Source organism: Nycticebus coucang, chromosome 19 (genome assembly GCF_027406575.1).
Source record: "Nycticebus coucang isolate mNycCou1 chromosome 19, mNycCou1.pri, whole genome shotgun sequence".
Taxonomy (NCBI): Eukaryota; Metazoa; Chordata; class Mammalia; order Primates; family Lorisidae; genus Nycticebus; species Nycticebus coucang.
In genome coordinates, this window is record NC_069798.1 from 512,162 (window position 1) to 798,142 (window position 285,981).

The following is a 285,981-nucleotide window of genomic DNA, read 5'->3' on the forward strand; positions in this document are numbered from 1 at the left end:
TAGGGGCTGACAGGACAGGGTGGCTGAGGGCTGTAGGGGCTGACAGGACAGTGGTGGCTGAGGGCTGTAGGGGCTGGCAGGACAGTGGTGGCTGAGGGCTGTAGGGGCTGACAGGACAGGGTGGCTGAGGGCTGTAGTGGCTGGCAGGACAGTGGTGGCTGAGGGCTGTAGGGGCTGACAGGACAGTGGTGGCTGAGGGCTGTAGGGGCTGGCAGGAAAGTGGTGGCTGAGGGCTGTAGGGGCTGACAGGACAGGGTGGCTGAGGGCTGGAGTGGCTGACAGGACAGGGTGGCTGAGGGCTGTAGGGGCTGACAGGACAGTGGTGGCTGAGGGCTGTAGGGGCTGACAGGACAGTGGTGGCTGAGGGCTGGAGTGGCTGACAGGACAGGGTGGCTGAGGGCTGTAGGGGCTGGCAGGACAGTGGTGGCTGAGGGCTGTAGGGTCTGGCAGGACAGTGGTGGCTGAGGGCTGTAGGGTCTGGCAGGACAGTGGTGGCTGAGGGCTGTAGGGGCTGACAGGACAGTGGTGGCTGAGGGCTGTAGGGGCTGACAGGACAGTGGTGGCTGAGGGCTGTAGGGGCTGGCAGGAAAGTGGTGGCTGAGGGCTGTAGGGGCTGACAGGACAGGGTGGCTGAGGGCTGGAGTGGCTGACAGGACAGGGTGGCTGAGGGCTGTAGGGGCTGACAGGACAGTGGTGGCTGAGGGCTGTAGGGGCTGACAGGACAGTGGTGGCTGAGGGCTGGAGTGGCTGACAGGACAGGGTGGCTGAGGGCTGTAGGGGCTGGCAGGACAGTGGTGGCTGAGGGCTGTAGGGTCTGGCAGGACAGTGGTGGCTGAGGGCTGTAGGGTCTGGCAGGACAGTGGTGGCTGAGGGCTGTAGGGTCTGGCAGGACAGTGGTGGCTGAGGGCTGGAGTGGCTGACAGGACAGTGGTGGCTGAGGGCTGGAGTGGCTGACAGGACAGTGGTGGCTGAGGGCTGTAGGGGCTGGCAGGACAGTGGTGGCTGAGGGCTGTAGGGGCTGACAGGACAGGGTGGCTGAGGGCTGTAGGGGCTGGCAGGACAGTGGTGGCTGAGGGCTGTAGGGGCTGGCAGGACAGTGGTGGCTGAGGGCTGTAGTGGCTGACAGGACAGTGGTGGCTGAGGGCTGTAGTGGCTGACAGGACAGTGGTGGCTGAGGGCTGTAGGGGCTGACAGGACAGTGGTGGCTGAGGGCTGTAGGGGCTGACAGGACAGTGGTGGCTGAGGGCTGGAGGGGCTGACAGGACAGTGGTGGCTGAGGGCTGGAGTGGCTGACAGGACAGTGGTGGCTGAGGGCTGTAGGGGCTGACAGGACAGTGGTGGCTGAGGGCTGTAGGGGCTGACAGGACAGTGGTGGCTGAGGGCTGTAGGGGCTGACAGGACAGTGGTGGCTGAGGGCTGGAGTGGCTGACAGGACAGTGGTGGCTGAGGGCTGGAGTGGCTGACAGGACAGTGGTGGCTGAGGGCTGTAGGGGCTGACAGGACAGTGGTGGCTGAGGGCTGTAGGGGCTGACAGGACAGTGGTGGCTGAGGGCTGTAGGGGCTGACAGGACAGTGGTGGCTGAGGGCTGGAGTGGCTGACAGGACAGTGGTGGCTGAGGGCTGGAGTGGCTGGCAGGACAGTGGTGGCTGAGGGCTGTAGGGGCTGACAGGACAGTGGTGGCTGAGGGCTGTAGGGGCTGACAGGACAGTGGTGGCTGAGGGCTGGAGTGGCTGACAGGACAGTGGTGGCTGAGGGCTGGAGTGGCTGACAGGACAGTGGTGGCTGAGGGCTGTAGTGGCTGACAGGACAGTGGTGGCTGAGGGCTGTAGTGGCTGACAGGACAGTGGTGGCTGAGGGCTGTAGGGGCTGACAGGACAGTGGTGGCTGAGGGCTGTAGGGGCTGACAGGACAGTGGTGGCTGAGGGCTGTAGGGGCTGACAGGACAGTGGTGGCTGAGGGCTGGAGTGGCTGACAGGACAGTGGTGGCTGAGGGCTGTAGGGGCTGACAGGACAGTGGTGGCTGAGGGCTGTAGGGGCTGACAGGACAGTGGTGGCTGAGGGCTGTAGGGGCTGACAGGACAGTGGTGGCTGAGGGCTGGAGTGGCTGACAGGACAGGGTGGCTGAGGGCTGGAGTGGCTGACAGGACAGTGGTGGCTGAGGGCTGTAGGGGCTGACAGGACAGGGTGGCTGAGGGCTGTAGTGGCTGACAGGACAGGGTGGCTGAGGGCTGTAGGGGCTGACAGGACAGTGGTGGCTGAGGGCTGTAGGGGCTGACAGGACAGTGGTGGCTGAGGGCTGGAGTGGCTGACAGGACAGGGTGGCTGAGGGCTGTAGGGGCTGACAGGACAGTGGTGGCTGAGGGCTGGAGTGGCTGACAGGACAGGGTGGCTGAGGGCTGTAGGGGCTGACAGGACAGTGGTGGCTGAGGGCTGGAGTGGCTGACAGGACAGGGTGGCTGAGGGCTGTAGGGGCTGGCAGGACAGTGGTGGCTGAGGGCTGGAGTGGCTGACAGGACAGTGGTGGCTGAGGGCTGGAGGGGCTGACAGGACAGTGGTGGCTGAGGGCTGCAGTGGCTGGCCCTCTTGGTGACAACAGTGAAGTCTGCTTCATGTTCTGACTCTTCCTTTCAGAGATATCTCTGTAGTGAGTCATTTCCAGGTTTTCAATGTAGTTTGCCCAGATACATAAGAGGAAATCACTGTGTATGGCAGCTATAGCCTTAGGAAATGTGTTCCTGAAATAAGCCTTGAAGTGAAAATGACTCCTTGATTCATGGTCTGAAGAATGGTGCTGAAAACAGCAGTGACTTCCCTCGGTGCTCTTGGATGACTAGGTACATCATCAATGAGCAGTAATACAGTAGAACCTCTAAGTTGATGACTCAGGACTGTAACAAATTGGTCAACATAGGTATTCAACATAAGGAACTAGGCCTCCCATACTCATACGAACATGTGGTGCATGTCTGGTCTATGAAAATTAACTTGAGGTGGTGTGGGGAGATGGTCAACGACGGAGGTTCTATATTTTGAAAGGAATCTTTTTTTCTGAGCAGTAGGTCGCAACACTGGGCTTAAGATATTCAGTGAACTATGCTGTAAACACGTGCACTGTCACTGAGGCTTTGTTGTCTTTGTTGTTCATAGAGGACAGGCAGAGTTGATTTAAGATTTTTCAGAATGGTCAGTGAGCACTGGCTTCAACTCAAGAGTCACCAGCTGCATTAGCCCCTAAGGGTCTCAGCCTGTCCTTTGAAACTTTGAAGCCAGGCATTAACGTCTCCTCTCTGGCTAGGAAACCCCTAGTTGGCCACTACTTCCAAGAGAAGGCTGTTGAGTCTACACTGAAAATCTGTTGTTTAGTGTAGGCACCTTCATCAGTGACCTTCGATCTTCTGGATAACCCACTGCAGCTCCCACAGCCACACTTGCTGCTTCACCTTGCTCTGTTACGGTGTAGAGGTGACTTTTTTCCTTGAACTTCAGGCACCAACCTCTGCTAGATCAGACTTCTCTTCTGCAGCTTCCTTACCTCTCTCAGCCTCATAAGACTTAAGAGAGTTAGGATCTTGCTCTGGATGAGGCTTTGATGTAAGGCAATGTTCTAGTCTCCGTATCAGCATAACGCTGTTTTGCTTCTTATCACTTGTGTGTTCACTGGAGCAGCATTTCTTTCAAGAACTGCTGTGTTCACAGCTTACTGACTGGCTCAAGAGACCTGGCTTTTGGCTTCTCTGTGGTTTTGATGTGCTTTCCTCACTAAGCTTAATCATTTCTAGCTTTTCATTTAAAGCAGCGGTTCTCAACCTGTGGGTCATGACCCCTTTGGGGGTCAAATGACCCTTTCACAGGGGTCGCCTAAGACCATCGGAAAAAATATATTTTTGAAAAACATTTTTGCCCACATGAAGTACCAATGAAAATAATTTTGTGGTTGGGGATCACCACAACACGAGGAACTGTATTAATGGGTTGTGGCATTAGGAAGGTTGAGAACTACTTATTTAGACTCTTCCTTTCACTTGAACACTTAGAGGCTTATTATTAATTGACCTAATTTCAATATTCGTGTGTTTCACGGAATGGGGAGGCCTGAAGGGCGGGACAGAGACGGGAATGGCTAGTCAGTTAAGCATTCAGAACATTTATGGATTCAGTTTTCTGTCTTACGTGAGCACAGTTCATGGTGCCCTAAAACAATTAAAACAGTAACATCAAAGATCACCATAAAAGATACAACAATAATGAAAAAATTTAGAATGTTGCAAGAATGTGACAGGGATGGGAAGTGAGCACATGCTGTTGGAAAAATGGCACCAAATGACTTGACTTAAGAGTTGCCTGTGGCTCAGTGAGTAGGGTGCCGGCCCCATATGCCGAGGGTGGTGGGTTCAAACCCAGCCCTGGCCAAACTGCAACAAAAAAAATAGCCGGGCGTTGTGGCGGGCGCCTGTAGTCCCAGCTACTCGGGAGGCTGAGGCAAGAGAATCATGTAAGCCCAAGAGTTAGAGGTTGCTGTGAGCCGTGTGACGCCACGGCACTCTACCCGAGGGCGGTACAGTGAGACTGTCTCTACAAAAAAAAAAAAATAAAAGTTGCCATAGACCCTTCAATTTGTAAAAAAAACACAGTATCCCTGTCACTCAGTAAAGCAACATGCAATAAAAAAAGGTATGCCTATCCATGAAAAATGTGCCGGTTTTCTTGGAACAAGAATTATATATACCTCAATAAAACTACTTTAAAAAACTTTATCCACCTCTACACAATGTCTTCCTACATGTGACTTACATATTAAAATGTTATTTACTCTTTAATAATTTTCATTTCCTACTTGACGCTGCTTGGTAGCAGAGTCACTAGTGGTGGCCCCATTTTGATTTTCCCAGCGTGGTTCTTATAGATTGTATGTCTCAAATGACTCCTAGCTGCTGCTGGTTAAAAATGCCTTGCCTTCCCAACCAGGTGGTCTGTGACAGCCACTTAACCAAAAGACATCATATTTTACGATATTAACTCAACATGGAAGATATGATGGAAAACCATTTTATTTATTCCTAGATAAATATTAAAAGATTTTAATGAAAATTTTAAAATAAAAGATTGTAATGGGAAACATTTAGTACTGTATATCCCCTGAAGGCCACCTGGGCCTCCACTTCTACACATACAGGAAGCTACTCAGAAGCCTAGTCAGTAGACACATTTCTTCATGGTCCTTTAACAGTTTCGCATGTACAAAATTTTCTGCTATTTTGCTTTAGCAAATAGCAACATAATTTAAAACTTTCATGTTTGTCATATAACACCTAAAATCCAGGCCTATATTTATCAATATAGTTAGAAAAATAAAAGTCCTAAAAATTTCATGGTATGAGTTCATGGTGCTAATCACATGAATTTTTTAAACATAAGATTATTTTTAAAACTCCTACATAATCACTCTGGTTCGATTTGAAAAGCTTAACACTTGGAATGTAGTAAGACTGTTAAGTTAGGGTACGTATCAATTAATTTGAGTTTTCTCTTGCCTTGAGAGAGTTAAGTCCACTGTCCACTGAAAGAATGCCTTTCAATTATTAATAAATAGCTACAGTATTTACAAGCATCCCTGTACACTCTGATATTGCCAGGAACTTAAGCTGTGGGGAGGAAGCACAGGTGTCCCAACAACGTGACTTCATGATGTGTGGGACAAAAGGAACTGGTGCCAGTCCTGGAGGAGCTGCGGTGTGAGCAGGACGCCCATTCAGACACACACACATGCTTGCAGACAGGGCAGACTCCAGCTGGGACCAGGCAGACCACAACATTTTTGTTGGGTTAGAAAGAAAAGCTGGACAGTAGGAAACCATGACAAAAAGAAACACTGCAAAGGTAGGTTGTTTTATAAGGAGGAAAAAGCAGTTGTGCCTAAAGTCAGACTATGCTAGATTTTTAAAAATCATACACTGCGAGCTTAGTGAATGACCCTATGGAAGTTATCTAACTTAGGTGAAGTGATGAAGGGGCATGTATGTATCAGATATGGGAGGGTTAAATGTAAGAGTGAGTTTTGGCAACCAAAAGCGATGCTAATTTGATTTTTACAGTTTTAAGTGTGCCATGTGCTCTTCTTACACTGCTTCATATGATGCTATCCACTTGACTTCAGTGCTGTTGAAGAATTTACATTCTAATGCTTTGGTAAGAGGGGATCATAATGCCCAAATCATCCGATATAGTCACACACACCCCAAAGAGGTGCAGTAAATAACTAAGTTACTAGACATTTGCTTTCTGAAATTCTTTTTTTTTTTTTTTTGGTTCTTGGCCGGGGCTGGGTTTGAACCCGCCACCTCTGGCATATGGGACCAGCGCCCTACTCCTTGAGCCACAGGCGCCGCCCTGCTTTCTGAAATCTTATTGGGGGAGTGTAGTTCCTTATATTTTAATAAGAACAGTAATTAGTCATTAGTTTAAAAAGCACATTCTCCTAGGTGCATGCTCATACACATACAGAATCCCACTCCCCCTCTGTGCACCCTTCCAGGTAGGGACTTGAGCAGCTAAAGCCTGGGGCCATTAAAGGGGGTGAACCCCACCTGGAGTCTCTCTGAAAATTTTATGAGAGTCACCCAATACAACTTTTAAAGCTCTTAAATAGGAGTCTTTAAAATAATTCAAACACATAAATAATGTTTCTCTGGTAGCCCACTTTTACATGCAAATTCAGACCAACTGTTAACATGCATTATTTTAGTCAATTGGTAAAGTTTATTTCATAAGTGTAAGTAATTTTAAGCCATTTTTAAATTGTAAATTTCAATCCATTAAAAACTACTACTGGAGAAGTCTTGAGGTATTACCGTTAAGTTAGTGTGGAAATGTTAGCTATTTAACTGTGGTGTGAGATGCAACTGCCTCTCACGTGCTGACTACAGACGTCCCTGAGGCTCTCAGGAATCACTGTGCATGCGCAGTAACTGATTTCGCAGATGGTAACAGAACTTGATTGGGTGGTCATCTGTAAGCACACCAAAATAATGAACTATAGCCCATGGTGGGGGCCATGTAAGCTGAGACATGAGGTACACACACACCCTCCAAAGCACCTTCATCAGAGACCCAACCTGCTCACTCACATCATTTACGAGGAAAACTAGTGCAAAAAGCATCTGAAAATTTTTCCTGTCAGCAGGTTGTCTTTTCATTTTAATAAAAGAGCTAGATATTTTTCTTTTAAAATTCATTATGAAAATACATCTCAGGTGGAGACCTTAGTTATCAAATTGTGGCTTAATTTAGTCATGATGGCTGCATTCTCCTCAAGACACAGGTGAACATATGAGCTCCTGCTGTCCTGCAGTGCGGCCTATGGCTGGTACCTGAGCTGCCAGGATCCTCTCACAGTTAACCTCTTCACAAGATTTTTAGCCTTCCTTTATTGAGACTCCCCAAAACTTTAATTTAGACCCGCATTATAAAACTATTAGCAACTATAATATATTCAAGATAGGGAAGGAAAACCCAGCCCTACTTGGGAGACTCTGATCCATGGCAGGAGGACACCCAGGGCAGCTCAGTGGAAACGGCCACCATGCAGTATGCAGCTCACTCAGATGCTTCGTGCTAGAATGCAGGCATAACATCTCTTGCAGGGCAATAATAATTTAAAAATCAATTGATAGTATCAGCAAATCCTTCTAGGTTTTGTGTTGTGAGATAATTAAACAGCTCAGCCCACCTCCAGGCACCTGGTACGTGGCAGGGCTCTGGGTCCTGGGTAGAAACACTGTTGTGTGGGAATGCCAATATGACTTACTGCTAAGACACCTCTGTGAGGCAGGTTTCTCAAGGAGAAGCTTTTTGCCTTAGTCAGGAAATTATTTGAGGACCAGTAAAAATCTGAACTAAGGAAAAAGTTTCTGACTTCCAAAGCCACACACATAAAAACAATGTTCCAACTACTGTCCTCTCTTGGTGCAAATAAGCAGCTGGCTGATCTGTCACATATCGTCAATCGATATCAACACAGTGTTCAGTCTGTGAGCGACGTGATGCAGCAAGGATCTGATTTAATGCAAATTCAGGCCTAAGAAATAAAACCAAGGGAGGGAGAGACAGTCCGGTTCAGTGTTCTCACACACTAATGCCGACTCCAGACACAAAAGCAGCCGAAAGGCACGGGGCTCAGATCTCACTGATCGTCCTCTCTGAAGGGCAGTACTCCGAGGGGCCTGGTGAGGACATATAGAAAGACTGTGTCTTCCTTTTTAACCGGGCTCTTTTGTTGGCCAACACCAGGCTGCGCCGGCTTGAACTGATGATTTCCGAAATGAACTTTTTGCAGTCCACACACACTTCCATGGTGCTCCAGTCCTCCATTAACTCTTTGGGAAATTGGAGTTCTTCATCGGACTTGTCCACAGACTTAGATTTTGAGGAGAACCTGGGTGAAAGAAACCCAAAATATGCCCAGCATTGTTACTTACAGGTCTACTATAATACTAAAAAACAGTAACTTTGTTAGGCTGGGTGCAGTGGCTCACACTGTAATCCTAGCACTCTGGGAGGTTGAGGTGGGTGTATCGCTTGAGCTCAGGGGTTTGAGACCAGCCTGAGCAGGAACAAGACCTATCTCTACTAAAATAGAAAAACTAGCCAAATGTCATGGTGAGCGCCTGTAGTCCCACCTACTTGGGAGGCTGAGGCAAGAGAATGACTTAAGCCCAAGAGTTTGAGGTTGCTGTGAGGTGTGATGACACTGTACTCTAACCAGGGCAATCGAGTGAGACTCTGTCTCAAAAAACAAAAACAGGAAAAAAAAAAGAAAAGAAAAAAAGTAAACTTGTTGCCCAAACATCATGGAATAAATGGGGAATTTGATCATGGTATGTTCTTTCAAAGAAGAATTTATTACCAGAAACAAGGCTTAATTTTTTTTTTTTTTTTTTAAAGAAAAGAAACCTGGAAATATGTTTTATTAAGAAATGGAACTAAAAACTCTTACCTATCATTCTAGAATTTCTGGAAATAGGCTATTCACCTGATTGCTATATATACATGGATGGTGAGTTACAGTAACGAAAAGTGAGACAAAGTATATGGTGCAAATGTCCTCTTGATAATTCAGACGGACTTAAAAGTTCTTTTTCCAGGGATGTGGTGACCCTCTGAACAGTGAACACTAGTTAACTGTAGCTGGTAGGTCAAACTTCAGGAAACTGAAGTAAATTCATCTTAATCCTATGATATATCCAGAAAAATTATCTTTTGATTAGTTTTCTGAAATGAACTTTTTGCAGTCCATGCACACCTCCATGGTGCTCCAGTCCTCCATTAGCTCTTTGGGAAAATGGAGTTCCAAGTCTGAGAAGCTAGATGAAAAAAATTTGTATATTTATCAAACATGGCTCACCCTATTCAACAATTCTCTTTATGTGGGTGATTGTTTATTTGGATTCCAAAAAGCTGGAGTTAACTAGACCAACAATAATAATAAAATAATTAATAATAATAATAAATATTTTCAGGAATGTTTGAGAAAACTTGGAACTACTTACTCATTTACCATTTATTTTAATTAAACCACACAGTGTGAAACCCTGAACACAGGGTGAGCTCTGAGTGCATGTAGGAGGAGCAGCCTGGAGACAGTCCTCACTCAGAGGATGGCGTCTCAGTGCAGACAGAGTCCAGCTGCAGGTGCAGGCAGTTCAGGCACAAGTTTCATGCGAGGCTCACAGCTTCCTCTGCTGACTGTCCAGAGCAGTGGTTCTCAACCTTCCTAATGCCACAACCCTTTAATACACCTCATGTTGTGGTGACCCCAACTATAAAATTATTTTCGTTGCTACTTCATGTGTGCAAAAATATGTGTTTTCAGATGGTCTTAGGCGACCCCTGTGAAAGGGTCGTTTGACCCCCGAAGTGGTCATGACCCCCAGGCTGAGAATCGCTGGTCTAGAGTATGATATGGTTGGTGTGCTAAACCCCAGCTGCTCCACCCCACCAGTGTGGAACTTGAGCTACCCTATCTCTTTCCATCTTTCTTAAGGACCAACACTAATCTCAGCCCATGTTAAATGCAAAGAGACTGAAAGGCAATTGTTTTTCTTTTAAATTGCCAGCTCCTGGCATATGGCTTTATTTCCATCTTTATAATAGTAAAGCAAGCCAAAGCTATTACAGACTCTGTAAACAAAGGATTAAACAGATTTTCTTTCAAAACTAGAGAAGGAAAGGATTTGGACAATCATGTGCAAGTTTTCAATCCACTGAAAACAAAGTAGTTATTTTGAAAGCAGAAAAACTATGTGATCAGAGCATCCTCCCAGTAGCCAGCTATTATCCCTTGAAAAGTCACCTCTGGGGGAGTTTTAGGGGTCTGTTTATGAATCTAAAACTACAGTAGAACCTTTGTAAGTTGACCATCCAGGGACCGTAACAGACTGGTCCACAGACGGAGGCTCTCAACATGAGGAACTAGGCCTGCTGTACTGATAATGTACATGTGGTACATATCCGGTCTATGAAAATCAGGTCAACTCAAGGAGGCAGTCAATGCAGGGAGGTGATCAGCTATGAGGGTCCTGGGTGTATATTAAAACCAGCCAGCCTGGGTGTGGTACCTCAGTTGAGCCTAGGACATGAAAACTAGCCTGAAAACATGGCAAGAACCTATATCTACAAAATAATTAAAAAATTAGCTGGGTGTGGTGGCATGTGCCTATAGTCCCAACTACTAGAGGCAGGAGGATGGCCTGAGCCCAGAAGTTCATGGCTGCAGTGAGCTATGATCCCGCTATTGCACTCCAGCCAGGGTGACAGGGTGAGACCTTGTCTCTAAAAAAAAACCAACAAAGCAAAACAAAACAAACTGACCAAACAAAACCCTTTGAGCCTAAACCCTGACACCTCACCATCCTTAAAAAGAAGAGTATTCTCCTTTGACTATTGTGTTTTGAAGACCCAGGCCCCGTGCTCACCTGGCAATGCTCCGAAGTGGCCGATGGTGGCCAGTGGAGGGTCTTTCTGGCCTCACACAACTTTCCCCTTTCTGCAAGGCAGCAGGTCCCAGTGAGAAGATGGGAAGGGTGGAGTATGGCTTGGAGGGCAGCCGCATCTGTCATCCCAAACAGAACTGACAGTGAGCAGCACCCGTTAATAGGGCAGAGGCATAGAACGAAAACACATGATAACTTAATCAGGCTCAGCTTACCTTTTTGCAACACTGTGAGCACACCGGCCTGCACACAAAATCAGAAGTGTTACTTGGCATGACATGATAAATGCAACGGGGGGCTTAGAGAAGCGGAAGGCTGCACAGTTGGGAGTTTCTAAAATCAACTGCAAAACCTCGCTGGTCTTTCTGTCAGAACCCAACAAACCAATACACTGAGAATGGCCTGAAAGACCATCTGTAAATCTCTTACATCATCTACTGTGAAAGGATCCATCTGTATCTGCTTGAAATTTTCTTACTTGTCTATGTAGGGATCATATAATAACCATACTATTTTTTTCTGTTCAAACATAACATATTATTAGAATTATCTTGGCTACATAAAAGAAAAAAACTTGCAGAGAAATATTTTCCAGTTCAACACCAAATAGGTGTTTGGCCTATCCTCTTTAAAAAATCCATTTTCCTAACAGTCAAGGGTGGCATGAGGAACTGTAACAGAATGGGCCATTTCTAATGTTACGCCTGTGTAGAGAACCGATGAGGCCAGGAAGGCAAGAGCCCCTCTCACACCTGCTGGATCTGCCTCCTCATAAGTTACAAGACACTTACCTCTTACAGAACTGACAGGTGTAGGACCAGGTGAAGAAGGAAAACCTCCTGGTTCGGCAACAAAAGCAGAGCTGAAAAATACAAATTTAAAAGGAGTAAAGCCCTGTGGCTAGCAGCTCCTTTCCTAATGTCCATGTTTGAACACACTTCACATTTACATACCGGGGAGTTAAGTGGACATAAGGAGAAAGAGAATTCAGAAATTCTGTTTATAATGGTTGGCTCTGTGATACTGATAATCTGGGTTTGTATTTAATTATAATTCTATTTTCAAAGGTAATAAAAGGCCACAGCTCTCAAGGGTCTCACCATCATGGAAGCAATCTGAAGAAGGTTCTGAAAAACCCTTCTGTTTCTCAGACATATTTTCTTACAGATCCTTGAAAAGTATACAGACTAAATGAAGAGTTGGTTTGCATACCATTATTTATTATGGTTGTTTTTAAAATTTTCCACAGATTTTGGTATCTAAGGGAGAAACAAAAATACTCCCTACTTGTGCGCTATGCAGAGCAGGGACTGTCCACTGGAGTGTGAACACCTCACCTTCTAAATCCCCTAAACTGTGCTGTGTCATCTGGCCAGCAGACCACTCTGCCAGGTGGCCATGTGTGGGACGGGCCTTCCTTCCACCCTTCTCATCATGTTGAATAGCACTACCTTTCCTTTTTTCAGGGCAGTGTAGACATCTTTATACTGTTGGTATTTTTCCAGCTCTGCCTTCACCAGGACCTGACGGATATGCATCACCTCCTCCACAGTGAGGGCGAGGCACTCCACTGGGTAGCAGAACTCCTCCTGAAATCCAAACGCCACAGGAATGAGAGGTGAAATGCCAAACTTCCCTTCAGATCAGACACCTGGTTAGTAGCTTCAGAGAAGAGGCGCCCCGGTGACCATGGGGACAGAGCTGGCTCCCTCTGGGGACCACACCATTTCTAACTACACAGAGACCACAGATGCAGAAAACATCTGGGGACCCTGTGAAACATGGTAGCCACCTATCTAAATTTCCAAAAAATGGAAGTTTCTCACATTTGCTCAGATATTTCAACACCAGTAACTCTGTTTCATTAGTAGAGCTATGTGTCTGGGCTTAAAACCTTCAAAAAATTTTGTTGTTCTAAACCAATTTTATGATAGTTTTCGTCTATGATTATGCAAAGACATTATTTAGTACTGCACTATACTCTACAATACTAACAGACAAGTAGCAAATCTATACCACTGGTCCTGGTTTTACTTAGACTTTTTTTTTTTTGGTAGAGACAGAGTCTCACTTTATTGCTCTTGGTAGAGTGCTGTGGCATCACACAGCTCACAGGAACCTCCAACTACTGGGCTTAGGTGATTCTTTTACCTCAGCCTCCCAAATAGCTGGGACTAGGCACCCACCACAACACCTGGCTATTTTTTTGTTGCAGTTTGGCCAGGACCGGGTTTGAACCCGCCACCCTCGGTATATGGGGCCGGTGCCCTGACCACTGAGCCACAGGCACCACCTTACTTAGACATTTTTAACTCTGTGCCCTGGGGAGAGCGCTGTAGCATCATCATAGCTCAGAGCAACTTCAAACTTTTGGGCTTCAGTGATCCTCTTGCCAGCCTCAGCTGGCACTGTGGGTGTGCACCATGCCTGGCTAAGTTTTTCTAATTTTGGTAGAGACAAGGTCTCACTCTTTCTCAGGCTGATTGATCCTGTTTTTTAAAACTGGTTTGTGGTACCCAGAATAGCCAAAAGAAGGTGGTTAGTAATTTATACTGACAAGCATTATTTAGTGATCAGTTACATCAGCACACTTAACAAAACCCCAATGTGTGAAGGGGACTGGAACACAATGCTAGCGGAGTGGTTTACTCAAAGGCACTCTCTCCAGGCTGCCCACAGTCTGCAGTTTGGGACTGCTTTCCAGCAGCTGCTGAATGAATAGTCAGTCCTGGAAGGCATGGAGAAACCCAGAAGAATGTCACAAGAAATATTTACATTGGCATCTCGTGTCCTGGTCTCCCTAAAAACAGCTGCTGAAGATGCTGATGTAACTGATCCCACTGAACAGGAGCCTCGGGCCTGTCCACTCCCCACCCTGCCGACCCTTGATTGGTGGATCTCAGAGAAAGACAGACAGTCTTGTGCAATTGGATCCTGCCAGGCTTCAAGGGGCCATTGTGGGGCAGTGACACTGAGATGAATGTTCTCACACAGACACATCACAGTTTACTGCCCCACACAGCTCACAGGCCCTCTGCAGCCCAGCAGGCTTGACAGAAAAGCACCTGACTGGAAATGCAGCCCGTTTGTAGAGTTTCGACACTCGGTTCTGTCTTTCAGTCAGAGAGAAACAAAAATAAATTTAAGTTGCAAACTTGACAAACATTAGCATTTACTAAAGAAAAAGGAGTAAGATGAACTACTGTTTCTTACTAAAAATCAGTACAAAATCATCTCTGTCAAACTATCTTAAGGAAGATTAAATTTGCTTAGTGTTTTAGGAAAAATCCTGAAATTGAATTTTTAAGATGGGTTTATTAGTATTTAGAAGTCAGGGGAATAACTTATTCAAAAAGATTATATCATTTGCTCTAAGACACCCAAAATTCTAAAAAATAATAAAAAAAAAATCACCCATCACACAATTTCCTCTTTGGATCACACTGGGATGCTTAGTATCTACTCTGATTTGCTCCACCAGGAGAACAGAAAGTCGTGTCAAGTGGGAACAGTGAAGGTTAGGTCTAAATAGGCAGTATCAGCTGAGTACATCTGGATGACTCCTTTTCTCATACTACACTTGATCTTAGCCAAAAGGCTGAGAAGTGATTTTTTAATGCGTTTTAGAAATTGTCCCACGATCACGTCTATTTTTCAGTAATGAGTATGACTGCGGTCTTTCTTCTGATGGCTAATTGTATGACAAAATCTCTAAGCTGTGACAAAATAATGTATGTACTTAAAAATAACCAGATTTGTTATAGTACATACCAGGAAAACAGCAAACAGTCCCAATTTAATTAACTTTACAATTAGAATACCTGAGTCAGTAAACATTCCAGGTAATCCCACCTCATTTGTGGGGATACCCACCATAAACCTGGCAGTCTGTACTGTTCTCTCTCCGGTCTGAAAGCACAGAAGGGCCTACTCAAACACACATTCCACTCACTGCCGTGAACCATGTGCAGATCCAGTATTTCATAGGATAAAATTAAAAATCATAGATTTTCTCTTGTTATTCTTAAAAATTTCAAACAGACTACTCTTCAGTAAAATAATTTCTATATGGTCAAATGCTAATGTTTTAATTCCGGAGCTTTCCCAAGGACAACAAAACTTTAATGCAACATGAAAGAAACTGATAATAGTTACTAGAATAGTTTTCATTATTTTTTTCAATTGACAAAAATATTAATTCAACATCCTTATTGAACTTTAACAGATACTGCTGAGCTACTAATGCCACAAAACTAAAGAGCACGCAGGCTCCCACCAGGAGGGAGCGCCCTGCCCATCAGGTGCCTGGAGATGGCCAGGGGTAGGCCACACGGGGGACAGGCCAGGGGAAGGCCACACCAGCATAGCTCCGGTGCCCTTACCTGTCCTTGTTTCCCTGTGACCCCCAAATTTAGGAAAGGGACGCTAAATCTAAAGGAGTTTTAATAAAGATTACGATATGCTATAGAAACACACATGCCTTTAAAGCTTGCTTTTATATCTCTCACTTAAATCGCTGCTGTTCAGAAAGGGTAGGAGTTAAGTAGCACAAAGGTCATAGAGATAATATGAAACTTTGGTTATTGAGCCACAGAGAGAAATGGATACTGTCATCTTTTATACAGTATTCTTTATTAGTGAAAACATATTATAAAGAATATCCAAAATAAACATTGATTTTTGAGTTTTTGCTTTTTTTTTGAGACAGTCTCATTTTGTCACCCTCAGTAGAGTGCCATAGCGTTACAGCTCACAACAACCTCTAGCTCTTGGGCTTATGTGATTCTCTTGCCTCAGCCTCCCGAGTAGCTGGGACTACAGGCTCCCGCCACAACACCTGGCTATTTTTTGTTGCAATTTGGCCGGGGAATATCCGAACCCACCACCCTTGGTATATGGGGCCAGCACCCTACCCACTGAACCACAGGCATCGGGTTTTTGAGTTTTTAATAACCCAAAAGAAGACAAATTTAAATAAAAGTAGCAACTATTAAGTTTAATTACTCTTGGGGGATAGGGAAGGTTTAAAATTCACTTCCTATCTCTGTTGGAAATAGCCTGTGGACTTGGTGTACAGGGACCTCTGTCTGTCTGGGAGATTGATAATAAAATGCCAATAGTTCTTCAGTGGTGGCAGCAGGAGTGATGAGAGTTAACAAGCCACCCAGGCCATGACAACATGCTGTTCCACAGGGCAGATCAAAAATACATGGGGATGGGAGGCTGAGGCAAGAGAATCGCTTGAGCCCAACAGTTTGAGGTTGCTGTGAGCTGTGATACCACAGTACTCTACCAAGGGCAACATGGTGAAACTGTCTCAAAATAAATAAACAAATAAATAAATAAGGAAAGGGGTAGAGACTTCCTCTGTACTTCACTGCAAAGAACAGAGAAAGGAACTGCTGTGTCTCATTCACATTCTGGGTTTCCTTTCTGTACTGAGATGGGTGAGAAAAAACAAAGAGACCAGCTTGGTGTGGGGAGGCGGTAATCTGTTAAGGACAAGTTTAGTAAATAAAGGGCCTGAATTCACAAAGGCTGTTCCATAGCACCTGCCACACTGGAGCAGAAGAGGCTTCCATGTGGTCCCAGGGCTTTTTATTAATACTTCACTCATAAATGGGAAGGTTCAAATAATAGTAAAAAATATATTTTTCTGTTCAAAAAACTCAAAAACACAGTAATAAAATGCAGGATTATTTAAAATATTTTAAATAGCCACATCAATAAAAAGGAAACTTGGAATTTCTCTCTTCAAAGATGTAATTCTGTGATCTTCACAACACAGCTTCTTGACAGGTGATGACACACAGGCTCCCGGAGGCCACGGAGGCCTGTCCACCGGGTTTGTGGCCCACTAAGCTCTTGGTGGGGTGTGCAGGAATCTGTGCAGGGTGGGGTAGGGGGGTCCCCTGTGGCTACTTGGCCAGGCAGGAGCCTGTTCTGCCCAAAGAACAAATGAGCAAATGCTCTTCTGATGGGGATGGAGGCCAAGAGGAAAGCACCCCATGGGCTCTGAGGGGGCTCCTGCACATAGAGAAAGGAGTTCCCTCCTGTGCAATCAGGTCAGTCTCTAACTAGGATGCTGCATTTTGAGTTTGTTGTCCTTTCAAAGTTACTTCCATCTCAACTGAGATCACAGTGTAATCTACACATCCTACATGTGATTGGCGTCAATGATCACAAGCAAATGCCCATCTAAGCTGTTAAATCTTGCAGAGTGCAGTAGTTGAAGTATCATTGTCAAAGAGACAGAGAGAATAAGGTGATTCCCAGAACCAGCAGAAAGAGGCCAACCTTTGAGGACTTCCACCTGCTGGCAAAAGCTCTCTCACATAGATAATACATAGCCCCTGCTACCCCAAACATGGCTGCTTCCAAAGGGTGAGAGCTGAGCAGAGAAGCTGTTTGTATGGTAGAAAAAAGTGGTCGGAAAGGCGTCCTTGGCCATACACTGGTTATCCTAGGCACCTGAACAATGGATAAGGGAAAAGAAAATGGCAAGGGGAAAAGAAAAGGAGAAAATAATACTGAACACAAGTGACTACAGATCGTGAAAGAAAAACAAAACAGTAAACATTGTGAAGAGGAGAACGATCCATGCCAACCTCTGCACCCAAACGTATCATCCGCAGTCAGACTGTGGAGTCACTCTGGAGTGCCTCAGAGTTCACAGGGCAAGGCCTCACGTTTAGTATTTTTCTAACTTGGTGGTCCAGGGAAAACTCTCGACCTCTTAAATGAGGCTTGCAGGGACACAGGACAGAGGTAACTGCTCCCTGTGGCTACAAAGCATGGGGACACACACCAGGCAGCTGCTTGCTCCTGCCCCGGGAAGGTATGAAGTCACCTTTCACCTCGATGGGCAATCACCCTCAGTTATTTGATCAAACGATGAAAAAAATTCATTTAAAGTATCCTAAGGAAAAGGAAGCTGACACAATAAAAAAATTATTGACAACAGAAACATCTGACATTTTCAGTTGAATTGTTATAAATGCAAAATGATTCCTTGCCTTATAAAATGCAGATACAATGTTAAATTAATTGCCATACTTTTAAAAACAATACTTACCAAACTGGAGGGGATTACTAATAACTGTGATTTTATAGATTTCCCAAGATAAAGTGTTAGCCAGAAAAGTCATTGCCTAGAACTGGGTATTCATTCTGCCTCAGCTTGTTCCTCTGCCTGCTGACAGGAACTCACTGCGTCCAGCCCTTCAACCTGAGCACCTCCAGAGTTGGCCAAGGTCTTTCTTGTGACACAAAATAGTTCATCCTGCCCTCTAGCCTCTCCACAAAGTTCAGAGCCTGATAACACTCAGTCTAAGAGTTAGTTCAGCTTCACCAGGAAAGACATGGTATGGGCTGAAGGTCTTGATATAACTTCCATTATTAGCTGTAACTATACTGTAGTTAATTTAATAGCTATTTTACATTGATAATTTTTTAATTTAAGTCTAACCTCAGTAATAATGATCACAAAGGCCAGGTGTGTAGCGAAGGATAGACTGGCCTTTAGGGAAAGCTAGATGAAGAAAAGAATATCTTAATTATATGACTCATGAAAAAAAATCACAAAGCTCCCTCTTATGTATTTTCAAATTGTGACAATAAACATACATTTAGGTAAAGTAACAACTTAATTCACATTAACAAAAATCTTTGGATTTTACAATTTGAGTCTGTCTTGGTCAGAGTTCTGCTTTCCTGTTGGTGAATCCCCGACAGACAATAGTGTGCTGGTGGTTATGTAGGAGCTAAGGAAAGGCCATAAAATTATTAGTTCCTAAGTTTGGAATAGGGGTGCGTGATCAAATGTCAACCCTCCATGCTTTGTTTAAATCCTCCCTCCCCGGGCGGCGCCTGTGGCTCAAGGAGTAGGGCGCCGGTCCCATATGCCGAAGGTGTCGGGTTCAAACCTAGCCCTGGCCAAAAAAATAAAAATAAAAAATAAATAAATCCTCCCTCCCCATTTACAGTAACCACACTATTCCCTCTACTTTGAGGGAGGGACATCTGTCATTGCTTCATTGAAACCCTGGTGAGTCATCATAGCCTAGAAAGAAATGGACTTAAGCATGTTCCAGTATTTTTTCTTCATAAATATTAAAAAAAACATTAGATATCCAATTGTGGAGGAATGTGTATATATATATACACACACACACAGTATACATATTTTGAGACAGAGTTTTGCTCTGTTGCCTAGGCTAGAGTGTCATGGCCTTATCCTATCTCACAGCAACCTCAAACTCCTAGGTTCAAGCTATCCTCTTGTCTTGGCCTTCTAAGGTGCTAGGATTATAGGCACGAGCCACCATGCCTGGCTGATTGTGGGGTAGAATATTGATTGAAGCCTTGCATCTTGCTACCAATATTTCTGAAGCCAAGTGGGACTACGTAAGCATCTCCGCAGACCTCCGTGGCTGGCAGATCTACCACTTCTTCCTGGAAAGGCCTGTGTGCTGAGCCACTGTCCTGAAAAAGTAAACCTGTTAACCAGTCTAACACCTGTTTAGGTCCCAATATTATAAGACATTACTGGAAAACAACACCCAATGGTCACTAGCAAATCAAAATTCCCCTCCTCCTTGTGCTTCTGCCTCAATAAACTGGTTAATATAGTAATATTTTGCTATAGTTTATTGTAAATTAGTTTAAAAATTTTTTTTCAATGGATTAATCACCTTTGAAAGAAGAAAGCATTTCTTTAATAATAATCCATAGTTTCAAGATTTTACATTGATAAATATTTTTAAAAAGTGCTCAAAATGGGCTCAGCACCTGTAGCTCAGGGAGTAGGGTGCAGGCCACATACATCCAAGCTGGTGGGTTGGAGCCTGGCGCAGGCCTTCTAAACAACAATGACAAGTGCAACCAAAAAATAGCTGGATGTTGTGGCAGCTACTCAGGAGGCTGAGGCAAGAGAATCGCTTAAGCCCAAGAGTTTGAAGTTGCTGTGAACTCTGACACCATGGCACTCTACTAAGGGCAACACAGTGAGGCTGTCTCAACAACAAAAAAAAGTGCTCAAAATGAACAAGACTGTTCAATTTTCATTTACATTATGGTTAGAGTTTGTTTTCTTTAGCTATTAAATAAGTTATCCAAACTTCATAAGTTTTTACCTCTTTATCATCTTGGTAAGAAAGCCAATGCTAGGCCTCCAATGACCCCCTGGGTCACCAGGCAGTCTCTCCAGTACTTACAAGGGAGCGAGAGCTCAGCCGAGATGGTGGCAGGAACTGCCTCACGTTAGTAGGTGTTTCCTTTTCGATGGAATGTCGTCTCTGGGATGGCTGCCTTCGCTCTGGCTGGGGTGTTGATGATATGGGTAAAAATTTCGGAGGCTCTAAAGATTTAACCAAACAAACTCTTTTACAAAATAAAAATCATACATTTGACTTTTTTTAAAGAGAAAACCCTTTGTCATTGGGACACACTGCTTTCGAAGAAGAAGAATGTAATTCCCTGGAGACACATTTTAAGATGGTAATCATTAGAAGTGTTTGAGAACTGTCCTAATAGAATCTCTGCAAAATAAACTTGCTACAGAAATAATAGATAAAAAGGAAAAAATGTTGTTTTTAATATTCAAATTCACACATAAAAACAGTGTAACTATAGCCTTACATCTGCACACACAAATGCCTTTATGTGTAAATGTTACTTCACACATAATTTTACAATTATAAAGTCTCAGGCATTATTTTGAAAACAAATAAAAATATGTATTCTGTGTGGCTAAAAAGTCATATCAAATCATACCAAAATTCTCAAGTGTATCTTCTTTTTATTTCTTCTTAAAGCTAAGATAGGGAAAACTCCCTTTTCTATATGTTTATCAAGATATTTTGTTCTTGGGTTTAAATTAAGCTGTATTTATTTATTTATTTATTATTATTATTATTTTTTTTTTTTTTTTTTTTTTTTTTGTAGAGACAGAGTCTCACTTTATGGCCCTCGGTAGAGTGCCGTGGCCTCACACAGCTCACAGCAACCTCCAACTCCTGGGCTTAAGCGATTCTCTTACCTCAGCCTCCCAAGTAGCTGGGACTACAGGCACCCGCCACAACGCCCGGCTATTTTTTGGTTGCAGTTTGGCTGGGGCTGGGTTTGAACCCGCCACCCTCAGTACATGGGGCCGGCACCTTACCGACTGAGCCACAGGAGCCGCCCTTTATTTTTTTATTGTTGGGATTCATTAAGGGTACAATAAGCCAGGTTACACTGATTGCAATTGTTAGGTAAAGTCCCTCTTGCAATCATGTCTTACCCCCATAAAGTGTGACACACACCAAGGCCCCATCCCCCTCCCTCCGTCTCTCTTTCTGCTTCCCCCCCCATAACCTTGTCATTAATTGTCCTCATATCAAAATTGAGTACATAGGATTCATGCTTCTCCATTCTTGTGATGCTTTACTAAGAATAATGTCTTCCACTTCCATCCAGGTTAATACGAAGGATGTAAAGTCTCCATTTTTTTTAATGGCTGAATAGTATTCCATGGTATACATATACCACAGCTTGTTAATCCATTCCTGGGTTGGTGGGCATTTAGGCTGTTTCCACATTTTGGCGATTGTAAATTGAGCTGCAATAAACAGTCTAGTACAAGTGTCCTTATGATAAAAGGATTTTTTTCCTTCTGGGTAGATGCCCAGTAATGGGATTGCAGGATCAAATGGGAGGTCTAGCTTGAGTGCTTTGAGGTTTCTCCATACTTCCTTCCAGAAAGGTTGTACTAGTTTGCAGTCCTACCAGCAGTGTAAAAGTGTTCCCTTCTCTCCACATCCACGCCAGCATCTGCAGTTTTGAGATTTTGTGATGTGGGCCATTCTCACTGGGGTTAGATGATATCTCAGGATTGTTTTGATTTGCATTTCTCTAATATATAGAGATGATGAACATTTTTTCATGTGTTTGTTAGCCATTCGTCTGTCGTCTTTAGAGAAAGTTCTATTCATGTCTCTTGCCCATTGATATATGGGATTGTTGGCTTTTTTCATGTGGATTAATTTGAGTTCTCTATAGATCCTAGTTATCAAGCTTTTGTCTGATTGAAAATATGCAAATATCCTTTCCCATTGTGTAGGTTGTCTCTTTGCTTTGGTTATTGTCTCCTTAGCTGTACAGAAGCCTTTCAGTTTAATGAAGTCCCATTTTGTTTATTTTTGTTGTTGTTGCAATTGCCATGGCAGTCTTCTTCATGAAGTCTTTCCCCAGGCCAATATCTTCCAGTGTTTTTCCTATGCTTTCTTGGAGGATTTTTATTGTTTCATGCCTTAAATTTAAGTCCTTTATCCATCTTGAATCAATTTTTGTGAGTGGGGAAAGGTGTGGGTCCAGTTTCAGTCTTTTACATGTAGACATCCAGTTCTCCCAACACCATTTATTGAATAGGGAGTCTTTCCCCCAAGGTATGTTCTTGTTTGGTTTATCAAAGATTAGGTGGTTGTAAGATGTTAGTTTCATTTCTTGGTTTTCAATTCAATTCCAAGTGTCTATGTCTCTGTTTTTGTGCCAGTACCATGCTGTCTTGAGCACTATGGCTTTGTAGTACAGACTAAAATCTGGTATGCTGATGCCCCCAGCTTTATTTTTGTTACTAAGAACTGCCTTAGCTATACGGGGTTTTTTCCGGTTCCATACAAAACGCAGAATCATTTTTTCCAAATCTTGAAAGTACGATGTTGGTATTTTGATAGGAATGGCATTGAATAGGTAGATTGCTTTGGGAAGTATAGACATTTTAACAATGTTGATTCTTCCTGTCCATGAGCATGGTATGTTCTTCCATTTGTTAATATCCTCTGCTATTTCCTTTCTGAGGATTTCATAGTTTTCTTTATAGAGGTCCTTCACCTCCTTCGTTAGGTATATTCCTAGGTATTTCATTTTCTTTGAAACTATGGTGAAGGGAGTTGTGTCCTTAATTAGCTTCTCATCTTGACTGTTATTGGTGTACACAAAGGCTACTGACTTGTGGACATTGATTTTATATCCTGAAACATTACTGTATTTTTTGATGACTTCTAGGAGTCTTGTGGTTGAGTCTTTGGGGTTCTCTAAGTATAAGATCATGTCATCAGCAAAGAGGGAGAGTTTGACCTCCTCTGCTCCCATTTGGATTCCCTTTATTTCCTTGTCTTGCCTAATTGTATTGGCTAGAACTTCCAGCACTATGTTGAATAGTAATGGTGACAGAGGACAACCTTGTCTGGTTCCAGTTCTAAGAGGAAAAGCTTTTTACTCCATTCAGTAAAATATTGCCTGTGGGTTTGTCATAGATAGCTTCAATCAGTTTTAGAAATGTGCCACCTATGCCTATACTCTTCAGTGTTCTAATTAGAAAAGGATGCTGGATTTTATCAAATGCTTTTTCTGCATCTATTGAGAGGATCATGTGATCTGTATTTTTGCCTCTGTTAATATGGTGGATAACGTTTATGGACTTGCGTATGTTAAACCAGCCTTGCATCCCTGGGATGAAGCCTACTTGATCATGATGAATGACTTTTTTGATGGTAAGCTGTAATCTACTGGCTAGGATTTTGTTGAGAATTTTTGCATCTATATTCATGAGTGAGATTGGTCTGAAGCTGTATTTATTTAAACTGCAAAAAGTAAATTTCAGCTCTGATGTTAGTACTGTACCACTTTTCTCTTCTGCCTAGTATTTTAGGACAGTGTTTAACAGAAGAATGTTTTAGCGGTTCTGGGTTCACATGTAGGGAACACAGGAGAACAGGAGGAGCGCCCTGCACTGCAGTATCCCCTCCTCCGTCTGTGCCAAAGGAGAGCAGGAGGAGCGCCCCGCACTGCCTGGGTTGTGCTCAGTATCCCCTCCTCCGTCTGAGCAGCAAAGCCACTGCGGGGCTGTGGGGAGGAGAATGAGAGCCAGCACATAGTTAAATATGACCCATCCATCTGGACTGTCCAACTGAGAGAAATCAACACAATTTCTACAGTCAAGAAAAGATACAGAAATACATTATGTGATTTAACTAGGTTCCTATATTTAATAGACCTTATCAAATGCCAATTACAGGTAAGAACCAAAGCCAGCTCCTATTGTTTAAATAATCAAAACACTATTGGGCGGCGCCTGTGGCTCAACGTGTAGGGCGCCGGTCCCATATGCCGGAGGTGGCGGGTTCAAGCCCAGCCCCGGCCAAAAAAAAAAAAAAAACAAAAAAAAAAAACACTATTTAAATCATTTAAACCACTAAAATCTCCATGTGTATGAGAAATCAAGCCAATATTCTAAGAATACCTTAATATTAAATCTATAATTGTTAATCCTTCCTAAAAATCATATCGATAAAAAAGATTACTAAAAACCTTTAGAAATCCCTTAACTTTAGATATCTATGTTTGCAATTCATTGGCTGAAGAACTGTAAAGGTATTTTCACTGTCTTTATGTGCCTGTGGATATGGGGGTTGTGTATGTGTGTGGCTATGGATGCCTCATGATACCCCTATCTTAGCTTTAAAAATAAAATGAAAACCTACCTTATGATGCCACCCTAGGGTGTGTGTGGCTATGGGTGTGTGTGTGTGTGTGGGGGGTGTATGTGTGGCTATGGGTGTGTGTGGGGGGTGTGTGGCTATGGGTGTGTGTGTGAGGCTATAAGGATGTGTGTGAATATGGGTGTGTGTGTGGCTATGGGAGTGTGTGTGTATATGGATATGGGTGTGTATGGGTATGTATGTGTGGCTTTGGGGTGTGTGTAGCTATGGGGTTGTATGTGGATATGGGGGTGCATGTGTGTGGCTATGGGGGTTGAGTGGCTATGGGTGTGTGTGGCACTATAGGGGTGTGTGTGGCTGTGTGGGTATGGGGGTGTGTGGCTGTGGGGATGTGTGGGGTGTGTGGACTTGGGGGTATGTGAGGAGAGGGCAAGGGAGGACAAATATAGCTGTGCATGGCTTCTGATTTAAATTTGGACAAGGAGGTAATAAATCTGCAAAATACACACACAGCTGATTTATTTCCTGTAACTATTAACTACAGACACAACATGCCCACCTTTCATCAGGTGAAGACCTGAGGCCTGGCTCTCGGTTGAACCTACCTGATGACGCCACCCTAGGAAAGTAAAGGAAGATTCCTGCTCCTGACCAGTGAAAAACCAGGTTTTTTCTGACCAGACTGACCCCAGGGCACGTGGGACCCCTGTTGTAGGCACTGTGTTTTGTGAGGCATCCGACTCTATTTCTCTAAGCACCAACACTCACGCTTCCTGGCGGATGCCGCCTCCAACGCTGTATCCTCGAGGAGGGAGGGGGACACGCTGCTGCTGCTGGACGACTTGTGCAGAGTCTCCTCCTGGGAAGCACAGGCAGAGGGACAGACATTGCTGAGGCCAGAGTGCTCTCGTACCACCTCATGACATTTTACTACTAAGCACTCCAGAATGGTGCACCAAATCACGGCAAAAGTTCACGGGAGGTAGAAGACAAACTAGAGGGTGTAGAATTAGACAGTGCTGCTCTGGGTCTTAGCAGAGAGAGACAATGAGCAAGTTTCTCATCTGTGAAATACAGTGTATAACACAGGGTTATAGGAAGGAGTAAATGAGATATTGCATGGGAAATGCTTAACGCATTAGCTGGTACATAATAATGGTGGTTAATGGTATTAGAGGACATTTAACACATTTATAAATGTGATAAGACTATGAGCCTCAAGGAGGCAGAGGCTGGGTCTACCACATCCCTCACTGTATACTCCAGACCAAGCCCAACACTTGGTAAGTAAGGAAGTAATGTGCCTTAGATGAATGTATGAAAATAAACATTTCATGAAATGTTACGTGAGTTTAGGTGTGAGAAAGCCTTTGTTTTAGACTAAATCAAAATGAAGTACATTATTTACTCATTAAATATCTACTAAATACTATGTGACAGGGATATACATTAACTAGAAAACAGCTTGTAATTTCTACTATAGTATCTATGGAATACTAACAAATATTTTTATATACAGAAGGAAGAAAATTAGAAAAACATATTCATACATGACTATGTGAGATAGGAAGAATTGTCTTAGACCTTCTTAGCTAAAGTGGCTTTAAGAATTAGCCATTCACTCAACACTGGCCTTACCTAAACCCCACTGCTGGATCTTTAGTTTCAAACAAGCTACAAAACAAAGCATCTAGTCAAAGAGTAAGAGGGGGAAAAAGGTATAAATCACACAGTTCAGACAAGAAAAGGTCTGAACTGTGACCTCCACACCCTTGGGACTTACTATGAAGAACAAACCAAGCAACGTAAGAAAAGCCTCTAGCTGCTGGATACAGTATAGGTTACATAAATTTCCGAAAAAGCTAGCAAGCAATTAGAACAATCTCCTTCTGTTTATGGACGGTCAAAAGGAAATAAAGGCCAAGAGTATTTCTTAGGAAAACTAACAAAGCAGTCATGTACAGTGCTTCCCAAATAATTAGCTGAGAAGGTGGGAGCTACCCTGATTAAAACAGCAGGGACCATTCAGCTACTTCACACTTATCAGCCACCTTCCCTAGAAACACTTTTTAGAAATTTTGTTCATATATTTATTTTTAGAGACAGTGTCACTCTGTCGCCCTAGCTAGAGTGCAATGTTGTCATTGTAGCTCACGGCAACCTCAAAATCTTGGGTTCCAGAGATCCTCTCACTTCAGCCTCCGGAGTAGCTGGGACTACAGGTGCCTGCCATGCCTGGTTAATTTTAACATTTTTTTTTTGTAGAGGTGGGGGTCTCCCTATGTTGCTCAGGTTGGTCTTGGCCTGAAGTGACCCTTCCACCTTGTCTTCCTTCCCTGAGTGCTGGACTTTCAGCAACCATGCTTGGCCTCTAGAAACACATTTTTTGGGGGGGGGGGGACAGAATCTCACTCTGTCACCCTGGGTAGAGTGCTATGGTGTCATAGCTCACAACAACCTCAAACTCATGGGCTCAAGTGATCCTCCTGCCTCAGCCTCCCAAATAGCTTGGACTATAGGCACCTGCCACAATGTCTGGCTAATTTTTTTCTATTTTTAGTAGAGACAGGGTCTTACTCTTGCTCAGGCTAGTTTCAAACTCCCGAACTCAAATAATCCACATGCCTCGGCTTACCAGAGTGCCAGGATTATAGGCATCAGCCACCATGCCCAGCAAAGCTAATACTTTATTTTCATTCTTATAGACAGAAATGAGGTAAAAGTAAGAAAGGGGCACATCCAGTTTTGGTACTTATATTCAAAAAACATATACTTAGCCTATAATTCTAGCACTCTGGGAGGCCAAGGCAGGTGGATCACCTGAGCTCGTGAGTTCAAGACCAGCCTGAGCCAGAGTGACACCCCGTCTCTAAAAATAGCCGGGCGTTGTTGGGGGGTGCCTGTAGTCTCAGCTACTCAGGAGGCTGAGGCAGAAGGATCACCTGAGCACATGAGTTTGAGGTTGCTGTGAGCTATGACAGCACAGCACTCTACCAAGGGCAACAAAGTCAGACTCTGTCTAAAAAAAAAAGCATACATTTAAGATTAAAAAACATAAACCCCAATTTAAGCATCATACAAGGTATCCATGTGATGAAAACATCTGTACCCTCTTAATATTTTGAAATAAAACCCTTAAGAAAACCATATCGTATATTCATTTATAAAAATGCTTTTACAGGCTGGATGTGGTAGCTGATGCCTATAATTCCTGCATTCTGGGAGGATCCCTTGAGCTCAGGAGTGTGAGACCAGCTTGAGCAGGAGTGGGACCCATCTCTACCAAAAATATAAAAATTAACCAGGCATCATGGTGCACATTTATAGTCCCAGCTCCTTGGGAGACTGAGGAAGGAAGATCTCTAGAACTTAGGAGTCTGAGGTTGCTGTGAGCTAGGCTGACACCACTGTACTCTCCCCTGAGGGACACGGGGAGATGCTGTCTTTAAAAAAGAAAAAAAAAGCTTTCACAAAAAGAAAATAATTCAGGTTTGGCATTAGAATCTGATGTATCTTTTTTAATTTTTGAGACAGAGTGTCACTTTGTTGCCCTGGGTAGAGGGCTGTACCGTCATAGCTCACAGCAACCTCAAACTCCTAGGCTCAAGTGATTCTCTGGCCTCAGCCTCCTGAGCAGCTGGGAGTACAGGCGCCTGATTTTTTTAGAGATGGGATCTCGGTCTTGCTCAGGCTAAACTCGGAACTCAGGAGCTCAAGCAATCCACCGCCTCAGCCTCCCAGAGTGCTGGAATTGCAGGCGTGAGCCACTGCACCTGGCAGAATCTAATATAACTTGACTTACACAATGCACATATAAGACACTGAAATGTTATAAAGAATTGTCTTAAATTTTAAATTGCTCCCATTAAGTTGTTGATGGTCCTCTGTTTCTGCCTGCCCAAGACAGACAGTTGCATGTAATATTTTGACTGCTTGAAACCTAATCTCAAGGATTGTCTTTGTCCCTGGGAAGGAGAAACAAGGAACATGAGGACATTTGCTGTGCCAGTGAAAGGCATGGGCACACGCGTGCAGACTCCTGCTGTCATGTCCATCCCTGCTTGCTGCTCACTCTTGCCTGTCTGGGGAATTCTGATGGGTCTCTGACATCCCTTCTGCTACCTGGCCTGTGTCTATGGTCTGGTCCCAGTGACTGGCTCTGCCCTCCCCTAGAAGGTCTTCTCTAGTGAGCCTGTGGCTGCAGGAAGGCCCCCTGCCTTGCTGGTTTCCAGGTGCTCTGTCATCTCAGAGGCCAGCCTGGGCACTAGACTTACTCGACAAGAATGGAAATCTTCCCTTTCCTGAAAAGAAGCTCCTTTGCTCAGCTTTCCTATCGGAAGCACTGATATGGCCACAATCCAGTTACCCAACAGAGGTTAGCTGAGATGAAGATGTGCCAGAAACACAGAAGCTAGATTTCCAGGAACTTAAATAAAGAGGAACAGAAAAATGCCCGGTGTGGAGGGTCTAATTTAATAGGGCTTCTGTGACTAACATGCCACATGGCTTAGTTTTAACTCGGTCTTTATCTCTATTAGGGGCTCAGTTTTCTCACTGAAAAGTAAGAATGCTGCGCAAAAATTTTAAGGTTCTTTCCAGTGGATAATTAGAAAGGAAAAAGCTTAGGCATTCTTAAGCACTGCTAGTGAGAATACTTAAGACTTTAGAGTCAGACAAGCTTGGTTTCAAATCTGACTTGTCACTTACTAACTCTTTGAACTTAAGACAACTGTTCTCTATATGTGTTTCCTTATCTTTTATGCAATGATCATCCAGGGTCTTTCCAAAGACAAATTAGTTAGCTCAATAAAAAGTAGCCATTATAGATTTCTTTAAGAAAGATGGGTTGGGTGCAGGGACTCATTCCTGTACTCCCAGCTCTTTGGGAAGCTAAGATAGGAGGATCACTTGAAGACAGGTGTTCAAGACCATCCTAGGCAACATAGCCAGACTCTGTTTCTACAAAAATGAAAGAAAAAAAAATAGCTGGTTGTGGTGGTATCTGTCTATAGTCCTAGCTATTAGGAAGGCTGAGGTGAGGCAGGTGGTACATGTGGCCCAGGAGTTGAGGTTGTAGTGAGCTACGGCCACACCACAATATTCTAGCCTGAGCAACAGAGTGAGATCCTGCCTCTGGGGATAAAAAAAAGAAAGAAGAGGCCAGGCACAGGGGCTCACCCTTGTAATCCTAGCACTCTGGAAGGCTGAGATGGGTGACTGCTTGAGCTCAGGAGTTCGACACCAGCCTGAGCAAGAGTGAGACTCTTTCTCTACTAAAAATAGAAAAATTAGCTGACTGTTGTGGTAGGCACCTGTAGTCCCAGTAACTTGGAAGGCTGAGGCAAGAGGATTACTTGAACTCAGGAGTTTGAGGTTGCTGTAAGCTATGATAACTCCATAGCACTCTATGCAAGGTAACAAAGTGAGACCCTGTCTCTAAGAGGAAAAAAAAAGTATGAAAGCTAAAAAAATATTAATTCTTTCATCTAGCAAATGCAGTTCTGGAAATATCCTAAGAAATAATTCAAAGCAAAAATGTAACATAAGGACATTCAAAATAGTATGGTTATTTATGATGGCGGTAAATTAGGAGCAACCTCACTGTTAAGAAACAGGGGGCTGGATAAACAAAATATAGTAAATTATTACTCTGGAATACCACACAGATATAAGGCATCATGTTGGAAAAGGACATTTAATGGGATGAGAAATGGTCATGATTTTTTTTAGGTAAAATCTTAATTCCAGTTCTGGCAAATGGCAGATTAGAGAAACTATTTCTATAGAGAGATGTAAGGTTTCTGGGTCACTAACAACAGACAAGTCTAACAGCCAGTATCGCCCAATGTTTCCACCAACAGGTCAGTATTACTGGCCAGTGCCAATGAGTCTGTACCAGGGATTTGGGTTTAACAACAGGTTTCCATTGCTCTCTGAGGTCAGTGAAAGAGGGGGTGGTGGCAGGTGGGCAGGCTCTAGTCCTGCCTTCGCTTCTCTTTGACTGACACTGACTGTCCTGTGTGCATGGTGTGAAGAAAAGTTTTGGTGCCTAAAAAAGTATTTGGAAGGTACCTGTTAAATAGGAGAGAAAAAAATGGAGAAACAGGTGGTAAAGTTGAGAGGGAAGAAGAAAAAGACTAAGGTCAGCTTTTCCTGAGACTTCCTTTTATTTGCTCTCTACTGCCTTCCATGGCTCTGAAGTGGGACTTGCTTTAGTAGGGGGAAAAATTACTATAAAATGTGAAGGAAGTCTGTGGGGTGTATCTAACAGTAACTGTATTTGTGGCCATTTATAAGAGAACAAACACAAGCTAAAGGAAACTATCTTGGTTCAGGAATTTTCTGACGTCAGGAATTAATAAAGGTGGGGGAAAGAATACCCATCCATTAATCAAGAAAAGGTAGAATTCCACAGTATCTTTTCCATTTTCATACTTCTGGGGTACAGCTGCCAAGTTTTAGACCTAGAGGAGACCTACAGGTGAGGGAGCCCAGACCTCTCACCCAGGTGGGGGACATGCTGAAAGCAACAAGGCGCAGCGCTCACTCAGAGCAGATACCAGGGTGGGTGCCGCGAGCAGAACCATCGTCACTCTGGGGCCCTGTGCACACACTCAGAGCGGGGACCAGGGTGGGTGCCGCGTGCAGAACTGTCGTCACTGATCACACTCTAAGGAAACCCAGTCCAGAGACTTTCCTCTGAGTTGGATTGAACCAGCTGATAATTTGACAGCAGCTAACTGAGGGGACTGTTGTCTGTACTGTCCCGTGTGGTCTCCCTTAGCACTGGGTATCTCCTGAGCACTTGAGCACTGTGACTAAGAAACCGAGTCTCTTCAATTATTTCATATAGTTTAAATAGCCATACACGGCTAGTAGAGCTCTATCCAGATGACCCTTGGGCTAGATGCTATTTAAATAGTTCTCGCAGCCAGGTGCAGTGGCTCACGGCTGTAATCCCAGCACTGTGGGAGGATGAGGAGGGAGGATTGCTTGAGCTCAGGAGTTCAAGACTTGCCTGAGAGAGATCCCAACTCCTAAAAAAATTAAAAACCCAGCCGGGTGCCGTGGTGAGCACCTGTAATTCCAGCGGCTTCCAGAGGCTGAGTCAGCAGGATGCCCACAGCCCAAGTCTGAAGTTGTAGAGAGCTATGATGCCACTACACTCTGCTCAGGGCATAGGGTAGGATTCTGTCTCAACAAAAACAACAACAAAAAAGCAAAGAAATAAAAATAAAAAACAAGCAAGGAAATAAATCATTCTCGCAGGTAAGTGTGAACTTACTTCAATGCCTGAATGTCCACTGGACATTGTTAGAGACCTGGGGATACAAGGTGAACTGAGCGCAGCTCCTCTGTTCAGGGGCTGGTGCTCTGGTAGGAGAGACAGAAGTGAAATGGGTAATTATACAACAAGGTGTTAAGCGTGCCAGTGTCACGGAGGAGGAGTGAGTGACTACAGAATCACAGAGAAGGGGTCCCCAGGGGCAGTGGCATTAGAGAAGACACCCAGAGAAAAGGCGACGCAGTCCTGACTCTACAGGGACATAGGGCCCTGCACACACGGCTGAGCATGTGCAGGACCAGGACTGCAACTAGACCAGGTTTCAGCAGGCACCTGACATGATCTGGGGACATGAGCTTTATCCTGTGATAGGGAGCCCCCCAAAGGTTTTAAGCAGGAGTGATAAGGACTCTGGTGGTATACACAAGATGGAATCTGGGAAGCCAAGAAAAAAATTCAGATAGACTGATGAGACAGGAAGAGAGCGAAAGCGAGACAGAGGATGTTTCTTTATCGTTCCTAAGGCTTGAAACACCTTTAGTAGCATAATCACTATCATTGGTATTGCTTGGATTGGGGGCGGAGACTGATTCTGCAGATTCTACTTAGGATGAGTATGGGGAGGATGGAGCCAGCAACTAAGACGGTGAGAAGATGAGAGGCAGCTGTGTGCACATGTGCTTCCAGAGTTGGTCTGGCAAGCAGATGAGGGAGAAGGGAAGGAAGAAGACAATTTCATTTTGCAGAAGTTGAGTTTGAAGGACAGGAAGTGGGTCCAGCAGGCAACCACACACATAGCCCTGACACCACGAACAGAGGCTTGAGAGAGAGGGAAGGAGGCACAGCACACAGGTGTGAACTTACTTCAATGCCTGAATGTCCACTGGACATTGTTAGAGACCTGGGGATACAAGGTTCACCTACAAGAACGATTTATTTCCTTGCTTGTTCATCCTTGTTGAAATCAGCAAGGATGCAAGATTTTTTTTCCCCAAAAAAGGCAGTAAGTAAAGGATGAAATCTGGGAACGTCAGCAGGGTTTTTTTTTCAGAAGTTTCTGTGTTAGATTACTGTTAGAGGAAACAATCCTAAGTGTGGGTGTGTATATATGTGTGCATGTTTTAGTGGGAGAACAGTCTGTGAAAATATGTTTTTCTGGACTTTATTTTTTTCATTCCCCAAACAAAAGGGAAGATATTAGGTAACATAAGCTTGAAAACTGCAGATTTATTTTAACTTTACCTATACTTTAAGAGTATACTGAAAGTCCAGTATCTATTCTTAAAACTACAGCATTGCATTGGTCTTTACTGATAACAGAAAGTAACCTACCATTTTATCTCCTGGTAATCAAATTAACGTTAATGCTAGCTTTATTGACTGAAATCATGGGAAGAAATTAAGCAACAATTGAAGCAACATAATTATTGTATTAGTGCATTAAGCACCCTGCACTTGAGAGTCAAGGTGTGTGGACAGGCCTCACCTCTGACTCTGAGCTGTCCAGCTCGGCCAACGTGGGGGCTTTCAGGAGCTTCTTCCTCTGCACCGGTGCCAGTTGTGCCGTATTTAACCCATTTTCTGCTGTTTGTGACGATAAATCTCCATTCAGCACAGATGATTCTACAACATTCTTTGGAGATTCAGGGGCAGGTACATCTGGGAAAGAAAAGCAAAAGCAGACCTTTTCTTGAGCCAACAAAGGTAACTGGTATTAGAAGCACATGTCAGGTGACAAGGCATTTTACAAACACAACACAAAGGCTTGATACAGGATGCCTTGCCTGTGTAGATGAAACATTGTTTTTTTTTGGTAGAGACAGAGTCTCACTTTATGGCCCTCGGTAGGTAGAGTGCCGTGGCCTCACACAGCTCACAGCAACCTCCAACTCCTGGGCTTAGGCGATTCTCCTGCCTCAGCCTCCTGAGTAGCTGGGACTACAGGCGCCCGCCACAACGCCCGGCTATTTTTTGGTTGCAGTTCGTCCGGGGCGGGGTTTGAACCCGCCACCCTCGGTACATGGGGCTGGCGCCTTACCGACTGAGCCACAGGCGCCACCCATGAAACACTGTTTTGCTAGATATTGTCAGATTTGATTAAAGGGAACTTTAAAACGAATAATTTATGTTCACATTTGTAGATTAAAATTCAGACTTAGAAGAAAGCCTACAGATAAGACTCAGACTTCTTTATTTTCTAGATGAAGAAACTGAGGTTCAGAGAAGCAAGTTTTGCTTTAGAACTTTCATGGATTTAAGTTTTACTAGGTATATAGTGTAAGATTTAAAAGTGTTTTGGTTTAAAAATCAAAACACCTAATAATCTATATTCATGTAAACATATTTAATGTAAACAGAAAGAATCTGGGATACATTTTTCCTCTGATAAATATGATTTATTAAGAGTTCAAATTTGGATAGGAAGGGAATAAAACAAATGATAGAAAATGAGGGAGGTGGAGCAAGATGGCGGCCGAGTAACAGCTTCCCTACAACTGGGCACGGCAAGTCTGGGGAGATAAGACCCCAGGCATCTCTGGCTGGTGGGATCCGCCTATAATCACCCCTTTGAGGATACAGGGATTCAGCAAGGGACTTCTGGACCCCAAGAGGAGGACAAAAACAGTAGAAAACTGGCAAGTGGTTGCATGTGTCCAATCAACCTAATCCCACCGGCAGCCGTAAGTACAAGCAGCAGTGAGACTGCAAACTGGAAAGGCCTTACCTGTGAACTATTTCGGTGTTTTTGGACTTGGCACTCAGTTGAACTGCCTTGGGGAGAGCTTGAGCAGGAGTGCAGAAAACTTTGGGCATTGTCTAGGGCCCCAGACTGAGCCGCTGAGCTGGAGAGAGCTAATAGTGTTCAGCTGTGGGCCGCAGGGAGCCATTGTGAGAGAACTGCCCCAGCAAGCTCCGCCCTCAGGTTAGCAGAGAAAGGATCCGGTGGGAGCTAGTAACCTAGTGACTGAGCAGCCTAAAGGCAGGGACTGAGCTGCCTTACATCCTTAACACTCACGGGCACAGTGAGACGGGTTTTGGCACACTGGAGCCTTGGGCTATTGCCTTGGGTGGAGTGCCGTGGCATCACAGCTCATAGCAACCTCAAACTCCTGGGCTTGGTGCTGCCTGGACCTCCATAACAGCTGTGCCATGACCTCCGACCTGTGACCCGCGCTCGCCAGTCCTCCGCATGCCCTCACCAGGAACTGCGGGAGCCGCACAACCCTGCGTCCTCCCTCCTGTACCCTCCCTGGCTCCATACCAGCCCGCTCATCTGCCCAGGGACTCTGGTAGCCGTGTGCCCTCCGGAGCCATTCCTGCCTCTGTGCAGAGCCCTTCTCCTGGTCAGGGACTGCTGGAGCCTTGGGCTCTCTGTGCCAAAGTCACTGGGCACCAGGCACTCCCAGAACTGTGCGCATCACCTCCCACCCTATTGCTGGATCCGGGTGTGTCACACTCCGGAGCTGCTTCCACAACCAGAACTCCCTGTCTGGGGCAGCCCCAGAGGAACTACACAGGGTCATTCCCTACAAAGATCCAGCAACAATAGAGTGATCCCGCTGGGGTCTAATCTTGGAAAGACAGCTCCCTAACTCTGAGGACCGCCAGAGGCAACGGTGAAAAACATTCATGAGGCGAAATCAACAGAAAAACTCTGGCAATATGAATAATCAGAGTAGATCAAATCCCCCAAGGATCAATGGGGCAGACACAGCACAAGATCCCATGCACCAAACAAATAGCTGAGATGTCAGAAATCAAATTCAGAATCTGGATAGCAAATAAGAACGAATTAGAATTCCAAGCAGTAACGCAAAAGATATCTCAAGAATTCAATGAATTTAAAGACTGAGACGGGTTTTGGCACACTGGAGCCTTGGGCTATTGCCTTGGGTGGAGTGCCATGGCATCACAGCTCATAGCAACCTCAAACTCCTGGGCTTGGTGCTGCCTGGACCTCCATAAGAGCTGTGCCATGACCTCCGACCCGTGACCCGCGCTCGCCAGTCCTCCGCATGCCCTGGACCAGGAACTGCGGGAGCCGCACAACCCTGCGTCCTCCCTCCTGTACCCTCCCTGGCTCCACACCAGCCCACTCAAAGATTTTGACACATTGAGACAAGAAGTTGCAGCCCTCAAAGATCTGAGAAACACAGTAGAATCCCTCAGTAACAGAATGGAGCAAGCAGAAGAAAGGATTTCTGACATTGAAGATAAACCTTTCGAATGCTCCCAAACTCTCAAAGAGGAAGAGAAATGGAGGGCAAAAACAGATCACTCTCTCAGAGAGCTCTGGGATAATTTGAAGAAAACCAACATTCGTCTTATAGGGATCCCTGAAAGCGATCAAGTGGCTTCACAAGGCACAGAGTCTTTTCTCCATGAGATTATGAAGGAGAACTTTCCAGACATGCAAAGAGATTCTGAAATTCAGATAGCAGACAGTTTCAGAACTCCAGCACGACTCAACCTAAATAAGACATCCCCCAGACACATCATAATTGATTTCACTAAAGTTAATATGAAGGAGAAAATTCTGAAAGCAGCCAGATGAAAGAAAACCATCACCTACAAGGGAAAGAATATTAGAATAACTGCAGATCTCTCTGCTGAAACCCTTCAAGCTAGAAGAGGATGTTCATCGACTTTTACTCTCCTAAAACAAAATACCTTTCAACCCAGGATCCTGTACCCAGCTAAACTGAGTTTCATTTATGACGGAGAAATTAAATACTTCAATGACATTCACGTGTTGAAGAAATTTGCCGTAACTAAACCAGCTCTCCAGGATATTCTCAGACCTATGCTCCATAAAGACCAGCGTAATCCTCCACCACAAAAATGAACCCACCCAGAAAATTTTGATCAAATTCCAACTTCCAAAGTCACAAAAGGATTAAAAATGTCCACCGGACTCTTGAAAGGCTTATCAATATTCTCAATTTATGTGAATGGTTTAAACTGTCCTCTAAAGAGGCACAGGTTGGCTGACTAGATACAAAAACTCAAGCCAGATATCTGCTGCATACAAGAATCACATGTTACATTCAAAGACAAATATAGACTCAAGGTGAAGGGATGGTCATCTATACTCCAGGCAAATGGAAAGCAGAAAAAAGCAGGCATTGCAATCCTATTCGAAGATACAATAGGCTTTAAACCAACCAAAATAAGGAAGGATAAGGATGGACACTTCATATTTGTTAAAGGTAATACTCAATATGATGAGATCTCAATTATTAATACTTATGCACTCAACCAGAACGCACCTCATTTTATAAGAGAAACTCTAACAGACATGAGCAACTTGATTTCCTCCAGTTCCATAGTAGTTGGAGATTTTAACACCCTCTAGCAGTGCTGGAAAGATCCTCCAAAAAGAAGCTAAGCAAAGAAATTTTAGATTTAAACTTAACCATTCAACATCTGGACTTAACAGATATCTACAGAACATTTCATCCCAACAAATCAATCTGAATACACATTCTTCTCATCAGCTCTTGAAACATACTCCAAAAATCGACCACATCCTAGGCCACAAATCTAACTTCAGCAAACTAAAAAAAAATACAAATTATTCCTTGCATCTTCTCAGACCATCATGGAATAAAAGTTGAACTCAGTAACAATAGGAACCTGCATACCCATACAAGAACATGGAAGCTAAGCAACCTTATGCTGAGGGATAGATGGGTTATAGACGAGATTAAGAAGGAAATCACCACATTTTTGGAACAAAACAACAATCAAGACACAAATTACCAGAACCTCTGGGATAGTGCAAAGGCAGTCCTAAGAGGGAAATTTATAGCACTGCAAGCCTTCCTCAAGAAAACGGAAAGAGAGGAAGTTAATAACTTAATGGGACATCTCAAGCAACTGGAGAAGGAAGAACACTCCAACCCCAAACACAGCAGAAGAAAAGAAATAACCAAAATCAGAGAAGAATTAAATGAAATTGAAAACAAAAGTATTGTACAACAGATCAATAAATCCAAAACTTGGTTTTTTGAAAAGATCAATAAAATAGATAAACCTTTGGGCAACCTAAACAGGAAAAAGAGAGTAAAATCTCTAATTTCATCAATCAGAAATGGTAATGATGAAATAACAACAGACCCCTCAGAAATTCAAAAAATCCGTAACCAATACTAAAAGAAACTCTACTCTCAGAAATATGAAAATCTGAAAGAAACTGACCAATACCTGGAAGTACACCACCTACCAAGACTTAGCCAGAACGAAGTGGAAATGTTGAACAGGCCTATATCAAGTTCTGAAATAGCATCAACTATACAAAATCTCCCTAAAAAGAAAATCCCAGGACCAGATAGCTTTACATCAGAATTCTACCAAACCTTTAAAGAGGAACTAGCACCTATATTACTAAACCTCTTCCAAAATATACAAAAAGAAGGAGTACTACCCAACACATTCTGCGAAGCAAACATCCCCTTGATCCCCAAACCAAGGAAAGACCCAACAAGAAAAGAAAATTATAGACCAATATCACTATAATGAATATTGATGCTAAAATACTCAATAAGACCCTAACAAACAGAATCCAAAAACACATCAAAAAAATTATACACCACAACCAAGTGGGATTTATCCCAGGGTCTCAAGGCTGGTTCAATACATGCAAATCTATAAATGTAATTCAGCACATAAACAAACTAAAAAATAAGGACCATATGATTCTTTCAATTGATGCAGAAAAAGCTTTTGATAATATCCAGTATCCCTTCATGATCAGAACACTTAAGAAAATTGGTATAGAAGGGACATTTCTTAAACTAATAGAGGCCATCTACGGCAAACCCACAGCCAATATCGTATTGAATGGAGTTAAATTGAAATCATTTCCACTTAGATCAGGAACCAGGCAAGGTTGCCCATTGTCTCCATTGCTTTTTAACATTGTAATGGAAGTTTTAGCCATTGCAATTAGGGAAGAAAAGGCAATCAAGGGTATCCACATAGGGTCAGAAGAGATCAAACTTTCATTCTTCGCAGATGATATGATCATATCTGGAAAACACTAGGGATTCTACTACAAAACTTTTAGAAGTGATCAAGGAATACAGCAATGTCTCAGGCTACAAAATCAACACCCATAAATCTGTAGCCTTTATATAGACCAACAATAACCAAGGCAAAAAAATAGTCAAGGACTCTATTCCTTTCACAGTAGTGCCAAAGAAGATGAAATATTTGGGAGTATACCTAACAAAGGACGTGAAAGATCTCTACAAAGAGAAGTATGAAACTTTAAGAAAAGAAATAGCTGAAGATGTTAACAAATGGAAAAACATACCATGCTCATGGCTGGGAAGAATCAACATTGTTAAAATGTCTATACTACCCAAAGCAATACATAATTTTAATGTAATTCCCATTAAAGTTCCATTGTCATATTTTAAAGATCTTGAAAAAAATAATACTTCGTTTTATACGGAACCAGAAAAAACCTCGAATAGCCAAAACATTACTCAGAAATAAAAACACAGCAGGAGGAATCACGCTACCAGACCTGAGACTGAACTATAAATCGATAGTGATCAAAACAGCATGGTACTGGCACAAAAACAAAGAAGTAGATGTCTGGAACAGAACAGAGAACCAAGAGATGAATCCAGCTACTTACCATTATTTGATCTTTGACAAGCCAATTAAAAACATTCAGTGCGGGGCAGCGCCTGTGGCTCAGTGAGTAGGGCGCCGGCCCCATATGCCGAGGGTGGCGGGTTCAAACCCAGCCCCGGCCAAACTGCAACCAAAAAATAGCCGGGCGTTATGGCGGGCGCCTGTAGTCCCAGCTGCTCGGGAGGCTGAGGCAAGAGAATCGCGTAAGCCCAAGAGTTAAGAGGTTGCTGTGAGCCGTGTGACGCCACAGCACTCTACCCGAGGGCAGTACAGTGAGACTCTGTCTCTACAAAAAAAAAAGAAAAAGAAAAAGCTCATTAAAATCCAATTAAAAAAAAAAAAACATTCAGTGCGGAAAAGATTCCCTATTTAACAAATGGTGCTGGGTGAACTGGCTGGCAACCTGTAGAAGATTGAAACTGGACCCACACCTTTCACCATTAACTAAGATAGACTCTTACTGGATAAAAGATTTAAACTTAAGATGTGAAACTATAAAAATACTTGAAGAAAGTGCAGGGAAAACTTTTGAAGGAATCAGCCTGGGTGAATATTTTATGAGGAGGACTTCCCAGGCAATTGAAGCAGTTATCAAAAATACACTACTGGGACCTGATCAAACTAAAAAGCTTCTGCACACCCAAGAACACAGTAAGTAAAGCAAGCAGACAGCAGCCCTCAGAATGGGAGAAAATATTTGCAGGTTATACCTCCGATAAAGGTCTAATAACCAGAATCCACAGAGAACTCAAACGTATTAGCAAGAAAAGAACACGTGATCCCATCTCAGGGTGGGCAAGGACTTGAAGAGAGACTTCTTTACAGAAGACCGACGGCAACATCTACAAACACATGAAAAAAGCTCATCATCCTTAATCATCAGAGAAATGCAAATCAAAACTACTTTGAGATATCACCTAACCCCAGTAAGAGTAGCCCACATAACAAAATCCCAAAACCAGAGATGTTGGCATGGGATGTGGAGAAAAGGGCACACTTCTACACTGCTGGTGGGAATGCACACTTATACGTTCCTTCTGGAAGGATGTTTGGAGAATACTTAGAGACCTAAAAATAGACCTGCCATTCGATCCTATAATTCCTTTACTAGGTTTATACCCAGAAGACCAAAAATCACAATATAACAAAGACATCTGTACCAGAATGTTTATTGCAGCCCAATTCATAATTGCTAAGTCATGTAAGAAGCCCAAGTGCCCATCGAACCACGAATGGACTAGCAAATTGTGGTACATGTATACTATGGAATATTATGCAGCCTTAAAGAAAGATGGAGACTTTACCTCTTTCATGTTTACATGGATGGAGCTGGAACATATTCTTCTTAGCAAAGTATTTCAGGAATGGAAGAAAAAGTATCCAATGTACTCAGCCCTACTATGAAGCTAAATTATAGCTTTCACATGAAGGCTATAACCCAACTATAGCATAAGATTGTGAGGAAAGGGCCAAGGAATGGGAAGGGAGGGGGGAGGTTTTGGTGGAGGGAGAATAATGGGTGGGGCCACACCCACGGTGCATCTTAGAATGGGTACAGGTGAAACTTACTAAAGACAGAATACAAATGTCTACATATAATAACTAAGAAAATGCCATGAAGGCTACGTTGAACAGTTTGATGAGAATATTTCAGATTGTATATAAAACCAGCAGATTGTACCCCTTGATTGCACTAATGTACACAGCAGTATAGTGTGACGTGGACTGGCGGGTCTCTGCTGCTGGGTGTTCCCCTCTGAGCAACCTGCCTGCTCTCTGTTTCTTCACTCGTAACAACAGATGCAGCATTGTTGTGAAGATTAAACGGGTAACAGCTGCAAGTGAAATACTGTACCCAGGAGTGGCAGTGTGCAATGAGTATTAGTAACTATCCACACTGCTCTGACTTCCCTTTTTGAGCACTACGGCTCTGACTGACTTGTCCAGAACTGCATGGTTGGTGTTGTGTCCGAGCTGACGTGGAGCGTTTGTTGAAACGGAAAGGAGACACATTTTCTTCAGTATTTCAGATGAAGAGTTAAACATGGACTAAACTTAATACACAAAAGTATTCAAAGTAAAAAAAAGCAGCCACTGTGCAAGATTCACAAACTTAGACAAGGAACAAGCTGCTTTTTGCACATGGATAGTCTGTCAAGCTACCATGGTTGGGGTCAAAGGACTCTAAATACTAAAGTGAATAAGACAGGATTAATGCTCCTTTAGGAAAGGGGGAGTATTGTATGGAAGTTATAGAATACAGGAACATTCTGTTTATAGTAGCCCCCACAATGCTATTTATATGCTTGAAGTCTGAGAGGTGGAATTCCAGGAAAACATTCAGTGTTCGTGCATCTAAGTGTGTACAGCTTTCTTTGACATTATTTAAAAAAAAAAAACATGCAAATTCTTTCTTTCTTTTTTTTTTTATTAAATCATAGCTGTGTACTTTAATGTGATCATGGGGCACCATACACTGGTTTTATAGACTGTTTGACACATTTTCATCACACTGGTTAACATAGCCTTCCTGGCATTGTCTTAGTTATTGTGTTAAGACATTTACTAAGTTTCACATATACCCTTGTAAGATGCACTGCAGGTGTAATCCCACCACAATCACTCTCCCTCTGCCCGCCTCCCCCCTCCCTCCCCTCCCTTTACCCCTTCCCCTTATTCTTGGGTTATAACTGGGTTATAGCTTTCATGTGAAAGCCATAAATTAGTTTCATAGTAGGGCTGAGTACATTGGATACTTTTTCTTCCATTGTTGAGATACTTTACTAAGAAGAATATGTTCCAGCTCCATCCAAATTATTTCTTATAATAAATGACATACATCTTATTTAATATTTATAATTTCTTTTCATTTTAAGACATTGAGAAAGCTCTGGCCACCTGTGAACTTGTACCCCTGTGCACTTGAAGAAAGGGGTTGGAAAAGACCAAAAGGAAAGAAAAGACAGGAGGAGGAAAGGAAAAAGGAAGGACGATGGCTATTAATCATATATCATTCAGGCAAATTTTTAATAGAGAACTTGACAACATGTATACACGCATTTGATTATTCTCTTCCTAGATATTAAGTAGCCAGAATAAATAAATAATTGGTGGTGGTGAGGACTGCTGAAAGGGACAAAAGGGGAAAAAGCAGCAAGGTTTTGTACAAATTATTAAGGTTAAAAATCTTTCATAAGTATCTTAAAATTTTTCTGGAAAATAAGAGGAAGTTACTGGGCTGATTAATTCCTGTTCAAGAAAAAGGGTAGTTAAGTGTGTAAATATAGTTTTAAAAAGAGAGCATATACGGGTGGTGCCTGTGGCTCAAGGAGTAGGGCGCTAGTCCCATATGCCGGAGGTGGTGGGTTCAAACCCAGCCCCGGCCAAAAACCACAAAAAAAAAAAAAAAAGAGAGAGCATATACTAAAAAATCTTATTCTATAGTGCACTTTAACTATATATAGGGTGACCATAAAGTTCATGTGCAACTATTTTAAATTACACACAAACTTTATGGTCATCCTATACATTTCCTATAGAACAGCGGTTCTCAACCTGTGGGTTGCGACCCACAGGAAGTGTATTAAAGGGCTGCAGCATTAAGAAGGTTGAGAACCACTGCTATAGAATTATTCCTATTGTTGTAGTTATCTTCCAAGAGAAAGCACCCACCACAACACCTGGCTAGCTTTTCCTATTTTAGGTAGAGACAATGTCTCACTCTTGCTCAGGCTGGTCCCCAAATCCTGAGCTAAAGCGAACCTCATGCCTGGACCTCCCAGAGTGCTAGGATTGTAGGTGTGAGTCACTGTGCTGGGCTCTAAGTTTATTTTTCAGACCAAAATTTTTACAAGGTCACTCTGCAAATGATTGATAAAATAAGAAATTGACAAATGGATAAAGAAAATAGAAAAAGCTCTTTAGTAATCAGTCAAAAATAAGTGAAGATTATAAAACAATAGAGTCATGCCTGAGCCTGCAAAAATAGAAAAAAAAATTTAAAAACAGTTGGTAACTAGTTTTGTAGTTGGAAGGTACTAAGTAATTATACACAACATGACATTAGAACCCTCTGGGTCTTTTAAACATGATTTCATATATAGCATATGCCAACAATTCTCTGTCTCTTAAGAGGTACCTTAAGAGACATGGCACTTAATACAAAGTTCTGGAAGAAAATATTACCAACATCTTATCTCATTTTATATTAAAAACATCAGCTTCTAAAATTAAAAATTATTATTTGTAAAATATTAGGATTAAATTGGTTTAGAAAATTCACACATATTTATTTAGATTTTTAATTTAAAAAGGGGCTGATTTTACAGATCAAATTTAGTCATTTCACTATTAATCTCTGTCTAACTACATGCCTGGGGGCACAGGACTATACTGCGCACCCCAGGCCGGTGCCGGGCTCGTGTGCTTTTATACTCTGAAGCAGCGTCCTGTCACCCTGACTTGGCTCTACCTACTGAACACAGTGACACAGAGGATGGCTCTTACCCATCAACTGAGGCGTTGCAGTCCTCTGAAATAGGTCATCGCTTTGAGGTTAGCTACTTAAGTAACTAAATGCTTTAGGAATTGGAAGTGGCAGTGCCAAAACTTTGTTTCTTGAAGTTTTTTTCCTATTTTCTTAAGGCAAGGGGCTATTTTAGACTTGAACGTCAGTGCTTTAGAAGAGTCCAGGAGTGCCGCTTCTACACAAATGGGCACCTGACTCCACAGCCAGCCATGAATTCTTCTACAATCCCTTGGGAGGCAACACGTTCATGGTGGTTTTATATATTTTAAATATATTTTCCAATAAACAGAATGTTTTATTTTACTGACCACAGCTTAGAAGCAGCCTTTCGATTTTCTTTTTGACATGTTTGAACAAACAAACAAATGAAATGTGTTTGACAGAAACCACAAAACCCATGTCATGTGAGAAAGTGCTTGTGTTTTTTTTTTACCTGACAAGTCACAACTGTAAGACATGCTAAGTGGCCGCATTGCTGAAAAAAAGAAAAATAAGAAAAAAAATAATTCAGCTGTTAGGAATATACAGAAAGGAGGGGAAAAGGTGATAGATTAAAGAAGACACTTAGGGCATCTGAGACTGTAAGGAAGAAGCTGGTAAATAAAAATCCAAAACACAATTTAAGAGTCTTAGGTTCAATTACGTCACTAAGACTTGACATGGAAGACCAGTAAAATAAAAAAATAACTTTTTAAAGAACAAGTTAAAAATGAAAGTATGGTAACAATACAAATATTTTAAAGAATCATATGACTTAAATATGAAATACAAGTAGATCAAAAGAAAAAAATAGCTATGTTTTAAAATAGGATTTTAGGGAATATACAAAATATTTACAATTTTAAGATAAATATGTCCTTCAATAATTTATGTCAGGATGAGAATTTGGATCTCTAAATAAAGGTGAAGCATTTTACTTAAAAAAATAATGAATTAGCAGCATCACAATATGCCCATAAACTATTGTAGGCAGTGTAACCTAGCAGTTCAAAGAGAGGCCAGACTGCCTGAGTTTGAATCTCAGCTCTGCCACTTACTAGCAGTATGATCTTGGGCAAGTTACTTAACCTGTCTGATTAAGTTACTTTATCTATAAAATGGGCATAATGATACTAACTCATGAGATTGTTGTAAAGAATAAATAATTTCATACAAAAAAGGTGCTTAGAACGCGAAAGGTGGCAGAAAGCGCAAGTTCAAATACAGTAATATCCCCTTATCCTCAGTTTTGCTTTCCACAATTTCAGTTACTGGAGGTCTAAAAATAATAAATGAAAAATTACAGGAATAATTCATAAGTATTAAATTGTGTGTCTTCTGAGTATTGTTATAATTTTTCTATTTATTATTATTTTTATTATTAAAGTCTCACTCTGTTGCCCTGGGTAGAGTACTCACAGTAACCTCGAACTCATGGGCTTGAGCAATCCTCTTGCCTCAGTCTCCCAAGAAGCTGACTACACACACAGGGTCTCGCTCTTGATCAGGCTGGTTTCAAACTCCTGAGCTCAAGTAATCCACCTACCTCAGCCTCCCAGAGTGCTGGGATTACAGGCGTTGAGCCACTGCGCGTGGCCTATTATTATTGTTAATCTCTTACTGTGCCTAATTTACAAATTAAACTTTATTGAATATATGTAGACGAAGAAACATAGACAGGGCTTCGTACTATGTGTGCTTTCAGACACTACTGGGGATCTCGAGATGTATTGCCCTTGGATAAGAGGGGACTACTGTAATTATCATTTCTTAAAAATAAAATTGTTAGGGTGGTGCCTGTGGCTCAAAGGAGTAGGGCACCAGCCCCATATGCTGGTGGTGGAGGGTTCAAATCCAGCCATGGCCAAAAACTGCAATAAATAAATAAATAAATACATAAAAAATAAAAAATTGCTTTTTCCTATTGAAAGATTTTCCTTCTCTATTTATTTTAAAAAATGTATTACAGGCCAGGTGCAGTGACTTACACCTGTACTCCTAACACTCTGGGAGGCCAAGGCAGGAGAATCACTTGGTCTCAAGTAGGATCTCAAGTGAGGATCAGGAGGTTGAGACCACCCTGAGCAAGCATGAGATCTCATCTCTACTAAAAATAGAAGAATTAGCCAGGCATGGTGACAGGCACCTGTAGTCCCAGCTACTTGGGAGGCTGAGGCAAGAGGACTGCTTGAACCCAGGAGTTTGCGGTTGCTGTGAGCTATGACCCCATGGCACTCTAGACTGGGGCAACAGAGTAGGACTCTGTCTTGTAAATAATTAAATAAATAAATACATAAATATTACATATAATAAAACCTACTAAATTATATACTTTAAATGAGTGGATTTTAGGGTATGTAAGTACCATAAGGTCAATAAAGTAGTTTAAAAAGGCTATTGCAAAGATTTGATGAGTTTGGGTTTTCATAACAGTGAGAATTCTCTCACAGCAGCCCCAAACTCTTATTGGCACCTGGGATAAAGATGCAACAAAGAGAAAACAAGTTTCCTCTGACCTAAGCTCAGCCTTCCTACTACTGTTTAGAAACTGCCATTTCAAACACTGAGGCATAGTACTTCAGAAACACAACTGGATATTCCTCCTTCCTTCCTCCATAAACTATACTACATTTCAAAAACTACATCCACCAGGATTCTCCAAAATTGCAGAAGTCAAAACAATCTCTCTCTGAATATCTTTTGTTACATTTCTTCTTCTTCTAAATTCTCATCATACAAACAAGGCGGGATAATTTGAGATATTAATTATTTCTCTTTGACATGTTTTTGTCACCCTATTTCATAGAGTTTGTCCCTTAGGTGAAACTCCATTGTCACCTTTTGGACCTTGGCTTTCTGGAGGCCTGAATCTTGGTGAGGACTGTGCCTAGTAGGGAGGACAGGCACCTCCAAGGACACAACTGCAGGTCAACAGTGGTTTTGCCAGTACAGGCTTATCAGAGAGAATGTCTCCCCAGGGGATGTTTTCTAGGCAGACAGTTCCTAGAGATCTTCAACCCCAATTTAATGAAATGTAATTATCTCTCAATATGTATTTTAGCAGATTTTTTTGGAGGAACAAGTTATATTTTGAACCCAAAAGTTGTATTTTTAAAAAATGATGTGATGGAAAAGCTTTAAATTACATCTCACACACCTTATCAAAATGTTAGAATCATATGCAGATATTTTTCCATTTCCTTTAGATTTTCATATTTCTGGGAATAGAGATTTTTGTGGTAATCAATGAGGATTTTTTAAATTTCTGAGGTGTCTATTGTTATTTCTCCTTTATCATTTCTGATAGACGATATTAGAGATTTTATTATTCTGTTTCTGGTTAGCTTAGCCAAAGGTTTATCAATTTTGTTAATCTTTTCAAAAAACCAACTTTTTGTTTCATTGATCTCAATGATTCTTTTGTTTTCAATTTCATTTAATTCTGCCCTAATTTTGGTTATTTCTTTTCTTCTGCTGGGTTTGAGGTTGGAATGTTCTTCCTTTTCCAGTTGCTTGAGATGATCCATTAAGTTGTTGGCTTCCTCTCTTTCTGTTTTCTTGATGAAGGCTTCCAATGCTATAAATTTCCCTCTTAGGACTGCCTTTGGAGTATCCCACAGGTTTTGATAATTTGTGTCTTTTTTTTTTTTTGGTAGAGACAGAGTCTCACTTTATTGCCCTTGGTAGAGTGCTGTGCCATCACAGCTCACAGCAACCTCCAGCTCCTGGGCTTAGGCGATTCTCTTGCCTCAGCCTCCCCAGTAGCTGGGACCAAAGGTGCCTGCCACAACGCCCAGCTATTTTTTGTTGCAGTTTGGCCGGGGCCGGGTTTGAGCCCACCACCCTCAGTATATGGGGTCGGTGCCCTACTCACTGAGTCACAGGTGCCACCCAATAATTTGTGTCTTTGTTATCATTTTGTTGCAAAAATTTGGTAATTTCCTTCTTAATCTCATCTTTGACCCAGCTATCATTCAGCCTCAGATTATTTAGTTTTCATGACTTTGTTTGAGTATGAAGATTCCTGTTGCTGTTGAGTTCAACTTTTATTCCATGGTGGTCGGAGAAGATACAAGGAATAATTTCTATTCTTTTAAATTTGTTGGGGTTAGGCTTGTATCCTAGGATATGATCTATTTTGGAGGATGACCCATGGGCTGATGAGAAGAATGTATATTCAGTTTTATTAGGGTGAAATGTTCTGTAGAGGTCTGCAAAGTCCATTTGTTCTAGGGTCAGGTTTAAGTCTAATATTTCTTTGTTTAGTTTCTTCTTTTCTACTTTAAATAATTAAAAACATTTTCCCCATTTCTGCAGTGGGCTTTAACATAATTATATGAAAGGGGAAGGTTATACAGTATTTAAAACTTTTCTTCAAACTAATTCTATCAACATTATTCTAAATAAACTCCACAAAGCAAAATTTTACAGTTAGAACCAATGTGGATATGCAGAAAAATGAGCCCCAATCCCATACTTTCCAAGTAAGATTTATTAGCAGTTTGTCCTCAGAATTTTAGAAGTAAGACTCTCATAGAACAATCACTTTCTGTGACAGCTGAAGTCTGGTTGTTGTGAAACATCAACTTCCGAAGTGAAAATAAAGTAAGACATACTCAACATTAAAATGATTATTTTAAAGTAGGGTTTCCATTAGTTAGGATCTAAATATAATTTTTTAAATGTGAAACTGAAGAATACGTGTACAACAAAGGCTTGCTGTAGAAGATGAGTCACTGATCAGAAAGCTCCCCACAGAGGTGCTCATGCCTGCCATCCCTGCACTCTGGGCAGCAGAGGTGAGAGGATTGCTTGAGCCCAGGAGTTTGAAGTTGCAAGGAGTTATAATGGTGCCATTGTACACTCTAGCCTGGGCAAGCCCATGTCTCAAAAAAAAAAAGAAAATCAATTAACGTGATATTTCATATTAACAGAATAAAGAATAAAAACACCTTTGACCATTTCAAAAGATACAGAAAAGTACAAAAAGTACAAAATTCAATACCCATCTGTAATAAAAACTCAAGCTAGGGATAAAAGGAAATTACCTCAACATAATAAATGCATATATGAAAAGCCCACAGCTAACATTATACTCAACAGAGAAAAACTGAAAGCTCTTCTTCTAAGATCAGGAACAAGGCAACACAGCACTGGGAGTTTTATGCAAAGCAGTTAGGCAAGAAAGAAAAAAAAAGACAAAAAGGCATCCAACTGGAAAGGAAGAAGTAAAATTGCCCCTGTTTGCTGACAACATGATCTCATGCATTGAAAATCGTAAAGACTCAATAGAAGAACTGTTAGAACTAATACATAAACTCAGTAAAGTTGCAAGATACAAAGCCAACCACAAGAATCTGCTGCATCCCGACACACTGACAACAAATCATCAGAGAACAAAACCAGCAGTCCTATTAATGACAGCACCAAAAACAAAATACCTAGGAATGAACTAAGGAAGTAAAAGATCTGTACACTGAAAACTACTAGACACAAGGGGTGCAGTGGCTCATGCCTATAATCCCAGCATACTGGGAGGCCAAAGGGGGTGGATCACTTGAGCTGAGGAGTTGGAAATCAGCCTGTGCAAGAGCAAGCCCCATTCCCTACTAAAAATAGAAAAACCAGCTCAATATCGTGGCTTATGCCTGTAGTCCCAGCTACTCAGGAGGTGGAAGCAAGAGGATTGCTTGAGCCCAGGAGTCTAAGGTTCCTGTGAGCTGTGACGCCCACAGCACTACCCAGGGATGTAGGGCAACAGAGTAAGACTCAAAATAAATAAATAATAAATATAACGTAAAGCTTCTGCTCAGCAAAGGAAATAATCAACAGAGCAAAAAAGTAACCCACATTACCCAGACAACATTTGCAAACCATATATCCAAAAGGGATTAATATCCAAAGTACATAATAAACTTCTACAACTCAATAGTAAAAAAAAACTAATAACCCCACAAAACTAATAACCTGTTTAAGAAATGGACAAAGGATCCAAACATACCTTTTCCCAAAGAAGACTTACCAATAGGTAATTAATCATCAGAGAAATTCAAGTCAAAACCACATCCTTACATCTGTCAGGACGGCTATTATCAAACCCTCCCCTCAATAACAAATTTTAGCAATGTAAAGGAACTGAACCCTGGTACACTGTAAGTGGGAACGCAAAGTGATGCAGCTTTGGAAAAGCATACAAAGGCCCCTCAAAAAATTAAAAAAATGGCCAGGTGCAGTAGTTCACATGGCTGAGGTGGGAGGATTGCTTGAGCTTAGGAGTTGAAGAGCAACCTGAGCAAGAGCTAGACTCTGTCTCTACTAAAAATAGAACAAACCAGCCAGGACTGTTGGTAGCTGCCTGTAGTTTCAGTTACTTGGGAGGCTGAGGCAAGAGGATTGCTTGAGCCCAGGATACTGAGGTTGCTGTGAGTTATGAGGATGCCATGGCACTCCATCCAGGGCAACAGAGTGAGACTGTGTCTCAAAAAAAAAAAAAAAAAAGTAAATGAAAAATTAAAAATACAACTACCATATGATCCAGCAATACCACTTTTGGGTGTATGTCCAAAAAATGAAAATCAGAATCTTAAAGAGACATAAACATGCCTATATTAAATGCAGCTCTGCTCACAATCGCCAAGATGTAAAAACAATCTTAATGCCATTGACAGATAAAGAAAAGGTGATATATTTACACAATGGAATATTCTTTAGTCTCGTAAAGGAAGGAAATTCTTCAATACACAACTACATGGATGAACCTCCAGGCCATTAAACTGAGTGAAGTAAGGCAGTCACAGAAACACAAATACTGCAGATCCCACTTACATGAGGTGTCTAATACAGTCAAATTCATAGAATTAAAGAGTGGAATGGTGGTTGCCAGGAACTGGATGGGGGAAGGAATGGGGAGTTACTAAAATAAAGGAACACACAAGCTCTAGAGTTCTGCTGTACAGTATGTCTTGTACACTTAACATTTGTTAACAGGGTAGATCTCATGTTAAGTGTTTTTACCACAATTTATAAAAAAAGGTTCACTATGACACTCAGGTGCAAGGGGGAGTGTCCCTTTGCTTGCTTAAAAGGGCTGCTAACTGTTCTCTTCACGTCTTTGAGTGGCCATGACTGAGTCGGTCTGCTTGGCCGCTATTAACATTCACCAACATCTGTACACAAAAATGCACGTGGGGCTTCCGAGTCCCTGTGGTGGAAGCATTTTCTGAGCAATAAGACGCCTTATTCATCTCTATATCCCCAGTCACCGACACAATGATTAACAGACAGCAATAAAAACCACTGGAAAAATTAAGAAACTAGATGTAAAATACCATTTCAAATCATATAGTCACATTATGCCTATTATTTCTTTCTACAGAATATTCTACTGGTACTTCAATTAAAGTTTACAATCTCTAAGCCTAATTTCTCTCTACTGATGTAAATCATAAAGCTTACTTTATTCACAGTAATGTATTTGTTTTACCTTTACAATTTTGTTAAAATCTTTTCTATTAATCCCATGACTTTGTAAAGGGTAGCAAATTTCAGAAATACATTCCTAAACTATCTTTCCACAGTACCCTTTACCTATTTTTCCATATTGTTTTTTACTCTTTTGAAGATACAGACCTTTTAGGAATCTGAGGAAAGCTATGAATTCCCTCTTCAGAAAAACACACATATGCACATTTTGTGAAATACGTAATTTTTTTTATATATTTCAGAAGATTTACAGACCCTCTCAGGCTTATTCAAGGACTCTCAGGAAAAGAACCCTTGGTTTGCAGGATTTGTGTGTAGGTTCATAATCATGTAAGTGCTCAAGTAGAGCATTAAACACCATGTTTAAAGGCTAAAACTTGGTGCCAAAAAAGTAGAGAGGAAGCAATTGATACAATTGTGTATACTCTGTGGCTTTGTAACCAGAGGGACATTTGATGATTTCAGCATGGATGGCAGTACTTTGCACAGCCCAGTCCTATACTGGGGATACAAGGACAGATAAGAAAGCCATGGGCCCACCAGTGCAGAGTTCACACTGCAGCAGGAGGGCTTGGCCAACAAGAGACCAGCATGAAGTGGCTGAAGTGAAGAGCTGAAGCAGGGAGGACAGACAGAAGCCGGACACCATGGACAGGAGCAGAAGACAGAGGACGGGTGACGGATAGTGGCTGTTGGGCTGAGAGAGTGGAAGACTAAAAACGATCCAGAGGAAGTAAAGTCAGCAGGGCTTGGCCACCTGCAGGAGTCAAAGATCATGCTGAGGTTTCTGGGGGAAAGGGACGTGAGTATTTAGGGTGAGAGAATATGAGCTCCTTTGCAGACATGCTGGGTTTGTCCTACTTGTAGGATATAAAGAAGTCCTCTCTAGCTGGATGTCCAGGTCTGAACTTTTAAAGGTGTGCGTCTTACATGGGGAGCCAGAAGGTAGCCAGAGACAACTAGCATGGAAAGGGCGTGGCTGCTCTGGGAAGAGAGGCCCAGGACAGACACTTTAAGGGCCATGATTTGGAGACAGCATGAATTAGCTCTGAGGAGAAAACTAGCAGAGTGTGGTGTCACAGAACAGGTTCTTTTTCTGTTCAGGTAACACTGTAATCTGTTTTCTGTAAGGAAATTTCTGTGAACTCTTTGTACATCTTCAATCGTACAAATTGGAGGAGAGACATATAAACAAAAATGTTTCCAAACATAACATGACCTTGCTATAAATCAATGTATGTTTATAGTACACAGTAAAAATTAAAAATAATAAATATAAAGAAAATTTAGGAATAAGTTACATATCAAATAATTGACATTTCATAACTTTAATCCCATAACTATGTGTATTTATATTTCTAAAATGCAAAACCTTATCTTTATATATGCATTATAATCTATAAAGTATTTTTACCACAATCCTATTTAATTCTTACACAAAAGCCATAATGAAGGTAAGAGGAAATTTTTTTTTTTTTTTTTTTGAGTCTTCTGTTGCCTGGGCTGCAGTACAGACGTGTCATCATACCTCACAGCAATGTCAAATTCCTGGGCTCAAGGATCCTCCCACCTTAGTCCAGAACAGCTGGGACTACAGGTGCACAACACCACACACAGCTAATTCTTCTATTTTTTTTTTGTTTGCTTGTTTTTGAGACAGAGTCTTACTATATCGCCCTCAGTAGAGTACTGTGGTGTCATAGCTCACAGCAACCTCAAACTCTTGGGCTTAAGCAATTCTCTTGCCTCAGCCTTCAAGTAGCTGGGACTATAGGTGCTAGCTATTTTTTTGTTGTAGCTATCATTGTTGTTTAGCAGGCCTGGGCCGGGTTCGAACCTGCCAGCCCCAGTATATGTGGCTGGTGCCCTAACCACTTAGCTACAGGTGCCAAGCCAATTTTTCTTTTCTTTTTTTTTTTTTTTGAGAGAGTCTCACTATGTAACCCTTAGTAGAGTGCCGTGGCATCACAGCACACAGCAACCTATAACTCCTGGGCTTAAGCAATTATCTTGCCTTAGCCTCCCAAGTAGCAATTTTTCTATTTTTTATAGAGATGAGATGTCATTCAGGCTGGTCTCAAACTCCTGGCCTCAAGCGATCTTTCCTTCTTGGTTTCCCAAAGTGCTGAGATTATAGGCAAGAGCCAGTGTGTCCAGCTGGCAATAAAAATTTTCATATCCTTTCTGCCAATGAAGAATATAATGCCCAGAGAGGTAAAAGACTCTCTCTCTAAAACCTCAGCCTAGAAACTGGCAGAATTCTTTCCATTATGTCATGATGCTCTCACACAGTTCGGTATCAGATAGGTAAAAGGATTTCCTAGCTTAGGAATTTCAAGTGTAAACTTCAAGTAACTGCAAGGGGGTGTGTGTGCTTATGAGAGAGAGAGAAAGAGAGACAGAGAAAAGGAATGAAAACTCATTGGATCACCTTTCCTTTGCACCACTATTTTCATGGGGCTGGTTGTCTAACTAAAGACACTTTCCCAGCAGATGACTCTGAGAGTGCAGAAAGCAGCAGACTCACGTAATTTGTTACGTCTAATCTCCTCTGGTGAGACAGGACGCAGTTTTCTTTCTGCTTTAATTTCTTCTAATATTCTTTCATGGAGGCTCCGTGGCCGTGGTGGGGTTGGTTTCAGTTTTCTGGCTGAGGCCTTGAAAAAAAAGCACAATGGCCAGAGACTTGAAGATCTGTCCTTTAAGTAATTTTTACTGAAGTCCATTCATATAGTATAGTATGTTATAACATTGCTTGATAAAAGACTATTTTCAGTTCATTAAATATCAAGATTCCTAAAGTGACAGGGAAACTATATTGGATCTCGCTGCGATTTAGTACCAGATGCTCAACTAATTTTATTTTTTCAGAGACAGGGTCTCATTATGTTGCCCAGGTTGGAGTATAGTGGCTATTTATTCACAGGTACAACCATAACTCACTGCAGTCTTGAACTTCCAGGGTCAAATGATCCTCCTGCCTCAGCCCCTCCCAAATAGCTGGGACTACAGGTGTGCACCACTGCACCAACTTTGTTCAACTAATTCTAACCAGTTTTACTAAAGTTATATTTCCTGTATGCTACCATGGTAAGGAATTAATTGCAATGTAAGATATGCCTTACCTACTACTATTACTGTTTTCTTAGGAATACCATTGTTTTATTGCATTGTAATAGTAAACAAGGTTGTGAAAAGTTTTTTATGCAATCACCTAATTTTTTTTTTTTTTTTTTTAAGACAGAATCTCACTCTGTTGCCCTGGGTAGAGTGCTGTGGAGTCATCACAGCTCACGGTAACCTCAAACTCCTGGGCTCAAGGATCTTCAAGTGATCCTCCTGCCTTAGCCTCTAGAGTAACTAGGGCTATACGGACCTGCCACAATGCTTGGCTTGTTTTCCTACCTTTTTTTGTTTTTTAAGTAGAGACAGGAACTCTTACTCAAGCAATTCACCCACTTTTACCTCCCAGAGTGCTAGGATTATAGCTGTGAGCCACCGCCTTCTTCTATCACTCCTGTCTAACAATCAATCCTCAAATAGAGACATCACCTTTGACCGATAATCATAACAACTGTCCTTTAAAATGTAATTATACCTGAATGAAAGTGAGATTGAGACCCTGTCTCTAAATAGTCCTACCTACTAGGCTTAGGCAGGAAGATCACTTGAGCCCAAGTGAGTTATGATATCACGGCACTCAACCGGGAGACTCTGTCTCAAAAAAAAAAAAAAAAAAAAAGTTAATTATTGGATCTCGTATAATGTCAGGAGCTAGCACAATCTAAATCGCATATCATGTGATAGACTGATACGGTATAATATTACTGTTTTTAAAACTAATGTTTTAGTATCTCACCATACCCTCCTTAGATCATTATCTTCATTCTATAGTTGAGGAAATCAAGACTGAGGGAGGCTGATTAACCCCTCAAAGACCTGGGCTGCTGAGCTGTGGGGTTGGTATGAGCCCAGGGTCATGTGACTCCATGCTCCTTTCTCATGACCACCTTTCCTAAAATCATTTCCTACGTGGCCTCTTTCCCTTATGTTTTCATTTATTTTTCCTTATTTCCTAGAATAAAAAGAAAGAATCTTTCCCTTCTTTTAAAAAGATGTATAAAAGGAGATGTTGTGATGTGGGCCATTCTCACTGGGGTTAGATGGTATCTCAGGGTGGTTTGGATTGCATTTCTCTAATATATAGGGATGATGAACATTTTTTCATATGTTTGTTAGCCATTCGTCTGTCTTCTTTAGAAAAGGTTCTATTCATGTCTCTTGGCCATGCTCGCGTGGATGTGGAGAGAAGGGAACACTTTTACACTGCTGGTGGGACTGTAAACTAGTACAACCTTTCTGGAAGGAAGTATGGAGAAACCTCAAAGCACTCAAGCTAGACCTCCCATTCGATCCTGCAATCCCATTACTGGGCATCTACCCAGAAGGAAAAAAATCCTTTTATCATAAGGACACTTGTATTAGATGTTTATTGCAGCTCGATTTACAATCGCCAAAATGTGGAAACAGCCTAAATGCCCACCAACCCAGGAATGGATTAACAAGCTGTGGTATATGTATACCATGGAATACTATTCAGCTATTAAAAAAATGGAGACTTTACATCCTTCGTATTAACCTGGATGGAAGTGGAAGACATTATTCTTAGTAAAGCATCACAAGAATAGAGAAGCATGAATCCTATGTACTCAATTTTGATATGAGGACAATTAATGACAGTTAAGGTCATGGGCGGGGGGGGGGGAGGAAAAGCAGAGAGAGGGAAGGAGGGAGAGGGGTGGGGCCTTGGTGTGTGCCACACCTTCTGGGAGCAAGACACGATTGCAAGAGGGATGTTACCTAACAAATGCAATCAGTGTAACCTGGCTTATTGTACCCTCAGTGAATCCCCAACAATAAAAAAAAGAGAAAAAAAAAAAGATTTATAAAAGGAATCACTAATTACACTTTAGCTGTACACAACTGAGAAATATCATTCCCTTTCTGGTCACTTTTTTGTACTAGGTCTGAGAGGCTTTGGTGAGCTATTGGGCTTGGGGGCCAGAAGTGAAGAACAGAGGAAACACGGTCGATATTCAGACACTTTAGAATATTCTGACTTATCGGCCACTAGAGAGAACCCTGTTAACAAAGGAAGACAATTCACATAAAAGGCATGTACAGCAATGCAGATTAATGATAAAATAGTGACAACAGGACAATTTAATTATGGAGGATGGTAGCACTAAAAGTAAACTGGAAGGGTGATTTGCATCAGGAGCTATCCAGTACTTATTTAGCTATTAACATAGGAAGGATACGGCCAGATTTTGCACCATGACCCAGGTTGTTTTGAGTATAAACATCCTAAGACAGCCTTGTATTGAATAGTTTTAAGTATCTTTCTGTGACTTAAGAATATAATTTACAGTTGGGATTCATCATTAGAATAAAGTCTCAGTGTAAAAACTTAAACACTTACAGAAACTGTGTTCTGAGATGACAACCCACAAGGGAATGATTCATGTTATGTCCCAGAATACGTCAGGCTACTTACTGGGTTTAAAGGGGGTCTTGATCTGATGAAGTCGAGGATGATTTCATGAGCACTTTTTTTTAACCGAGGGGGAATATCACCATTCACCTAAAAGGGGACAAAAAGTAGAAGATTGATGTGACTATAAGATTATTGTTCTGAGGTTTTCTAGGTACAGCGGCCACATGTCACAAAATTAGTGAAGTGTAATCTGACTGTACCCAAGGATGTATATCAAATAAAGGAAGTAGGAAGTAAATGGTTGTGTGATTCAGAGCAAAAGTAATTACATAATATTGAAGGAAATCCAAGTTTACTGGAGTTCTACCATTTTGGGAAATTGTGTGGAACACATTCCTTCCAACAAAGAGTTTCTAAAACTATGAGTGCAAATGGAATAATACTTGTGTTTATTAAGTTTATAATTTAAAAAGCCTTATACTTCTTATTTTCATTTTTGTAAAAAACCTAGGTAAAAGAAGGACTGGAGTAAGATTTATATTCTGTAAATAAAATGGAGTGCACAGGGGATGTTAAGTGCCTTCAGGTGTCACAGATGGAAAGAAAAGCTACCACAGCAGAGTCTTGGTCTATTTCTCACTTGTACTCTAACGTTCTCCCTTTATAAAGCAGTGTGTTAAAACAATTTTTTTTTAGGACTATTAACAAAAACTCCAGAGAACCACAAAAGATAACAACCTAAACTCACATTCTGACCACTCCGAAAGGCATGGTTGTGACCACGTTGTCTTATCTGTTTTCCAGTGTTATTTGAACAAAGTGGAACCTCATCTGCCACTCTTAGGCCCTGGGCCCTCCCCAGGTGTGACCCCTTTGAGTTCAGAGTGCACGGCAAACCTTCTGGGGCTCACCCAACACCCACACCCCTCTTCTTCCTAGTGCCTGCCCCCTGCACTCCCACCCCCCAGCTCTAAATGAGGGAGCTCTAGGAGCGATGGCTGCTGGAGGCAAGCCACGCAAGTGGTTGTTAGTACTTGGTGTGGGATGGCAGTTGACCTAGACCTGTAGGCACCACTCCCAACCTGTGGATTTCATGTTACATAACATCTTTTTTTGATACAGAGTTTCACTATGTCACCCTCTGTAGAGTGCTCACAGCAACCTCAAACTCTTGCCTCAGGCTCCCAAGTAGCTGGGACTACAGTCATCCATTACAACGGCTGTCTATTTTTGTTGCCGTTTAGCAGGCCTGGGCCAGGTTCGAACTCACTAGCCCTGCTGTATGTGGCCAGCACCCTAACCACTGAGCTACTGTAAAACAATTCAGACTTTTCTGTTACCTACTATTCCATTCCTGAATAGAATAATGTGTATCTTTCTAGATAATTTTCATATACTTTTTACTTTAATGTTCAATCAATAATATTAGGATTGAGAGAAATGGATTATATGAAGCCAAGATTATAAATTCCATTTGCAAAACAAGTACATTAACTTTAGCTTCCTCAGTAGTCAAAAGGCAAATTCTGGGTCTCCACGACAAACACAGGTCAGCACTCACGTGAGACGCAGCAGGCCAGGCTGCTGTCAGTCAGCACACGCAGACTGTCCCTCATCCGAGATGGTCAGGACCAGAAGAGTTTTGGATTTCAGACACTTTTGGAATTTAGAATATTTACATTATACTGATACAAAAACTTGAAATCTGAAATTTCAGCTCCAAAGAACATTTCCTTTAACAGTCAAGTTGGTGCTCAAAAACTTTTAGATTTTGGAGCATTTCTGATCTTCAGATTTGGAATACTCAACCTGTATAAGGAAATGTGAAAATCATTCCACTGCTGGATCAGTGAAATTATTTTCATATAAATACAGAATACTTCCTGAAACAAGCTCTCTGAAATGATTTGAGAAATGATTCTTGGGTGAACACAAATAGTAGGCCCATAAGTAAAAAGATCAGTTATAGAAACCGGATCTTATTTTTGAGCCACAATAAACCAAAATCTTCTAATATACAAAATGATCCCCTTTGAACATTTTATTTATTTTTTATTTTTTTATTTTTTTCCTTTTGAACATTTTAAAACAGCTATCTAAACTCAATCTTGTTTCTAAAGTAAACTTTTTTAGGCAGCTGAATTTGAAGTCTAACAGATAAAGGAAATCTTATTAAAATATCTGCAAATATATCAGGCTAAATGAGAACTTCTTCACATATTAAGATACATATTAAGTAATGTGTCATAGTGATAAGCAGATTGCATAATAAGATTTTTTTTCTATATGCTTTATCTGAATTTTAAAAATTTATGAATTATAATGAATTTAACAGTTTAGGCCAGGCATGGTGGCTCACGCCTATAATCCCAGCACTCTGGGGGGCCAAGGTGGGCAGACTGCTTGAGCTCAAGAGTGAGACCCTGTGTCTATCAAAAATAGAAAAACTGAGGCAAGAGGATCACTTGAGCCCAAGAGTTGGGGGTTGCTGAGCTGTGATGATGTTATGGCACTCTACCCAGGGTGACAGAGTGAGACTCTTGTCTCAAAAAATAAAAATAAATAAAAATAAAAACCTCACATGAATACATTTTTTGTGTTTAGTTTCTATTTTTCACCACTGTGTCTGTGAGACTGAATTACAGTTGCATGTATGAGTTAATTTCATGTTAATATTTCATTTATTTACTCATAATCTATTTACTTATTTAATTATTGATGGACAGTTGGCTTAGACCCACCTTATGGCTATTGTGAGTAATGCTAAGAGGTATATCCTTATAGATGGCTTTTGGTGCATGTAGGTATGCCTGTCCTATTTTAAAAAGTCCTTGCCTACCTCAATTTCATTACGACAGTCCACGTTACCTTTTAGAAACTCTATTGTTTTACATTCACATTTAGATTCAAACTCGCTAAGACTGACTTTGTTCTTATGTGTATGGTATGAGTCAGTATGAATTTTTCCCCATAAGGAAATACAGTAGAACCTCTGTAAGTTGACCACCCAAGTGACTCTAACATACTGGTCAACATTAGAAATATCCACTCAGCACATGTGGTACATGTCCAGTTTATGAAAATCAGGTTAACCTAAGGAGGTGGTCAATGTAGGGAGGTGGTCAACTAATGGAGGTTCTACCAAATAATAAACCATAAGCCATTTATTTAGAAGACCATCCTTTCTCCACTGCATTACAGTGTCACTTCTGCCACTACCCGAGTGAACGTGGAAGTGGGGTCTGCTTCTGAATCTTTCATGCAGTCCTGTTGTCTATTTGACAGTCCTTGGACCAATATTTCATCATAGTAAGTAGACTAGCTACATAATAAGTCTGGATAATTGATTATGGAATCTTTCAACTCTGCTTTTCTTTATATTGTCTCAGCTATTTTTGCCCCTCACTTGTCCACATATATCTTAGAATTAGCCTTCAGTTTATATACACATGTCTGAGAGGTAATTTACTTACTTAGCTTGCATTAACTTTATCAATAGATTTGAGAATTGGCAAGTTCATAGTATTGAGTCTTTTTTTTTTTTTTTTTGTAGAGACAGAGTCTCACTTTACAGGACTCACAGCAACCTCTAGCTCTTGGGCTTCCGCGATTCTCCTGCCTCAGCCTCCTAAGCAGCTGGGACTACAGGTGCCCACCACAACGCCCGGCTATTTTTTGGTTGCAGTTCAGCCGGGGCTGGGTTTAAACCCACCACCCTCGGTATATGGGGCCAGCGCCCTACTCACTGAGCCACAGGCGCCGCCCAGTATTGAGTCTTTTAATCTATGAACATAGAAGATCCCTCCATTTATTTCTTTCTTAATTTTTCTAACAATTTGTAGTTTCTAAGTAGAGGGATCCACAGTTTTTACTAGGTTTATACCTAGATATCTATTATTTTTGATACTAGAAGGATGCTCAACATCATCAGATATATCAAGTAATAAAAATTAAAACAATGAAGAGACAGCATTATAGATCCATCTGGATGATAAAAGTGAAAGGACTACTAACACCAGAAGCTCACAGAGTCATGGAGCGACAGCCATGGAAACTGTTACAAGGAGTCTGGGGAAAGATCTCTTGGACACGTCATAGTACCAAACATACAGCTACCCTGTTTCTCAGCAATTTGTCTTCCCTAGGCATTACACAAGAGAAATAAATTACAATACAGTATTTATACTTTATATAATAGAAATGAAAATATATAGTCACAAACAGATTTGTGTAAGAAAGTTTGTAACAGATTTTTTTTTTTTTGAGGCACTCGTTATGTCACCCTTGGTAGAGTGCTGTAGCGTCACACACAGCTCACAGCAACCTCAAACTCTTGGGCTTAAGGGATTCTCTTGCCTCAGCCTCCCAAGATGGGACTATACGCGCCCGCCACAATGCCCAGCTATTTTTTTGTTTGTTCGTTTTTTGTTGCAGTTGTCATTGTTGTTTAGCTGACCTGGGCCAGGTTCAAACCCGCCAGCCTCTGTGTATGTGGCTGGTGTAACCACTGTGCTATGGGTGCCGAGCCTGTAACAGATTTTTTAAATTTAAATTGCTAAGGGTACACAGCAATTAGTACACAATTATTAATTGTATATATTTATGAGGTACATGTGGTGTTTTAATAAGGCATACAATGTATAATAATTAAATCAGTGTACACAACATCTCAAGCATTTGTGTCAGGAACATTCCAATCTCACTCTTTTAAAAGTACACAATAACTTATTACTGACTAATATCACCCTGTTGTATTATCAAATACCAGATCTCGTTCATTTTATTTAACTACATTTTTACACACATTAACTATATCTTGTAACCTCCTCACTGCTACCCTTATAACCAATTATTTTGAATAACTTGACTACAAAAAACAAAAAATCAAGTAAAGAGAAAGCCAAAATAACTCTATACTTCTAACTCCATGCCCTCTACTTTTTATGTTTTTATTCTATTTATACTTTTTTATATTATTTATCTCTCAAAAAGTTGTAGTCATTATTTTTGACAGGTTTGTCTTTTATTCTTCCCACTAGAGTAATCTGTATTTTTCTCTGTATTTGTTTTCTCTGTATTATTTATTATTATAAGTTTTTTACCTTTAGATGATTTCTTTTGTTTGTTAATGTCCTTTTCTTTCAGAATGAAAAACTCCCTTTTGCATTTTTTGTAGGACAGGTCTGGTGTTGATGAAATCCTTCAGCTTTTGTATGTCCAGGGAAATATTTCTCCAGCAAGTTTAAAGGATATTTTTGCAGGATATAATATTTAAAATTAAAGCTTTTTTTTCTTTAGCACTTTATATATGTCTTGCCACTCTTCCCCGGCCTGTAAGGTTTCCACTAGGGAGTCGCAGCCAGACATACAAGAGGACTTGACACAGTGTTTGTTTTCTCTTGATGCTCTAAGGTTACTTTCTTGACCTGTGATCTTTGGGAATTTTATTACTAAATGTTTTGAGGTAGGTCTTATTTGGCTTAAATCAGCTGGGTGTTTTATGACCTTTTTGTATCTGATAAATATAAGTATCGGTATGTTTATCTCGGTTTGAATAAACTTTCTACTCCAGTTTCTCTCTCTACCTCCTGGAGGCAAACCTCTCGTAGACTAGCCCTTCTGAAGCAACTGTCTAGATCTTATAGACGGCCTTCATTCTTTTTCACTCTTCCTTGTTCTCTTTTGTCTGTGTATGTTCATATTGCCTGCCTTCAAGATCACGAATGCTTTCGTCTCCTTCATCAATTCTGGTGTTTAGAGACTATCATGCATTTTTCAGTTAGTCAAATGAATTTTTCAGCCCCAGAATTTCTCCTTTTGGGGGTTATTATTTCAATCTCTCTGTTAAAGTTCTCTGATGAAGGAAATTTGAATTCCTTCTCTGTGTTGTCTTAAAGCTCACTGAGCTTCCTCAAAATTTGAATTTGAATTCTCTCAAGGTCAGCAGCTCCATCACTCAGGATTACCCACTGGGTCCTTATTTCTTTTGTTTGGGGAGTCAGGTTTTCCTGGATATTCTTGATGCTCATGGATCTTCACCCATATCTGGGCATTTATTAATAATTATAAAAAACTAGAAACAGCTCAAGCATTCATCCAACAACAGGAGAATGGATTGCTCACCAATAAAAAGCAATAAATTACTGTTACATATAAATAAATGTAAAAAGCATTTATGATGTGTGAAATAAATCTTATGTAAAAGAGCACCTGCTGTATGAATACCTTTATATGAAATATGAGAAAAGAAATTTGAGACTAACCTATAGTGGGGAAAAAAAAAATCAGAGCAGTGTTGCCTCTAAGAGCACAAGGGCAAGAACTGAGACAGCACACAGGAGCACTTTCTGGGGTGACAATGATGTGCTATGTCTTAACAGAGGTTTGGATTACAAAGGTGTATATGCATTTGTTAAAACTCAGCAAATGTTCCCTTTAGATATATGCATTGCATTTTATGTGAGGGTTTCAACCTCTGCAATAGGGTTCCAATAAATGAAACCCAGCCCTTGTCTGTCTACAAGATGGAGCCTCCAAGTCCTTTCTTTTTTACTCTAGTGAGTTATTTACATAGTTTATATGCACCGAGGAGGCACTCAATATTTTAACCTCTTCTCCCATCACTGATTGAGGTTTCTTTACTCCCAGGTGATATATTCTTCTGTATCTAATATTTAGCTTCTCCTTTCCATGTTCTAGTAGTTACAGTATTAAAAAGGAGATTACACTCTCTATCCACATTCTCTGCCCCTTTGGGGGTCCACTTTACAACTAGGCTGCTCAGCAGTATTCTCTTATGCTCTGAGTTTCTCACAGACCCAAATAAAAATCCTGTTTTCCCTCTATTATTTTATAGTCCACTGATTGTCTCACTTGTTACTCAACATCTGTATAAATTTATACAAAATTAAATTTTTGATTCTGTGTGGGTCTCTCAACAACTCTGCCTACCACACACCATACCTGCTGTTTAGGTGTCAGAGTCAGACACACACGTGGGGCTACTGTATGAGAGAGAGAGAACGTCCAACCAAGGTTTACTTCAAACCATGCAGCTTCATCTTCTTGATGATGGTGTCATTTGGCAGAAAGCTGAATTGGTTTACAAAGTCCTTGTTACATAGCAAGATTTCATGATATTTATAGAAGGATGCTACTTTATTTATGAAAAGGGTTACTTGAAGATTCAGTGCTTCTGTGCTAAATAGCAAGAATCCTTCCCTTCTACTTGAAATATATAGTAAAAAATATAAAGAAATTTCTATTTTTTTAGAGAGGAGGAGTCAATTTTAGGCGAGTAAAGTTGTTCACTTAAGTATGATATAAAGTGCATAATCTTTAATTATAAATGAACATATTCTATTGAACTACCACCCAGATCAAAATACTGAATATCACCAATTCCCTACAACCACTCCCTGAAGCCTTTTCCTAGTTGTTACCCAAACCTGCCTATTTTGGTATCCATGATAATATAAAGACATATAGTTTAAGAAAATTGTTTCTATTGACATTAATAGACTTGCATAAAACATGTGACCTGCCACATATTCCCCGGGCCGCTAATACACACAAGTGAAAAAAAAAAGTAAAATAAAGCTTGGCACAGCAGCTCATGCTCTGGGAGGCCCAGGAGTGCATTGTTTGAGCTCAGGAGTTCCAGACCAGCCTGAGCAAGAGGGAGACCCTGTCTCTACTGAAAATAGGAAAATCAGTTGGGTATTGTGGCTCCCAGCTACTAGAGAGGCTGAGGCAAGAGGATGGCTTGAGATTGCTATGTGAGCTATGACACCATGGCACTCTACCCAAAGTAACAGAAAGACTCTGCCCCCCCCAATTAAATTAAATAAATAAAATAATAAAATAAAAGTAGGGCCAGGTGTGGTGGCTCATGCCTGAAATCCCAGCACTCTGGGAGGCCGAGGTGGGTGGATCACTTGAGCTCACGAGTTTGAGATCATCCTGAGTCAGAGCAGGACCCTGTCTCCAAAAACAGCCAGGTGTTGTGGGAGGCACCTGTAGTCCCAGCTACTCGGGGAGGCTGAGACAAGAGAATCATTCATTTGAGCCCAAGAGTTTGAGGTTGCTGTGAGCTATGATGCCATAGCACTCTACTGGGGGCAACAAAGTGAGACTCTGTCTCAAAATAAATAAGCAAATAAATAAAAGTAAACTAGTCTTCTTCATAAATATGTGAAGCTATAATTTTTAGTATCTGAACTTCCTTCAAATAGTATATATCTAATTTTCAAGCCATAAGGTGGTTTGCAAGTGTTTAAAACAATTTGACAGTATTTATCAAAGGGTTAGACAGCATATTTATTCACTAATCTAGTAATTATGAGGCTAGAATTATAAAGAAATTAATACAGTTTCTATATCATACCAAAAAATGGTAAATCTCAACAACAAACAAGTAAATAAATTATGATTTGTTTACTCAATAGACTACTTTGGAGCCATTAAAAATTGATGTAGAATGGAATATAATAAGCTATAAAACGCAAGGAGAAAGCTTTATCTATACTAGTAACATAATAACCACCAAGATATATAAAGTGACAAAGACACAGAACAGTCTACATGATATTAACACTGTACATACATTTGCAGAGATAGGAAGATATACCCACAAACATATGCAAACACATTTAAAAAATGTCCTTGGAAAGCTGTACAAAAACTGACTTAACTTTGGCTATCTCCAGGAAAGAAACTTGGGTGGCTGGAAGTGGGGAGACTTTTCAATGTATATCATGAATTCCTTTTGAATTTAGGACTACAAAAATGTATTATATAGTTAAAACTGAATTATCAAAATAATGCATAATTTCATGATATGGAACCAAGTGTACACAATATTAAACAGGAAGAAAAGAGTTCAATACATAATGTACACTTCTAACTATGTTTGTAATTATAAATTACACACATATTCAAGAAGAAAACTTGGAAACAAACACAAAAAATGATAGCGGGCTGGTGGAGGGGAGAATGGGAAAGATCACTGTACAGGGTTTTGTTCAGAGACGATGAAATTAGTTTGGAATCAGACAGGTGGAGGACATACAACCTTGTGAAAATACTAAATGCCACTGAATTAACTATACACTTTAAAGTGGGTAATTTTATGCTATTGTCTTTATTTTTTATTTATTTATTTATTTTTTTGTAGAGACAGAGTCTCACTGTACCGCCCTCGGGTAGAGTGCCGTGGCGTCACACGGCTCACAGCAACCTCTTAACTCTTGGGCTTACGCGATTCTCTTGCCTCAGCCTCCCGAGCAGCTGGGACTACAGGCGCCCGCCACAACGCCCGGCTATTTTTTGGTTGCAGTTTGGCCGGGGCTGGGTTTGAACCCACCACCCTCGGCATATGGGGCCGGCGCCCTACTCACTGAGCCACAGGCGCCGCCCGCTATTGTCTTTATTTTAAAAAATAAGTAATAGGGTGGCGCCTGTGGCTCAGTCTGTAAGGCGCCAGCCTCATATACCGAGGGTGGCGGGTTCAAACCCGGCCCCAGCCAAATTGCAACCAAAAAACAGCCGGGCGTTGTGGCAGGCGCCTGTGGTCCCAGCTACTTGGGAGGCTGAGGCAAGAGAATCGCTTAAGCCCAGGAGTTGGAGGTTGCTGTGAGCTGCGTGATGCCACGGTACTCTGCCGAGGGCCATAAAGTGAGACTCTGTCTCTACAAAAAAAAAAAGTAATAAAAAAAGAAAGGAAATTAGAAGGAAAAAATCAGACTTAAAAGGCTTTTATTTACCACAGGAGAACAATAATTATTTATGCTTGCAAATGTTTCTGGGTTGGGATGCACAGTTCTTCACCATTCTGTCCATCAAAACCCATTATTTCCCTAAGCCTTATCCAGTGTACTTATATAACACACACATTCCTAGAACTCAGCTGAAATATGTTAAATCAGCAACTGCAAAAGTTATCTATCCTAAATAATTCACAGTACCAGACAGGTTGAATACCAGTTAGCACAATTATTTTCTCTGATAAAAATGAAAAGCTTTAGCAGTATCAAGGTCAATAGGTAAAAGACAGCAATGACAGATCACAAAGAAATATTAATGATTGGCTGGGCAAGGTGGCTCATGTCTGTAATCCTGGCACTCTGGGAGGCTGAGGTAGGTGGATTGCTTGAGCTCACGAGTTCAAGACCAGCCTGAGCAAAAGCGAGACCCCACCGCTACTAAAAATAGAAAAACTGAGGCAAGAGGATCACTTGAGCCTGAGCTGGAGGTTGCTGGGAGCTGTGATGCCACAGCACTCTACCGAGGGTGACAAAGTAAGACTCTGACTCCAAAAAAAAATAATAATAATAATAAAATACAATAAATAAAAATAGCCTTGCGTTGTGGCAGGTGCCTGTAGTCTGAACTACTTGGAAGGCTGAGGCAATAGAAGCACGTAAGCCCAAGAGTTTGAGGTTGCTCTGGGCTATGATGCCATGGCACTCTACTAGGGCAACATAGTGAGACTCTGTCTCAAAAAAATAAAAAAACAAAGAAAAATATAGATAGGATTAATTCCTCACACAACCATTTACTGAGCACAGTATGTGGAATTTGGCTGCAGGTGAGGCACATGTCTTAGTCACAGAGATCAACAGGGAAAGATCTAAGTCCCTGTCTTCATAAAGGAGACACTAGTAAGGCAATGTCAGCTAGAGAAACACAGGTGGAAAGTGAGGGAGAGAAAATTTTTCTAATGACGGAAAACTTAAGCATTGAGACCTGAAAAATGAAGAGGCAAATTATGTAACTATGGGAAAGAAGAGACTCCCAGGGAAAGGGAGTAGCAAAGGCATGTGTCCCAATGCAGGAAAGAAACGGCACTTGCAAGACGGTGGCAGAGGTCAGAGTGGCGAACAAGAAATCCGCTGGGAGAGGCAGCAGGATATGAGCGTGAGAGTGCGCTGTGCAGGCAGGTGAGAACGCAGACTTACTCAGAGTGCGGGAGATGAGCGTGAGAATGCGCTGTGCAGGCAGGTGAGAACGCAGACTTTACTCAGAGTGCGGGAGATGAGCGTGAGAGTGCGCTGTGCAGGCAGGTGAGAGCGCAGAGTTTACTCAGAGTGCGGGAGATGAGCGTGAGAGTGCGCTCTGCAGGCAGGTGAGAGCGCAGACTTTACTCAGAGTGATGAAGTGTCAGCGGTTTTTACTTAAGAAGCCAGGTCTAGTCTTTAATGAGAGGTGGCAGCACCTTGGAATAGAAGATATCTAAAGTGGAAGTGTTGAGATGTCAGATTTGGAACATACTTTAAAGGCAAGAGCTGTTAGGATTTGCTAATGAACTAGATGTTTCACTTCTGAGAACTTAACTCAATGATTTCATTATGCTATTCAAAAAGATTTATATATGAAGACAAAATCGGCTACTAATAACTGGATATAAGGTGATTAGTTTAATAAGCTCTGGTATAACCATAAACTAGAATAGATACAGCTATTAAGAAATGATGATGTTGGGCGGCGCCTGTGGCTCAGCGAGTTGGGCGCCGGCCCCACATACCGAGGGTGGCGGGTTCAAACCCAGCCCCGGTCAAACTGCAACAACAAAAAAAAATAGCCGGGCGTTGTGGCGGGCGCCTGTAGTCCCAGCTACTAGGGAGGCTGAGGCAAGAGAATCGCGGAAGCCCAGGAGTTAGAGGTTGCTGTGAGCCGTGTGACGCCACGGCACTCTACCCGAGGGCGGTACAGTGAGACTCTGTCTCTACAAAAAAAAAAAAAAAAAAAAAAAAAAAGAAATGATGATGTTAAATATATAATGGCATGGAAACAATACAAAATATTAAGCAAAAATAATTACAAAACAAAGTGTTCACTATTAGCCCATTTTTGTCCTAGTAAAACATGGAGAAGTAAGACTAAAGGTTACATATCAACACATTAACAAAATCTTTTTCAAAGGTGCGGGATTACATCCTTATAACTTACCTTCTTTCAGCTTAATGTAGTTCCCAATTTTCTACAATGATGAAGTATTACTTTTATAAGAAATCATTTTGAAAACTTCTGTGAAAGACCACAGAAGATATGTGGTCTTTCAACATATCTGATTATAGAAGAATAACTGAGTCCATTAATAGTTTTCTTTGTTACTTACCATCACTTTTCGCAAAGTGTATCGTTTGCACCGAATGTCATCCATTAGCATCTCATAAGGGGTAAGCTGATATTCAATGGGCAAAGGGTTATACTGCCGCTCTTGGACCTTCTTTAGTTTTACACCATTTCGCAAATCCCTCATCACCTGTACCCAGAATCTTGCCTGAAATAACCAAGGGCAGAGAGACATCAGTGAATAAATTTACTAGTTTCCTCTGAATAGCTACGGTCGTATAAAAGAAAAGCTTAGATTATAAAACACTGAATAAACCAAAGAAAAATTACTTAAAAATTGGATTTTAAGGTACTAAAAGACAGGCAGAAAGTCAGTGGAGCACCCATAGGCTCTGCCTGCTGAGGCCTCTGGGATACCCCAGCTGCCCTCTGTGGCGGGCTGCGTCACAGGCTCCAGTTCATCAGGCCTCGCTGTGTTAGGTGACTGTGTTCACTAAGGCGGATTGTGTTTCCCACACCCTGACTTTGGGTTTGGCTGTTTGGTTGGCGCGGTTACTAGAAGAATGGTTATTGTGATGATACCAAAGGCTTCAAAAGTACTTGTCCCTCCTGTTTCTATTTTAGCCATGAGAATATCTAGCCTGGATTGGCCTGTGTTCCTGCAGAGTGTAGCTACCACAAGGGATTTGCAGACCCAATGGGCTAGATAAGTGCTTTTGCTGCCATGACTGTGCAGTGTCTAGTTACACAGCATTAATGGCCACAGCTGGCTGATACAACACCCACCCACCACTTGATGTCTAACAAGCTGCTGCATCCTTCTAAGCCTTAGTTTCTTGTCAAAGAAAGAAAAAAGCACTTTATAACTTGATGAGAAGATCTCTAGATAGTGGTCTTGTACACAGAAAATGCTCAAATATGACACTTTTAATGTTACTATCTTTACATACATTATTTAACCACAGTTTTCGTATCTATAAATAATAGGTTGCTTTGTCTACCTTTAAGGTTCTGAGGCCAGGCTGGGCTGGGTGTGGTGGGTCATGCCTGTAATCCCAGTACTCTGGGAGGCCGAGGCAGATGGATCACTTGTTTGAGCTCGCAAGTTTGAGACCAGCCTGAGCAAGAGGGAGACCCTGTCTCTACCAAAAAAAAAAAAAAGAAAAAAAAAGAAAAATTGAGGCAAGAGAATTGCTCAAACCCCCGAGTTTGAGGGTGCTGTGAGCTATGATGCCATGGCAACAGAATGATACTCGGTCTCAAAAAAAAAAAAGAGTTCTGAGGCTGGGTGCAGTGGCTCACACTTGTAATCCCAGCACTCTGGGAGGCTGAGGCGGGTGGATTGCCTGAGCTCAGGAGTTCGAGACCAGCCTGCGCAAGAGCAAGACCCCGTCTCTATTTTAAAAAAAAAAAATAAAAAGAAGGTGGCGCCTGTGGCTCAAAGGAGTAGGGTGCTTGCCCCATATGCCGGAGGTGGCAGGTTCCAACCCAGCCCTGGCCAAAAACTGCAAAAAAAAAAAAAGAAAGAGCTCTCAGAAAAGAAAATAGTGACTAATTCTCACATAAATTGGATTTAGTTTTGACCAAAGTATATTACTTAATTTTTAATTCAACTTGTTAATATGTTGTTTAGGATAGCGCATCATCATTTATAAGTGAAATATGTTCATAATTTCCCCTTTTTAATAATATATTTTCTCCAATTTTAATATCAAGTGTATCCAGATTAAGTAGAATGATTTTGAAGTATTTCTTCTTTTTCTACTGTCTATAAGATTTGGCATGATCCGTTTTTTGAAATTATCTTTTACTTTTATTTATAAATATTAGTTGTCTATTTTTTTTGAGACTTTGGAAAAAAAATGAGAAGTTAAGTGATGACTCCATACTGAAGCTCAGAAGCAAAGCATTCTATAAAAGACATACTCTTATTTGACAATGTAAATGTTACTTTGCATATTATTATTTCTTAATATTTCGATGCAGCAATCATCTGATTTCTTTTCTGAATATATTCATCTTCATTTATTCTTTACGAGGTTTTTGTTTCTAGTCTTTATGTTAAAAATTGTTATTAAATTTTAAGCCTTTTTAATTTTGTGAAGGCAAACAGCAGAAACCTAATAAACACATGTGTATGTAAAAAAAGAAAAATAAATCAAAAAAAATTTCTGAGAATAAAACAGAATTTATATGAATGTACTTAACATTATATAAAACATACTAAATATGTATAATATTTAACTCTTTTGTTTTACTGCCTATAACCTATGGTGTCACAGCTTCTACTTCAGTGAAAAGTCAATCAATATAATAGTTAAAATATTGTAGCTTGTTAAAATTAACAAGTGACTTAAATAGCTAATTAAATATATTTATTGTAAAATCAAGTAATATATTTCATAAGAATCTTTAACATAAAATAATATTGATTAAATTTCTCAAAAATGCCCTCAATAACAATTTGTAATTTAAAAAAAAATGCACGCCATTTCCCAGCAGGTGTTCTTCCACACCATCTCCCTGCCCTCTTCCCTTTCTTTCTCCCATCTTCCCTTCTCTCACTCCCAGCTCTGCTCTCTTCTCTGTCTTTCTTATCTCTCCCCACACTCTCTTCCCTCTAATATAAGGTATGTGTATACTTTTATAACCTAAAAAAATATATACATAAAATATAAAAAAATTATACCATTTCCCATTCTCTAGTTCCAAAAAGGATTTGAGATGCTTAATATTGTGGTGTATTCATTAGAAATCCTTCTAAAATATTCATGTTTTAAAACTTAGATTCTATCTTAAAGATTTTCTAAGACAATATTCCTGAAGTATTCTTTCTTTCTTTTTGCAGTTTTTGGCCAGGGCCAGGTTTGAACCCGCCATCCCAGGTATATGGGGCTGGCACCCTACTCCTTGAGCCACAGGCGCCACCCTCCTGAAGTTTTCTTATTTCTCACTTGGGGGTACTCTTCTCACAAATTCTCCAATTCCCATAGTCATTCCTTTAAGATCCAGTTCAAACACTATCTCACCTTTTAACACACTGTCACTTCTCTTAAATCTGACATATGAAACTTTGAATTCACAAAACAGAAAAATTAGGGGATGATTACTCACATTAGAAGCATTTGCTGTAATTTATAAAAGGATTCAAACAGACTTTGTTATATAGCCAGTTCCATAAACACATACTATTGCATAGTAAAAATCTTATACAATGCTATTCAGAAATTAAAATCACAATTATTAAATAAAAAAACACACAATTGCCTTTGGGGGGATTTTATCATTTACCCCTCATACTACTAGTAAGATTCTGAGATGTCTGGATTTGGCCATTAAAGATATTCTAATTCTCTCTCACCCTTTCCTCTTCTCATTCTAATATTTCTGGGTGATTCACTTGTGATACGTCCATACAATGGAATACTACGGAGCAATAAAAAGAAACAAACTATTGATAAAGGCAACAATATGGACGAAACCTCAAAACAATTATGCTGAGTGAAAGAAGCCAAACCAAACCCAGTGTATACCATATAACTACATTTATATAAAATTCTAGAAAAGCTAACTGATCTACAGTACACAAAGCATATGACCAACTGCCTAGAAACTGGGAGGAAAGACGCAGGAGGTATGGTTACAAAGGGGAATGAGAAAATCTGGGGTGGTGATGAATAGGCTTATTATTTTGATTATGGTGAAAGTTTCATGGGTATGTATACATATGTCAAAACTTAACATATTATAAATTTAAATATGCACAGGTTATTTTATATCTGTTTTACCTCAATAAAGCTGTTAGAAAAAATGTGGCAAACAATTAAAACCTCTTATGGTCATACATATCCCCAAATCTGTATTCTCTCATTTAATAATGGCATTTTTTATACAGTATCTCTACCCTAAAAAGACAGAATCCTAAAATGTGCTTCCTTTGACACTTGGACTGACCCAATCTTACACTTGATGACTTTCACTGTCCTTTCTCCAAGGTTGTCATGCTTACCAATGCTTAAGTTTTATTTGAGGGCAGGGACTTAGGTGTCACTAAAATTCAGTACCATGCCATGAAAAACAGTAGATATTCAACATTTGTCATATAAACACACCACACTCATCTGTTCCATAAATCTGTGTTCTGTTCTAATCTAAATTTCATGAGGACTTAGACCCCATATTATTCATTCCACATCCTTAGGGCCTAATCTAATTCACTGGATAAATGAATGTATTATACTACTAGTTTCACACTTAATCCTGAAAACAGACCTTAATCTTTGATTTAAGAGAATGTTAAGGTATTAATATAATTAGAAATGTTATTATTTTAAAGCACTTAAAATTCTCAGCAACATTGGGGTGGTTCTAATAAAAGCAGAATGTTTTTAAAATGAGGAATAGATATTTCAAATTTAAGACTAAACATTCAAATTCATACAATATCAATTCATACTATAGTCTTTAATAACCACCATTTAAAAAAAACCCATATTATTCTTTAAGATATTCGGTAAGACAGAAAGCACACCAGCCACCTTACCCAGTCGGCATTTTTCAGCTCCTCCAAGTCTGTGCTAGACTCATCACTCTTTTCCATTTCTTGAATTTTCTTAAGATTCTAGCAGTTAAAATAAAAAGAAAATAGCCATGAAATTTTCATTAGGTTACTTACTGAGATCTTCAGATAAAATATATATTGAAGTGTCACTGAAGGAGATGGTACCTAATCTATTCTATATATGTTAAAGGTCAGTTAAAATGAGTACAGTCTTGTAGAGAAATGGACAGACTGCACACTCTTAGGCCCTCCTTGCGGTTGAACCTTCAATCACAGTATTAACTTACAGCTGTTACGCTGTATTGGCAGTTCCTTCTCCCTCAGCCCACCCATATTCAATCCATCACTGAATCTTCATGGATATTACTTCCCCTCCCTGGACCAGTAGAACCTCTATAAGTTGACTGTCCTAGGGACTATAACAAACTGGTCAACATACAGAGGTGGTCACCATAAGGAACTAGGCCTACTGTACTGCTACGTATACATGGTGCATGTCCAGTGTATGAAAATTAGGTCAATGCACTGGGTGAGGTGACTCACGCCTGTAATCCTAGCACTCTGGGAGGTCAAGGTGTGTGGACTGCCTGAGCTCAGGAGTTCAGAGACCAGCTTGAGCAAGAGTGAGACTGTATCTCCACTAAAACTAGAAAAAACTAGCTGGGAATTAAGGCAGGCTCCTGTATTTCCAGCTACTGGAAAGGAGGCTGAGGCAGGAGATCACTTGAGACCAAGAGTTTGAGGTTGCTGTGAGCTGTTATGCCACCACTCTCCCCCAGGGTGAAACTGTCTCATTTAAAAAAAAAAAAAAAAAAAACTAGGTCAACTGAAGGAGTGGTCAGTGTAGGCAGGTGGTCAGTGCAGGGAGGGTCCACTGTATTTTCTCCTTTTCATCTATGCTGCAAAGCCCTGGGCTTCCAAGGTGACCTGCCTTGGATGCTCCTTTCTCCTCGCCCCCCTGGCTGGCCTCTTGCACTGCCTACTTCAGATTATCAGGCTCAACAGAATCGCCGATTCTTCAGAGAAGCCTTCCTTTCCTCCCTGAATAAGTTAAATCCTATTTTAAAATTTTATAGTACCATATACCTTTCTCTATAGCTCTTATTAACATTGCAATTTTTAAAAAGTTTTATTTGAATTTATCAGAAGAAAAACCAAAGGGAAATCAAAGAAACTGCTGAATTTTGGTTAAACGTTTTTTCTTTTCTTTTTTTTTTTTTTTTTTTTTGTAGAGGCAGAGTCTCACTTTCCTGCCCTCGGTAGAGTGCCGTGGCGCCACATGGCTCACAGCAACCTCCAGCTCTTGGGCTTACGCGATTCTCTTGCCTCAGCCTCCCGAGCAGCTGGGACCACAGGCGCCCGCCACAACGCCCAGCCATTTTTTGGTTGCAGTTTGGCCGGGGCTGGGTTTGAACCCGCCACCCTCGGCATATGGGGCCGGTGCCCTACTCGCTGAGCCACAGGCACAGGGCACCGCCCAAACATTTTTTCTTTTTTATAAATTGTTTACCAATTTGTTTAACTTTAGATTAATGTAAGGATATATACAATTAGGTTACATTGTTTGTGTTTGTCACAAACACTCCAACACTGCACCCTTTAGATGGGAACTTACCAAGCCCCTGCCTCCTTCCCCCTCCTCCTACTTGAATTTAATTGTGTTTTTCTCTCCTGTGGGCCTGTAGTTGTTCGTCTCCTAGTTTCAAATTAGTATTGAGTACATGATACATTACTCTCACAAGAATATCCATTTATTTATCCATTCAGGTAAATACAAAAGAAGTAAAGTCTCCATCTCTTTTAAGGCTTAACAGTACTCAATGGTATACATATACCACAGTTTGTTAGTCCATCTGTGGGTTGATGGGCATTTAGGTTGTTTCCACATCTTTGTGACTGAACTGAGCTGCAAACATTCAAGTGTAAATGTCTTTATGATAAAATGAGTTTTGTTTTGTTTTTTATCTTCTGGGAAGATACCTAGTAATGGGATTGCAGGATCCAATGGGAGGTCTATCATTAGCTCTTTGAGGATTCTCCATACTTCTTTCCAAAAAGTACTAGTTTGCTACTAGTACTAACAGTGTGTAAGTGTTCCTTTCTCTCCACACCCACGCCAGCATCTGCAGCTTTGGGACTTTGTGATATGGGCTATTTTCACTGAGGTTAGGTGATATCTCAGGGTGGCTTTGATTTGCATTTCTCTGATAACTAGAAATAATGAGCATTTTTTCGTATGTGTGTTGGCCATTTATCTCTCTTCTTGGGAGAAGGTTCTGTTCATGTCTCTTTCTCAGTGACTCATGGGGTAGTTTGCTTTTTCCTTTTTGACTTGCTGGAGTTCTTTGTAGACTGTGGTTAGCCCTTTGTCAGATTCATAACCAGCAAATATCTTCTCTCATTCTGAAGGCTGCCTTTTACTTTGTTTTTTGTGTCCTTAGCTGTGCAGAAGCCTTTCAGCTTGATCATGTCCCATTTATTTATTTTTTTGTTGTTGCTACAACTGCCAATGGAGTCTTCTTCAGAAAATCTTTCCCAGGTTGATATCATTAAGAGTTTCTCCCACACTTTTTCCTGAAGTTTTTACTGCTTTGTGTCTTAGATGTAAATCTTTTATCTAGCATAAGTTAATTTTTGTAAGTGGTGAGAGATGCTCACAGAGACTGAATCACACGCCTGGGATCTCCCTGTACGTCTGAGGTAAGTGGGCATAGCCCCAGGCTCACAGCCACAGCGACATGTGCAGAAGGGACACAAAGTGGTGACAAAGTGGTCCTGTTGGCAACAAAAGTATCCTGATCTTGCCCTCTGTGGCTTATATAACTCTTAGAAAACAGAAGAGTTTTCTAACTTTTTTTTTCTTTTGGGTTTTCTAACTTTTAAGATGTACCTGGGGGTGGCGCCTGTGGCTCAAGGAGTAGGGCGCCGGTCCCATATGCCGGAGGTGGCGGGTTCAAACCTAGCCCCAGCCAAAACCACAAAAAAAAAAAAAAAAAAAAAAAAAGATGTACCTGGTACATAGAATATTTCTGATATTCACAATACTTAATTTTTTGCTAGAGATTAGATATCTTTGGAAAAATCTATGACTTAAAGCTGTAGTTTCAACCTAAGCCCACACTTCATAATGTCAAAATTGGAGTTGAACAGAGCAGAAACCAAAACAGGAGAGGCAGATGCATCTGTTCTGCTCCTCTGCACTATGACCCAGCCCCTGCCAAAGGAATCAGTGATTAAGTGTGTATTATTGGACTAGCTAAAAGAGTCTTCTTTCTGGTTTTTTACAATTAAAATGGTGAAAGAAAAGACATTTAAAGAGGTGAGCTGCCTCTGGGCATCCTGGTGTATCTATGGGGTTACGACTAGCACACCAGGCCCTGCGCAGTGGCTCACGCCTCTAAACCTAGCATTCCAGGAGGCTGAAGCAGGGGGATCCCTCCAGGTCAGGAGCCTGAGATTGCAGTGAGCTATGATGATGCCCGGGCAACAGAATGAGACTCTTGACTCACACATAGAAAAATAAATAAATAAAAGACTAGAGCACCAGCATTCTCTATGCCTCACCCTGTCCCTCAAAAAGAAAAAGAAAAAAGCAAGCTAAGCCGCAGATACTCACAGAGCTAGTCCCCTCTTATCCTTCACATTCTTGCTCAAGTATCACTTTAGTAATGGGGCCTACCCTGATCAAATTCCAAGCCCGGCCACCAGCAGTTCCCCTTGTCTACATCTGTTCCCAAAACCCCTCCTACCTGACTTACACTTGGCCTGTTTGCTGTCTGCCTCCTCCTGTTAGACTGTAAGCTCTATGAAAGAAGAATTTCTAGGTATTTGTTCACTGATCAGATTCTCAATCCCCCAAACAGTGTCTTACATATAGGCAGGTGCTCAGTGAATATTTGAATATTAATTCAATAAGTGAATTTAGATGCTGTGATGTTTAGATAAGTAAATCTCTTCCTTAGCTATCAAATCGACTTTAATAAGAAGCTCAGACAGAGGGACTATTATTCAGAATCCTCTGGGGAAGTAGAGGGAAAGAAACATCTGCACCACAGAGACTCATGCCCTCCAGCTCAAGAAATCAGTATTTGACCCAAGCTCATATTATATTTAAATGTCTCATTTAGTTGATAAATACTAAATAAGTAAATAAAATAACATAAAGAGGAAAAAGAAATGCATTCCTATACAGAAGAAATGATGTAATTATAGTATTAATTATAATATTAAACCTGTCAATGAGATTTAACCAGCATCAAAATAAACTACGTTGAAATCTTACTGCCCAAGAAGATAGCAGGTGTAAGTGGACCACACCCTAAGCACTCCTTTCCCTACACACAGCTGAGTACAGTGTGGGACTCCTGGCCATCTGAAATCAAGTTCTTTCTGCTGTATTCTTCCCTGTCATCTAAAGGCTGACCCTACTATACTGTTCACACAATGACCAAAAACTGATAATGAAAGAAGCTGAAACTGTGATGAAGAAACTCATCTTTGTATGCCTATACTATTAACAATTCCAATGGTTTCCAAGTCCTTTTATGATCAAAATAAGAGAAAGCAAGACCAAGGGGACTGGCAGCAGTGACAGAGCAGATGAGGCCTCTGGAAGATGAACACGCTTATGTTTTTCTGGATTCCCGTGGCGCAAACACAGAGATGACGACGACGGTCTGTGAACAGGCCCTTCTCCAGTTTCTCCCTCATTCTTCTCACCCTGCTATGATGGGCTCCCAGTGTCTCCCCTGTGACTCTCAGGATGGGGTGTCCACATGTCTGGGATCCCTGTTCAAGCTACTCAGGGATATTTCAGGGACCATTTAAAACAACAGGTGGATGAACATGACACAATTCTGTGGAATTAATTTACTCACAGATAACATAATGGATGCTATGGTAAGCAGCCCTCCTCAGGAGCTGCCCTTAACCCCGGGGACAGCCCACACCCGCTCACTGGCATGCAGGCCAAGTTCCCTCGCTTCGGACTGGGGTGGCTGTGAAGGCCCCACAGCCTCAGAGGCCCTGTGGGTTGGCTGAGGCCTCTGCTGCACCTGCGTCACAGTCCAACACTTCCCTCTGCTCCCTCTTGCTTCCCTACCCCTTACTGATGTTTCCAAAAACCTTCCCCAGTAAACATTGTGAATTCAAATTATCTCTTCAGAGTCTACTTCCTGGGGGACCTCAATCCGTAACATGGGACATTTAAAAGATTATGATAACAGATATATACAGACATATCAGGCAAAATTTACACCAATTTAAAAGGTAAAATTTCAAAAACATTTTGACCTGCACTGAGCTACCTATCCCTCAGTGGACAACTGTTATTATTGTTTAGAAACCCTCCCCACTCCTTTTGATAAAGGTCCTTCTTTCTGCTGGGGAATGTGTCACATGTGGTTTGAGTAGAGCTAATCCAATACCTAATGTCACATCTCCTACTCACAGACGTGAGAACATGACCTAGACCAGTTAGAACAGCCGCCCATCTCCTGGTCACTGTGACTGGTGCCCAAGTGACTAGATGACTCAAACCTTCCTCCAAGATTTTTTTGCCCCAATTAACAGAAAAGGCTTTCTGTTGGAGTTGCTGAAGTAGGAAAATATGAAACTAGGGCTTCAGACTGTAGTAAGAGCTTATCCTGGGAAAGCAGGTAGTTGGGGAAGGGGTTGGGGGTAGGACGGGGGGAGAGGGAGAAGAAGAGAGAGAGAGAGCATGCACTTGCATCAGCCCTAATTATAGTGTTCAAGATTTTGGATCCAGCTATGCCTAAAGCTAGCAGTACCCACATTATTAGCCAATCAAAATTTCCTCTACTCTGTCCATCCTTATTTGACCATGATATTTAAATATGTCCCCGAAGTCCAAAAATAAGAATTCATGTTTCTGTGCTTTTAGGGTACTTAGCTGGAATAGTACGGTTAGTACCAAGAAAATATACACAATCTGAATTCCTTTGGTTCACAGCCCACCATAACAGAGCCGTTTCCCATCTTACCTTCATTTCTACTGTTCTCCAACACATCCCCAACAAATGTATAGACCTTTACATATCTCTACCTTACTTTGTTTTGTGAACAAACTCTGTACTCTCTGCTGCTAAGGAAAGCTATTCATTCTTTATAATGTTGAAGATAATTTAAATGAATGGCATAAGAATTTAATGTTTTTTATTTTCCTGAACAGCACGGAATTTAGCCTAGCTGTATGACTTCGAGCATATTATTTAACTCTCTAATCTACAGTTTGAGTTTCTCATTTGTCAAATGCAAAAAATAATAAAATACCTTTGGGATTTTATTATTATCATGCAAAATAATAAAGAAGAAATGCAGCAGGTAGTCCAGCTCATATTTAAGCATTTAGTAGGTACTAGTTATAAGTCAATGAACATGAGGATTTAATTGTGAATGCTTTTACTCTATCACAAAAATATTTTATTCCTAATGAATTTACTTCACAAAATGATACCTCTCCCTACCCTCTTCATGAAATCAGTATGCTGACTTGGCAATAAACCAACATAAGACAGTTGGGAATTGTTAAATACTATTAATTGAACAAGCTTGATCAAATATGTGACTAGAAAGTTTAGGTTTTCTAGTTAGCAGAAAAAAACAAATGAATCATTTGAAAGTAAATGGTAGATCTTTCTTGTTTCAGAGATAAACTTCTGTCACTTATATTCTAGCTTTAGAAGCTAGAGTTTTAAATGATTTGTTTTCTCATACAAATGTAACAACAGATGACAACCTGTCCTTGGAATATGGTGAGAAAGTTCTAACTGGGAGCACAATAACTAACTCCTCCCATTTCTGACTTAACCACTCTCAAGCTAGTAATTAGTACAGTTCTATGCCAACATTTTCAGCTCCTGACATATTAAAAAACAAATAAGCACAGTGGTTATGGCGCCAGTCACATGCACCAAGGGTGGCAGGTTCGAACCCGGCCTGGGCCAGCTGAACAACAATGACAACTGCAACAACAAAATAGCTAGGCATCGTTGCAGGTGCCTATAGTCCCAGCTACTTGGGAGGCTGACATCAGAGAATTGCGCAAGCCCAAGAGTTTGAGGTTGCTGTGAGCTGTGATGCCACAGCACTCTACCAAGGACAAAACAGTGAGACGCTGTCTCAAAAATAAATAAATAAATAAAATCTACTCTGTGAATTACAAGTATGTCAAGCTTAGAGAAGAACTTTAATTCATTTATGTAGGTTTAACAGCAGCCCACAAGTAAGTTCCCCCTTCTTGATTAAAGTTCTCCTTTTTTTTTTTTTTTTTTGAGACAGAGTCTCACTATATTGCCCTGGGTAAAGTGCCGTGGCGTCACAGCTCACCAGCAACCTTAAACTCTTGGGCTTAAGCAATTCTCTTGCCTCAGTACCTGGGACTACAGGCGCCCACCACAATGCCCAGCTATTTTTTTTGTTGTAGTTGTCACTGTTGTTCAGCAGACCCGGGCTGGGTTTGAACCCGCCAACCCCAGTGTATGTGGCCGGCACCCCAACCACTGAGCTATGGGTGCCGAACCGTGATTAAAGCCCTCTTATTCAAAAATATGTTCATAAAAAAAAATATTTATGTATTAAACTAATACTTTTATACCAGTATTTTAATAATCACCTTTAACAACCTCCATATTGTTCACCATATAAAATTATTTGTCATTTCCCTTATGCCATGGGTACATGTTTTCAGTTAGAAACTTTTAAAAAGGAGTAACAAGGGGTATATTTCAGCAATTCCTTGAACAAACCTTTCTTCAATTCAGTTAAAAATATGGTAATGTACTTTCAAAGAAATTATAGGGGAAAAAACTGCAAGGAGTTACAGCAATTGTTCTGATTATTAGAAGTCTCCCATACATATTAAGGTTAATGGATAATTTAAAGAATGAAATTTATATTTTCAACAAGCTTTCTTAAATATGTAACACACTTCTCCTCTCTGAATGGTGGAATGGGGGATAGATAACTATAACAAATATGAAAAAAAGTCAAGAGCATTTTACTTGTTAGAAAATGTAATATGTTAGATGCAACTGCTTAATTTGAATTTACATAGTTCATTACAGAAATTTAGAAAAACTAAACATGAAATCAGCAAAAGAAAGGAGATTTATTTCTAAGTTCTGAGAAAGCAATATCACCCCTTCTTTCTCGCAGTATTTTTGAACACACACAGACAAACACACATACACAAGCTGAGTGTTTAATGAATATCTCTACTTCACACAGCTAGAACTGACAGATCTCCATGAACAAATCTGCCTTTCCTGTTTTTATACTCAACCCTTTACACCTATAGAAATGCAGTGACCATGATAAAATGGTCATTAAAATATCATAGATAATACTTACAAATTACATCCAAGAAAGTTACTTTCCTAATAAATATAAATTAATAAAAGAACAGCCCATTTGAAAAATGGGTAAAAGATATAAACAATCAATTCACAATATAAATGGTTCTTAAACATAAAAAGATACACAATCTCATTTAAATAAGAAAAATTAAAACCATACAATACTAATTTTCACTTATCACTGTGAAAACAAAGAGTGAAGATATAGGAAAATAGACATTCTGACACACCGCTAAGGATGTTACCAATTAGTAAACCTCTATGAAGGACAACTTTGTAATATTTCATGAAAAGTATAAATACACACTTCCTCTGAGACAGCAATTCTAGGAATTTGTCCTATAGTCATGATGACACTAAAAAAAAATTATCTACTGCCACTACTGTTTGTAGTAGCAAAAGAGCAGAAATTACTTAGTAGCTGCCCAGAGAGGGCTGGTTAAATTAACTGTAGTATACTCCTATAAAAGAATCCTACGAAGACCAACAGCTGTAAAAACCATGAGCTGACATGAAACAGTTCCCAAAGTATATTATTAAACAAAAAAAGTTAAATTCAAAACAGTGTAAAAAAGGACAAAAATACTGATATGTATTTATAGTTACACACACAATCTCTCTGTAAGGATAAGAAAGAAATTAGCAGTATTTGCTGCCTGTGTAGGGATGGTGTCTCAAGGAGACAGAAGGAGAAGGTACAGTTTACTACAATAAAAAGTAAATACTTTTGAACCATGTGAATTTATTTGTTAAAAATAAATTAACTAAATTTTAAAATTACAGGATCTGAAAGGTGGCGGAGTTCTTGTATGATCTTTTAGGTAGAATGCTCTTGTGACACATTTTAACAGGCACAGTGTGAAAAGAGCAATGACACCTGGGGAGAGCATTACTGAAGAGGACAGTGCTCATGCACAGCAAAACTGACAAATCAAATAGGAAAAAGATAGGCAGAGACAAAGATCCTGAAAGTTACAAATGATGATCTCATTAAAATGAACAAATGGCAGCCTTACAAACAGGCATCTGGTGGTGGACGCTTTCTGTCAAAAAGCGGTATGTTCACCAGCTGGAGGAATATAAATTCATTTTATGTTTCAGCATAAATTTCCAGCCAACTCAAATGTCACTATTTTATTATTAGAGGTGTTGGCATGAGAAGAGGAATTGGCAAGGAATATGAGAAAACTGCTTAAAATACACTTCAGTATGTGAATGAGACAGATGCCTTGAGGCTTTATCTTTGCGAGTCTATTAAATTAAAAAATAGGTGAAGTCATGTCACAAACAGGTGAGTTAACATGCAATTGGCACTATGATACAGGTAGATTTAGCTACTGGCTTGACAAGAGATGGTAGGCAAGAAAATATTTACGTTTGTTTTTTGAACCAATTTACAGACTATAAAATGTGATATGAGACCCACAAAACAGAGAAAAACTATTTTATAATGGCCTACTCAATTCCAAAACCTTGGATTTTTCCCTAGCAACAGAAGATACTTTATATATACATATATAATATTCCATTTTAAGATAAACTGACTTCAAAGATTTCATCATGGGTCAGGCGTAGTGCCTCATGCCTGTAATCCCAGCACTCTGGCAGGCCAAGGTGGGATGATCACTTGAGATTAGGAGTTTGAGACCATTCTGAGAAACATGGCGAGACCTTGTCTCTACAAATTTATTCTTTTTGAATTATCTGAGTGTGATGGCGTGGACCTGAAGTCCTAGCAACTCAGAGGAGGCTGATGCAGGATTGTTGGAGCCCCAACAGTTTGAGGTTGTTTGTGAGCTATGATGATGCCACTGTAGGCTAGCCTGGGTGACCAAGGGAGACCCAGTCTCAATTAAAATAACACAAAACAATTTCATGATGAATTTATGATTCCTTACATAGGACTAACCATATGCATAGGCATTCATCATTTTATTGGGCTTTCTTTTATTGCACATTGCAGATATTATGTTTTTTACAAATTGTAATTCTTTTTTTTTGTTTTGAGACAGAGCCTCAAGCCATCACCATGTATAGAGGCACTTGTGGCTAATGAACCGTTTCTTCTTCTTTTCTTTTTTCTTTTTTTTTTTTGAGACAGAGCCTCAAGCTGTCGCCCTGGCTAGGATGCTGTGACATCACAGCTCACAGCAACCTCCAACTCCTAGGCTTAAGCAATTCTCTTGCCTCAGCCTCCCAAGTAGCCGGGACCACAGGCGCCTGCCACAATGCCTGGCTATTTTTTTGGTTGCAGCCATCATTGTTGTTTGGCGGGCCCAGGCTGGATTCAAACCTGCCAGCTCAGGTGTATGTGGCTGGTGCCTTAGCTGCTTGAGCCACCCTGAACCATTTCTTCAATAGAATGTGTTCACTTCCTGTTTCTCTGTAGCATTTTGTGTGATCCTCACAATACTTCAGATTTTTTCATTATTATTGTACCTGTTATGGAGGTCTCTGTCAGCTTCATTGTTACTCTTGTAGCTGTTTTATAGCACTATGAACAGGACCTGTGTAAGACAATAAACTGACTCCACACATGCTGGATTCTGACTGCTCCACCAACTGGCTGTCCTCCAGACTCTCTCTCCCCTCAGGCCTTCCTATTTCCTGAGACAAACCAATATTGAAATTAACCAATTAATAACCCTCTAATGGCCTCTAAGTGTTCAAGTGAAAGGAAGAATCACATGTCTCCCATTTTAAATCAAAAGCTAGAAACAATTAAGCTTAGTGAGGAAGACATGTTGAAAGCCGAGACAGGCTGAAAGCCAGGTCTCTTGAACTAGTCAGTAAGTTGTGAACACAGAGCAGAAGTTCTTGAAGGAAATGGAAAGTGCTGCTCCAGTGAACACACAAATGGTAAGAAGCAAAACAGCCTTATTGCTGATATGGAGACCAGAACATTGCCTTACATCAAAGCCTCATCCAGAGCAAGATCCTAACTCTCTAAGTCTATGAGGCTGAGAAAGGTGAGGCAGCTACAGGAGAGAAGTCTGATCTAGCAGAGGCTGGTGCTTGATGTTCAAGGAAAAGTCACCTCTACACCGTAACAGAGCAAGGTGAAGCAGCAAGTGTGGCTGTGGGAGCTGCAGTGGGTTATCCAGAAGATCGAAGGTCACTGATGAAGGTGCCTACACTAAACAACAGATATTCAGGGTAGACTCAACAGCCTTCTCTTGGAAGAAGTGGCCGGCTAGGGGTTTCCTAGCCAGAGAAGAGACATTAATGCCTGGCTTCAAAGTTTCAAAGGACAGGCTCCCTTGCATTCCAGACTAGGAGTGCAAGACTCTGACTCTGTCTCTAAAAACAATAATGACATTTCACTGTCCTGTTAGGGGCTAATGCATGTGATAACTTTAAGGTGAAGACAGTGATCATTTACCATTCCCCACATCCTAGAATCCTTAAGAATTACACTAAATTGATTCAGTGCCTGTACCTCAAGCATCTAAGGAGCCAGCCACATACACTGGAGCCAGCGGGTTCAAATCCAGCCCAGGCCTCCCAAACAACAATGACAACTACAACCAAAAAATAGCCAGGTGTTGTGGCAGGCACCTGTAGTCCCAGCTACTTGGGAGGCTGAAACAAGAGAATCATTTAAGTCATTTACGAGTTAATCATTTAAGAGTTGGAGGTTGCTGTGAGCTGTGATGCCACAGCACTCTACCCAGGGTGACAGCTTGAGGCTCTGTCTCAAAAAAACAGAATTACACTCTACTAGGTATATATCCATAAGACCAAAAATTACATTATAACAAAGATATTTGTACCAGAATGTTTATTGTGGCCCAATTCATAATTGCTAAGTGATGGAAGAAGCCCAAGTGCCCACTGACCCATGAATGGATTAATAACTGTGGTATATGTATACCATGGAATATTAAATATTAAATATTAATGATAAACGAGGCAAAAATATTCAATAAGATCTTAGCAAACAGAATTCAACAACATCAAAAAAATTATACACCATGTAAACATGAAACATGAAATTCAGAGGTAAAGTCTCCACCTTTCTTTAAGGCTGCATAATATTCCATGGGGTACATATAGTTTAGACCCAATAAGTTTTTGGCTTCCTCTCTTTCGGTTTTCTTGATGAAATCTTCCAATGTTATAAATTTCCCTCAAGGGACTGCCTTTGCAGTATCCTACAGATTGTGATAATTTGTGTCTTCATTATCATTTTGTTTCAAAAATTTGGTGATTTTGGCTCATGCCTGTAGCTCAGTGGTTAGGGCACTGGCCACATACATTGGGACTGCTGAGTTTGAACCCAGCCTGGGCCCACTAAAAAACAACAATGACGACGACAACAACAACAAAAACAGCTGGGTGCCTATAGTCCTAGCTACTTGGGAGGCTGAGGTAAGAGAATCACTTCATCCCAAGAGTTTGAGGTTGCTGTAGGCTGTGACGCCACGGCACTCTAATTATGCTGAGGGATAGATGGGTTATAGACGAGATTAAGAAGGAAATCACCACATTTTTGGAACAAAACAACAATCAAGACACAAATTACCAGAACCTCTGGGATGGTGCAAAGGCAGTCCTAACAGGGAAATTTATAGCACTGCAAACCTTCCTCAAGAAAACGGAAAGAGAGGAAGTTAATAACTTAATGGGACATCTCAAGCAACTGGAGAAGGAAGAACACTCCAACCCCAAACACAGCAGAAGAAAAGAAATAACCAAAATCAGAGAAGAATTAAATGAAATTGAAAACAAAAGTATTATACAACAGATCAATAAATCCAAAACTTGGTTTTTTGAAAAGATCAATAAAATAGATAAACCTTTGGGCAACCTAAACAGGAAAAAAAAAAGAGTAAAATCTCTAATTTCATCAATCAGAAATGGTAACAATGAAATAACCCCTCAGAAATTCAAAAAATCCTTAACAAATACTACAAGAAACTCTACTCTCAGAAATATGAAAATCTGAAAGAAATCGACCAATACCTGGAAGTACGCCACCTACCAAGACTTAGCCAGAATGAAGTGGAAATGTTGAACAGGCCTATATCAAGTTTTGAAATAGCATCAACTATACAAAATCTCCCTAAAAAGAAAAGCCCAGGACCAGATGGCTTTACGTCAGCATTCTACCAAACCTTTAAAGAAGAACTAGTACCTATATTACTAAACCTCTTCCAAAATATACAAAAAGGAGGAGTATTACCCAACACATTCTACGAAGCAAACATCATCTTGATCCCTAAACCAGGGAAAGATCCAACAAGAAAAGAAAATTATAGACCAATATCACTAATGAATATTGATGCTAAAATACCAATAAGATCCTAACAAACAGAATCCAAAAACACATCAAAAAAATTATACACCACAACCAAGTGGGATTTATCCCAGGGTCTCAAGGCTGGTTCAATATACGTAAATCTATAAACGTAATTCAGCACATAAACAAACTAAAAAATAAGGACCATATGATTCTTTCAATTGATGCAGAAAAAGCTTTTGATAGTATCCAGCATCCCTTCATGATCAGAACACTTAAGAAAATTGGTATAGAAGGGACATTTCTTTTTTTTTTTTTGCAACACCAGCCTTTATTTCCACCTAGAAGGGACATTTCTTAAACTAATAGAGGCCATCTACAGCAAACCCACAGCCAATATTGTATTGAATGGAGTTAAATTGAAATCATTTCCACTTAGATCAGGAACCAGGCAAGGTTGCCCATTGTCTCCATTGCTTTTTAACATTGTAATGGAAGTTTTAGCCATTGCAATTAGGGAAGAAAAGGCAATCAAGGGTATCCACATAGGGTCAGAAGGGTTGATCACTTCTACAAAACTTTTAGAAGTGATCAAGGAATACAGCAATGTCTCAGGCTACAAAATCAACACCCATAAATCTGTAGCCTTTATATAGACCAACAATAACCAAGGCAAAAAAATAGTCAAGGACTCTATTCCTTTCACAGTAGTGCCAAAGAAGATGAAATATTTGGGAGTATACCTAACAAAGGACGTGAAAGATCTCTACAAAGAGAAGTATGAAACTTTAAGAAAAGAAATAGCTGAAGATGTTAACAAATGGAAAAACATACCATGCTCATGGCTGGGAAGAATCAACACTGTTAAAATGTCTATACTACCCAAAGCAATACATAATTTTAATGTAATTCCCATTAAAGTTCCATTGTCATATTTTAAAGATCTTGAAAAAATAATACTTCGTTTTATACTGAACCAGAAAAAACCTCAAATAGCCAAAACATTACTCAGAAATAAAAACACAGCAGGAGGAATCACGCTACCAGACCTGAGACTGTACTATAAATAGATAGTGATCAAAACAGCATGGTACTGGCACAAAAACAGAGAAGTAGATGTCTGGAACAGAATAGAGAACCAAGAGATGAATCCAGCTACTTACCGTTATTTGATCTTTGACAAGCCAATTAAAAACATTCAGTGGGGAAAAGATTCCCTATTTAACAAATGGTGCTGGGTGAACTGGCTGGCAACCTGTAGAAGACTGAAACTGGACCCACACCTTTCACCATTAACTAAGATAGACTCACTGGATGAAAGATTTAAACTTAAGACATGAAACTAAAAAAAATACTTGAAGAAAGTGCAGGGAAAACTCTTGAAGGAATCGGCCTAGGTAAATATTTTATGAGGAGGACTTCCCAGGCAATTGAAGCAGTATCAAAAATACACTACTGGGACCTGATCAAACTAAAAAGCTTCTGCACACCCAAGAACACAGTAAGTAAAGCAAGCAGACAGCCTTCAGAATGGGAGAAAATATTTGCAGGTTATACCTCTGATAAAGGTCTAATAACCAGAATCCACAGAGAACTCAAACATTTTAGTAAGAAAAGAACACGTGATCCCATCTCAGGGTGACCAAGGGAGTTGAAGAGAGACTTCTCTAAAGAAGACAGACGTACGATCTACAAACACATGAAAAAAAGCTCATCTTCCTTAATCATCAGAGTTGCAAATCAAAACTACTTTGAGATATCACCTAACCCCAGTAAGAGTAGCCCACATAACAAAATCCCAAAACCAGAGATGTTGGCGTGGGATGTGGAGAAAAGGGCACACTTCTACACTGCTGGTGGGAATGCACACTTATACGTTCCTTCTGGAAGGGTGTTTGGAGAATAGAGACCTAAAAATAGACCTGCCATTCGATCCTACAATTCCTTTACTAGGTTTATACCCAGAAGACCAAAAATCACAATATAACAAAGACATCTGTACCAGAATGTTTATTGCAGCCCAATTCATAATCGCTAAGTCATGTAAGAAGCCCAAGTGCCCATCGACCCACAAATGGACTAGCAAATTGTGGTACATGTATACCATGGAATATTATGCAGCCTTAAAGAAAGATGGAGACTTTACCTCTTTCATGTTTACATGGATGGAGCTGGAACATATTCTTCTTAGCAAAGTATCTCAGGAATGGAAGAAAAAGTATCCAATGTACTCAGCCCTACTATGAAGCTAAATTATAGCTTTCACATGAAAGCTGTAACCCAACTATAGCACAAGACTATGAGGAAAGGGCCAAGGAATGGGAAGGGAGTGGGGAGGTTTGGGTGGAGGGAGGGTAATGGGTGGGGCCACACCCACGGTGCATCTTAGAATGAAACTTACTAAAGGCAGAATACAAATGTGAAACAGGTGAAACTTACTAAAGGCAGAATACAAATGTCTACATACAATAACTAAGAAAATGCCATGAAGGATATGTTGAACAGTTTGATGAGAATATTTCAGATTGTATATGAAACCAGCACATTGTACCCCTTGATTGCACTAATGTACACAGCTATGAGTTAACAATAAAAAATAAAAAAATTATAAAGTCTCCAGAAGAAGGCTCCAGTCTACACCTTGATTTCAGCATTTCTAACTTCCAGAAACAGACATAATAAATAAATCTATGATATTTTTAAGCCATTTATAAAAAAAATTAGTGAATTCCTTCTTAATCTCATCTTTGACCCAGCTATTATTCAGCCTAAGATTAGTTTCTGTGACTTTCTTTGAGTATTAAGATTCCTGTTATTCAACTTTTATTTCATGATGGTCCAAGAGGATCCAAGCAATGATTTCCATTCTTTTAAATTTGCTGATGTTAGACTTGTGTCCTAAGATATGATCAATTTTGAGAAGAACATATATTCAGTTTTATTGGGATGAAATATTCTTTTTTTTTTTTTTATTGTTGGGGATTCATTGAGGGTACAATAAGCCAGGTTACACTGATTGCAATTGTTAGGTAAAGTCCCTGTTGCAATCATGAAATATTCTATAGAGGTCTGTTAAGTCCACTTGTTCTTGGGTCAGATTTAAGTCTAATATGTCTTTTTAGTTTCTTCTTGGAGGATCTATCGAAAACTGTCAAAAGGTGTTAAAATCTCCAACTATTATAGTGCAAGAAGATAACAAATTCTTCATACCTTTTAGGGTTTGCTTTATAAATTGAGAAGCATTCTGGTAGGGTGCATAAATGTTAATTATCGAGATCTCTTCATGTTGGGTGTTTCTCTTAACAAATATGTAGTGACCATCCTTATCTTTCTTTGGTTTAAAGCCAATTGTATCTGCAACTAAAATTGCAACCCCTGCTTTTTTCTGATTTCCATTTCCCTGTATTTTAGATGTCCATCCCTTCACCCTCCATCTATTTTTATCCTTTAAGGTAAGGTGAGATTCTTGTATGCAGCAGATATCTGGTCTGAGTTTATGTATCCAGTCAACCATCCTATGCCTCTTTAGAGGACAATTTAAACCATTCACATTAATTGAGAGAATGAATTGATAAGCATGGTAATGTTTTGGGTATGATGTTTTTCGAATGTCCAGTGGATATTTTTAATCTTTCACCACTGTGGAAGTTGGGTTTTGTTCAATAATTTCTGAGTGAGTTCACTTTAGTGGTAAAGCATTGTGCTGGTCACATTGTGGAGGATGGCTCTGAGAATATCCTGAACAGCTGGCTTAGTTGCAGCAAATTTCTTCAACATGTCTATGTCAATTAAAGTATTGATTTCTCCATTACAAATGAAACTCAGTGTAGCTGGATACAGGATTCTGGGATGTAAGTTTTTTTGTTTTAGGAGATTGAAGGTCGATGACCATCCTCTTCTGGCTCAAAAGGTTTCAGCTGAGAGATCTGCAGTCATTCTGATATTTCTCCCTTTGCAGGTAATGCTTCTCTTACATCTGACTGCTTGCAGAATTTTCTCCTTCATATTAACTTTGGCCAAGTATGTGTCTAGGAGATGCTTTATTTAGATTGAGTCTTGCTGGGGTTCTGAAACTGTCTACTATCTGAATTTCTCTATCTCTCGTAATGCTTGGGAAATTCTCCTCCATAATCTCTTGGAGAACAGCATCTGTACCTTTAGGACTATCCTCTTTTCCTTTGGGAATTCCTATAAGATGAATGTTTGATCTTTTGGAGTGGCCCAACAACTCTCTCAGGGCGTGATCAGTTTTTGCTCTAGGAATATTCAAAAGCTTTGTCTTCAATTTCAGAGATCCTTTCTTCTGCCTGGTCAACTCTATTAGTGAGGGATTCTACTGTATTTTGGAGCTCCTTGAATAACTTTTTCATTTCATTGAGCTCTGCTATCTCTTTTCTCGTTACGTCCATATCCTTGGTGATTATGTCTTTGAATTCATTAATTTCTTTCTTTCTTTCTTTCTTTTTTTTTTTTTTTTTGTAGAGACAGAGCCTTACTTTATCACCTTTGGTAGAGTGCTGTGGCTACACACAGCTCACAGCAACCTCCAACTCCTGGGCTTAGGCGATTTTCTTGCCTCAGCCTCCCGAGTAGCTGGAACTACAGGAGCCTGCCACAACACCCAGTTATTTTTTTGTTGCAGTTTGGCGGGGGCCAGGTTTGAACCCACCACCCTCAGTATATGGGACCAGCACCCCACCCACTGAGCCACAGGCGCCACCCAGCATTCATTAATTTCTTGAGACAACTTTAAAACTACTCTTTGGATTTCAATTTCTAACTTTTCTTCCATTCTACTCATCTTATTTGCCATCCATATTTTGAATTCTATTCCTGACATTTCAGCCATTTGTCTATGCATGGCATCTTCAGTTGTATCTCTTTTGTCATTCCTTGACGTGGGAGGTTCATCTACTCTGGTTATTCATGTTGCCAGAGTTCTTCCATTGGTTCCACCCCATGTTTATTTTCCACTATTTGGTTGTTAGAACTGGTAAGGTGAGATTGAATTGGGGTTCTCAGGCAGTAGAGTTAATCAGCCCTTTACCAAAGTGCTAGGCTTTCTAATTGTGGCTTATCCCCTGCAACCTTAGAAAGGCCCCTTTCAGAGTTTTGGCAGGAGACTCTGGGGATACTTGGAGAGACAGAGCAAGCTGACTCTGTTTTGAAATTAGCCAACCTCTACCCTATCCTAAGAAGTCACAGTATTAGGTTTAAATCTCAGCTGTGGAGAGATACAGAGAGCTGTGGTACCCCGCCCCCACCATTCAGTTCTTTTCCGTTATAGAACTTTGAAGGTCAACCTCAGAGTGTCCTCTGGGTGCCCAGTCCCCTCTGGTGAGCCACCAATTGCCCGTCAAAGTCCCAACTGAGCGTCAATACCCCTGTCCCCTGCCCACAGGGCTCAGTTTACACTGGTCAAACTGGGCATTCACACCTCTGCTTGCCAGCTGACCCAGGAGTCCATGCCACCACCCTCCAGACTCAGTCCACACTGGTGTCCATTTCTCTGCCTGCTGGCTCAGTTGGAGCCAGGGGACCACACCCACGCCTGTCTCAATCCACACCTGGCAAGTCTCTGTTTGCTGGCTCAGTTGGAGCCGGGGACCTGCCCGCTGGTCTCAGTCCACACCCAATAAGGCTCTGCTCACTGGCCCATTTGATGCTGGGGACCATGTCCCCACCCATCAAACTCAGTCCATACTGAGCAACCACTCTCCTGCTTGTGGGCACCAGTTAGAGCCAGGGCTTCTGCACCCCGTCCTGCCAGATACAGCCCAAACCAAGGGTCAACACCACCACCACTGGCCAGACACAGTCATAACCAGGGAACTGCTCCTCCTCCTGCAGAGTGTCCCTTTCTTCCCACACCCTCTTTCTTCCCCCACTAGTCATAGATTCCATCCTGATGTTTGGCATTCCACACCATGCCCAGATCTCTCAGGAAAAGACCAAATACTCTGGGCTCTGCAGGGGGCAGAACTTCAGACCACCATGCAAGGGGGGTGGGAGGGTAGACTGGGAGTTTGGAATTGCGGGGGAAATATATGTTCAATTTTATCCCAGGGGGGTTGTGTCTAGGTCTCTCTTGTGTCTAGGTTCACAAGTGGGACCTCTCTGGAGAAAGAGACCCAGTGTTTAGTGGCTCTCTCCAGTGAGGTAAAATGAGAGGTCTTTTGTTCCCTGCTCGGACCTCCTGCTTGGGGGAGGGGTCTCCTGTCCTCTAGAAGATATGCTTTATACCTATAATTTGTTTTCTTGAATGCTACTCCTTGGAGTCACAGCTTGCCGAACTTCTTTCTTTGTTCAGCTCCCCACCTTTAGTTTCATACAGTCCAGTTTTTCTCCCTCTGCTCAAGAGCCTCTGCTGAGGGTTGATACTAGTCGGCCATCTTCCCAGAATTCCTTGATAGTCTTAATTTTTATGTACAGGACTACGGTCCATGTCGAGTTAATGTTTGTACATGGTATGAAGTAGCAATTGTGGTTCATTTTTTAAAATGCACTTACCCAGTTCCAGCATCACTCTTTGGAAAAAAAAACAACATAACTTTTTCTTTTCCTGGACTGAATTGCCTTTTGTCTTTGTCCAGGTTTGCTGAATCTTGTATGTATGGATCTATTTCTGGACTCTGTATTCGTTTCATTCACCTAGTTCTGTGCAAGTGCTATACTGTCTTGCTTACTGCAGTCTTACAATAAGTCTTTAAACTAGATAATGTTAATCCTAACATTTTGGGAGCAGCTAATTCATTTCCTTTTTGTTCCCACATATAGAAAAAAAAAGAATGGGTCAAAGTATGAAAAACCTGAATTTTTCAAATTCTGGCTTTTCACCTAACTTGCTATGGAACCTTTAAGAAGAAATCAGAAGAAATCTTACAGAGAAAAATGGAAGTAATAACTGATTTCCTCCTCCTATTGATCATACACATATGACTGGCTTCTGGTCCTGTCTCTCAAGCATGGCCCCCCCTCAATGTTAGATTTCTTAACACCGGCCTTACTTAGGCTTTTCAAGTCATGACTTAATGCTGAAAGCTGGAACTTGCTTCCTTGCCCATACTTAGCGTCATCTGGGTCAAATTCCCGACAACCATAGGTTTGTCAAGATTCATTTTCAAGAAAAACTATCTTAAAACAAAGAAGTTCCTTGCTCGGCACATGTGGCTCAAGCGGCTAAGGTGCCAGCCACATACACCTGAGCTGATGGGTTCGAATCCAGCCCGGGCCTGCCAAACAACAATGACGGTTGCAACCAAAAAATAGCCAGGCGTTGTGGTGGGCACCTGTAGTCCCAACTACTTGGGAGGTGGAGACAGGAGACTCACTTGAGCCCAGGAGTTGGAGGTTGCTGTGAGCTGTGATGCCACAGCACTCTACCCAGGGCGACAACTTGAGGCTCTGTCTCAAAAACAACAACAACAAAGAAGTTCTACTTCTAGAAGACTGAGAACTAAAGGCTAATTGTATCTTATAATTGAGTTATTCTCTATCTCCTCATAAATACCAACAGAAAGAAGACCTTCCTAGGATACAAGTTTATTTTCTCTCTCGCAGTGCCTTGTTCATTGGGAGGGTTACAGAGCTCCTTGAAAGCAATGAGTCTTAGAGATTTCATAGGCCAAGTAACTCACCGCCTAGAACACAGAGGTGTTCAGTGCTATATGCTGAACAAAGGAACACAAGCAGTAAGGCAGTCTAGGGTCACCATACTGAACACGCGCGCGCACACACACACACACACACACACACTGATTAGATTGATGCCTGAGTGAAGCCATTCAGAGCATGAGTGGTAACAAAACTGTGGACTCCTCAGGTCTGTCATCCCACCAGATGCTATGCAGTGTCCTTCCTAGGGATGTACCTCTGGAGGCAATGTTTCTACTGTTAGGTCCCTACCATCTTCCCATCCACCTTCTCTCTTGCTCACTCGTGTCTCCTGGCCTGTGTGCTGTTTCCTCTGCCTAAAATGCATTTCCATCCACTATTTTGCCTCATTATTTGGGGCTCGACTTCAAAGTTACTTCTGGGAAGCTGTGTATGGTCCCCCAGGCCTACTCTTCTTAGGTGCTTCCACAGCATCCTAAGTTCATGCACCAGAGCCTTTCTCACACTATCTTGGGTGGCCTGCTCCTAGACTGTCATTCCTATTCTCTAGAAGTTTTGTGAGGACAGGGACCATGTGTATCTTGTTCAGCACTGTACTGCCAATGAAAAAGAAAATCATAATAGCACTTAACGCATGGCTTGTTGCAAAGATTAAATGAATTAATGCACATGAAAGTCTTAGAACAGTATCTAGCTCAGAATAAGTATGGAATAAATGTTAGTACTATTAACCATAGTAGCATCTGTTATACTGGACAAAAATAACTCGCATGAATAAAATAATTTTGCCAGTTTATCTCAGTTCTTCTGAAATCTACTATCTCTTCACTCACTAGCACCCATGATAACTAAATATGGTGATCCCTTTCTGTCTTTACCCAAATTACAAGTTCCACCACTGTCCTCCCACACTGAGGTTTGTAAACATCATCTCTACATCTTGACCACCAGTTTTGTTGCTTGTCACTAATTCTAAAAAACTGAAAAGTAGGGGCCAATCCTAATTCCTTCTACCACCATAGTTAGCTAATTTATCACAGTTTTTTAAACCATGCTTCAGTTTTCCTATCTATACAATGAAGTGGGAGGTGAAGGGTAATACTACTAATGGAAGGATTATCACAAGGATTAAATTATAACATAGGCAAAGAATGATAAGTACTTGGGAGTCAGCAGGAAAGTCTTTTAGTAAAAAATATCCTGTACATGAAAAGGGAAATAAAAGTAGGGGGGTTAGTCATGACCCAGGCAATAGGTGTCCAATCACTGCATGCAGCAAGGTAGACGCAGTGAGAACATAAAGCAGGTGCTCCATTCTGGAGACGACTTAGAGCATCAGGAGACCAAGAACAGCTGAACACGCAACACTGAGCAAACTTTACAGAGTCCCTATTACCCTGGGATATAATGGCTTATTAAGGAAAAAAGGTCTCTGCCCTCAATGACTTTACATTGTAGTGGTAGACATCAATTCATTAGAAAAGAGACCAACAAAAGAACCATAGACTGTGATGGCTACATTAAAAACAGACTATAGAAAGGAAATAATAGGGTAAGGTGATTTTTTAAATGGCATTTAAACACTGAATTTCTCTCCTATAAGATCAATTTAAAATTTGGTTTCCTATAAAATCAAATTTAAAATATAAAATAAAATAGTATATAATAATTTGATAGCAAATGTTACTGGGCATGCACTTAGCTATTTATCTGTATACATTTTTACCTACATAACAAGACTGACACAGAAATGAGGAAAAGCTGTTGAATAAAGCAAAGACTTAATCATGCAAATTGGTATTTTCTGCATAGAATTTTATGCCTAGAAGGAAACTTAGGATGTCTTATTGCCCCCTTCCCCACTTCTAAAGATGAGTAAACCTAAGTCTTGCAAAGGCTACTGGAATAAAGAGGTCTCATGAACAGTGAGTGGCAGAAGATGCTTCACCAACAATGAAGGGGCTTTTTAAAAAAAGATCAGTGCTAATATAAATATATATATATATTTTGAGACAGAAACTCACTATGTCACCCTTAGTAGAGTGCTGTGGAGTCACAGCTCACAGCAACCTCAAACTCTTGGGCTTAAGTGATTCTCTTGCCTCAGCCTCCCAAGTAACTGGGACTATAGGTGCCTGCCACAACGTCCGGCTAATTTTTTGTTGTTGTTGTTGTTGTTGCTGCAGTTGTCATTGTTGTTTAGCAGACCCGGGGTGGGTTTGAACCCATCTGCCTCAGTGTATGTGGCCGGACCCCTAACCACTGAACTACGGGCGCCAAGCCAATATAAATGTTTTAAATTACAAAATAGAGACAAATAGAGAAATGAGTTGTTTTAAAGAAAGAATTCTTTAAAAGGAATCTTTTAAAAGTATACTTCTATTATATATCAAGTTTTTTCCTACTATAATAAATATAGTTATACCTCTACTATGAAAAATGTATTTACCAGAGAATTTCTTTTTTTTTTTTTTTTTTTTTTAATTTGGCCGGGGCTGGGTTTGAACCCACCACCTCCGGCATATGGGACCGGCGCCCTACCCGCTGAGCCACAGGCGCCGCCCTTACCAGAGAATTTCAAAGCATATTGTATACTCTCAACATGGAGGCAGTGATGGTCACAGCATGGTAAGAACCTTATCAGAATAAAGTCAACTGACTCTCTAGTTTTAAAATTATTTTACCTGTCTTTGACATTTATATGATATACCATCTTTTCCCACTTTACATCTCTCTCTTATTTCATACCTAAACTCAACATGGTGGCTCCCCTTCCCTTACCCTAGTCACGCACATGTGGGACCCTCCCCCTCCAAAGCACACAAGTGCACATTCTCTCAGGAACACTCTTTTCCCCCCAAAGCCAAATTTCATTCCCTTCGGTTCACACATTCTTCTTTCAAAGCCTGTTCAGAAGCCTACATCAAAATATCTGCCCACCCGTTCTTTAGGAACTCTCTTGGGTTTCCAACACAAGAGAGCAACATTCTTTTTCTTTTAGAGATAGGGGTCTCCTTCTGTCAGCTGGGCAGTGGTATAATCACATAATAGTTCACTGTGCCCTTGAATTTCTAGAACTACAGGCCTGCGCCACCATGCCTGGCTAATTTAATTTTTGGTAGAAATGGGATCTCGCTATGTTGCCCAGCCTGGTCTTGAACAACTCCTGGCCTGAAGCAATCCTCCCATCTTGGCCTCCCAAAGTGCTGGGAATGCATTTGTGAGCCACTGTGCCCCACTATATGTGATATTCTTATAGGAAAACAGCAGTTAACAGGTTGGAGCACCTTCACTAGACTGACGGGTGTGATGAGGGTGGACACATTAGTATCAGCAGCCTTGAGAACTAATTTCCATGAGAACCTCTAAGTCTAAGCCTTAGTTTTTCTAATTTGCAAAGTAAGAGTCACAGACACCATACACTGGGAGTGGTATAAATTCAATACAAGAAACCAGGAGGGTTTAAAGTGTTTGGAACTGACAAATGACTTCATGTAATAGTAGCAAAACCAGGACAGATGATCAAAAATTACCTAGACCACAATGATACTACAAAAGATACTACCACACTTGCAATTGGTTCTGGCCTGTCGTGCTGCTGGCTCAGCGCAAAGTGGCTCTTCTTTCATACAACCTGAAGCACTCAACAGATTGCTCAGACAGTCCCTCCCGCTATACTTACACACAAGGCTATCAAATTGCTCAGGAGACACAGTACAGTCTGTGTTCCTGAGACAGTAACAGCAGGCCTACCCAAATCTTCTTTATCATTCAGAGAATACCTTAGGGGATTCCACTCACTGTTTAAAAAGAAAATCATCACCAAGAAAAGAGACTAGAGTGAAAATTAGTTTGCTTTCTAAATGAATAAATGATGAACCAGACACAAAGCTTTATAAAGTAACCAGGTTCAGTTAGTTGTTATAGAACAACTGTAACAATTAAAAACAGACTTCAGATTTTATATTTTAATTAAGTTGCTAAGTTAGCTTGTAAGAAATTTAATATAAAGTACTTTTGGACTATTAAATCAGGAACATTATCAGCAACTGAGCTCAAATGTTACGATACTAAGATTCTACTCTAATTTATATACACAAACGCATATACATATATACAGACATAAGGTAGCATGAAAATCACTAATAATCCGATTGTTCATTTCATTGAATCAGAGGCTATCATTAACATAGGAGAACTTCTGTAAGTTGATCACCCGAGGGACTATAACAAACTGGTCAATATACAGAGGTGGTCAACATAAGGAATTAGGCCTAGTGTACTGATATGTACATGTGGTGCATGTCTGCTCTATAAAATCAAGTCAACTTAAGGAGGTGGTGGTCTATGTAGGGAAGTGGTAAATTATGGAGGTTCTACTCTGTTTTGAAAATTCTACTTGGTACATGCTGATACATAGTATAAAAACTCTTAAGATATATAAATTATTTTGGTATATTGGAAAAATACCAAATTAATGTATAATATTTTATTAGTAGTGTGAATTTAGTACTCTTGAGAAAAGGTTAAAATTACTAATATACACACATGACTATTTAATAATGTGTGAAAATTGTGTAGCATTTCAAAAAACCTTCGTACATTGCAGAGGAAAAAGAAACCTATTTGGACCCTGTAAGACTTCACTCCTGAAACCTTATTGTTGACAGGCAATTTATGCGGCATAAATCTGTAACTACATGGTACAGATGCTTTAAGTTTCAGGATTTCCACATATTTCACTAGTTGCCTTACCAGGATACCCTACTAAGTGAATGTTTACGTGTAAATTTAAGGAAGGGCAAGAGCCCTTGAGGGTCTCATCTACACCCCCAACAGAAGTTCTCGTATTTACTAGAATACAGAAATACACAGTACAGAAATGCAGAAATATTTTGGCCAAAATGTTTCAAACAGCCAGAGATGATTTCAAAACTGACTTCTTCGCTACTAAAAAACAATAGAAAAGTCAGCTGGGAGTTCTGGTGGGCACCTGTAGCCCCAGCAGAAGCTGGGACAGGAGAATCACTTGAGCCCAATAGTTTGAGGTTGCTGTGAGCTATGCTGATGCCACTGCACTCAAGCCTAGGGCAACAGAGTAGACTTTGCCTCAAAAAGAAAGAAAAAGAAGAGTTGAGGAGGAGGGAGCGCTTGGAGTGGGGGGTGGGTTGGCCTGGCGTGCACTCGCACCTCGGCAACGCTATTGCGCGTGGAACGGCTGCTTCTGGTAGACTTGCCCAGAAGAAAAGATGTTTGGTTTTCACAAGCCAAAGATGTACCGAAGTATAGAGGGCTGCTGTATTTGCAGAGCTAAGTCTTCCAGTTCTCGATTCACTGACAGTAAACGCTATGAAAAGGACTTCCAGAGCTGTTTTGGGTTGCATGAAACTCGTTCAGGGGACATCTGCAATGCCTGTGTCCTGCTTGTGAAAAGATGGAAGAAGTTGCCAGCAGGATCAAAAAAAATTGGAATCATGTGGTAGATGCAAGGGCAGGACCCAGTCTAAAGACCACATTGAAACCAAAGAAAGTGAAAACTCTGTCTGGGAACAGGATAAAAAGTAACCAGATCAATAAACTGGAGAAGGAGAAGGAATTTAAACGTCGTAATTCTGATGTTCACAGTACCACCTCAAGTGCCTCCCAGCTCAATCTCCTTGTTACAGTAACCAGTCAGATGATGGTTCAGATACAGAGATGGCTTCTGGTTCTAATAGAACACCGGTTTTTTCCTTTTTAGATCTCACATACTGGAAAAGACAGAAAATGTGTTGTGGGATTATCTATAAAGGCCGTTTTGGGGAAGTCCTCATCGATAGAAAGCTGCTGCTGAGAAGCCGGAGGAGCAGGGCCCAGAGCCTCTGCCCATCTCCACTCAGGAGTGGTGACTGAGGTTCTCATGTAGAAGGGGAGCAAAAATGATTTAAATTTTGAAAAGACCACAAAGCAACAAACTGACCCTCCTATTTTTAACTTGGATACCTGCTATTCTGCCAAAAGACAACTTTTAGAATAGTTTAGAGTGGGCTATTTTTCCCCCCAGTTCCACAAACTCTGAAGCCAGTATCTAGGTGACTAAAAAAGAATTGTACATAATATTTAAGATGCTGAGTATTTCATAGGAAAGCTGAATGCTGCTGTAAAGTGCTCTTTAAGTCTTCTTTTTTTTAATCCCCTGTAATGAATGAAACTAAGGGGAATTTCAGGGGACAGAGATGGGATTTGTTGTATGATAAACAGTATGTAGTTTTAGTCTTTCTCTATTGAGAAGCAGTGGTTGGGGCATTTTTAAAGATGGCTGGCTATACTTGTTTTCCCTCATGATAATAATTTTGTCATATTACAGTAACATAGACTTGCCCCTAGAGGTAATTGTTAATAATTTTGAATATTAAGGTCTTGCCAAGGTTGTGACAATTCAAACCTGTACTACTGATTATTAAGCAGGACAGACTGAGCTTTCTGTTACAAATACCTTGAAGGAAAATATACAGAGAGGTAACTGTGTATTTTGCATCCTGTGCCACCTCCCTTCATATTAATATTTGAGAAAGATTTTAATTTATGGGGCGGTGCCTGTGTCTCAAAGGAGTAGGGCGCCGGCCCCATACACCGGAGGTGGTGAGTTCAAACCTGCCCTGGCCAAAAAAAAGAAAAAACTGCAAAAAAGAAAAAAAAAGATTTTTATTTATGTGGAATTTCTAAAGCAGAGTGAAAGCTCTTCTTAAGGAAATGACAAGTCTTTAAGAGAGGTGAGACCCCATATGAATAGTACCAAAGTGTTACCACATGGTAGACAGCATGAAAAATGTTTAACTATCTGAAAAATAAAATGTTTAAGTCTTCAGATGGCACAAAACAAAGGTTAATGCTTTGGGGGGCATATTTCTTAGAGGGCTTGCTGAGTATGTAAATAATTGACTTTTGTTTGTGTTAAATGACTGTTTGATGACTTCATTGAAAATCTGCACAATTCAGTTTTAGCTCTGGATTACTTCAGTTGACCTTTGTGAGGGTTTTATCTGTGTAGAGTGGATGTTTAACTTCTTTTAACCTGTTAGGGTTTTTATTATTATTATTTTTTTCACTGTATATTTAAAGTAAAATTTACTAAAAGAAAAGAGGTGTGTGTTAGTGGTAAGTGGGTTGGTTTTGGTTTGGCTTCTTTTAGTCAAGCTTTTTGGACATTGAGATACCGTGCTTGGAGTTCTTCAGTTCTAAAATCCTCATTCAAAGCCTCTCACTTGAACCCAAACCAGAGTGTTCTTATTGCCTCTTTTCTGAAAGTTCAGGAGAAAAATATTACCAGTTCAGACTTTTCATGAGGGAGGAGTATTTGCTTGCCTTATAATGACATGATTAGTTTTTATTTTTTGAACTGGATTTTAAAAATTGGGTAGTATAACAATAAGGAGTGAGCCACTTTTTATGGGCACCCTATAGTTTTGTAGTTCTTAATCTAAACATTTAGAAAATGTTGGAAAAAGCCTACATGTTATAAGCCACCATATGCACAGACCACACAGTTAGTTGGGCCGGCTCTCATGGCCTTTGAGGTGAATTACAGGAGTCCAGCCATGATCATCCTCCTGAGTTATTTTGAAATGGTTTTTTTTTTTTGTACATTTTGGCTACAGTATTGGTGGTAGAATATACTATGACATGGATCATCTCCACTTCTGTATTTATTTGTTACTAGACCTCAACCACAGTCTTCTGTTTTCCCTTCCACCTCTCTTTGCCTGTAGGATGTACTGTATGTAGTCGTGCACTTTGTATTAATATATTAGAAATCTACAGATCTGTTTTGTACTTTTTATACTGTTGGATACTTATAATCAAAACTTTTACTAGGGTATTGAATAAATTTAGTCTTATTAGAAAATAAAAAAAAAGAAAGAAAAAGAAGAGAAGAAAACAAAACAGACTTCTTTTCAATCAAAAAAAAAATCCTTAAAGTTGTGGGGAAGCACAGAAACATAGAAATTATTTCAGTTTAACAAACATTTCTAGAGGTTTCTATGTGCCATATACTACATTAAGAGTGACTAAAGATGGCTTAGAACAGTCACTAACCTCATGAAGCACCTGGTCTGGCTGCATAAACAGCATCACAAAGATGTAAGCAAATGGCCACCAGGGAGTGTGATGAGCTTGCAGATGTAGAAGCAGTAGAAGGGAATAAGAGTACTTCACAAGGAGGTAACGTAGGAGCAGGGTTTTGATGGATAAATAGGAGTTCACCAAGCAGATAAGGAGAGAAGTAGAATTCCAGGCAAAAAGAACACACCGTATAAGGGTAAGGACAAACAACAGCCTGACATACTCATAGAAGCCAATTTTTATGAGGTAGTGTAAAATGCAAAGAAGGCAGTATCAACAAGAAATATAAAAACACGAGGAGATGACAGACAATGAAGGGCCTCGAGCACAGTGCAGTGGTGTTTTAACTGCACTCTGTAGGTGATGGGGGTCTCGTCAGTCAGGGGCAGTATGGTGATGCTGAACTCCCAGGTGTCGAGGTGTCACTCAGGAGAACTAGCCAGACTGAAAGTAATGATCCCCACAGAACAGGCCTGGGAGAGGTCAAGTGACATTCAGGGGAGGTGAAAAAAATCACTTCACTCTTGAGGAGCACTGGACAAAAAGCTCCTGACAGGCTAGTGGGAGGGGCAGAAGGACAAGCTAGGAGTGGGAAGTGCTGAGTGAGAGTGCATAGGGGACAAAGGAGGCGGGGTGTGCCCTGAATCCCTGCAACCCTCTGCAGAAAACAATCGTGCACTGGCTGGGCACCCAGGCCAGTGAGGGTCTGCCTGTGAGGCCTGCCAGGCAGAGTGGTGTAACACACAACACACGGGATTTAGGCCTGGAGACATAGGTTCCACTACAAAAATCATCCATCAACAAAGAGGAAGAAACCTGTTGGAGAGGCTCTCAGTGATGAAGGGAAAGACTGGGAGGCTAATGTCATGAGCTAGGTGGCACAGGTGGGTCTGAGCCCCCGGAAAAATGACTGAACTCAGTTCATATAAGAAAGGGAAGAATCCAGGAAGGATGATAAAGTGGGAGAATCAAAGGAATAGAAGATCAGTTTAGGCAGTAGTGTGGGAAAGAGCCAGAAGGCAGGAAGTGGAGTTAGGAAGCAGGGAACCAAAGCCCTCAAGTTCCAAGGGGAAATGACTGCAGCTTATCACAAAGACAAGGCACATTCAGTAGACAAGTGGAGAGGAGGCAAGGATGCAAAGCTACAGTTTCTTCACCTATGGAATCACTCCCCATGACGGCAGATGTTAATGACAATGTGTTTAAGAATGACAGAAGTGACAGTGTGAGCTTCAGAGGAAGAAGGCTGTTTGTCTAAGTATGAAGGCCAATTCTGGGGAGGCGGAGAGGTGAGAGAGATGTTCCCAACCCCACCACAGTCCACAGACAGGGAGACGTGGGGGGAGAAAGCAGCCCTTACTAGGGAGCAGAAAGAAGCACTGCCTTTGTGGGGGGCTGTTCTCAGAAGAGACTTGAGAAGTGACCCTGGGGTTTCCAGCTTGCACATGGCCTGTTGTAATGAGCTCATTCTCAAAATGGAGCACAGTTTCTAGACAAAAGACTGGGAAAGGTTGAGAGGAAGATCCGAAGAGTAGAAACAGAGCAGAAGGAGATGAGAAAATGGTGAGATTAGCACTAGAAAGACCTAATGTTAGGGTGGTGACAGGGTGAGACATGTGGCTGGAACCCTGATTGGCTCAAGGCCCCCACCCACTGGCCTAGCCCCTTTCTGTAGGCACTGCCACACGGCAATTTTATACCACCTGTGAGCTTTTTATTTAAACAAACTTTGATAAGGTTTAAACCTCTTTTTGAAAATGTGTTTGCTTTAGGCAAAGCAGTTTTAATCAACAGCAAAAATATTTTTTAGTTCAATGAAGGAGAAAAGTAAAGATACTAATATTATTCTTTAAGCACAGAATAGTAAAGATACTAATATTATTCTTTAAGTGCAGAAATCATTTGCAATGTCAGTATTGGAAGGATTTTAAGAGTTCATTTAATTTCCTCTGTTAACCCCACAGGACTGTACTTACCACTTAAAACTAACACTCCAGGGAAAGCAATAGTAATCTTAACAAGCTGGAGAAGGTAATAACAACCTTAAAAAGTAATCTTCCCACTATTTGATAGACTTCAGTTGAGGATGTGCTTTTGGATGTCCACTCTGAAGCTTTTTGTCAGATCCTATTGCCTCAGGTACTGTCCAAGAACAGCTAGTCCAGGATCTGCAGATAGACAGATACTAGTCCTCGAATAGTTCCCCCTTTTCTAGTCTGTTTCCTCTTGGCACAGCCTTTCATTGTCCAACCATAAGATGACAGGCTGTAAGCAGCGCCTTAGCTAGAGCACAGAAGATGCTCAGTGCTCTCACTCATACACATACAGAAGGGTTACTGAAGGGTGATTTTATTAAGGGTGATCTGGCTAAGACATCCATGCCCTACTTATTACCAGAGCTAAATAAGTCTATTTTGACAACTTGTTTTTCCTTCTTTGCTTACACATCCAGCATGTGTTTATCCCAAACTATAGTTCACGGTTAAGTTTTAGCCTGCTGCTTCAGATGAGCGCAGTACTGGAGTCATGAAAGAAATGATAGTGTGACAGTTAATTGTAGTTATCAACTTGACTGAATTAAAGAATACTTTAAGAACTGGTAAAGCAACCAGTGTATGGTGCCCCATGATCGTATTAATGTACACAGCTATGATTTAATAATAAAAAAAGGAAAAAACTGTATAATTATGTATAATTATAATAAAATATAGCAATAACAAAAGATGAACACGAGACATATTGAGCACCTCTTATAACTGCCTAAGTCAAACATGACTTGAGTATTACAAATTTAATAGTTCTTTCCTTTTTGAAAATATGTATACTTTTTTTGGCAAAAAAAGAACTGGTAAAGCATTACTTTTGGATGCATCTGTGAATGTGTTTTAGAGGAGATGGGCTTAAGAGTCTGAGTGGACTGGTGACAATGGTCCTCTCCAATAGGAGCAAACGCCATCCAACTGGCTGGGCCACGAGAATAGTAACAGGCAAAGAGAAGGGGTCTCTCTCCTGGAGCTGGTATCACTCTTCTCCTGCCTTGGATATCAGAACTCAGGCTGCCCAGTCTCTGGGCTCCAGGACTTAACACTAGCACTCCCAAGTTTCTCAGGCCTCTAGAGTTGGCTTGAGCTACACTGGAAGAGCCTGCAGCTCCAGCCTGTACATAGCCTGTCATGGGACTTCTCAGCCTCCAGAATCACATGAGTCAGTTCCCCTAATAAATCACCTGTCATATATCTATATATATATCCAATCAGTTCTGCCTCCCTGGAGGACCATGACTAATGCAGATACCCATTACCTACCAGGTACTAGCACTTTGTGCCATATGTTACACTGTTTTGTAAGATCTCATTGAATCTCCACAACTATTTGTGTAATACATTATTTTATTTAATAATAATTAAAACAGCTAAAATACAATTTTCTGAATATTAATTCCAATATCCCCTATTAAATCTTTAATGAAATCCACTCTAAAATAGTTAAACAATCAGACTGAGTGTCACCTCCTTTCTAAGCCCTTGTCCCTTCCTGGCAGAGGTATAACATGTTTCTGAATGGACAGAAAAGAATGCTAGTCACATGGGAACCGACTGAACCAGTTCAGCAGCACTTAGTGCCCAATTGTAAGGAAGCTGTATGAAAATGTTGTTAAAATAGTTTACATTGTTGATGTTTTAAAAGAATAGTTTAATTTTGCCTAGTTGTTTCTTTCCTAAATGATTTTCAGTATTCCTCAGAAGGACAGTAATAAATCTTTTAAAGTAACAAAATAAAGAGTGTTAAAAACTCAGACTTACTGTTCACAATGCCAACAAATATCAAAACAAGAGTACTTACCTCCTTTGCACTCTTGATTTTGGTCAGAAATGTATGCAGCTCCATTGTTTCTGCAAATAGTGCACGACATACTGCCTGATAATGCTTTGGGGCTTCTGATTCAGCTGGGAGATGGGCAGCACATAACTACAGCAAGGGAAAAGGAAGGAACGGTGCTTGGTTATTATTCAGGTTTTTTTTGTATTTTAAAAACAGATACACTAGCCAGGCGGGGTGGCTTATGCCTATTAATTTTAGCACTCTAGGAGGCCAAGGTGGGAGGATTGCTTGAGGTCATAAGTTCAAGACCCCATTTCTACTAAAAATAGAAAAAATTAGCAGGGCATAGCAGCACACACAGCTGTGGTCCCAGCTACTCAGGCAGGAGGATCACTGGAGCCCCAGACTTTGAGACTGCAGTAAGCTATGATTGAGGCCACCAAACTTTACTCAGGGCAACAGAGTGAGACTCTGCCTGAAAGTGACAGGACATATGTAAAAGTTTTAGAGAGTAGGAAAGGAAATAACCATTTATTGAATATTGATGGTAATTCCGGTATTAAGAGCTACCACTTATTTGAGCAATTATCATGCCAGGTACTATATTTGACATGCCATATAAAACCACAGTACCAAGTACTCTTCAGTGTAACCCTGACTTATCCCCATTTTATAACAAAACTGAAGCTAAAGGGAATCAAGTGACTCATCTGTATAGGCACAGTTATCTTAAGAGAGGAGAATTCAAGCACAATCCTTCGGAATTCAAAGTTCTGAAGCCCAGGCTCATTCCAACACATGTTAAATTCTGTAATATAGCACAAAGGATGTCAGGAAAATTTGTGGACCACAGGAAGGTGCCTCATCAATAATTGGGCAGCGGAGAAGAGGGGAGAGTGGTGAGTCCGTGAATGCTGCCTGCAGCCCTAGGGTCCTTCACTGCCCACAGCCCTACAGGACTGCAATATCATGGAAAATCAAACACCATTTGACTTATAAGACTAGAGAGACATCTTATCACAGGTATAATACACAGGATTTTTTTTTTTTTTTTTTTGTAGTTTTTGGCCAGGGCTGGGCTTGAACCCACCACCTCCGGGATATGAGGCCGGCACCCTATTCCTTTGAGCCACAGGTGCCACCCCACAGGAATGTTTTATCTTTCTATAAAATAATTTTGTATCTATGTACAATAGTTATGTTTTAAAGTACTTCATTTGCACTAAAAGCTGTAAGTTCTCTCTTAATTCTTTACTATAGTCAAAAAATTTGAAATTATCACATTGTTATATATTTTATTATATTTAATAATTTCTATCAATTGAAGAACAGATGTCTAATAATATAGATTTTATTTTCATTTGTAATAAGCATCTCATATAAAAGAAATTCTCAAGAAAATATCTTGATTTTGAGTAGGAAATCTTCTCCATAATACCAAAAAAACCTAAGTAACTGATCAGAAACCATGAAAAGCAAAAATCTCACATGTTTAATATTCACGAAGCCACCAGTGAGCAGACTATATATTCTGATCAATTATTTTTATATCCAGAAAATATTTTCCAGTACAGAATTATTAATTCCAAGGTAATGAAAGGAAGTTGCTAAGAGTTTCACCTTTATCTAACTTATCCCATAATCTTATATTCTAATTGCATATGAAAAATGGCATAAGGCAATGGGTTTCAAAATTTAACTTATTCATAGTAAGTTTTTTTTTTTTTGTTTTTTTTTTGGCCGGGGCTGGGTTTGAACCCACCACCTCCAGCATATGGGACCAGCACCCTACTCCTTGAGCCACAGGTGCTGCCCTCATAGTAAGTTTTTTAAAAAAGAAATATTTACATATACTTATTATAGGTAGTAAGTATATGTAAATAAGTATAAGTATAGGTAATATACTTATATTTGTATATAAGTATATATATACAAATGTGTATATATACCTATACCTATATATAAGTATATATACACAAATGTATATAAGTATATTACCTATACTTATATATACACATTTATACCTATATAAATATATACCTATATATATGTGTATATATACTTATACCTAAGCCTATATATAGGTATATATACACATTTGTATGTATATATACTTATATATACCTGTGTGTATTTGTACCTATATCTACGTATTTATATACACAAAAGCTTCACAAAATAAAATTTCAAATGATTTCATACCCCACTGATAGGCTATAAACTATAAATTTAGAAAACCCTGGTGTAAATGTAATAATGAGGTCTACAAATATTTTTAAATTCATCTGATATGATCTTATATCCAGAAAAACCCCAAAGTAATACATAAAAAAACTATTAGTGCTAATAAGTGATTTCAGCAAAGGAGTAGGATACATGATTAACAAACAAAAACCAGTTGTATTTCTATATCACCACAAGAACAATTGGAAAATGAAATGAAGAAAACCATTCCAATTATATTTGCATCAAAAAAAAAGTTAATCAACAAATTTAACCAAGGTGGCGCAAGACTTATACATTGCAAAGTAAGAGGACATAAGTAAATGGAAAGACATCCTACACTCACAGACTGGTAAACTTAATATGGTTAAGATAGCAACTTTAGCTCAAGCAATTTACAGATCAAATGCAATCCCTAACAAAATCTCAACATCTTTTTTTAAAGAAATGAAAAAGCTGATCCTAAAATTCAGAATTGCAAGGGGCCCCTTTTAACAACCCAATTTAGATATTAACAAGTTGAGACTTAGAACAGCTAAGTAATTTGCCCTGTGTCACACAGGTGATAGTCAGCAACAGACGTGAAAATGAACTCAGGCTGTCTGAGTTGGTCCAGAGCCCAACTTCTCTTCCACTCTACTCTAAAATGAATGTATATTACTTTTAAACCCAAGGAAATAATGTTCTTAAAGTGCTTGATCATACAGCATACTATGAATTACAGTAAAAATGCAGCAAGATCATATTTTTACAATTACAAAACAAGGATGTTGTGGGGACACAACTAGAAGGAACAGGTTCTGTCCCACAAGGACCAATATGGTTACATGACCTTGGACAAGCTATTTAACATTGCTGGGTTTCCTTTAATCTCTAAAAGGGAGGTATTAACGTACCCTTTTATATAACCTGTCTGCTCTACAAATAATTTTTTTTTTTTTTTTTGAGACAAGAGTCCTTGGCTAGAGTGCAGTGACATGCGATCACAATTCACAGCAACTTCAAACTCCTGGGCTCCAGCCAACCTCCTGTCTCAGCCTTTCAACTACTTGGGATTACAGGTGCACACTACCATGCCTGGATCATATTTGTAGAGATGGGGTCTTGCTCTTGCTCAGGCTGATCTTGAACTCCTGCCCTCAAATGACCCTCCTGCTTCAGCCTCCCAAAGTGCTAGGATTACAGGCGTGTGTGGGTCACTGTGCCCAGCCTTACATATAAATGTTTAAGTTAAGCTGAAATGCAGGAGTTATTCCTTTGGGTGCCCTCTGATTAGGAGGCTACTTTAGTTGACCTAGTTCTAGCCTGATGGTTCTAAACGCCACTACAGGCTCCTCAACTCCTATTCTAGGACTGCTCTTTCCTTCATGTTAACAAACTTTTAACTGTGTACTTAGCACTTCTGCTCATGTCACAAAGACATCACAAACTTACCTTCTCTAAAATGCAACTCCGGATTTTCCTTATCTTTCCCCTATCTTTTCCAACTCAGTGAATAATGTCATTTTTATCAGAAATCTAAGAGTCCTCCTGGAGTCTTCTCGAGTCACCACACCTATCTAATCAATCGAAAAGTCTTGCTTCTACTGTCAAAATCTACCACCTGAATGCACTATCCTTTTCTCTCTCTCCTCCACCACCATCATAGCCCATTGTTTTCTTTCCTTAGAGGACTCCTGGCTTCTTCTCCTGCCCACCTACAAGATTCTTCTCTGCCTGACAGCCAAAATCATTAACAAATATAATCTGGATTATGTCCATCCCTTGCTTAAAAGCATTCAATCATTCATTCAAATAATATTCACTGAGTGCCAACTAGGTACCACGCACTGTGGTAGAAATGGGCCACCGTATTAAACATGTCCAAGTCCTGGGACTCTCAAAACATTCTAGGGGGTAGCTCAGACCCTTAAACACACACACACAGGGTTAAGAATAACATCTACTATTAAGGAAAATAAATACATCAGATGAGAGACAAAAAATGAAGCCAGGGAAAGAAAGGGTAGATAAGCTGGAAAGAGTGTTTGGGAGGTGGTGCTGCTGCAGAAAGCTCAAGGTAGTAACCGAGTGAGCTCCGAGACGTAAGGAAGGACTGTCCTAGGCGGCACAGGGCCAGCGGCTCTGCCGAGACTTAAAACCAGATCTCTTCTGTGCCCTCATCATCTAGTCTTCAGCCATCTCTCCAACCCCACTGTGTGGCTCTTCCCTTCACTTTGTTCTAGTGACCCAGGAGACTTGCTTCTTTAAAAGAAACCAATCTCTTTTCTGATTCCACACCCTACAGGTATTAACTTAAATGTCACCTACTCAGAAAATCCTCCCTGTTTGTCCTTTCTTAATGCATTTTCCACCTCTAACTTCTGTTATTTTTTAATCACTGTATTCTGTTCATTTTCCTCATAGCAACTGTTAGTTAGAACTTAGGATTACAGCAGTCCCCCCTTATACGTTTTCCTTTCCCTGGCTGCAATCAACCGTAGTCTGAAAATATTACATGGAAAATTCCAGAAATAAACAATTTGTAAGTTTTTAATTGCATGCCATCTGAGTAGTATGGTAAAACTCATACCACCCAGCGCAGTCGCACCCCAGACATGAATTAACCACCACTTTGTGCAGCATATCTATAATACACTGCAGACACTCCCAGCCGTTACTCACTTCTTGGTTATCAGATCAACTGTCATGACACACAGCATTCAAGTAACACTAATTTACTAAATTGTTCTATTTTGTCATTAGTTATTGTTACTAACCTCTTACTATCACCGGTCTGTAGAACAGGGAAAACAGAGTGTATATGGGGTTTTCATAGTTTCAGGCATCTACCAGGGATCCCAGAACACATCCTCCATGGTGAAAGGGAACTGCTGCACCACAAATTGACTTTAAGTATGAGGTAGAAGCCACTGCATTTTCCCCCTGGCCTCCCATTATCAAAAAGGGCCTAGGGAGGCTTTACCCACACATTGCGCTGCCTGCTGCTCACACACCCAGAAGCTGCTCATTTGTGGAGGTGTTATGCTGTGTCACTGGTCCACTCATCTACTATGTGCACTGTCTTAATCACTGTGGCTCTAGAAATCTTAATATATACCAAAGTTCTCCCACATAGCCCTTCTTACTAAAAATGCCATCTTACCCTTGCCCTCTGCATTCCATTTGTTTTAATAAATGGATAATAAACATCAGTTTCCAAAGAAAAATCTGTAGAGATTTTTTTTCTATTGTTGGGGATTTGTTGAGGGTACAATGAACCAGGTTACATTGATTGCATTTGTTAGGTAAAGTCACTCTTATAATTGTGTCCCATCCCCAAGAGGTGTGGTCACACCCTGTGGCCCCCCCATACCCCTCTCTAATTCCCTCTCCCTGCACCCCCCTTCCCCACCCCTACCATGTACTAGGTCATCAATCATATCAGAATTGGTACACAGGATTCTTGCTTCTCCATTTTTGTGATGCTTTACTAAGAATAATGTGTTCCACTTCCATACAGGTTAATACAAAAGATGTAAAGTCTCTATTTTTTAATGGTTGAATAGTATCCATGGTGTACATATACTACAGCTTGTTAATCCATTCCTGGGTTGGTGGGCATTTAGGCTGTTTCCACATTTTGGTGATTGTAAATTGAGCTGCAATAAACAGTCTAGCGCAAATGTCCTTGTGATAAAAGGATGTTTTTTCTTCTGGGTAGATGTCCGTAATGGGATTGCAGGATCAAATGGGAAGTCTAACTTGAGCTATTTGAGGGTTCTCCAAACTTCCTTCCAACAAGGTTGTATTAGTTTGCAGTCCCAGCCGGAGTGTAAAAGTGTTCCCTTCTCTCCACATCCACACCAGCATCTGCAGTTCTGAGAGTTTGTGATGTGGGCCATTCTCACTGGGGTTAGGTGATATCTCAGGGTGGTTTTGATTTGTATTTCTCTGATAATTAGGGATGATAAGCATTTTTTCCTACACTTGTTAGTCATTCACCTATTTTCTTTAGAGAAAGTTCTATTCATCTCTCTTGCCCATTGATATATGGGATTGTTGGCTTTTTTCCTGTGGATTGAGTGATGAGCATTTTTTCATATACTTGTTAGTCATTCACCTATTTTCTTTAGAAAAAGTTCTATTCATCTCTCTTGCCCATTGATATATGGAATTGTTGGCTTTTTTCATGTGGATTGAGTTCTCTATAGATCCTAGTTAGCAAGCTTTTGTCCAACTCGTAATATGCAAATATCCTTTTCCATTGTGTAGGTTGTCTATTTGCTTTGGTTATGTCTCCTTAGCTGTACAGAAGCTTTTCAGTTTAATTAAGTCCCATTTGTTTATTTCTGTCGTTGTTGCAATTGCCACAGAAGTCTTCTTCATAAAGTCTTTCTCCAGGCCGATATCTTCAAGTGTTTTCCCCACATTTTCTTTCAGGATTTTCATTGTTTCATGCCTTAAATTTAGATCATTTATCCATCTTGAATCAATTTTTGTGAGTGGAGAAAGGTGCAGGTCCAGTTTCAGTCTTTTACAGGTGGATATCCAGTTCTCCCAACACCATTTATTGGGAGGGATTTATTGAATAGAGATTCTTTTCCCCAGTGTATGTTCTTATTTGGTTTATCAAATATCAGGTAGCTGTAAGATGTTAGTTTCACCTCATAGACAACTGTTCCAGATACCTATTTCTCTATTTTTGTGCCAGTACCATGCTATTCTGATCACTATGGCCTTGCAGTACAGCCTAAAGTCCAGTAGGCTGATGTCCGCAGCTTTGTATTTATTGTTAAGAATTGCCTTAGCTATGCAAGGTTTATTTTTGGTTCTGTACAAAATAAAGAATTATTTTTTCCAAATCTTGTAAGTTTGATGTTGGTATTTTAATGGGAATGGCACCGAATCTGTAGATTCCTTTGAGAAGTACAGACATTTTAACAATGTTGATTCCTCCCAGCCATGAGCATGATATGTTCTTGTAGAGATTTTTATTTGAGATTGTAAGAATCCTTTAGGGAGAAATGGTATGTCTCAACTCATTAGTTCTTTTTAAATTATTTTAACAATATTTAAAAATATTTTATAGTTTTCTTTATAGAAGTTTTGCATAACTTTAGTTTGATTTCTTCAGAAGTATTTGATTTTAGGGGCTGCTGTTACATGTACATATTTTATATATATAACATATGTATTATACATAATTTTTATATTTCATTTTCTACTTTTTGTTGTTCTGGTTTTATTTACTGACTTTGTATCCATGACCTTCCTAAATTCCCTTATTAATGCTCAAAGACAATCTGGTTGATTCTTTCACATTTTTTATGTAATACATTATATGTGAATCACTGTAATTATATTTCTTCCTTTCCAGTCCTTACAACTTTAATTCCTCTCTTGCCAGACTATACTGTTGAGGACCTCCACTCAATGCTGAATACAAGTAGTGAGGCAGGAACTCACAGTTCACTATCAACCTCAAAGGGAAAACTTCCAACATTTCACTATTGGTGCTGTCCATGTTCCTTTAAATAACACTAATCTATAGATAACATCTGTGTATGTATTTCCCTTTAGTCAGGACTTTCTGATCCCACAAGTTATGATAGGTCAGTTTATTTCCATTGTGATTTCTTCCCTTATTTTAGGGCACTTAAAAATGATTTCTTAATTTCCAAGTGTATGTGAAAGTAATAAAATATTTTTATTATTGATATCAGACTTAATTCTATGGTAAGAGAAAACTCCTATATAATTTTAACCCTTTGAAATGTATTAATATTTGTTTTTGCTTATGGCCTAAAATACGATCGAATTTTTAATTTTTCCACATATCCCTGAAAAGAATGTGTACTCTGCAATGGGTGGGTACTATGTCCTATAATGTTAAGTCAGACTTGTTATTCTCAGTTGTTCAAATATGCTGTATTTGCACTGGAATGAAGAGAAGCTTGTGAAGCCTCCCACTACAGCTGTGGGTTTGCCCACTTCCACTTTTAATCTTGATTTAATTATTTATTTGATTCAGTGTTATTGTAAAGGCTGTTATTTAGTACATACAAATTTAGCATTCCCATTGCTCCTTCGTGATTTGAACTTTTCATTGTTAAGCATCCTTTTTTATCTCTAGTAATGCTAGATTTTCTATGTTTGTCAGAAGAGATATTTTACCTTTATTGTTGAGATACGTTAGTATTTCAGGGTAAATAACTCTAGATTCTATTTTAGAACTTAGAAGACAGCACTCCACTCCATCTCCTATCACATTTCCTCTTAGTCAGTTATAAGAAGGTGGACAGTCATATACTTCTCAAACCTTAGTTTTTTCATTTGTACAATGGATGTAAGAATGCCTATCCAAACCACCTCATGGTGTTACCTTAAGGCTGAGATAATGGAATGAATGTGAAAACACTTTAACTATAATGTACCAAATTAAAACATAATATATCAAATTAAAAGATTAGTTGGAATAAAAAACTATCTGGGAAAAAAGTTACACACGAAAGAAGGTCTTGCTCACTTAGAATTTAAAACACATTGCCTCCAAGTTCCCAAACATCCTATTATCTGTATCACTCAAATTTAGTTTCACATTTCTACTTCCAGCAAGGAGAAAGTAGTTGTATTTCTTCAGTTAATTCTTGTCTTTTCAAAGGAAACAGTGAGTCGATTTACCAACTGAGGTTTTAAACTCACTAAGCAAATCACAAACATATTATGTATTACTATATCGTGATGAATAATAGGTTTTATAATATTTTAAAATTTCTTTTTACTTTCAGCAATTATTTTTTTCTCCTCGTTTAGCTAAAATCAACATTCAAAATACATTATTTTAGGAAGAATAAAAACCATTGTTACAGATAAGGAGAATTTTATGGGTTGGTTTTGATTAGCATGGAAACCAGGAAACAAGAGGTAAGGATATGATATGCTCCAAAAAATTTCTTAAGGATGGAATTGGTAAACTTTAGTTTTCCTCCAATCTATGAAACCTGTCTTCTTAAACACCCTTCTAACTATTTATTTTCACATAATAGCAATAAGTTAAAATAATAAAGAACATCCATTCAGAAGTTCAAATTGTTAGTATCACTAAGAATTTTAAAATTCGGGGGTGCCTGTGGCTCAAAGGAGTAGGGCACAGGTCCCATATACCGGAGGTGACGGGTTCAAACTCAGCCCCAACCAAAAACTGCCCCCCCCAAAAAAAAGAATTTTAAAATTCCAATTACTCTTTGGCGCTCATCTTCCAAAACTGTAGTGTAAGACAGCAATCTGGTATGGCATTTGTCACCATCTGGTGCCAGACTGATTTTATGAGTCTCGTTGCTTAGTGGATGTTCTCTTCCTCATTTCCCATTCGTTTTATACCATCTCTCCCAATACACACACATCCCACCAAAAACTGTAAGCTCACTTTCAGAAGTGTAAGTAGTCTTATTTCTTCTTCTTTTTTTTTTTTAAATAAATTTTACTGTGTATATTTGAGGTTTACAACACCATATATTTTGGAATACATATAAATAGTAAAATGGTTGCTTTAGTGAAGCAAATTATCATCTTGTATACTTTTTTGTAACAAGAGCAGCTCTACTTGTTTTACAAAAATTCTTAATATAATATAATTTTATTAAGTAGTTTTTCATCTTAATGTAAAACCTTTCACTCTTCATTTTTTAAATCACTATTTACCACTGGTCTTCCACAGAACAAGATGGTCATTTGTTTTATTTAGCTTTTAAATATATTTGTTTTTAAAAAATAAATATTAACATTTAGAAAACATAAAATGAAAATGTGCAATTTCTATTTGTATATATATATGAGAGTATTTTACTTGTATAGGCTGTTAATTTGCCTTTCTTTTTTTTTTTAAAGACAGAGTCTCACTCAGTTGCCCTGGATAGAGTGCCATGGCATCACAGCTCAGAGCAACCTCAAATTCTTGAGCTCAAGTGACCCTCAGCCTCCTGGGTAGCTGGGACTACAGGTGCCCACCACAATACCTGCTTAATTTTTTTATTTTACTAAAGATAGGATTTCACTCTTGCTCAGGTCAGTCTTGAACTTTTGAGCTCACAGGCTAATGATTTAAAATGAGAATTACTATACTATAGATCTTAAAAGAATATATCTGAATTTCATTAAAATCTTCACCTGTATAGTCCCCTTCCAGAGTTCCTGAGAGATGTTACATCTAAGAAGAGTAAGAAGTAGGGTGCTCAACACACCTGAACACTACCACCTTCATCACTCCTCCACCCTGCTGTCTCTGACGTACTTTATGAAAAGATGGGACATAAATGATATACTGTCAATACTGCTTACAAATCTAGTGAACATGGCACATAAATAACTCAAAATAGAACTATTTCTTTTAAGGCTAATTTGACAAATCTATCTTAATTTTTGTCTCTATACATTTAGCACTGTAGAAATCATGGCCTTCAAAGTATAGCAAAACCTAACTAAAGAGAAAAATTCAATACAACCCAGTGAACTGTTTTGTTAATAGAACTACTAGTAGGAAGGTCAAGAAAACAAAGCACAATAATCAGCTGTGATACCTGAGACGCAGCATCGCAGCATCGCAGTTGTTATCTACTTCACAAAATGGAAATGCAGAAGTCAATGGAAGGCTTGAGGCCCAGTCACGCTGAGGTGCGTGATGTTAGGAGCAGGAGTGTGTCATCTCCCAAAGTGATGTTTTGAGAGATAGAATGCAATCATAAAAGGGCACATTCAGGCTGTTAAGGTATAGGAACTATTATGAAATGCTGAATCACCATTTAGTTTTTTAAAAATGAAATACCTCTTATGAGAAACAAGTAATTCACCAACTGCTACTTTACCTTCATGACGTCTCTATACGACCGAATAGCTGAGACTTTCCTCTTTGCATCGCCTTCATCTTCCAGGCCTTCATCTGCAGCCTCATAGCCCTCATCATTGCTACCATCGGCTTCTGCTGTGTTGGCCATAAGATCAATGAGTTGCTCTAGGGGAGGGCTCAGCTCCCTTTCTTCATTCTCCTTCAAACCATAGTCCAGTGCTTTATAAATAATAATTCCCAAAGATTCAATAATCTAGGAACATTAAAGACAGTGGTTAATGGGGATGACTGAACAGTTCTAAAATGCACAAACTATTCAGCATAATATTTAAGCTTAGTTTTATTCTATTTCAGAAACATGAGAAATTACATTTCAAGAGAAACTTAAGTCTTACCTGTGCATAGAAAAAAAGCTCAGATATAAATATTAGTGTGATCCCTCAAAGCAAAACAGAACACATACACAAACTTTTTATATTTTTTAGATTTACACTGTATGCTAAAATCTATATTATCCATTCACATAAAAGACTAACTTTTTGTCACCATCTGGTGCCAGGCTGATTTTATGAGTCTCGTTACTTAGTGGATGATTAGATTGATTTTCCACATTCCCAAAAGATATTTTTGAGAATAGACATGGTTATCAAAGAAAATATCCTTTCAGAGCTGTTATGCCAATGTTTATCTAATAAGAGATTTCACAGACATTCCAAGATCTGAGAGACTGAAAACTCCATAATGGATAGCAATTAACTTAAGCCTAAACAAAAAAACTATTCATATCCATATATATATTGCTCATTCAGTTCCATTTAATCACTAAAAACATGTCTCATAGGATGTAAACAAATTAGACTTTCAAACCCTGAAATTCAACATAGGGTACAGATAATCCTCCCCACCTCCATCACCCACCCCACCCCCCGTGATAGGAACCTGATTCATGAACACTGACTACATCACTGTGAACCCTCCCCACCCCCCACAGTGATATGAACCTGATTCATGAACACTGACTACATCACTGTGAACACCCCCCCTCCACCCCCCGTGATAGGAACCTGATTCATGAACACTGACTACATCACTGTGAACCCTCCCAACCCCCCGCAGTGATATGAACCTGATTCATGAACACTGACTACATCACTGTGAACATCCCCCCCACCCCCGGCAGTGATATGAACCGGATTCATGAACACTGACTACATCACTGTGAACACCCCCCACCCCCCGCAGTGATATGAACCTGATTCATGAACACTGACTACATCACTGTGAACACCCCCCCTCCACCCCCCGTGATAGGAACCTGATTCATGAACACTGACTACATCACTGTGAACCCCCCCTACCCCCAGCAGTGATATGAACCTGATTCATGAACACTGGCTACATCACTGTGAACACCTCCCCACCCCCCGCAGTGATATGAACCTGATTCATAAACACTGGCTACATCACTGTGAACACCCCCCCACCCCCTGCAGTGATATGAACCTGATTTGTGAACACTGGCTACATCACTGTGAACCCACCCCGCCCCATGATATGAACCTGATTCATGAACACTGGCTACACCACTGTAAACATCCCCTGAGAACTGCTCCAAACTTGGCCAGTACTGGGAATCCTACTTTATTTCTCAAACATACTTGTATTTTCTGCTCAGAAAAAAAAAAAAAAAAAAATCACATACAAAACCTTTTTATTTTACAACACCAACAGCTCAATTCATTTCACCTTAATCCTCCCCATTTTATTTTAAGAACACAAGCAATGAAGCCAAAGATTTAGGATTAAATCCTGACTTTTACCACTAGCCACCTGCCTCTGGGCGAACTATTTCAGTCACGATTTTTTAAATTTATAAAATGGGTATCAGTGATACACTTACATTTCATGAGATCTCATTAAAACTAAATGCATTCGCAATGCATGGATGTACAGTAACTAACCTGTAACAGGGACTCAATGTTTTTACCTCCCTTTCCTTGCCTTAGCTCCTGCTTTTCCAATGTTTATCCAGTTATCCGTCAAAATAAAAAAAATCTTTCATTTTCTTTTATCCACTTGTAGCTGGCCAACACAGCATTGTTGGTTTTTATTAGTGGTTTATATAGTATCAAATATAAAGAAAAGGAAAGTCAGGTTTTATAGAGTTAAACACATGAGACTCACTGACACATACACTGTGGTATTTTATTTATTTATTTATTTATTTTAGAGACAGAGTCTCACTCTGTTGTCCTTGGTAGAGTGCTATGGTGTCACAGCTCACAGCAACCTCCAACTCTTGGGCTTAGGCGGTTCTCTTGCCTCAGCCTCCCAACTAGCTGGGACTACATGCACTCACCATAAGGGCTGGCTATTTTTTGTTGCAGTTTGGCCAGGGCCGGGCTCAAATCCGCCACCCTCGGTATATGGGGCCAGTGCCCTACCCACTGAGCCACAGGCACCACCACACTGTGGTACTTTAAAAGCACTCAGTCATTCCCTTAAAAAAAATCCACAAAATATGAAATCTACCTTAACCAAATGAAATAACAGTTCTCAACACTATTCATTTGAACAAAATTCAAAATGAATATAATGCTGAAAAATTATCATTTATTTTAGTTGGTTTTTTGTTGTTGTTGTTGTTGTTGTTGTTTTGAGACAGAGTCTCACTCTATCACCCTGGGTAGCATGCGGTGGCATCATAGCCCACAGCAACCTCAAGCTCCTGGGCTTTTTATTTTTTTCCTTCTATTTTTAGTAGAGACAGGGTCTTGCTATTGCTCAGGCTGGCCTCAAACTCCTAAACTCAAGGAATTCAACTGCTTTGGTCTCCCAGAGTACTAGGATTACAGACATAAGCCACCATGCCCAGCCTGCTTAAGAATTCTTAACTTCTAGTTTTTAAATACTATTACTTTTTAAATATTTTTTATTGAAAATACATAATATTTTGAGGTTTTTATGATCTAACCTGGAACTCTAGCCACTATTTTCAAATAATGGGTTAAAACACTGGATCCTCCAAGTTCCAAGACAACCGACTAGGCTTGGTCACCCTTCTAATAGTTTGAGCTATCTTTAAATATAGGTGATCTCCTTAAATAAGTAACACTGAATTTAGGTTCTTCTTTTTAAAATACAAGGCTAACTAGAATATAAAATATAAAACTAACTATTACCAAGACCACCATCACCATCACCATCATCTTCCATCATTTTATTACCGTAGCTCCACAGTCTATTATCTGAAACCTTTGAGGTCATTTGTAAATTCAGAATTTTCAGATTTTTAGAAAGGTTTATTAAACAATTCCCCTGTCTTCTGTACTTCCCCCACTGGGATCTAGGGCAATATCCTATCCAACACAATAATATTCCCATAATAAAAATGTATGAATATTTATACTTAGTAGGAAAATAAAAGACTATTTACATAGTTTCATACTGGCTCAGGTGAGATTTTTCCCAGCAAATGAGTTTGGTGCTATAATAGTAGAAGAACTTTTGCTTTTTAGAGCTTTGTAAATAAGTATTGTACAATAGTACTATCAACAGCAACAACAGTATATAATTGAGGCTCTGGGAAGGACTGTGAGTTAATAGGACTGACTGCAATAGCATTCAAGCTAGTTTATCAAGTTAGGTTTAAGTTAATCCTTTTGTAATCTGAAAACCAGCATTCAGTTTTATTTGTTTTTTTGGTTTTTTTTTTGAGATCGTCTCATTATGTCGCCCTTGGTAGAGTGCTATGGCATCATAGCTCATAGCAACCTCCAGCTCTTGGACTTAGGCGATTCTCTTGCCTCAGCCTCCCAAGTAGCTGGGACTACAGGCGCCTGCCACAATGCCCGGCTATTTTGTTTTTGTTGTTGTGGTGGTGGTTGTCTCGATGCAGGTAGTCGGTGCCCTAGCTGCTGAGCTACAGGCCCTGAGCGTGTTCTTTTTCTTAATCAGTGGGAGAATAAGAGATAAAAAACCTTCCTAGAATAAGCAATTTTAGTAAAGTTGCAGGATACAATGTTAATATACAAAAGTCAGTAAGTAAATGGCTTACTATATGCCAGCAATAAACAAGGAACACAGGAAATTAAAAACATAATATCATTTACATTAGTACCCATGAAAATAAAATACTTGGATATAAATCTAACAAAATAGATATACAAAATCTATATGAGAAAAATTATAAAACTGGTGAACAGCCTCAAAGAAGAACTAAATAAATGAAGAGACATTCCATATTCATGGACAGGAAGACTGAATGTCATTTCAACTAGATCTATAGGTTCAATGCAATCCAATCAAAATTTCAGAAAATTATTTTGCAGATAATTAACAAAGTAATTCAAAAGTTTATAAGGAAAGGACAAAAACCCAGAAGAGCTGATATAATATTACTCTTAACCGGTGGACCACAGTGACATTCTGGGTCTCCCTGGAATTAGTGTCAGTTCAGACCCCACCAGTCCCCAAAAGTTCTGATTACTTTCTTTCCCCCATGCACAGTTACCCTGGTAAAAGGCCATAGGTCTTTGGGGAAAGAATTAACAATACAAATTTTGAGTGGTGCCTGTGGCTCAGTGAGGAGGGCACCGGCCCCATATACTGAGGGTGGCGGGTTTGAACCCAGCCCCGGCCAAACTGCAACAAAAAAATAGCCAGGCATTGTGACAGGCACCTGTAGTCCCAGCTACTCAGGAAGCTGAGGCAAGGGAATCGCCTTAGCCCAAGAGCTGGAGGTTGCTGTGAGCTGTGACAGCACAGCACTCTACTGAGGGCGACAAAGTGAGACTCTGTAAAAAACAAACAAAAAACAAAAAAAAAAACCCACAAATTTTTGGCACTGTACTGAGATCATCCCCTCAAGAGAACCCAGCCTTCCTATAGTCAATGGGTTCTGGGTCTGTAAAATGCTCAAGTGCAGAAATTGATTGAGGGGTCACGACTCTTTGTTTTTATGATTCAAGATAGATTTTATTCACTTAACCTAGACCTTTCTTTCTTATACAGATCAAGTAAGAACTGTAGAGGAATGGACAACATGCTTGTAAGGATAGTTACCGATTCTTATCACATTAAAAGGAAACACTGAGAATAAGACAGTCTCCTGGCAAGCCTAGAGATGTTTTGTGACTTAGGGGCAAACCCCCAAGTAACTCAGTGTTCCGGAATGAGATAAGATCAGTCACTCATTAGTAAGCAGGTGTTAAATATTGATGCTTGGCTGTGGGGAAAAAAACACGTGAGGACAGAGCATGTGGCAATCCTTACACCTGCAGCCCTCATATCATTACTTTTTAACTCTCCACACCTGTTGTGTATAACCTTTATAAATAGCCATTGCAAAGGGGGCTCAGGGCTCTCCTGCATCTCTGGTTAGCCCGCCTCTTGCAAGCTAGCACTTCAATCTGTGTCCTGCCTGGTTCTTTTGTGTGGTGCCGGGAGGTGTAGCGTCCCTGGCAGCAACAAAGAATTTAATAGTTTTCCTATTTATTTCACTTCTATGAACACCATGATCAAATAGCCAAAGCCACAGGTCTTTACAAGACAGACAATTCTGACTGCTGCTGTGTAACTGTTCATTATGGTCAGCAGTTAACTCTGCTATCCACCGTGGTCACCATACTACCCTGCTGCTGTAACTCTGCTGTCCACCACGGTCACCACACTACCCCCTGCTACTGTAACTCTGCTGTCTACTGTGTCACCACAGTACCTTGCCTTTGCTGAATGAGTGCAACCATTTGGCTGCTGCCCCATGCGAACCAGTATTTTCCTTTGTATTTAGGTTTCCCAGTGTAGTGACCAGAATTCCCACCATTAAGGTCAGGCATATGTAGAAGAGTGACCACAAAATTCTTCAAAAATACTGAGGTTCCCCTTGCAAATTTATTTCTCCCAGCTATGGTGTCTGCTAGAACCACTCAGTGTGGGTGAGTAGGTCTTCAGTGACAAATTCACTCTAACCTTCCAATCTTTTTTCTCATCTTACTACAACTTGGAATGGTAACCTTTTACTACCACTCATGTATGCTGTTGCTCGAACGTCCCGGTTTCTCATCCTTTTCTTTATATGCTCTACCCTTTCTTGTCTCTCAGTTACTGTAAGTATTGACTCTACCTTCCACATAGCCTTTCCCCTGAATTTTTGTACCTCTAACTCTTTATTTCTCCGTCCCCCTCCTCCAAAGAATCTCCTCTATGATGGTTTGTTAACCCCAGTTTCACCATTGCATCAAAATCTCAACTCATCTTGCTTCCGTATGAAAATTATTTTTCGTTTTGACTTGTACTATTATGTGGTACATTTCACTTGTTACCTTGGATTATATCAATAGCTAATTCATATATCTTAATTCACCAACAAGACTAAGATCCTTGAAGGCAAAATCCTTCTGTAATTCATCTTTGTATCTCCACATTATTAATTAATGAATGAGCCAAATATAAATTCCTTCGCCTTAGACATGTATAGTTTAAAGTTAGATAAGGAATTTATGAATACAGGGAGAAAGGCCTGTCGCTTCGATCTTTGTCACTCCAACAGACCACTATCGTGCTCTGAATAGCTCTGAAACATTCCTGTAGCAACTCCTATGCCAAGGATAAACAATACCTGATATGGCTTAAACATCCTAAGTCTATTCTATTCATCCTTCCTGTATTAAATCTAAGCCAAAAAGTAGTTCTAAAATACACCCACACTCTTAGGAAGCTAGGCATAAGGCCAACTATGTACATAAGACTAGCTAGGCATCTGTACATGAGTTGACATCACTTTCAATGGAATGAGGAAATGTCTAACTCTTGGCCAGAGAAGTATGAGTGGGGACAAGGAGTGACTACCAGAAAAGTAACTGGAAAAATAAGAATACCTGGACATACAGCTTGCATAAATATATACTTATTCTATTAATAATTTTAGTAGCTCATTGGCCAAAATTTGTGGACATGTTAAGTAAACTCAAGAGAAAAAGCAGCATCACGTCTAAAATATTCATCTGAGTTACTTGTCTCAAGGCAGAAAACCATCACTCGTGCCCTGTGACACTGGCACTGGCCCCCCTAAGACATTTCCAGAGCCTCTGACATTCATTAAAGTAAACATGAACTGTAGAGAAATGTTTTTCAGTTTCCAGAAACAAGTCAAGCACACCAGAATGCTGTGGTTCTAAAGCCTAACCAATTGATGGGTAGGACAAAGAGAAAATTAGATATTAGTAAAACCACATGTTCCAAAATTTAAGGCTGTTATAAGGCCAAACTTACTCATTTACTCTGTGTGGGGTCAACAGACATGGATGGTCGCCAGGCCCAGCCAGGCCCAGCAGCGTAGGGCAACCTCCCTGGGGACCTGCAAGCAGCACTTGTACTGACAGCACCACTACCCAGCCCGTGCCAAGTCTTCCTCTCATGTTACTTCCCTTCATCCAGCCTCTCTTCATGCTGGCACTGACTCCTCAAAGTATCTAGCTAGCACTTTGCTTCACATAGAACGTGTATTTTAGACTTTTGTTTAATGTGCATAAATAACAACAGCACAAAAGTCTTAAGTGTTGAATCTGATGAAAAGAAGATGACTTCCATCAAGATCATGAGACAAGGTGCCAGCACTCCAGGCGGCTAGCCGACAGTGGGCTGCTGCTGCCTTCATTGCCATGCCTTATTGCCAGAATTCTTACTTCTCCATCCTTTAAAAAACAAAACAAACAGCAGTTTCTCAAGTCCTCTTGCCAATCAGATGTATGGGTCTACTTATATTTGCATAATGATGCACTGGAATCATGGTCTCCCTTGTACACCACAATGCTGCAAGGTAGACACTATTGCCATTTTAAAGATGAGAAAACTGAGCCTGAAAGAGGGCTAAGTTGCTGAAAGCCAGGCGGTCCACAGGTAACAAGGCCAAGTTGGAGCGCTTAACTTATGAAATTCCATCTCCAGAACTGTACTATACCACAGACTGAACACCTCCTACCCTGCCAATGTTGGTCTAAAATGTGATTATCTAGAAGTAAAGTCTCTTCCATGTAGAGTATAATCATCAGAGAATACACCATATGAGTACTTTCCTTGTTGCACATCCTATGCTTCTATAAACAAAACTAGCTGAGCATTATGATTCCTGGTAAACTCGTTAAATTACTGACACCACAGTAAAATCATTTAAAATCTGGAGTCTGCCATCTAATGTATTACTTATAAAATTGGCCAATTTGGGTATGCATTCTGAATCTTTTTTTCTTTCTTTTTTTTATTAAATCATAGCTGTATACATTAATGCAATCATGTGGTACAATGTGCTGGTTTTATATACAATTTGAAATATTTTCATCAAACTGGTTAACATAGCCTTCATGGCATTTTCTTAGTTATTGTGTTCAGACATTTATATTTTACATTTAGTAAATTTTGCATGTACCCTTGTAAGATGCACCCCTAGGTGTGGTCCCACTAATTACCCTCCCTCCACCCATCCTCGCCTCTCCTGTCCCCTCCTTTCCTCTCCCTTTCCCTTTCCTGAATCTTGATTTAAATGTTGAACGGGATAGTCTTAACTAAGAAGCCCTTCAGAACATCAGGGACATTTTTCCCATGCGAACATGGGAAAAATTACAGCCTAACTGTATAAATATTGACCTGTTGTTCTTCCCATCTCGTTCCTAAAAGTATTATAAAAGACTTAAGAAAAACATGGAATGACTGAGGAAAAAATCCTAATAACTAGAGGAAGAGCTAGGATGAGGCTAGGCCAGGGGTAGGAGTAGAGGCAGGGGGAAATCACAGAATCACGTAGTGTCACATACAGATTCTCTCAATTAAGGGAGGCGGAACATGATGGCGGACGGGACGGATGTGTAGCCCACCTCTCCCAAGTCATCAGGTGAGAGGAAGAGGGTTCTGGACCTTTCCCACGTGTGGATTACTGGTGTGGATGGACAGCTGGAGACACTCAGCGAACTGGCAGATTGCTGTATATGAGGGGTAATTTAAAACACGGACTCTGTTGTAGAGATTTGTCCCTGCTTGGCTGTGCTGGTCAGCAGGCCCCTCCCTTACAGCAGCTTGCAAATACTGGCAAAACCCAATTGACAAAAATTTATTCTTGAGCTGAGGGTAGCACCCAAAAGGAGAGCTACTCAAAACCATGGGGAGCTGAGCAACCCAATGGAAAATTAAAGGGAAGAGATCCCACCCAGGAAACAGACATTTTGAACTATCAGAAATGGCGGACGCCTTCCCCCAGAACAACAGGAGTGATTAAATAGACCGGAGCATTCCTGGTAGGGAATGTTGGAGGGGGCTGGCAGTTCAGGCTGCGCGGTGAACTGGCAGGTGGCTGGACTCAAAAGTCCCGATTCAAAAGGGAGACTCTGAACCACAAAACTGAGAATAAGGTCCCCAACCGCTCCAGCTGCAGGAACCAGCTGCAGCTGGGGACCCTTCAGCAGCCGTGCAAGCCACCAGCAGCTGCGCAAGCCAGCAGCAACCAACACCCTCCCCCACAGCCGATTGCAGTCGCCAGTTTGCAGGAGAACGTGGGAGCAGAGTAGAAAGATTTGTAAATGGTGGATAGGAATGCTGTCTGGAACAGAGCAGCTGAAATTGCACAATAGTTAGGTGACAAATTTTTACAAAAACTCCAAAATGGCGATCTGGAAGGTAGGGTGGTTACCGTGGTAACAGTATAAACTATGAATCAGGTATAAGCCTGGGAACCACTCACAGCGCCACCTGGTGTCCAGAAAATATATTGCATTATAAATATATTCCTACCAAAGTTGATCCCTACGTCATACATATAGATGTATATTTCTGCATATATACAAGAATAATATTTTTGTGGTTGGTGCCTTTTTTCTTTTCTCTTTTTTTTGTTCTGTTTTTTCCTCACCATTTTCTTAGAGGAGCTATTGTTAATTTTTACTATTTTTTTATAGATATATTTTTATTTCTTTTTTTTCTATTTTTAATTTCTTTCTTCTTTTTTAACTTTTTTAACACCACTTTTTTCTCAATTATTTTATGATTATCACTATTTTTATTGTAGTTGTTTTTTGTTGTTGTCGTGGGTATTATCTGTATGTCTACGTGTCTCCGTTTGTTTGTGCATCTATGGGCTCATGTGTCTGGTAGACTTTGTATCTGTTTATTTGCTCATTTGGTCTCAATGAGCTTGGTGTTACGACCTGCAATTCTGAGCTGCCAGCACTCCCCTCTACTCTCACTCTGAGGTCTGAAGGCCTGCCCCCCAGGAGTCCAGATTCTTGGGTGATTTCTCAAGAGGTGTAGACAGAACCTGGACTGCAGCTGGACAGTGCTGATTCTGCAGCACAGGAGTGAGGAGACAACGGTTGGCTGAAAGGGAATCACGCCGGAGCGGCAGTGCCCCAAGGTGCAGAGCAGCAGCTGTCTTTAGCAATAACAAGGCCCACCACCGGATATCCCGAAGCCACTCTCCCTGTCTCCCTGGGCAGCCAGAGGAGGCCTGGCATCTTCTCAGATGGCAACCACCGCGGAACAGATCTGGGACTGAAACACAGGCCCTGTGAGTAAAGGGTTTGCCTGAGGCGGTACTGGCCTGGGTAGAACGCGGGGACTAGAAAACACACGCGCAAAGCCGGGAAACTCCCAGGGCGGGGCTGACCCAGAGGACCGCTCTACTGAGCCTAAGACGCACCCGGCCCTCAGGGAACCATCAGCCTATAGACAAAGGAGGACAGGAGGCTAGAGCTGACAGCTAACTGTGCTGTGAATACAAACCTGCAGGAGTAAAGATAGGGCCTGAGGCACAGGTTCTGGGAACTCAAATCAGCCCCTCTTCTGCAGAGGAATTTAGCAGGGACAGAAACAAACTCCCACAGGGTTGTTCTGTTCTGCCAGTAACATCAATCAAGGGTGGGGCTGGAACTGAGTGAACACCCCCCAGCCTCCATCAAGTGCCCGAGGTTAACAGGCCTCACCACGCCCTGCTGGATAGAGGCAGAGAGCAGCGGCCTGGCTGAGCAGATACAGACTTCCCTGTGATTTAGGCAGGTGCAAACCTCTGGAGTATCTGCTCACTGTAGACAACTGACTGGTCACAGCCCTGTGGGGCTAGCAGTGACAGGGTGTGACAGAGCTGCAAGGTGGGGAGGGAGGCATCAACCTTCCCAGACTAATCTATTTGCTGGGTGGGTCCTCCGGACTTCACAGAGCACCAGAGCAAGTCATATTTGAGTTGTCACCAGACCCCTGTGTTCCAGTTGCCAGAGACCTTTTAAACTCTCCCACCTGAGACAGGTGCTGACTGAGACAACTGATTTGAACCTTTTGAACTGAGCCAATCGCCCGAGGACTATTCAAGTGGTGCCCTGGGTGTGTGGTTGTAGGAAGGTTTGATTTTCCTTTTCCAATTGTTGCCTGTGGGGGGCGGGGTGACTTAATTGCTGGTATTTCTCCACAGCTGATACTTCAACCCAGAGTAACTGTTTCACAAGGGGCAAACAGAGACCAGCTGAAAACAAGACAGAACCACTTAGCCCCACCACATCAAATAGGTACCCAACATCTTAGGCCATGGCACTGCACGGTCCTCGACAAGGCTCCAGGGGAAAAATCAAACTGTTTGATTTTGATTTTTGCACCATGGGGCGCAATCAGCAGAAAAACTCTGGTAACATGAATAACTAGAATAGATCAACCCCCGCCAAGGAAAGATATGGCAGACGTAATTGAAGATCCCATTCATAAACAGCTGGCCGAGATGTCAGAAATCAAATTCAGAATTTGGATTGCAAACAAGATTAACAGAATGGAGGAAAATTTAGAATTAGAAATCCGAAGAGCAATTCAAAAGTCAGAATTAGAAATTCAAGGAGAAATTCAAAAATTGTCTCAAGAATTTAATGAATTTAAAGACAAAACCCCCACAGATTTTGATGCACTGAAGCAAGAATTTGCAGCCCTCAAAGATTTGAAAAACACAGCAGAATACCTCAGTAACAGAGTGGAACAGACATATTGTCTCAATTATTTGTGTCTTCATTAAGTAAAAGTAATACAGGCCACTGAAGTGCTTTGGGGAATGAGACAATGGGACAATCTGATCAGATTTTTATTTTTAAAAGATACATTGTGGTATTACCAAAAGAAATGATAAATAGATTAGTGGGACAGAATAGAGAGTCCAGAAATTTACACATAAATATAGTCATTAAAATTAAAAAATACTGCTCTATGAAAGACATTTTTCAGAGAATAAAATAATAAGCCACAACTGGAAGAAAATATTTGCAGAACAGGCTGGGCACAGTGGCTCAATGCCTGTATCCTAGCACTCTGGGAGGCAAAGGTGGGTGGATTGCTTGAGCTCATGGGTTCGAGACAGCCTGAGCCAGAGACCTGTCGCTACTAAAAATAGAAAAACTGAGGCAAGAGGATTGCTTGAGCCTAGAAGTTGGAGGTTGCTGTGAGCTATGACACCACAGCACTCTACCCAGGGCGACAGCTTGAGACTCTGTCTCAAAAAAAAAAAGGAAAGAAAATATTTGCAGAACACATACTTGATAAAGAACTGGTATCCAAAATATATAAAGAACTCTTAAATAAGATCAAAACCAGCTCAGTCAGTTCCTCCCCGGCCCCAGCTAGGGGTAGGGAAGGGGAGGGAAGAGGGAGGAGGCATTAAAAAAATAAAAAAACTCAACAAAGAAATAAAAAACCCAATTACAAAATAGTCAAATGATATGAATGGACACCTCACCAAAGAAAATATACAGATGGCAAATAAGCATATGAAAAGATGCTCTACATCACCTGTCATTAGGGAACTGCAAATTATAACATAATGAGCTATTCCACACCCCTACTAGAGTGGCTAAGATCCAAAATACTGAATAACACCCAATGATGGCAAGGATTCTGGAAAAGGGAAATTTGTGCAGAGAATAAAAAGTAGTTGCCAGAGATCAGGGACAGGGAGGGAAGGTAGAGCACAGGGACTTTTAGGGCAGTAAAACTTCTCTAGGAGAGACGACAAGGATGAACACATGTGATTGCATATTTCCCAAAACTCATAGAACATACAACATAAGGAGTGAACTGTAAAGTCCACAAAGAGTACGATGGGCTTTAGTTATTAAGGTAACAATAATGATCCATCAATCACAGCACATTACCACTCAAGTACAAGATGTTAATAATAGAGGAAAGTGAGGAGGAAGGGTATGTGGGAACTCTCTATACTTTCTGATCAACTTTTCTGTAAACTTAAAACTGCCCTTAAAAAGTAATAAAGCCTATTAATTTAAAGGTCTATGTACAGGTAGATATAGATACTAAAAAATACAATGTTACAGTATTGGGAAATGGATTAGAAATGGGTCTGAGCAGACCAGGGAGATTAGGTAGGCTTGTTGCAATGGAGGACAACCTCAGGATGATGGTTTCTTGAGCCAAGATAATGACAGTGGTAAAACGGACAGGACTTCAACATGCATTAAATGTAGGGAGAAGGAATAAAGTGATTCCTTGATTTCTAGCTTGGGCTGGTAGGGATAGAAGCAGCATATACTAATATGGAAAAAAGAGTTTGGAAGACAAAGATGGTAAGTTCAGATACCTGTGAGAAATACAATCACAGATATTTGATACACAGCTCTGTGGACAGCAAAAGGGCTGCAGTCATAATGTGGAACTCCTTGGCATACAATAGTCAATAAAAGCATGAGAATGTATGAGACAGTGTAAGGAGAGAGGGTAGACAGGAGAAGAACAAAAAGTTTAATAATGGGCCAGCTCAGAACAGATTTGTTCTGAGCTTACCTGTCATCCACACTGGAAGTGGAGGTCACTGGAGGCTTTAGCAACGGCAGTCTGGGCAGGTAAATAGAGACGTGTTTACACTGGCCTCAGAAAATTCCACGAAGAGGAGGAGTGGAAATGTACATGGATAGCAGCAGCTGGAGATGAGACAGGTCAGAAGTAGGTGTTTTTTATTTTATTTTATTTTTTAAGTCTATGGAGTTTTTTCCCCTCTTTGGCTTTGACTTTATTATTTAAGCAACCAGTAAACCACTGCAGATTTCAGATCTAGTAAGTGATATGTGATCAGCATATCTTTATAAAAATGAACATAGTGTTACTATGCAGAATATGCAGAAGAACAACTGAATCAGATGTGTAGAAAAACCACTGAAGTCTATGTCAATAGGCCAAGCATAAGGATGAAAAGAACTACACTGTGGCAACGTCAACATGGAAGAGGGAGATGGATAGACAGTGGAGGGATTGCAAAATCTAAGGTCAGAAGTAAGAGGACACAGGAGTTCAACTCCAAGGTTTGGGGGTCAGGTAACGAATCATGGATAGGCAGGATTGAATCTCAGTTGAAAAGTCAGAGTTGGAGATACAATTTTAATTATCCTCTACACAGAAGTGACAGTTAAAGGAATCAGAAAGAAGCAGAAGTTTGGGAGTTTAGGGAACAGAAGGAAAAAGAGGAGCTGCTGGGAATGGTGGCTCGCACCTATAATAATCCCAGCTAAGAAGATTATAGAGTTTTAAGCATATTTTAATAATAATGAAAAGGAAAAGGAAAAAAGTTGAAGACAATGAAAAGAAAAAGGGTCAGAGTTACCAACAGTGATGGATTTCACAGACTTTAGTTTGACAAATTAGATCCCAGAAAAGGTATCATTTTTCTTTTTTCTTTTATTTTTATTTCATTTTTTTGAGACAGAGGCTCAAGCCGTCACCCTGGGTAGAGTGCCAGCTCACAACAACCTCCAACTCTTGGGCTTAAGCGATTCTCTTGCCTCAGCCTCCCAAGTAGTTGGGACTATAGGTGCCTGCCACAACGCCCGGCTATTTTTCTGTTGCAGTTGTCGTTGTTGCTTTAGCTGGCCCAGGGCAGATTTGAACCTGACAGCCTTAGTGTATGTGGCTGGCACCCTACCCACTGAGCCATGGGTGCCACCATTTTTCTTTTTGAGACAGAGTCTCAAGCTGTCATCCTGGGTAGGGTGCCATAGCATCATAGCTCACAGCAACCTCTAACTCTCGGGCTCAAGCAATCCTCTTGCCTCAGTTTTTCTACTAAAAATTTTTAATAGAAAAACTGGACTCAGGCTGGTCTCGAACTCATGAGCTCAAGCTATCTACCCACCTCAGCCTCCTAGAGAGCTAGGATTACAGGTGTGGAGCCACCACACCCGGCCAAGATATCATTTTTCAAAAACAAAACAAAATAAAAAACTTTCCCTAACATTTAGATATGCTTTTGTTGCTTTTATTAAGCTCCAAAAAGGAAAATGTATTTGCACCTGCATGAGTTACTTCTTTATCAACACATTTACTTGGGACTCGTTATGTGAATATGTCACAAATTCATTAATACAGCTTCTCTCTCCATTCACAGACCACACTGAGCCTATCCCTGCAGCCACTCTCACATCGCTGTGCCCCTGTTTATGCACACAGCCCTCTGCCCAGTGCCCTTTCCCATGGCATGTTTTTCTGAAAAATTCAACCTATACTATACCCTTAGTCTTCAAATCCTTTCAAAAGCCTCCTCTGAAAAGCACTCCTGAGGGAGGGGGGTGGGGCCTTGATGTGTGTCACGCTTTATGGGGGCAAGACATGATTGCAAGAGGGACTTTACCTAACAATTGCAATCAGTGTAACCTGGCTTATTGTGCCCTCAATGAATCCCCAACAATAAAAAAAAAAAAAAATTAAATTAAAAAAAAAAAAAAGCACTCCTATTTATTTATCCCAGAAATTAATAACATCCAACCCTGTCACCTTTCCCTGCTTAGTTTATCTGATTTTTTTTTATTTTTTTATTTTTTTGAGACAGAGTCTCATTATGTTGCCCTTGGTAGAGTGCGTGGCATCACAGCTCACAGCAACCTCAAACTCTTGGGCTTAAGTGATTCTCTTGCCTCAGCCTCCCAACTAGCTAGGACTATAAGCAGCCACCACAATACCAGCTATTATAGTTTTTATTATTGTTGTCATTGTTGTTTAGAAGGCCCTGACTGGGTTTGAACCCACGAGCCCCAGTGCATGTGGCCGGGCTCCAACCACTGAGCTATGGGTGTCAAGTTGATTTTTACCATATTCTATGTGATTATCATTATCATTATTATTATTATTATTTGAGACAGAGTCTCACTTTGTCGCCCTTGGTACAGTGCCCTGGCATCACAGCTCACAACAACCTCAAACTCTTGGGCTGAGGTGATTCTCTTGCCTCAGCCTCCCAAGCAGCTGGGGCTACAGGTGCCAGGCATAAGTTCCAGCTATTTTTAGAGATTGGAGTCTCACTCTGGCTCAGACTGATCTGAACTCGTGAGCTCAGGCAATACACCTACCTCGGCCTCCCAGAGTGCTAGGATTATGAGTGTAAGCCACTGTGCCTGGCCTCTATGCGACTATTAATTGCACTCAAAACTGTAGAATAATGACATATTCTTTTTAAATGTAGATGGAATGCTCCGAAGAAAAACCCTATGCTATGCCAAAAATACAAGGTATCACATGAACCCATGCTACAAAAAGTGCTACACACCTCATTGCTGAATATCACTACAGTCACCTTCAAAGTACTCTCCTTGGGAACCTATGCACTGACACCAGAGGCTAATCCACCCTTCAAAACAACTGTGGAACTCTTTTTTTCTGGCATGACCATAAGAGCTGTCATCATCATACATAGTCTGACAATTAAGTTCACCAACTTGCCACTATGCACTTATATTTGTAGCTGTACAAATAGCTCAGTAAAGTTTCATAACCTTGGTATATCAGTGTCTCACAGTTGTGTTCATGTTGATGTGTGGCAATGTCTTGCTGAGTAACATTCATTATTGTTGTTGTGTGTTTTTGTGCTGTAGGAAGAAAGCTCTGATGTCATTCCAGAAAGAGTTCCAAAATTGCTCTGAAGGGTAGACGAGATGCAGGCACTGGTGTGTAGCTTCCCAGGGGGAGTACTTTGAAGGTAACTGCAGTGATATTCCACAATGAGGTACGTAGCACTTTTTCTAGGATGAGTTTAGAAACTTAGTAATTAGACCTCATGAGTCTCAATAAATTTAAAGATTGAAATATTGAAAGAATATGTTTTCTGAAAATGAAATGAAATCAGAAATCAGTTAATAAGATACGTACTTAGAACATTCCCAAGTTCTCACTTCTAAATAACCAAAAAAAAGGTCTCAACGCTGGTCTTTCGAACTTTAAAAATGTTTCATGATATGAAAGCATAGTATATCAAAATTTGTGATACAGCTAATGCAGTACTTAAGAAGAAATCTATAGCTTCAGATGAATGAATAAACTCCCTGAAAAACATGACTTTCAAAACCTGCAAGATCCCAACATTGAACACTAATAAAACAATGCTAAAAGAAATTAAAGATCCAACTATATGGAGAAATAACACCAAATTTTTTAATTGAAAAACTAAATGTTGTTACAATGTTAGTTCTTTCTGATTGAAAGCCAATGCAATCCCAATCAAAATCCTAGTAAGATTTTTGGAGAAACTGACAAACTGATTTTAAAAAGGTACATGAAATGCAAATCAGAATAGCCCAAACAATTCTGGAAAGAGTAACAAAAGTTGAATAACTTACACTACCTGACTTCACAACTTGCAACAAAGCTGCAATAACCAACACTGTGTAGCATTGGCCTAAGGATAAACAGACAGATCAAGTGAAAATCCATAATTACTCTCACATTTATATGATCAATTTATTTTTAACAAAAGTGCCAAGCTGGTTCAATAGGATAAGGTATAATTTCAAGAAATGATACTGGAACTGGATATCTATCTGGAAAAAATAATAAACTTGGACTCCTACTTCATACCATGCACAGAATTTTAAAGTGGATTATACAACTAAAACTAAAAGCTAAATATTAAACTTCTAGGGGAACAAAAAACCCACAAGGCTGGCATGGTGGCTCACACCTGTAATCCCAGCACTTGGGAAGCAAAGGCAGGAAGATTGCTTGAGGCCAGGGGTTCAAGACCAGTCTGGGCAACATAATAAGACCTTGTTCTCTACAAAACAATTAAAAAACATTAGTTGGCATAGTGTCACATGCCTATAGTCCTAACTACTCAGGAAGCTGAGGTGGAAAGATTGTTTGAGCCCAGAAGTCTGAGGTTACAGTGAGCTACGACTGTGCCACTGGCTCCAGCTCATGCACAGAGCAACACCCTGTGTAATAAAAAAAGAAAAAACACAAGAGAAAACTGGTACTTCTCTGTAGATCTTTAAGTATTTTCCACAGTCATGTTGTCACTGAAGTAGACAAATATTTCTTACATGAGACAAAAAAAAGCACACACTTAATCATAAAAGTTAATAAATTAAAATTTATCAAAATCAAAAACCTTTGCTCTCCAAAAATAACAAAATAAAACGTCAAGTCACATGCTAGGTAAAAAATACATATATATACATATACGTACACACATATGTATATATATTTATTCATATGATGAAGGACGTGAGTCTAGAATACACTTTTCACAAACTTAGAATTCAGGCCAGGTGCAGTGGCTCAACCTTCCCTCTGGGAGGCCAAGGTGGGAGGACTTGAGCTCAGGAGTTCAAGATCAGCCTGAGTAAGTAAGACCCCCATCTCCACTAGAAATAGAAAAATCAGCTAGGCATTGTAGTGGCACCTGCAGTCCCAGCTATTTAGGAGGCTGAGGAAGGAGGACCACTGAAACTTAGGAGTTTGAGGATGCGGTGAGCAAGGCTGAAGTCATTGCACCCTAGCCTGGGCAACAGAGGGAGATCCTGTCTCAAAAAACCAAAACAACAACTAAAAAAAATACTCCAAAACTAGAACTTGGTAAGATAAATGATCCAGTAAAAAGTAGGCAGAAGATTCGAACATACACTTTACAAAAGAAGGTTTACAAATGGCTTATAAGCATATGGGTAAAGACTCTACACTACACTGAGATACCAATTTACATCCCTCAGAATGCCTAAAATTAAAAAGATTGACCAATAGTGGTGAGAATTTGAGACAACTAGAATTCATCCACTGAAGGTGTGAACACAGAATAACGTGAGCATATTGTGCAGCTGTTTGACACTTTGTTCTAAAAGTCAAAATTCATTTTCCATATGACCCCCCAATTACATTCCTAGTTACCTAAGAAAATGAAAATATATGTCCACCAAAAGACTCACAAATAAATGTTCACAGTGGCTTTATTTGCAATAACCAAAAACTGCAAACAACCCATTTATCCATCAACAAATGAATGAACTGAAATATGCTGACACAACAGAATAATAACCAATAATAAAGAGAAGCATGCTATTAGGGCACAAAACAACATAGATAAATTTCAAAACACTCTGCTGAGCAAAAATAGCACCTTCCAAAAAAAGCATTCTGTAAGATCACATTTATACGAAGTTGGGGGTAGAGAGACTGTAGGGTAAACTCTCCAGGATGATGAGATGATTGGATTAGTGGTTATGCAAGCATACCAATTTGGCAAAATCATCAAATTGCACTTTAAAATTATCAGCATTTTGCCAGGCGCAGTGGCTCACACCTGTAATCCTAGCACTCTAGAAGGCCGAGGCGGGTAAACTGTCTGAGCTCACAGGTTCAAGACCAGCCTGAGCTACAGGAGACCCCGCTCTAAAAATAGATGGGCATAGCACCTGTAGTCCCAGCTACGCAGGAGGCTGAGGTAAGAGAATTGCCTGACCCCAAGAGTTTGAGGTTGCTATGAGCTATGACGGCATGACACTCTACCAAGGGTAACAAGTGAGACTTTGTCTTCAAAAAAATAAAATAAAATTATCAGCATTTTATTACATTTAAATTATACCTCAAGGTTGGTTCTTTAAAAGAACGGAACAAGTATTTCCACGGTAAAGAGAATACTGAACTAGAAATCTTGCAATGGAATTCTGCCTGCTACCTGATGTATGACATTGGGCCAATCACTTAACTAATAGCCACCCAGTCTGTGGTCTTCTGTCACAGCAGCCTGAATGGAGTAAGAAAATGCAGAGTTAGAATACTAAAAGAAAATACACAAACTGTAGAAAATGCAGAGTTAGAATACTAAAAGAAAATACACAAACTGTAGAAAATGCAGAGTTAGAATACTAAAAGAAAATACACAAACTGTAGAAAACGGAGAGTTAGAATACTAAAAGAAAATACACAAACGGTAAATACATGGAGTTTTGCTTGTGGGGATGTCACAGTTGAAGAGCCACAGAGGTGACCTGTACTTTTTTACTATTAAGTAGGCCTCAGGTGAACTGCACTGTAACAGGAGTGAAAAAAAATTATAGCAACAACCAGCTGCCTCTCAAAAACCTAACCAGCATCAAGGGAATTTGCGTGGCCTGCTTTGTATGATCAGTCAATTTTGAAACTAGTTGCCATTAAATTTTAAAAAAAAGTCAAGCCTAAGAAATTTTAGGAGAAGAAGAAAGAGATCACATCAAAAGACAATCAAATCTACACCAGACTAAAACAAGAATTTTCCACTGAAAGGGAAACATTTACATACACACACACTACAGGCTAGAAATAAAGCCTATTAAAAACGGGGCTATAATGGGCGGCACCTGTGGCTCAGTGGGTAGGGTGCTGGCCCCATATACCGAGGGTGGCGGGTTCAAACCCGGCCCTGGCCAAACTGCAACAAAAAAATAGCCGGGCGTTGTGGCGGGCGCCTGTGGTCCCAGCTACTTGGGAGGCTGAGGCAGAGAATCACCTAACCCCAAGAGCTGGAGGTTGCTATGAGCTGTGATATCGCAGCACTCTACCATGGGCGATAAAGTGAGACTCTGTCTCTCCCCCCCCCACAAAAAGGGGGGGCTATAACATACAAGGGAATATTACTCAGCCTTTAAAATCAGAGTAACATTCTGATGCATGCTACAAAATGGACAACCCTTAAAAACATTATGCTAAATGAAAGAAGCCCAACACAGAAAAGCAGCCACAACATGATTCCACTGCTGTGAAGTACCTGGGGAAATTCATAGAGCCCAGAAGGGCATGTGAGGCTGGTAGGAAAGGAAGAGCAGAGGGAATCAGGAGTTACTACTCAGGAAATTCAGTTTCAATTTGAGATGAAGAAAAAGTTTTAGAAACCGCCAGGAACTGTATCCTTAAGATGGTTAAAATGGCAAATTCCATGTGTATTTTATCACAGTAAAAAATACTGAGATGGCTACAATTTCCTCAGGAGCATTATTGTGCAGTGACATTCAGAATGGCCTGATTTCCTTATTTATGGGGGTTACTAAGGTCTTCAGGAAGTTCGCAGGAATCAGTTGCTCTCCTTACTTGTGCCCCAGAACTAGAAGTGCTCTGCAGGTTACTGCTGGGCTCCCCACTGCCGTGCCTTTTGGAGCCCTGAGCATGAGCCACAGTTTGCTTGAATCATTAGGCCTTTGAAATCACTTGTCACCAACATTTGACAAGTTGACCTCATCCTATTTTTTGAAATACTTTCTTCTGTTGACTCCACACTCTTCCAATTTTCTTCCCATCTAGATTGAGAACCTGGACAAGAGAAGCTTTGACAGGAAGTGCTGGTGAAACCATGAGACAAGGAAGTCGGGTAGCAGTACCGGACAGGACAGCTCTTGGTGTTTTTTTCTGAAGTATGTCCTTGAGAAGGCACTGGGTACAGATGCAGGCAGGTGGACTGTGTGGTGGGAGGATGTGGAAGTTCTCTTCAGGTTGCTTCTATTTTCTTTCTTTCTTTTTAAGACAAAGTCTCACTTTGTCACCTTTGGTAGAGTGCTGTCGCGTCATAGCTCACAGCAACCTCAAACTCTTGGGCTCAAGCAATTCTCTCGCCTCAGCCTCCAAGTAGCTGGGACTAGCACAATACCCAGCTATTTTTTGGTTGCAGTTTTCATTGTTTAGCAGGCCCCAGCCAGGCTCGAACCTGCCCACCTTGGTGTATGTGGCCGGTGCCGTAACCACTGTGCCATGGGCGTTCAGTCTGCTTCTATTTTCTTGAGTGAATAAAAAAACAGCTGAAAGTGAGGAGGGAGGAGTTCTGGAGGGTTGAAGAGAAAAGGTTTGAAACAGTTTCCCAGTCATCCAGGAAAGTGATCTCTTTAAAAATGCATATTTTATCATGTCCTTCTCTTGCTAAAATGATTTACTACTTTTCTGAAGAAATGAAATATACTACACTAAAAAATTATCCAGTAACTGTCAGCCGCATGTAGCCATGCTTCTCTCAGTCAGAGAGAAAATGGTGGAGCCATTGCTGACGCAGTGCTTAGGGTCGGAGACCACCCGGGGCTCCGTGGCAGCCAGAGTGCCTGCTGCTGACGCAGGAGCCCAGAGATACTATCAGAAAGCAGGGCAGGGACTGAGCTGTACTTTTACTTCTGTTTAACCCATAGACTCACATCAGTTGGAACCAGCACTAACAGGCAGTGCGAGCAGCACATCCCCCAGGGCCCAGCATCACAGCAAAGCTGCAGATACATAAATTACAAATAAAAAAAGCAGGTGACCCAAGTGAAAATATGTTAAGATGATATAATATGTATCAAGATGAAGCTGGAGAAGACAGGAGTGGAAATGGGACATAAAAGTGGCACTTCCCTTATTTACACATGATTCAGAGACGGCGAGCCCTCAGGTCCTGCTCCTGTGCCCAGCACAGTGCCCCACTCACAGCCAGTGTGTTGTCAATGCCCACAGAAGTACTAATGAAGCAAACACACAACTGAATTTCCAAGCCATGTCATGAAAGAAAAAGACTTGAGAATTCCACAGATGAGACTAGGAATCTCCAAGAAAGGGATACAAACATCTCACATCATCAGAAGAGCATAAAGTAACCACAACATTTAAGTTGACGTTCCTACGTTAGTTATTTCCACAGTAAGCTGTCAAACTACTTAAAGTATCACTACTATAGTACCTTAAACTAAAGTGACTTTCATCTAAGTTGCTCAAAGTATGTGATTAGTAACCATTAATTAAAGTTCCACACTATACAAAGTATAATTTCCATTTTGAAAACAGGAAATCCAACGCAATAAAAGGTTAAATAATACAACAAAGATAAAAAGATGAAAATTAAAAAAAAAAGTCACACTATTTTCACTCTATCCTGACTAAATCTGAAAATACTATTCCCATTAATATCTTTCCTTAGCTACATCTGCTGAATTGCAATTCTTTATGAGAAAGTATTCTTCCAAATGCTTCTCTCAGAACGAAGACAGCAAGGAACCTGAAGAACTACTTTTTCAATCACAGGTTTCATTAACAACTGTCTGCAGTCCCACAAGGTTCACAGTCCCACAAAGTCTGCTCCTTAAAGACAAACCAATGTCCTAACTCCACAGATGACTCAATGTAAATAAAACATCATGGGTACAGCATTACAGACCATAATCAAAACTGAATCCTTTGTATGCCTGTCAGCTTCATAAACCATACACCTTGATAACCGTCAACTAGGAGAAGTGATATCTTAGAAAATAGTAAAGCCAGAGTCTCCAGCTCAACTGCTCATCCTGTGCTCCACTCCCTTCAGTTGAGTGTTCTCCGTGATTGATATTGTTGATGAAAATGGTCAGGCATGGTCAGTAAAACTGACTCTTGTACAGCAGATGATAAAGATGTAGAAAAGATTAAAGAATTATTTGAGAAAGAAGGAAAATTTAACATTGCTGCTACCATGTTACCCAAATGATGATGAACAGCTATCCTTCAATTTAACTTAAAAAAGAGGTGGGGGGGGGCGGCGCCTGTGGCTCAAAGGAGTAGGGCGCTGGCCCCATACACCAGAGGTGGCGGGTTCAAACCCAGCCCTGGCCAAAAACTGCAAAAAAATAAATAAACAAATAAGCAGAGAGCAAGTTAAAATTGTGTTGATTTGGGGGAACCATGGCTCTACACTAAATAGATAAACTACTCAGTGATAAATGCTTTGCTTCACGATTACTAACTATAGCAAGAGTCACAAGTATGAGGTGCAAGATTTTGTAAAGTTGTTATACCTCTTTCCACAGGTATTAGCTCTTCTCCACAATGGGGATAATAAGTGCATCTACTTCATAAACTTGTGAAAATGAAATGAGGTAATAATATATGCAAAGAGCTTAGGAAGTTCCTGGCAAACTGTCACCTTTAGAAAATGTTACCCTGCTACTCAACACAAAAAGGTGCTCAACACGTATGAAGATATAAAAAGACGCTCAACACTCAGGGTTAAAAAAGACAAGCTGCCAAGCAATGAGTAAACCATGCATGAAACCATTTTATAAAAAGATATATGTGTTTAATAAACATATGTGCCCATATATACATATACATCTTTCCTAGAGGAATACACAAATTGTTAACAGTTACCTCCAGCAAGTGAAACTAGAAAAGCTGGCAAACATTTTGTTTGTATGTTCTGTGAATTTGTTTCTATATCACTTTCACTTATTTTAAATTACAATGTAAACATCATTTTTCACAACTCAGTTATTTTGCCTCCATAATCCTAAAACAGTAAGCCTAAAACTGTTATTTCCACAAATAATTGGGTTTGATCTATTTCTATACTCTTTCCTTTGCCCATAAAACAATGGTTCCCAAACCAAGCTGCCAGGTTACCCTGGTATTCCACAGACTGGGATAAAGTATCACAGCACTAAGATCTAAGAATAACAGAGTCATAGAAATATGTGAATTAATGAAGACAATTCTCTCAGTCATGGCATCTACTACACTTCTACTGGCAGATATTGAAACCAATTAATGAGGTGTAAATTAAAAATAATATCTATTTACAAGGAGTTAATTAAGCTTTTATAGCTTTGTTATGGATGTGTATACTTACAGTAAATTTATACTATATAGATCCAATAAAGTCATTCTCTGCTAGCAAAATTATTTCTATTAACTGTTTATAAGATAGTTATCATGGGTTCCAAAACAAACATGGTAGCTCTATCCTCTGAATAAATTTACCTCCTACAGGAAAATTATAATGTAGATATGTTAGCAACCTATTAGGAACCAGGCTGCAGAGCTCTGCCCACCCCTCCAACTCACATCCATGGAAAAACTGCCTTCCATGAAACCAGTCTCTGGGGCCAAAAAGGCTGAGACTGCTGCTCTAGACCTTTAAAGACAGCAAATATCCAAAATAGCTAATATCAGAAATAACAGTTGGGTGTGGTAGCTCAGACCTGTAATTCTAGCACTCTGGGAGGCTGACATGGGAAAATCACTTAAGGCCAGGTGTTCCAGCCTGAGCAAGAGTGAGACCTCATCTCTACACAAAATTATAAAAATGAGCCAGGTGCAGCGGCAGATGCCTGTAGTTCCAGCTACTCAGGAGGCAGGAGATCACTCAAGCCCAGCAGTTTGAGGTTACAGTGGTCTGTGATTATGCCACTGTATTCTAACCCAGGCAACACAGAGAGCCCCTGCCTCAAACCAAAAAAAAAAAAAAAGAGAGAGAGAGAGAGAGAAAGAGAAATAACAGTTAACATTTAACATTTACTGAGTATATACTGCATGGCAGAAACTGTGCCAAGCCCTTGACCTCTGTGTTATTATAAATCCTCACAGAATTTTACCAAGTAGATATTATTCTTACCCTATTTCCTTGTGGTTAAGAAACTGAAGCACAGAGAGCTTAAGTAATTTGCTCAAAGTCACACAGCCAACTAATAGGCAGAGCCACAAAAAGTGGGTAGCACCTAAGCTGTGGAGGTCAAGGTATGGCAGGAGATTACCACAACAAAATAAAATCCTGAGAGATGATGTGATGAAGAGAAAGAGTACTGGATTGGGCAGAAGCAGAACTAAATTTGGATTCTAATTCTCCCATTTAGTAGCCTTGAGACTTAACCCCTCCGGCGTCAGCTGCCTGGTTGGTACTAAGACAATGTTAGAATTATCCTAAAGTAATTCCAAATTCTAAGTAAAGTGCTAAATATGTACCTTAGCACTGATAAAGTAGCCAAAGCAAGAGAATGAAAATAAAGGCTAGATCAACTAGCCCAGGAGAGTATTACTCTAAGAGAACCCTCCACCACAGCAATCTCGAATTTGGAAGCAGATAGCATCTGATTCACCAGTGTGGCCTTAAAAATCAGTCCCAATCCCTTCCCAGGCCTGCTGAATTAGAAACCACAGGGACATGATCTTGATGCTACATTTTACCAACTCCTTAAGTGACATACAGGAGTTGTTACTCAGGGAGAGGAGAGCTCAATGTAAAGATTATATTTTGCCCTTTATACGGTCTTTGAAGTTAAAATTCTTTCAAATTGCTTAATCAAAAAATTTTAACAGCTTTCTTAAGATATAATTGCCAATTAACCCACAGTGCACAACTCAATGGTTTTAATGTAATCAGAATTATGCAATCATGACCACAACCAATTTTATTTTATTATTATTGTTTGAGACAAGAGCTTCAAGCTGTTGCCCTGGGTAGAGTGCCATGGCATCACAGCTCACAGCGCAGATGTATGTGGCTGGCGCCTTAGCTGCTTCAGCCACAAGCGCCGAGCCCACAATCAATTTTAGACCATTTCATCAACCCAAAGAAACCCCACATCCACTCCCCCGGCCCTGCTCAACCACTATAGAATCGCCCATTCTGGATGTGTCACATAAATGGAATTATACACTAGGTGGGCGCTTGTGAATGGTTTCTATCACTTAGCATGTCTCATCACATGCTTCAGTCATGTTGTAGCACATCAGCACTTCATCTTTTCTTTCTTTTTTTTCCCCCCCCCAGAGGGAGTCTCAGTCCATTGCCTAAGACAGAGTGCAGTGACATGATCACAGATCACTGTGGCCTCAAACTCCTGGGCTCAATTGATCTTCTGCCTCAGCCTCCAGAGTAGCTGAGACTACAGGCACATGCCATGCCTTGCTAATTTTTTCATTTTTTGTAGAGACAAAGTCTCTCTATGTTGCCCAAGCTGGTCTTAAACTCTTGGGCTCAAGCAATCCACTTCCCTCGGCCTCCCAAAGTTCTGGGATTACAGAAGTGAGCGACTATGCCCTTCATATCTTTTTCTTTCCAATTAATATTCTGTTATATGGATATATAATATTTTATTCATCCATTCCTCAGTTGATGAATAACTTTTTTCTAAAGGAAAAATGTAGATTAAATAAACAGAATTTACATTAAGATTTTTCCAGGTTAGGCCAGGCGCGGTGGCTCATGCCTATAATAATCCTAGCACTTTAGGAGGCCAAGGTGGGTAGATTACCTGAGCTCACAGGTTAGAGACCAGTCTGAGCAAGAGCAAGACCCCATCTCCAAAAATAGCCAAGCTTTGTAGCGAGTGCCTGTAGTCCAAGCTACTTGGGAGGCTGAGGCAAAAGAATTGCTTGAGCCAAAGAGTTTGAGGTTGCTGTGAGCTGTGATGCCACAGCACTCTACCAAGGGCAACAGAGTGAGACTCTCCCTCAAAAAAAAAAAAAAAAAAAAAAAAGATTTTTCCAGGTTAATATATCAACATAATCTATTTACAATAGTAAGTTTTACAATATATAAAACAAACTATTTATATAGTTATTAGTACACTTTTGCATATTTTTTACTGATAACAAATGCCAAAATGTGAATGATTATCACTTTTAAATAATTGAGGTTAATATTTTTTAAACCAAATCCTGTTTTTTTCTAAACCAGTTGTTATATTCTGATTCTGCCAATAGAGGTTACTGCTTCTGACTGGAAAATTACTGACTTCACTTTCCAGTTCACAATTGCTCTCCTTGTTTCGCTTTCTTAAAAAAAAAAAAGAAAGAAAGAAAAAAAAGAAAGAAAAAGAACAGCCCTCCATGGACTTGCTCCAGCCTCCCTGCTCCCTTTCTGACATTTCCAGCGCTGACCTACTAATTGTCCTTACATGCAAATCTGTCAGCTTGTATAAGCAGCACTTCTATTCAAAACTCAGGGAAACTACATGTATTTGTTTAAATCTATTTTTTTAACTTCAGAGTTCTTTTTTAAGCTTTCAGTTTGAAACTTTTATCACTGCTTTAAATTTATTTTCCCCCTTTAAATCTAGTCAAAAATTTTCTTCTAATAATTGACAAGTTTCAAGGCACACTGTTCTCAAGTGTGGTCAGGGCCATGTCTGTTTTGGTCACTCTCATGTTCTCAGAACTTAAAAGAAGCCCATTCATATATTGTTCAGAAAGACAGATCAAATAAGAGAAATGCAGCTTGAAGTAGATTTCATGTAATAGCTGACATCTAGACAACTTCTGTGAACAAGGTCCTACACTGAACACGTTCATGTATTATCTTACTCAACTCTCACATAGTCCTATTAAATAAGTATTATGCATATTAATATCCTCCCCCATTTCAGAAATAAAGATACAGAGATTAATTAAGATAATTAGAGACTAAGTAAACAATGGACCCAGAACTCAAACACAGATCTGCCTCCAGAGCCCATGAACTTCTCCACTGTAAAGCTCTATTCACGCACACAGTCAAAAGCAACAGAGCTAAAGACGGAACAGCCAGTGAAGGAGAAGGGCGCGTCCTTGACCCAGACCACCACTGGAGCGCCAAGGGAGGAGATCCAAAGGCAGTCCACCCTGCTGGGGTTTCCAGTAGGGAATGCAGGCATGTTCTATGATCTTCCTTTAAATATACACAAATATGAACAGGATAAAAAAGGCACAAAAATTTCCAGAAATCTTTTCCATTGGTACTAAGTCCTCTTAGGTAAAACTTGCTTTTAGATAAAACTGGTTTGTTCTGAGTGGTTTACATCTCATCATTTCTGAAAAAAGGTTCTGTGCCAAGCTGAAGAAAACAAAAAAGCCCAATCAGAGAAGAGTCAGGGCAAAGACAGATGCGGACACCCATCTGCCAGTCCCTTCTGGTTATAACCCAGTGACAGCCGCCATGTCAACACTCACTTAATCATCAAAACAGGGCAGAAGAAACAAATGTTTCTTAAAGGATTAACTTCTTTTTTACTACATGGAGAGCAGTGTGATGCTACGATAGTATAAGGTTATCAAAACAAATACCTTTTCCATTGTCTATCATATATAAATTATCTTCATAAAACAAATCTATATTGATGAGAAAAGAGGATTACATAATAAATATATTTTCAAATCTAGTTGGGACATGAGGTTATTTTAATGTCACCTCTGATAGTAGTATTTTTCCTATTCAGTAACTGAAAAGTCATTCTAAAAAGTTATCTCCTAACTTCTGAGTTTTAAGATGTTCCAATATTGGGCCACAATAGATTAAATTGAAATCACAGGTCAAAATCGGTCTGAGCCTCACACCCACCTCATAACCTCCTGAGCAGAACAAGGGCAGATCAGATATGAAGAGCAACAGTGAGGACCCCAAGGAAGCCATTCTCAATACAGGGGCTGGAAGGCCTGGGTGAGGGGCGCCTTTCTTGAGTCAAAGACTTCCTGCATACATACATTACTGTATGCAGTGTGTATTAATGAAATGAACTATATAACTCTTATGATTTCTGAAGCCTTAATATAAACTCAAAGGGAGCACTTAGCTAAATAATATCTATTCATAATACAGAACCATTTATTATCATTTTATCACATTTATTACTAGAGTCTAGAGAGACTCTGAAGATGAAGTTCCTTGCTCAGAATCACAAAGCCAGTGACACAGCAGTTAACTCAACACACAAAAGACCCTGCCCTCGAAAGTTTACATTCTAGAAAGGCAGAGAGACAATAAACAACATTAATAAATAAATTATAGTACATCAGAGGTGCTAATACTATGAAGGAAAGTAACACGCAAAGTAACACAGGGATAGCTGGGGCAGCAGCGTGCAGTTGTAAATAGGATAGTAAAGTGGCTTTCACATCCCATGTGCTACACAGGAGCAGATCCAGAGGAGGTAAGAGGGTGGGTGTGTGACTATCCCAGTAAAGAGAATTTCAGGCAGAAGGAACAGCCAGTGCAAAGGCCCTGCCTGAGAGAGAGGTGTGTCTAGAGGGATCTCTCAATAGCAAGAGAACTAATGTGTGAAGAAAAGGACAGGAGAGCGAGACATGAGACGTAATAGAGCACCAGCTCACGTGGGGCCTGGTCCGCTGCAGTCAGGATTATGAGTTTTACAAAACGGGAGATGGCCATCAAAGGTAGTAACACACGACATGATCTGACTGAGTCAGACTGAGTAGAATAAAGGTGGCAGAAAGGAGTGCTGGTGAAAGCAGGTAATTTCCAGTGCGTTTGATAGTAAAACTGAAAGTATTAACAGACTGTTAGGTAGCATGAATCAAAGGTGATTCAAAGGGTTCTGGGGGGAGGGGGCTCAGGAATTACATTTTAGGCAGATTTAAGTTTAAGATATGACCATCAGGGCAGCGCCTGTGGCTCAGTGAGTAGGACGCCGGCCCCATATGCCGAGGGTGGCGGGTTCAAGCCCAGCCCCGGCCAAACTGCAACCAAAAATAGCCGGGCGTTGTGGCGGGCGCCTGTAGTCCCAGCTGCTTGGGAGGCTGAGGCAAGAGAATCGCGTAAGCCCAAGAGTTAGAGGTTGCTGTGAGCTGTGTCACGCCACGGCACTCTACCGAGGGCGGTACAGTGAAACTCTGTCTGTACAAAAAAAAAAAAAAAAAAAAGATATGACCATCAGCGTGGACCTGAACACTGGTGGTCAATTTCAGAGAGCAATACAGACTGGAAATAATCAAGTTATTATCACCACAGAGATATTTAACAATGAAACCAGATGAGATCACTGTCATAGATACAAGTCCTAGATGAGAGCTTGTGCAGAAGAAAAAAGAATTCACCAGGGAGAATTGCTTGAGCTCAGGAGTCTGAGGAGATTCTGAGTAAGAGAAAAAACAAAACCTCTTCTCTACAAAAAAAGAGAAAAATCAGTCAGGCATGATGGCACATCCCTGTAGTCTCAGCTCTACTCCAGGGGCTGAGACAGGATTGCTTGAGCCCAAGAGTCTGAGGCTACAATGAGCTATGAAGATGGCACTGCCAGCAATTTAATGTCACCCAGCTGAAGACTCACTTGAAGGGCTTTTTAAATGTATAGTAATACTAATAATAATCTGTTAAAGCCAATCTTCATTTATATACTATGTGTTTCTTCATTTAAAAGCAAGATTCTTTTTGTATGTTTAAGCATCAGGAAAATTAGAAAGATAGTTTCCAAAAGTGAATTTACAGACCATCTAACCCAGTAACTTTGTTTTACAAAAAGGAAGATGAAGGCGAAGAAAGATTAAATGACCTGCCTAAATTCCTACACCTCCTTGAGGCACTGGGCTGGAGTGCATGCCAGTGTCCCTGCCTGTAACACCATTAGTTTTTCTGAGTTGAGGAGTTCCAGTGAATCCTGCAGAGCAGCGGTCCCTGCAGTGTCTGTCTCTATACACCTGACCGTCATTCACTACCACCACAAATGGCAAAGTGTCTCAAAAAGCTACTCAGTGACAATGTCCCAAACTGCCTGTCCCTCCCCATGTGTGTGCCTCATCCAAGGAAAAGAGAGGATAGGTGTCAACCTTAATGACAACCCAGAGAGCTATGGAGAATTAGCTTCTACTGTCTTCTGTGCCTAATCATGTCGTTTTACGCTCTAATATTATTGGGTTCTCTGAAGTATCTGTTGTAGTTTACACTTCTTGTCACCTGGCCAAACCCCAATTATTATGAGCTATTAGCATACAAAAATTAAAAGACTTCAGCTTTATCCTACAGTTTTAAATCTATTTAAACCATGTTTACAAAATTCTCATCAGAGTAAATGCCTAATTATTACTTAAGCCAGACATAAAATATAAATAAAAAATAAAACCTAGTAACTGAAATTTGCTTAGAAAGCAAATATTCTACTTAACAATTTAAGTCTATGCAGACAGTTACCAACATTATCACATAGCTATCAATAAAGACTAACATATTAAACAATTTACAGGCTGGGTGCAATGGCTCATGCCTATAACTCTAGCACTCTGGGAGGCCGAAGCAGGTGGATTGCTTGAGCTCAAAGGTTCAAGACCAGCCTGAGCAAAAGCTAGACTCTTTCTCTACTAAAAATAGAAAAACTGAGGCAAGAGGATCACTTGCGTTGGAAGTGAAGGTTGCTGTGAGCTATGACGCCATGGCACTCTACCCAGGGTGACAGCTTGAGACTCTGTCTCAACAAAAAGAAAAAATAAAGAAAGAAAAAGAAATTTAAACAAGCCAGGCATGATGGCTCACGCCTGTAAACCTAGCACTCTGGGAGGTCAAGGGAGGCAGATTGAGTTCATGAGTTTGAGACCAGCCTGAGCAAGAGTGAAACCCTGTCTCTACTAAAAATAGAAAAACTAGCCAGGTATTATGGTGGATGCCTGCAATGCCAGCTACTTGGGAGGCTGAAGCAAGGGGATCACTTGAGCCCAGGACTTTGAGGTTGCTGTGAGCTGTGATGCCATGGCACTCTACCAAGGACAACAGAGTAAGTGAGACTCTTGTCTCCAAATAAAAAAAAAAGAAAGAAAAAATAAAAAAGAAATTTAAATAGACCAATTTGGTTAACAATGTAGAATAAATGTACTAAGAATTAGTCAGAGTTTGCCAATATGAAATAATAGTTTTAAGAACATTTTGTGTATAAAGCTTTTACAAATAAAAGGTTATTATTGGCCGGGTGAAGTGGCTCACACCTGAGAAGCTGAGGTCGAAGGATCGCTTGAACTCAGGAGTTTAAGAGCAGCCTGATCAAGAGTGAGATCCTATCTCTATTAAAAATAGAAAAGTTAGCCAGGCATGGTGATAGGGTACCTGTAGTCGAGTTTAAGGTTTGCAATGAGCTATGAACCACTGCACTCAAGTCCAGGTAACAGAGTAAGACCCTGCCTCAAAAAACAAAAAAGTTATTATTTATTATGCTTATCTGATACATAAAAAAAATGTAACATGTTAAAGATTACCATTTAATGATCCACAGTGAAAACCATAGAATGTTTCATGCATTCACTCGTTTTTAAAAACTTACTACATTGGCTCGGCGCCTCTAGACTTCATAGTCTAGCGGCTAGGGCGCCAGCCACATACACCAGAGCTGGCCCACTGGAATCTAGCCCAGGCCTGCCCAACAACAATGGCAACTACAACTAAAAAAAAAAAAATAGCTGGGTGGGCACCCGTAGTCCCAGCTACTTGGGAGGCTGAGGTAAGAGAATCACCTAAGCCCAAGAGTTTGAGGTTGCTGTAAGCTGTGATGCCATGGCACTCTACCCAGGGCGACATAGTGAGACTCTGTCTCAAAAAAAACTTACTACATTCTTGCTATGTATCAAGCATTGCACTGGGCTAGGAAATACAACTGGAAATAAGATGGAAATAAATAGGACTTCATAGTCTAGTGGGAGACATGCTTAGGAAAGCGTGCTAATAAAATAGACTGTTTCTCTAGGAATAAGTACAAAATATACCTATGAAGCACATTGGAGGGACATCTAATCCAGTCTACGAAAACATCTGAGAAGGACTGTCTAAGCTCAGGCTTCAAAAACTGTGTATTTGCTATACAAAGTGGGGAGTATGTTGTGAGCAGAAGGGACAGCACTGCAAATGTCCACAAGTAAAAGAAAAGATGAGGCTTTCAAAGCCTCACAGACTAAATACTACCAAGGTAAAGAGTAGGAGGGGGAAATGGATGCAGCCAGAGAGGTGTGCATGATCAGACTATGTTAAATGAACGAACAGCCTGAATACTGAGCAGTGGAAGATCAGCTAAATAACAGTATGTCCACATGATGCAGTATTACACAATCATTAAAACAGTAAGTATTGTGTGTCTATAGTAATGGCTACTTGGGAGACTGAGAAGATCATCTGAGCACAGGAGTTTGAAGCTCCAGTAAGATATGACTGGGCCACTGCACTACAGCCTGGGCAATGAAGTAAGATCCTGCCCCCCCACCCCAACACACACACACACACACACACACATGCTGAAATATATTTGGTAACATGAAAACTGCTCATTAAAGCAAGTACTTACTGAGCTTCTATTATTTGTACTGATCTAGGCAGGTGAAAAAAATTGGTTACAAACCAGTACGTCTACCTGTGATAAAGTTCTTAGAAAAAAATAGACACAGGCCAGGTGTGGTGGCTCACGCCTATAGCCCTATTATCTAAGTAAGCAATGGCCAGGGTCTTCTCTAGGGTAGGCTGAAGTGGAGGATTGAGCTCAGGAGTTTGAGATCAGCTTTAGCAGCAGTGAGATTCTATCTCTACAAAAAATAGAAAAAACAATCAGGCATGGTGGAGTGGGCCTACAGCTACTCAGGAGGCTGAGGCAGGAGGATAGATTGACTCAAGAGACTTGAGGCTGCAATGAGCTATAACGATTTACTCCAGCTAGGGCGACCTTATTTCAAAAAAAAAAAAAAAAGAATACAAAGAAGGAAGGAAGGCAAGAAAGAGAAAAAAGAAAAGAAAAGGAAAAACATACTCATGTCCATAAGAAAAAGATAAAAAGAATACAGGTGTCCTGCCCGCCCCTGCCCGGCAGGCTGCGGCTTTCCAACCGCTGAGACGTGGCGCCCAGCGAGCGGCGCGGCGCCTGGGGGAGGCAGTGCGATTCAGTAACTCGCCGCCTGCGGACTAAAAACGCCAATCCCCCTTCGCCCGCTGCCTCGGGAAACCCCCACCCTTTGAGAGCCGCCCCTGACGGGTGGCTGATAGGCAAGCACTTTGGACACGACGATAATGGGAATGCTAGCAGCGGCTGGGATGACAGGCCCCTGCCGTGGGAGCTGGCAACCTTCCTTTTTGTGCTCTTTGTGGCCCGGCCGACTGTTAAAGGGCCGGCTGTGAGTGGGTTGGATCCGTCCGCGCCCTGGGGCGTGCGTGTGCGTGTGTGTGTGCGCGCGCGCGCGCCGGGAGTCTCCCCACCGAGGGGGCCCGTTCGTCTCCTCTCGTCTGCGGGTTTCACGAGGGCCTCTGGCTTCTCTCCCTCCCTATCCCACCCAGCCGCCGCCCACCCTCTTTCTTCCTTTGGGAACTCCCCAGCCCTGTTCCACACACTTCAACCCGCTGGCTGGGCCTGCCCGTCCCTGAAAAGGGGGTAGATGGACAGACAGGGACACACCCCACCGAGAGCCCCTGAGGACGAAGAGCTGTGGAGGCCGAACGGGGCTGTCAGGGAAGGGAGGCAGCTGGCTCGCGTTTGCCAAATGGTGACACTGAGTAGCCACGGCTCATCTGAAGGATATTGCCGTGAGCCTGAGAGTGGGGACAGTGTCAAAGGGTGTGGTGACTTATGTGGGATGTCTCCTTGCTCGCAACCCTGTCCGGCTGGGTCAGAGGGTCACAGCCGTGTAGGAAAGCCACGGTATGGTCATTTGGAATAGTTCCTGCCTCTCGAGAAATCAAATATTAGAAAGGACCTGGGGTGGTGCCCAGTGGCTCATTGGTTAGGGCGCCGGCCCCATATACCGAGGGTGGCAGGTTCCAACCTGGCCCCGGCCACACTGCAACCCCCAAATAGCTGGGCATTATGGAGGTCGCCTATAGTCCCAGCGACTCTGGAGGCTGAGGCAAGAGAATCGCGTAAGCCCAAGAGTTGGAAGTTGCTGTGAGCTGTGACGCCAGAGCACTCTACCCAGGGTGACATAGTGAGACTTTCTCAAAGAAAAAAAGAAAATGTAAAAATAAATACAATAAAATGAAATAAAAAGGACCCTAGGTTCTGTCTTGACAGACGGAAGGTAGTGGATGGACAGACTGAGATGAGGGGGCTCGGAGCGACAGGCAGATATATAAGGTCCCCCAACCCCAGTTATCTTCTATTCTGTTTTTTTTCTTTTTCTTTTCTTTTTTTTTTTTTTTTTTTGACAGACTCTCACTTTGTCACCCTCGGTAGAGTGCTGTTACATCACAGCTCACAGCAACCTCCAACTCCTGGGCTCAAGCGATTCTCCTGCCCCTGCCTCCCAAGTAGCTGGGACTACAGGCGCCTGCCACAACGCCGGCTATTTTTTGGTCGCTGCCGTCATTGTTGTTTGACGGGCCCAGGCTGTATTCAAACCCACCGGCTCAGGTGTATGTGGCTTGTGGATGGTGCCTTAGCCGCTTGGACCACAGGCGCCGAACCTATCTATCTTGTATTCGTAAGATGAGCTTCCCCCCACTCCTCCCTCCACCTCCCACCCCCCACCAATATCTCCATATAGAGTGAAAGCAGGTGCCGGAGAATGATATTTAACTAAATCACATTAGGCCGGGCGAGGCGTGAGGTGGCTCACGCCTGTAATCCTAGCGCTTTGGGAGGCCTAGTCGGGTGGATTGCCTAGGCTCACGAGTTCCAGACCACCCAGAGGAAAAGCGAGACCCCTCCCCCCTCTACCAAAAATAGAAACACTGAGGCGAGAGGATCGCTTGGGCCTGAGTTTGTGGTTGCTGTGAGCTATGAGGCCACAGCACATACTCAGGGCGCTGGAGTGATCTCTGTGTCAGAAAAACAAACAATTACATTTTCCATGAATGTATACACGAGTGGATTTGTTTTGTTCCCTTTTGAAAAGCGTATCCTGCCCACCTTTTGAGGCAGCAGATGTACTATAAATCACATGTGAGTTTTTTCAGGGGTCTTGTTTCTTCTGCTTTTTTAAAAAGTTCCAGGCAGCCGGGCAGCGCCTGTGGCTCAGTGAGTAGGGCGCCGGCCCCATATGCCGAGGGTGGTGGGTTCAAACCCAGCCCCGGCCAAACTGCAACAAAAAAATAGCCGGGTGTTGTGGCGGGCACCTGTAGTCCCAGCTACTCCGGAGGCTGAGGCAAGAGAATCGCTTAAGCCCAGGAGCTGAAGGTTGCTGTGAGCTGTGTGATGCCACGGCACTCTACCGAGGGCCATAAAGTGAGACTCTGTCTCTACAAAAAGAAAAAATAAAAGAATACAGGTGTCCCAAAGGTTGCCCATAAAGTCACCATACACAGGAAAAATGAGAAATTATAGCTAAATTACATTTATTTACAAAATACTCATTATGAAAGAGGTGGGTAACAGAGAATATTTTGTAAATATTTTGTGAAACTTTGTAAATAAAGGTACATTGAGCTACAATTTCCCATTTTCCCGATGTACGCCAACTTTACAGGCAAACTTTGGGACATTCTGCAAAAAATGCTAATAGGTATTATTGGTTAGAGAAGGGGTTGCAGGTCATGTTTCTTTTCTTTTTTCTAACCTTTTCCGATTATAAATATTAGTATAGTTAACCCTTGAACAGCATGGGTTTGAAATGTGCAGGTCCACTTATAACAGAATTTTTTCCGTAAAAGTTACACCAAAGGCACCTGCCTTTCCTACGTAGCTCCCCTTCCACCTCTGCTACCTCTTCCCTCTCCACCCCTAGGACAGCAAGACTAGCCCTTTCTCTTCCTCAGCCTCTCAGGCTACTCAGCATGGAGATGAAAAGCATGATGGCCTTCATGATGATCCACTTCCACTTAATGAATATATTTTCTCTTCCTTATGATTTTCTTAATCATATTTTCTATGAACTAGCGTTTCCTGTCTGTCTGGAGACCTTGGGTGTCACTGTTGCTCTCACCATACTTTGGGTCCAAACTGCACCAAGACCTCTTGGAAGACCTGGGTCCTCAGAACCACTTTAGTGCCAGACTTCAACTCAGCAGCAGCAACAGAACAAAACCCCTGGATGGACTCCTCCTGGAAAGTTCTGCTGACTTGCAGCAGCTAGACAATAACCCTCATTAACATCTGTCAGCATAATGTCGCAGCGCTGTGGTGGCAGGGATTCAGCTCAGAATTCTATACAGAACAGCACCTGGATCCCAGTCTTTCAATGGATTTAAGACAATCAGAAGTACCTGTTCTTCAGCCTAGTGGGCCGGTAGAGAACATGTTCCTCTCTTTGGGATATACTGAGGGCGCTCAGCAATGACAATGAGGACCCTAACTCCCGGACTCCTCCTCCATCAGACACCGGCAACATCTTCTGGAAGCCAGTGACTCTAGAATGCAAGCGCCAGCACCTCGCCAAAAAACTAAAGCTGCAGAGTGGAGAGACAACAAAAGCAGACAGGCAGCTGCACCAGCCCAGCCTGACCCTCAGACTCCCCCTAGCAGAGGCCCAAAGGCTTGTCCACTTCTGGTTCTTCCACAGCCTTGCCTGATCCAAATCCTAGCACCATGGACTCTGAAAAGTGGGGATAAGGACAGAAACCCATCAGATTAAAAAAAGGAGCTCCTTTAGACCAAGATCCCTTGAGAAGTCTGATTAAGGAAGTTTTGCCAGCAACGCCTACTAAGGAGCCCAGAAACCCTCTCCAGTAGAACTGATCGGAACCCAGGCCACGGGGGGCTGAGATCCAGCAACCATCAAGCTGCCCAAGATGGACATCCCAGTGATGGAAGGCAAGAAACAACCCCACAGACCCTTAATCTCGAATCCAGGGACTTGAATGCATTCACACCCACTGGCTCTGGAGTTCTGTCTGTCCCAGGGGTTCTAGAGGCCACTTCACTTCTACCTTGGCTCTGACATAGGAAAGGTGTATTTTTTAAAAACCTCTTAAGTGAAGACATAATTGGTTTTTGAGAAATATTGGAGTAAAGTTTGCCCTGGTAGTGGAAGAAGCCATTTTGTGCTGCTTTAAAGTAAGATTGAATCTCAGCAGTGGTGTATGGGGAATTTCAAGACCTATTTTGGTATCACCTACCCTAGAAAAGACCTTGGCCATTGCTTACTTAGGTAATTAATGTTTGTGCTGTCCTAACAACCCAGGCTGCTCGACTTGACCACCACTGTTGGTGTGAGTACTGACAGACCGTGGCGTCGAGGTGCTCGCTGACTAGTGCAGACAACTCTGGGGCTCTGGGCTGTGCTGGTGCTGTGTTCCAGCCTGGTAAGGGGATCAAGATCTGTTTGAGACCTGGGTACAGTTAGAAGCCAAAGTTGGCAGGGACCACTCTTCAGGCAGAAGCTGGAGTGGGAGACCTAGTAGATACTCTGCCCCGTAGCCAGGTCCTCATGCACCTGTTGGGACAGTGCTATTGGAGGAGGCTTCTGTTTTATGCCGCGGAACACACACACTGGTCTTACATATCCTTTCTTGCACTTTAATGTGAGATTAATTTAATTCCAATTTGGTTGAGAACTTCCTAAGGGAGAAAATTCAGTCTACTGAATTAGTTACGTAAAGATGGCAATTACAGTTAGATTACAGTCCCGAGTTCATGTGAAAGGAGTGTTACCTTATTTTCATTTCCTTGTTCATCATCAGGTCAGGGCCTGAAACTTTTGGGGGAGAAGAAGATGCAAGAATTCACAATTTTCCATATGAAGTCCTTTGTCACCAAAATGAGCCTCATACCTTTATGCAACATATGCCTCACTGGGGGAGAGGAAATAGGGAAGGAAACTGCCTTTTTATTTCTCCTCACTGTGTACATGTTCAGATGCTGTCCTGAACGTGTCAGACTTGTTTTGGATAGTATTTTATCTATCACTTCGCAAAGAGCTGACCTTTCCACAGAGATGCCGTGGAGTCCAAAATTATCAGAACAATTAATTTACGTCTTCTGTTATAATCTCGTTTTGACAACAAAAATCCTATGGCTTTCTAAAAAACCTTTTTGCTTCAGCTTACTTATTGTAAGATTACACTATATAATATATATTACATTAAAAAATATGTTAACATTTTATGTCATTGGTAAAGATTCCAGTCAATAGTAGGCTATTAGTAGTTAAGTTGTAGGGGCAAAAAGTAAAAAGTTATACTTGGATTTTCAACTGCACAGGAGAGTAAGTAACATTAAGCCCTGAATTATTCAGGATCAACTGTATAAATAGTCCAAAGTAGATTGCAAATCTCTTCCTAGGATCAAGCGCTATTAAAGGAAAACTACATGCATGGGTCATTCACCACAAGGTATGGCAAACAGCAGAAACTTAAAAGTTGTATCTGGATTTTTTTTTTTTTTTTTTTGTAGAGACAGAGTCTCACTTTACGGCCCTCGGTAGAGTGCCGTGGCCTCACACAGCTCACAGCAACCTCCAACTCCTGGGCTTAAGCGATTCTCCTGCCCCAGCCTCCCGAGCAGCTGGGACTACAGGCGCCCACCACAACGCCCGGCTATTTTTTGGTTGCAGTTTGGCCGGGGCCGGGTTTGAACCCGCCACCCTCGGTATATGGGGCCGGCGCCTTACTGACTGAGCCACAGGCGCCGCCCGTATCTGGATTTTTTAATCAATTATCCAACTAACCTTTATTAAGTGCCTGCTTTGTTCCAGGTACCAAAACATGGATACAAAGATAAATGAGACACAGTCCTTGCTGTCAAAGGGTTCACAGTAAAGTGGAACAGAAAGTGTGACATGGTGAGGTACCTGCTAACAGAGATACCACACAGTGTGGGAAGTACTGAGGACAGACACCTCTGGCATTTTAGAAGCTGCTCTTAGTATCTGCTCATGTATTTCAGCCAGTCACATTTATCCTACATCACCTTGACCTATTTGCCACAAGAAAAAAAGGGGAGAAGGGGAGAGACACTACGCCAGTTATACCAACTGGGTTTACAATGCAGCATTGATGTCCTGAGCGGCCTTACAGGGAGCCCTTTGTGGGAGTGACACAAGGAGCAGACAGACGCTGACGGCTATCAGATGGTCCCCCCCCGTCCTTTAGCATTCAGGGTTGTCAAGGGCAGATGTGCAATCAGGTCTGACTGGACATGAACAGAGCTCTCAAGTAGAGCCAAATAACTAGAAGAGGAAGCCATATATTACTCATCTTTTATTGAAAAAAAAAAAAAAATGAAACATAGAATAAAAGAAGGCTAAAGTCTACACTTGTTTCATCTGTCAAATAAACCAAAATAATTTCTCCTTTTCCCTTCCTATTAATATCTTTACAAACTCTTGAAATGTTTGCTCTAGTTTCCGACACTTATTTTGCCCTTTTTATTTCAGACATTAAATTTTTCTCTTTCACCATACTATTTCCAATTTTCTTTTCAATATGGTAGGAATAATGAAATATAAATTATCAATCTGGTACTCAGACTAAACTTTTACAGAAACTTAGTAAAAATTAACTTCCCTAAAATGTTAAAAGACGGATGGGAAATGTTTTGACAGTGTAGACCACATAAGTAATTGTAATTTATTACCTATGCCAGATATTCATTATGCAATTTCATTAGAAGGAAAATTCTGTGGCTCACGTAAACGTCCACATATTCTAATAACTGTGCATTGGACTAGAAAAGAGGGGTGGGTGGTGCCTGTGGCTCAAAGAGGTAGGGTGCTGGCCCCATATGCCAGAGGTGGCGGGTTCAAACCCAGCCCTGGCCAAAAACTACTAAAAAAAAAAAAAAGAAAAGAAAAAGAAAAGAGGGGTGGCCAGAGGCTGAGTGAAGCGGCTCACACCTGTAAACCTAGCACTCTGGGAAGCCAAGGTAGGTGGATTGCCTGAGCTCACAGGTTCGAGACCCGTGTGAGCCAGAGCAAGACCTCCATCTCTGAAAATAGCTGGGCACGGTGGCAGGTGCCTGTAATCCTAGCTACTTGGGAGGCTGAGACAAGAGAATCGCTTGAGCCCAGGCATTTGAGGTTGCTGTAAGCTGTGACACCACAGCATTCTACCAACGTGCAACAAAGTGAGATTCTGTCTCCAAAAAAAAAAAAAAAAAAAAGAGGGGTGGCCAGAATGGGTGTGCATTGAACTTTAGTGTTTGTACATAGCCAGGTTATTGTTTGAAAAATACTGTTTTGTTCACATACAGCTAATCTTAATATTTTAAAATGACTGTCTATTACATGTCAATTATAAATAAACTTTTTTTGTTGTTTGTTTTTTTGTAGAGACAGTCTCACTTTATCACCCTCGGTAGAGTGCCATGGCGTCACACAGCTCACAGCAACCTCCAACTCCTGGGCTTAGGCGATTCTCTTGCCTCAGCTTCCTGAGTAGCTGGGACTACAGGTGCCCGCCACAATGCCTGGCTATTTTTTGTTGCAGTTTGGCCAGGGCTGGGTTTGAACCCACCACCCTCAGTATATGGGGCCACCGCCTACCGACTGAGCCACAGACGCCACCCTAAATAACCTTTTTTTATAAATGGCTATGTCTACTGATAAAATGCACAGTTCGGAGACTTCTGTAATTAATGTTGTAACAATTAATTATATATTCCTTAGAAAGTCGCTGTAGATATAAGAACCTAACACCAGTTGTAGCCATGCACCACCCTGCTGACCCCTCCCTCCACCTTTAGAATGAGCAACCCCTCAAAAGTCTGTTCCCATCTTCAGCACTTGTTACTTTTATTCTGGCCAATCATACTTTTTTTTTTTTTTTTTTGCAATTTTTGGCCAGGGCTGGGTTTGAACTTGCCACCTCTGGCATATGGGGCTGGTGCCCTACTCCTTTGAGCCACAGGTGCTGTCCCCAACCACACTTCTTTTTTTTTTTTTTTTGTAGAGACAGAGTCTCACTGTACCACCCTCGGTAGAGTGCCGTGGCCTCACACAGCTCACAGCAACCTCCAACTCTTGGGCTTAAGCGATTCTCTTGCCTCAGCCTCCCGAGTAGCTGGGACTACAGGCGCCCGCCACAACGCCCAACCACACGTCTTAATAAAATGCCTTCCTGTCTCTCTTTCTTTGCTCCTTTATATAACCCTAAGCACCCCATTTCATTATCCCTTCCTCAAAACCTCTAATTTCTATAACTTCTTCCTAGTCTCTCCCTCTCCCCCCACCCACCCACACATACACACACACATACACACAACTACCCTCACAACCTGGCTTATGTACAACCACTGAAGTTCAAAGAAAGCACACCCATTCTGGCCGCCCCTCTTTTCTGGGCTCATGTAGTGGAGCAAGCCTAAAGGAGAACTAGAGAGGCTCCAGAGGGTGCAGCTGGACTAAGTGAGTCTGAGGTATGTATGTGTGTGTGTGGGGGGGGGGGGGGACAATCAGGTGCTGCTTTGACTCACCCACAGACAGCTTTCCTTCGCTGAGAGTGCCAAGAACTACAGGCAGAGACAGTTTCCCTCTGCTATCTCTGTGCCACTTCTGAACATTTGCCAAGAATGGCTTCACATCGGAAGTTCTGAAATAGTTAACTCCTTCAAAGGAATGTTGGGAAGAAGAAATAATTTGCTGTACAGTAATGATTTGCTGAGAATTAAATACTAACAGCCTTAACTGTGGCTTTCTCTTGCATTACAAGTATAACTATGGTCTCTTACTGTTTTTTTAAAAGCTGCCCAAACCACCTAAAACAGCTACTTAATTCATTTGCTCCATTTTTTCAGGGGGCATAATTACATATGCAGGATGGAGGAAGGAAAGAGTGGAATCAAATGGCCCAGATGCCTACATGACTACATAGCTGGTCGTGTGGGCCCCCTGCCTGCCCCTCTCACCCCCACCCCTCATGTCTAGATAGGGGACAGCAGAGTGAGTGAAGATGTGGGTGAGCAGACAGTGGGCAGGTCCTAGCCAGGGACGCATGTGCAGAGGCGGCAGAGTTCACATACTTCGAATTTTTATACAAGGGACTGTATGTTTGAGTCACCAAAACATGTATAATCTTTGACATTTCAAAGTTTTAAAATACATAATATAAAAAAATCAGGAAATATTTATATCATTTATTCCTAACATTTTTCTTATACTTACCTGGTATAATTCTGTCTTCCTAAATAAGCATATTTATTTTTTAAACTAAATCAGAAATGCATAATCATTATAAGATATATCTAAAATTAATTTTAAATTATGTTAGAAGCAATAATTCCTTCAAGAATATTCCCTATACTTCTATAGGGAATTATAATTCCTGGTTCTTTACTAAAAACAATATTTTGAATTCTGCCTAAGATCTCCTTTAGAAGCTGCATAGAACTCAAATTGGATTTTAATAATCATAGAGAAGGGAAAATATGCTTTTTGGCTGTATCTATTCTAATGTACTTTAACATGAACAACTTGTTTACAGTTTTATTTTTCTAATAACAGTGAAACTTCATCAAACCTAATTACCAATGTTTTAAAAAAGTTTCGATGTTATTAATAGAATCTGTTTTAATGACTTCTTTGTACTATTCCTGAGACTTTTCTGAAAGTTTTAAATTACATTAAAATGAAAACTATCCAAAAAAACTTAAATGGTAAAAATATTTCTTGATTCCATGAAAAAGCTCACAGCCCTGATTGTCACTAGCAACTAACTACAACCTCAAGAGGAAACACTTTATGATAAAGCTCAACTATGGGCCCAGAGAATAATAAAGAACCACGGTATTTGATAGGATTGTTCAGCTGCTAAATAAGGCAAACCCTGAAGCTCACCACTGAGTTCCAGCTTCTAAACCAATTTCTTTGTCATATAAGTTGTGTGAAACTTTTCGTTCTGATAAATTTTTTTGGTTTTTTTTTTTTTTTTTTGAGGCAGAGTCTCATTCTGTTGCCCTGGTAGAGTGCTTACAGAATTTTCTCTTTCATCCTGATTTTGGACAGGTTCTTTACAATGTGTTTGGAGATGCTCTGAGTTGAAATGACCCACAGTTCAATCTCTCTCTAAAAGGAGTGTGTCAGAGTGATGCTTGGGAAATTTTCATTTATGATACCCTCCAGTAGGTCTTCCATTCCTTTGGGTCATTTTTTTTCCCTTCAGGGATACCTATAATTCATTTGTTGAACATTTTGTGAAATCCTATAATTCTCTAAAAGTAATCGGTGATGTTTCTTTCTTCTTTTCTGCCTCTTTAAATGCCTGGTTTAGCCCAAGAGCCTTACCCTCTTTAAATGCCTGGTTTAGCCCAAGAGCCTTATCCTCTGAGATTCTTTCTACTCCAAGGTTTAATCTGTTAGTGATTCTTTCTAATGCATCCATAAGTTCCCTGATTGACTCCTTCAATTCTTTACCCTCCAATGTATTTTTTCTAATTTCTTCATGTCTCTCATTCATTATTTGGGTCAATTTTTAGATTTCCTTTTGTTGCTTTTCCACTATCCCATCAATTCTTTTCATTGCTTTTACTATCCATATTTTAAATTCCCTGTCATTTCCATCATCTTTCTTTTTTTTTTTTTAAACAGAGTCTCACTATATCACCCTCGGTAGAGTGCCATGACGTCACAGCTCACAGCAACCTCAAACTTTTGGGCTTAAGCGATTCTCTTGCCTCAGCTTCCCAAGTAGCTGGGACTACAGGCACCTGCCACAACACCCAGCTATTTTTTATTGCAGTTGTCATTGTTGTTTAGCTGGCCCGGGCTGGGTTCAAACCTGCCAGCCTCAGTGTATGTGGCTAGCGCTGCTACCACTGTGCTATGGGAGCTGACCTCCATCACTTATAGGTGGAATCCTCTATGATCTCTTGGGGATCTGGTTTTTCATGTTGCCAGAATTTCTCTGTTGGTTCCTTCTCATGTGTGTTTTCTTCTTGATCACTTCCTTCCCCTACTTTTAACTGTCACTTCCTCCTTCACTTTATTTTTATACTTTTTTTTTTTTTTGAGACAGTCTCACTTTTTTGTCCTCAGTAGAATGCTGTGGCATCACAGCTGATAGCAAGCTCAAACTCTTGGGCTTAAGAGATCCTTCTGCCTCAGTTTTCCACTTCTACCAGAGACAGGGTCTCACTCCTGCTCAGGTTTTTTAACTCCTAAGCTCAAGAGATTCCCCCATCCTGGCCTCCCAGAGTGTTAGAATTACATGTGTGAGCCACCACATGTAATCCTAACACTCTGGGAGGCCAAGGTGCCCAGCCCTCTTTCACTTTAAATTACCTTGTCTCTGTGCTTAGGTGTTGAAGTGTCCTTTTGGTATAAGTCCAAAAGGAAGAGAGGAGAATAGAATGAGAAGACAGAAAAGAAAAGAAAAAGATAAAGAGAAAAATGAAATAAAACAGGCAAAATGGGAAGAAAATGTGGGGGAAAAGGAGAGAAGCAGGACAAAAAGACACAGGAGATATAGTTGTGTTCACCAAGGTGCTTTGTGTGGACCGTGGGGGGCTGAGGTGAGTGGGTCCCTTGAGATCAGGACCCCCTTACCAACCTGAGCAAAAGCAAGACCCCACCATCACCAAATATAAGAAAAAGAAAAATCAGCAGTATGTTGCAGTGGGGACCTACCAATATATCTTTCCAAAGGCCAAAGCTAGAAAATACTCTAGACCAAGGACCCAAGGCTTCCTTGAGCCAGGCCAATGCTGCGACACTTCAGCCCAGGCCTCAGAATGAGGCTCTGTACCATAAATACAATACAGAATGAAACTGAATAAAACAGATCAGAAAAAGGAACAGTAATAATAATGTTAGATAATTTAAAATAGGGTGGTGCCTGTGGCTCAAAGGGGTAGGGCGCCAGCCCCATATGCCGGAGGTGGTGGGTTCAAACCCAGCCCCGGACAAAAACTGCAAAAAAAAAAAAAAATAAAGGAATGATAATTTAAAATAAAATTACATAAGATGTTAAAAAAAAAAGGGTATCTAGGGCGGCACCTGTGGCTCAGAGTAGGGCGCCGGCCCCATATGCGGAGGGTGGCGGGTTCAAAGCCAGCCCCTGCCAAACTGCAACAAAAAAATAGCTGGACGTTGTGGCGGGCGCCTGTAGTCCCAGCTGCTCGGGAGGCTGAGGCAAGAGAATCGCGTAAGCCCAGGAGTTGGAGGTTGCTGTGAGCTGTGTGACGCCACGGCACTCTACCCGAGGGCAGTACAGTGAGACTCTGTCTCTACAAAACAAAAAAGGGTATCTTAGATGTGTGAGAAATTTATGGAGAAAAGATGAGAAAAGTAGAACAATGTCTACCAAGAAAGAAAAGGAGAGAAATAGAAAAGAATGAAAAAATAAAAGGGGCAGAAAAACCATAGCAAAAATGGAGCCCTTGCTACGGAAGAAAATAAAAATGAGGAAACAAAAATACAACAAAAGAATACAGAAAACAAAAAACTAAAGAAAAAAATTGAGAAAGAAAAAAATATATATACACATACACGTATATTGCTCCAAGACAGGAGAAAAGAGAAAAAAAGGCTTATAATGTAATACATTGCCTGAACATCAGGTGGTGCTATGGGATTAGGAGACATGAAACGCACACTGATTCTGCTGTATAGGATGGGGGTCAGAAGCCATTACCTAGTTGCCGAGGAATCCTGGTCCCGTCTTCCTGACTTATTTGCCTTCAGTCAGGGCTTGGTCATTTCACAAGCATTCAATCCCCACAGCGTTGGGAGCCTGAAGCTCTTACCAGACTTCTTAGGAGACACAGTGTCCCTTACAAACAGGGCCTCTTGGCCACAAAGTGGCTTTCCCAGGGGTGCAGAACCTCCCCAACTCACCCCAAGGGTGGCTGCCCAAGCTCAAGAGGCACATCAGAACCAATCACACAATGGGACCCTGTAGGGTGTTCCTCCCCTGCAGACTTCCCACAATGGCAGTGCCCTGCTAGTAGCCAAGCAATGTGAGTTCCACCCCACCCAGTGATTAAATTCCAGCCACCAGGCACTGTTCCAAGTTTACTTGCTCACTTAAACCCTTCTGAGGTTAATCCAGTGAGCAGCCAAGTCCAGAACAAAACTGCAGGAGAGGCCTTCCCTGTCTCTAGCCCTCCACCAGAGGGCCAGCTGACTACTGCCCACACCCAGGCACTCACCTTCTGTCCAGGTCCTCCACTGCTCCTGATCTACTCGTTGGCTCCTGGAGTCCTCTACTGCTTTACTGTGCACCCAGAATCATGTTTCTGGGCAGGACACCCCAGCCAAAAATGGCTGAGGTCCTCTGTCCCATCTCACCATGAGTGACTGCTAAAGAGATGTCTCTAATCCACTACCTTGCTACACTTCCCCTTGCTTGAGTTCTTCATATATTCTGGTCACTAGTCCTTTATCCGATTCATAACATGTATTTTCTTCCACTCTGAAGGCTGTCTATTTGCTTTCTTGATATGTCCTTAGCTGTGCATAAGCTTTTTAAGCTGATTGGGTCCCATTTATTTATTTTTTTTGTTGCTGCCATTGCCGGTGGGGTATTCATGAATTCTTTCCCAAGACCAATATTATTAACAGTTTTTCCCACACTTTCTTCCAGAATTTTTGTTTCATGTCTTAGATTTAAATCTTTTATCCAGTGTGAGTTAAGTTTTATAAGTGGTGAAAGGTACTGGTACACTTTCAGTATTTTATAGTTCACTAACCAGTTCTCCCAGCACGACTGATTGATTGACTGATTCATTGATTTTTTTGAGACAGAGGCAACAGCTATAGCTCTGGGTAGAGTGCTGTGGCATCACAGTTCACAGCCACCTCAAACTCCTGGGCTTAAGCAATTCTCTTGCCTCAGCCTCCCAAAAGTAGCTGGGACTACAGGCATCCGCCACAACACCCAGCTATTTTTTGTAGCTATTGTTTGGCAGACCCGGGCCAGATTCGAACCCACCAGCTCTGGTGTATGTGGCTGCTGTCTTAGCCGCATGAGCTACAGGCACTGCCCGCAGCACCATTTATTAAATAGGGATTCTTTTTCTCAGTGTATGCTGTTCTTTAGTTTGAAAATCAGATGGCAACACGAGGCTGCTTTCATCCCTAGATTCTTAATTCTGTTCCATAGATCTATGTCTCTATTTTTATGCCAGTATCATGCTGTTTTTTTGTTGTTGTTGCTATTGTTTCTTTTTTGCAGTTTTGGCCTGGGGCTGGGTTTGAACCCACCACCTCTGGTATATGGGACTGGTGCCCTACTCCTTTGAGCCACAGGCACTGCCCTACCATGCTGTTTTGATCACTATGAACTTTTTTTTTTTAAATTAAATCATAGCTGTGTACATTAATGCGATCATGGGGCACCATACACTGGTTTTATAGACCATTTGACACATTTTCATCATACTGGTTAACATAGCCTTCCTGGCATTTTCTTATTGTGTTAAGATATTTACATTCTACATTTACTAAGTCTCACATATACCCTTGTAAGATGCACTGCAGGTGTAATCCCACCATCCGCCCACCTCCCCTGTCCCTCCCCTCCCTTTCCCCCTATTCTTAGGTTATAACTGGATTATAGCTTTCATATGAAAGCCATAAATTAGTTTCATAGTAAGGGCTGAGTACATTGGATACTTTTTCTTCCATTCTTGAGATACTTTACTAAGAAGAATATGTTCCAGCTCCATCTATGAAAGAGGTAAAGTCTCCATCTTTCTTTAAGGCTGCATAATATTCCATGGTCTACATATACCACAATTTATTAATCCATTCATGGATCGATGGGCACTTGGGCTTTTTCCATGACTTGGCAATTATGAATTGGGCTGCAATAAACATTCTGGTACAAATATCTTTGTTATAATGTGATTTTTGGTCTTTGGGGTATATACCTAGTAGAGGAATTATAGGATTGAATGGCAGATCTATTTTTAGATCTCTAAGTAGTCTCCAAACATCTTTCCAAAAGGAATGTATTAATTTTGCATCCCCACCAGCAGTGTAGAAGTGTTCCCCTTTCTCCACATCCACGCCAACATCTCTGGTCTTGGGATTTTGTGATATGGGCTAATCTTACTGGAGTTAGATGATATCTCAAAGTAGTTTGATTTGCATTTCTCTGATGATTAAAGATGATGAGCATTCTTTCATATGTCTGTAGGCCGTGCACCTATCTTCTTCAGAGAATTTTCTCTTCAAGTCCCTTGCCCAGCCCGTGATGGGATCACTTGTTCTTTTCTTGCTTATATGTTTGAGTTCTCTGTGGATTCTGGTTATTAAACCTTTGTCAGAGACATAATCTGCAAATATCTTCTCCCATTGTAAGATGCACTGCAGGTGTAATCTGAGGGCCGTTTGCTTGCTTTACTTACTGTGTCATTGGCTGTGCAGAAGCTTTTTAGTTTGATCAGGTCCCAATAGTGTATTTTTGAAGCTGCTTCAATTGCCCGGGGGTGGGGGGGTCTTCCTCATAAAATACTCGCCCAAGACCAATTTTTTCAAGGGTTTTCCCTGCACTCTCTTCTAGTATTTTTATAGTTACATGCTTTAAGTTTAAATCTTTAATCCAGTGAGAGTCTACTTTAGTTAATGGTGAAAGGTATGGGTCCAGTTTCAGTCCTTCTACAGGTTGCCAGCCAGTTCACCCAGCACCATTTGTTGAATAGGAAATCTTTTCCCAACTGAATGTTTTTAATTGGCTTGTCAAAGATCAAATAACGGTTAAGTAGCTGGATTCATCTCTTGGTTCTCTATTAGGTTCCAGACATCTATTTCTCTGTTTCTGTGCCAGTACCATGCTGTTTTGATCACTATCGATTTATAGTATAGTCTGAGGTCTGGTAGTGTGATTCCTCCTGCTTTGTTTTTATTTCTGAGTAATGTCTTGGCTATTCGAGTTTTTTTCTGATTCCATATAAAATGAACTATTATTTTTTCAAGATCTTTAAAGTATGACAGTGGAGCTTTAACAGGGATTGCATTAAAATTATATATTGCTTTGTGTAGTATGGACATTTTAACAATGTTGATTCTTCCCAGCCATGAGCATGGTATGTTTTTCTATTTGTTAACATTTTCAGCTATTTCTTTTCTTAAGAGTTTCATAGTTCTCTTTATAGAGATCTTTCACGTCCTTTGTTAGATAAACTCCCAAATATTTCATCTTCTTTGGCACTACTGTGAATGGAATAGAGTCCTTAACTGTTTTTTCAGCTTGACTATTGCTGGTATATATGTAAAGGCTACCGATTTATGAATGTTGATTTTGTAACCTGAGATGCTGCTGTATTCCTTGATCACTTCTAAGAGTTTGTAGTAGAATCCCTGGTGTTTTCCAGATATACAATCATATCACCTGCGAAGAGCGAAAGTTTGATCTCTTCTGACCCTATATGGATACCCTTGATAGGCTTTTATTCCCTAATTGTGGTGGCTAAAACTTCCATTACAATGTTAAAGAACAGTGGAGACAATGGGCAGCCTTGTCTGGTTCCTGATCTGAGTGGAAATGATTCCAATTTAACTCCATTCAGTACGATATTGGCTGTGGGTTTGCTATAGATGGCCTCTATCAGTTTAAGAAATGTACCTTCTATACCAATTTTCTTAAGTGTTCTGATCATTAAGGGATGCTCGATGTTATCAAAAGCATTTTCTGCATCAGTTTAGAGAATCATATGGTCTTAGTTTTTTAATTTGTTTATGTGCTGAATTATACTTATAGATTTATGGATATTGAACCAGCCTTGAGACCCTGGGATAAAACTGACTTGGTCATGATGTATAATTTGTTTGATGTGTTGCTGGATTCGTTTTGTTAGGATCTTGTTGAATATTTTTGCATCAATATTCATTAGTGATATTGGTCTATAATTTTCTTTTCTTGTTGGGTCTTTTCCTGGTTTGGGGATCAGGGTGATGTTTGCTTCATAGAATGTGTTGGGTAGTCTTCCTTCTTTTTCTACATTTTGGAACAGGTTGAGTAATACAGGTACTAATTCCTCTTTAAAGGTTTAGTAGAATTCTGACATGAAGCCATCTGGTCCCAGGCTTTTCTTTTTAGGGTGATTTTGTATGGTTGATGCTATTTCAGAACTTGATATGGGCCTGCTCAACATTTCCACTTGATTCTGGCTAAGTCTTGGAAGGTGACGTGCTTCCAAGTATCGATCAATTTCCTTCAGATTTTCATATTCCTGAGAATAAAGTTTCTTGTAATATTCATTAAGGATTTTTTGGATTTCTGACGAGTCTGTTATTTTGTCTTTGTTGTTTCTGATTGATGATATTAGAGATTTTGCTCTTTTTTTCTGATAAGGTTGGCCAGAGGTTTATCTATTTTGTTGACCTTTATCAAAAACCAGCTTTTTGATTTATTGATCTGTTGTATTATTCTTTTGTTTTCAATTTCATTTAATTCTGCTCTAATTTTGGTTATTTCTTTTCTTCTACTGGGTTTGGGGTTGGAATGTTCTTCCTTTTCAAGTTGCTTGAGATGTCCCATCAAGTTGTTAACTTCCTCTCTTTCCGCTCTCTTGAGGAAGGCTTGCAGTGCTATAAAATTTCCCTCTTAGGACTGCCTTTGCGGTATCCCAGAGGTTCTGATAATTCTTGTCTTCATTGTCATTCTGTTCCAAAAATTTAGCAATTTCCTTCTTAATCTCATCTCTGACCCAGCTATCATTCAGCATAAGGTTATTTAACTTCCATGTTTTTGTATGAGTATGCAGATTCCTGTTGTTAGTGAGTTCAACTTTTATTCCATGGTGGTCCAAGAAGATGCAAGGAATAATTTCTATTCCTTAAATTTACTGAGGTTAGACTTGTGACCTAAGATGTGATCGATTTTGGAGTATGTTCCGTGGGCTGATGAGAAGTATGTGTATTCAGTTTTGTTGGGATGAAATGTTCTGTAGATGTCTGCTAAATCCAAATGTTGGATGGTTAGGTTTAAATCTAAAATTTCTTTGCTCAGCTTCTTATTGGAGAATCGATCGAACACTGTCAAAGGAGTGTTGAAATCTCCAACTATTATGGAGCTGGAGGAAATCAAGTTGCTCATGTCTGTTAGAGTTTCTCTTATAAATTGAGGTGCATTCTGGTTGGGTGCATAGATATTAATAATTGAAATCTCATCATATTGAGTATTACCCTTAACAAATATGAAGTGACCGTTCTTATCCTTCCTTACTTTTGTTGGTTTAAAGCCTATTGTGTCTGCAAATAGAATTGCAACACCTGCTTTTTTCTGATTACCATTTGCCTGAAATATGGATGACCATCCTTTCACCCTGAGTCTGTATTTATCTTTTAAGGTAAGATGTGACTCTTGTATGCAGCAAATATCTGGCATGAGTTTTTGTATCCAGTCAGCTAACCTGTGCCTCTTTAGAGGACAGTTTAAGCCGTTCACATTAATGGAGAATATTAATAAGTCTGGTAAAATTTGGGGTATCAAGTTTTTTGAAAGTCTAGTGGACATTTTTAATCCTTTTGCCACTGTGGAAGTTGGAGTTTGATCAAAAGTTTCTGAGTGAGTTTACTTTTGTGGTAGAGGATTGGGCTGGTCATTATGGAGGATAGGTTCACTATGGACTGTAATATAACCTGAAGTCCGGTAATTAACATGCTTTCAACTAGTTTTAATAATTACTGATGATTCTTGCCTAAATCAATTGTTACTAAGATCGTTGGAAAATGACAATGTACTACTCATCATTCTTTCTATATTTATGAATTGGAATTCTATAGTAAGAAAGACCTTTCCTTTCTCCCCCAGTCATTTGTTCATGTCTTTAAATAGGTTTATGGATTATTGTTATTTTATTCAACAACAAATTTATCCCATTATCATTTGTTATTCTGATGTTCAACTATTCTCAGATTTGACCAGGGGGAGGCTCCTTCAAGCTCCCTGAGTCCTACTGATATATCCCATAACTTTCTTTCTTTTGGAGACAGAATCTCACTATGTCACCCTCGGTAAAGTGCCATGGCATCACAGCTCACAGCAAACTCAATTTTGGGGCTTAAGTGATTCTCTTGCCTCAGCCTCCCAAGTAGCTGGGACTACAGGCGCCCACCACAAAGCCCAGCTATTTTTTGGCTGCATTTGTCATTGTTGTTCAGCAGGCCTGAGCTGGGCTTAAACCCGCCAGCCTCAGTGCATGTGGCTGGCACCCTACTCACTGAACTATGGGCACCAAGGCATATCCCATAACTTTCTAAAGCCACTTTACTAAGGCATAATTTACTTATCTTAAAATTTACCTAAAGCATATAATGATTTTTAGTAAGTTCATAAAAGCATGCAACCATCACTATAATTTTATATTTTTTATTATTTTATTTTTATTTTTTATCACTTCAAAAAGAAACTTCATGCCCATCTGTAGTCATACCCCTTCAGACCCCTAGCTCCAGGAAATCACCCATCTGCTTTCTGTCTCTAGAGTTTTGCCTTTTCTGGACACTGCATATAAATTAAATCATATAATATGCAGTTCTTTGTGTCTGGATTTTTTTCACATAGTGTGTTTTTCAGGTTTATGCAAGTTGCGCCCTTTATTCCTTTTTATTGGTATACAGTACTCATGGTATGGATGCACCACCTCATCAGTCTCTGTCCTTATATCTGGCACAACAAGATCTTCTGACCTCATCCTGTCTTTTGCCTGCCCTAGCCTTGGAATCAGCTACTTCCCTGGAGAGCCTTGGTTATTGTTGGCAGCTATTCAGAAACCAGGATCTGGGTGAGCAAATGTGCTCATTGTTACAGGATACACATATATACATATAAATACGAAAGACTGAGTTACTTCGGTGTTGCTTGCAGTTGAAAGCATTCTAACTGGCAAAGACAGATAAAAATCCCTTTCTTTCTCTAGTTAGGAAGGATATGGCAGTATAAAACAGATCAGACTTTTAGTTTCATTCTTCTTCACAACTCTGAACCATATCCTCAAAGGGCTGTGCTTGGGTCTTATGGCACAAGAAATCTTTTCTAAGCAATGATCCCACATGCTTGATGTTAACTTTTAATTTTTACTCTTCTATCTAGAAATCTGTATACTAGGTAAAAAGCTGTTATCTGCTGAGTCAAGATACCACGCTTACCACCACCGCCATCTCCAATGAGTCAAACACTGGCTTAGTAGGTAGCCAGTGCTGGAGGACTTGTCAATTATATGGCACTATGAGTTCACTGTGAGGTTGTCACCTACCCTAAATAATCCACACAAATAATAGATAAAAATTTTTAAATGTTTTTGAGACATAGCCATTCTTAAAAGATCTAGAAAGTGAAGAGAAAAATGCACTAGTAAAAGGGATAAAGACATGGTCTGCCAGCTTCTGTATCCAGAAGCAGTCAAGAAACAGGGACCCAGACATAGGTGGAGACTCAGAATCAAGTCTACCATGTAAGGCTGGGGTAAAACTTTCCTGCCATAAAACCAGGTTTATGAAAACACAAGTGCTGTACGGGTTACAATTTGCAGTAAGCAACACTGCCTGCTCCCAGGTTAGAGCTCTATCTCCAATTCTGCTACAGGAAAGGCACTCCAATCCGCCAATATTAAGACAAAGGTTATAAGAACAGTGAACCTCTAAGTTATGTAGGAAGTCCTTCTACTGACATCAGGAATTGAAGAAGCCACCAATTTATAAGTGAATGCTTTAGTTTTCAGATGCTGCTCGACTTACAATGGGGTTACATTCCCATAAACTCACTGTAAGTTGAAAATATAGTATCATAAAGTCAAAAATGCCCTTCACACACCTAACCTAATGATCATCAGAGCTTGCCTTGCCTTCATGGATTGTGCTCCAGGTAGATACTGCCAGAATTGAACTGAATTACAGCACACCTACCTGGTGTCTGCTGAAGAATTTGCCAGAAATTGGCTGCTGTTGAGAAGAAATCCCCATACACTTCCTGGTAACCAGGTTATAATGTTCTGTGTTGTGAGAGTAAAGGCAAAAACACTATTGGATTTTTCCAGAGGAAAGTTCTATTTTTCATCAAATTATCAATGAAGCCAGACATTAATAGTAAAGGACCACTAACACGTGCCTGAGCTGACATAACGTAAGTCACACAACGACCTCCAGAGTATGCCTATGTGCTTAGCCCTGTCATTTATTTCTTCAAATATCTGCATGCCTGCCACGTGCCAGACTTTTTTCTAAGCATTAGGAACAAAGTCTCTGCTTACATGTTAGTGTGAAAACAGAAGAGTCAGAATGAATCTTTTGACGTAGATCAGATCATGTCACTGTGCTCAAAACTTTCTCCTGATTGCACACCCCAAGTTCAGTAATGTATTATTTGCAATGGTCAAGAGATAGAAGCAGCCAATTGTCCATCAATAATGGATAAACAAAATGTGTATATATACAATAAGATATTAAACTCAGCCTTAAAAAGGAGAACATTCTTACACATGCTACAACATGGATGAACTCTGGGTATATCCAAATGATATTACGCTAAGTGAGAAAAGTGGTCACAAATGGACAAATACTGTTACTTGTCTGATATGAATTGTATACTCTCCTCAAGCAGAGGTGGAAAGTAGAATGGTGATTACTAGGGGAATGGAGAAGAAGAGCTGTTATTTAATGGGTAGAGCTTTTCAGCTGTGCAAAATGAAAAGGTTCTGGAGATCTATTTCACAACAATGTACTACTGAACTAAACACTTAAAATGATTAAGCTAATAATTTTTGTTATATGTTTTTTACTACAATTTCTTAAAAAAGAAATTTTCATCACCTTACTCGTTTGTTAACAAATCCCTGTGAAGAACAAAACTACTATCCAAACAACAAGCTGGCAATAAAAGAAAAACTCAGAAATGTGATTTAAAATACCTCATGCAATACTGATTATTGAGATAAGGAGACCTCTATACATAACAATACAATCATATGCATAATCTGCTAGTTAAATTACGCCTAGGTAAGAAAGAATTAAACGTGTAATGGTACTCAAATAAACATCTGTTGAGTAGATATTAGTGTCTGTATTAGAGTAGTCATAAACACACCTCTCCAGAGGCATCTAAATTCACTCAAGTGAGCGGTCACATAGCTAACAAGGCCTTGAACAACCTGCTCTCTGTGTGACCTCACCCCGTCCCCTGGCCACACTGCCTCCAAGATGCTCTTGGCCCACCTAGGCACCCTCCTATTGCACAGCCTTTGCACAGCTTTTTCTTCTCCCTGGCTTACTCCCTTATCTCATTGGGAGTAGAGCTCACAAGTCACCTCAAATGAGAGGCCTTCACTTCTAAAATAAAATTGAAAAATAGAACTGAAATGGACCATCTCTTCTCTTTCTATCCTAGCCCTGCCCAGTTATGCTCTATCCTTTGCCCTCCTTTATTTTTCTTCATAGCACTTAATGGCCTGCAGTATTTTACATATATTAATTTGTATATTATCAGAAAAACTCCATGCAAGCTGGGGTTTTTATTAATTTTGTTCACTGATGTACCTCCAATGCCTAGAACCATGGTATGGCACAATGTAATGCTAATAAATGTTCCTTTTTATTAGCTCTATACAATCAATCAAAAAGCTGACTTACACATGTTGAACAATAGAATAAAAGATAATTTTGTTACATGCAACTTGCTTTTTACTTAGCTTAAGGTAAACAAATTTCAGGAAATATTTCAATAACCTGGGAAGTCATCTGATACAAGAGCAGCACTGCATCTGACTGACTCAGTATTATACTTGTTTGTGACTCATGGACTGTTCTACACAAGAGTAAATTTCCTGGTTTCTAACTGCTTGAATAACTTGTGACAATCACAAGGTCCTGTTTTTCAAAACTGGATTGTGCCAAGTCAACAATATGCGTGGAAAGACTTTAAAAGAAACAGCAGCTCGTCTTTTTAGAATAAGCTGTAATTGCTCACTTTCTCTTACATCTAACATGTTTTTCTTTTTAGTCACCTTCAGTACATGATTTTCATCTCAACCCTATTTTGATTTTCTCTCCTAGCTAAAAATCACTCAGGTCCTAAAGAGACTCATTTTCATGAGAACTAACTAACCCACAGTTCTTGAATTGCCACCGGGCCCCTCAGGCAATGAACCCAGTTCTTTGCCTGCCTTGCCCCTCATCCTGTCTCAGTCACGAGACTGGGCCTGGAGAATGCAGGCGACACTACAGTGTCACTTGTGACTGAGAAGAAAGCTATGTGCATGTTTTCGCCAGTAGGGTTTTCACCTGGCAGCGCCACGCATGTGTGCACACCCACCCAAAATCTCCTTTATAGTTTTCTTATTACAAAAGCAAAACACATTCATTATAAGTCTCAGAAAATGCAAGCAATCTAAAAGAACATTAAAAAATTTATCTGAGGTAATCACTGTTAAGAGAATCACTTATAGTTGTCCTTTAGGTATATATTCTACATATATTGCAATTTTTTTTTTTGGTAGAGACAGTCTCATTTTATTGCCCTTGGCAGAGAGCTGTGCCATCACACAGCTCACAGCAACCTCCAACTCATGGGCTTAGGTGATTCTCTTGCCTCAGACTCCCAAGTATCTGGGACTATAGGTGCCTGCCACAACACCTGGCTATTTTTTTGTGGCAGTTTGGCCAGAGCCGGTTTTGAACCCGCCACCCTCGGTATACGGGGCTGGCGTGCTACCCACTGAGCCACAGGTGCCATCCTATTGCATATATTTTTATATAATTTGACCATATAGTACTTAATATTATGAAATGTGTTTTATAATGCAATGGACCATCTTTCCACGATTCTATCCTATCAATTCATTTTTTTGTTTGTTTTTGAGACAGAGTCACCCTTGAGAGTGCTGTGGCATCATAGATCACAGCAACCTCAAACTCTTGGGCTTAAGCAATTCTCTTGCCTCAGTCTTCCAAATAGCTGGGACTACAGGCGTCTGCCACAACACCTGGCTATTTTTTGTTGCAGTTGTCGTTGTTTAGCTAGTCTGGGCTGGGTTCAAACCCACCAGCTTCAGTGTATGTGGCTGGTGTCATAACCACTATGCTACAGGTGCCAAGTCTATCGATTTGTTTTTAATAATGTAAAGTCTTTTGTTGGACAATAGCTAGACATGTAGGTAGATTCTAAACTTCCTCTTTTAAAGTGTGGCAAATAAGTATCTTATTGCTACATTTTTGCACATATGCTTGGTTATTTTCTTTGGAAAAGGTCCTAAAAGTAAAATTACTAGATTAAGCCCGTGTTCTTATCATCTATTTGTGATGCATATGACCCAACTGCTCTCTAAAAAGTTAACTGCCACCTCTACTACTATCTTTGCATATGAAAATATAGGCATATGTCTCAGAATTAAGTGCCTTGTAACAAAGTTTTAGATATACATTTTTTTAGTATAATCAAACTTTATTTCCTATGGTATAAGGTATCAATAAAGATACATGATGCCAGAGATTGCACCCTGCATTTGACACTGAAAAAATATGATTTGAAAATGCAAATAGTTATTCAAAGTTTTGTAATTTATTACTCCTCAGCTTTGAAATCCAAAATTCTTTTCTTATGTCTCAAGTTGTCAATCCACATCAGGTTGTGAATCTTGGATAGGAACACAGAGCAGTGAATTTACTTTTGAATCCTTTTACTGTAAACAATATTTAGTTTTGTTTAGTTTCATGGCAGAAAATAGTTGGTCACAAAAACAGGTACTTCCAAACAGAATCTGCATATTTGGGGTGATCATTCCCAAGATATGTATAGAATTCTGGGATTCCAGCATTGCCATATTTACTTTTCAGTATAGAGTTGCACTGCAATTCAATAGCTTCCGTTTTCAGCTCTTCATTCCCATGATAAACAATGATTGAGAAAGGTGAACTGAAAAATATTAGTTTGTCTTCATAAAGTCAAAAATCAGGAACATTTTTTGAATTTAGTCTTCAACTCTTCAATTTTTGAAATACAGCTCAGAGGCCATAACTTTCATTTTCAGAAACTAATTTCAGAGTAGGGAAGTGGGCCAGATTGGTCCTTGTCAAACAAGTTTCTCAAAGATACAATTCTGCTAGGAATGAATGAATTGAATCAGACATTGTGTAACCACTTGTGAACATCTTTGAAGAGAAATATTCAATGTGTTCAGATGAGTTGCAATATTAACCAAAAAGGCTGTGTTTGACCCAATCTTAGTAAGCTGAGGCACAGATTTTCCTTTAGAAGACATGAAAAAGTTAATTTCTTCCAACAATTAGAAAAACTACTTTAGTGCCATACCATTTCAGAGTGCCGATTATGAGGTGGCAAGACCCCCACAGCTCAGGAGGCACACTCAAGGAACAACCCCCAAACTGCTTCTCCTCCCTTCCTAAAACAACAGTTCTTTCTCCTTGCTCCCTCTGCCAGAAGTCACATAGCTTCTGTTTATCTTTTGCCTAAAAGCATATAGTCTTCTCTCCCTAAAGTTAACCTTTACCCCATGTACTATTACTTCCCCTCAACCTTGTAAAATGAAAATATTCTCATTCACTTTCCTTGCTGATTTGCAACATTGTTAGTACACCAACCTAATTTGAGTACTATATCAGAAAAGCTGGCTGCACCATCAGCTGCGCCAGACCTCCCTGCCCCATCACTTTCATCTTTTGTGTGTCTCATTTTCTCATTCCCCACCATTCCCACTCTAGTTTGTTTACTCTTCATGCTGGTTCATGAAATACCTTGACTCAGCCATTTAATGTCTATGTAGTAGAACTGGCTTCCATATTGTGCATCCAACTCACTGAAATAAAAGCACCGAACTTTCTGTGGTTCCAACCATGGGAATGTATCCAGGTTGTAGTGTTAATTATGACATCTGTGACATGATCCATTTTTAACTTTTAGCACCAAGTAATTCCTTGAGAATGAGTCCATCACAGAACTAAGTTCTGCGCCTTTGCAAAGCCCTATCACTTTAGGTTTAAGTTTCAAACTGTATATAAAATCAGCACATTGTACCCCATGACTGCATTATTGTACACAGCTATGATTTAATAAAAAATAAAAATAAAAAAAAATTTAATAAAAAATAAAAATAAAGTTAAAACAAAAAGTTTCATAACAACCTGTTTAACACCAACCATTGCAAAACTACTATCTGTGCTAACACTTACTAATTTTGACCAGTCTACTTTTCAGTACATTAAATTTTTTAAGACTTTTCTCAACACATAAAAATAAGTCATTTCCGGGCAGTGCCTGTGGCTCAAAGGGGTAGGGCGCCAGCCCCATATGCTGGAGGTGGTGGGTTCAAACCCAGCCCCAGCCAAAAAAAAACTGCAAAAAAAAAAAAAAAAACAATAAGTCATTTCCTACTGCTATGCCTGCCATGGGCACCATGCCCAAAGTTCTTCAGTCACATCAAAAGTTTCATCAACAGCAGGAATAATATAGCTTATTGGGAGCACCATTTTACATCAATGCTCTCGTGAGTTCCACAAAGAAATAAGCTCTTTCATTCTTGAAAAGTGTGGCTATCTTGTTCTACCTTTTTGTTTTCCAGCTCTCCAGGAGTTGTTCTTTCCATCTCTATTTCCTTGGTCTTAGCTTTCTCCTCCAAGGTGGTCTAGCACTAAGGAGAGCTCATTGATCTCTGTTTCTTGCTTCTTTTCTAAGGCTCTCTCTCCATCAGCTTGTGATTTGAATTCAAAACATGCAACCCTTTTACTCATCTCATCCTTGCTACTCACTAATCTGATTTGAAAAACATCTTCAAATACTTCTTTCAATTCATGCTGAGTGACCATGTCAGGCAGGTTCTTGATTAGAAGTGATCTGGTATTTTGATCTTTGTTTCCTTTCCCTTTGGTTTCTTGAAGTTAACTTCATACCCAAAGACCTCTGTATTACTAAATTCCAGGGATTTTTCTTGATCATCACCAGATTTAAAATTCACATAACTAAATCTCCTGGACAGGCTAACTATGACACCAACAACTGCAAGATCATTTTTAGCAAAAATTTCACTGGACCAGTTTTCAGTTCCATAGTGGTTTTGCTATAATTCAGGTTTCCAACAAACGGATTAAAAGTTACACATGGTTCAGCTTCTACTTTCAATTTTTAGGTTCCAGGGGAAGCTTTCTGTTTGGCAATTTCTTTCTTCCAATTTTTATCAGGTGGTTTTTTGACAGGCTCTTCTTCGTGGTCCAACTCACTGTTCTCATTATCATTCTTCTCATATTTCTTGTGGTCCTGGAGCTTGGAACTCCTCCTTATCCTGTGCCACTGGATCCACATGGTTCCCTTTCTACTTGGTGATATTAATTTCTCAGCAAACGTGAGCTAGAGAACTTTTCTCCCTCCTTTCTTTTTGAGACAGAGTCTCACTATGTAGCCCTTGGTAAGCAATTCTCTTGCCTCAGCCTCCCAAATACTGGGACTATAGGGCACCTGCCACAATGCCCGGCTATTTTGTTGTTGTAATTGCCACTGTTGTTTGGCAGGCCCAGGCCAGGTTCAAACCCACCAGCCCCAGGTGTATGTGGCTGGTGCCCTAGCCCCTGAGCTATGAGCACCAAGCTATCCCTTCTTTCTTTCCTGGAGCAGTAGTACCCTTCCTGCCATTACTCTGAAGGATGACAACCTCATATCTATTGCCATTGTCCTTACCTTCAAATATCTCATCTTCTCCAACTCTGTATCCTTTGGGGAAAGACTCAATTTCTTCAGTTCACCTTTAGTCCCCACTTGCCCTTCATCCCCCTCCCCCCAACACACACACACACACACACAGCCTGTCTCCAATGGGTTTTCCTCTTTATACAGTTGTCACTAGTGTAGGGCCCAACCCTCCTAAAGTCCAGCAAAGGCCCAAGGGCTGGGACCCCATGAGCCACCACATGCCTTAGCCATGAGAAAGATGTTCCTGGAAAGCTGGGATCCGCTGCTGACAGCTGTTGCACATATCCTCCCCACAGCTGCTGAAAACCCAACACCCAGGAAGGAAACAAAGCTTTATACTAAGGTGATGACAATAATAATTAACAATAGTTATCTGCCATTCCAGGAACTGTTGTTCTACCTATTCTCTAATCCTTACAGTGACCCAAGAACAGGCGATAATATCCTCAGTTCATAGACCAGGAAACTCAAGTTCAATAAGGTAATGAGTTATAAAAAAGCAAAACTGAGGATGAGAATTATTTAATAGTACTCTGGTCCACCTGACTCTAAAGCACCCAAATGGGACACAGCTATTTTCAAGAAAATACTAAACTTCAGAGTGTAAGGTGTGTAGAGAACTCATACTGATGACTACCAAAGCCAACCTGTGCCTATTCAGGAATTTTACCTGCTGGTTAGTTAAACCTTTGATAGCCTGAAATGGATAAGGTGGGAGTACTTATACCACAGAAATTATATGCGGGGGGTGAGAGCCAGTTTATCAAACACCAAATTCAAGTAATAACACCTATTTTTCAGTTTTCCTAGACATTTCTCCTTCTATTACCCTAGGAAAGAAGGCTGGTTTGACATCTTTTGTTTCACTAACCTGCCTGTTCCCCTATGCAGGAAGAGTTGGGGAAGGTCTATTCTAGTGGCAACTATCTGAGACCCACTTCTGGAACTTCCACTTGCAAAAATCTAAAGGGCGCTCTACTCTCCTGCACCTGCAGCCACATCACGTTACTTGCAGTGAGAGCACTAGGGCTGACACCATTTTGTCTGCTGTCCCCACAGACATAAATCAGCATACAGCCAGACTCCCACTGTCCATCTCCCCTAAGGCCATGCTTCTTCTACCCCACTTCTGAACCCACTCCCCACCCCTCCCTAATTCTCAAAAGGCTTCCAGTGTGCCTCCAGAAGTAACAGTTCCCTACATCTTCAGGTTTGCTCAAGGTTGCCCCCCTCACTGTCCTGCTCTAACCCAAGCCTGATCTCCCTAGGTCAGTGCTGCCCGCCACTGCCCTTTCTCCCATAATTCTCAGATCTCCACCTAGAACTGGGGGAGAGGTCCTGTTCCCACCTCACCCTTCCACTCCCTTCTCCTCACAGCTCTCCAGGGTAGAACTAGACAACCTGCCTACTACCCCTCCTATTGCTCTCAACAATTACTCCCCAAGTCACACCTTCCAGTTTCAAGAATGTTGGCTGCTGGCTTGCTGTCACTCTCCTCTCTTAATTCTTGGTGGTTTTAATATTCTTGTGTAGGACCTTCCAACACCCTTGCCTCTCTCTTCTGTGAACTCCTCTTTCAGACGACCTTGAGCTCCATCCTGGCCTCATTCACTGCCATACCGACACCTGAGGCTTCCTCATTAGCAATAACTGCAACTTTCTATCAACTCAATTCCAGGCAACCCTCTCTTTGACAGCCTCCTCCTATCTTTCTAGCTCATTCCCTCAATATCTGACTCTAACTACCTTTCAACCCCACCAGAACCTACATTCTATTGATCCTACATTATTTTCACTATTCTTCATTGTTCACCCTACATTCCAACTTTCCTTCTTACGCAGGTAAAATTCCAAGGTCAAACAATTATTGCCTTTATTTGCCCTTAAATCCACTGCCTTTCATCTCTTCATATTCACTATAGCCCAACCACACACTGGTTGAATCTAACTCTTCACTTACCTGCGTTTTTGCAGCTGCATGTGGGCTGAAGCGAAACACAAAAAACTATACTGACTGGTTTTGCCTTAAGTTCATTTAAATTCATAACCACACATCTTATGTGGATCATTAACACTGTCCAGGAAACCTTATCTTTCCTTAACCCATTCACTCTCCTACTCTCCTAGGTAACCATCATTTCTCCTCTTCTCTCCTGAAATCTGAAACCTCTTCTCACATCCTCAATCTCAAAAAATGACCTTGCTTTTCATTTCATTGAACAAACGGAAGCAATCAGAAGAGAAAGTCCACAAACCCCCCCAACCATCACATCTGACCAGCCAGCAGCATCTTTAACACACACACCTTGTCTTCCCTCCAGACTCTCTGCATAACCCTCAGCCTGTGCAGAGATGAATCTGAATTCCTTTGCTTAAGTTCCACACTCTGCCACTCCCACCACAACAATGCTAATCCTCCAGCAATTCCTGCTATTTATTCTGCACCAATAGTTTTCCCTTCTATATTGGATTCATTACTAGAGCAACTAAGTTGTTACTTCTTCCAACAATTCAAAAAACCTCCTAAGGTCCCACTTGCCTCTCTAGCCACAGTCTAAAACTTCTGTTTCCTGGGCTAGCCAGCTTCCAGATGGCCCCCAATGACCCCCCTCCTGATACTCATACTTGCACAGTCTCTTCCCACACTGCGTTCATGTGACTAAGAGAATGCAGCAGGAGTAATGTAATGTAACTTCCCAGGCTAGGTCATAAACGACATTGCAGCCTTTCTCTACATCTTGGATCACACTCTCTGGAAAAAGCCAGCTGCCATATTATCATAATGTTACACAGTCCAATGGAGAAGCCTGTACAGTAAGAAACTGAGGCCTCCTGCCCACAGCCAGATAAACCGGACAATTCTGGAAGCAGGTCGTCAGCCCCAATCAAGCCTTCAGATGACTGCAGCCCTGACCAACATATTGACTAAAACCTCATGAAAAACACTGAGCCAGAACCAACCAGCTAAGCACTCCTGAATTCCTGACCCACAGAAACTGACATAGTATATGTTTATTGTTTTAAACTACTCTAAGTTTTGGGTTATTGTAGAAATAGATAGCTAACATACCCACACCCCTACAGATAAATGCCTCAGTAACTTGCCTTTATTCACTGTCTCTGATTTCTCTCCTCTCTGGAACCCACTCCAAGAATTTTTGCTCTCACACAAATTCATTAACCCGCTTGTCAATAACCAACATGTTGTCAAACTCAATGATCAATTCTTAGTTCTCCTCTTACTTGATCTGTCAAGCAGCATTTCACATAGTTGATCACTTCCTCCTCCTGGAAATACTTCACTTACTTGGCTTCCTGACACAAACCTCAGAAAACTATAATGACTAATATTGCCTTAAATTCATTTAAACTCATGAATCCTGTGGTTTTCCTTCTCCCTTTCTGGTCATTCCTTCTCAGGCTTCTTTGCTGGCTCCTCCTGTCTCACCACCCTCTTAATGTTGGAATGCCCCAGGGACCAGTCCTTAGCCCTCTCCCCTTCTCTGTTTACCTGTATTCCTTTGGTGATTTCAACTAGTTGCATGTTTACATAGTCCTATGATGGCCCCTAAGCCCCTATATCCTTGCTAATCAAACTGTGGTCCTAGGACCACAGCGTCATCTGAGAGTTTGTTATCTCTGGTCCTATTCAAAACCTACCAAATCAGAATCTAAATTTTAACAAGATCGCTAGGGAATCTGAATGATATTGCAGTCTGAGAAACACTTCCTTTGTGATCTGGTACCCCATTCCTCCCTGACTTTATCTCCCGTCAGTGGTTCTCAACTTTCCTAATGCCGTGACCCTTTAATACAGTTCCTCATGTTGTGGTGACCCCCACACATGAGGAATGGTGTCTCTTCTCTTAAGACTATCGGAAATATGTGTTTTCTGATGGTCTTAGACAACCCCTGTGAAAGGGGAAAGGGTCCTTCAACCCCCAAAGGGGTTGTGAACACAAGTTGAGAACCGCTGTCCTAACTCATCTAGATTAGAGGTGACCTTCTTCCCACTTTGGAAGCATGGCAATGGCAAGTACACATCTACCTCAGGGACAGTGCTGATCCTTCAGTCTGAAATGCTCTTCCACCAGACGTCCAGATACTTGCTCCCTTATCTCCTTCAAGATGTTGCTGCTTTATAAACACTTTGAGACATTTACTCTGACCACCTTGTTAAAAACTGCACCATCGCCACCACCATCACACTCCCCATTACAGATCCTATTTTACTGTTCTCCATAGCACTCAACACCTTTTATGTTTTTTTTAACACCTTTTAATGATCTACACTACAGTTTACGTATATCTATTGTCTGTCTGCCCCTGCTATACTAGAAACATTTGAGGACCAAGATTTTCATCTGTTTTGTTCACTAGTGCATCTCAAATTCTAGAAGAAAGCCTAGATATAGCAGGTGCTCAATAAAGGTTGGCTTATTTTTTAAAATCTCATATTCAATAGCTTCTTCAAGGATTTGGTAATCACACCTGTGGCTAATGTGCCACTGAAATCTTCTTTCTTCAATTAGAGTTATTCTAGTAAACTTCTCTTCCCAATGCCTACCAAGAATCTATTCTGTGTTCTCTTTTTGTTTGTTTTTTTGAGACAGAGTCATACTTTGTCACCCTCAGTAGAGAGCTATGGCATCACAGCTCACGGCAAACTCAAACTCAAACTCCTGGACTCAACCAAATCCCCTTGCCTCACCCTCCCGAGAAGCTGGGACTACAGGCACCTGCCACAACGCCTGGCTAGTTTTTCTATTTTTAGTTGAAACAGAGTCTTGCTCTTGCTCAGGCTGGTCTGGAGCTCCTGAGCTCCAGGTGATCCACTTGGCCTCCCAGAGTGCTAGGATTACAGGTGTGAGCCACCACGCAGTACCTTACTCCATGTTCTTGAGAACATTCCTCTATTCTTTGCCTAGTCTCTGATCAAGCTCCTGCTCATGACTTCCCACTAATCCTCATTATTTTTGAAGATAATTCAGGACTAAACCTTTTCTTGTCCCTTCTAATTTAATTATTGCTTAAACATTTCTATTCCTCCTCCTACTTACTCCTTTGACCAAATGTACAATAGCACTGGAAGTGTGGCTATTGCTACTAAACAGTGCCACTCTAAACCAGTTCCAAACACAATGGCTCTTTCCTCCTTAGAAGGAATTCTTTTTTTTTGGCCAGGGCTGGGTTTGAACCCGCCACCTCCGGCATATGGGACCGGCGCCCTACTCCTTGAGCCACAGGCACCGCCCAGAAGGAATTCTTTCTGTTTTTTTTTTTGTTTTGTTTTTTTTTGTAGAGACAGAGTCTCACTTTATCGCCCTCCGTAGAGTGCCATGGCATCACAGCAACCTCCAACTCCTGGGCTGAAGCGATTCTCTTGCCTCAGCCTCCCAAGTAGCTGGGACTACAGGCGCCCGCCACAAGGCCCAGCTATTTTTTGGTTTGCAGTTCAGCCGGGACGGGGTTTGAACCGGCAACCCTCGGTATATGGGGCCGGCACCTTACCGACTGAGCCACAGGCGCCGCCCTGGTTTTTGTTTTAATAAGGAGGAAACTGGGAGTAGGGGGTGGAAGCAGGAAACTGGGAAAGAAGGTGAGGGAATGCAACATGCAATTAAAAACTAAACAATCTCTGCACTGCTTTGAAATTATCACAAAAAAATCAAAATTTTAATCAACATTTTTCAAAGATAAGAAATTAGATATATTTAAATAACATTAATATATATTATCACCATCTATAAAAATTCATCAAACTATACACATGAATGATTGTGCACTTTCTCAATGTCCTATACTTCAAAAAAATGTTTAAAACAGTTGTGTTAACACGAGTTAATTTTATTCAAAGAAAATTATTTTTGTGTTTAAGGGAAAAGGCTTGCTTCCTAAAATGTTGAGGGACTGAAATAAAAGAGCTCCCTTCCTCTCATTTCCTGCCTTTAGAAGTCAGAGTTCAGTTACAGATCATTTAAATACTACTCCTTCTCACAGGAATCTCCTTAGCAACCTTTTACAGCTTGTCATGGTTTATAGAATTCTCCCAATTCTTAAAATGGCCTATGTCCCTTCCAGAATAAAGTATTTTAAAACAGAAAACTTAACGAGCTCTTTGAATAGAAATTTCAAGGCTGTCTCACAATCCCCTTCACTTCTTTTGTCAGTGCCTTCCCTCTAAGCCAATGGTTCTCAACCTTCCTAATGCCTCAACCCTTTAATACAGTTCCTGTGGGTCGGGACCCACAGATTGAGAACTGCTGCTCTAAGCACTCTGCCCTCTTCCTTTCCAAGGTGAAGTCACACCCAATAACTATGACCTCTGTGAAAACAACAGTGGCCACTTCCAAAGATAATCTGGCAGTCATTATTAAAGGCCTTTCTTTTTTTTTTTTGGTATAGAATTGAAAAAATGAAAAAAGCCAGGATTAAGGTGAAAGGAGGAAAGGAACAGGGAAAGGAAGGACAGCGGCCACTTGATCCTGGACTCCTTTAGAGTGGAAAATCTAGGTACTGGCTGAAATGCAAAAAAAAGGGGGCAAGGAGAGGATGACAACAGGCTTGTCTCCAGGGGGAGTGGGGTGGTGTGGACAGGTGAAGAGAGGTGTGGTTTTTGAGAGTGAGTGCAAGGTAGAAGGCAGTGTAGTCACAGAAATGAGGGAGTTGAAGAATTTTTAAAAGGGAATTTTGAGAATTTTAGTAAGTCTCATTACAACCTATGAAATGGATCCACCATAAAACCCTTCAAGAGAGACCTCTACATACTTGAGATTCTATACTACCCTTATTTACAGCTCCTATGTAGGTAGGGAGTGGTGCAGTGGAGTATCCCAACTGACCTAATGATTAAATTCAGAAACTATGGGAAGAAGAGAGTAAGAGAATGGTTTAATAAAGCAGCTCAGGGTTCCCTTGTCTTATTCAGTGATGTAACATGTTCATGTGTTACTTCTTGTTAAAATTACTGATAAACCAACCTTCAACCTAAAGTGAAGTTTCTTCGTTCACTTTATAAAGGCGATACTCTAGCAAAACTGAGAATTTCAGGCATAGAAATATGTCACCTATGCTTAGCACAGAGTCTGAAAACAGCAAGCATTCAACAAATAATGGCTGAATTAAGAAAAGTTTTTACACTTTTATCTATAATTTCTCCCTCCTTTTACAACTCTTTTCATTTTCCTAACATCTCAAACTACCCATACAAATTTCCCCCTAGATAGCAGTTTCAAACTACAGGAAAGGCAAGGTACTAACTAATTACCTACAGATGTGAAGGCCACAATCTCAAACTGCCTTATAAACTTTCTGTCAGTGAAGAAAAATAAGCATACAGTCAAATATTCATACACTCAAATGAAACTATATGAATAAAAATATGGGAGTTCAACAGGATAAGTTAGTCATTACTAGTCTGAAAACAATCTATACCTTTTAATCTTATATTCCAAGAAACTGACATTCTAAAACAAGGGTGTCCAACCTGCAGCCTGCACATGGATTTTGTGAGAAGTTTTTTGGCTTACCAGTGGTAGCAGATATAACTAGGATGCTCAGGAAGCATACAAACTCACATATAGTCCAGCTGTGATCAAAATGTGAACATAACTGGCTCAGTGCCTGTAGCACAGGGGTTATGGTACCAGCCACATACAACAAGGGTGGCAGGTTCAAACCTGGCCTGAGCCAGCTAAAAACAATGACAACTGCAACAAAAAATAGCTGGGTGTTGTGATGGGCACCTATAGTCCCAGCTACATGGGAAGCTGGGGCAAGAGAATCGCTTAAGCCCAAGAGTTTAAGGTTGCTGTTAGCTGTGATGCCACGGCACTCTACCCAGGGTGACATAGTGAGACTATCTAAAAAAAATGACTCAACGTAAGCAAATCAATTTGCCTTTATAATATTACATTAACAGAATCAAGAACAAGATCATATCAATAAATACAAGGCAACTCTGTCTCAAAAAAGCAAAAAATGTGTACATAACCAGAATAAAGTCCAAGACGCTAACTCTGATGTATTTCTTGGCCCATCTTTTTAAGATCTCTTAAGTTCTTCCCTGTGAACCAAAATAAAATCTTAAGGCTCCTCCCGCAGCAACTGACGGACTGGACCCCCTCTTGACCAAGGGAATCCCTAATATCATTGCTAGCCACAAGAAAGGAGATCAGACTGGCCTCATGCCCACTTCCCTTCTTAGAGACATCCTCTGTGACTCAATTATAGGCCTAAGGCTATGCAAAGACTTGCCTGCAGGTTTTGTTTGTTTGTTTTTTTGAGATAGTCTCAAGCTGTTGCCCTAGGTAGAGTGCCCTGGCATCATAGCTCATAGCAACCTCAAACTCTTGGGCTTAAATGATTGTCTTGCCTCAGCCTCCCAAGTAGCTGGGACTACAGGTGCCCGCCACAATACGTGGCTATTTATTTTTTTATTTTATTTATCTATTTTTGAGACAGAGCCTCGAGCCGTCACCCTGGGTAGAGTGCTGTGGCATCACAGCTCACAGCAACCTCCAACTCCTGGGCTCAAGCAATTCTCTTGCTTCCGCCTCCCAAGTAGCTGGGACTACAGGTGCCCGCCACAATGCCCGGCTATTTTTTGGTTGCAGCCGTCAGTTTGGCAGGCCCAGGCTAGATTCAAACCCGCCAGCTAGATGTATGTGGCTGGCGCCTTGCCACTTGAGCCACAAGTGCCAAGCCAACACCCGGCTATTTGTTTTTAGCTGGCCCAAGCTGAGTTCGAACCCACCAGCCTTGGTGTATGTGGCCCACGCCCTACTCACTGAGCTATGGGCACCGCCCAACCTGTAGGTTATCAATGTACAGAACAAACCACTTAAGTCTATCCCTACTTTGTCTCTGATTAACTGACCCTTTATGTTAAGCACTCCTTTCCTCTGACTCCAGGCCTACTAGAGACTAACTCTTTCAGCCCACTGTCACCTAAAGAATCTTTAAACCAGTGGTTCTCAACCTTCCTAATACCATGACCCTTTAATACAGTTCCTCATGTTGTGGTGACCCCCAACCATAAAATTATTTTCGTTGATACTTCATAACTGTAATTTTGCTACTGTTATGAATTATAATGTAAATTATCTGATATGCGGGTGTATTTTCATTGTTACAAAGAGGTCTCGACCCACAGGTTGAGAACTGCTGCTTTAAACCCTCATACAGGCCAGGTGTGATGGCTCACACCTATAATCCCAGCTCTGGGAGGCCAAGGCGGGTAGGTTGCTTTAGTTCACGAGTTCAAGACCAGCCTGAGAAAAAGCGAGACCCCATCTCTACTAAAATTAGAAAAACTGAGGCAAGAAGATCACTTGAGCCTGAGTTGGAGGTTCCTGTGAGCTATGATGCCATAGCACTCTACCCAGGGTGACAGCTTAACACTTTGTCTCAAAAAAATAAAAAATAGGCCGGGCGTGGTGGCTCACGCCTGTAGTCCCAGCGCTGTGGGAGACCGAGGCGGGTGGATTGCCTGAGCTCAGAGGTTCGAGACCTGTATGTAACAGCAGTGAGCCAGAGTAAGACCCCGTCTGTACTAACATCAAGAACATGGCCAGAGGAAGACAAAAAAGAGTACTTCAAACGAAGAAGTATGAACAAGGAAGTTGAAATTAAAAATTAAAAAAAATTAAAAAAATGGGCGGCGCCTGTGGCTCAACACGTAGGGCGCCGGTCCCATATGCTGGAGGTGGCGGGTTCAAGCCCAGCCCCGGCCAAAAAAAAAAAAAAAAATTAAAAAAATAAATAAATAAAAAATAAATAAACCCTTCTATACCTAGCCAAACCAATGCACACATTAATTTATGACCTCACCTGTAATTCCTGTCACCCTAAAATGTATAAAACCAAACTGTAACCTTACCACCTTAAGTCCACTTGCTCAAGGGTTCTTGGGTGTGGCTCTGGGCCATGGTCCTCAATTTGGCTCAGAGAGTATGGCTTCTTCTCCATTGACATCCCAAAGCAGACCAATTCTAAGTCTTATTTCCCAGGATGGGAATATACGAATATACAGAGCATTTCTTGCATCACTCTGAGTAACTTAGAATCAGAGTGCTTTACAAGTTTCTACAGTTGAGGTCCTACACTTACCTAACCTATGGGGTTGAAGGTTCATGGACCACATTACACTTTTGCCCAGGTTACACTTAGCGGAACCACATCCCCTGGCCACTTAATGCCAAAAACTGAAGTAGTCACAGGTAAGAGGAAAATACAGAATAAGACAACACACAACCATTTCTTTATTCCAAATGCCACACTAAATTATCAGCATTATGTAAATGTCTTACACTGTAGATAAACAGTGAATAAAGACAAACATTTGAAAGGCAGAGAGACAAGTCGTTCTCCTACTTATTGCCTACATATAAGCAGGAGATTATATAAATTATATAATCCCTATACTTGAGCTCTCATCTCTAAAATGCAAATAATAATAGTATCCACACTTCGTAAATCTTTTAAGAGGATCAAATTATTTGATGTCTCTAACAGCACCTAGCATACAGTATTTCTTTTTTCTAAAGTATCTTTTTTTTTTTTTGAAACAAAGTCTCACTCTGTCACCAGGGTAGAGTACTGTGGCGTCACAGCTCACAGCAACCTCAAACTCTTGTGTTTAAGGGATTCTCTGGCCTCAGCCTCCCAAGTAGCTGGGACTACAGGCACCCACCACAACGCCCAGCTATTTTTTTATTGCAGTTATTACTATTGTTTAGCAGGCCCAGGCCAGGTTTGAACCTGCCTGCCTTGGTGTATGTGGCTGGCACCCTAACCATTGAACTACTGGCACTGAGCCATGAACTTTAATTTCTAAGATGTGAACGTGAATCTTTTTAATAGTTCCCCTCCTAAACCTTAAATTTTTCTACTCTGGTATAATCTTTACAAACCAGCTCTATCAAGATTAAAGCAATGATAATGTTAATTTAACTTTATATAATACTTTAACCTATTCCACTTAAAACATAGGTAATCCACTAAGGGAAAAGCAGGAGTGTTCTAATTATTCACTTAACCTTCTTTCCTGCTAATGGGATAGGACCTCTGGGTGCTACATAATTAGTGGTGGTTAACAGGAGACAAGAATGTGATGAAATTTAGAAAGCTAAAAAAAAAAAAAAAAATTAAAAAGCCTAAATTAAAATATTTGAAAATTCAAATCAGTTATGTTTTTGCATTTTTAAGCACTAAGCAATTTTCTTCAAAAATAAGATAATTCACGGGTGGCGCCTGTGGCTCAAAGGACTAAGGCTCCAGCCCCATATGCCGGAGGTGGTGGGTTCAAACCCAGACCCGGCCAAAAAAAACTGCACAAAAAAATAAATAAATAAATAAATAAGATAATTCACATAACTATTTAAATGATGGCAGTAGGAAAAATGTGTAAAATGCGAGTTGAAGCTACCCCTGAATCTGGATCAGAACTGCTTTCTTGACAGGCAAGTGCCCACAAGCACAGGTTAGTCATTCAAGAGTTTATAAGTTACTAGTCTCAGCCAAGAGACACTCCTAGGAAGGGTGAAACAGGAGTCACACACTGTTTACACTACATGTCCTTCTCAAAACTGTAAGGACAATGCAGACGCAGATCAGTGACTTCCAGGAGCTGAGAGAGGAGAATGGCACGAAGGACTTTAGGGGGTGATGGGACCTGATTATGGGGATAGTTAACAACAGGTCTGTCAAAACTTGCAAAGAACTGTAAATAAAAAGTGGTAATTTTTTCTGTATGTAAATTATACCAAAAAACAGAAAAAATGTTGTAGGGAAAAATTGTCTATTAAAAGGTTACAAATTTGCATGTCCTTTAAAATAAATCATATAAAAGATTTCCCTTCATGAGTTCAAATGCTGGAAAATACTAGTATAATCAAGTATACATATTTTCCAAGCAATAAGAAATAAGAAAAAATACTTGATTTTGAGGAACAGCTAATAAAAAGCTCATACAAGTATGCAGTCCCCAACCCCTGGGCCACAGAGCTCTGCCCTCCACCCCCAGTCTGTGGAAAAATCGCCTTCCATAGAACTCAGGAACCCAGATACACAGCAAGAGGTGAGCAGCTAGCAATTTTGGGAGGCAGCTTGGTCTGTAGTTACAGTCCCCAGCCACTCCCCACTGCTCCCATCACTGCCTGAGCTCTGCCTCCTGTTCCATCCCTGGAAAAATTGTCTTCTATGAAACAGACCCTGGTGCCAAAAATGCTGGGGACCACCAATGCAATATGATCAAATGTCTGTATTTGGTATCCTTGCTTTCCCTAAACTCATAATTTTAGTTTAATTTTTATGAATACAGGAAAAGTGTTAAAAAGACAATTATAAGTAAAACTAGGAAATAATTCATGACATTTTTATGTACTGCAAAAACTATTAAAATAAACCCGGCTGAACACTTAATGTTCAATGTTTCAACTATAAGACTTAAGGAGGATCCTGAAGCCTGAGAAGACAGAGATTTTGCTTTCCCTGCCAGTCCTGCTTCCTTCCCCTCCCGGGAAACCTCCCATCTCCTAACCAGCCAGGCTTGATGCTGAGTGCTCAACCTCCACAAGCCACGCTAACAGGAAAACCGAGGCAGAGAAGAAAGAAGGAAAGGGTGGTGCTATGAGCTATGCCACCTCCCACCCCCATTCTTCTAGAAAGGCCACCCTGGGGTGGGAAGCTAGGGTTCTCAGCAGCCACTCACTGACACAACTCCAGGACTGGACCTACACAGCAGAAGCTCTGTGAATGTTTATAGGGAACTGGGCCCTCTTTGCTCAAAAGAAAAGTAATGCACACACCTGAAGAGGCTCTGCCCTAGCATAGCCTCACTTCCAGAATGAGCCTGTCACGTTGCTGATGAAAAAGATGGGTTTATATCCTGTAGGCAAGGATACCCTGAAACTTCCTCTCATTCCACAATCCTAACACATCTCTTGATCCCTAACAAAGAGGTACCTCTGCCACCCTGTTCCTGCCTACAGCTTTCAAACTCATTGGTTTTAGAACCCTTTATCCTCACAGGGGTCCTCAAACTACAGCCCGTGGGCCACATGAGGCAGTGTGATTGTATTTGTTTCCGTTTTGTTTTTTTACTTCAAAATAAGATAGGTGCAGTATGCATAGGAATTTGTTCATAGTTTTTTTTTAAACTATAGTCCGGCCCTCCAACGGTCTGAGGGACAGTGAACTGCCCATTTAAAAAGTTTGAGGACCCCTGCTAGACAATTAAGAAGATTCTGAAGAATCTTGGTCTATCAATATTTACTATACTAAAAGTTGAAACTGAAGTTTTCTTTAAAAAAAAAAAACTTATTAATTTATTTAAACACATTATATATTAATAACATTTTTATGGGGGGGAAAATAAAAACAAAAACAGTGAGAAGGATGTGTTATTGTACATTTTTGCCAAACCCCCTCAAGGGCCCCTCACAACAGCCAGATCTCACATCTGCTGCTGTAGTCCTCCTCAGACAGCCTCAAAACTACACCGTACACAAAGGCAAATGGCGTCCTAGTAGTACTATGAGACAGTTATGACCTCTCAGTTCCTCTGGGGCCTCAGGGACCCCAGCCCCCTGGCCCACCCTGGTTCCCAGGAGCCCTGCTGGGCAGTCAGCTTCCCCACGGATCCTGCCCTTACTGGGGCACCCTTCTTGGATCACTCAACATCAACACCTGTGCCATCTTCCCTAACTTAAAAAACAGAGCAATGGGCAGTGCCTGTGGCTCAATGGAGTAGGGCGCCGGCCCCATATGCCAGAGGTAGCGGGTTCAAACCCAGCCCCAGCCAAAAACTGTAAAAAAAAAAAAAAAAAAGATTAAAAAATAGAGCAACAACAACTTTCTTCTTTTCCCCCCATGTCACCAAACTTCAGGAAAAAGTGGTTCCCACTGCTTCTACCACCTTGCTTATTTTTATAATTACCAAACTATTACACAGAGACCTTATTCAAAAAAAAAAAAATTCAAACAGTACAGATAAATAACCATTCACAATCCCAATCTCCTCTTCAGAGGTAATGTAATTACTTTATCCCTAAAAAATGCTCTGAATCTACTTCTTTTTTTTGCTCACCTGAGCTAGAGAGCAGTGGCATCATCATAGTTCACTGCAACCTCCAACTCCTGAACTAGGACTACAGGCTGTGTAGTCTAATTTTTTCTATTTTTAGAAACCAGCTAATTTTTTCTATTTTTAGTAGAGACAGACCTTACTCTTGGTCAGGTTGGTCTGGAACTCCTGAGGTCAAAGGATCTTCTTCTCACCCTGGCCTCCCAGAGTGCTAGGATTACAGGTATGAGCCACCACACATGGCCTAGATGCCTATTCTTTTTGTGACCTCAGTTAATGACAAAAGGATGAGGGCCAGCAATTAGATAAAATGAATTTATGCTCCTATACAAAGTGAGTACTAAGCTAATGTTAAAACCATGCTGATTTTATGACAATTCACAAAGACAGAAAAATAAGACATATTATGGCTTATGTATAAAATCTTCATATTTCATTACCCATATGCAGATGAAAGCTTCCACATTTGTATCATCTTAATTTACAGTAAGTGCCTATAGGGTTTAGAAACGTTTTCACATATAGTACCTCTTTAAAATTTTACAGCTCTATGAGGTTAGCATTTTAAAGATAAGAAAGACAAAGTTATTATTTTTTTTGAGACAGAGTCTCATTCTATCTCCCTCAGTAGAATACTATGGTGTCACAGCTCATAGCAACGTCAAACTCTTGGGCTCAAGTGATCTTCCCACCTCAGCCTCCCGAGCAGTTGAGACCACAGGCGCCCGCCACAATGCCTAGCTAAGAAAGACAAAGTTTTTTTTTTGTTTGTTTGTTTTTTTAAAAGACAGAGTCTTACTTTATCGCCCTTGGTAGAGTGCCGTGGCATCACACAGTTCACAGCAACCTCCAACTCCTGGGCTTAGGCGATTCTCTTGCCTCAGCCTCCCACGTAGCTGGGAGTATAGGTGCCCGCCACAACGCCCAGCTATTTTTTTGTTGCAATTTGACTGGGGCCGGGTTTGAACCCGCCACCCTCAGTATATGGGGCCGGTGCCCTACGCACTAAGCCACAGGCGCCACCCAGAAAGACAAAATTTTGAAAGAAAAAATTATTTGCTCAAAATTGCAAAGCAGGAAAGTTGCACACCCAGAAACCACAAGGTAAAACTTACATCCTCTGATTCAAATCAAGTCCTACTCCTTTATATCATTTGAATAGCACTCAAAAACTCTAGCAAAATTGAAATATTAAGTTCTTACATATTTTTAGACCTAATTTAGATCTAAATTTAGATAATTTAGAAAAATTATCTCTACTTTCAAAGTTAAATAAAAAACATAAAAATTGACTGTAAAAAATAAATTATTTTTTCTTTTCCTGTATAGAATGTAATCCCTCAGAAAGCCTGCATTTTACTTAAAGGAACAATTAAAATTTCCTATATCCTACATCAATATGTAGACAGATTATAAAATTAGAAATAAAAATTCTTAAATCCTGGCTCAGCGCCCACAGCACACTGATTATAGCACCCTGGAGCCAAGGCTGGAGGGTTAAAGCCCAGCCCAGGCCAGCTAAACAACGACAACTGCAAAAAAAAAAAAATAGCCAGGCATTGTGGCAGGAGCCTGTAGTCCCAGCTACTTAGAAGCTTGAGGCAAGAGAATCGCATAAGCCCAAGAGTTTGAGGTTGCTTTGAGTTGTCACACCACAGCATTCTACCAAGGGTGACATAGTGAGACTGTCTCAAAAAAAAATAAAAAATTCTTAAATCCTTTATTTAGGCATTGCCATTAACAAAATACCTAACGTTCCCAAACGAACGGTGATGTAACTGCTACACCTATGCTACGCTAGTATTTAAGTGTCATACTTAAAATTCCTGCAAGGGACACATACAACCTCCTTAATTTCATAATCAGAATTTTGAATAAAATATTTAAGTTATTACAAAAAAATAAAGCATTAGGCCAGGCACGGTGACTCATGCCTGTAATCCTAGCACTCTGGGAGGTGAGGTGGGCAGATCACTTGAACTCATGAGTTCAAGACCAGCCTGAGCAAAAGTGAAGACCCCCATCTCTACTAAAAATACAAAAACAGGCAAGAGTATCACTTGAGCCCAAAAGTTAGAGGTTGCTGTGAGCTATGACGCCACAGCACTCTACGCAGGGCAACAGCTTGAGACTGTCTCACCAAAAAATAAAAATAAAAATAAAATAAAGCATTTAACTCATTATTCATCTTACTAAAACACTGTTTCCGAGTCTGTTTTTCCTACACTACTCCACAGGAGAAGAACACATTTAACTGATATCTTTATTATGACATACTACTTTTGGATTGTGAAAAAAATAAATTGATCTTAAACTAATTCTTATTAAGGGCTGTGGATTGTGGCGAACTCAATTACACAAATAATAATAATAGTTAATTTTTTTTTTTTTGGTAGAGACAGAGTCTTACTTTATGGCCCTCGGTAGAGTGCCATGGCATCACACAGCTCACAGCAACCTCCAACTCCTGGGTTTAAGCGATTCTCTTGCCTCAGCCTCCCAAGTAGCTGGGACTACAGGCGCTCACCACAACGCCCAGCTATTTTTTGGTTGCAGTTCAGCTGGGGCCAGGTTTGAACCCGCCACCCTCAGTATATGGGGCCAGCGCCCTACCAACTGAGCCATAGGCGCCGCCCAATAATAGTTAATTTTTTAAACTAAGATTCTTTATACCACACCCTGAGATATTATAAAAATATAGACCAGTAACTAAAGTAACTCATTTTTCTTCATATTTTCCTCTTCCTAAATACAGAAAATACATACATGCAGTCAACACATCCTTATCAGAAAAACCTAGAAACAGTAGTAAGATGGTTCCGTGCTCAAGTTAGTCTAAACAAGACTGCAAAGCTGCTTTATAAGAAATATTTCAGACTCTCACTTACCTCTGTTTCTGTATAATGTGAACATCCCAATTTACCTGTAATAAAAATACAAAAAATTACTTTCAAAGAATTCAGCTTTTTTACTCATTGATAAAAATATTTGCACTACTCTAGTCGTGACTTTATTATATCTAAGAAAATATCTGTGAAAATAAAAGGTACCAGAATGACCAAATATTCTTAAAAGTCTTGCTAACAAACTGACATTTAAATAGGCTGAGGAGGAAATAATAAAGAAAAAGATAAGAAAATATATATTTAATTGTAATAAGATCTAAAACATATACTGTATACATGTATTAAATACATATATCCAAATTAATTAAAGGAAAATAAAAATACAGCACTTTTAAAGTCTTGCTTTCCTTTTAAAATATCTTAAAATACTTTACATACATTTTAAAGATACCTTATAAAATCTTTAGAAGGCTCTTAGGCTTTTCCTCAGTTTAAAGGCACACTGATTTTTTGTTTAATGAACGATTTTTTTTTTTTTTTTTTTTTTTTGTAGAGACAGAGTCTCACTTTACGGCCCTCAGTAGAGTGCCGTGGCCTCACACAGCTCACAGCAACCTCCAACTCCTGGGCTTAAGCGATTCTCTTGCCTCAGCCTCCCAAGTAGCTGGGACTACAGGCGCCCACCAAAGGCGCCTGGCTATTTTTTGGTTGCAGTTTGGCCGGGGCCGGGTTTGAACCCACCACCCTCGGTATATGGGGCCAGCGCCTTACCGACTGAGCCACAGGCGCCGCCCTAATGAATGAACGAATTTTATTTTTTATTTATTTATTTATTCTTTGAGTCAGAGTCTTACTACATTGCCCTCAATAGAGTGCTATGGTGTCACAGTTCACAGCAACCTCAAACTCCTGGGCTCAAGTGATTCTCTGGTCTCAGCCTCCCAAGTAGCTGGGACTACAGGAGTCTGCCACAACACCTGGCTATTTTTAGAGATGGGGGTCTCCCTCTTGCTCAGGCTGAACTCCTAAACTCAAGCAATTTTCCCAGCTCGGCTTCCCAGAATGCTAGGATTATAGGCATGAGCCACCACACCCAGCAAGGTATACTGATTTTTATAAAGAGAAATGTTTCAAACTCATTATTTTCTTTAATAAATGATAGTTGTTTTTCTTTAATATATGATTAGGTAAAACTAGTTATTCTTCCAACAGAGTATCATCTAAAGCATAAATAAAACTGAATGGCTCGGCTTGGCACCTGTGGCTCAAGTGGCTAAGGCGCTAGCCACATACACCTGAGCTGGCAGGTTCGAATCCAGCCCGGGCCTGCCAAACAACAATAACAGCTACAACCAAAAAATGGCCGGGTGTTGTGGCGGGTGCCTGTAGTCCCAGCTACTTGGGAGGCTGAGGCAAGAGAATCGCTTGAGCACAGGAGTTGGAGGTTGCTGTGAGCTGTGATGTCACAGCGCTCTACCAAGGGTGACAGCTTGAGGCTCTGTCTCAAAAATAAATAAATAAATAAATAAATATCAAACACGCTACAAAGCTGTAAAAGAAGGAAAACTAAATTAAAACTACATGAAGTACATGGAAATCATTTAAAAATATAAGCAAAGTCAAACACTAATTAACTTTCCCTTATATTTTGCAAGTAACTTTTCTTAGTCTAAAAAATCTAGTGCAGCACCTAAGGCAACTAAGATCTAATGACAGCACAAAAAACTGACATTTCAGATTTGTTCAGCCCCAAGAATCATTTTATGGACTTCCAAACATATATTTAATGGTTTTGGAATGTCTTTATTAATCTTAAATGAGAAAATCTTGAAATATTCACCTTTTTACATAAATATTGAGCCATTACATATTTAACGATGGCTCAATGAAAATATTTTCTTTTATTTTTTTATTTTTTTTTGTAGAGACAGAGTCTCACTGTAGAGTGCTGTGGTAGAGCCCTCAGGTAGAGTGCTGTGGCGTCACACGGCTCACAGCAACCTCCAACTCCTGGGCTGAAGCGATTCTCTTGCCTCAGCCTCCGGAGTAGCTATGACTACAGGCGCCCGCCACAACGCCCGGCTATTTTTTTGGTTGCAGTTTGGCCGGGGCTGGGTTTGAACCCGCCACCCTCGGCATATGGGCCGGCACCCTACTCACTGAGCCACAGGCGCCGCCCTTCTTTTTTTTTTTAAAGAGACAAGTTTCACCAGGCTAGGAGTGCAGATGTCCAATCACAGCTTATTGAAGCCTCCAACTTTTGGGCTCAAGTGATCCTCCCATCTCAGCCTCCTAAGTAGCTGGGACTACAGGTGCACCACCATGCACAGCTAATTCTCAAATTTTTCACAAACTGAGTCTCACTATGTTGCCTAGGCTGGCCTACAACTCCTGGCCTCTAGCAATCCTCTCACTTTAGCCTCCTAATGTGCTGAGATTACAGGCATAAACCATCACGCCTAGCCAGAAAAAAATATATAGTTGGGCAATGTATGGGGACAAAATGCCCCACATATATTTATTTTCTCATTTGATTCTCACAATAGTTTTTTAAGAGGCTAAACAAATACTACTTCCGTTTTGCAAATAAAGAAATAGAACCAGAGACAGAGAGTTAGACAGCCTGCCTAAGGTTATCGTAAGCAGTGAGCATTATAACCAAGAATAAAAACTACACATTCTGCAGCCAATTTTTATGGTCGTTCCATGTTCTTATGTGACATTAATAATTGATCTGCTTTGATCTGGAAGAGCAAAGGAACTTGGTAGAAATCAAGATGACACCATAGGAAAAATATTTTCCAGGCCAACTTAATTTCCAAGTGTAAGTCATCATCTTCCCACTCTAACTGCCCCACCTGCCTTCCCTATTGCACAGGCAGGAAGTCTAAAATCCTTTGAAAATTCCTTCCTCTTTCTCACCCACATATCAAATATGAAAGAGCCAAGCCCTATTCTGTTCCTAAATCACTCACAAGTTGACTCTTTCCATCTATACTGTCCTAGTTCAGATCTCCATCATCTTCTGTTTGAACAGCTGTAACACTTCTAACTGGTTTAATAACCTGAAACTTATTATAAACTAAAAGTGGTATGAAATCCCTCAGTTTTACCCAATTCAACACATCTTCTACAAAGTCCCCCACATTTATCTTGCTAAAAAGAGTAATTTATTGCCCAGAACAGTAGCTCATGCCTGTAATCCCAGCACTCTGGGAGGCTAAGCCAGGAGGATCACTTGAGCTCAGGAGTTTTGAGACCAGCCTGACCAAGAGCAAGACCCATCTCTCCTAAAAACAGAAAAACTAGCCAGGCACTGTGGTGGGCACCTATAGTCCCAAGTACTGAGGAGCCTGAGGCAGGAGGATTGCTTGAGCCCAGGAGTTTGATGTTGCTGTGAGGTAGGATGAGCCGTGGAACTCTAGCCTGGGCAAAAGAGTGAGACTCTAGTCTCAAAAAAAGGGGGGCGGGGGGCGGCACCTGTGGCTCAGTGAGTAGAGCGCCCACCCCATATACCGATGGTGGCGGGGTCAAACCCAGCCCCAGCCAAACTGCAACAAAAAATAGCCAGGTGTTGTGGTGGGCGCCTGTGGTCCCAGCTACTCAGGAGGCTGAGGTAAGAGAATCGCTTAAGCCCAAGAGCTGGAGGTTGCTGTGAGCTGTGTGCTCTACCGAGGGCAACAAAGTGAGACTCTGTCTCTTAAAAAAAAAGAAGAAGAAGAAGTAATTTGCTTACATCATTTTCCTGCTTACAATCTTTTCACGGCTCTCCACTGCCTATACAGACTCAACAGTGTGGCTGGCACAGAGTCCTTCATCACCTGATCCCAGCAAACATTCCTTTCCAGCCGTCTCATTCTCTCCTCTCCCCCACACATCCTCTGCTCAAGGCACAGTGAATGCCCACTGCAGAGAAGACAAACAGGTTTAACCTCACGTGCCAACTCTAAATAATTGGTAGTGGCTGCCTGAAGCATCCTGTTGAGAACTCTAAGGCTGTTTATGAATTTAGCAGAAAAATGAGATGACTGATTAACAGCGTCTGCTTTTGGCATGGAGAAGGAGGTGGCAGCACAGACACAGCACCTGCCACCATATTGCTGCCTCCTCCACACCTCCAAGTCTTACCACCCAGTGCTGTTTCTGCCACGCATGCCCCTCCCTCCATCCCACAGCTTATCCTTAAGACCTCCAGAAACCATAACTCCTCTGTTGACACTTACCCATAGTCAACCACTCTATTCTCTGAGCTCCCATAGTTTTCTATACATGTCCCTATTATTGTCAAATTACTGCACTATACTGTGAACTTCATGAAGGTATGGGTGCACTCTATCTCTCTTTGTATCTTTGACATCTAGAACAGTGCACCTACAAGAAACTCAAAAGGTGGTAAAATTCATGGGCAGCGCCTGTGGCTCAAAGGAGTAGGGTGCTGGCCCCATATGCCGGAGGTGGCAGGTTCAAATCCAGCCCTGGCCAAAAACTGAAAAAAAAAAAAAAGGTGGTAAAATTCATAAATGAAATGATGAATTCCTCTAACATGGTACTTTCACTAAAACTCCAGGAAGACTTGACCAAGCCTGAGACCAGGTGCCTACAGGAATTGTTAGTAGTGTCCCACCACTACCCGACAACTACGTCTAGATACAAATAAGAATATAATTTCTTATTTCTGAGACATCCAAGATATCAAAGGAGCATATCAGATAGGAATTTGGCCTCTAGTTAAACTGGAGGTAGGAGAGAAAATAGGAAATGTAAGAGAATTTAAAAAACTGCATTAACACAGCAGTTTAAGCCAAGCATGGTAACTCACGCCTGTAATCCTAACACTCTGAAAGGCTGAGCTCAGGACTTTGAGACAAGCCTGACCAGGAGTGAGATCCTGTCTCTACCAAAAAAAGAAAAACTATGGGTAGTGCCTGTGGTTCAGTGAGTGGGGTGCTGGCCCCATATACTAAGGGTGGTGGGTTCAAACCCAACCCTGGCCAAACTGCAACAATAAAAAAAAATTAAAAAAAAAAAAAGGAAGAAAGAAAAACTAGGCAGGCATTGTGGTAGGCACCTATAGTCTCAGCTACTCAGAAGGCTGAGGCAAGAAGACCACTTGAGCCAAGTGTTTGAGGTTGCTGTGAGCTATTTAAAAATAAATAAATAAATACATAGTTTAAAAAGAACTGAGAGTCACAGCTAGATATGGGCCTGCAGGTCTTCTTATTAGAAATATAACCCCTCCATATACCTGACATTAGTCAAATTCTTATTAACGTTATACTAACATCCTAAATTGGTTTTAAATTTTAAAAGTTTATGAGATATAATCACTTCAAAATAATTTTTGGCATTATCTAGAAATACTGAATATAGCAACTGCACTTTTAGATATATATTCAACACAAGTGTTACATTTGTTCACCAAAAGACATATTCGATAATATTTACGGCAGCATTATTCATAATATTCAATAATTCTGTCGCCCTGTGTAGAGTGCCTTGGCATCACCACAGCTCAAAGCAACCTAAAACTCCTGGCCGCAAACAATCCTCTTGCCCCAACCTCCTGAGTAGCTAGGACTAGAGGCACCTGCCACAAAACTCAGCTAGTTTTTCTATTTTTGGTAGAGACAGGGTCTCCCTCTTGCTCTGGCTGGTTTCAAACTCCTGAGCTCAAGCAATCATTTCACCTCAACCTCCCAAAGTGCTAGGATTACAGACATGAACCATGCACCTGGTTCAGAAACAGTAACTTCTTACTGGAGAAACCTGGCAAACTCTATCTGAACCAAGTATCAAGGTCAGCATAACCACTGACGTCACATGGAGATCATGGGCCCCAAAAGGAAGTAAGGAGGAGCCCTTCTCCTCTCTAGCATTCTTCCCTCAAACACATAAGCCCATTCTAGTCATGAAAACATCAAGGAAACCCAAATGGAAGGACATTTTACAAAACACCTGACCAGTACACCTCTCATGACTGTCAAAGTCACAAGAAACTGTCACAGATCAGAAGAAGACTAAGGAGACATGGTGACTAAAAGTAAAAAGGCATCCTAGATGGGATTTATGCACTAGAAAGAGGACATAAATCGAAAACCTGGGAAATCCATACAAAGTCTGGAGTTTAGTTATTAGGATTGTATGAATGTTGGATTTTTAGTTTTAACAAACATACCACAATAATGTAAGATGTTAACATTAGGGGAACTGGGAGCTGAGTACATGGGAATTCTATGCATTATCTTTAAAACTTTTCTCTACATTTAAAATTATTCTGAAATTAAAAGTTTACTATTTTCCCCTCATAGTTTTAAACAACTATCTGGAGGAGATTTTCTTTTTTTTTCTACTTAGCCAATAAGAACCAAAGGGGAATATACATAGTTCTCATGACACTGTTACGTGACAAAGATGGGAACCATTGCTATTTCACAGAATCTGTGACCTAGGGAGTGATTCTGACCCTATACATAAAACAAGCAGAGTGCAACTCACCATCTCTTATCAACATACAGTCATACATCGATGATTTTTTTTCTCCTAAAGTTTATTTAAGACAAGACACAACTGGCTTGGTGCCTGTAGCACAGTGGTTACGGTAACAGCCACATACACCGAGGGTGGCAGGTTTGAACCCAGCCTGGACCAGCTAAACAATGACAACTGCAACAAAAAACAGCAGGGCACTGGGAGGCGCCTATGGCTCAGTGGGTGGGGCACCGGTCCCATATACCAAGGGTGGCAGGTTCAAGCCTGGCCCAGGCCAAATTGCAACAAAAAAACAGCTGGGCGTTGTGGCAGGCGCCTATAGTCCCAGCTGCTCAGGAGGCTGAGACAAAAGAATCACCTAAGCCCAGGAGCTGGAGGTTGCTATGAGCTGTGTGACGCCATGGCACTCTACTGAGGGCAATAAAGTGAGACTCTGTCTCTACAAAAAATAAATAATAAACAAAAAATAGCAGGGCGTTGGGCGGCGCCTGTGGCTCAAGGAGTAGGGCGCTGGTCCCATATGCCGGAGGTGGCGGGTTCAAACCCAGCCCCGGCCAAAAACCACAAAAAAAAAAAAAAAAAAAAAAAAATAGCAGGGCGTTGTAGTGGGCGCCAATAGTCCCAGCTTCTTGAGAGGCTGAGACAAGAGAATCGCTTAACCCCAAGAGTTTGAGGTTGCTGTGAGCTGTGATGTCACAGTACTCTACTGAGAACAACATAGTGAGACTCTGTCTCAAAAAAAAAAGACAAGATACAATTATAGGGGGGACTTTACCTAACAAATGCAATCAGTGTAACCTGGTATCTTGTACCCTCAATGAATCCCCAACAATTAAAAAAACAAACAAAATAAAAACTCTTTAGGAAGGTAATTATTTCCCAGCAGAGTACTAACTTCCTTAAGTACCAGTATCTGTTTATGACTAAATCCTTTCTGTTTCTTTTTGCATATGGTAGAAATATAGACACAAAACTACAAATGCATTATTTCAAAATTTCTCCCCCAAATTCCTGTGGCCACACTTATATAACCCAACACAAACATGTTGGAGGGTAAACTGGAAATGACAGTAATGTTATCTGATTATGGACAAAATATTTTGTAAAGGAAACCAAAGAACATCTGAACATACTGTGAAAGCCTCCTCTCGAGGACTTGGAAGTGGCCTAGGTAAATGAAGGAGCTTGAAATTCAAGCTCCATTATTAGCTTCATGTTAAACACTGTGTTTATGTTTGATTTTCTCTTCTTTAATAACTGGAACTATTTATATCAATCATAAAACATTTATGCACACATAACAATCTGGCAAGTTTGCTAGACTGAATTAACCTGACATATTTGAACACATTATCAAAGAGTCTAATTCTTACCTATTACCATAACTGATAAGGCACTTCACAATCCCTAATTCCACCACACACCTACAATACATACTCTGGACGCGTACAGATATACCTCATGTGTTCCTTTCATTTAATGATTAGGATGCGAATACTTAAGAAATACAGCAAGAATAGACCAAAAAAACAAATGTTTTAAAACATGTTTTCACTATTCCAACATTCTCCATAGTTTTTTTTTTTTTTTTTTTTTTAGTGAGACTCCATAGTTGAGTCTCACTATGTCACCCTCAGTAGAGTGCAGTGACGTCACAGCTCACAGCAACCTCAAACTCTTTGGGCTAAAGCCATTCTCCTGCCTCAGCCTCCCAAGTAACTGGAACTACAGGCTCCTGCCACAATACCAGGCTATTTTCTTTCTTTCTTTCTTTCTTTTCTCGGCTGTAGTTGTCATTGCTGTTTGGCAGGCCTGGGATGGGCTTGAACCCACAACCTCCGGTATATGTGGCTGGCACCCTAGCTGCTTGAGCTACAGGCGCTGAGCTGCCATAGTTTCTTTTTAAAGTCGAATGGATATTTTTTCAAGACCATCTTCTCCAAATTAGCATGAACTTTGCTTAGAAGCTTGACTGATCATATCCTCTTTTCAAATCCCAAACAAAGCCTAAATGTTTCCTATACCAAAAAACCATTCTCAAGGGATCCCTTTATTAGTATGCACACAAGTATTCATTGTTCCTCCCAGGAAAATCTACTACCAATCTTACAATTATTTTAAATCAAGATGTTGCCATAATTTTTTAAATGTTTTTATACATCTAAAACTAAAGGTACGTCAAAAATTTTGAAACCAAAATTTGAAATAAATGATTGTTGTCAGATTGGTATTAAAGTCCTAGAAGACAGATGGTGCCTGTGGCTCAAGGAGTAGGGTGCTGGCCCCATATACTGGAGGTGGGGGGTTCAAACCCGGCCCCGGCCAAAAATTGCAAAAAATAAAAAAAAAAATTAAAAATAGGGCGGCGCCTATGGCTCAGTCGGTAGGGCGCCGGCCCCATATACCGAGGGTGGCGGGTTCAGGCCCGGCCCTGGCTGAACTGCAACCAAAAAACAGCCAGGCGTTGTGGCAGGCACCTGTAGTCCCAGCTGCTCGGGGGGCTGAGGCAAGAGAATCGCTTAAGCCCAGGAGTTGGAGGTTGCTATGAGCTGTGTGATGCCATGGCACTCTACCGAGGGCCATAAAGTGAGACTCTTGTCTCTACAAAACCAAAAATAATAATAATTAAAAATAAATAAAGTCCTAGAAGACTGATGAGACCATGCATGATTCTAACCTCTAATATTACTGTTATTCTTTGTGGCATCCCAGAAAAATAGATGTTTTAATCTTTTTTTTTTTATTTTTTTTTTGTAGAGACAGAGTCTCACTTTATGGCCCTCAGTAGAGTGCCGTGGCATCATACAGCTCACAGCAACCTCCAACTCCTGGGCTTAAGTGATTCTTTTGCCTCAGCCTCCCAAGTAGCTGGGACTACAGGCACCTGCCACAGCGCCCGGCTATTTTTTGGTTGCAGTTCAGCCGGGGCTGTGTTTGAACCCGCCACCCTCGGTATATGGGGCCAGCGCCTTACCGACTGAGCCACAGGCGCCGCCCAAATGTTTTAATCTTAAAAGGATCTAGAATATTAACTAATATTAGCTGCATCAATTACTACTTCCTAGGCCAGGTGTGGTGGCTCACTCGTGTAAATCCTCACACTCTGAGAGGCCCAGGCAGGTGGATTGCTTGAGCTCAGGAGTTCCAGACCAGCTTAAGCAAGAGCAAGATCCCCATCTCTAAAAATAGCCAGGCATTGTAGCGTGCTCCTGTAGTCCCAACTACTCAGGAGGCTGAAGCAAGAGAATCACTTGAGCCCAAGAGTTTGAGGTTGCTGTGAGCTATGATGCCATAGCACTCCACCAAGGGTGACAAAGTGAGACTGTCTCAAAAAAAAAAAAGAAAAAAACAGTCTGAGGTTGCTGTAGGCTATGAAGTTGCCACAGCACTCTAGCCAGGGCCACAGCACTCTAGCCAGGGCCACAGAGCTCTGTCTCAAAAAAAAAAAAAAAGTGCTACCTCCTAAAGACCCTATATATCAAAATGTGCTCTAATTACCAGTTAGGTGTACTTGCAAGTATATGGAGATCCTGAGTATCTTTAACTTCTTAATTAAAGACGTGAAAGCAAAACTTCATCACCCTGTGTTTAATAAACTCTCCTCAAACAATAAGGTCTTATGATTACAATTGCATAAACATTGGGGAAAATAAAAATGTTACATAAAAAGAATCAAAACCTCTTGATTCTAAGCAATCATCTTCCTGTCATCACAGAAATACTTCATAAAATATACTGCTCAGCCAGGCACAGTGGCTCACACCTGTAATCCTAGCACTTTGGTTGGCTGAGCCAGTAGGATCGCTTGAACCCAGAAGTTCAAGACCAGCCTGAGCAACACAGATAGAATTCATCTCTACAAAAAGCAGGAAAATTGCCAAGCATGGGGGTAGTTCCAGCTATTTGGGAGGCTGAGGCAGGAGAATCTCTGGAGTCCAGAAGTTTGAGTTGCTCTGGGCTATGATAATGCCACTGAACTTAGGGCCAGATAACAAAGAAAGACACTGTTTGTTAAAAATAATAATAATATATATATACACACACACAGATATGTATGTATGTATGAACATATCAATATGGTTCATTTTAACAGCCTAACTCATAATTTAACCATTTTTACTTTCAAGATATCCTCTAAAAAGCAAATCTTTGCTTTTTCTTGAATATATCTCCTTCAGTTCTTTATTACACTGCTTTCACAGCCATGCTAATATATGGCTCTCAGTTTATCTGAATGCTAAATTAACTTAACTCATTTTTTTGGCTTTTTTTTTTTTTTTTGAGAGAGAGAGAGATAGGTAGTCTCACTGTCCCACTGGGTAGAGTGCCATGGCATTGCCTAGCTCATGGCAACCTCAAATTCTTGGGCTCAAGTGATCTTCCTGCCTTAGCCTCCTGAGTAGCAGCTGAGACTATGAACATGTGCCACTACCCTCAGCTAATTTTTCTATTTTTAGTAGAGATAGGGTCTCGCTCTTGCTCAGGCTGGTCTGGAACTCCTGAGCTCAAGCAATGCACCTGCCTTGGCCTCCCAGAGTGCTAGGATTACAGGCATGAGCCACCATGCCAGGCCTAACTTACTCATTCCTCATTGTTTTCTTCCAACACTAGTCTCATTTCCACACCTTTGATACCTTTCATCAGTTTTCTATTTCTCTTATAGTATATTTAATTAAAATTCAACGCAACTGTCCAGGGATATATCAATATTGTTAAAAATAAATACGAATTAAAATCAAGTATTACCCTGTTTCCCCGAAAATAAGTCTTATTTTAAGGTGTGCTCCCAAAGATGCGCTAGGTCTTATTTTCAGGGGACATCTTATCTTTCCTGTAAGTAGGTCTTATTTTCAGAGGATGTCTTATTTTCGGGGAAGCAGGGTAGTACATTCAGGCCTAGAACAAGTGAGCAAAACTCATGAGATGCTATTTCTTCCAGAAATCGAAAGGGACTAGATAGAGTGATACTGCTATACAGGCAAGAAGCAACACTGCTCATGCATTCAACTCAGCAGGGTTACAGTGGCCCCCTGAAGAAAGCACTCAATAGAGGATTACAGCCAGGATCCACTTCTCCATATTAAACACAGTCCTGGGCACCATCACTCATCATCTGCCAGAGCAGTGGCTCTCAACCCAGACGATTCAACATCCCAGAGGGAGGCTTTTTTATTGCCATGACTTGAGAGGGTGGAGCTTACTGGCATCCAGGGATGCTACAAAACAGCCATGCTGTACATTAGTCATCACAACCAGAATTCCTCAGCCAGAAATGTCAACAATGCTGAAGTTAAGAAATCCTGATCTAGACATCTGTCCCATTTCTGAGTAAAACCATAGAACATCTGGACTAGAGGCACCACAGTGGTATGAAAGGACCATGGTATTAGGAGAGCAAGGAACTAAAACTTACTGAATACCTGCTACATATCAAGTATTATATTAGTCACTTTACATATATTACCGTCACTTAAACCTTTACCCTGTGAAAACAAGGATATATTTTGATTTTACACAAGAGAACGCTGACTCAGGGAGGTTAAGGCACTTACTCAAGATCATTCAGCTAGGAAGGGGAGGAATCCTGACACAAATTCAAAGCAAAATCTGTTTCACTCCACACTACCACAAAGCCTAGAGGTTAAAAAGACCTGGACTTGATTCAAAGTGTTACCAATAAGACTTTGAACAAGTCACTTACCTTCCCTAATTTCCATTTTAAAACTAAAGCATTGGATAACACGTGAAAATATAGTATATGTGCTGCCTAAGCGAGCACAACACGTGAAAATACAAATACTGCTTTTTGCTAACCACATATAATCGCGTTAAATAATTTACAACAAAAAAGTACTAGGGCGATGCCTGTGGCTCAGTGGGTACATATACAAAGGGTGGCAGGTTCGAACACAGCCCTAGCCAGCTAAAACAGCAGTTGACAACTGCAACAAAAAATAGCCAGGCATGATTGCAAGAGGGACTTTACCTAACAATTGCAATCAGTGTAACCTGGCTTATTGTACCCTCAATGAATCCCCAACAATAAAAAAAAAAAGAAAAAATCCATAGAAACAATGCCTTATAAAATTTAACCTCAAAAAAAAAAAAAGATGGATTAAGAAAGAAAATAAAAGAAAAAAAAAAAATAGCCAGGCGTTATGGCAGATGCCTGTAGTCCCAGCTACTCGGGAGGCTGAGGCAAGAGACTCACCTAAGCCCAAAGTTGGAGGTTGCTGTGAGCTGTGACGCCACAGCACTCTACCAAGGGCAATAAAGTGAGACTCTGCCTCCAAAAAAAACAAAAAAGAGAGGTGCTTATTCTAACGAAAATGTTATAAATACAACTCTTAGAAACAAAATTTATACAAGTGCGCACAACATCAAATTATCTGTCATTTTTAAGAATAAGAATTAAATGTTTAGAAGACATTGTATCTTCCATAGCCATGCAACTATTCTTAAATCCCAAGAGGAAATAAATATAAACAACTATTTAGTATAAATAATTTTAATCAATAAAACTGCTCATGACTGTATCAACAACTTTGATTAGGCTCTCTTCACAAGTGCTATTAGAGATCATGAACTAGCTCTCTTCACAAGTGCTAGTAGAGATCATGAACAGAACTAAGAAGACTATGGATTACAAATTAACGATTCTGCCAAGTACCTCTACTTACTATTCTGTCCCTATAGTTGGGGTACTGGATGAAGTCAAGGTCAACATGTTATCATCACTCATACTAATGATGCAAAAAATAATCCATTTCAAGATTAGGTCTGATTAACAACAAAACAATGCTCAGCAGAATCTAACAGTCTTTTGACACCAAACCAATTCTTCTGGGTTAAGTTCAAGAGACAATGTATCCTGGGGTTTGTTCCCCAGAAATCACCACCAGCTATGCAACTTCTAGAAGCAGCACGCACACAACCATTTTTCCTCTGTAAACAGCTGAATCTCAAAGCCAGGGCATGCTGTGTTTTATAAATGCATCTTTTTAAACTATATTAATACAGTGTAAATAAATTATAATGGCAATTATTTCCCACTGGTATTAAGTCTAAGTTTAAAAGCAATAAACACATCAAACAAACCCAAAAAAACCATTTGAAATAAAAATAATTTCAGAAGAATCATACAAAAAAATGCCTTTAAATAAATAATGCAGCGTTTACCTGACACTCAAAAAAAAAAAAAAAAGAGAGAGAGAGAAACAAATAGATATCTGGTGGAAGTGAAATAATAAACTATAATCCCGAATGTTGTTTTTAGTCAACTGAAAGATTTTCATAAAACGTCATTTTACTGACTTCTGAATTACATCTTTCACCTTAAGCATTTTGACACTTCTATCAACTTTCTAAAAGTGAGGGTGGATTGTTTTCCTGTGTTTTTAACAGACTTGCCTCTCAAAAGACTAAATTAGATAAAAACTGATGGGAGAGACCAACTACCAACCTCCTCGGCTCGCCCGCACCCGCGAGTGGGCGACGGCGCCAGGAATTTACATCAGACGGTCGCGGAAGGAAAACGCGATTCCTCCGCGCACCGGACACCTGTCAACTTTTTACTTCACGGGCCTATGTAACACGCAGGTGAAATAATGATTATTTTCCAACTTCCAGGAGCCAAAATCATGAGTCTATTTTTCCATGTCTCCCAAAAGAGCAGAATTCTCCTCAGAACGGTCCTTGCATTTACGCACGGAAGGCGCTGTCGTGTCCCCGGGACGGGGCGGTTTCCCGACCCCCGACAGCCCCGCACGCATCGCCCTCGGCTCGCGGCCCAGCAGCGGGAGAAGCCGGCGAGGGTCGTGGGCACGACGGGGACCGTGAGGTCAGCTGGGCGCCCCCGGGGCCGCCCCGGGCTCGGCCCGCCGCCCGCGCAGCCCCTTTGTTCGGCCGCCCGCCGCCCGCCCCGGCTCCCGGGGGAGCTGGTGGAGGGCCGGGGTCCGCCCGGGGCCGGCGGGGGAGCCGGGGCCCGGCCGGGCGTCCTCCCGGGGCCGCAGCCTTACCCGCGTCGTCGTCCGCGGCGGCGGGCGCCAGGGTGACGGCGCCGTCCCTCCAGACGCGGATGTCGGCGGCCGAGCGCACGCGGCGGCGGGCGGCGGCGGCGCGCAGGGAGCCGCAGCACTGGAAGCACACGGCCCACGCCTGCTCCTCGTTAATGGGCTGGTTGTAGAGACACAGGATCTCCCGCAGGCTCAGCGCGTCCCGCGGGCCCCCGGCCGCGCCGGAGGCCGTCCCGGGCTCCGCAGGCCCCTCGCCGCCCGCCGGCGCCCCGCCGCCCGTGGGGCCGGCCGGCTGGGCCATCCCGCGAGTCGCCACTGCGCTCGGCCGCGGCGTCTCCTCAGCCCCGGAGCATCATCTCCGCGCGCCGCCGCCTCCTCATGCCCCGCGCGGCCGCCGCCCACCCCGGCCGCGCGCGCTGCTGCTGGGACCGGGCGGGTCCGAGGCCAGGGCCCCGGCGGCGTGGGCGCGGAGGGCGGCGAGGACGCAGCCGCCGTCCGGACCAGGCCGCCGCCGGCCGGCCCTGCGCGATGGCGTCCGCCCGCCCCGCCCCGCCTCGCGCCGCCCCGCGCCCGCCCCTCAGGAGGGCCGCACGGATGGGGGCTGAACCGTCCTCAGGGCTGGCGGGTTGGCGGCGGCCGCGCGACACGGAGGGTGGGCAAAGCGGAAAGCGGTGGCGGCCGGCCGGGGACGCGCGGTTCGGAGCGGCGACGCCCAGCGCTGAGGGGACGCGGCGGCGGCGCGCTGGGGTCTCGCGGCGGGCGGAGACCCGGGGCGGGGCGCCGGGCCTGGGGGCGTGGCAGAGACCCCGGAGGGGGCCCTTGTGGTGGGCGGAGACCAGGGGGGCGCCCTTGCGGAGGGCGGAGACCCCGAGGGGGCGCCGGACCTGGGGGCTTAGCGCGCACTCGGGCCCGCGGGGTCGCGGAGACGCAGTCGGGGCTGCCCCGGGTCCTCCCTGAAAACCAGGAAAGTCCCGGGCGTTGGTTCCTCTCGGAACTGGCTTGCCAAAGCTCTAGTTAGGAACTGGAACCCGACCGGGAGTGGATTCCCTAGAAGAAGGGCTGCTGAACCGCTCCGGCCGCTCCACCGCCGGGGCCTCCCTTGGAGCCTCGACGCAGTTTCTCCTGACCACCTACAGCTGGACAGCTCCGGTCCCTCCTCTACCCACAATGTAATGTAAGCCCCAGGAGGACAGGGATCTTCGCGGGTTTTGCTCCCTGACATGGGAAAGCTAAGATCGTGGTCCGGAACTTAGGCACGTGGTACCTAATTTGCAGGTGTCAGTCTAAGCGTCCTTCGGTATTCATTGGTGACATTTGTACAATCCCCTCACTGAGATGATGTCTCCAGTAAGCACACTCATCATAGCAAACCCAGTTTGCTCAGGTGACGTGGACTTGGTATCACAGTCACAAAAACAAACTGAAGGTAATTAGCCGTAGAATGAAAGAAAGAAATAATCCAGAGCCCCACTGAACCTGTGAAGTGTGCAGTGAAACAGATATATATATAATTTTTTTTGGAGACAGTCTCAAGCTGTCTCCCTGGGTAGAGTGCTGTGGCGCCATAGCTTACAGTAACTTCCAACTCTTGGGCCCAGTTTTAGTAGAGCCAGGTCTCACTTTTTGCTCAGGCTGGTCTCAACCTTGTGAGCTCAAACAATCCACCTGCCTCAGCTTCCCAGAGTACTAGGATTACAAGCGTGAGCCACCGTGATACCCGGCCCAAATAGATAATTTTTAATCAAATGATCACCTGTGGGTAAATGAGTTTAATTGATAACATTACACTCTGAAGCTACCTCCGAGTGAAAATACTACAGTGTACTGTAGTATTATGTACTTACTACCAAATAAGAAATGTATTAAGTAACAATAAACTTTTTAGGGCACAGTTTTATGTGCAATATTAAAAATCGCACTCTGAACAATTCTACCGCAATCGCATCTTGCAGTAAAAATTACAACAGGCTGTTGTTAATGCTTAAGATACTACCCTAAATACCAGAAATGGGGAAAAAAGAAAACAGCAAAAGGACGTAAAGGAAGAGTAAGAAGTTGAAAGAGAGGGGAGAAAAAAGATTCCTAGGCACCTTATTATAAATTCACTGCAGGAGATACAAAACAACCCCTTAAAATAGCATCACTTAATTATTCTATTTGTAGACATGCAGCTCTTTCTAATTCCTTACAGGTGAAACTATGTACATACACACACACACACATATATTCATCCTTTTGATTAAAAACATAGACAAACATTTCCAAGTGTTGCTATTTTAAAAGGTCAGATCCTGGGCCAGGGTGTACACCTGTAATCTAACACTCTGGAGGGTGGATTGCCTGAGCTCAGGAGTTTGAGACTAGCCTGAGCAAGAGCCAGACCAAGTCTCTACAGATAACAGGGCATTGGGGTGGGCGCCCGTAGTCCCAGTTACTTGAGAGGCTGAAACAAGAGGATCACTTGAGCCCAAGAGTTTGAGGCTGCTGTGAGCTATGAGGCCGTACCACTCCACCAAGGGCCGTAAAGTGAAGATTGTCTCAAAAAAAAGGTTAAATCCTGTGTGGATTTTGAAAATATAAAAGGCCTTAAATTAGATTCAGCAATCCCCCTAACAGCGAAATGGCCTGCTTTTATAGGCAATGCTACCATCTTCTGGCCTTACAGGATATTGCTGTCCTGTTGCATTTACTGTGGAGAACTACTGGCAAAAACATTTTTGACATTGCCTTACCCCCTAAAGGACAAGCTAAATGAACTAATACAGGGAGGAATCTATAAAGCATTCAGTTGCTGGCACAATGGAAGTAAGTAAATCTCCAAATAAAGACAACAATGGAAGGAAGGAGGAACAAAGTTGAAATGAGGAAAAGGAAATAGATCCAAATTTTATCTGAAATGTTATCCTAGATGGGTGCAGTGGCTCACCCACCTAGGACTCTGGGAGGCTGAGGAGGGTGGATTGCTTGAGCTTATGAGTTTGAGACTAGCCTGAGCAAAAAGTGAGACCCCGGCTCTACTGAAAATAGAAAAACAGAGGAATAGAAAAACAAAGAGGATCGGGCGGTGCCTGTGGCTCAGTGAGTAGGGCACGGGCCCCATATACGAGGGTGGCAGGTTCAAACCCGGCCCCAGCCAAACTGCAACAAAAAAATAGCTGGGCGTTGTGGTGGGTGCCTGTAGTCCCAGCTACTCAAGAGGCTGAGGCAAGAGAATCGCTTAAGCCCGAAAGCTGGAGGTTGCTGTGAAGAACTGGGACACCACACCACTCTACTGAGGGCAACAAAAAAAAAAAAAAAAGAAAGAAAAACAAAGAAGATTGTTTGATCCCAAGTTAGAGTTGCTGTGAGCTGTGACACCACAACACTCTATCTAGGGCAACAGCTTGAATCTCTACCTCAAAAATAAGTAAATAAAATAAAAAATGTTATCTCTAAAAGATGCATTCTTTTTTTTTTTTGTAGAGACAGCGTCTCACTTTATGGCCCTCAGTAGAGTGGTGTGGTGTCCCAGTTCTCACACAGCTCACAGCAACCTCCAACTCCTGGGCTTAAGCGATTCTCTTGCCTCAGCCTCCTGAGTAGCTGGGACTACAGGCGCCCACCACAACGCCCAGCTATTTTTTGGTTGCAGTTCAGCCGGGGCCGGGTTTGAACCCGCCACCCTGGGTATATGGGGCCGGCGCCTTACAGACTGAGCCACAGGCGCCGCCCTAAAAGATGCATTCTTAACAAATTTACAGTAATAGGATTTTTTTTCTCTCAAGTGATAAACACATTTTGAGAGGGAAAACATTACTTCACTGAATTACAGGAAAATTATAATAAAAGGGGTTTTTTTTGTCCAAGTACTAATTTATGGCCATTGTCTATGATATTTAAGATAAACCTTTTGCCTTTGTGAGTTTACATGAAATTAAGATGAGAGATGACAAATAGAATATTATTTGATCCTTCTCTGAACAGGATAAAAGGAAAATATTAAAAATCCTAGCTGTCTTCTATCATGAGTCTAGTCATTATATAGCCTGAACTATCTGATACTTTTTTGTATAAAGACAGTGTAGAAGCTGGGCATTGTGGTGGGCGCCTGTAGTCCCAGCTGCTTGGGAGGCTGAGGCAAGAGAATTGCGTAAGCCCAAGAATTAGAGGTTGCTGTGAGCCGTGTGACGCCACGGCACTCTACCCGAGGGTGGTACAGTGAGACTCTGTCTCTACAAAAAAAAAAAAAAAAAGACAGCGTAGGCTGGGCATAGTGGCTCACGCCTACAATCTTAGCACTCTGGAAGCAGTGGATCTCTTGAGCTCAGGAGTTAAGACCAGCCTGAGCAAAAGCAAGACCCTGTCTCTACTAAAAATAGAAAAACTTAGCAGGACCTAGTGGCAGACCTATAGTCCCAGCTACTCTGGAGGTTGAGGCAAGGGGATTGCCTAAGCCCAAGAGTTTGAAGTTGCTGTGAGCCATGATGATGCCACAGCATTCAACCCAGGGCACAAAGTGAGACTCTGTCTCAAAAATAAAATAAAATACAGTGTATTGTAACTCCACCGTCCATCATCATAATGTTCTGTAAAAGTGCCTGCTGACAACTCAGAGCTACCAGAGGTCGATAACATTCTCAAAGGGGATCGAGCAACACCGTGGAATAGGAACCTTCACATTTTCTCATTTTCAAATTCAAAGACTCAAATGCCTTTAAGTTCAGTATATTTTGTTCCAATTTTTAGTTATTGATTTTATTTTTACTCATGACTTCACTACTTTTTAAAAATTGCTCTATGTAATTAAAAGGTCTGAATAATTCAAATCAACATTTGAATGTGTTTTTTAAAGTGCTGTGAAATCTGTGAAAAACGACATGTGTTACTCTAAATATAATTTTAGTTCTCATTGATTTTTCTGTATTTATTAAAAATGGAATCCTTGGAATTTTTTCTTATATGTACTTATCATTTTTGCAGAATAAATGCACATCATGCTTCACACTCTGGGTGCACTGGCTGAGCTGCTGAGTCTTTCCGGGAGCACGGCTTTCAGGGTGCACAGTCTGTCTATGCAGCCCAACCTTCTCCCAGACACTCCCACACAACTGCTCCTAAGAGGCACATTCACCTAGAAAAGCATATCAAGAAGGAAAAAAAAAATAGAACAGCATGTTTTTTCAATGTTATACCTAAATTTTCATTGCCCACAAAATTATAATACCTCATATGTCTATAGTGATATTTTATGATAGTACTTTCAAAGTGCTTCTTTGCTATGGTGCATTTTACAAGGCTACATGTTAAATCTACTTAAGTGTGGAATATAAATGTCTTAACACAATAACTAAGAAAATGAGGTAAAGGCTATGTTAACCAGTTTGATGAAAGTATTTCAAATTGTATATAAAATCAGCCTATAATTGCATTAATGTACACAGCTATGATTTAATAAAAAAAAAAAAAAGGTACTTCTTTGGATATGTAACTTGAAGGAACCCTACCTTACAGTTGAGAAAAATACAGACATAGGATAAACTCAGGACTAATAAATGAAAGAAGAAAGACTGGACTCCAAGCCTGACCAACTGAGCTTTTTCTGCTACTTTATATTTATTCTTCAACTGTGATGTCATATTGCCATGGCGTCACAGCACATTTTCAAGGTTAACTAAATAGTATGGTACTTTTTTTTTTCACTTTAGCACAAGCAATTTCTTTCTTTTTCTTGTTTTTTGAGACAGAGTCTCACTAGGTTGCCCTCCATAGAGAGCTGTGAAATCACAGCTCACAGCAACCTCCAACTCTTGGGCTTAAGAGATTTTCTTGCCTCAGCCTCCCAAGTAGCTGGGATGACAGGGGCCTGCCACAACTGCTCAGCTATTTTTTTGTTGCAGTTGTTTAGCCAGCCCCAGTCCGGTTCAAATCCGGTGTACGTGGCTGGCACCATAACTAGTGTGCTATGGGTGCCAAGCTAGCAGAAGCAATTTCTAATTTTATTTATGCATGGGATTATAAATTTTGAGTAACTTGGCTTGGCGCCTGTAGCTTAGCAGCTAGGGTGCCTACCACATTTTCCAGGGCTGGTGGGTTCAAACCCCGCCAGCCCAGGCCTACCAAACAACGACGACAACTACAACAAAAAAATAGCAGCCCAGGGCGGCACCTGTGGCTCAGTGAGTAGGGTACTATGGCCCCATATACCGAGGGTGGCAGGTTCAAACCTGGCCCCAGCCAAACTGCAACAAAAAAATAGCTGGGCGTTGTGGTGGGCGCCTGTAGTCCCAGCTACTCAAGAGGCCGAGGCAAGAGAATCGCCTAAGCCCAAGAGCTGGAGGTTGCTGTGAAGAACTGGGACGCCACACCACTCTACTGAGGGCGACAAATGAAAAACAAAGAAGATTGTTTGATCCCAAGTTGGAGGTTGCTGTGAGCTGTGACACCGCAACACTATCCAGGGCAACAGCTTGAATCTCCGTCTCAAGGGTGACAAAATGAGACTCTGTCTCTAAAAAAGAAAAAAAAAAAGCCAGGCATTGTAGTGGGCACATGTAGTTCCAGCTACTTGGAGGCTGAGGCAAGAGAATCGCTTAAGCCCAAGAGTTAGAGGTTGCTGTGAGCTGTGATGCCACGGCACTCTACCCAGGGCGACATAGTGAGACTCTGTCTCAAAAAAAAAAAAAATGCTGAGGCAAGAGAATCGCTTAAGCCCAGGAGTTGGAGGTTGCTGTGAGCTGTGTGAGGCCACGGCACTCTACTGGGGGCCATAAAGTGAGACTCTGTCTCTACAAAAAAAAAAAAATGGGGGCCAACTTTCCTTAACTAACACAGAGCACTGAAATAACCACCTCGATAATATAAGCCAATTGTTTGTTGTTTTTTTTTTTTTGTAGAGACAGAGTTTCACTTTATAGCCCTCGGTAGAGTGCCGTGGCATCACACAGCTCACAGCAACCTCCAACTCCTGGGCTTAAGCGATTCTCTTGCCTCAGCCTCCTGAGTAGCTGGGACTACAGGCGCCCGCCACAACGCCCAGCCATTTTTTTTTTTGGTTGCAGTTCAGCCGGGGCCAGGTTTGAACCCGCTACCCTCGGTATATGGGGCCGGCGCCTTACCGACTAAGCCATAGGTGCTGCCCAAACCAATTGTTTATTATCTTTATTCTAATTTTACGCATAATAAAATACAACTTAGACTATATTACTATAAGCATGTCTATGAATATTTAAAATTCTCAACCACCTAGGTGATAATTTCTCTCCCACTCCAGGTTTGTCATTAGCAAGACATAATTAAAAGTCCCACAGGATGGGGTTAACACCTTTAACTCTACCCGGGGTGATAGCTTGAGGCTCTGTCTTAAAAAAAAGAAAAAGAAAAAGAGGTCCTCCTTCCCAACATGGCGCAGTCGATTAACATCACCGAGCTGAATCTGCCGCAACTAGAAATGCTCAAGAATCAGCTGGACCAGGAAGTGGGTTCTTGTCCACGTCCATTGCCCAGCTAAAAGTAGTACAGACCAAGTATGTGGAAGTCAAGGATTGTCTGAACGTGCTGAACAAGAGCAACGAAGGGAAAGAATTACTCGTCCCACTGACAAGTTCTATGTATGTCCCTGGGAAGCTACATGATGTGGAACATGTGCTCATTGATGTGGGAACTGGCTACTACGTAGAGAAGACAGTTGAGGATGCCAAGGACTTCTTCAAGAGAAAGACAGACTTCCTTACTAAGCAGATGGAGAAAATCCAGCCAGCTCTCCAGGAGAAACATGCCATGAAACAGGCTGTCATGGAAATGATGAGCCAGAAGATTCAGCAGCTCACAGCCTTGGGGGCAGCTCAGACAACTGCTAACGCCTAAGAGTTTATTGCAGAAATGGGGCAGGGAGGATCCTGCTTCAGGGACCTGGGACTCTGTGGGCGTGGCTTCCTGGTGTAGGGTCTCCTAATGTCAATAAATATGCAAGTTGGAAAAAAAAAAAAAAAGAAAAAGAAACATGTGTGTGAGATACTCTAGACTAGAGCAACCACTAAAAAAATTCCTCAGTGATAAGGCTGGGCTGGGTGGCTCACACCTATAATCCTAGCACACTGGGAGTTCAGGGCGTGTGGGTTGCTTGAGTTCACCAGTTCAAGACAAGCCTGAGCAAAAGCAAGACCCTGTCTCTATTAAGAAAAACTGAGGCAAATTCTTTTGAATTTGAGTTGGAGGTTGCCGTGAGCTATGACACCATAGCACTCTACCCAGGGCAACACCCTGAGACTCTGTCTCAAAAAAAATGATAAAACCTTTTAAAAATTAAAATGTTATGGCTTGGCATCCATAGCACAGTGGTTATGGCTCCATCCACATACACGAAAGTTGGCAAGTTTGAACCCGGCCTGGGCCAGCTAACCAACAATGACAACTGCAACAAAAAATAGCAGAGCATTGTGGCGGGTGCCTGTAGTTGGGAGGCTGAGGCAAGAGAATCGTTTGAACCCAAGAGTTTGAGATTGCTTTGAGCTGTGACGCCATGGCACTCTACTGAGGGTGACATGGTGAGACTCTGTCTCAAAAAAAAAAACTAAAATGTTACATTAGGACAATGAACAAAGAATCAGCATGCAGGCTAGAGGCATGGCCCAGGATGCTGACCAGAACTGCCCTGGCAACTCTGAAGAGGATGCTCTGCAAGGCAAGTACGCTCAGAAGAGTACTTGCAGTCACGACGAAAATCCTGAGGAGACTAACACCGGAATTCAGAACAGTCAGCCTTGAATGGGCTCTTCTGAGTGAAATGCCCTGCACATGCTAACGGCAGCAGTACCCAGCCCCCAGAAGCTGGTTTGGAGGTTCTGACAGTCCTATGTCCCTACCACTAGCTTGCTTTCCTGCTCACAAGGGCCATGGCTACACTGAACCCACAGGCTTTGCCCAGGTCAGAAAGAAGCAGGCTTAGTTTGGGGATCTGAGGACCACAGACTGCTGCTGCCAACCGTTAAGTGGAAAGTGATTTGGTCATTGTGTTGAACCACAAATTCTTCCTCCTTAAGTTTCTATGGAAGTGTCCTCCTGTGGTTCTCTGGCCTCACTTTCTTCATCTGCTGCACAGTGGAGTCTCTGTCTGACCTGACTCCATGTAAAGTGCTGTGTGCCCGGGGCCATGCCAGGGTCACGTGGGGTCACATGGGCTCAGAGAAGGGGCGCCTCCTGCAGCCCTGCCTGAGAAGAGCTGTGTTTGTGTGCTGCCTTTGTTCGCTGTCCTGAATCAGACTCAGAAATGGCTTCTTCCCAGTCCTGTACATTTTTTTCTGGGTCCTTCTTTTAAGCAGGTACATGGTACCTTCCTCCTGAAAGTTGAGGACGTCTTTTGTCTTCTGGCTGCTCAGGCTTCTCCCATCTAAGACCCTGTTTTCAGGATAGTCTGTGGAGTGACGGGGTCCCCAGCACCCCATTCCTCCAGAACAGTCTGTGGAGTGACAGGGTCCCCAGCACCCCATTCCTCCAGAACAGTCTGTGGAGTGACGGGGTCCCCAGCACCGCATTCCTCCAGAACAGTCTGTGGAGTGACGGGGTCCCCAGCACCCCATTCGTCCAGGACAGTCTGTGGAGTGATGGGGTCCTCAGCACTGCATTCGTCCAGGACAGTCTGTGGAGTGACGGGGTCCCCAGCACCCCATTCCTCCAGGACAGTCTGTGGAGTGACGGGGTCCTCAGCACCGCATGCGTCCAGGACAGTCTGTGGAGTGATGGGGTCCTCAGCACCGCATTCATCCAGGATAGTCTGTGGAGTGACAGGGTCTGCAGCACCCCATTCCTCCAGGACAGTCTGTGGAGTGACGGGGTCCTCGGCACCGCATTCCTCCAGGACAGTCTGTGGAGTGACGGGGTCCCCGGCACTCCATTCCTCCAGGACAGTCTGTGGAGTGACGGGGTCCCCGGCACCGCATTCCTCCAGGACAGTCTGTGGAGTGACGGGGTCCGCGGCACCGCATTCCTCCAGGACAGTCTGTGGAGTGACGGGGTCCCCGGCACCGCATTCCTCCAGGACAGTCTGTGGAGTGACGGGGTCCCCGGCACCGCATTCCTCCAGGACAGTCTGTGGAGTGACGGGGTCCCCGGCACCGCATTCCTCCAGGACAGTCTGTGGAGTGACGGGGTCCGCGGCACCGCATTCCTCCAGGACAGTCTGTGGAGTGACGGGGTCCCCGGCACCGCATTCGTCCAGGACAGTCTGTGGAGTGACGGGGTCCCCAGTACCCCATTCCTTCAGGACAGTCTGTGGAGTGACGGGGTCCCCAGCACCACATTCGTCCAGGACAGTCTGTGGAGTGACGGGGTCCCCAGTACCCCATTCCTTCAGGACAGTCTGTGGAGTGACGGGGTCCCCAGTACCCCATTCCTCCAGGACAGTCTGTGGAGTGACGGGGTCCCCAGCACCGCATTCCTCCAGGACAGTCTGTGGAGTGATGGGTTCTCAGCACCGCATTCCTCCAGGACAGTCTGTGGAGTGATGGGTTCTCAGCACCGCATTCCTCCAGGACAGTCTGTGGAGTGACGGGGTCCCCAGCACCACATTCGTCCAGGACAGTCTGTGGAGTGACGGGGTCCCCAGTACCCCATTCCTTCAGGACAGTCTGTGGAGTGACGGGGTCCCCAGTACCCCATTCCTCCAGGACAGTCTGTGGAGTGACGGGGTCCCCAGCACCGCATTCCTCCAGGACAGTCTGTGGAGTGATGGGTTCTCAGCACCGCATTCCTCCAGGACAGTCTGTGGAGTGACGGGGTCCCCCGGCACCGCATTCCTCCAGGACAGTCTGTGGAGTGACGGGTTCTCAGCACCCCATTCCTACAGGAGCTGGTCTTGTCCGTCTTGCCCCCATAGGTACCAAGTGTTTGGGCTTGAAGTAACATTAAAGTGAAGTTATTTGAAAGAAAAAAAACACCTCATCATTTCCAGGGACAACTTACTGTGTCTTTTCCTTTCTTTTTACATCCTTCTGTCCCCTAGGGTAAATTTTTCAGCATTAAATGAAACAGTTCAAATATATTGTGTATGTTTTTTTTTTTTTTTTTTTTTGCAGTTTTGGCCGGGGCTGGGTTTGTACCCACCACCCCCGGTATATGGGGCTGGCACCCTACTCCTTGAGCCACAGGCGCCGCCCTATTTGTATATGATTTAGTTGTAAAATACATCGTGTGCTGGCAGAAGCACTCGCGATTAGCTAAGTCCAGAACTCTTTGAACAATAGAAAGTACTGAACAGTGGTATTACTCAGCGAGGGCCACCTCCACATTGTCCCTGAGGACAAATATGATTGACAGGAAGTTGACACGGTCTACCACTGAACATAATGGAGATGGTGCTGAGTTTTCACAGTTATGTTGGCCAGTAGTTCTCAAAGTGGGGTTCCTGAGCCTGCAGCATCAGTGTCCCCCAGGAACTTGTTAGAAGTGCAGACACTCAGGCCTACCCAGTGTCTGGAGTAAGAAATCTGGGGGTGGGAATCAGAGAGCTGTTTTTTACAGGCCCCAGGTGACGAAGGCTCAAGTTTGAGAACCACTGGCTTCAGCTATTCTGGTTTCTCATTCCTTGATTTAACACCAGAATACTGGTTTGATGAGGTTTTAAATTTAGTCCTATTTTTATATAAAACAATTGCTAGACTTATATTAAGCTTGAGAAGCAGAAAATCCTGTGAATGTGTACAGCCCAGGCCAAGAGCTGTCAAAAGAAAAACTTTCTGCTGAAGCAAGTTTTTAGTATGTCTCTCTCTTTTTTTTTTTTTTTTTTTTTTGAGACAGAGTCTCACCATGTCACCCTCGGTAGAGTGTTGTGGCATCACAGCTCACAGCAACCTCCAACTTTTGGGCTTAAGAGATTCTTTTGCCTCAGCCTCCCAAGTAGCTAGTATGTATCCTTTTGACGGTATAAAGAATTTATTTAGGCTTGACTGTTTTAAAACACCATAATGAATCTGTAATTAATGTATGTTAAAGTATTAACACTTTTTACAAGGGCAAGGTAATTTTATGATGGGCTGCCTTTTAGCCTGTCAACTCCCGCTGTCACTGTCACCTCTGCTGATAGCTCAGAGCCTCTACATTTCTACATTCAATTCTCATGATAATTTAACTACCACAATCCCATGGAATTAGGTTTTTTTTTTTGTTTTTTTTTTTGTAGAGACAGAGTCTCACTTTATGGCCCTCGGTAGAGGGCCGTAGCCTCACACAGCTCACAGCAACCTCCAACTCCTGGGCTTAAGCGATTCTCTTGCCTCAGCCTCCCGAGTAGCTGGGACTACAGACGCCCACAACGCCTGGCTATTTTTTGGTTGCAATTTGGCCGGGGCCGGGTTCGAACCCGCCACCCTCGGTATATGGGGCTGGCACCTTACCGACTGAGCCACAGGTGCCGCCCAGGAATTAGGTCTTTTTTTATTAAATTGAAGCAAACTCTTAGAGTCAAAACATTAGGGATCTTCTTCAGCTGTTCTAAATCATGCTCTCTGGATGGCTAACATGCCAAGAATGTGTTAAAAACTGAAACTGACTACCATTTTTATCATCCTTTTACATAATAAACAAGTTGAGAACAAAAGAAGGAATTAAAACTTTACCTTAGAAAATATTCATTTGAGACAAAAGAAAGCAGTAAAGGAGGAATAAAGAAACAAAAAAGTCAAATAATCATTATGTTGCAATGTAGCATGAAACAAAAGCAAAAAAGTAAAATGACAGATAAACCCAACTAACATCATCATTAATATGAATGACTTTAATAACAATGGAATGAAGGCCACTAGCAGTGGCTGTAACCCTAGCACTCTGGGAGGCTGAGGTGAGGAGATCCCCTGAGCTCAGGAGTTGGAAACCAGCCTGAGCAAGAGCAAGACCCCCATCTCTACCAAATATAGAAAAATTAGCCAGGCATTGTAGCAGGTGTCTGCAGTCCCAGTTACTTAGGAAACTGAAGCAAAAGGATTGCTAGAACCTAAGAGTGAGGTTGCTGTGAGCTGTGACTCTACAGCACTCTACTCAGGGCAACAGAGTCTCTGTCTCAAAAAAAAAAAAAAAAAAAAAATTAACACAATCAGAAGCAGGCAGAGATTGTTGGATTTTAAAAAATTTTTTAAACTGGGCGGTGCCTGTAGCTCAAGGAGTAGGGCGCCGGTCCCATATGCCGGAGGTGGTGGGTTCAAACCCAGCCCCGGCCAAAAAAAAAAAAAAATTTTTTTTTTAAACTATATATTGTCTATAAGAAACACACTTCAGGATTTTAAGATACAGGTCAATTGGCCATGCCTGGTAGCTCACGCTTGTAATTCTAGCACTCTGGGAAGCCAAGGCAGACAGATTGCTTGAGCTCACCAGTTTGAGACCAGCCTGAGTAAAAAAGTGAGACCCCTGTCTCTACTAAAAATGGAAAAATTGAGGCAAGAGGATCGCTTGAACCCAAAAGTTGGACGTTGCTGTGAGCTATGAAGCCATGGCACTCTACCCAGGGTGACAGCTTAAGACTCTTGTTTCTGGAGAAAAAAAAAAAACGATACGGGTCAATTAAAAGTTTAAGGATGGAAAAAAATATGATCATGCCAACAGTAATCACAAGTGAATATCAAACAAAATAGATTTTATAACAAAAATGTTACAGGAATATTTTATGATGATAAGAAGTCAATCCAGACACATAGATATAATAATTATAAACATTAATTATAAACATATATAACAAAGCACATGAAGCAAAAACTGATAATGAGGGAGAAATGGACAATTGAACATTAGCAGGAGCAGACTTGAATACTTTCAATAATAGAACTAGGATAGAACAAAGGGTAGATCAATAAGGAAATGCTTGAATGACACTGTAAAGCAACAAGAACTAACACATGTCTAGAGAATGCTCCACCCAGCCGCAACAGAACATATGTTCTTCTCGAGTGCACATGGATCATTCTCCAGGATGAAGGATATGCACATAGGCCACAAAACGAATCTAAATACATTTAAAAGTGTGTTCCCCACCACAATAAAATGAAATTATGTATCAACAGCAGGGGGAAAATTAATAAACTCACAAATGTGTGAAAATTAAACATCTTTTTTTTTTAGACAGAGTCTCACTATGCCACCCTCAGTAGAGTGCCGTGACATCACAGCTCACAGCAACTTCCAACTCCTGGGCTTCAGCGATTCTCTTGCCTGGGCCTCCCAAGCATCTGGGACTCCAGGCACCTGCCACACGCCCAGCTATTTTTTGTTGCAGTTGTCATTGTGGTTCTTTTTTTAGTAGGCCCAGGCCACGTTCGAACCCACCACCCACGGTGCATGTGGTCAGTGCTGTAACCACTGTGCTATAGGCACCAAGCCTAAACAACACACTTCTATATAGCCACAGGATTAAAGAAGAAATCAAAAGGAAAATTTAAAAATACTTTGAGAAGAATGGAAATGAAGAACAAAATAAGAAAATTTATAGGAGGCTCCTAAAGCAGTGCATACAGGAAAATTTATAGCTGAGGGCGGCACCTGTGGCTCAGTCGGTAAGGTGCCGGCCCCATATACCGAGGGTGGCAGGTTCAAACACGGCCCCAGCTGAACTGCAACCAAAAAATAGCCGGGCGTTGTGGCAGGCACCTGTAGTCCCAGCTACTCGGGAGGCTGAGGCAAGAGAATCGCTTAAGCCCAGGAGTTGGAGGTTGCTGTGAGCTGTATGATGCCATGGCACTCTACCAAGGGCCATAAAGTGAAACTCTGTCTCTACAAAAAAAAAGAAAGAAAATTTATAGCTGAGACAGAGTCTCATTTTATCACTCTCGGTAGAGGGCCGTGGTGTCACAGCTCACAGCAACCTCCAACTCCTGGGGTTAGGCCTCAGCCTCAGCCTCCTAAGTAGCTGGAACTACAGGTGCCTGCCACAATACTGAGTTCAAACCCGCCACCCTTGGTATATGGGGCCGGCGCCCTACCCACTGAGCCACAGGCACCACCCATTGTCTATCTAAGATATTAGGGAGAAAAAGAACAAACTAAAGGGCAGCACCTGTGGCTCAGTGGTAGGGTGCCAGCCCCATATGCTAAGGGTGGCTTAAGGTTTCAAACCTGGCCCCCGCCAAACTGCAACAACAACAAAAAAAGAAGAAACTAAACCTAAAGTAAGAAGGAAGGAAATACTAAAGATAAGTGTGGAAATTAATGAAATAGGAAATAGAAAAAAAAAATCAATGAAACCAGAATCTGTTTTTTTGGGAAGATCAACAAAATGGACAAATCCTTAGCTAGACTGATGAGAGAAAGGAGGAGGGAGCAGGGACTCCAATTACTGGAATCTGAGATTAAAGAAAGATACCACCACTGACATTACAGAAATAAAAAGGATTACATAGGAATACTGTGAACAACTGTGTGCCAAAATTAGATAACTTCGTGTCCTAGAGAAACACCAACTACCAAAACTAACTGAAGAAGGAATGGTCAGTCTGGATAGACCTATATATAACAAATGAATAATCAAAAAAAACGACCTACAAAGTTAAGCCCAGGCTCAGATGGCTTCCAAATTCTATTAAAGTAAGAACTGATACCAGTATTTCATAAACTCTTGTTAAAAAATGGAAAGGGGGAGGGACTTCTGAATTCATTTTATAAAGCCATATTACACTGATACCAAAATCAGAAAAAGGAAAAAAAACACTACAAATCAGAATCTCTTAGACTATATGTGCAAAAATCCTCAACACAGGCTCGTCACCTATAGCTCAAGTGGCTAAGGCGCCAGCCACATACATAAGAGTTGGTGGTTCAAATCCAGCCCAGGCCTGCCAAACAATGACAACTACAACCAAAAAATAGCCAGGTGTTATGTTAAGCACCTGTAGTCTCAGCCACTTAGGAGGCTGAGGCAAAAGAATCGCTTAAGCCCAAGAGTTTGAGGTTGCTGTGAGCTATGATGCCACAGCACTCTCTTGTGAGCGACATAGTGAGACTCTGTCTCAAAAAAAAAAAAAAAATCCTCAACAAAATACTAACAAACTGGCTCGGTGCCTGTGGCTCAAGCGGCTAAGGCGCCAGCCACATACACCTGAGCTGGCGGGTTCGAATCCAACCTGGGCCCGCCAAACAACAATGACGGCTGGGACCAAAAAATAGCCGGGCGTTGTGATGGGCGCCTGTAGTCCCAGCTACTTGAGAGGTGGAGACAGGAGACTCGCTTGAGCCCAGGAGTTTGAGGTTGCTGTGAGCTATGATGCCACGGCACTCTACCCAGGGCAATAGCTTGAGGCTCTGTCTCAAAAAAAAATGCTAACAAACTGAATTCAGCAACATATAAAAATAATTCTACACCATGACCAAGTATGATTTATCACAGAAATTCAATGTTAGGTTAGTTCTGATTCAAGCAGTAAAGACAAGACATTCAAGGTTGATTGTATCAATTAATGTATTAGCTACTGTATCAATACAATAAAAAACAAAAATCACACGATCATCTCAGTAGACACAGAAAGAGCATTTGACAAAATCTAACCGCATTTTATGATAAAAACAATTTTTTAAAAAGGTGCAGAAAGGTACTTCCTCAGCCTGATAAAGAGCATCTGTGAAAAACTACCAGTTAACATCACACTTCATGTGCAAAAAAGATTAGGAGAAAGACATGGACATGAGTTCTCACCACTTCTATTTAACACTGAGCTGGAAGCAAGGCAAGGCAATTAGGCCAATAAATGAATAACTAATAAAAGGCATCCAGATTGGAAAGAAAGAAGTAAAACTATCTCTATTTACAGATGACATAATTGTATATAAAGAATGCTAAGGAACCCACTAAAACACTGAGAAAACGGCTCAGCACCTGTACCTCAGCGGCTAGGGTGCCAGTCACATACACTGGAGCTGGCGGGTTTGAACCCAGCCTGGGCCAGCCAAACAACAATGACAACTACAACCAAAAAATAATCGGGTGTTGTGGTGGGCGCCTGTAGTCCTAGCTACTTGGGAGGCTGAGGCAAGAGCATCGCTTAAGCCCAAGAGTTTGAGGTTGCTGTGAGCTGTGATGCCACAGCACTCTACTGAGGGCAACATAGTGAGACTCTGTCTCAAAAAAACTCCCCCAAAACCAAAAACTGTTTATCAGTTCACCAAAATGTAGAACAACAGGGTTACCAAATAGTCTAGTAATTCCTCTCCTAGGTATATACCAAAGAGAAATGGAAACATGCCCACACTGGCCCAAAAGAGAAATAACCAAAATGTCTATCAACTGACAAATAAACAAATATGGTGGCTATCCATGCAACAAAACATTATCTCATAAAAGGAAATGAAATTACAGCAGGTGCTAAAACTTGAGTGAACATGCTAAGTGAAAGGAGCCAGTCAGCCAAGACACCAAAGATGATGTTTTTGATTCAGTTCAGATGAAATCTCCAAACGGGTAAATCTATAGAGACAGGATGTAGATAAGTAGCGGCTTAGAACAACTAGGAGTTGTTAAAGGATGTGTAGCTAAAGATAGAGGGTTTCTGACGAAAATGTTCTAAAATTCGCTGTTGATGGTTGCGCATATCTTTCAATATTCCACAAACCAGTGACTGTACAAATTTAAATTAACTGTAGGGTATGCAAATTATCTCAATTAAGTATTAAAAATTAAAAATTGGCGATGAAATGCTTGCTTATGTACTAATCAAGTAATTTTGTACTTCTGACAATCATCTCCTTATTTTGTATCATTACCACTCCCATTCCTTCATCATACATTTTGTTAAAGATTTTGTAAAAGTTAAGTAACAACTGGCCAGCTATGTGTAAGTTACAAGTGGATTTCAGAATTAATTCTCTCAATACAAAATGGAGTATGACTGAAGTATTTTCTGGGCAAAGTAGTGGGTACAATCTCAATACACGATTCATTGAATCTCAAAGATATCCAGACAAATAGAATTTCACGTCTTTCTTTTATTGACCCACCACAGCACAAGTCACCTCAAATAGCTCATCAGCCTTCTTGGGGCTTGAGCTTCCCCAGGCCATCCTCTCTAAAAAGCAGTTCTAGCAGCCCTATCCATCAGTCACAGTGACTTAATACCCTATATATTATTGCAATTTTTGCTAGGCTATGTGATAGACGTCGTAACAGAGAGATGCTTTCCATATTCCTACCTCAAGGGTAGAAACATTGAAATGAGAAATGGGAAGTTGAAATGAATAGTGGCCCAAGAGGTGAGCACCACACCCTTGTTAATGGAGGTAACAAATATGACATCATGAACATTTTCCCACACTATCTGTTTGATGGTGACTTGGTCATTATCCCAATGCCATCCCTGCAGAAAGAGAAACACATTTGTGCATGCTGAAATTTGGCAAAAAGAAGTAAACTTAAAAGTCAGAACTTGAATTCTAGAATAGTTCTGCTACTAGAGACTTAACTTTTCTGGATCCCCATTTCATTAATCTATAAATTGAATCACCTGGAAGACCCAAGCGTCCTTTCAAGTTTTAAAATTCTGTAATTCTAAGGCATAAAATACTAAATCACAACTAAAAATAGAATACATACAGGCCAGGCGCAGCGTCTCACATCTGTAGTCCTCGTACTCCGGGAGGCCGAGGTGGGTGGATTGTTTTGAGCTCTCTTGAGTTCAAGACCAATCTGAGCCAGAGTGAGCCCCCGTTGCAGGGGGTGGGGGGAGGTCTAAAAATAGCCAGGCGTTGTGGCAGGCACCTGTAGGCCCAGTTACTTGGGAGGCTGAGGCAAGAGAATCACTTAAGCCCAAGAGTTTGAGGTTGCTGTGAGCTGTGACGCCACACACTCTACCAAGGGCAACAAAGTGAGAGTGTCTCAAAAAAAGAAATATAAGGTGGGGCCTGTGGCTCAAAGGAGTAGGGTGCCAGCCCCATATGCAGGTGGCAGGTTCAAACCCAGCCCTGGCCAAAAACTGCAAAAATAAAATAAAATAAAATAATACAAAAATAAAATAAAAACAGAGGACATAAATATAAAAGTAGTGAAACACTAGTTTTGATCAAATACGGGGAAAAGAAAAACCTCCAAAAACACTAGAAACATGTTTTGGAGTATTAGCACAAATCTCAATTCACTAGAATCAGAGAAAGAAATCTTTCATTTCATAGAAATTTATGTGAACTAATGCCAGTTAGTAACCCCCTCATTTTTTCTTCTAACATCTATGATTATTTCAACACTGGTATAAAATAATTAATTCAAAAACCAAATTATAAGTCAAATGTAACTACAATGAATATATATGAAATCTCAGAAGAAAATATTGAACATTCATTACCCATATTTAAATTCACTGATTACAACTAGTGTATTCTTTAAAAATAGAATATACTGGGGCAGCGCCTGTGGCTCAATGGAGCACGGCGCTGGCCCCATATGCTGGAGGTGGCGGATTCAAACCCAGCCCCAGCCAAAAACTGCAAAAAAAAAAAAAAAAAGAAAAAAGAAAAACTGAGGCCAGAGGATCACTTGAGCCCAAATTGGAGGTTGCTGTGAGCTATGATGCCATAGCACTCTACCCAGGGTGACAGCTTGAGACTCTCTTTCAAAACAAAAAAAAATTTAAAAAAAAGTGGAATACACTATAAACAGTATGTTAAGGTCCTTCAGAATGTAGTAGTTTCTAGTTTACATGTTTGGCTATTTTAAGATTTTACATAGCCTTTAGCTATTATCGAATTATTTTTCAAACACCTACTGCTAGAAAGTAATGCTACTTTCATAGATATAAAGGAGTTCCAAGCAGCCTGAACAAGAGGGAGACCCCGTCTCTACTGAAAATAGAAAAACTATTTGTGGTAGGTGCCTGTAGTCCCAGCTACTTGGGAGTCTGAGGCAAGAGGATCCCCTGAGTCCAAGAGACTGAAGTTGCTGTGAGCTACGATGACATCATGGCACTCTACCCAGGGTAAGAGTGAGACTGTCTCAATAAATAAATAAAATAAATTATGTTAAGAGTCAAAAAGAAAAAATTACTAAATTGCGAACTATAGTATAACTTAGCCATATTCTTGCTTAGTAAGTTATGAAATCAGAAGTGTGATTGAGTTTAAACAATCAATGGTTCCTAACTAATGTTTCTGATGGTCAGATATCTGGCACAGAATACTACTTTATGAGCAATGTTCTTTTCAGATATAACGTCTACAATTTATTTGGCTCAAACCTTGTCTTTGTTAAGCAGTAGAAAAATGGGTTTCAAATGTGTGCACTTTCCAGAACTGCCAGGTTATAGATGTATTTTTTTGCAACATATTTAAGAATGCATACTTCAGTATCAAAAAATTTTGAAAGCACTTGGAGTGCTCAGTTAGTTACAAGTGAATTTATAAGTTTTATTCAAAAGGTTCATGCCTGAGTAATGAAAAATGAAGTTTCTGAGTTTCTAATATTTTTCTACTAAATAAATACATACATAATATATATATTACATACAGGTACACATATTGACAAAAAGAATACCTTAGAGACACTGTATCATGTAATTTTTTAATAGAAAAACAACTTTTATGACAGCTAAATATACAAGGTAAATTTAATTCTTAAAAAGAAAAATGATTAGTTAAGTAGCAGAATTCTAGTGATAAATGCACTGAAATACTTTTATGAAACATCTTCAGAGAAAAATATTAATGAAAGATTCTATTAAAGTGCATAAAAAGCAAATTTATTTTAGAATTTATACCAAAAGCACATTCAAAATACACATTACTCTGGTACACAAAAGCAGGAAGCCCAGCCTCAATGTTAATACAGCCTTGATCTTAATATACTCTGCCTTTTAGTATGTGAATTATAGTTTGCCTCAAATATTGAAAATTACAAGCAATTTTCTGTTGACAGCTTAATGTGTAATGTTGGCGTGAGTAAAAAAAGTCTTTATTATTTTACTTATTCTCTACATTCATGTCAGTCTCACAAGAAACATCCGATTACCATTTTCAATGAAAATCAGTAGAAGAGGGATAGTAGACTTTTTAAACATATCATAAATATTACATACAAAAATAAAGCAAAAAGCAAATTTTAAGACATCTTTAGATTTTAATTTTTTAAAATTAAATCGTTTTCTTTGCAAGGGTGAATTAAAGTGAGGAAAAGAATCAATAACTTGGACAGCCAACTGGTATACAGTACTTTTTTTTTTTTTTGTAGAGACAAGAGTCTCACTGTACTGCCCTCGGGTAGAGTGCTATGGCGTCACATGGCTCACAGCAACCTCTAACTCTTGGGCTTACGCGATTCTCTTGCCTCAGTCTCCCGAGCAGCTGGGTCTACAGGCGCCCGCCACAACACCCAGCTATTTTTTTGTTGCAGTTTGGCTGGGGCTGGGTTCGAACCAGCCACCCTCGGTATATGGGGCCAGCGCCCTACTCACTGAGCCACAGGCGCTGCCCTACAGTACTTTCTTAAGGTCAGTGGGTAAAGCAACTGAATTAAGAACCAAGCAGAGATGCCAAACAGTCAAACCTATCACTTACACATCACACAGCTTCTCACAAAGGGTTGAAGTGTTAACAGTCTTTTTTAACATTTACTTTTGCTCACTTAAAACTAACAGTTAAAACTTGCTTAATTTTAAAACAAAGGTCAGCCTGGAATCAGTCATACGTGCTTGTTCTCAGTGGCCCTGCACAATGAAGCTCTCCTCACATCAGATGCATATACACAGACGTTTTTATCACAGTGAGAAAAGAGGAAAAGTGATTTCAGAAGATAGTAGTAAATCCATTGACCATAGAAAATCAGTGACAGACTGCTAGGATTAATTATAGAGACGTGCTTGTTTTTAAGACAGAGTCTCACTATGTTGCCTTCTGTAGAGGGCCGTTGCATCACAGCTCACAGCAATCTCAAACTCTTTTGGACTTAAGCAATTCTCCTGCCTCAGCCTCCCAGGTAGCTGGGACTACAGGCATCCACCACAACACCCGGCTATTTATTGGCTGTAGTTGTCATTGCTGTTTGGCAGGCCGGGGCTGGGCTCTAACCTGCTACCCTCAGTGCAAGTAGCTGGCGCCGTAACCACTGTAGTACGGGCACTGAGCCACTTAATTCATTCTTATAACAAATCAAACTGATAAATATTTATAAATTATTCATGTAGTTTTTTTTTTTTTAAATACAGACAGAGTCTCACTTTATCGCCCTCAGTAGAGTGCCATGGCCTCACACAGCTCACAGCAACCTCCAAGTCCTAGGTTTAGGTGATTCTCTTGCCTCAGCCTCCCGAGTAACTGGGACTACAGGCAGCGGCCACAACGCCCGGCTATTTTTTTGTTTGCAGTTCGGCGGGGGTGAGTTTGAACCTGCCATCCTGGGTATATGCAGCTGGAGTCCTACTTGCTGAGCCACAGGCACCGCCCATGATTCACGTACTTTCATTGAGGTTATTAGTATTTATGGTTACCTAGAATTTGTTTTTTCTTACTTTTACTTCAAGGTCTTACTATAAATTTCTAGAAAATCTCAAATGTGCCTAGCGTCATGGATAAACCACAAAAGTGATAATCCACCAAAATGTACTTTTGCTTATGTAATAAATTTGTAGTGAGGTTAATTTCTCCTAATTTATATAAAATAATTCCATTAATCTATGAAAAATTATCATATTGACTTTCCTATGGTGCAGACACGTAAGACAACTCTAATTACTTGTTAGTGTAAACTGAGTACATTTTATATTCCTATTTAAACTACTGAATACCTGTAAACAAAGTAGCATTTATTAAAACAGAATATACACTTAATTTATATTAAATGCCACGGATATTTACACAAGTTTTTCATCCTTAAATTTTAAATATATACATGATTATCAGTCAGGTTTATACAGAAGTGAAACATCACATCCAAGACAGATTATAATTTTAAAATAAAGAAACTCTGGAGCTAATAATGTACAACGTGCAAAGTTCCAGTAAAACACAAGTATAATGCTTATAGAAGTATTAGTCCTATAATACTGAGCGATATTTACAAGCAAACATGATCCAAACAGCACATGCAGATTCGGGGTAAGTAAACACTCTGACGCGAACTGCCAGTCGGACCTGGTCTCCACGGCAACAGATTATTTCTTCACAGAAAGGAGACCTGTGTAAGAAAAAATTTACTCAATTAAGAAGTGACCATATGCTTTCCAAATTGGTATTTAAAACAATTTTTTTTTTTTTGTAGAGACAGAGTCTCACTGCACCGCCCTCGGGTAGACTGCCGTGGCGTCACACGGCTCACAGCAACCTCTAACTCTTGGGCTTACGCGATTCTCTTGCCTCAGCCTCCCAGGCAGCTGGGACTACAGGCACCCGCCACAACGCCCGGCTATTTTTTTTTTTTTTTGTTGCAGTTTGGCCAGGGCTGGGTTTGAACCCGCCTCCCTCGGCATATGGGGCTGGCGCCCTACTCACTGAGCATTTAAAACAATTTTTAAAAGTTCTGTCTCTGCTACCTGTGACATTGTCATTTTGGTTAAGCTATGCAAATTAGACCATTTCTGTTTATAAATTTAAAAAATTTATAGACAAGATCAGAAACCTTCACTGGGAAAATTATCACAGAGTCTGAGACTATATTTCAGACATAACAAAGCAAAAGTTCCTCATGTGACTCTCATTTCATTTATAACTAACTACCAGACTAAATGATCTCTAAGTTTTCGAAACCAAAAAAATTATAAATCCATAAATCACACCTTACCGAAGACAAGTGGCAAATGCACGTCTTGCATTTCTATACACAAAATGTATTGGGAACCCTTTAAATGTATGGCCATCAGGTACAGCCCTCCTTATGGCATCCTGAAATTCTTCATTGCCTGCAGAAATACTTGTTGTACGCTCAAATTCATAAGAAGCCAAAGCCGGTGATAAAAGGTAGGAGAGCTGGTCTTCCCAAACAGTAGTGAGGCCAAGATCCTGTAGCAATCAGAAGTGAAATACGTTAATATTTTAAAAGCCTATTAAATTAAAATGTTAATTATTGTAGTGTTATGTCAAAAGATTTTTAAAAGCTGTCATAATCTTTTAAACTTCCTATTAATTATTATAAGGATGCACAGAAATAAAGATAAAATAAAAGGAACTATAGGTGATTAGGTTTTACTTCTTAGAGAAATAACCCAAAACATTCAATAAGTTCATGAAAGCTTTGAATACTAAGATACTATCTATCTTTAATATCTACTAGAAAAGACCATATGGAATAGTCCTAGCATGGAAGATAAGGTGTTCGTGAATTTTGAGGTATTTTATTTAATTTTAGAGTTTTCTTTTTTTTTTTTTTTTGTAGAGACAGAGTCTCACTGTACCGCCCTCGGTAGAGCGCCGTGGCGTCACACGGCTCACAGCAACCTCTAACTCTTGGGCTTAAGCGATTCTCTTGCCTCAGCCTCCCGAGCAGCTGGGACTACAGGCGCCCGCCACAACGCCCGGCTATTTTTGTTCTGTTGCAGTTTGGCTGGGGATGGGTCCGAACCCGCCACCCTCGGCATATGGGGCCGGCGCCCTACTCACTGAGCCACAGGAGCCGCCAATTTTAGAGTTTTCTAAGGCCAGGCACAGTGGCCCATGCCTGTTAAATACCAGCACTCTAGAATGTGGAGGCTGGAGGGGTGCAAGAGCTCAGGAGTTTGAGATCTCGTCACTACTAAGAATAGAAAAAATTAGCTGGCTGTGGTGGCTCATAGTCCCAGCTATTCAAGAGGCTGAGGCAGGAGCACCTCTTGAGCCCAAGAGTCTGAGGTTGCTGGGAGCTGTGATGACGCCACTGCACTCTAGCCAGGGCCCCAGAGCAAGACTGTCTCAAAAAAAAAATAGTAAGATTAAATCTGTCTAATTTGATTGGTCTTATCATAAACTCAAATGCAATAGGGGAGAAAAGTCAACAGATTAATTCCACATGTAATTAAACAAGTATTTCTTTTTTTTTTTTTTTTTGTAGAGACAGAGTCTCACTGTACCGCCCTCGGTAGAGTGCTGTGGCGTCACACGGCTCACAGCAACCTCCAACTCTTGGGCTTACGCGATTCTCTTGCCTCAGCCTCCCGAGTAGCTGGGACTACAGGCGCCCGCCACAACGCCCGGCTATTTTTTTGTTGCAGTTTGGCCGGGGCTGGGTTTGAACCCGCCACCCTCGGCATATGGGGCCGGCGCCCTACTCACTGAGCCACAGGCGCCGCCCTAAACAAGTATTTCTTAATCAATTACTCTGGAAAGGGCACAGACTTTTATACTGTTAAGTGTAAGAGATAAAAAAGTGAAGATGCCATAGGATCTAAGGGAGCTTAAATGTGTTTCTACAGAATGTCAAAGGTAATATGATTTCATTTACAAATCAAAGTGAACTACAGACATCTAGACACACGAAATAAAAAAAATAATTACAAACATTAAACACTTCTCAAAATTCTAGTGTTTTGATGATTGTAACAGATCTTTAGCATTTCCTTTTTTTTTTTTGTAGAGACAGTGTCTCACTTTATAGCCCTCGGTAGAGTGCCCTGGCATCACACAGCTCACAGCAACCTCCAACTCCTGGGCTTCAGCGATTTTCTTGCCTCAGCCTCCCGAGTAGCTGGGACTACAGGCGCCCACCACAACACCCGGCTATAGCATTTCCTAATTACACATTTCAAGGTTTTAATTGGTCACGTAAGGACCAAGTTAACTCCATTTTGTTAAAACTAACTTCATCTTGTCCCTCAGTCTTCATTTTGCAGCTGCATACGAAAGGTGTCAGGCAACCTGCTCCCTCCTCCAGCCCCCATCCTTGCCCCATGATGGGCGCCCTTGCACAATGTCTGCTCCGAGTGATAGCAACACTCTCCCAGACACCCAAGGACAAATACTGCTCAGTCCCCTAGACCCCTATCAGCTCACCCCAGCAGCTCACCTCACACTCCCTCCCTTTTCTTTCCTTTCTGTACCCTTAAAAACCTCCCTCCTTTTCGAGATCGGGGCTTCTCTGCTCTCCTGCTGCACCAGGACCAGGAAGCCTAGGCTTGAGCTTGTAAATAAACAACCTCTTGCTTTAGCATCAGACTTGGTCTCGGGGTGATTTATGTGGGGGCACAATAGTCACAAGTGATCTCAAAGGTCAATGATCAACTATTCATTTCCTGCGGCAAAATGAGAATCTTCTTTGCTGATTTTCAGGCACCATTAGCTAATAATCACCACTGGCATCTATCTCAGCTTTGTTTTCTTCTTCTACAAAAAGTAATTCTGCTTATGCCTTGTAACTCTTGTGTAGATTGTCTCTAAACAATGTGTGATGTTTATTTTGAAAAATACACAACTTTGGAATCTGAAAAAAAAAAAAGTAATTCTGGCCGGGCGCAGTGGTTCACGCCTATAATGCCAGCACTCTGGGTGGCGGTGACAGGTGGATTGTCTGAGCTCACAGGTTGGAGACCAGCCTGAGCAAGAGCCAGACCCCATCTTTAAAAATAGTCAGGTGTTGTGGCACCTGAAGTTCCAAGTCCTCACGAAGAGGAAATCCAAACAGTGGGGTTCAGCAAAAGTCTGACTGTAAGATGTGAACAAGTCCAGCATTCTTCATTTCTAGGAGGAAGTAATAAATTCTTTAAATATTAGTGAAATAGGAAATTTTTCAGTCTCAAAACTTAAGTCTGAAAAAGTCTCACAGCTATCAAAACTCTTAGCTTCATAAAGGCAGGGACTATATTTGCTTTGTTCAGGGCTAGAACAGTCACTGGTCCTATAGTACAAAAAATAAAATAAACCAATAAAAAAAGTTTGAAACGACAATTTCAGTGCTACTCACCTTCCTGTGTTCTGACACCAGAAGCCGCAGCTGCATCTCTATTTCATTACTTGTTACTGATGCATCAATCGTGGACGCACACAGAGGTGGAAAGGGAGGAAGGGATGTCGTAGCTCCTGGAGCACACACAGATTTAATTGCTTCTTCACTCATAGGTTTCCATTTAGATTCGTCATTTAGATCAAATACACAGGTTTCTACTGCATCAGAGGGCTGACAGTTTCCCAGGAACATCTGATGATTGAAAACACAGCCAATTGTTCTATATGGGTACAATGGTTTGGGCTGGTCAGCAAGTGGAGGTTCATCAGGATTGGTTGGCTTATGGATGTACCTAAAATAAATTAAACCATCATTTTATATAATGAAAACTTAAAAACTAAGAAGACAGTATCTTACTGAAAAAAATAATATTCTAACACTTAAAGCCATAACTACTTTCCATAATTATACTTATTTTTCCTTCTTACATTATTTCCACAATTTAATTACTCTGTAATAATCATATAGTACAACTACTAATACAGAAATCAGCTCTATTCCATTAATGACAGAACATATTCCACGCATATTGTTAAGTTCAAAAAAGTTTATCTCAGATAATGCAAATAGAAAAACTTAGCTATGCATTATTAGGCATGACTAAGCAAAATGATTATCAATCAAAGAGAAAGATGACCCAGGGAAATGAGAAGAGGACCTGAGCCTGAGCCTCTAGAACACACATCGAAAGAGAGCTGAAGGCAGGCTGGGCGCAGTGGCTCACACCTGTAATCCAGCACTCTGGGAGGCTGAGGTGGGTGGACTGTCTGAGCTCACAGGTTCAAGACCAGCCTAAGCCAGAGCGGGACCCCGTCTCTAAAAATAGCCTGGCGCTATGGCAGCCACCTGTAGTCCCAGCTACTTAGGAGGATGAGGGGAAAGGATTGCTTAAGCCCAAGGGTTTGAGGTTGCTGTGGGCTATGATGCCACAGCACTCTACCAAGGGTGACAAAATTAAATTATCTAAAAAAAAAGAGGCTTGGTGCCTGTAGCTCAAGTGGCTAAGGTGCCACCCTCATACACCTGAACTGGCAGGTTCAAATCCAGCCTAGGCCAGCCAACAACAGTGACAACTACAACCAAAAAATAGCCGGGCATTGTGGTGGGCACCTGTAGTCCCAGCTACTTGGGAAGCTGAGGCAAGATGACCGCGTAAGCCCAAGAGTTTGAGGTTGCTGTGAGCAGGGACGCCAGAGCACTCTACCAAGGGTGACAGCTTGATACTCTGTCTCCAAAAAAAAAAAAAAGAAAGAAAGATGAAGCAAAACTGAGAAAGAACAACCAGAGAGGAATGAAAATTTAGAGACGTGATGAGAGGAGCTAAGGAAAGATCATGTTCCAGGAAGGAAAAAGGACTCAACTCTCAAAATCTGATAACAGCTTAAACTACTGAAAAGATGTCCAGTAGATTCACTAACAAGGAGTTGGTAACTATGTCAAATGTTCAAAAGAAATAATGATTTACAGGCGGTGCCAGTGGCTCAGTGAGGAGGTCACTGGCCCCATATACCAAGGGTGGTGGGTTTAATCCCGGCCCCGGCCAAACTGCAACAAAAAAATAGCCAGGCGTTGTGGTGGTCACCTGTAGTCCCAGCTACTCAGGAGGCTGAGGTAAGAGAATGGCCTAAGCCTCAGAGTTGGAGGTTGCTGTGAGCTGTGACACCATAGCACTCTACAACAGAGGGCGATAAAGTGAGACTCTGTCTCTATTTTCAGGGTGCAAATTTTCTTAGCATTTATTTACTTAGTTGCCATAATTTAAATAATTTCTTACACAGTGAAAGGCTCTAATAACTAAAATTATCAACATGTACCTTCAAGTACTATCAATATGAACAAAAATCCCTACAATTTAAAACATTTATATCTTCATTTTAATATCCTTGTCAACTTAGACTAACCTATGTCCTGTTAAACTCTCCCAGAAAGTGATGGTTCCGTCAGTCCCACAGGTCATAACCCACGCATGAGGGACGCCCTTTGCCTTTGTGCCAACACAGACAAAGGCTTCCAATCCATACCCAAGAAGAAGGCTGCACAGAAGGTTAGCATGGTCTTCACAGTCACCCTAGAAGGTAAATTTAAATGAAATAGTTATTCCTTCATGTCACGTCCTCCTTAAATATGTACATACAAAGGTACAATAAAAGTTTATTAGCAAAGTTTTTCACTTTTAATCATTAATCCAGTGTTAAACTGGAACAATAGGGAAAAAAGGTAATATATTAATTTTAGAAAAGCTTGTATTATTTTATAAAGTTAGTGCTTACAAATTTGACAGTCATAACATGTATACTTTAATAGACAACATTCAGATTAAAAAGTTTATAACGAACTTACAACACAGAAGATAAATAGCTAAAGAGATTAAAAACAAACAAGCAGACAAATATCATACAGCAAGAAAAGCAAATACATGAAAAACACTCAGATTAAACTACTGAGTTATGGCATCTATATGTGGTAATTTTGAAGAAGTATATACACAGAAAATTGCATGCCCTGGCCAAAAAGAACTACTACTCAAGTTCTTGTTAGAATGAAGGGTAATTTATTTCTCAAAAAAATTTCCATTACTAGCTCTAAACTATTTTATAAAAATTAATTGTAATAAAATATAGGATTTTATAATTATTTAACTGACTTTATAAAACTGTAGTAGCTAACTTAGATCCAGTAATTTCTGAGATTTTTATCCTAAAAAATTCTAAAGAAAATAATAATATACACAGATACTTCATATTCAATATTAGAGTTGATTCACAATAATAACAAAAAACTGGAAGTGTAACTTAGCAAAAATAAATAGTTCTTACAACAAGAAAAGAATTAAGCAGATTTTGTATACTTCATATTGACACAAGAAAACTTCACCATTAAAAATGGAAATCACGAAGACTGCAGCAACACATGAAAAATGTAGTATAATGGTGAGTTATAAAAGATACAAAACTTATTTTTATCTTAATTATGAGTATGGAATAATATTATCAACATTTTAAGAACACCCAGGAGAAGAAAATTACCTCATAATTTGTAAAAATAGTTTACTGAAATCAAGTCAATAAAAAACTTAGCAGGGTGTGCTTGCAATCCCAACTACTCAGGAAAATGAGGATCACTTGAGCCCAGGCAAGGGCGATCAACATCCTGCCTGTAAAACTAAAAAAAAGAATAAAACAGTAGAGTGCTTTAACATCACAGCTCACAGCAACCTCAAACTCTTGGGCTTAACAAATTCTCTTGCCTCAGCCTCCAAAGTAGCTTGGACTACAGGTGCCTGCCACAACACCCGGCTACTTTTTGTTGTAGTTGTCATTGTTGTGTAGGTGGCCCTGGCTGGGTTCAAACCCGCCAACCTTGGTGTATGTGGCTGGCCCCGTAACCACTGTGCTAATGGCACCAAGCCAAAACTAAAAAATTGTTTTAAATAAAGAAAAATTTAACATAAACAAATTTACACAAAATTCCTAAATACACACTTAAATTTAAAACTAAACAAACTACCAGGCAACCTAAGACTTTTTTTTCCATAATCATTTTTATACTGCCATTTTCTCTTTTTAAAAAAATGTATTATTCCCTGCTGAACTGCAACCAAAAAATAGCCGGGCGTTGTGGTGGGTGCCTGTAGTCCCAGCTGCTCGGGAGGCTGAGGCAGGAGAATAGCGGAAGCCCAAGAGCTGGAGGTTGCTGTGAGTCCTGTGACATCATGGAACTCTACCGAGGGCGGTAAAGTTAGACTCTGTCTCTACAAAAAAAAAAAAAAGTATTATTGGCTGGTCTGAAGGTAGTGAATTACCTCAATTGATTATTCACAGCTGGTTACAGATCAAACTCCTTCCTCTACTCTCTATTACCCTCCACTATCGCGCTTGACTATTCTTTAAAAAAATTTTTTTAGGGCAGCGCCTGTGGCTCAGTCGGTAGGGCGCCGGCCCCATATACCGAGGGTGGCGGGTTCAAACCCGGCCCCAGCCAAACTGCAACCAAAAAATAGCTGGGCGTTGTAGTGGGCACCTGTAGTCCCAGCTACTCGGGAGGCTGAGGCAAGAGAATCACTTAAGCCCAGGAGTTGGAGGTTGCTGTGAACTGTGTGAGGCCACGGCACTCTACCGAGGGCCATAAAGTGAGACTCTGTCTCTACAAAAAAAAAAAAAAAAAAATTTTTAATGTATGTATTATTTGTGCAAAATTTAACATATGAATAGTAGTAGCAAAAGACTATAATTCCAGTCATGGTACTGTCTCTAATTTATTCTTGGTGTCCTAGCTCACAGTAACTCAAACTCCTGGGCTCAAGCAATCCTCCTGCCTCAGTGTCCCCAGTAACTGGGACTACGGGCGCTCACCACAGTGCCCGGCTAGTTTTTCTATTTTTCTTTTTTTTTTTTACAGACAGAGTCTCACTTTATGGCCCTCGGTAGAGTGCCGTGGCCTCACACAGCTCACAGCAACCTCCAGCTCCTGGGCTTAAGCGATTCTCTTGCCTCAGCCTCCCGAGTAGCTGGGACTACAGACGCCCGCCACAACGCCCGGCTAGTTTTTGGTTGCAGTTTGGCCGGGGCCGGGTTTGAACCCGCCACCCTCAGTATATGGGGCCGGCGCCTTACCCACTGAGCCACAGGCACCGCCCTAGTTTTTCTATTTTTAGTACAGATGGCGGTCTCGCACTTGCTCAGACTGGTCTTGAAGTGCTAAAGCTCAAGCAATACACCTGCCTTGGGCTCCCAGAGTGCTAAGATTACAGGCGTGAGCCACTGCACCAGGCCTGTCTAATTCATTCTGTAACTTGGTTTCTGACACTATGGTACTTGTACTCATATGTCCCTACCTTACAGAAATTACAAGTTAAACAAGAAACTACATAAGAAAATAAAGATGTAAAGTTCTTTGTGTACTGATATTTAAATGTTATGAAAAATGGTGAGAACAAGATTCTGACTTGATGAAGTTGACAGTAAAGGCTCAGCGCCCATAGCTCTGGTGTTTAGGGCACCAGCCACATACAACAGAGTTGGTGGGTTTGAACCCCGCTGCCCTGCTAAAAACAATGACAACTACAATAAAAAAATAGCCAGGTGTTGCGGCAGGCCCCTGTAGTCCCAAACTCTTGGACTCGTGATTTTCTGAGTAGTACTATAGGCGCCCTCCACAACGCCCGGCTATTTTTTGGTTGTAGTTGTCACTGCTATTTGGCAGGCCCAGGCTGGATTCAAACCCGCCAGCTCCAGTGTATGTGGCTGGCACCCTATCCGCTGAGTTACAGGCACCAAGCCTAAGCCCAAGAATTTGAAGTTGCTGTGAGCTGTGACGTGATGGCACCCACTGAGGGCAACACAGTGAAACTCTGTCTCAAAAAAAAAAAAAAAATTGACGGTACACTCATTCCAAGGTATCTGTGGAGATTGATTCCAGGTCCCCTTTAAATAGCAAAATATGCAGATACTCAAACCCTTCATATAAAATGATGTATTGTTTACGTATAACCTATGCACATCTTCCCATAAATGTCAAATCATCTCTTACTCACACCTCACATAATGTGAATGCTATAGTTATACTGCAGAGTAGTGTTTGTATTTGTATTAATTTTTATCACTTAAAAGTTTATTTTTATTTACTTTTTATTTTTTAAAAAATACTTCTTTTGGCTCGGTGTCCATAGCTCAGTGGTTAGGGCATTGGCCACATACACCAAGACTAGTGGGTTCAAACCTGGCCTGGGCCTGCTAAAAACAATGACAACTACTACAAAAAAATAGTCAGGTGTTGTGGCAGGTGCCTGTAGTCCCAGCTACTTGGGAGGCTGAAGCAAGACAATCGCTTAAGCCCAAGAGTTTGAGATTACTGTGAGCTGTGACGCCACCGCACTCTACTGAGGGTGACATAGTGAGACTCTGGCTCAAAAAAAAAAAAAATTATTTTTTTTGAGGGGGAAAAACTGTATTATTTTTGTAGTTGTCATTGTTGTTTGGCAGGCCTTGGCCGGGTTTAAACCCGCCAGCTCTGGAGTATGTGGCCAGTGCCCTAGCTGCTGAGCTACAGGCGCCCAAGCCTTTTTTTACCCCGAGACAGAGTCTTACTCTGTCACCCTTGGTACAGTGCCATGGCCATCAGCCTAGCTCACAGCTACCTCAAATCCTTGGGTTTAAGCAATTCTCTTGCTTCAGCCTCCCAAGTAACTGGGACTACTAGTGCCTACCACAATGCCGAGCTAGTTTTTCTCTTTTTGGTAGATTTTAGTAGAGATAGGGTCTCGCTCTTGCTCAAACTGGTCTAGAACTCCTGAGATCAAGTGATTTACCCACCTTGGCCTCCCAGAGTGCTAGGATTACAGGTATGAGCAACCATAAAAATACTTCCAATCCACAGATACAGAACCCATGGGTACAGAGGGCCAACTGTTTGTACGTTTTTCTGGTATCTTTTTACAAATGTATTATAAATTCAGAATAACTATGATGTACTGCTATTTAAGTCTATTACATGTGCACGATACCTTGTTTCTACAGAGAAAGGCCAGTAGAGTGCACCACTGTTCCTGTTTACCTCCTCCTCCAATAACAGGGGCTCGTTCATAACCAAGGACATTAACAAATCTTGCTGCTTGCCTTGGAGTATCCAGAAGCCGTCCAGCTCTAAGTGGTTTAACGTAGGAACAAACTGGTCTATTTATCCCATTTTCGTCCTGGAGGAAAAAGGAAAATATTACTTGTAATGACAGACTAATCATCCTCAATTGTAATACCTTTTTTTAGAATACATTAATGTAGTATAAAATAATTTTAGATCCAGCACTAGTCTACCAAGTGCTACACATATAATTTCTCTTTTAATGTTCATAAATCTTTTATTTTAAGAACACTAAAGTTACAGCTGAAGAAAACTGAAGCTACAGCTATTATGGAACAGAGCCAGGATTCAAATCCCAAGTTGTCTGACTCTAAAGCCTGTGCAGTAAGAACTCCTCTAAGAAAAGGGTGGGCAGGAAGGTAGATAATTACCATACAGAATTTCTTTTTTATTGAGACAGAGTCGCCCTTGGTAGAGTGCCGTGGTATCACAGCTCACAGCAACCTCAAACTCTTGGGCTTAAGTGATTCTCTTGCCTTAGCCTCCCAAGACTGGGACTACAGGCGCCCACCACAACGCCTGGCTATTTTTTTGGTTGCAGTTGTCATTGTTGTTTAGCAGGCCCAGGCCGGGCTCGAACCTACCAGCCTCAGTGTATGTGGCCGGTGCACTAAACACTGACCTCTAGCACTGAGCCACACCATATACATTTTTTTTTTTTTTTTTTTGAGACAGAGCCTCAAGCTGCCACCCTACGTAGAGTGCTGTGGTATCACAGCTCACAGCAACCTCCAACTCCTGGGCTCAAGTGATTCTTCTGCCTCCACCTCCCAAGTAGCTAAGACCACAGGCCCCCGCCACAATGCCTGGCTATTTTTTGGTTGTAGTTGTCATTGTTTGGCAGCCCAGGCTGGATTTGAACCCGCCAGCTAAGGTGTATGTGGCTGGCACCTTAGCCTTTTGAGCCACAGGTGCCGAGCCTTTTCTTTTTTTTAATTTATTTTTTAAAGAGACAGAGTCTCATTATGTCAACCTCGGTAGAGTGCCATGGCATCACACTGCTCACAGCAACCTCCAACTCCTGGGCTTAGGCAATTCTCTTGCCTCAGCCTCCTGCGTAGTTGGGACTACAGGCGCCCGCCACAAGGCCAGGCTATTTTTTTTTTTTTTTTTGGTTGTTGCAGTTTGGCGGGGGCCAAGTTCAAGCCTGCCACCCTCGGTATATGGGGCCAGCGCCCTACTCACTCAGCCACAGGCACCGCCCAATACAGAATCTTAAAATACATATCTGGACAGAACAAATAACTTTTCTGATTGACAGATAAATCAACAATGATCTGAGTTTATTTCTAGCTGTAGGACATCAAACTTAAGAAATCCAAAGGAAACAACAATTTGTTAACCAAGTCAATTGAAAGCAGAATTTGAAAAACATTTTAGAAAAAGTTTTACATTCTAAATAGAGGATATAATTTAGTGCTTGTGCTAAAAAGCTATTGTGCATATAAAGGTCTCCCATGGCTGTCCACCACTGTTTTAGAGTTAATATTCCCAAAGGCTACATTTTCCTTAACTTCCTAGTTAATGATACAGCAAAGTATAAGGGCCTCATATGTTTCATTATAGCAATATTTCTTTTATTATATAACTATATTCCCATTAGCTATTTGTGTGTCTTAACAATTTCAACACTTCAACCTCTAAAACTGCACTCTCCAATAAGAAAGCAACTAATGGCAGGGCCTGCTAAACAACGACAACTGCAACCAAAAAAATAGCCGGGCGTTATGGTGGGCGCCTGTAGTCCCAGCCACTCAGGAGGCTGAGACAAGAGAACAGCCTAAGCCCAAGAGTTTGAGGTTGCTGTGAGCTGTGACACCACGGCACTCTCTGAGGGTGACATAGTGAGACGCTGTCTCAAAAAAGAAAAAAAAAAAAGCTACTAATGATGTATGGCTATTTAAATTTTAATTAAAATTAAATACAATTTAAAATTTAGTTTTTAGTCAGTCACATTTTGAGTACTCAATACGTGGCTGGTGGTCACCATATTGGACAGCACAGAGTATTTTCATTTTTTTTTTTTTTTTTTTTTTATAGAGACAGAGTCTCACTTTATGGCCCTCGGTGTGGTTATTTGTTTCTAAGTTATCAAGCAAGGATATGAACTTTCATTTACTGTAAATGAAAAACATTCAGAAAGTACAATAATTAAAATTGAAAGCAAAATAAAACAAAGATTATATTATACCACTTACCTACTCAGTGAAAGAAAATTACAAAATCAACATTAAAGTACAATAATTAAAATTGAAAGCAAAATAAAACAAAGATTATATTATACCACTCACCTACTCAGTGAAAGAATATTACGAAATCAACATTTTATTTTACAAATAAACTTTTTTTGGAATAAATGTATTTTACAAATATAAATTAAATGAAATTTACACATACAACAGTAAATCTCAAATACAGGTGTGAAACTTTTCTAATATAATTTACGAACCTGTGCAAAAATCTTAACCAGCCGTGAATTGTGTGAGGGTCGAATTTGTAAATATTCTCTCCACCACTGCTTAGCATATACAAGAAACAATCGCTCTTTCTCTGCAGTTTTCTGACGTTCCAAAGCAAGCTTGAAATGAAAAAAAATTCATTTTCCTTAATAACTACAAAATATGTAACAAATCTGTCTTCTCTCCACCACCACTACGCTAATCTAAGCCGCACCATCTCCTTATCTGGAAGAGCCTTTGAATTCCCTGTTTCTGCTCCGACCCCAGTACACAACAGTCTCCACACAATAGTGATCTTTTCTAAGTGATCTTTTTCTTCCCCGAGACAAATTTTTAAATAATAAATAGTATTCTGTTATTCCCTTGTTTAAAACACTTTAATCATTTTCTATCAATTTGCAATTTCTATTCCCCCTGAACCACTACACACGAGCTACACACGGCTCTCATTCCTGTGCCAGGCCATTGAATCAAAGCTGCTCCCACTGCCTCGGTGTAAAGCCCAAGGTGGGCACGGCTGGCTTTTTCCTGCCATTCAGACCTTTCCCTACTCTAAGCACATGACCAAAATCAGCCTCCAAGTAACCACTCTATCTCATCACCCTGAAATAATTCACAAAAACTCTACTCTCTGCTCTTTTCTTTACTGCTTGTTTACCGTTTCTCCCTACCAGAATTCCTTGAGAGCAAGCTGTCTGCCTTGTACACAGACATACCCTAGTGTCTACAACAATGTCTGGCACATTCGAACATCTATTTAAGATCAATAAATATTTCTGATGCAAAAAATTTAATAATAGAGTAATTTTAAAGAGAAAGCCTGGAAAATCAGAAATAATTTACGTATCAAAAATAGGAGTATAGAAAAAAAAAATAGAGAATTGGCTAGGCGCCTGTAGCTCATGTGGCTAAGGTGCCAGCCATGTATACCAGAACTGGCGGATTCAAATACAGCCTGGCCTACCAAACAACAGTGACAACTACAACCAAAAAATAGCCAGGCGTTGTGGCGGGCACCTATAGTCCCAGCTATTTGGGAGGCTGAGCAAGAGAATTGCTTAAGCCCAGGAGTTGGAGGTTGCTGTGAGTTGTGACACCACAGCATTCTACGGAGGGCGACAGCTTGAGGCTCTGTCTCAAAAAAAAAAAAAAAAAAAGAGAATAAACTTAAGCTTTAGTCATAAAAAATCATAAATGAGGAGAAATCTGAAAAAATGTTTATAAAATGATCTTAAGTTTAAAAAGTAGAACCCAAATACTTATTATTATTATTGTTTTTTTGAGACTGAGCTTCAAACTGTCACCTGGGTAGAGTGCTGTGGCGTCACAGCTCATAGCAACCTCCCAACTCCTGGGCTTAAGCGATTCTCTTGTCTCAGCCTCCCAAGTAGCTGACCCACAGGTGCCCACCACAACGCCTAGCTATTTTTTGACTGTAGTTGTGGTTGTTTGGCAGGCCTGGGCTGGATTCGAACCCGCCAGCTCTGGTGTATGTGGCTGGTGCCTTAGCTGCTTGAGCTACAGGCCCTGAGCCCCAAATACTTATTATGTAAAGTTATGAATAACATGATCATAACTCACATTATACACATATGTATATTTGTGTACATACACATTCATTTATTCAAATAACATCAAGGTTGATTCCCACTTGGTGGTTTCAGGTACATATAGCACCCATACCACATCTCAGGTACCAGAGATCAGAGGGAGATGGTAGTTTAGAACAGAAAGAAGTTTCAAGAAAACAGGACAGGATATTATTTGCCTGGGGGAGAAGGACTAGCCATCTAAAACTAAGAAACCACAGGTCTATAAAAGGGACAATGTAACAGACAGGACGGAGTACAGGCACAATTTCAGAACTAAGGTAGGCAGTCAGGCAGACTCTTTCCCTAAGTGCCATCCCAACAAGTCAGCAGATAATCATGAACTGACAAAACTACGGACTAAACAGGTATGGCAGATCCAGTTTGAAGGGACAAAGAAACCCAATGATCTTACAAGACCCTGGAAGAAAGTAATTCCTCAAAGACCTGACAGGGGAATCAGGAGAGCAAACCTCCCCAAAGACTTAAAAAGTGCCAACATCTTCTACGCAGAGAGTGCACAGCAGAAATGACGTGAGCAGCAAACTCACAACTGTCTGTGAAATTTACATTAAAATCTCATCCCTCTGATTTTACCTCTTACTCCTTTATCTCCTTCAGCTTTGTAATTCTTTTTATTTTTTTTCTTTAGAAACAGAGTCTTGTCGCCCTTGGTAGAGTGCATGGCATCACAGCTCACAGCAACCTCCAGCTCTCAGGCTTAGGCGATTCTCTTGCCTCAGCCTCCTGAGTAGCTGGGACTACAGTAGGCGCCTGACACAACACCTGGCTTTTTTTTATTGCAGTTTGGCCGGGGCCAGGTTCAAACCCATCAGCCTTGGTATATGGGGCCAGCACCCTGCTCACTGAGCCACAGGTGCTGCCCCAGCTTTGTGATTCTTCTGTTGTGTTGCTTCAATGAATAGTCATCCTATTTCCTGCACTAGACTACAGACTAGCCTAGGAAAACAACATTGTCTTTACTTTTTTGTTCATCTTTTTTGTTAACCTTTGAGTGCTAATCTAAAAAGTAATAAATATTAATTTTCTTTAAAAAAGAGTACTTTCTAGGATCAACAGGTAAATATATTACTATGAAAATAAATACACAAAAAAAGAAAAACTCAGAATTACTTACCTGTGTGTTCACTACTTCTTGAGATAAGGTTTGATTGAGTGGTGGGTACATTTCAAGTTTTATATTTAAAATTCCCACAGAAACTTTTGATTCTGTGCCTATAAATACAAATATTTAGAACTTAGAGCTTTCAAATACTATGTATATTTATAGCATCAAAGTCTAACCAAAGTAATTCTGGACACTGGTGCTTTACCACTTGCATGGAATAAAGGTAACATTCAACATCACCTTTAACATTCATACGAACGATGAATAAAATCAAATTAGTTTTATTTTTTACAAAGGCACTTATTTACATATAAGAAAATTAACTACTTTGCTAGCTTTCTAATCATGTTTTAAGGACCTAAAAGATTTGGTATCCTTAATTTTTATCTTCATTAAATGTAAAATACCAACCAGACTTACATTAAATATAAAGTCAAAGCAAGTGTTAACGCCTCATTCTGCCCAAGCAAAAAAAGGAAACTGTTTATGCTCTTTGTCCCTCACAGAATCCCACTTACCCTTCCCATTGTCATATCACACGTGAATGCAAATTTTCAATCCCGTCTTAGATTTAAAAAAATTAGAAAACAAACACGCTTCATATCAAAACTACTTAGTACTTTTTCGGTCAATCAGAATATGCTTATTTCTAGGTCATTACTATGGTTATCATGTTAGGCCTATTTTTGAAGACAATTACCTGGGTTATCTTTTTGAATATAAATTTCCTACATAAAGAAAACTTTCTCAACTTTTTTTTAAATTCCAGATTAATATGACGGTGCAAATGATTAAGTTACATTGTTTGCATTACTAAGGTAAAGTCCAAGTTGTAGCTAAGTGCTTCGTCCACGGTGTGCTGTATTCCCTTATGTTGTGCACATTAGGTGAGACCTTACTGTCTCAGCTTTTTAAAGAAAAACACATTCTGGAGCTGAATTATTAAAATCTAAACTACGAAGGCTATGCTGTCGATGGCAGAGTTTAACTCTGTGCCTAAGTTTCTTTTTTTTTTTTTTGAGATAGTCTCACTTTGTCATACTCAGTAGAGTCATGCTGTGTCACAAATGACAGCAACCTCAAACGCTTGGGCTCAAGTGATTCTCTTGCCTCAGCCTCCCAAGTAGCCAGACTACAGGCGCCCACCACAATGCCCAGCTGATTTTTGAGACAAGGTCTCACTCTGGCTCAGGCTGGTCTTGAACTTGTGAGCTCAGACAATCCACCAGCCTTGGCCTCCCAGAGTGCTGGGATTACAGGTGTGAGCCTTTATGCCAATAAGTCCATGTGGCTAAGTTTCAATACCAAAGTAATTCCATTATATATGATGGATAAAATATTGGCAGGTTTTCTTTTTTCATTTATTAGCAAATATATGTTACATAGCAGGTGCAAGATTCCAAGGCAATGGTAAATAAGAGAGGTGCCATCTCTGCCCTTACTGCGTACTATCCACTGATACTGATGTTGAGCAAGTTATTACCCCACATCACCTCCTCCAGGTCTCACCCACTGTAAAGACCGGGAGAACATCTACATCACGCTTTGCAACCATCACTGGTACTGATGGGGATGCACAGGATTCCAGGGTACGTTAGAGTCAAGTTTTGTGTGAAGAATGTTGATTTTCTGTATAGCCTTGTATTCAATCAATGTTTGTTAAGAATTACTAATTTTTTTTTTTTTTTTTGTAGAGACAGTCTCACTTTATTGCCCTCGGTAGAGTGCCGTGGCATCACAGCTCATAGCAACCTCCAACAGCCAGGCTTAGGTGATTCTCTTGCCTCAGCCTCCCGAGTACAGGCGCCCGCCACAACGCCCAGGTATTTTTTTGTTGCAGTTTGGCAGGGGCCAGGTTTGAACCTGCCACCCTTGGTATATGGGGCCAGCGCCCTACCCACTGACCCACAGGTGCCGCCCAGAATTACTAATTTTTTATAGCCTTATATTTAATCAGAAACACTTGAAAAAAGTTAAAACCCTCAAAATTGGCTGGGCTCAGTGGCTCACACCTATAATTCTAGTACTTTGAGACACCAAGGAGGGTAGATTGCTTGAGCTTAGGAGTTCAAGACCAGTCTGAGCACGAGCAAGACTCTATCTCTACTAAAAATAGAAACACTAGCTGGGATGGTGGCGCTGGCCTATAGTCCTAGCTACTTGGGAGGCTGAGGCAAGAGGATTGATGGAAACCCAGGAGTTTGAGGTTGCTGTGAACTATGAGGCCATGGCACTCTACCCAGGGCACAGAATGAGACTATCTCCAAAAAAAGAAAAACATAAAATTTTCTATATTCATTTTATTATTATTCTTTGAGATAGAGGGTCATTCTGTTGCCTAGGTTAGAGTACAATGGCATCATCATAACTCATTACAACTTCAGATTCCCGGGGTTCAAGCCATCGTCCCACCTCAACCTCCTGAGTAATTGGGACTACATGTATACACCACCACACCTATGTAATGAAAAATTTTTTTTTGTAGAGATGGATCTTGCTGTCTATTTCTCAAGTATTCTCAAACTCCTAAGTTCAAGCAATCCTCCTGCCTCAGCCTCCCAAAGGGCTGGGATTACAGGTGTGATCTATTACCCCAGCTTCTATACTCATATAAAAAAATTTCCCTAAAACAAGGCCAGATTAACTGTGAAATGTTATACTGACATTGTTCTTCAAAATATTCTCCAAGACCATGACTATTTCAGAATTACAGGTTTCCCTCTTGGCTTATAAAGGCATTTGAAAGATACACAAAATGTATTTACAAACTGGCTACAAAAAGGTAACAGTAATACTAATCATCATACCTACACCCATAAGTTCCACAGTCAGACTAGTCACTCCATTTTCTGAGCCCAAAACTGATCGCCATTCCAGAAAATAGGATGCTACTAAAGTTGTCTCGCCAAATATGTCTGTTTTGATTAGCACCATATGAATAGGATCACTTATTGATAACATTGTTGTTGAATCAGCCATTCTAGTTCCATCACCTATCAACATAAACCAAAGAAAATTATACCACACTACACATTCAGTTAGGCTAATACGAAAGAATTATTAAAAAGTATACTCAATAACAAGCTTATGTAAAACCAAATAGAATAATCTGGTGATGTCTCAGAAAGCTGCACAAGACTGGAGATAAACAGACTGCTCTATTTCTTTCTTTTTTTTTTTTTTTGTAGAGACAGAGTCTCACTTTATGGCCCTCGGTAGAGTGCCGTGGCCTCACACAGTTCACAGCAACCTCCAACTCCTGGGCTTAAGCGATTCATCTTGTCTCAGCTCCCGAGTAGCTGGGACTACAGGCGCCCGCCACAACGCCTGGCTATTTTTTGGTTGCAGTTTGGCCGGGGCCGGGTTTGAACCCGCCACCCTCAGTATATGGGGCTGGCGCCTTACCGACTGAGCCACAGGCGCCGCCCTCTTTTTTTTTTTTTTTTTGGTAGAGACAGAGTGTCACTGTACCGCCCTCGGGTAGAGTGCCATGGCGTCACAGGGCTCACAGCAACCTCTAACTCTTGGGCTTACGCGATTCTCCTGCCTCAGCCTCCCGAGCAGCTGGGACTACAGGCGCCCGCCACAACGCCCGGCTATTTTTTTGTTGCAGTTTGGCCGGGGCTGGGTTTGAACCCACCACCCTCGGCATATGGGGCCGGCACCCTACTCACTGAGCCACAGGCGCCGCCCAGACTGCTCTATTTCTATCATCACTTTTTTTTTTTTTTGAGATGGAGTTTCACTATGTTGCCCTCAGTAGAGTGCTGTAAAGTCACAGCTCACAGCAACCTCAAACTCCTGCGTTTAAGTGATTCTCTAGCCTTAGTTTCCCAAGTAGCTGAGACTACAAGCACCCACCACAACGCCCGGCTATTTTTTGTTGTTGTTTTTGTAGTTGTCATTGTTGTTTAGCAGGCCTGGGGCAGGTTCAAACCTGCCAGCCCCAGTGGCTGGTGCCCTAACCACTGAGTATGGGTGCCGAGCCAGCCATCATTAACTTTTGACAGGACTGGCATTATTGTGATGAGTTATCTAGTTACTTATAGCATGTCAGTGCTTTCTGGTCCATAAGGTTAAAGTCCACTCTTTTTTTTTGGAGACAAAGTCTCACCGTGTCGCCCTTGGTAGAGTGCCATTGCGTCACAGCTCACAGCAACCTCCAACTCTTGGGCTTAAGTGATTCTCTTGCATCAGCCTCCCAAGTACCTGGGACTACAGGCACCCGCCACAACATCCGGCTATTTTTTTGTTGCAGTTGTCATTGTTGATTAGTTGGCCCAGGCTGGGTTCAAACCCGCCAGCCTGGGTATGTGTGGTCAGCGCCCTACACACTGAGCTATGGGCACCGCCTAAAGTCCATTCTTTAACAGTACTTAAGCTAAAGTATATATTACTATAATAATAAAGTCTTCAAATACATCAACATTAATTCCCCAACTACCTTTATTCCTTAACCTCCAGAAATCACATTATCTAAATAAAACTGAAAAATCTAACATATTAAATCTAGCAATTTATCCCACTAACTACCTTATTAGGATAACATTTTCCAGGGGGAAAATAATAAATTTCAGTACTACATTAGCCATCTTAATATCCAAAATTCTGATGATACACTTCTTCAGCTTTGCTTACTACACAAAGATTTCTATCTTGACAACTAAAATACAAAAAAAATATGCAAAGCATAGTTTAAAATATAGTTTAAAACAATTACAGAAATCAAGTATCATAAAATTTAGTTATGAGAGTTATACATTCACATCTAAACTATGATTTATAAGTTACACAACAGAGATCTGGCCGTCCTTCCTACGTGAGAAGTATTGCGTCTCATTCTCCACTATCTCAACAGCACCTGTCTAGTCCAGTGCTACACATACAACAGGTGTTTAAGTGTTTATTACTAAAGAATCCACACTTCATGGGCGGCGCTTGTGGCTCAGTGAGTAGGGCGCCGGCCCCATATGCCGAGGGTGGCGGGTTCAAACCCAGCCCCGGCCAAACTGCAAGAACAACAACAACAACAACAAAAAAAAAGAATCCACACTTCAAGCAGGCCCAAAACATCTGCAGAGAAAATTAATTAGCAAGCAGAGAAAAAACCAAGAAGGTAAGTAGTGTTTAAATTGAAAAGAGCAGTGGGAAAAATATTAAAACAAAGACTAGGGAGATACATCCATCACAAGTCTCTTCTTATAGCAAAAGTTGATTACAGGTGTGAGACAATTTATTCTTGTTTCTTACCTAAGCTTTCTCTGTGTACTTCAAGTAAAAAGCCATCACGAAAATCTGGTTCACAGGCACAAGGAACAGGTTTAGAACGAAAACGTTGGTTTCGATAGTGTAAACATAAAGTAAATGTTGAGCAAACTTGTCCTGGTAAGGGCTCGGGTTCTTGTAGATGTTCCAAGAAAGCTTTTCCACCCAAAACCTGAAGGTAAAGATACCTCCGTGTTGGATCAATATTAGCTGTAAAGTGTAGCAATATATATGAGGAAACTGCCAAATAACTTAAAGAATGTGATCAAGACATAAGGAAATAATAACTTGACAGAAAAAAAAACAAAAGATTAAAAAAAGAGAAAGAGTAACAAATTTACTACTACATATACCAGGATCATTTCTACCCCTGGAAGAATAGATATATAATATCCTTTTTTGAATTTATATCCAGGCTACTTTCTCCCAGCAAGAAAGGGGTCAGACCCAGGCCAGGTCTAGTATACCTTCACTTTTTACTTGTCTATCCAACATTCCCTTATCTTCACAACCCAACTCCATCCATTATCAACTCAGCCCATTATCAATTCAGCAAGTTTGTCAGATTATATTACCACTAAAAAAGCAAAGCTGTATAGTTATCATGAAATATGTTATTAAAACATGAGAAAGGTGTTGTTTTTGCTTTACTGTGCTATACATTAAATCTTCTGATACATAAATATAATACAGAATCTAAGTTTTTGGCTAAAGAAAAAAAAACCTAAGTACTACATTTTGAAAAAAAAAACTTAATATTTTCTATCATATGCCAAACACTATAGCACATCAATATACTTTACTATCTACAACTAAATTAATCTTTAAAAAAATACATACTTTTTTTTAATGTTGATTGTCTATCAAAACAAATAGCTTGTTTTGGAGAAGAAGGGAGTTCTTGATCAACATTATCCTAGAAAGGTAGAAAAAAATCAAAATAAATTAGAAAAGAAGAAATATAACTAAGTAAGAAAATGCCAATAATGGGTCTAAACACTAAACCAAAAGTAGATAGTTTAAGCCTCCCCTCAAACTTTTATTTTCCTAGCATAATTAAAATAGTAAAAATAAAAGCTTGCATAAAAGGGGCGGTGCCTGTGGCTCAACAGAGTAGGGCACCTGCACCATATGCTGGAGGTGGCGGGTTCAAACCCAGCCCCCGCCAAAAACTGCAAAAAAAAAAAAAAAAAAGCCTGCATAAAAGATAACACAATTGGTCACTCCTAAAAGCTAATACTAAGGAATTAAATTGTCTTCAAACAATGCCATCCACAAAAGGCTAAAAACATGCCCATAACACCTCAAACAAGGTTAAACTTCCTCTAAACCTTATGTAACATTTGGCTTATGTACTGATTTTAATAAGAAAGTGACATTCACAAAGCAGAAGCCATTACTAGGTCAATTTTTACAACAAATTAGTTCACAAACCTCAAAAACTAAAAAAAGTTGCTGTATTAAAATACTTACTCCCTGGTGTATTATCAAGTCCATCCAATTTTTACATTATATTACCCAGGTATCGAGGTCATAGTTTTACATTATTGCCTCATTTTCAAAAGTCCTACTTAGTAACTGCACTGAGAGGCACTGACCTATTTGTATGCAAAGTTTTGAGGGCTCTTACGCAGTTAACTATTTTCTTAAACAAACTTATAATTTGTTAACCATAGAAAATATAGTCCCCAAAGAGTGTTAATTTTAAAATTAAGCTTAATCTAAAAAATTATAAAACAATCTTAATGAAAAAGAACTTTGTTAAGGTGCATTAATTTAATTATACAGATTGGGGGGGATTAACAAGAGAAAGGTTTGTCACTATATAGAGAGGAATATGGTATATAACTCGAATTTCACTGATACACAAACTATTCGCTATACTCAAGGGTAGAGCTAGCCTATATCAAAACAAGGATATTACTAGACACAACGGCCTCATTTTAAAATGATTTTACTAGGGACGGCCCCAGATATGGACCCTATAACAGTGTTATGCATAAGCATGTCCTTACACTCTTAATTTTTTTTCCTGATAGATTACTCACAGTAACAAAATTAAGTTCTTTCATCACATCATCAATGATTCCTCTACGTCTAAGGGCTTTGATCAAATCTTCTGTCGATAAATGTTGCTGATCTGGTGCCAACTCTTCTCGTATTGTCTCAGCAAGGATTTCTCTTATTCTTCCGTGGACATCCATCTGTGCAGAAAACTTGCATTACAATTTACATTACAAAGTCAAGCACTGCTTCTCAAATTTCAGGCTTCCCAAGCTAACAGAAAACCAATTGTTACCACAACTGAATGAGAATAAAAGGTAAGCTTTTAAAAGATTAAACTTTTGAGGACAAATTCTATAAATTATCTCTCCTAGCTATCGACTACCTTTGTTAATCATTTCTCCACAAAAAGCAGTCAAAACAAATGATATAGTATAATTAAAAGAACAAAGACCTGGCGTGGGCAGACCCAAGTATGATACGACTTTCATATTATCTCCAACGACAAGTCGATCAGTTCACAACTTACTTATGCAACCTTGAGCTAACTTATTTACTTTTTTTGAATCTGTTTCCATCCCTGTAAGATGAGAAAACTAGTGCCCTCTCCCAAGAACGTTGTGAGGATTAGATAAAAGATGCTAGCCCCCCAGAACAAAACCTGGCGTCCAAGTGCGCCATAACGGTGGCTTTTATTACTTCAGCACTCAGCATCCAGCTGGGCGCGCAGAGAGGTTGCTGCTGAGCTCCGAAGGGTTCCCACTTTTGTTACAAATCCTTCATAATAACTTCATTGAGAATTGCTGCTTGAAGCTTCTGGTTCTACTTTAAGGATACCCGTATGTTTTCTGCTTGAAGTAACCCTGACAGCTCATCTCAGAATAGCAGCCAGCTCCAAACACAATTTACCCTCGGCCAGGCTTCCTTTGCACAGCCCCCCGAATACCCACACCGTTGTAGCAGCTCAGACGCCCACTGGCCCTCCTCGCGCTGGGTCCCGGAGCAAAAGACACGCTGTGCTCGGCTCGCCCAAGGGCTGCCAGGCTGGGGGCAGCAGAGGACCTGGCTCGGCGGGCGGGCCGGCCGCTCACCTTGCTCAGCTGCTGGTGGATGAGCTGCTTCAGCTCGGAGGCCTTCTCCGGGGGCAGCGACATGCTGACAGCCGGCGCTTCCCCGCCGCTGCTGCCTGCCTCCGACGCCCCAACCGCGCTGCGCGCCGCGGCCGGCCCCGGAGCGTTAGGAGCGCACGGAGCACAGGGCCGCAAAGCCAGGAGCCTCGCGCAGCTCCCAGGGGGCGCGACGCCGCGTCAGGCTCCGGGATGGGCGGTAACCCAAGCCGCCGCGGCGCCCGCGTGAACGGTTTTAAAACGGTGGCGAATAACAGGGCTCGGGGCTGTCCTCCCTACTGCCTGATCAACTCCTCCTGCCGCTCCACGTTCCTACGAGCCCTGCACTCCGCGACCTCGGCCCACCCCGTCGCCTTGGCCTGCCAGGGTCGCTGAAAGCACTGACTGTCCCCTTACCCAACCTCCCAGACAGGCCTCTTTCCGCCTTCTGGACAGGCAGGTAACTGGACAGCCCCATGACCCGGCGCCGAGGCCTTCGCAGGACCCCGCGCGCGTCCCGCGAGGCCCCAGGGGCTCGGCGAACGGCTCCTGCGTCGAGGTCGGGTGTCTGCGTTCCCGTGCCCCTTGTTGATGCAAAGCCCACGCGCATCCCCTTTCTCCCACCCTGCTGCGACCATGTTTGTTCCCTGCGGGGAGTCGGTCCCCGACCTCGCGGGCTTCACCCTCCTCATGGTGAGTCCCGGGAGGCCGGTGTCAGCCGGGTGTTTGGCGGGGCCTTGGGACAAGGACACTTGTTGCTTGTTTCAGATTCTCGGCTTAAAAAAATAGGCCGTTTGTGTCTGGAGCTGGCGGTTCAAATAGAACCTTCGTCGGCGCTGTAGTTAAAACGTATTCAATTTTGCCTTTGTGGCTTGTAATATGTTCGTAGGATTCCAGATTTATTATGCATCTTTAACTTTTACCCTAGAAAATCTTTTTTCAATTAGTTTTAGGGTCAGTTTTCAGCTAGTACGTCATTGTTAATCAGAGAAAAACATAGAGGGATAGAAAAAAATTTTTTAGTAGCTAACGCAATTTTATCATTTTACAGTTGCTTATATTCATTCGCTGTTTCAGTCATTATTCTATTATGCGCCGATATTATAATAAGACTAGGTGCATCGCAAGGAATTTACAGTCTAGTTGGAAATATATGTGAATCAAAAAGAGCAATAAATGCTTGGATAGACGTTTGAAAAGGATAAGGAAAGGCCCTGAGATAATTGGGAGGGGGAGGGACAGAAGGGCCTGCTAAGAAAAGCTTTGTAGAAAAAGTAATGTCAAAGATGGAGAGAGGGTGAAGTAGAGGTAGCTGAAAGTAGAACAATTCAGAAAGATTCATGTCTAAAACAGAGGCACGTAAGCATGGGGGACCTGGGGACTGCAAAGAATTTAGGATGAGGCATTTGTGAGAACAGGCTGCAGGCTGTTGAACCCAAAAGGCACCTTTGGAAAATGCACCGTTTGGAGTGGTACAAGGCTGGAGAGACGGAAATGTCATTCTTTTATTCACAAGATAGGAAACACATAAACCCAAGAAGAAAGTGTTTCAAGGAGGGAGTGGCCATCTTTGAAAAGTAGCCAAGGGCGGCGCCTGTGGCTCAGTGAGTAGGGCGCCGGCCCCATATGCCGAGGGTGGCGGGTTCAAACCCAGCCCCGGCCAAACTGCAACAAAAAAATAGCCGGGCGTTGTGGCGGGCGCCTGTAGTCCCAGCTGCTCGGGAGGCTGAGGCAAGAGAATCGCGTAAGCCCAAGAGTTAGAGGTTGCTGTGAGCCGTGTGACGCCACGGCACTCTACCCGAGGGCGGTACAGTGAGACTCTGTCTCTACAAAAAAAAAAAAAAAAGAAAGAAAAGTAGCCAAGAGGTGTGTAAGATGAAGAAAGTAGGCTAATAGTAGTCACAGTTATCATTGGAGTGGTGAAGAGGGACATACTGGAGTGGGTTGAATAAATGGTAGAAGAGGAAGTAGAGATGTGTATGTATGTGTTCATTCATTGGCTTAGAGATAAAGTTCCTGCTTATGTTTTTTGTTTTGTTTTGTTTTTTGTAGAGACAGAGTCTCACTTTATCGCCCTTGGTAGTACCGTGGCATCACACAGCTCACAGCATCCTCCAACTCCTGGGCTCAAGCAATTCTCCTGCCTCAGCCTCCCAAGTAGCTGGGACAACAGGCGCCTGCCACAACACCCAGCTATTTTTAGGTTGCAGCCATCATTATTGTTTGGAGCTGGGGCTGGATTCAGACCGCCAGCTCAGGTGTATGTGGCTGGTGCCTTAGCCACTTGAGCCACATGTGCTGAGCCTGTTTTTTTTTTTTTGAGACAGAATCTCACTTTGTTGCCCTCAGTAGAGTGCTGTGGCATCACAGCTCACAGCACTTAGGCTTAGGCCATTCTCTTGCCTCAGCCTCCCGAGTAGCTGGGACTACAGGCACCCACCACAATGCCTGGCTATTTTGTTGTTGTTGTTGTTGCAGTTTGGCCTGGGCTGAGTTCAAACCCGCCACCCTTGGTATATGGGGCTGGCGCCCTACTCACTGAGCCACAGGCGCTGCCTGCTGCTTATGTTTTAATGGACGACTTTTGGAGATTTTTGGCTGTGCAGAAACACAAGAAGTGAGGTAGCAGCTAGGGGACTAAGTAGGGTCAGGAAGGGTTTTTAACATGAAAGTTACTAGAACATGTTTACATGCTGATGGGAAGAATACAATAGTGAGGAAAAGAGGGATAGTACCAGAGAGTCTAATCTAAGAAGCAAAATCTTGGAGATGGGAATTGCAGGGAGTAACTAGGAGGTGACAACAGTGAAAAAATAGAAGAGTATGCTGAAGAAACACTATGAAGGTTAAAAAAAAAATTCCTAGAGGAGCTGCATTAAAGAGCTACTTTGGCCAGGCGTAATGGCTCACACCTGTAATCCTAGCACTCTGGGAGGCTGAAGCAAGTGGATTGCTTGAGTTCAGGAGTTTGAGACCAGCCTGAACAAGAGTGAGACCCGTATCTACTAAAAATAGGACAGACTAGCCAAGTTCCAGCTACTTGGGAAGCTGAGGCAAGAGGACTGCTTGAGTCCAAGAGTTTGAGGTTGCTATGAGTAATGACGGAACAGGACTCTACACAGGGGGACAAACTGGAGACTGTCTCAAAATAAAGCACTACTTTGGGATAGAATCAGTAAAAATTAGTCATTAATTAGATATAGTGATTTCTAGTTTAGGTAGCTATGTCAATAATGTTCTTAATGTAAAATAGGAGGACTTGTTTGGGCAAAAGTTTAGGTTTCTACATGTTGAATGTGAGTTGCCTGTAACCCAACCAAGTAGAAAGATTCATTGGGCTTTGGAGCTCAGATTCAAATTTTGGGCTATAGGTAGAGATTTGGCAGTTTGGCTACCTAAAGTCATAAGGATTGGGTGGCACCTGTGGCTCAGTGGGTAGAGCGCTGGCCCCATTTACCAAGGTGGGTTCGAACTGGGCCCTGGCCAAACTGCAACAAAAAAATAGCCAGGCATTCTGGTGGGTGCCTGTAGTCCCAGCTATTTGGGAGGCTGAGGCAAGAGGACCGCCTAAGCCAAAGAGTTGGAGGTTGCTATGAGCTGTGATGCCACGGCACTCTACCAAGGGCAATAAAGTGAGACTGTCTCTAAAAAATAATAATAACAAAGTTATAAGGATACGTGTGTGTGATTAGTGTGAATAAGTCACTTTAGCCACTGGGAATAGCTTGAGAAAGAAGCACTAATAAGGCACACGGAAAGAAAACCCAGGAGTGCTTTTCTATACACCTAGTACGTTTTACCACTCCCTAGAACCATGGTTCTCAACCTTCCTAATGCCGGGACCCTTTAATACAGTTCCTCATGTTGTAGTGATCTCCAACCATAAAATTATTTTTTGCTACTTCATAACTGTAATTTTGCTACTATTATGAATTATAATTAAGTATCTGATATGCAGGATGTATTTTCATTGTTACAAAGGGGTTGCGACCCACGAGTTGAGATTGAGAACCCCTGCCTTAGAGTATTCTTTTCCCAGATCTCTGTATGGCTCTCTCTTTTACCTCTTTCATTCTGTTGTCATTTGTAACCTGAAGTGAGTCTCTTTCCTTGATCACCCTATTTAAAATTTTAACCACGTATACACACACTCAGTTTTCTCCATAGTGTTTTAATGTTTTTTTTTTTCTTTTATTCAGGGAAACCACTCCCTCACTAGAATGGAAGCTTCACAAGGGCAAAAACTTTCATTGGTTTGTTTTACTGTAACTGTATTCCCAGTGCCTACAGCCATGATGGACACATAGTAGATGTTCAATAAATATTTGTTAAATAAAAGGTGGAAGAGGCTCCAGCTAACATCTCAGTTATAGCTAATGAAAGTCTATATCTAATCTGGCCAAGTTTTAGTGGCTGACTCCTGTAAACCCAGCACCTTGGGAGGCCAAGGCAAGAGAATCTCATGAGGCTAGGAGTTCAAGACGACCTGAGCAAGAGCAAGGCCCCTGTATCTACAAAAAGTAGAAAAAATTAGTCAAGTGTAGTGGCAGATACCTATGGTCCCAGCTACTCAGGAGGCTAAGGCAGGAGCATTGCTTGAGCCCGGAAGTTTGAGGTCACCATGAGCTGTGATGATACCACTGCACTCAAGGTGGGGAAACAGCGTAAGACTCACAAAAGCAAAAAAAAAGAGTCCATGTCTACTTGTGGTGCACCCAGACATAAGTTTTCAATACTATAATAGGATTATTGACTTCTGTCTAAATTTTTTAAGGTGTTGCTAATTTTGGTGACTTTTTGAACATACCTTTTATAATTTCAGCCAGCAGTCTCCGTTGGAAATGTTGGCCAGCTTGCAATAGATCTGATTATTTCTACATTGAATATGTCTAAGATTGGTTACTTCTATACTGATTGTCTCGTACCAATGGTTGGCAACAACCCATATGCGACCGCAGAAGAAAATTCTACAGAACTTAGTATAAACACTGAAGGTACGTAAGACATCAGCATGGCTTGTTCTGCAACAAGGTAGAGGTGTTCTAAATCAGAAACAGACTCTGTATTTTGTAAATGCTTCCTTAGGGCCAGCCCTGCGTAGAAACACGCTGCACGCCCGCTGTCCTGTTATTTTACATCCTGGTTTTAGTTATTAGCCTTTTCTAAATGGTATTTCCTGTGAGACTTTGAATACACTGTACTTGTTATTTTGTATAGAATTTAATATTCCCATTTTTTTTTTAGCATGGATTTTTTTTTTCCCTCTTAACCTCAGTTTTATTTTCTGTTCTTACTGGCATATTTAACCACCACTAATACTATGAAAGGGGGGGAAATTCCACTGGGCTCAGTCTAATATGTTTAACATATGTTGCCTTGTCTAAGCCTCATAGTCATCATCCTGCGTTATAGACTCCATACTATGATTTAAATAGGGCTCACAGACATTGAGTTATCTGATGCCTCAAGTAGGTATAGGCTTTTCCCATACCATAAATCTTCATAATTCCTCACTGGCTATCAGGCTTAGTAGTCAAAGTTTACATTGCACTGACTGCTGTTTGGTTATAATGCAGGACACATCACAGGAGTAGGGAAAAGTTCCTGTTGATCATGAAACACAAGAGCGTCCAGTTACTTTTTTTGATGACTACCTGCCCTATCAGCCTCTCAGTTTGCCATAATGAAATGCATTTTGGAGAAATAACCCTATTGTTGAAATTCCTGCAGGAAAGATGGCTTTAATACAAGATTAAATTTCAGTTATTGTCTTAAAGGATAAAGGCGTATAAATGGTAAGACTAGAATTCATATACTCTCTACCAGTGATAGCTATCAATAAATTTATTGAGTATTGACTATGAGCCGGATGCTATGGATTCAGTAAACCTTACAACTATTCTTTTAAGTAGTTTTATAGATGAGGAAACCATGGCACAGAGAAGATAACTAAGTTGTATGAGGTTATTTGGTTAATAATTGGTTTAACCAAGATTCTAATCAAGGAACTTTGATTCCAGAGACCTACTTCTTGGCAACACAAGACCCTGCTGATGCACCTTCACTTAAGTAGAGGAACCACTAGTTTTCACACAGACTGTATGGATACAGTTCTTTTTTTTTCCCCCCAAGACAGTGTCACTGTGTCACCCTTGTTAGAGTGCCATGGCTTCATAGCTCACAGCAACCTCAAACTCTTGGGCTCAAGCAATTCTCTTGCCTCAGCCTCCCAAGTAGCTGGGACTACAGGTGCCTGCTGCATCGACCTGCTATTTTTAGGGACAGGGTCTCACTCTGGCTCGGGCTAGTCTCGAACCCATGAGCTCAGGCAACCCACCCACCTTGGCCTCCTCCCTGCTAGGATTACATGCCTGAGCCACCACTCCTGGCCTGAATATAGTTCTTTAATCTACTTTTTTAAATAAGTATTTTGAAATAAATTGGGAACATTGTGACATGCCACTCCCTAATGTAGTAAAAGTATGTTCTCCTTGAAAATAAGAACACTTTCCTAATCTGTAATCCTAGGCAACATAAGAGCACAATTTTAGTCTTGTGTTAACAAAGCCATCTTTCCTGCAGGAATTTCAACAATAGGGTTATTTCTCCAAAGTGCATTTCATTTGGCAACAAAATGAAACACTACCTCAAAAAAAACAAACCTACTTTCTTACATAGCTAAAATACTATCACTATTACAAAATTAGTGGTTTGCTTACATCTTCCTCTACATTTATCCTTATTTAGATTAGCCCAGTTTATCTCCTGCATTTTGACTATGAACAGCTGCTATAAGGTGTTCAAACAAAATGTTCATTTGGGCCAGCACGGTGGCTCACTCCTGTAATCCCAGCACTTTGGGAGGTCAAGGCAGGTGGATCACCTGAGCTCATGAGTTCGATACCAGCCTGAAATAGAGCCAGACCCTGCTTCTAAAAATAGCTGGGCACCTGTAGTCCCAGCTACTCAGGAGGCTGAGGCAAGAGAATAGCCTGAGCCCAAGAGTTGAGGTTGCTGTGTGCTATGATGCTGGTACTCTACTGGGGGCGACAAAGTGAGACTGTCTCAAAAAAAAAAAAAAAAGTACATTTGGTGCAAATGACACCTGTAGGTGTCACACATCTTGCAAACAAAAACTTGAGGGCACGTTACTGTTATGTTACCCAACCTAAGTCTGTAAGGATCATTCACTTTGTTCTCAATACTTTTCACAGTTGTACCTGAAATTACATAAATGGTGGAAACTGAAACCAGCTTGGGTGAATTATTTTGATTAGTAAGAAACCAAAGAATATCCAGCAGGGTGCTGGGTATCCTAACGGTTGTCATCGCTGCCTGCCTCAGTTGGCACGTTTTGTTTCTGAGCACTCCACAGTCAAGGGTCAAACTTAGTCTGTCCAAATCTGGGTTCCTAGAACATCTGCCTGTTGTGCCCTTGAAAGCTCTGTCACTCTTCTAGGGTGGTCCCCTTTTTCCTTCTTCATCACAAATCTGAATTATTGAAGACAAGACTCATCCCCTTGTCTTGTAGAATGTCTTGCCTTCTGCGTTTGTGTGATTACGTCCTTGCCGTGTCATTCGGCTTGTGCCTCTATTTCTGTAACTGGAGTTAGGGCTAAAGGCTGATTAGATATGAAGCAAATATTTTGGGGCAGGATGCATAAAAGGTGATGTTGCCTTTTTATTATATTACACCAGGAAAAAAAACTGTTATGTGATGAAACAAGAACCTAAGAACAAAAAAGAATTGCATGATACACTGGTGGAAAATACTGCTGTTATGGGAGATAATAAATATATATATATATATTTTTATATATATTATATATATAAATATATAGAGACAGAGTCTCACTGTGTCTCCCTCAGTAAAGTGCTGTGGTGTCACAGCTCACAGCAACCTCAAACTTAAGGGCTTAAGTGATTCTTTTGCCTCAGCCTCCCAAGTAGTGGGACTACAGGCACCTGCCATAGCACCCAGCTATTTTTATTGTTGTAGTTGTTGTTGTTTAGCAGGGACAGGCCAGGTTTGAACCTGCCATCCCCAGTGTATGTGGCTGCTGCCCTAACCACTGAGCACGGGGCCCCTTTTTTTTTTTCTCTTGTAGAGACAGAGTTTCACTTTATCACCCTTGGTAGAGTGCTATGGCATCACAGCTCACAGCAACCTCCAACTCCTGGGTTTAGGCGATTCTCTTGCCTCAGCCTCCCGAGTAGCTGGGGACTATAGGCACCCACCACAATGCCCTGCTATTTTTTTGTTGCAGTTTGGCTGGGGCTGGGTTTGAACCTTCGGTATTTGGGGCTGGCGCCATACTCACTGAGCCACAGGCACTGCCCTATATCTTATAAAGTTGAGGCTGCCTACCCCATACAGAGAAATTCTTTTCACACCCAGGTCTGTTGAGTTAGACTAGGTTAGAGGCCTGAGTGTCCTGTGTCTTAGTCCCTTTTCCTTAGTTCCTAAACCTCCTTGGGCCCTGACATACCTAGTACTCACTAGACCTGCTGAGTTCAGCTCAGCCCCAGTCATGCCAGATCACACTAGCCATAAGGAGGCAATCTGCAAAAGACCTGGAACACCAGTGACCTGGTCCACCAAAGGGTTTGCCCAATCCAGGGCTGTTTGCAATCTGTTTATAGTAAACAGAAGCTTACTCCTTGGCATAGTAGTCTAATCCTGTGTCCTTAAAGATACTATTTTCCCCATGATTTATACAATAGCTTCTCACACTTAGAGGTAAAGTTGGGTTGGGAAACCTTAACTATCTCTAGAGTGGGCCCCTGTAGAACTCCCAGAAAAAATGCAGACATACTCACAGGATGTTTGTAGGTTGTTACAGGTCTTTCAAAAAAAAAAATAATAACTAACGCTATATCAGGGATTTTATTACATGACTAACATTCTCTTATATTTTGCTATTTTTTTTTTATTTCAGATTAATATGATGATACAAACTATTAGGTTACAATGTTTGCATTTGTTAGGTAAGGTCCCTGTTGTAGTTGTGCCCCCCCCCCCAGGAGGTGTGCCATTTACCCTACACCACCTAGGTGGGAGCTCACCAGTCTCCTTCTTCCTCCCCACTTCCTCCTCCTTTCTGTCCCTCTGAGTTGAATTAAATTGAGTTTTTCTCTTGTGTGGGTATATAGTAGTTCATCTACTGGCTTCATCTTAGTAGTGAATACATTGTTTTTCCATTTCTGTGAATATTTTTTTCCCATTGTTTTTGTTTCCAAAAAACAGGTAGTGAATACTTGTTTTTCCATTTCTGTGATACTTTTTTATTTAAAAAAAAAATGTTCTTCTTAGCCAAATGGGTGTCACCTGTGGCTCTGTAGGGTGCCGGCCCCATATATCAAGGGTGGTGGGTTCAAACCCGCCAAATTGCAACAAAAAAATAGCCGGGCTTTGTGGTGGGCACCGGTAGTCCCAGCTACGCGGGAGGCTAAGGCAAGAGAATTGCCTAAACCCAGGAGTTGGAGGTTGCTGTGAGCTGTGACACCATGGCACTCTACCCAGGGCAATGAAGTCTTGTCTCTACAAAAAAAAATAAATGTTCTCCAGCTCTGTCCAAGTTAATACAAAAGAGTAAAGTCTTCATCTTTTTTATGTCTGAAGAATATTTCATGGTATACATATACCACAGTTTATTAATCCATTCCTGGGTTGATGAGCAAATTTCTTATTAATCTCAATGAGTGTTTCTGTTCTCTAGAGAGGAAGGGGGAGAATATCAGAAACCAGAAAGTTTAGCTTTCTTGAGGATGATTTTGTCATAATACCAGAAATTTCCAAGGGATTACTTCTCTGGTTTTATAGTAAAAATTAGAAGAGAAATAATTGTTGATATTTTCTTATGATTAACTTTTCAGAAATGAATCTATTGCACAGAATAAAGCTCACTAGTACATTTTAAGGCACTTGTAAAGTGTTTTATTTTAACCAAATGATACCTGTGTTCTACATTTTAATTATTGAAAATATTTAAATACAAAAGGTATTGTAATTCAGTATTTAATTTTCATCATGTTAATTTCAACTTGTATAATGCCTTCATTTTTAACCATCAGATGATTTCATTTTCTTCTTGTCTTTGTAGTATATTCATTACCTTCAAAAAAGCTAGTGGCTCTTCAGTTAAGATCTATTTTTATTAAGGTATGTTATATTTGTCTTTTTATGTTTATTAAAATGTAATGAAAAAATACCAAGTTAGTATCACTAAAAATTAAGATTTAGGCGGCGCCCATAGCTCAGTGGGTAGGGTGCCAGCCACATGCACCCAGGCTGGTGGGTTTGAACCCGGCCCAGGCCAGCTAAACAACAATGACAACTGCAACAAAAAAATAGTTGGGAGTGGTGGTGGGCACCCGTAGTCTCAGCTACTTGGGAGGATGAGGCACTTGAGCCCAAGAGTCTGAGGTTGCTTTCAGTTGTGACACTGCAGCACTCAGCCGAGGGTGACATAGTGAGACTCTGTCTAATAAAAAAAAAAAATTAAGATTTAAAAATTATTTCTATTGTTTTTACTATATGAATAGTTAAAGAAGATTTGATTTTGTACAGAAATCATCTCATATCAGGCTGGGCACAGTGGCTCATGCCTGTAATCCTAGCACTCTGGGAGGCCTAGGTAGGTAGATTGCCTGGGCTCAGGAGTTCCAGACCAATCTGAGCCAGAGCAAGACCCTATCTTTATTAAAAATAGAAAAACTGGTTCAGCACCCATAGCTCAGTGAGTAGGATACCTGCCACATACACTGAGGCCGGTGGGTTTGAGCCTGGCCTGGACCTGCTAAACAACCATGACAACAAAGTACCAAAAAGTAGCCAGGCATTGTGGCAGGCACTTGTAATTCCAGCTACTTGGGAGGCTGAAGCAAGAGAATCACTTAAGCCCGGGGTTCTCAAACTTTTTAAACAGGGGGCCAGTTCACTGTCCCCAGACTGTTGGAGGGCCGGACTATAGTTTAAAAAAAAAAAACTATGAACAAATTCCTATGCACACTGCACATATCTTATTTTGAAGTAAAAAAACAAAACGGGAACAAATACAATCACACCGCCTCGTGTGGCCCACGGGCTGAAGTTTGAGATCCCTGGAAGCCCAAGAGTTTGATGTTGCTGTGAGCTGTGACACGGCACTCTACCAAGGGCAACAAAGTGAAACTGTCTCCAAAAAAAAAAAAAAGTTAAATTTAACTCCAAATCAAATTGTTAGTACATGGGAGTAAACTAAAAGTAGCAAAACAAATACTGAACATTGATTCTTTACATTGATACTGTTATACGTTATATTCCTTTTTGCTTAAATCCTTACAGCAATCCTGTGAAGCAGGTACTAGCATTATCCTCATTTTTCAAATGAAAAAAACTGAAGCACAGAAAGGTAAAGCAATTTACCTGAGACGTACGCTGTTTAGGAGGTGAAGCCAGCACGATAACCCAGGCAGCCTGAACCCAGAACCACTCTTAATCTCTATACCAGACTCCTCCCCTCACCTTTTTTTTTTTTTTTTTTTGTAGAGACAGAGTTTCACTTTATCGCCCTCGTTAGAGTGCCGTGGCATCACACAGCTCACAGCAACCTCCATCTCCTGGGCTGAAGCGATTCTCTTGCCTCAGCCTCCCGAGTAGCTGGGACTACAGGCGCCCGCCACAATGCCCAGCTATTTTTTGGTTTGCAGTTCAGCCAGGGCCGGGTTTGAACCCGCCACCCTCGGTATATGAGGCCGGCGCCTTACCGACTGAGCCACAGGCACCGCCCCCCCTCACCTTTTTTTTAAAAAGAGATAGGGTCTCACTCTGGCACCCAGGCTGTAGTGCAGTGGCATTGTCATAGCTCAAAGCACCCTCAAACTCCTGGGCTCAAGTGATCCTTCTCACTCAGTCTCCCAAGTAGCTGGGACCAAAGGCACACACCACCACACCTAGCTAATTTTTCAATTTCTTATGGAGATAAGGTGTCACAGTGTTGCCAAGGCTTGCTCTCTTATTTTGAAAAGTTAGCCATTTCTTACATACATTTTAATTTTTTTGAATAATTTTATTAACAGTCTAAAGAATTCCCCTAATGTGAGTTTGTCCCTTAAAATTTAACCTACACTCCAGATTCACCAACTGAGCATCTTGCCACACGAACTTGATTTCTTGCACTCACACACACCCCTGTTTCCTTCTGCCAAACAACCCAGACGTAGGCCAGCAACATCAGATGTCACCCCTAGATAATGTAGTACCCGTCTCTCAAGAACAAAGATATTGGGTAGTGCCCGTAGCTCAGTGAGTAGAGCGCCGGCCACATACACTAAGGCTAGCCAGTTCAAACCTGGCCCCGGTCAGCTAAAACAACAATGACAACTGCAACCAAAAAATAGCTGGGCATTGGGTTGGGTGTCTGTATTCCCAGCTATTCAGGAGGCTGAGGCAAGAGAATCACCTAAGCCCAAGAGTTTGAGGTTGCTGTGAGCTGCAATGCTACAGGACTTTACCAAGGGCAACATAGACTCTGTTTCAAAAAAAAAAAAGAACAAAGATATCCTCCTCCATAGCCACAACACCATTTCCTTACTCAGGAAAATCAACACTTAATGAATTGCTGAGTAGTATTACCCTGCATGTTCAAGTTTCCCCAGTTGTGGATCCCGGCCTGGTTCACATGTTGCGTTGGTTGCTACATCTTTTTTAGTTGGCATCCATCAAAGTAGAACTAACCGTTGCATTTATGTTCTTCACAGTATTAACTCCTTTAAGGAGTCTGAGCATTCTGCATTCATCTGATTATTTCCTCATGATCAAAGTCAGGTCAGAAATTTCTGGCAAAAACACCTCATAGATAACCATGTGACAAGTTTTAAGTAACAATAGCCTACTTAAGGAGAGAACTGGAAAATTTTCTTTTGTCAGAATAGAATTTTTTGAAATCTAGATTCCAGATTCCTTATAAATTCATTTATTTCTTTAGTCGATAGTTCTTTATCTTTAAGCTTCAGTTTAAGAACAGTAAATGGACCTAAAAATACTAATTTCGGTGTATATAAATTATGTCATTAGCACATCAATAAAATATTACACAGATTATTCTTACTGTACTCTTAAGACTAACCTTTGGATTTTCTTTTTATTCCCTCAATGCTATACAAAGCACAAATCAAAGTCATTCTGTGAAAAACTACTTTCCTGGGTGAAAAGTAGTTGCTTAGCAGGAGTTATAGTTCTTTCAAGCAGTCATTCATATCACCGTAATGATCTACAGCTTCGTAGGTATGTTCTTGTCTTTGAAAAGTTATTTTTGTTATGATTTATACTATGATAATTTCCCTATTGAAAAGTTTTAAAAAATATTGAAAGCCATGTGTAGCCTTACCTCTCCTCACTGGAATTTAGAAAGAGGAAGATGAAAAACAGGAAACGGGAGGAAATACAGTTAGGGGGCTCCTTTTAGCTCCTGTGAGGTTGGGACAGTTGGGACACAAGGAAGGTTTTTGTTTGAAGCATGTGTTAGCGTTTGCTGTCATAGGCACAGAGCTCAGCTGACAGCTGAGACTGAGAAAGAAAAAAGGTCCCAGGGCGGCGCCTGTGGCTCAGTGAATAGGGCACCGGCCCCATATACCAAGGGTGGTGGGTTCAAAACTGGCCCCGGCCAAACTGCAACAAAAAAATAGCCAGGTGTTGTGGTGGGCGCTTGTAGTCCCAGCTACTCGGCAGGCTGAGGAAAGAGAATCACCTAAGCCCAGGAGTTGGAGGTTGCTGTGAGCTGTGACACTACGGCTCTCTACTGAGAGTGACAAAGTGAGACTCTGTCTCTACACAAAAAGAAAAAAGGTCCCCAAGATTTATTGGTTTATAACTTGTGAAAGATTAAATTGATGTTTCTTAGCCGGGCGTTGTGGTGGGCGCCTGTAGTCCCAGCTACTTGGGAAGCGGAGGCAAGAGAATCACCTAAGCCCAAGAGCTGGACGTTGCTGTGAGCTGTGATGCCACAGCACTCTACCGAGGGTGACAAAGTATGACTCTGTCTCTAAAAAAAAAAATTAATTAATGTTTCTGTTTATATCCACATAGGCAACCATTTGTATTTGTAGCACTCCAGTTAACTTTACGTACAGCTCCCTGGCACATCAGAGTAAATTCTTAAATATAAGACAAAGTACCACAGAAATAGAAACATGAACTATCATCACATAAAGTTGATAAAATATTAAACAGAATACTCTGATATTCGAAGATAAAACTTTTAGATCATTTAGAGTATAACTTTTATCATTTACTTACCTGTAAAATCAGGATGAAAAACTCAGTAAGCTGGCGGGTGGCTCACACCTGTAATCCTAACAACTCTGGGAGGCCGAGGTGGCTGGATTCCTTGAGCTCAGGAGTCTGAAACCCCCCTAAGTAAGAGTGAGACTCCACCGCTTGAAAAAAAAAAAAATAGCTAGATGTGTGGTGCGCATATGTCCTAGTTATTCAGGAGGCTGAGGCAAGAGGATCACTTGAGCCCAAGAGTTTGAAGTTGCTATGAGCTACGACATCACAGCACTCTACCCAGGGAGACAGAGTGAGACTCTGGCTCAAAAAAAAAAAAAAAATCAATAAGCCAAGTGTTACCCTTCAAAACTGGAGCTAATTTCTAGCATTTACAATAGACATTACCGGCGCAATAGACAACATAAAGGAGCATAGAACTGTAGGAAATAGGTTTCTTTTTTTTTTTTTTTTGAGACAGAGCTTCAAGCTGTCGCCCTGGGTAGAGTGCTGTGGCATCACAGCTCACAGCAACCTCAACTCCTGGGCTCAAGCGATTTTCCTGCCTCCGCTTCCCAAGTAGCTGGGACTACGGGTGCCCACAAGGCCCGGCTATTTTTTTTGGTTGCAGCCGTCATTGTTAGGTGGGCCTGGGCTGGATTCAAACCCACCAGCTCAGGTGTATGTGGCTGGCGCCTTAGCCACTTGAACCACAGGCGCCAAGCCAATATATGACTTTTTTAACGATAAGCTATAATCTATTGGCTAGGATTTTATTGAGAATTTCTTTTTAAGCCAGGTTTATTTTCATAACGGCTTTGTCTTAGTTTAAGTTTTCCTATGTCTTTACTTTCTCCTAACATGTAAACACCAAACCAGAGCAATTTTTTTACGAAAGTCTGCTAAAACTTGTACTTTGCCTTGTGCAGCATAATATATAGAGACCAAGATAATTTTAGCTAAAAGAACTTACATTTGATTTAGTGTTCATATTTGTGAGTTCATGTTGTGAATTATATAATCGTTTCTAGTTCTCCCTTCCGGTACCTACTTACACCTTCCATGCAAAAGTGTGCTCAAAATAAAATAAACAGCCTTAATTGGGAAGAAATGGAGAAAAGTCGCTGCATTCCAGAAATAGATGATTCTGAGTTTTGTATCCGTATTCCAGGAGGAGGTATCACAAAAGCTCTCTATGATGAAAGGTGAGGTTGTTTGCCCATTGTTTGTTTTCCACTTTATTTAGAAATGAAATTGAGTGGGCGGGCGCAGTGGCTCACACCTGTAATTCTAGCACTCTGGGAAGCTAGGGTGAGTGGATTACTTGAGCTCCTGAGTTTAAGACCAGCCTGAGCAAAAGCAAGACCCCGTCTGCTTTTAGCTGCAAAATAGAAAAACGGAGGTAAGAAGATCGCTTGAGCCCAAGAGTTGGAGGTTGCTGTGAGCTGTGATGCAATGGCACTCTACCCAGGGCTACAGCTTGAGACTATGTCTCAAAAGAAATGAAATTGAGACACTCAGGAGGGCGCATTGGGTTACTTAAGGGAATGCTTAAGTAACCCTCCTCATTTCTCATTTATGAAATAGGCACTGCATTAGAGATCTCACATTTAAGGGAAAGATTTAAATTTGGTATAGAAGAGCTGGTTCCTAAAATTCCATATTTAGTGCTTGTTATATGTGACATTTTAAGGATCTTGACTGCTATAAGTACACTTGTTAAAAACTATGATAAAATATACATACTATAAAATTTACCATTTTAACTATTAAGTGTTCAATCAAATGGCTTTAAGTACATTCACACTGTGTGTATCCATCACCACTGTACACTTCTAGAACTTTGTCATAATCCTAATTTAAAAAATCTGTACATTGGGCAGCGCCTATGGCTCAAAAGAGTGGGGCGCCAGCCCCATATACCGGAGGTGGCGAGTTCAAACCCACCCCCGGCCAAAAGCTGCAAAAAAAAAAAAAAAACATCTGTACACATAAATAAAAACTCACCGTTTAATTTCTGCAAAATTGGTTTTACTGTTCCTCCTCATTTCTAATTTTAATAATTTCAGTCTTTTTTCTTTAGTCATCTAGCTAAAGATTTGTTAATTTGGTTCATCTTTTTGAAGAGCCAGCTTTTATAATTTTTTATTTTATTTATTTCTTCACCCTCTGTGGAGTACAGTGGGATCATAGCTCACAGCAACTTCAAACTCTTAGGCTCAAGGGATCCTCTTGCCTCAGACTCCTGAGTAGCTGGGCCTACAGGCGCCTATCACAATGCCCAGTTATTTTTTAGAGATGGGGTTTTGCTCTTGCTCGTGCTTGTCTCAAATTCATGAACTCAAGGAATCCATCCTCCTTGGCCTCCCAAAATGTTGGGGTTTTAGACATGAGCCACTGGTTCCAGCTCTTGAAGAGCCAAGTTACAATTTCACTGACTTTTCTCCATTTTTTTTTCTATTTTATTTATCTCTAGTCTAATCTTTATTTTCTTCTGCTAGCTTTGGATTTAGTTTGCTTTTTTATTTTCCTCTTTCCTAAGAAGGTGTAAACTTAGGTATTCATTTGAAAAGTTTATTCCTTTTCTTTTTTTTATTTTTTTTTGAGCCAGAGTCTCACTCGGCTGTCACCCTGGTTGAGTGCCGTGGTGTCGTAACTCACAGTAACCTCAAACTCTTGGGCCCAAGTGATACTCCTGCCTTACCCTCCCACAAAGCTGGCCTTATAGGCACTCACTACAGTGCCTGGCTATTTTTTAGAGGCAGGGTCTTACTCTTGCTCAGACTGGTCTGGAACTTGTGAGCTCAAACAATCTACCCGGCTTGGTCTCCCAGAGTGCTGGGATTACAGGCATGAGCCACCATGCCCGGCCTATTCTTTTTTAATATGTACATTTATAGCTATAAATTTTCCATTTAGCACTGCTGTAACTGCATGCCATTAGTTTGCGTATATTATGTTTTCATTTTCATTCATCTCTTTTTTCTTAAAGCTTCTAAAACTGACAATTCTTTATTAAATTTAAGAAAAAAAAAAAAAACAGAAGCCATACATTTATTTAGTAGCTCAAGGAGATAGTTTGCTACCATGAAGTGATTATCGTATGTATTTAACTCAGTGACTACTTATGGAACCAAAGTGTACTCAATTTAATACAGAAATTCAATTTACACAACAGCGGTAAAAAAAAAATCCTCATTCATCTCAAGTATTTTCTAATTTTTTTTTGGTGATTTCTTCCTTGGCTCATTGGTTGTTAGAGAATGTGTTAATATCCACATTATTTATAAATTTTCCAACCTTGACACGTGTTTTAACTTCCTTGTACCTGACGAGTTCTTGGGAGACAGAGCAAGTGACTGTGAGAGGAGGGGTGCAGCTTTTCAGAAGGCGGCTTCTGTGCCTCTCATCCCACATATCCTGCTCTGCACTGTCCCATGAGGCATGAGTGAGGCCATCCCTCCAGTGCTCTCAGGACTGGGATTGGAGATTTGAGCAGCTGGTCCCAAACACCTCCCCAGTACATGGTGCAGGGTCACCATGGGCGTCCTCACCATAATGCATCACAGGAGTATAAATCCACCATTGCAAAGTAGAACCACTGTTTTGTTTGCTCTGAAATCTGGATTGTGATTTGAGCACACTCAGAAGGAGTCATAGTATTAGAGTAGTGACAGAAAATGTATGTAAGTAGTAATAGTAGCAATAGCAGTTAACTGTGTACCTGACACTGTGTATCTTACATTTATAAAGTGATCAGATTCTGATAATAAACATACAGATATATATTATTAACTGCATGTTAAAAATAAGAAAATTGGCCAAGGCAGGTGGATTGCCTGAGCCCATGAGTTTGAGACTAACCTGAGCAAGAGTGAGACCTCGTCTCTAAAAAAGTAGCCAGGCTCTGTGGCAGGCGCCTGCTACCTAGGAGGCTGAGGCAAGAGAATTGCTTGAACCCAAGGTTGCTGTGAGCTAAGATGCCACAGCGCTCTACCAAGGGTAACCAAGTGAGACTGTCTCAAAAAAAAGAAAGAAAAGAAAATCAAAGAGCAGCAAGGTAATTTGCTAAAAACCATACAGGAGCCTAGGTGCGGTGGTTCACAGCTACTCAGGAGGCTTAGATGAGAAGATCACTTGAGCCCAGGAGTGGGAGGCTAGTCTGGGCAACACAGTGAAACCACATGTCTTTTTTTTTTTTTTAAAGCCATACAGGTCGTAAGTGCTGAGCCAGAATTCAAACACAGGCCTCAAATCCTGCTCTTTTAATCACTTCACTATACGATCTAATACTCGTGGTCCAAGAGCACAATGAGCTTTATTCTTTAAAAGGTAAACTTCTCCAAGTGAAGGCCAAGTAAAAAAATAAACAAATGAAAGATGAATCCCTTTCTTGTTACATTTACCCCTTTCTTTTTTGAAAATATTTAAGACTTCTCTGGCAAGAATGATACGTGCACCTCGACTTATTTACCTTACAGCTAACTTGCCCTTTTCTGGCCACACTCGCATGTTCCAGCTTTATCTTTGTCCCTAAAAACCTGCTGTATTCTTATTAAAAATCATCACTTCCTTCAGCTTTTCTTTTTTTGTCCTAGTTCATCATGCACTCAAGTTTTGGGGGTTTTTTGGGGTTTTTTGCAGTTTTTGGCCGGGGCTGGGCTTGAACCTGCCACCTGGGCTTATGGGGCCGGTGCCCTACTCCTTTGAGCCACAGGCGCCACCCTTCTTTTGTTTTTGAGCCTGGGTCTCACTGCCACCCAGGCTGGAGTGCAGGGACAGGATCATAGTTCACTGTAGCCTGGAACTCCTGGGCTCAAGTGATCCTCCTGCATTAGCTTCCCTGGGGGCCGGGACTACAGGTGCACGCCACCACACCTAGCTACGTGTTTAAAATTTTTTGTAGAGACAGGATCTCACTATTTTGCCTAGGCTGGTCTTGAACTCCTGGCCTCAAGCAGTCCTCCAACTTAAGCCTTTCAAGGTGCTGAGATTATAGGTTGTGAGCTACCACGCCCCACTAATACTGAAGTTTTTCCTTTTCCTGTCTCCCTTATTTCCCATAAAAGAAACTATCAGTTTAAATGTTACCTTGCCCAGTACATAGAGCAGTGATTGTCACTGTGAGAGGGTGTTAGGTGTGCCACGAAAAATTTTAAAGATCATTAATTATTTTTGAAAGAAATACAAAGTGCAGTAAGTATATTCTTTTTTCACTTTTTTTTTTTTTTTTTTTTTTGATCAACATAAGTTTGTCAGGGAAGTTTAACTATAGGATCAAGTGTGCTGTGAGATTAAAAAAAGGTTGGAAAACACTGGCCTGGATGGCCTGCAAACCACCAGCTTTGAATTAGTCTCTTGCTTCATTCAGGCCACATTATTTTTGGCCCAGACTATTACATTAGCTCAGGGTGCCATAAAAAACATACTACAGGCTGGGTGGCTTAAACAACCAAAATGTCTTTTCTCTCAGTTCTTGAGGCCTGAAAGTCCAAGACCAGCAGCAGCATGGTTAAGCTCTGATGCAGACACTCTGCCTGGCTCTCAGACAGCTGCCTGCCTGAGTGTGTGCTCACCCCTAGTTTCCCTCTCATAAGATCACATTGGATCAGGGCCCCACCCATAGGACCATGACCACTTCCTAAAGACCCTTTCTCCAGATACAATCACAATATATAAATTTAGGGGTACACATAGATCTAAGTTTATATCCCACCTTTGGCACTTACTAGATAGAGAACATTGAGCACATTAACTGGATTTTCAGTCTCTTTAAACCTGTTACCTCCTGACAGTAACTAACACTTCCGTTGTGTTTACTGTGCGTTGGTCACAGTTTGAAGCGTTTTGCCTCCATCACCTTTAAACCTCAACAAGCTGTGCAGCAGATTCTGTTGTCCCTCTTGTGCAGATGAGGGGCACTAGAGCCCTGGTTAAGTAAGGTACCCAACATACCTGGTAAGTAGGAGAGCTAGAACGTGAATCTTGGTGTTCTGTCCTTGCTCCCGTTGTTCTATATGGACTCACTGATAGAATGGAGGTAATTACAGCTTCCTCAGGGAATTGAGTCTTAGAACTTGCACACAGGCACAGAATAGTCAGCTCAGTAAGATGATATCTGAGAGAAGCCGTCATAGGTTTTCCTCTACTACTTCAGGTTATTAATAACCAGAGTGATATTTTCTGTCTGTCTCTTTGCTGTGGTGCTTCTAAAAATCACTGTCTTCTAAAGTAGATTTGTGGAGTAAATCAGAACATATTTCATCTGCTATAACCCAGGATAGAATAGACGGTTTTCCAGACAGCCTTGGGGTGAGGCACAAACTTGCATGTTCCTTGGGTGAGTATTAACATGGCTTCTAATCCTGTGCCCATAAAGAAAAGGAAATATGTGGGGCAGAGGGAGGTGAATAAATTATCTTATGATGTGGAGTCTTTTCCTTTCCTGAAACCTGGCAGGTTGTTTTAGCTGTAAAGACAGACACAGTCATCTAGTCAGCATCTTCTGTCAGTGGCAGAATACTGAATTATTTGCTTTATTTCTTGTAGCTCTTCTAAAGATATCCCACTGGCAGTTCTGTTGAAATTTGTTTCAGAAGGAGACAATATCCCAGATGCGTTAGGTCTTGTGGAGTATCTGAATGAATGGCTTCAGATAATCAAACCACATGTAAGTTTTACTATAGCTTAAACCTCTTATCTAGTCATGTATTTATTAACTTGCATTTCATATACTATGTAAGGGGACTATGTAAGTGAAAATCTATATTAAATATAGACATATCTTTACATAAAATTCTCTTTAACCTGAACTTTTGAAAATAAGAGAGGACTTTTAACTAACCTATTATTTACAATTGTTCATGTTATGGTAATTATGGTTGTTTATTCTCTTAAGAATGAACAAGTCTTTCTTGGAATTCAGGATTTTTTTTAAGGAAGCAAAAATTGAATATGTATTATAATGAAGATACTTTTCTATATTGTGAAATGAGAGTATTACATCCAGGGAAATGAGTTAGACAGTAGGCACAATGGAACCACCATGAGGCTGCATCTGTGGTGGGTAACTATCTTTTTAATTCATGCTTTTCCCAAGAAAAAATTGATAACAAACCACATGGCAACCCCCTATTCTTTTTAAATTTGACTTACTCTGGACTCTACCTGCAGCCTTCCTTGGCAATCTTTATGATTTAGAACTTGAACAAATTTATCTTCAGTTGACATGAAGGAATAGAAACATAACTACTTTATTTTCCCTTAAAATAAAACCTGGCTAAAAGTGTCAGACCCTAAAGGAACCCAGAAGAAGAGTTTTATAATGCATGTTGAAAGGGGATTTGATGGTAAAATTGAAAAATTAAAATGTTTTATTTTTAAGTTACAGAGTGATGACCCCACGGCATCTTCCTTGCAGTGGAAAATACCAAGTTCTTGGAGATTACTCTTTGGCAGTGGTCTCCCCCCTGCACTTTTTTGATGTATTTTCAGTTTTATACCTTGTATCCCAAGACACTTATTACCAGCACAAAAGTTAAACATTCTGGACAGAAATGTGTATAATGTATTAGGAAGTAAATTCTACTTTTCACAGAAAATCTCAATAAAAGGATTAATGCACCATCGTTTTGCCCCCATGCTTTTATCATATTTAGCAAATACAAATTTTGTACAATAAAATGTTATTTCCCAAGTAATTTTGCCTCAAATATATTCCTTTTTTTAAAACTCAAACTCTAGGGTGGCCCCTGTGGCTCAAGGTGTAGGGCGCCAGTCCCGTGTGTTGGAGGTGGTGGGTTCAAACCCAGCCCCCGCCAAAAATCACAAAAAAAAAAACCCTCAAACTCTAGGGCGGGACCTACCTGTGGCTCAAAGGAGTAGGGCACCAGCCCCATATGCTGGAGGTGGCAGGTTCAAACCCAGCCCCGGCCAAAAACTGCAAAAAAAACCCTCAAACTCGAATTAGCTTCCTATTTCTGCTATAATAAATTACAACAAACTTGTTGTAAGCCACTAATACAAATTTATTTTTAGAGTTAGATAAGTCAGGAATCAAAAAATGGGTCTTATTAGGCTGACAGAGGTGATGATAGGTCCGTGTTCCTTCTGAAGGTGGAACTGAGAAGGCCCAGGGCGGATCTGTCTCCTGCTCTTTTCCAGCTTCGATTCTCTTCTTCCAACCATATTCATTGCCCCACAGTCCCTTCTTCCCCCTCCAAGCAGGTAGATGCTTCAAATCTCCCTCTCTCTTTCACATATAAGAACCCTTGTGATTACATAGGGCCCACCCTAATAATCCAGGATAATTTCCTCATCTCGAAAGAATTTTAGTATAAAAGAAATTATAAAAAATAGTATTCATTTTTGAGTGCCTACTAGGTCCCTTCCACTTTACACAGAAAGCGTAGCACCAGATAACTTGCAATACTGGAGAAGGACACAAGAGGGAGCAAGAGATTACAAGCTGAAAAAGCAGCAAAACTCACTGGGAAATTACACAAGGAGAAGTTGAATCGTCCAAAAAAAAAACCATTTAACAGGCTCCCAAAATCTCTACCCAGGCTGGTTGCCTAAAGTCTTCCCTGTATAAAGATCGGGGGAGGTGGCTGTTTTATTAAATGCATAAAACAGCAAAAATCACAAAGCAAATGAAGAAATAGAAATACAGCCCTGTCAAAGGAACAAATTACGTCTCCAGAAACCACCCGCTAAGAAACAGATCTGTGAATTTACTGGCAATCCAAAAATTGTGTTAAAGACAAACTCAATGGTCCACGAGAACAGACAACAAAATCAAAAAAACATTCTGTGACAAAATGAGAATATCAGCAAAGAGAAGCAAACTATAAAAAAGAACCAAATTTTGGAACTGAAGAATATAATAAAAGAATGGAAAAATTCCCTAGAGGGGTTCAGCAACAGACTCCATCAAGAGGAAAACAAAATTAGCAAACATGAAAAATGAAGAAAGCCTGAGGGATTTACACGTCAACACCAAGTACACACTAACATGTGCATTATGGTAGTTCTAAAAGGAGAGGAAAGGGAAGAAAGCTTATTTGTCTTACTTAGTGATAATGCAAAATATTGAATCTGAGGAAGAAAATGGGGATCCAAATTTGAGAAGCCCAAGTAAAATGAACCTAAGAATTAACCAAGAACATAATCATCCAAAGTCAAAGACAGAGAAACTTAAAAGAGTAAAAGAAAAGTGTCTTGTCACATACAAGGGCACTTCCATAAGTTAATCAGATTTCTCAGTGGAACCTTTACAGGGAAAATCGGAGTGGGATGATATATTTTAAGTGCTGAAAGAGAAAACCTGCCAACTATGAGTGCCATTCAACAAAACTGCACTTCAAGTTGAAAGTGGAATAAAGACATTCCCAGATAAACAATCTGAGGAAGTTGATCACCACTAGACTTGGCCTACAATGAATCCCGCAAGTTGAAATGAAGATGCTGCACAGCAACATGAAAGCACGGGAAATTAAAAAGCTCACCGGTAAGGTAAATTCAGAACCCTTCAGTACTGTAATGGTGGTACATCAAGCACATTTAATTCTAATGTAGACTTTAAAAGAAAAAATATAAAACTATAACTATAAAAAATATGTTAAAATATCTTAATGGCACAAACTTGTGACATTAATAATGTAAAAGTAGAGTTGTTAAAAGGACAGTTTTGTATACAATTGAAGTCTACTTAAAGTATAAGGCGTTTTTTATGTAAGCCCCAAAGTAACCACAAAGAAAATTCTATGTTCTTTCAAAATTAAAGTCAGTCTTCTCAAACTCCACCATTGCTTTATCAGCTAAGTTTATGGGATATTTGAAATCCTTTGTTGTCATTTCCACTGTCCACAACATCTTCACCAGGAGTACATTACATCTTAAGAAACCAGCTTCTAGCTACTCGGGAGGCTGAGGCAAGAGAATCGCTTAAGCCCAGAAGTTGGAGGTTGCTGTGAGCTGTGCGAGGCCATGGCACTCTACTGAGGGCCATAAAGTGAGACTCTGTCTCTACAAAAAAAAAAAAAAAAAAGAAACCAGCTTCTGGCAGGGCTTGGTAGCTCATCCTAGCACTCTAGGAGGTCAACGTGGGAATAGCCCTTGAGCTCAGGAATCTGAGACAAGCCTGACCAAGAGCGAGACCTTGTCTCTACTAAAAACAGAAAATTAGCTGAGCATTGTGGTGGGCACCTGTAGTTGGTCCCCAGCTACTTAGGAGGCTGAGGCAGGAGAATTGCTTGATCCTAGGAGTTTGAGGTTGTGGGAGCTAGGCTGTAGGGTATTCTAGCTTTGGTGACAGAGTGAGACCTTGTCTCAAGAAAAAAAGTAAAGTGAGCCAGGCACAGTGGGTCACACCTACAATCCCACCACTCTGGGAATCTGAGGTAGGTGGATTGCCTGAGTTCAGGAGTTTGAGACAAGCCTGAGCAAAAGAGTGACACTCCTCCGTCTCTATTAAAAATAGAATAACTAGGGCGGCGCCTGTGGCTCAAAGGGGTAGGGCACCAGCCCCATATGCCAGAGGTGGTGGGTTCAAGCCCAGCCCTGGCCAAAAACTGCAAAAAATATATATATATATAGAATAACTAGGGGTGTGCCTGTGGTTCAGTGAGTAGTAGGGCGCCAGCCCCATGTACCAAGGGTGGCGGGTTCAAACCCGGCCCCAGCCAAACTGCAACAAAAACAGCCGGGCGTTTGTAGTCCTAGCTACTCGGGAGGCTGAGGCAAGAGAATCGCCTAAGCCCAGGAGCTGGAGGTTGCTGTGAGCTGTGATGCTACAGCACTCTACAGAGGGCGACAAAGTGAAACTCTGTCTCTACAAAAAAAAAAAAAATAGAATAACTAGCTAGGTGTTGTGGCAGGCACCTGTAATTCCAGCTAGTCAGGACACTGAGGCAAGAGGATCACTTGAGCCCATGAGTTTGAGGTTGCTGTGAGCTATGACACCATACCCAGGTTGACAGAGTGAGACTTGGTCTTGAAAGAAAGAAAACTCTTTGCTCATCCATACAAAGCAATTCCTCATCCATTTAAATTTTATGATTTTGCAGCAATTCAGTCATATCTTCAGGCTCCACTAATTCCAGTTCTCTTGCTATTTCCACCCCATCTTCCTTGCTCTATTGATCCCCTTAAAGTCATCTGTGAGGATTAGAATCCACTTCTTCCAAATTCCTATTAATGTGGATATGTTGACTTCCTCCCATGAGTCACCAGTGGCATCTAGAATGGTGACTCCAGGTTTTCAATGGACTTTGCTCAGGTGCATCAGCAGACTCACTTTCTTTTTTTTGTGTGTGTGTGGTTTTTGGCCGGGGCTGGGTTTGAACCCGCCACCTCCGGCATATGGGACCGGCGCCCTACTCCTTGAGCTACAGGCACTGCCCAGCAGACTCACTTTCTATGGCAGCTATCATCTTACAAAATGTATTTCTGAGATGATGTACCCCTTGACCTATGGGCTGCAGAATAAATGTGTTATCAGGCATGAAGACAACATTCATCACCAGGTGCAGTGGCTCACGCCTGTAATCCCAGCACTCTGGGAGGCCGAGGTGGGTGGATTGCTTGAACTCATGAGTTTGAGACCTGCCTGAGCAAAAGCCAGACCCTGCCTCTACTAAAAATAAGCAAAAACTGAGGCAAGAGGATCGATTGTGCCCAAGAGTTGGAGGTTGGTGTGAACTATGATGCCACGGCACTACCCAGAGTGACGGCATAAGAGCCCAACACTCGTCTCCTTGTCCATCTTCATCAGAACCTTTGAGTGACCAGGTGCATTGAAAGTAAGCAGTAACATTTTGAAAATAATCTTTTACTTCTGGCAGCCAATACCCATTTATTAATTGGCCATCTTCTATGGGTGTAGTCTATAGTGCCCCAGAACAATTGCAATTTAATAACACCAAGGATCATGCACACAGATCACCATACAGAGAATAATAATGAAAACATTGGAAATACTGTGAAATTATCAAAACGTGACATACAGACTCAAAATGAGCACACACTAGGAGAAAAATGGTGCAAATAGACTTGCTTGGCACAAGGTTGCCATAAGACTTTAATTTGTAAAAAAAACACAGTATCCAGCTTGGCGCCCATAGCTCAGAAGCTAGGGTACTGGCCACATACACCAGGGCTGGTGGGTTTGAATTTGGCCTGGGCCTGCTAAACAACAACTAGAAAAACAACAACAAAAATAGCCGGGCATGGGTGGCGCCTGTAGGTCAGTGGGTAGGGCACCGGCCACATACACCGAGGATGGGGGTTTTGAGCCTGGCCTGGGCCAGCTAAACAACAATGACAACTGTAACAAAAGATAGCTGGTGTTGTGGAGGGTGCCTGTAGTCCCAGCTTCTGGGAGGCTGAGGCAAGAGAATCGCTTAAGCCCAGAGTTTGAGGTTGCTGTGAGCTGTGACGCTATGGCACTCTACCAAGGGCGACATGGTAAGACTGTGTCACAAAAAATAGGAGTGAAGAAATAAAATACTGTCTGTTAATAGAGGACACAATCTTACATAGGAAACCCTCAAAATTTCACAAATAGTTAAACAAATTCAGCAAATTTGCAGGACACAAAATCAGTGCTTAAAGACATCAGTAGTTGAGCTTCCATGCACAATGAACAATACAAAAAGGAAATTAAGAAAATAATCCCATTTACAATAGCATAGAAAATAATAAAATAGCAATAAATTAAACCAAGAAGGTTGGTTGGGCACAGTGGCTCACTCCTGTAATCCTAACACTCTGGGAAGGGAGGTAGGAGGATTGGTTGAGCTCAGGAGTTTGAGACCAGCCTGAGCGAGAGTGAGACCCCGTCTTTACTAAAAATAGAAAAATTAGCCAGGTGTTGTGGTGGGCAGCTGTAGACCCAGCTTCTCAGGAGCCTGAGGCATGGGGATCCCTTGATCCCAGGAGTTTGGGGTTGCTGCGAGCTAAGCTGACACAGCACTCTACACAGGGTGACAGGCTAACACTCTGTCTTCAAAAAAACAAAAAGTTTAACATATGCAAACCCATAAATGTAATTCACGATATCGATAAAGCAGAAACAGAGACTATATGATTGTCTCAGTAGATGCAGAAAAATCATTTGATAAAATTCAGCATCCTGGCTCAGCGCCTATAGCTCAGCAGATAGGGCACCAGCCACTACACCAGAGCTGGTGGGTTTGAATCCGGCCCAGGCCTGCCAAACAACAATGATAACTACAACAACAAAATAGCCAGGCATTGTGGCAGGCGCCTGTAGCCCCAGCTACTTGGGAGGCTGAGGCAAGAGAATCACTTAAGCCCAAGAGTTTGAGGTTGCTGTGAGCTGTGGCGCCATGGCACTCTACCCAGGG

General features: G+C 41.2%; 3 protein-coding genes and 2 pseudogenes across 8 annotated transcripts; 3 read left to right on the forward strand and 2 right to left on the reverse strand.

Annotated features, from left to right (window-relative positions):
• Window positions 1-6,734: 6,734 nt before the first annotated feature.
• On the reverse strand, window positions 6,735-211,864 carry SPIRE1 (spire type actin nucleation factor 1). Of its 2 annotated transcripts, XM_053571882.1 has the most exons (17): window positions 211,352-211,864; window positions 196,887-196,921; window positions 117,747-117,980; window positions 106,702-106,827; window positions 73,507-73,584; window positions 69,007-69,171; window positions 56,949-57,035; window positions 53,919-54,048; window positions 33,242-33,414; window positions 25,239-25,329; window positions 20,205-20,347; window positions 17,287-17,460; window positions 12,441-12,578; window positions 11,781-11,851; window positions 11,205-11,232; window positions 10,972-11,108; window positions 6,735-8,432 (listed from the first exon to the last, which is right to left on the reverse strand). In XM_053571882.1, exons 1-17 carry the CDS (start codon window positions 211,647-211,649, stop codon window positions 8,174-8,176), a joined length of 2,367 nt encoding a protein of 788 aa, XP_053427857.1. In that variant the 5' UTR covers window positions 211,650-211,864; the 3' UTR covers window positions 6,735-8,173. The 2 variants fall into 2 exon arrangements, with proteins under 2 accessions (XP_053427857.1, XP_053427858.1); XM_053571883.1 differs by lacking the exon at window positions 17,287-17,460 and having other exon boundaries at window positions 211,352-211,863.
• LOC128571997 (SIN3-HDAC complex-associated factor-like) lies at window positions 99,996-101,305 on the forward strand (annotated as a pseudogene). Its single transcript, XR_008376012.1, has one exon. The product of XR_008376012.1 is annotated as an SIN3-HDAC complex-associated factor-like (transcript).
• A 6,858-nt stretch (window positions 211,865-218,722) lies between the features above and the next one.
• On the forward strand, window positions 218,723-219,294 carry LOC128571996 (prefoldin subunit 5-like; annotated as a pseudogene). Its single transcript, XR_008376011.1, has one exon. The product of XR_008376011.1 is annotated as a prefoldin subunit 5-like (transcript).
• A 12,549-nt stretch (window positions 219,295-231,843) lies between these two features.
• CEP76 (centrosomal protein 76) lies at window positions 231,844-258,624 on the reverse strand. Of its 2 annotated transcripts, XM_053571884.1 has the most exons (12): window positions 258,352-258,624; window positions 257,305-257,460; window positions 256,097-256,172; window positions 255,242-255,466; window positions 252,799-252,984; window positions 250,001-250,098; window positions 247,264-247,392; window positions 244,681-244,869; window positions 240,080-240,246; window positions 238,137-238,470; window positions 235,050-235,267; window positions 231,844-234,446 (listed from the first exon to the last, which is right to left on the reverse strand). In XM_053571884.1, exons 1-12 carry the CDS (start codon window positions 258,412-258,414, stop codon window positions 234,308-234,310), a joined length of 1,980 nt encoding a protein of 659 aa, XP_053427859.1. In that variant the 5' UTR covers window positions 258,415-258,624; the 3' UTR covers window positions 231,844-234,307. The 2 variants fall into 2 exon arrangements, with proteins under 2 accessions (XP_053427859.1, XP_053427860.1); XM_053571885.1 differs by lacking the exon at window positions 247,264-247,392 and having other exon boundaries at window positions 258,352-258,603.
• A 266-nt stretch (window positions 258,625-258,890) lies between these two features.
• Window positions 258,891-280,314, forward strand: PSMG2 (proteasome assembly chaperone 2). 2 transcript variants are annotated; one of them, XM_053571892.1, is made up of 7 exons: window positions 258,891-259,059; window positions 263,189-263,360; window positions 268,470-268,528; window positions 271,515-271,633; window positions 273,646-273,819; window positions 279,164-279,284; window positions 279,999-280,314. In XM_053571892.1, the coding sequence occupies exons 1-7, from the start codon at window positions 258,958-258,960 to the stop codon at window positions 280,095-280,097; spliced, it is 846 nt and encodes a 281-aa protein (XP_053427867.1). In that variant the 5' UTR covers window positions 258,891-258,957; the 3' UTR covers window positions 280,098-280,314. The 2 variants fall into 2 exon arrangements, with proteins under 2 accessions (XP_053427867.1, XP_053427868.1); XM_053571893.1 differs by having other exon boundaries at window positions 280,005-280,314.
• The last annotated feature ends 5,667 nt before the right edge of the window (window positions 280,315-285,981 follow it).

Bases quoted from the DNA above. Each gene is read 5' to 3' on its own strand.
- PSMG2 (XM_053571892.1), top strand. From the start codon at position 258,958: ATGCAAAGCCCACGCGCATCCCCTTTCTCCCACCCTGCTGCGACCATG. The intron at 268,529-271,514 runs GTATGTTATATT...TGCTATACAAAG, and splicing joins TAAGATCTATTTTTATTAAG to CACAAATCAAAGTCATTCTG. The intron at 271,634-273,645 runs GTATGTTCTTGT...AATCGTTTCTAG, and splicing joins AATGATCTACAGCTTCGTAG to TTCTCCCTTCCGGTACCTAC.
- CEP76 (XM_053571884.1), bottom strand. From the start codon at position 258,414: ATGTCGCTGCCCCCGGAGAAGGCCTCCGAGCTGAAGCAGCTCATCCAC. The intron at 255,467-256,096 runs GTATGTATTTTT...TACACTTTACAG, and splicing joins ACAATCAACATTAAAAAAAA to CTAATATTGATCCAACACGG. The intron at 235,268-238,136 runs GTGAGTAGCACT...TGATTGCTACAG, and splicing joins TGGTGTCAGAACACAGGAAG to GATCTTGGCCTCACTACTGT.
- SPIRE1 (XM_053571882.1), bottom strand. From the start codon at position 211,649: ATGGCCCAGCCGGCCGGCCCCACGGGCGGCGGGGCGCCGGCGGGCGGC. The intron at 20,348-25,238 runs GTGAGTGTTGGT...TTAAATCTTTAG, and splicing joins GGCGGCATCCGCCAGGAAGC to AGCCTCCGAAATTTTTACCC. The intron at 11,233-11,780 runs GTAAGTGTCTTG...TTTTGTGTGCAG, and splicing joins ACCTGTCAGTTCTGTAAGAG to GCCGGTGTGCTCACAGTGTT.